Genomic DNA, 280,485 nt, shown 5'->3' with positions numbered 1-280,485 from the left:
TCCTAACTAACGCTAGTGTAGTGTAGCCCCAGTGATTCCCTAGGCCTAGGCCTATTCTATTTCCGTGACAGTGGTTCTTATACCACTTACTTAGTATATGGTTTGCGTGGCCCCTAGGGCCTAACTGTATTACTTACCTGTGTGACTTAATGTATGCATAAATAAGACTGTGTTGTACTTACCTCTAATCTCATAAAGAGTGCTGAGGGTTTGCTTAGAATAAATACACTTTATTTTATATATATATCTGTTGTGGTGTCCTTTCATTTGGTATTCAAGGGATTATATATGGTATCACAGCTGGCTTCACATGCCATTCAGAGTTTAGCCTAAGACTGCTCTTGTCCATGCTACCACTAGGATAGCTGGTCTATAAGGTTGACTTTACAACCAATCACCATAAGGGTATTTGGACTGATATAAGGTGTACACTATAACTAGTGACATCATACATCAGGCCAACTTCTCACATTGGTGAGCAGCGGTTGGGATCTGAGCTTGCTGTTGTAATACCATTGTAATCTTGAGATACTAAATTGAAAGATCACACAGATATTGTCTAGGTACATATAACATAGATTATAATACTTAAGTCCTACTGGACTTTGTAGTTGTAGGTTGAAGGGAGTAACACACCCTGACTACAACTACTAGAGAGGTTTAGTAGAAACAACTAGTGTAGGTAGGTGCACACACCACACCCTCACTAGATCATGTCTCTGAGAGGAGATCAAGTAGATGCTCTCTCAGGAGGATCAGGTCTGCAAAAGACCCCCTCTAGATATGATACCTTAACATTCCAGGAGATGAGACACTTGTGTACCTCCAGAGGAATAAAACAGGGTGCAAACCCTACCCTCCTTCAGTTAAGACAACTAGAGGAGTATGATACTCTTAGGGCATCTCAGGCAGGTACCCTAGGTACAGAGGAGGGTCTACCCACCACAGAGGAGTCAGATGGGGCTTCAGATGGAGAGGTAGACAGCCAGGGCCTAGTAGGAAGACTTAGCCAGGCTAACCTAAGTTTACATGGGAGTTTGCATGGGGTCCCCCCATACAGACCCACAAGTAGGCTTACACAGAGAAGCAGGAGAGACAGATCCCCTTCAAGGGAATCCATCCACTCCCATGTCTCTAGCATCTCTAATGCTACCTCTCACAGGGGAATGACTTCACCTGAGAGAAAGGAGCATGCAGCCAGAATGAGGGAGGCTAATCTGAGGATTCAGAGGGAAGAACTTGCCCTTGCCAAAGAGAAGCTTGCTCTGGCTAGAGAACAAAAGTTAAGTGGGTTAGAACCCACTGGTGGCAGCAACATTCCTAGAGATAGAGACAGGCACTATGATAATAGAAACCTGAGCAAGATTGTCCCTCCCTACAAGTGTGGGGATGACATCCACAAATGGATAACTGCTTTGGAGAGAGCTTGCAAAGTACAGCAGGTACCCCAAAGTCAGTGGGCAGCTATCTTGTGGCTCTCCTTCTCTGAGAAAGGAAGAGACAAGCTCCTCACAGTTAGTGATGAGGATGCAGATAATTACACTGTCCTGAAGAGTGCTCTGATTGATGGGTTTGGCCTAACCACTGAACAATACAGGTTGTTGTTCAGGGATACCCAGAAGACACAGACTCAGGACTGGACTGACTTTGTAGATTGTGCCACTAAGGCTCTGGAAGGCTGGCTAATGGGAAGTAAGGTTAAGGACTATACAGGATTGTATAATTTGATCATGAGAGAGCAAATACTTAACAACTGTCAAAACCAGCTATTGCATCAACACCTGATTGATTCTGATCTGACTTCTCCCCAAGAATTGGGAAAGAAGGCAGATAGATGGGTCAGGACTAGAGTTAAGCAGAAAAACCAGAACCAGGGCGGTGATCAGAAAAAGGCAGACCAGAAGGGTAATGATCAGAAACAAAAAGACCAGAAGTCTTCACCAGGCCCCCAAAAGGCTCAGGGGGAGGGTGGTTCCAAAAAGGATAAAAAGAAAGATGGCCAAAAGAAACCATGGTGCAACTATTGTAAGTCCAACTCACATTGGTTTAGTGAGTGCACCAAAAAGGATAAGCCCCCAGCCACCATTGCCCCTAAGGCAACTGTACCCCCTAGTTCAGCTGTAAGTGGTGGTTCCCAGCAAAAGGGTGTAGTAGGGTTAACCCTCGGAACTGAGGAGGATTCTGGCCTAGTCAGAGTACCTACTCAGGCTGTTCTGATCTGTGATGGGGACTTAGCTTTGTCCTCTACTGTAGGCCCCAGTAACCTGGGCAAGTACAGACAGACTCCTTTTATCAACCAAAGAATGGCTCAGGCCTACAGGGACACTGGGGCTAGTGTCACAATGGTGACACCTGCCTTTGTGGACCCTGGACAGATCATACTAGGTGAGAATTACCTAGTGACCAACGCTAGCAATGCCACTACCTCCCATAGTGTGGCTATTGTTAACTTCTCCTGGGGAGGGGTAACTGGCCTCAAGAAAGTTGTTGTTAGTTCAGACCTTCCTGTAGAGTGTTTACTGGGCAATGATCTTGAAACTTCAGTTTGGTCTGAAGTGGAGTATAGGACCCATGCAGAAATGCTGGGGATAGATGCACATGTCCTTGCTGTGACCAGGTCACAGGCCAAAAAGTGCACCACTGAACAAGTGCTGGATCCTGAAACTATGGACCAGTCACAACCCAAGAGAAAGAGCAGTAGGGTTAAGGCTGTGCCTTCCCCCCTGCCTCAGGTGGTGGATCAGCCCTCCCAGGAGGATGATTCTGAGAGCCCTGAAGGAACTGTCCTAGAAGAACTTGAACCTGATCAGGTTGAGTTTCTTGGGACAGGGGGACCTTCAAGGGCAGATCTGAGGCAGGCTCAATTAGACTGCCCCTCTCTTGAACCCCTCAGACAGCTGGCTGCTGCTGAGGCTGCAGGGAATGCTCAAGGTACCCATAGAGTGTTTTGGGATGAAGGGCTACTGTATTCAGAGGCTAGAGACCCCAAGCCTGGTGCATCCAGGAGGTTGGTCATACCACTGAAGTTCAGAGGCTTCCTTCTAACCTTGGCCCATGATATTCCCCTTGCAGGACATTTAGGCCAGAACAAGACTTGGGACAGGCTTGTCCCTCACTTTCACTGGCCCCATATGTCAGAAGATACTAAGGAGTTTTGTCGCTCCTGTGTCACCTGCCAAGCCAGTGGCAAATCAGGTGGCACCACAAAGGCCCCCCTCATACCACTACCTGTGGTGGGGGTCCCCTTTGAAAGAGTGGGCATAGATATTGTAGGACCAATGGACCCACAAACAGCATCTGGGCACAGATTCATACTGGTGATAGTGGACCATGCCACCAGGTACCCAGAAGCAATTCCCCTGAGGACCACAACAGCTCCTGTTGTGGCAAGGGCCCTGCTTGGAGTATTCTCCAGAGTGGGCTTTCCAAAGGAGGTCATTTCTGACAGAGGTGCCAACTTCATGTCAGGATACTTGACTGCAATGTGGAAGTAGTGTGGTGTTAACTATAAGTTCACCACACCCTATCACCCACAGTGCAATGGGCTTGTTGAGAGATTCAACAAGACCCTAAAGGGAATGATAAAAGGATTACCAGACAAGCTTAGGCGAAGATGGGACATCCTTTTACCCTGCCTTCTGTTTGCTTACAGAGAGGTCCCACAAAAGGGGGTTGGCTACAGCCCTTTTGAGCTTTTGTTTGGGCATCCTGTAAGAGGACCCCTGTGTTTGGTGAAGGAAGGATGGGAGAGACCTTTCAGACAACCCAAACTAGACATAGTGGATTATGTACTTGGTCTCCGCTCCAGGATGGCAGAGTATATGAAGAAGGCTTCTAAAAACCTTGAGGCAAGCCAAGAACTCCAAAAAGCTTGGCATGACCAAAAGGCTGTACTGACTGTTTACCAGCCAGGACAGAAAGTGTGGGTGTTGGAGCCAGTGGCCCCAGCAGCACTCCAAGACAAATGGTCTGGACCCCACACTATTGTTGAGAAAAAGGGAGAAGTCGCCTACTTGGTGGACCTTGGGACTCCCAGAAGCCCCCACAGGGTGCTTCATGTCAACAGATTGAAGGCATATGTTGACAGGGCAGACATGGGGCTACTCATGGCTACAGATGAGGGGCAGGAGGAAGAGAGTGACCCTCTCCCAGACCTGTTGACTCAGAACCCTGATGATGGCTCAGTTGATGGTGTGGTCTTTTCTGACAGCCTCACTGTCCATCAGCAACAGGACTGCAGACAGGTTCTGCAATCCTACAGACATATGTTCTCTCTGACCCCAAGTCAGACAAACTGGTGCACCCATGAGGTGGACACTGGTGACAGTCTGCCTGTGAAGAGTAAAATCTACAGGCAACCTGACCATGTCAGGGACTGCATAAAAGTTGAGGTACAAAAGATGTTGGAGCTGGGAGTCATTGAACCTTCAGAGAGCCCTTGGGCTAGTCCTGTAGTCCTTGTGCCAAAACCTCACACCCAAGATGGTAAGAGAGAGATGAGGTTTTGCGTGGATTACAGAGGTCTCAATGCTGTCACTAGGACAGATGCCCACCCAATACCTAGGGCAGATGAGCTCATTGACAGACTGGCAGCTGCTAAGTTTTTGAGCACATTTGACCTAACAGCAGGCTACTGGCAAATCAGACTAGCTGAGAGTGCAAAGGCCAAAACTGCTTTCTCGACCCCAGGAGGACATTATCAATTTGTGGTAATGCCCTTTGGTTTGAAGAATGCACCTGCCACTTTCCAAAGGTTGGTGAATCAAGTCCTTACTGGGTTGGATGATTATTGTGCAGCTTATCTTGATGATATTGCTGTCTTTAGCTCCACCTGGGAGGATCACCTGGTCCACCTGAGGAATGTTTTAGAGGCCCTGCAAAAGGCAGGCCTCACTATCAAGGCCACTAAGTGCCAGATAGGGCAGAGCAAGGTTGTATACCTGGGCCACCTAGTTGGTGGGGGTCAGGTTCAACCACTGGAGAGCAAGATCCAGACCATAAAGGACTGGGCTCCTCCAACTACCCAGACTCAGGTCAGAGCTTTCTTGGGCCTGACTGGGTACTACAGAAAGTTTGTTAAGAATTATGGGTCCATAGTGACACCACTTAATGACTTGACCTCCAAGAAGATGCCAAAGAAAGTTCAGTGGACAGTAAGCTGTCAAAAAGCATTTGATGACCTGAAGCAGGCCATGTGCAGTGCACCTATTCTGAAAAGTCCAGACTACTCCAAAGAGTTCATTGTCCAGACAGATGCTTCTGAGTTAGGTGTGGGAGCTGTTCTTTCACAACTGAATGTAGATGGTCAAGACCAGCCCATTGCTTTTATAAGTAGAAGGCTGACCCCTAGAGAGAAACGTTGGTCAGCTATTGAGAGGGAGGCCTTTGCTGTGGTTTGAGCCCTGAAGAAGCTGAGGCCATACTCGTTTGGCACTCACTTCAAGATTCAGACAGACCATAAGCCCCTCTTGTGGCTAAATCAGATGAAGGGTGAAAATCCCAAACTTCTTAGGTGGTCCATTTCCCTACAGGGGATGGACTTCACAGTGGAACATAGACCTGGGACTGACCATGCCAATGCAGATGGACTCTCCAGATATTTCCACTTAGAACATGAAGACTCAACTGGTCAAGGTTAGTTTAATGTCCCTAAGTTTGGGGGGGGGGTTGTGTAGGAGAGTAGGGTCTGCTTTCTATGTTCACCCCCACTTTTTGCTTTTGCTTTACTGGTTTTCGACTTAGATGTGGCTGTGGGCCTGCTAATCAGACCCACAGCCCTGCTGTTCTCTCTCTAAATTAATACTATGTACTTTAGGTGCATAACCCATTTGGATAGGATCACCTTATTGGCCCCTGTACAGTGTACCCTAGGTACCCAGGGCATAGGTGTACCCTAGGCCTACCAGGGGCTGCAGCATGTATCATGCCACCCCTGGCCTGGCCTTCCATTTTGACACAACTGGCTGATCACTCAGCTGGGGCAAGGTCGTGTAATCACCCCTTGCTTAGGTGTAGTATTCCTATACCTAACTTACATATAGACACATGTGTACCTATGGTGCTCTAGCATGAGCTGAGCCTGTCTGCAGCTTTCGGAACCTTGTCCTTATAGCTGTTCTATGATATAGCCACCATATACTCTTAAAGTGCCTTATAATCTTAGACGGTTATGGTAACTATGGTTTGGCTTTATCGAAACATGTCGTGTAAGGTGTCTAACACTGTGGAATAATACCCCCATGCCATTTCTGGACATGAGAATATTATTCCCCCCTTCTAGAGGGAAAGACATGTTAAAATCATACTTCAACTGTTAGCCTCTGACCAAAGCCTCAGCATCACAAAATGGATGCTGCTGCCACGACACCAGTCTGACCTCCTGCAGCTGGGAGTGATCCCAGCCAGGGAGGCCTGGACAATAGGTTTCCTGCTTGGGGAGGTGCTAGCACCTCCCCAGACAGCCTTTAGTGTATTGGGGCAGGGTGGGCTGAAAGGAATGAGACATGCCTGGGGCACACAAGGTGTTCCTTGCATAGTCCAGTTCAAACCGGCGCTGGGGCACTCCAGCCCCAGCTCTGGCGCGAAACTGGACAAAGGGAAGTGGGTGTAACCACCCCCTCCCAGGTCCCACCCATAAGGCGTGACCTAGCAGGTATCCCAGCCCCCCAGATTAGTATAAGAGTGGGAGTTGGGCCTCAAGACTTTAGATTATCCTGAACCTGCAAAACTGAACAGAAACTCTGGACCTTCGACATTCGACGAAAGAAGAAGACTGAAGAATCTCCCTTGTAGCCAAGGAGTGGCTACCCTGTGCAAACAGGCACCATCAAGAGACTACCCTTTGCTTTGCCCACGTTCTACGAGGAACCGACTGCAGAGCCTGACCAGAGCCTTGACTTCCAGACTTCTCCGACCCTGATCCACATCTGCAGCAGAGCTGAGATCCGTGGAGGCGACGAGCGACGTGGGACCGGCTACCTGGAAAAAGTGGCTAGTAACTTAAAGCGCAGCTTCTGAGGTACCCTCGAAGTTGTGCACCGGGGATTGAGAAGCCCCAACCCCAAGCACCATCTGCACCGAAGATCAGCCCCCCACACTCCACGAGTCCTGCGTGGGGCCCTTCAGCATTTTCCTGCTTGCCGCGTCTGTCCGGTTGCTTGCCCGCTGGCTAGTGGCCTTGGTGACGACGCACCCTGAAATCTTCTGCGCTGGTTTGGCTCCTCCAGACTGGCTCCCGCTTCTCTGCAAAGAAGAAGCACCCCAGACCTTCCTGGTCTGCACCAGAAGCAAGTCCTCCGTTCTTCGTGGGTTCCGCTTGCCAAGGCTTGGTGAGTCCTAGTCCAACTTCGACGCCGCCGACAGCAAGAGCCTTCGTGGGACAGCTCGCCTCCTGGTCCTGGTCGTCCTCGATGCTTCCTGGTCCTCCTGGCTGCAGCGACAAGCTTCACCTTCACCTGCAGGTCTTCACGACATCGCCTGGTTCCTTCCTGGTTCCACGTGGTCACTGGCTAGTGACCTTGACTCTGTCCCTTCTGCTTGCAGGTTTCTTCTCTTCTTGATCCCAGCCTTGGGATCCACCGGACACTCTTCACTGACTGCCTGTCAGAATCTTTCTTCAGGCATCCATAGGAGTCGACGACGAAAACGACGCATCTTCACCCCTATGCACCCGCAGCCTGTGGGCTAGGTAACTTGGGTACTCCGGTGCTCATCAGGATAGTGACTATCCTAGTGTCTAGTTTTCAAGTCTCAACTTCCTAGCTACTCCGGAAGTGTCCTAAATCTACCGTTTTCTAAACGGTACTATTGCTATTGACTTTTACGCATTACGCGTGAGTGTTTCCACTCTGCACACGAATCCCGTGGGCCTCCCACTTCCTAACTAACGCTAGTGTAGTGTAGCCCCAGCGATTCCCTAGGCCTAGGCCTATTCTATTTCCGTGACAGTGGTTCTTATACCACTTACTTAGTATATGGTTTGCGTGGCCCCTAGGGCCTAACTGTATTACTTACCTGTGTGACTTAATGTATGCATAAATAAGACTGTGTTGTACTTACCTCTAATCTCATAAAGAGTGCTGAGGGTTTGCTTAGAATAAATACACTTTATTTTATATATATATCTGTTGTGGTGTCCTTTCATTTGGTATTCAAGGGATTATATATGGTATCACAGCTGGCTTCACATGCCATTCAGAGTTTAGCCTAAGACTGCTCTTGTCCATGCTACCACTAGGATAGCTGGTCTATAAGGTTGACTTTACAACCAATCACCATAAGGGTATTTGGACTGATATAAGGTGTACACTATAACTAGTGACATCATACATCAGGCCAACTTCTCACAACCCCCACACGCTGGTATATCCTAAATCCTAGGTGTCTGCTCCACTTGAGGACGTTGAATACCTTCCTCGTGGCCCCCTCGGTATCATGGGGTGGTGCAGTCCCGGCGGATGAGCGTCCGCCGCACATTTGACAAGAACACGTGACTCACTTGGGACACACTCGAGATGGCACCAGGTTACCAGCCTTTAATGTAATAGCTATGGATACACTCGCATGCAGGTGATTGAAGCAGCTTTCCTTAACGCCGACGCGTTTCGAGATTTCCTCTTCATCAAGGGCTCGGAAAGTTCGTGCATTGGCGGGCCACCTCCCATCAATTTGTACAAAGTCCCGCCCCTCATAAGGCGATTTAGAGACTTGTGGGAGTTGTAGTGCCCTTATCACCATTCAATAATAGCGCACTAATAACTGCTAGATAAAGTCTAAAGTAGACCCCCACACGCTGGTATATCCCAAATCCTAGGTGTCAGCTCCACTTGAGGACGTTGAATACCTTCCTCGTGGCCCCCTCGGTATCATGGGGTGGCGCAGTCCCGGCGGATGAGCGTCCGCCGCACATTTGACAAGAACACGGTGACTCACTTGGGACACACTCGAGATGGCACCAGGTTACCAGCCTTTAATGTAATAGCTATGGATACACTTGCATGCAGGTGATTGAAGCAGCTTTCCTTAACGCCGACGCGTTTCGAGATTTCCTCTTCATCAAGGGCTCGGAAAGTTCGTGCTTTGGCGGGCCACCTCCCATCAATTTGTACAAAGTCCCGCCCCTCATAAGGCGATTTAGAGACTTGTGGGAGTTGTAGTGCCCTTATCACCATTCAATAATAGCGCACTAATAACTGCTAGATAAAGTCTAAAGTAGACCCCCACACGCTGGTATATCCTAAATCCTAGGTGTCAGCTCCACTTGAGGACGTTGAATACCTTCCTCGTGGCCCCCTCGGTATCATGGGGTGGTGCAGTCCCGGCGGATGAGCGACCGCCGCACATTTGACAAGAACACGGTGACTCACTTGGGACACACTCGAGATGGCATCAAATGTTGCTGATCTAAGTTTTTTGATTTTGGAACATGTGCCTAAAAGCCCGAGAGGTGAAGATAGGGTCCTCAATCTCCGTAAACGTGAATCCCGCTATATAATAGATTTTCAAACTAAAAGCCCAGGAGGTCTAAACATCGATGAGGAATTAGCAATCCACCTCAGAGTAGGGTCTTAAATGGGTAATTTTTAGGAGATAATGATTGTTCCAGAGCTGTTGTTATGGAGTAAATACAAAATATAATTTAGAGGATGAATATGTAATGTTTGTAATCTATTCCACTTTGTTCATTTTGTACAAGAATCATGCATTTTAGTACATCTGCATATGTTACTGTAATGGTATACATTAATTTCAGGTGTAATGTTTGATAGAACTTATTGGTTTTAATCAATTTTTGTCTTTCTCTCTTTTCTCTGTCTCCCTTTCTCTCTCTCGTTCTTCCTGTGTTTTTACAGATGAAATGGAAGGGGTCCGTTAGATACCCATTTTTCAATATGGACATATCTAAGTATTGCCCCCATTCCCTGTTCGATCATCTTAAGGTTGATTTATTTAATTTGTATATTTTTGGCATGTCTTTTGGATCAGATTAACAGAAGTTCACGGTCAGGGGTAGGATTGGGCATACACAGAATCAATGTGACATAGGATCTTTTAAAATGGTGTCTTATGCTTCTTATTTTGTTTGAGATATGTCAGGGGCAAAAAAGTTTGATTACTAATTTTTGAAGGGCAGTGGCCCGTCTAAGGAGACTGTGAGATTATCATAATGCTCACTATTGGTGCATGCTGCAAAAATATATAGACTCATACTATATGAGTTTATGGTGAGAGATAAGATTGGGGATACACCTAACTAATGGGACATGTTATGTTGTACTGGTGTCCTTTACTTATTGTTTATTCATGAGATGTCATGTATAATGGTTACCATCGAGGGGCAGTGGCCCGTCATATCCAGCAGAAATTATCATACTCTTCATTGGTGCGTGGTGTGCTAAGATACATATTCAGGTTTCAGTACATCCGTTCCAAGCCTGATCGCTCTAATAGGGATCCAACACATGGTTACCAATTTGGTCAGAATCAAAGTAACATGCACTTTTGCATCGTGTATTTTAGCTTTGTAGCATTTTCCTACAGCCTCAGTACAATTGAAAGTCAGCAGAAGCAATTAGACAATAATATGGACACCGTGGGCATTGTCAACTTTCATAGTGGATCGTAACTATGTTCCACTTGAGACAATTTTGTATAATTGATTATCATTGCACACTTACATTTTAACAATACACATTTTGTTGATTTACAATTGTTGTTTTGAATGTAATACCTGTTCAGTGCGGTGTGACAATTACGAATATATTCATATGTAAAGTAATAGGAATACATACATATATGCACCATTTCAAAATGGATGCCATAGTTGCATTAACAAACTGTGTCCTATGTTTATGTTTATGCCGCACAGTAGATCGTGGAACTCTTTTAAGGTCTGTAATTGTCTTGCACCACTACACGTGACCAAGGCTGTCGCCGAAACGCGTTGTGTAGAGTAAAGTTTTGGAAAATCTCTCCCTGTGTGCTGCCTCCTTTCTGAGAGCGTATTGACATTATTTGGTTTCAAGTTGATAATTAGTACCGGCACGCTGCACCGGAGTTTACGCCACCTCCCTCAGGGTCCCAGTATTCTGGAAGGAGCTCTTCGTATTATTATATATATATATATATATATATATATATATATATATATATGGACACAGAGCATTCGTCGTTTTCTCCGAGAAAAAAGAATGCACGAACTCCTCTTCGTCGGTAAATACTATTGTTTATTTTCAAAAGTATTGAAGTCTCCCTTATGTCATGACGCGTTTCGGCCGACGAACGGCCTTGATCACATGAGACAAACTTTGCGTATGACGGTCTTTAAAAATGCTGACACCCATATCACATGATGGACAGAAATAGAAGAAATACTATCATTTGAAAAGTCAGTAACCTGCAAAGAGCAACATCGTAATATTTGCAACATGTAAATACATGATTGTGTTCGTGTATGTACATAAAATAAATACATTATTTCTGATCTAACCTGCCCGAGTTGTGCAAATAACCAGTCTGAATACTGTGCATGATTGTAAACTCTGAACACATGAGACCAAAATAGTGCATAAGTTAGATCATATGGAGTAAATAGGCAATCTCAAACATATCCTCCATTACAAAATAATTATAGCTGAATGTGCAAATATTGCTAGCAGCATATTACGTTTTCCACAAAAACTTATCACCTGGATAAAATCCAACATGCAGGTACCTCATGTATTTAATGCAATTCTAAAGCTGTCCAATCAAGAAATATTATGTGACGTGCTCTCGGTATGCATAATATTTTTTTTTAAATATATTTTTTTGAATGTTATATATATTTTTATATAAGTATTTTTGTATATTATACTATATAAGTTCATTTGATTTAAAGTGCGAAAAGTGCATATAAGTGCAATTTAATAATGTGCAAATAGTGCAAAAGTGCAATTCAAACATATGTGCAAATGCGCAATAAATGTGCAAATGTAAAACGCTCATAGAGTACAAACATTAAAATGATGCAAACCGATGAGATCCTAATGTCACTTAAAATAGTGTTATCTAATTGTCTAGATATATGGGTGTTCTTAAAAAGCATATTAATTGTCTATTCTGAATAATGACCAAGATGGTGAGGTTGCAGACATCTCCCTATAAAAACCCACCAGGCTTAAAACTAGATGGACATATTGTCAAATTTAAAGCATATGTGAGTACAAGGAGCACAGTTCATGCACAAACAAAGCATCATGTATGGATGTGAAAAGATCCAAAGTACTCGATATTAATTAGTTTGTCATGAAACTTTATAAAAAGTTGTGCAAGTCTTCTGTTGTATTGAGCCCGAGTGGTGTCTTGCTATCAAGTTCAATAATTAACCGAGTCTCCAGTTGTCTAAGCATGCGCTCTCTGTTTCCCCCATGTTTGAGTTTAGGGATTGCATCTATTACAAAATATGAGAGGCAGGTTAGGTCATTGTCATGAACAGCTCTAAAATGACGGGCCACAGGATAAGTTGTATCATTGTTTACGATGGCCCTGAGGTGTTGTAAAATGCGCGCATGCACCTGCAGTTTGGTGCTGCCTACATATTTGAGACCGCAGGTGCATGATCAGACATATACTGCGAACTCAGTACGGCAGGTGTAATGCCCCCTAATTCGTACTGGAGTGGGACTGAATGGAGTGTTATACTGTAAAGTATTCACTCCAAATTTACATGCCCTGCATGAAGCGCATTTAAAGAAACCTTTAGTGGGCTGCAACCAATTTGTTTTGGTGGAAGTTTCTGTGTATTTAGACACCAGCTGGTTTCTCATCGAAACTGCCCGTCTAAAGGTGATGGTGGGTATGGATGGTAATCTGGGTGCCAGTACTGCATCTGTTTTTAGTATTGGCCAATTGTGATTAACTATCCTCCTGAGCTGGTTGTGTTGTTTGTTGAATGTGATAATGAGACGGGGTGCATTGATGTTATCAGAACTGCTCGTCAATGGTGTTATAGTGTCATTATTGGGGGATAAAAGGTCCTCTCTAGATTTGAGAGCCACCTTTGCCTGAGCTTGTCGAAGGATATTGTTTTTATATCCCCTTTCTCTGAATCGGGACAATGCCTGTTCAGAGCATTTGATATATTCCCCATCTGTACTGCAGATGCGTTTCAACAGGAGTAATTCCCCGGTCGCCAGTAGATAGTTATAGTTAGGACCGTGTTTCCATAGGAAATCAATCAATCAATCAAAGACATTTCTAAAGCGCACTACATACCCGTAGGGTCTCAAGGCGCTGGGGGTAGGGGGGGTGCCGCTACTGCTCGAACAGCCAGGTCTTCAGCTTCTTCCTGAAGGAGAGGTGGTCTTGGGTCAGGCGCAGGTCGGTCGGGAGGGAGTTCCAGGTCTTGGCGGCCAGGTAGGAGAAGGACCTTCCTCCTGTAGTCGCTCTTCGGATGCGGGGGACCGCGGCGAGGGCGTGGTTGGCTGAACGGAGGTGGCGTTTGGGAGCGTAGAAGTTGATTCGGCTGTTGAGGTAGCTCGGGCCTTGGTCGTGTAGGGCTTTGTGTGCGTGGGTGAGGAGGCGGAAGGTGATTCTTTTGTTGACGGGGAGCCAGTGTAGGTCTCTCAGATGTCCGGAGATGTGGCTGGTTCGTGGGATGTCGAGGATGAGTCTGGCTGAGGCGTTCTGGATCCGCTGGAGTCTCTTCTGGAGCTTGGCGGTGGTACCGGCGTAGAGGGCGTTGCCGTAGTCCAGTCGGCTAGTGACGAGGGCCTGGGTGACGGTCTTCCTGGTCTCGGTGGGGATCCACCAGAAGATCTTCCGTAGCATGCGTAGGATGTTGAAGCACGCCGAGGAGACGTTGTTGACTTGTCTGGTCATGGAGAGGGAGGAGTCCAGGATGAAGCCCAGGTTGCGTGCATGGTCTGTCGGTTTGGGTGCGGTGCCCAGGATGAGGACCTCCGTCTTGTCTGAGTTCAGTTTCAGGCGGCTGGTCGTCATCCACTCGGCTACCTCTTTCATCCCTTCGTGCAGGTTGGCTCTTGCGGCGGCGGGGTCGTTGGTCAGGGAGAGCATCAGCTGGGTGTCGTCGGCGTAGGAGATTATGCTGAGGTTGTGTTGGCGTGCGATGGCCGCGAGGGGGCTCATGTAGACGTTGAAGAGGGTGGGGCTCAGCGAGGATCCTTGGGGGACGCCGCAGATGACTTCGGTGGCCTCTGACTTGTACGGTGGTAGGCGGACTCTCTGTGTTCTTCCGTCGAGGAAGGAGATGATCCATTCCAGAGCCTTGTCCTGGATTCCGACGTTGCTGAGGCGCTGTACTAGGGTGCGGTGGCAGACAGTGTCGAATGCCGCGGAGAGGTCTAGGAGGATGAGGGCCGCTGTTTCTCCGTTGTCCATCAGGGCTCGGATGTCATCGGTGGCGGCGATGAGGGCGGTCTCGGTGCTGTGGTTGGCTCGGAAGCCAGACTGTGAGGGGTCGAGGGATCCATTCGTCTCGAGGAAGGCGGCCAGCTGCTTGTTGACGGTCTTCTCGATGACTTTGGCTGGAAACGGGAGGAGCGAGATGGGGCGGTAGTTTTGAGTTCGGTGGGGTCCGCTGTGGGTTTCTTGAGTAGAGCGCTGAGTTCGGCGTGCTTCCAGCTCTCGGGGAAGGTGGCGGTGTCGAAGGATGTGTTGATGATGTCTCGCAGGTGGGGTGCGATGACAGCGTCGGCCTTGTTGAAGACGTGGTGAGGGCAGGGGTCGGTCGGTGATCCGGAGTGGATGGAGTTCATCGTGCGGATGGTGTCTTCGGTGCTGATCGGGGTCCAGGCGTGGAGGGTGGTGGTGGGGGGTGGTTGTTCTGTCGTGGTGTGCGTTGGTTGGTTGTTGAAGCTGTTGTGTATGTCCGCGATCTTGTTGTGGAAGTATGAGGCGAGGGAGTTGCAGGGGTCTTGCGATGGGGTGATGTCGTTGTTTCCTGCGCTGGGGTTGGATAGCTCTTTCACGATGTTGAAGAGTTCCTTGCAGTTGTGTGCGTTGTTGTCCAGCCGGTCCTTGAATGCTGTTTTCTTGGCGGCGCGGATCAGCTGGTGGTGCTTCCGGGTGGCAAGCTTGAAGGAGGTTCTGTTGTCCGGTGTAGGTTCCCTTCTCCAGACTTTCTCGAGGGCTCGGCAGTTCTTCTTGGAGCTCTTGAGTTCGTCGGTGAACCATGGGGCTTTCTTGCTGCCGGGTCTGCTGGGCGGGGTCCTCAGCGGGGCGAGCTCGTCCGCGCAGTTGCTGATCCACTTCGTGAGGTTGTCGGCGGCCTGGCTGGGGTTCGCTGAGCTGGCAGGAGGGTGCTGGCTCAGGGAGGTGGCGAGCTGGTCGGCTGTGATCTTGTTCCAGCTTCTGCGGGCAGCCTGTTGCTGGTGGTGGTGGGTCGTCGTTCTTTTGAAGGTGAAGTGGACGCAGCTGTGGTCCGTCCATTGAAGCTCTGTGGCGTGGCTGAAGTCGATGTCTGTGCAGGAAGAGAAGACTGCGTCGAGTGTGTGTCCGGCGAGGTGGGTGGGGGTGGACACCAGCTGCTTGAGTCCAAGATTGGCGAGGTTGTCGAGCAGGGTGCTGGTGTTGCGGTCGTTGTTGTTCTCCAGGTGGAAGTTGAGGTCCCCCAGGAGGATGTAGTCAGCGGAGGGGAGGGCATGCGGGCTGACGAAGTCGGCGATGTCCTCGCTGAATTGGGTGCGTGGTCCCGGAGGTCGGTAGATCAGGGTGCCTCTGAGGGTGGTCTTCGGGTCGGTGTGGATCTGGAAATGCAGGTGTTCGGCAGTGGTCAGGGTGTTGTCGGTGCTGGTCGTGAGACGGATGGTGTTCCTGTGGATGATGGCGATGCCTCCTCCCATCTGGTTGGCGGTGCGATCCCTCCGGGTGATCTTGTAGCCCTCTGGGATGGCGATGGCGATGTCGGGAGCTGAAGAGGCGTTCATCCAAGTCTCCGTGAGGAAGGCAACGTCCGGGGCTGTGGCGTCTAGGAGGTTCCAGAGTTCGATGGCGTGTCTGTGGACGGAGCGGGTGTTGAGCAGGATGCACTTGAGGTGGGTGCTGCTGGTGTTCGACTTGGCGGGTGCTGGTGCGAGGCAGGTCCGGATGCAGGTGAACTTGCAGGCGTGGCAGCTGAAGGGTCCGTGGGTGCGTCGTGGTGTGGCTCGGTAGCATCCTGGGAATCGGCCGGTGTTGAGTGCGATGAGGGTGGCGGCGGTGTACGTCAGGCGGGTCGGTCGGGGTCCTCGTGGGCCAGGGGTCCTGGCGCTGGGCGCGATCCGGTCGCGGACGGGCGCAGACGGGCTTACCTTTGGCGCACCTTCGGCGCTCAATCGGTGCTCCCGCTGCGCGCGTCCGCTGCGCGGTCGCTCTGGGGACGTCATAAGAAGGGAGCCGGTCGGGAGGGTCTGCGGGGAGGCGGGAGCGCGGTCCAATCGGCTGTCGGGGGCGGGGCCACGGGCTGGGGCAGCGGGAAAAGCAGGTGTGGGCTCGGCGGCCCTCGGGAGGCTGGGGCAGCGGGAGCGGCAGCAGGCACAGGAGCGTGGGGGTGACCAGGCCGAAAATTCTATTTTGAATAACTTTGGCGCCGGTTGACGAATCCTCGCGAATTTTTCAAAATAGGTGTGGCGCTCCGCTCCGCTCCTACCCTGAAAGTCTCGGGGTGAATAGTCAAGCGGGGGCCGAGAAAAAAGGGGGGCCTCAAAACGCGTTTTCCCCATGCATTTTTCCATAGGGACCTTTAGTCCAAGGTACAGCCCGAACGGCTGAACAGAATTACTTGAAATTTGGCAGAGAGGTAGTCCTCAGGTCAGGGATGTGCCTTTTGAATATCTGGAGTTAATCTGTTCAGTAGTTCCTGAGAAAATTTCAGTTAAAAGTACATATATATCTATAAGCGCGCACCGTGCGCGCACGGTGACGTGCGCGCACGGTGACGTGCGCGAGCGCAATTCTGATTGGTTGTTAGATGTCAGTAAACATTCGAATCGGTCGAAATCAGGAAGTGTCGGCCGCCATTTTGTCACTCGCAGTCTGAGGCAGTGAAAAACAAAGGTGGAGAACGTGAAAAGGGGGCAGGGTGGACAGTTCCTGACCCCCTAGCCTTTGTCAGGGGGTCACTGAAGGACCCCCAAGGGCGAAAAAAACATTTATTTTTTTGACGAAAAAGCGCGGGGTGCGTGCACCGTGCGCGCACGGCACGCACAACGCATCGTGGGTGCTCGGTGCGCGAAGCGCACCGAGTGCCCACAGCGCACGCACGGTGCGCGAAGCGCACTCAGTGCGCGCGCGGTGAAAAACCTGAAAAAATATATATATTAATAAATACATAACGTAGCATTTAAAAAACCGTACAAGTTCACTTAAAAAACCATAGGTTTCACACACGTTATAGTTAGGAATTAGCATTTAAAAAACCTTGCAAATTCACTTAAAAAACCATAGGTTTCACACATGTTATAGTTAGCTGGACATTTCCCTCGTAAAAAACCAATGAAATTCCCCCGTTATAGTTAGTGCAGGCAACTATAACTCACGCGACCGCAATCCTCTGCTGATGACGTCAGATATTACATCACTGATTACATATGTGTCTTTCTGAAAAATAAATATTTGTAATATATGTATAGCTAAAGATTAATGGAAGAAGACATGGGTAAATTGGTGTCTAAATACAGTGATGTAATATCTGACGTCATCAGCAGAGGATTGCGGTCGCGTGAGTTATAGTCGCCTGCACTAACTATAACGGGGGAATTTCATTGGTTTTTACGAGGGAAATGTCCAGCTAACTATAACAGGTGTGAAACCTATGGTTTTTTAAGTGAATTTGCAAGGTTTTTAAATGCTAATTCCTATCTATAACGTGTGTGAAACCTATGGTTTTTTAAGTGAATATATATATATACACACACACACACACACGCACGCACGCACGCACGCACACACACACACACACACACACACACACACGTTGGACTGGCTCTCTGATTGGTGGTTGTGCCGGCGGTTGGAACCCTATGTGAATTTTCAAAGGGCTGGGATGGAAGTCGGCACGCACTCGCGTATATGAATGTAGGCAGCCTGTGGCGGTTGCGCTGAATTGGGCATGTCTGAGACGGAGGGGTGGCGGGAAAGCAGTAGCGCTGCTTCTGGTGGGTCAGTATGCCCCTCATTTAGTGGAGTATCCTAAGCCCCTCGGGTTATTTACAACCTCGGTGGTTTGCGGACAGCTAGGCTTTCGACACGCGGTTCTCAGGGCTGCCGTAGCCAATCTGTTTTCCGCGTTTGCTATTTATTGTTTCAAAAATTTACTTAATCATGATATGCAGACTAAAGGGCCCAACTTTATATCTCCTTGGTATGTCCCTTACCGGGCTTTTTAAAAACGCTCTTCAACGAGAGAGGCAGCTCTATATCTGGAGGAGGGACCAGCCATCGTTACTGCTAGTGACGATCCTGGAGTTTAAACGGCCTTCCTTCCCTGTAGTTGCCAAGTAACCTCCAGGCTCACGTGGCACTCCCTTGCTCAACACATTAACTTACCACAGTTTGATGGACCAGGGACCCCGTGTGAAGGGTTGAACGCGGTCAGGCATTAAAAGTGTTGTGTCTCCTCGGGGCCTAAGGAGGCTTTAAAGCGGACACATGTATGTGGATTTCGTGAATTGCTGTAAAATCGTGCATCATGCGAGTAGCCATATCGTCATGTTGAGCTCCTGCTTCCATAGCAACAATAACCCAAGATGTTAACCTGTCGTAAGTCTTGTTCTATGTATCTTATGATCAGATGACGGCACAGTAATATCCAAATAACTTTTGGCTTACATAGTTTCGATACCTTAATGTTCGCGTTACCCAGGGTTTCCGCTCCTGAAACACGCTTCCTGCTTCTTTTTTTTTGTTTGTTTTGTTTAAACTCATCACATTGAACCAAGTGTCAATCGGATGGCCAGCCTGGTGATTTAATTGAAGGGTCCTTCACGGTCTATTCCCAATTCAATAGCTTCCTTCAATATTTTCTAGTAACGCTGCTTTTAGTACTACCTGATTTTTGATTCTCCATTCTCGCACTTTACTGCATCTGATTATGGTCGTCGCCCCACTTAGGTTCTAATTCGAGTTATAGGGCAGATTAATTCTAGCGCCATTGGAGTTATGCAATGATGCCGCGTTTTTTGCCCGATTATGGATTTGCAGCATACACTAGCCTTCTGTATAGTTTGCGGATCTCAACAAAAAGTTGTTTGTAGCTCAAACGGATCAAACTTTTCATAAAACGGTACCAAACACGTTGCAGTACACTAGGAGGCCTTTTGCCGCGAAGAGGCAGCTCACCTTTTGTTTCTTTGCTGTATTTAGGTATTACACTGATATTAATGGAATGAAACATTTCCCCATACAGACTTGTGTAATTGGTGACATAATAAGAAATGTGCTGTATAGTTTACCTTTTCTTGCTGTGTAATTTAGTCAGCCCTCCTGCATTATTTACTCCTTTCCTGAGGCATGATTCCAATGACCTTCCTTAATAACCATAAAACATTTACATGTGAACACAAAGCTGTGAAAGTATGATAGGAATAGATTTCGTCCCTTACTTATTAGTTATAATCTTTAAAAATGAGCAAATAGCCAGCATAAACTCTAGTGTAGATAGTTGAAAAGAAATTGAAATGCCCTCCCAGCAGCACAACATCTAGAAGTATATATGTTGATAACAAAAATCTGTCTGCATCCTATTTTGGGCTTTTCATTAATAGGCAAAATCATTAGTCAGGACACTCATACATGGTATGAGTACTACATTATTTCGCTACTTCAGTGTTTAATGCAAAATCAAACCTAAACCTCAGATTCACAGCAAGAAAATTTAGGGTGTGTGTGTGTATGTATGTATGTATGTATACATATACATACATACAGTAACAGATCAGAAGCTGCATAAAGTGTTGAAGGTATTTAGTGAAGTATGTATCACTCTTAAGCCTGCAAAGTGTCATCTACTTAAACAGGGGTTAGACTATTTAGGTCAACATATCTCTCTATATATGTGTATATATATATATATATATATATATATTCATACACATACATAGAGAGATATATGATGACCTAAATAGTCTAACTCCTGTTTAAGTATCTGAAAATATTAAAACGCCACCCTAGTAAGCTTGTGTACCCGGTATGTCAGCCAAAACAGCGGCGTCACTAGGGTTGGTGTCACCCAGTGCGGTAACTCATGGTGACGTGTGGTCCGCACCCCCCGCACCCACCTAGTGACGCCACTGCCCCCCCCCCCCCCCGGTTTGACTCGCTCTGTGCATGGGTGTGTGTTTCATTGCGCCTCTGTTCTCCACCCGCACACAGGCGTGTCTACCTGAATGTAGTGTGGAGGGAGGTATATTTTATTTACATGCTGTCTTTGTGCAAACACAGTCTGTTTTTTACTGTCGTTATAAAGCAGGCCAGCTGCAAAACTGAAGGTGGAATTAGTTTTGTGCGTCCCAAAAAACCTACGATGTAACAGGATTCTGGCTGTTTCCCCGAATTTACCTCGAATGGCTCTGCTTCCGGGGTGAGGGCAGGCGTGTGCGGTCTGGGTCGTGTCATTTTCTGCGCATTGGGGTATGTTCGCCGGATGTCGTTCTCTGTAGGGGTTGTCTGTCTGTCTTGTCTGCCTGTGGCTGCACCTGGTTGCCTGCTGGGTGTCTGCCTGTCATTCACCCTGTCTGGGGGCTCAGCAGCCAGAGTCTCCGCCTGACTGCATTTCTGTCACCCGTCTTTCTGGGAAGCAGATTGTCCGTGACCCCGTCTGCATCTCTCTGACCCTTCCACATCCTGTCTGTGTGTCTGTCTGCGAGTGTCTCCTAGTGTGGGCCTGTGGAACTGTCACTGTGTCTGCTTGCTTTGGTGTCATCCGATGTGATGGTGTCACCTGGTGCGGTCCGCACCCCCCCCCGCACCCCTTTAGTGACGCCACTGAGCCAAAATGGTATCCATCAACTTCTGAAACGTGCTCAATATATGGAGGTTAGTACACGGTTAAAAAACAAATTTACTGAACAACCTAGCGTCCAGTTAGAAAGATTTAATTTTAACAAAAGGAAACAGACCCAGGAAGTCTCTAGAGGAGTACGTTTCTGCACTCAGAATTCTTGCTGCAAAGTGCAACTTTGGATCTACTTTGGACACTGCAATCAGGGACCAGTTTGTTCTTGGGTGCAACTCTTATATTAAAAAAAAAAAAACACAGGAATGTTTACTTTCCTTTTGAAATCCCGGGGGTTACGGGGATACTGGATATGACTAAAGCTGTAAAACGATCTTATTTAGAGTAAATGCCACTCACCGCTATCTGGTTTCTGTGAACTGCTGCTACTCGTGCCTGGCGAGGGATCTCTACCTCTGCTCACCGATTGTGTCCTGAGCTGCTGTGCCTGAGCTGACGCTGTCTCTGTTTGTTGCTCCGTGGCGCGCCTCCCCTTGACTCGCTGGTGTGAGCGTGAGCTGCAATCCGCACGCTCTGCCTGTCGCTCCCAGCTGGAGTCAGAAGGGTTGAGGCTGGGCGAAAAACTACAGCGCGCCTAACTTGGGGGACTGCGAGGACCAGAATTCCAAGCTGGGATCAGCTGGTTCCTCTTCCCCCAGGCGACACGCCCACTGACGAAACGTAGAAAAAACAATTAGCCTTGCGGGACGCGCGCGGGACCAAGCGCGGAACGAAGACCGGACAAAGAGCGGGCCGTCTGAGGCTGTCCGGGGACGACCGAGGACGGGACGGGCCACCCCACTAACGTTCAGCACACGAGGTCACTACTCAACCAAATTCTGAAACCGACGTGAAAAAACCCCCCATTTCTTACTGATCAACTGAGATTGTGAGATAAAGATAAAGTTATTACAAATACACAAAACCTGCTGCGACTACTATAAGCTATAAAGTAGATTTCCGGTCCCAAGTATGAGGGCTCTAAAAAAACTACGCTCACGGACAATCTACATGAGGCGTATGGGGACAGACGCAGCTGTAAGAAAATCTGTTGACAAATCACTAAAACCTGGTCAAATATCAAGTACTCCAGCTATAAGACAATACTTCTCTACCCTCTCCAAGAAAAAGTATCTTTCTCCATATTCAACTGATGATCAAAATAAGCTGGATCCTTCAATAAATAAGGTTGAACATGATTCGTTACATTTCTCAGATCAGAAACCCAATAAACAAGGTCAAATAACAACTGAAAGTAATTTGGCAAATTTCTCTCTCTCGGAAGAATGTCAAAAATCATTCCCAGATACGTCTCAAATAACATCTATAACACCTATAAAAAACCAGGACAACGACTTATTCTTCGATGTATCTGTAAATCATAACACGAAGACCGAAGAAGAAAAAACAGAAATATTGCTAAGTCAAAAACATCCACTAACCAGTTCACCAGAAAAATCGCCTAACCTTTATTCTAATCTGGCCAACCTATCAGACCCTAATTTTATAAATCCAAATTCTGAAAATACTGCCTCTCCCCTGTCAAAAGCACTTTTTTCATTGCAAGAAATTTTGGAATCAGTACTAACTCATCTTGGTCAAATTTTAGCTAACTCGGACAATACTTTAGACGTACAAATAGGAATACTTAAATTCCTGGTTGAAGAAAAAAAGAAAAAAGATCTAACTAAAGTCTCACCAAAACAACCCGGAGCAGTCGAATCACAACAAATAGATGATTTTCATAAAAATGGAAGTGCGACCCCAAAACAACAGGAAGCAAGCACGCAAACGAACGACGTACTAATAATTAAGACTAAAACTAAGGGACTAAGAAATAAGGAAAAACCTCTTATTACATATTCACTTAAAAAACTGTTCAAAGAAGAATCGAAAACCATCACCGAAAACAAAACTAAACATTATCCTATCTTTTCGAATAAAGTATCCGATAATAATCGTGATCAGATTATCGGGGAAAATAAAGCAGAGTTTTCGGGAGTTACTGCCGAACAGGATTTCAGCCAAGGAGGACAGTCTGAAAAAAGTAACACAAGGGAAAAAGTAAGGGGGAAGAAGAAGAGAAAACCCTTGAGGAGAATACAGAGGAAAAAAGGGAATAAGCTTAAATTCCAAAAATTCACTCCCGTAAACTTGGTGAACTCTCCAGAAACTCAAAAAATACCATCAGAAAAACCCTTAAACCCAAAAGCAGACGAATTTTGTCCTCCGATAGAAAACAGATCAACAACGCAAAATATCATGGATATAAAAGAACTACATGATAATAAATCTCAATCATGGGAAGTAATTCCATCTAAACACATAACTATCGAAGAGCTATTTCCCTCAGATAAGGAGCCGTTTAATCGTGGTAGAATAATCAATCTCTTACAAGAAATACCATCCCTGAACTCTCTGACAAGTAAAGAAATCGACCTAGTACTCTTTCCAATAAAAGAAAATAACAAACTAGTACAGGTATCCTTTTATTCCCCAGTTTTGCCTGGAATAATAATCAGAGAGAAGGAAATTCTTCACAAAAATGGCTATGATGTAATCTCGGTGGAAGATCTTAAAATCAACAACCTAAACAAAGGTACATTAGGACAAACTAATAGAAGAAAAGAAAACAATAGTTTTAATTGGGGAGATTCAGCATCAAATATTATGAGGAAAGATTCACTCAAAATACAAGTAATACAAGGTGAGAGGTCAGTATGGTCCCGGAATTCAAGCTCTAGTAACACTGAGAACTCAATAAAATCGTGGGCATGGTTATCAGAAACCTTAACAGCAAAAAAACGGTGAATTCACAACAACACCAAGTTTAGCAAAGGTCTGACGTTATTGTCCTGGAACTTGGCAGGGAAAACTGATTTAAAAATGAAACATGCAATCAAAAACTCCCCTGATATCATTGCCCTCCAGGAAACATGGTTAATTAATACCTTTACTCAAAAAGGATACTATGTATATGAAACGTTGGCAAAAAGATCTAGAAGGGGACACGCCAAGGGTGGTCTGGCAATATTATTAAAAGAAGATCACTCTTGGTCACAGGAAATAATTGATACAAACATAGACAATCTACAATGTTTAAAAGTATCCCTTAGAACTCAAGCGTCAGCCAAACTTGAAAAAATATTACTTTTCAATATCTACGCACCTCCCAGTAATAATAATGATTTGCTGTTTGACCGCCTAATGGAGATTATCACCCATATCATTGAAGATCAATCTCACTTGCCATATCTTATAATGGGGGATTTGAACGCTAAAATTTCAAACTGTGAGATAAAGAAATGGGCTCGTCTTTTCAAAGAGGAATCTTTGGAAACATCACTCCCTGAATTCCCAAAAGGATCTAAATCAGATAAGAGAGGACGCGCACTATTATCTTTTCTCTCCAGCATTAATGGGACTATATTAAACGGTAACATCAACGGTGACATACCAGCAACATACACACGGCAAGGAAATGGATTTCCCTCTACCCTGGATTATTTTATATGCGGGATCGAAGAAAAAGAACAAATGATTCAACTTTCAATAATATTCAATGAAGAAAGTGATCATGCTCTTCTAAACCTTTCAACCCATTGGATTGCACAGTCCTCTTCTTATAACCAGCCAATATTTCTTACAACAAAAACGGAAGTAAACATAACAAGGCGTCGCATTTATTGGGGGACAGAAAATCTGGACTATCTGAGGCTATTAATTTCCGAAACCAATATATTGACTAACATATATTCAGATGACCCTATAAAGAATTTCGAACAATTAACGAATAATCTCAAACAAGCTCTGCAAAGTAAGTTAGAACACAACAGATCAGTAAAAAGTAAATGGAGAAATAAGAATAAAAACTGGAACCAACCAGTCGTAAAACAACTCAATAGGCTGATACGCGCCCAGTATCTGAACTTCTCGTCAGCAAACAAAAAGGAAATCAATAGATTAAAGAATCAAATACGACGAGAAAAAACTAAACAGAAAAAACTGAAACAGGACTTCAATTGGACTGAAATCCAACAAGCAGCTAAACAAAACAACCAGCGCAAATATTGGACACTGATTGCAATAATGACGGGATCCAAAAAAAAGCTGGAGGCAACTCCTGTTTCAGAAGAAAACTGGGATATTTACCTTCGTGAGCTATATAAACAGAATAAGTCTATTAAAAATGAAGAGGCGGGAGAACAAATTGTGGAAACTAAAGATACTAAGATCAATAAAACGTCGGCAGTGTCAGTCTCTACGAATATCAGGAAGGCAAGGAGCACGGGTGCATCTGGCCCCGATCAGATACCTATCAAGGTCTACCAAACTGAACATAAAGAGTGGGGACTGGTGCTCTCGCCGCTATTTAACTATATATTCGACAGTGGTCAAATGCCAAACTCCTGGAAAGGAAGTATTATAATCCCGATTTACAAAAAAGGAAAAAGAAACATACCGGGAAACTATAGGCAAATTGCCCTCATGGATGCTGCCGGGAAGATTTTTGCAGCAGAAATCCTGGATAGGCTGAAAAATTGGGCCTTCTCATTGGGTCTAATCCCTAAGTTTCAGTCCGGATTTCGCTCAAACCACTCAGTCATTGACAATGTAGCAATCTTCCAAACCATTTTAGACAAGTACGCAACAGGGAAAAAACAAACTATTTACGCAGCGTTCATCGATTACTCGACAGCTTTCGATCGAGTGGACAGACCGACCCTGTGGTCAAAGTTAAGAAGAATGGGCATTCCGGAGCAGCTATTACATTTGATAGTGAACCTACACAGTGACACCTGGTGCTGTGTCCAAATGGGGAGTGACAAGGGCCTATCGAAGATAATACGAACATCAAATGGCCTGAAACAAGGGTGCCTCTTGGCTCCAATTTTATTCTCACTGTATTTAAGTGACCTACCTTCCCAACTGCAGCAAGGGATATGCACTCCTCCTAAGATAGCCACTGAATATATTCATTCCCTGCTGTACGCAGACGATATAGTCATGTTTGACCTAACACCTTTCGGACTACAAAATCTTTTAGATATTTTATACAAGTATTCTATAAAAAAAATTTTAACCCCAAATACAAACAAAACCAAAGTGGTTGCTTTTTCAAACCAGAAGAAAAGGGTAAGGTACGAATGGAAGTTGGGAGGTGAGAAGCTAGAACAAGTAAAGGAGTATACATATCTGGGCAGAATTTTCTCACAAAACATGAGTAACATCAACCAAATCAATCACCTGAAAAGGAAAAGTGACCTACATGCTGGGGCTTTGTCCCGCTTATACTCGGCCACTGGACAAAGGCATTTCTCTGCACTAATTCAAGTCTATCGAGCCAAAATCACACCGGTCCTGTCTTACGCCTCGGAATATATTCCTTTTAAACAATGGACCTATATGGACTCAGTAGAAGGTAAAATATTGAAAAAACTACTGAAGATTTCTACATCTACCCCAGTACAGGCATTGAGACTGGAATGTACCATCACGAGTGCATATGCTGCAGCCATAGCTAGTATTATAAGGTGGGCCTATAACCTTCTTCATTCAAAAGAAGGCACTCTAAGAAGTTTACTAAAAATAGAGACATTCGAGACCAGCTCTACCCATATTACCTTTTTAAAAAATATGCGAGAGGCCCTACAGCTTGCAAAAGTTAGTGTGGAAATTTTGTCTATGTGGTCACCAGCCCAACTCAAACTTTTTCTAAAAAACTTCACTCCCAAACTGAGCTACGAGATTGACCGCTTACATTGTAATAGACTATCGTCATATAAGATCTATGCAGCCTCCCAGGAATACAAACAATGCCAGCCTTATTTAGAGTATACACTTCAACACGGTGCAAGGCGTGCAATTATGATGTTGCGCCTGGGAACACTTCCTGTACAAACCTTTACTTCCTCCTGGAGGCCTGACAGTTCTGCCTTTTGTACCCTCTGTCAAGGGGGCAACCAGAATTTGGAACACTTACTTTTTATATGTCCAAATGCTGAAATTGTAAACGCAAGGTTAACATGTCTTAAGCCCATCTATCGGTCCTGTAGGATCGTTAACTCAAAAGACTTTTTATCATTATGCAAAAGCCCTCCTAATGAATTCGTCTGTTACAGTATTTTTAAGTTTTTGAAAATCTCATTGAAAATGTATTAAATGGAAAGTACAATGTATATTTTATTTTGTGGTCCTCGAAAGAGTACCGTAACAAAAATAAAAACGTTTGACTTGACTTGACTTTGACTTTGAGTAAATGCATTTTAGCCAACCTCAATCCACAGCTTGTGAACGCGGCAGGGGTTCTGAAACTAGTGTTATGTAGCTGATTACAGAAATTATGCCAAATCCAAGATGGCCGCTACATAGCATTGACGTGGCATGTCTGAGTGAGTTCGGCACGCGGAGGAAGGAGAAATGGGTGGATATGCACTGTGTTCCAGGTACTGTGTAGTGAAGTGTCATGGCAGGGAAATGTAAACAAGCATTTGCAATGCAATAGGTCTCACATTTACGCAGGTTTAAGCTGTTGGCATTGTAAATGACAATGCGTTTTAAAAACCAAAACATAAATAAAAGGCATTGTCATTTACAATGCCAATAGTTAAAAATCGCGTAAATACAAGACCTATTGCATTGCAAATGCTTGTTCATTATTGGGACATTTTAACTTTCGAACATTGTCAGCACGATTTTGATCTTCCAGACTCCGAACATTTTCACTATACTCAATTGAAATACTAGGCACTACAACCTGACGTTAGAGTCACAGCCACTAGAGATCTCACTACTATTGAACAATTTGTATGAAGAGCGGGTTCTCCGAAAAAAAACATCTCCTTTTTGTACTCCCTACTCCTCAACACATTGCCTTCACTGCAGCCAGGTCATATTGCCTTCTGGGAAAATGTTTTTGGGGATGAAATTCCAGTGGGATTGTAGAGGAAACTATGGCTGAACATCCCAAAATTTAATCACTCACTAGGCTTGCATGAAGCACATTATAAACTCCTTTATGACTGGTACTCATACCCCACTATAATAAAGATAATTTTTCCCCACATTTCTGAAGTATATTGCTGGAGAGGGTGTAGACACATCTAGTGGGACTGCCCAACAATACGACCCTTTTGGTTTTAAATCATGGCACAGATTAAGTATATTCTGGGATACCCAATTCCTGACACCCCACGTGACCACAGTTTGCAATGCCAAACTAAGGGTGACAGACCCATCATGTGGAAGTGTCTGGAGTGGTGAAATTGGCTGTAGCAGCGGCACAAAAGACGAAAGAGGTTCCGGCACTGACACAACGGCACGTACATTTATGGCAGACTCTCACCATGGAAAGAATGGCAGAGAGCTTCAGAGAGGAGTCCAACAACTTTACATTCTTATGGGGACCATTAGTGACCAACCTATCCACTGGGGGCCTGCCCCGCGAGGGTTCGGGCGTTGCAACTTTTCCAGTTCTAAACCTTAGCACCCATCCACTAGAGGTGTCCGACAGGCTGTCCTCCTTTTAAAGTTAACATCCAGCACCATTCATGTATGCTTAGTACCTTTTCTCATTTTTCTTACAGGGTTTTTCTATTTTCTTTTTGGGGGTTTCTCGTCTCTCCCGATAAGGGGAGAGGGGGTGGTTGGAATGGACTAAGTTTCCTGGAAGAATAAGACTGTTAGATTTGTTTACTTTTAATAGGCCTGTTAATAGGCAAAACCATGTTGTGGAGTTCCGCCTTTTACTAATGATACTGTAATATGTATTAGCTTCTTGACCATATAGGGTCTGGACTCCTATTGTTTCCATGGATGTTACTTTGCAGTAAATTCCAATAAAAAAAGTTTTGACAAACAAAAAAAACAGCGAGTAATGACATGTAGAGCGATCTCCCCTGCATTAGAAGTCTACAAGTACAAGGTCCAAGCAGCTGCATTATATGAAGCAGAATTGGGGTGGGGGGGGGGAGGGAGGTTGATAATGTTGATAAACTCACTTTGGGACAGAATAAATTGATAAGATCTCTATTATGTCTCCCCATCTGTACGCCTCTTATCCTATTGACCCATGATGGAGACTGTAAGTGAAGTGAACATCCAGCAGCCTTGAGAAGTATGCTTTTTGGGGTGAGAATACATGAACTTGTCCAGTACAGGGTGGGACTGAGGGAACGATTGGAGCTTGATAAGACCCTTAGCTTCGGTACATTCAGTCCTGGTTTATTGCATTAAGCCCGAGATCCGTTTGGAATTATCCACAACCTTTGATCGTACGTTCCAAAAAGCATCTAAAACTGAGTTAGTGAGAATATGTACGTGTCAATGTACATCAAAATTCTAGGTTGACTAGGTTGTCCGCTCAATTTGTGCTCATTAAACCCATCTCACATTTTAAAACATTTTTTTGGATGATGTGCAGCCCCAATTGGCTAAAACACTTTAAATGACATTCCATTATGACATTCTCCAAATTAGGTCATATACATAGAGATGGAAAAATTATAATGATGGCCCTGGTGACCACAACTGTACCCGGTTCACTGTACATGTGAAAGAAAATGTGGCGCACATCTTATTTTGTTGTCCTGGATATGCAAATTCCAGAACAAAATGGATTTGCTCTATTTGCCGCAATTTGGGATTTAGGGGACATTTCGAGGTATTAAGGATCTTAAAAAAGGATTACTCCCTGCACAAAGTTTATAGCCTATGAGCTATTTATTTTCAGTCGGGCTCGTACGGAGGAAGAGGGGTCAAAAATGTTAAGGTGTACTTTACTTTTTAATGCATTGGGGAAAAGTTGTAACTCCCTTTTAAATAGTTTAATGTGGTGCATTGTGCATGGGTGATTAATTGCTATGGTAAGCTCAACTATGCCAATGGTGCACACATGTCCGAAAAAGATAATGGGCCTCATTTATGTTTTTTTTTGCCATAGTGCAGCGCAGCAGGCCTTTCTGCTGCGCTGCTCTACAGCAAAAGAAAAGGGAAGGAGTACGCCGTATATTTTAGATACAGCGCACTCCTGACCTTTTCCCCTGCACCGGCGCACAATGGGCTGCCGTGCACCAGCGCAGGCACCTTTGCACCATAGTGCAAGGGTGCCTGCATTGCTGGGATGATTATTTTTGTGCAGGAAGGCAACCTGCACAAATGCAGCACACATTAAAAAAAAAAAAAGGAAAAACGTGAAGAAATAAAGCTATTTCTCCTCGTTGTGCCTCCCTTACACCTCCCTTCGGTAGGCGTACGTTTTTGGCGCTGCCTTCTCATAAATCAGGGACAGTGTAAAAAAAAAAAAAATGAATGTTGCTGTAAACGCCCCCAGCAACCCCCATAGAACGCCTCTTTCACACAGTTTTCTGCGTGAAAGGTGCACATATGTATAAGGCCATAAAAAGCCACGTAATTTAGCTTTACGTGGCCTTATAAATATGCCAGTGACACATTGCGCCACCAGAACGTTAAAAAAGTGATGTTCAGGCAGCACAAAAGTGCTGGTAGGACCTCATAAATGGGGCCTAATGATTTTAATCTTTAGTGTGGATTTAAGATGATTAACAACGATGGGTAGGTAGGTTTTACAATATCCATATGTACTTTACAGCTGGATTTGAACTTTTATGCACGTGCACAGCTGGTTTTCAAAGGAGTTTTAATCCAAACCTGGTGATTTGAAACATACCATTTTACAACCAGGTGTACTGCACATTTTTATTAATTTTTAGCTTGGTGGACTGAACGAAATAGATGCTTTAGTTTATTAAAGATAACATACCCTAGTGTCGATAGCCATACAATACTTGTGTACTAAATTATATGCCATGAATTATTTGACAGTTTAAGTTTTAATGGTAGTATTTCGGACCAATAATGATGGTTTCTGACCTGGGTGAACTTAGAGTATTCTTACCTGATTAATAATAGATAACACCTAGAATTTTTCTTTATAGTCAGTGATTATATATTTCATGGTTTTATGTGCTGCATTTATGTGAACTTTTATGTTTTTTAACCGAAATAAAGTTTAGACCACTACTACTACTAATTATCAGCAAGTATACAAAGGCGAAGAGTGGTTGCCTACACCTAGCGTTCATGGACATTAGTGCTGCATTTGGCCTCCGTCAACCGAGCAAAACTCTGGGGGAAAACTATAGAAATGGGAGAGGATGCCCCAATAGTGCATTTCTTCGGCCAACTTCACAAGGAAGTGACTGTGTGCGTTAGATATGGGCCTAACGGTGAATGCACAACCCGCGATCAAGATCAAGCATGGTGCGTCTACGCCCCCATTTTGTTTTGTTTATATATTAATGAACTTGACACATTTTTAATACAAGGGGAGGTGGATATGCCTAGGGTGGGTACAAGAAGTCTCCCTGCACTGCTACATGCAGATGACTGCCTCTTACTTTGAAGGACTGTTGTGGGTCTTCAAAGATTACTGGAAAGCTTTGTTTTGTCCTGTTCATGAGTGACCTAGTATTGGCAACAAATATAGCTGTCATTTACCATGGTTCGTGGGCGCGCCTCAAACAACTTGAAATCCCACTATCTTAGAAGTAACAAACTCCTTCACATTCCAATCTTTACATATCTGTGGGTACCGTTTGATAGTAAGTGTAACTGGGTGCAGTTACGAAAGTTAGGAAACCCCAATTTGAACGTACCATAGCAGCAATTTTTGGGTTATCTGGGAAGTTTGGGCTCCAAATGCCTAAATGCGATGGTTAATATTTACAAAGCACAATGCTCTTCTGTCTTGATGTATGGTGCAGGCATATGGGAAATTGTAACACGTTGCGCCTGCAGGTTAGTGAGAATGCGTTCCTGAGAAGATTGTTATCTGTTCCCAATAGTGTGCCCAATTATGCCGGTCACATGGAGTTAGGCCTTTTGTATTTGGAAGATCGTGTCAAGCTCATGTCATTTTTGTTATGGCTCTCCATTTGGTTTAAATATGAAACCCTTCTCAATCAGGATATAAATCACTGATTGCCTACGGCATGAGCATGTGCATGAAATCCCGTGGCTGAGATATGTCAAAGACTAATTTAATATTTTTGGAGAGGCCTGAACTTTTCAATAGCTTATGAGATAGCACTGCCTCATGTAAAGCTCAACCTAAAATAGATTTCCTCATTATATTGGGAAGGACAAGAGAAGCTCAAGAGGACAGCAAGACGAGAGTAGCTTCTCATCAACATTTAGTCACTACAGATCGTATGGAGCCTTACCTTTATTTTTTACCACATCTACACCAGAGAGTCTACCTTAGGCTTAAAATAGCCCATCTGATCTCTTACCCAAGAGATGCTCATGGTGAACTGGGCCTTAAGTTATGCCCCTGAGATTCTCAGCCAGTATAGTCTATGTTACATTTTGTTATTTGTTTGTAAATTGTACACTATGCCAAGGAAACAGTTTCTAATTACCTTACTCATGTTCCTGAACATCAGAAGGTGCAGCCCAGCTCCACTAGATCTTCAATTACTGCAATCAGAAAATGTTTGTACAGTGGTCCACAAATTCACCTTGGCTGCAGTCATTTAGAGGAACATAGTGGGCAAGTAATGTTTTAACTGTGTTTTATCTCTTTGAACCTGTTCTTACTCTTTTAGGTGAGTTTTAACATTGAGTGCTCCTTGGATCAGGAGCTGGAATATCTATTTGTAGTATTAATATTACAACTTATTTTTTTGATCAAGTTATTTCGATCTAAATCTTAGAAGTGGAACACTTGTATGTTGCTGTTATTAATTTTACTATTAGCACAGGTTTCTTTATGTACTAACGTATGCTATTTCTTTCAAATTACTGCTAGGGCTCAATGTCTGTAGATTTATATGCCATGCATTCTTTTATGGTTTTATGAGCCGAATAAAGATTGTTAGAAGAACTATAGAATCTTACATTACTAATTTGACCAACCTCTCGCATGTAGTTAACTCTTTTGAGGATCTTGATTTAGTTATTTAAAAAAGGGTTTTAGTAAAGTTGGAGAATGGTTCGGTAGTTTGAGTGAAAATACTTTCAAGTTAATTGTAACCCTACAATAAAAATTAGTCTGTTCAATTGTTTTGTTCCTTTTGTTGAAATTTTCTGAATGCATAAGTAGAAAAAGTAAAGGTGTGTGTAAAAATAGGTTGAAGGAAAAAAAAGCTCAAACGAGATGGAAATGGAAGACTTAAAGGATCAGGTCTACATCCAGCTGAAGATGGCAGAGAATGACGACATCTACTAACTGATGGCTAATTAATACATTTGTATTAATGTGCTGTTAGTGATTATCATAATAGTCAGGGGGGATGTTAAGTTTTTTTAAATGCACAATTATAGGTGATATTGAACAGTTATGATTTTTCATGATGAATACTCGATGCAAATGCTGAATTCATAACATTGTTCTTGAAATGAGTTTAATATGACATTTTGAAGTGTGCTTATTAATGTGATTTAATTGTGCCACATTTTCACAAAGTCACCATTTTGTTCATATGGACACTGCTCTGTTTATCTTCCTCTTGCTTATTTCCCCTCACAATCTAGGTCTTCTCTTCCCAGTGTCTTTGCAGAGGCGCTGTGACGGAACTGGTTATTTTCCTTTGAGTGCATTATTGTGAATTAACTTTTGTTGGTGTTTTTAAAGTAACAGGTGCCAAGATCGTTTCTGTGGTATTTCTGATGTTGCCTGGCAGAATACACTACTGTATGGGTTATTGTTCAAATAATGATTCATATTATGTTGTGCACGCATCTTATAAACAACACAGGGAGTCCGGTTCGGTTCCCTCGATCTTTTAAATGATGGTTGACAACTGACTCGCGATTAATGCACGGTCACCAGTATAACGAGACGGGACCACCGAGGAATGATTGAGTACACCCGTGTTTCTTACTTCGAGGAGTTGAGCAGATTTCCTAACTAGTGGCCACAAGCCGATTTACACGGCGGCCCTCTATGAAGTAAACCGGATCCCTTATGTCATACGTGGAGTTACCACGCTCTCTTCCTCTCGGAGCCCATGTGCCTGATTCCTTAATGCTATAGCCCTCCATGTAGGGCTACTTGTGGTGCCCCTAATTTTCTCCCCACCCCCCCCACCCGTCACAGTCCTGAGGAAGACCCCGCTGTAAGGTTTACAGTAACCTACACAATCTCTGGGGTTGAAACGTCCACATTCTTATGTTAACCAGCCTATCAAACAACAGACTATTTTTACTGTGTTTTACTATATGGGTTTGGCTAGGAATTATTGTAATATTTCACGTGGTGAAATAATTGAATATATTGGACACCGAATGTAAATTGTTGGATTGCACTAATTATCTTTCCTGTCTATATCACTTTATCCTTCACAAAATTCACGCACTTTACTTTTACCCCACTTTCTTATTTCTGGGCACATTGTCAATACAAATTGAAAAGTCTTTCATATGTTTGCAAAGATGAGGGTGTGATTAAATAACATCTCAGTTATTTATTGTATGGATTCCTTTTTATATATTATAATTATTTGTCTAATGTCTTTTCGTCCATAGCATTGTTTACTGGAACCAACTTTCTTTGAACTGCTGATTACCCAGGTCCCAGTACCATTGGGTTTACCCTATTTGTAACGTGCATCTCTGGACAGCAACAGTGCAGAAGTTGCTTTACATTTGGTTAAAAGTGAGTTTGTTTTTTGCACTTGGGGCCAAATTTATCAAGGTTTTGCATCGCCCTAGCTCCACATCCCTGTGTGGCTAGGTAAATCCAGAGTAACTCAAGTCAGCGCTGGGACACCGTTTCATTGGTGGAGCGTGGTTATTCCCATATATCCAGCCATTGATAGGGGTGCACTCCCAGATTTACCAAGACAGGTAAACTTGGGAATGTTTCAAAATGCTATGCCTTCCAAGGAAAGGTGAAACAAGGAGTAATCTCTTTATTTCTCCTTGTTGTGTCCTCTTTTCTAAGTGTGTGGCATTCTGCACAAAAACAATCCTGCCTACAATGCAGGCCCCTTGTACCATGGTTCAAGGGTGCCTGTCTTGGCTGAAGGCAGCACATTGTGTGCCAGCGCATGGAGGGTAAAGGAACGTGCCATATAATGTTAAATATGGCGCATTCCTGCCCGCTCTGGTGCATTCCTGCCCTCTCTTTCACGCAGCACAGCAAGGTGACATGCTGCCTTGCTTGAAAGTATGATAAATCTGGCTCTTAATTCTTATGTGCTGCCTTTTAACTTGCCTAGAATGTATTATTATTAGTCAAGCTGTGCTAAATTTACAGTTGTTGCTCATTTTGTATTCTGAAAATGTGTATAACAACCCCTTAATTTGGAGTGAAGCCAGTTTTTTTCCTGTTCTATTAGAGACTCTGTCCATTTGAATTCTAAATTACTTTCCTTTTCTATCAGAGACTATGTCCAATTTATTCCAGAGATTGTTCCTGCCCGTTTCTCTTATGAACTGCTGTTCTGCTGTTCATTTGGGACTTAGAATTATTTTGTTTTTCTGATGATGGAATATGCATGTGTCTTCATGGTATTTTGAATATAATCTGTATTGCTCGATTTTTAAGATTTTGTAAAAAAAAGTCCTTTCCCCAATTTAGAGCTCAGTTACTGAGTGGTCCCTGTTACTTATTTTATTACTTTTCTAAATTGATGTTGGGCCAGATGTTGAGGAGGGTGTTCTTTAGTGCAAGAGCGAAACAGTAGTCCTAGAGGAGGACTGGGGGCAAGCCTTTGGAAACACATGCCCACTAAGAGTAGGAATACCTTGCTGAACCCTAAAGTAGCTGGCCAGTTGAAGGGCCTGATTTATATATTAGCGGTAAGCATACTCAGTCCCAAAGGTGATTGACTATCCTTACTGCCAGTATGATGGTACAACCGCTGAATTTAGCTGTGGCCAGACAACAGTTTGACAATGGCCATGGCCAAACTTCTCCAATGGCCCTTAGTCCGCTTGGCCATCAGAGAAATGGCTATATGTCCAGCCGCCCAATTTATATGGTTAGGCATATAGCCCTTTTTTAATGCCAATCATTGTCAGGCAAACCTTAGTAGTAAGGGGCAGTAAAAAACTAAAAATGCTCCCCTCGCCACGATAGATGACTTCATGGTGAGGGGGGTGTGATATATATATTTGTATAAATAAAAAGAACACAGGTTTAACGGCTGAAGCCGTGCATCAAACTCAAAGCATTGACAGGAACTGCTGCGGCAGTAGGTTCTGCCAATGCTTTAGAAATGATTGCCGGCCTGAGGGGGTCATTTATAAGTTTGGCAAGTGGGACTCCCTCGGCGACAGAGTAATTTATTCAGTCACCCTGATGGACTTGCCTCCTCCTGCCAAATAAGTTATCCTATAAGTTTGGTCTGACTGCTGACAAGTATCACTTGACGTTCTGGAATATCCGGAAGCAGTCACCCATGTCATATGTGGATTTTGTGAATTCTACTAAGAAGGCAGTAGATGGGTGAGTGAAGGGAAGCTAAGTAAATGATTTTGATGGGCTGTACAGTTTTAGTTCTGAAGGAGCACATTTTAAGTAATTATTTTACAGTTTCTATTTGGCACCTGATAGACACCAAGTTCTCTGTACTCCGAGAGCTTGGGAAGGAAGCTGACCTCTGGATTAGCACCAAAGTGTCCAATAAGGTATCTAGGAGTAACCACAGGAAGGGTGGTTCCTCCACAGAAGGAAGGAGAATGCCAGGATAATATAGAGATGCTTCCAAAGGGCCCCAATAGAGTTTGGATGGAAATGATTCCCATTCCCCTTTTAGAGCAGAGGAAGGGATGTTTTGATGGGCTGAAGTCCAGTGAGCACTTTTCACCCACACTAGTGTTATGACTGTCTATAGTCAGGACAAGAGAGAGGACTCTGTGTGTCCTAGGAAGCAACCCACAAGGAGGCACTCTGCAGGGGTGGCTAGTGTAGCCCTAGGAGGAGGTTATCCCAAGAAAAGAGGATAGAGCACGCCTCCGGATCCAATAGTTGGGAGGTGGACCCAGATGGTAAGCTAATAATACTGAAGAGTGGTAACAGTCACTTCCAGAAGGTCACAGTGAATTGGGTCCAGATTGCTGCTCTGCTGGATACCTGTGCCAGATGCCCATTGACTGCAGCCCTGGCAATGAGCTCCCACTTCTGAGAAAAGAGGCAGTAAGGTTGGTTGCCCATGGCACCCCAAAAATAGATTTCTGGGAATACTGTCTCTAGACAGAAGGTACAAAAGCCCCAATGAAGAGTAAAAGGTAGGCAGTGGATGCCATCAACACTGGGGGTACCTGCTCTAAATAGAGAGCACCTCAAGACTGAGCCTGGTGAGGCCACTTTTGAACTGGAGGCTGCTTGCACTGTCTCAAAGACATGGAAAAAGAGACTGGCGCCAGGCAGTCCCCTACATGACACTGTCAGAGTGTATCACCCTTGAGGGGGTCTTTGTACCCACCCAGGAAGTCCTGGATTGACAGGCACATGTCCAGTCTTGGGGTATAGACCTTAAACTTAGGAGCCAGTCTCAAGTGGTACAAACCTTAAGCCAGTCTCATGGCGTCAACCCTGAGATGGTGGAAGTAAGAGTAGTAGGATGGTGTCTGCAACCTTAAGTTGTAACTCCACCACTCTCAGAAATCTATGAGGCCAAAGGGAGCTCAGGAGCTATAAAGGGATTTCTTGCCAGCCCCAACAGCTGGAAATGAGGCCTATCCAATATCCCAGCGTCAGTCGGCTGTGTTGGTTTGTTAGCCTTTTGGAAAGAGCTTGCCCTGGGTTGGGGACAGATGTTCGACCTGGAGGCAGACTCTGCCACATCTGGTTGACCAGGGTGGTACTGTCCACCTACTGGGTTGTACCAATGAGCAAGTTAGGGTTAGTCGTCTCACAAGTGGGGTCTGCAGATGAGAAGGGTTTCCAATGGACAGGGTTAGTGGCTGAGGAAGATGTTGACAGAGAGGTATAGTAAGGTTCAGAGGGGCCTAGATCAGGCAAGTGTCTGCAGACACGATGAATTGTCCATTTTCTATCATCTGAGCAAGGAAGCCCATCAAAGGACTGATTAGTCTACCCTAGTTCTTGGCAGTGGTGTGACCTGTGTAGAAAAAACACATTTCCTGCATGGTCACCCCAGATTTTTCGTCTTTTGATGAAATGTACATTTTTGCTGGCTTTTGAACTCTGTGCCCATAACCCCTGCTAACCAGTAGGAAAGTTCCTGTACTCCCTCTTGGTTGACTTCACATATTTCTAATTGGCATATTTAACTTGCCTATAAGTCCCTAGTATAGGGTACAAAGTGTACCGATGGCCTGTAAGTTAAATGCACTGAGTGAACTGCAGCACACATTGTACAATCCACTAAAATGGCAGTACAAAAAGGGCTTCAGGCCTACCACTGTAGCAGTGTAAAAACGAATATTTGATCGGTCACAATAAACCCTTCTGACAGGTGAAAACTTTCCTTTTATATATTAACAAATCATCGCAGTTTAGGTCTTGTAGTACACAAAGCAAAGTCCATGGTATTTAAAAGTAGGACATTTAATGTTAAAATGTCCTTACCGTGAATATCACCCAAAAGCTATTTTTTGCTGTGGCAGGCAAACCAAAGTGCAGATTAAAATACAGATAATGTACTTTGGGAATGGTAACAGCTAGAAAAATAATTAAACATCTATGTATTAATAGTTATTAAAAATTGAATTCAAAATTGAAGTTGGATTTTTAATATAGGTTAAGGAAAAGTAACTTTTAGAAAGTTACCTTTTCCCTGCCAGACGTTCATGGAGGCTAATTTGCTTTGTATCTCTAGATCCTCTCAGACAGTAATTAGACTGCATAGGTAGGGATAGGTGTGAAATGCTTCCCAGGAGCAAACAATAGGCTGACCCAGATAGGCAGATATGGTTCCTCTGAACTCCTTAGACTATGCAGGATGGAAGCTGAGGGTATCCTTTTTGACAGAACAGTTTTGGATCCCTCTTGAGTGTCAAATTCTGCGTGACAGGTCTTCTGGGTTTACGTACATCCCTTGGAGCACACTTGAAAGAGGAGAGAACAGGATGCAAGAATACTTGTGGACCCACTGTCTGGTTGATGAAGAATTCTGCTTTTGTCCTACCAAACTTCTGTCTCTGGGTTTACTGTTGGTACAGTGACCGCCTTGAACTGGAGTTTAGTGTTAGAAATGGGAATATACTAGGATTTCCATAGGAAACTCCCCGGACAACACCAGCCCTCAGAGCCCAAGTAGATAGGGTTGGCCCCGGGAACTTTTACTCCATCGCAAAGGGCATGCCTAGAAATTATGGTCACCCATTAGCTTGTACCGGGCATAAATGTGGCACCTCCAGGCACCCACGCCACATCACTTCCTGGACCTATGGAAGATCAGAAAAAGAATGAACCTGCTCTCTATGGCCTGAAAGGAATCCAGAGGGACTGGACCTGCTCCCTCTTGTACCCAGGACAAGCAAGTGGACTCCAAGGGGCATATGTATAAGGGGTTACAACCACCAGTACTTCACTTTTTTGATGCTTTGGTGATGTTAACTTCTTCGCCTTATTTACAAGGCAACGTTAAACCACTTAATGTGGATTAACGCTGCCTTGTAAATATGCCTCTATTCATGCAGTATTTAGCGTGAAAGGGGCGTGCAATGGTGTTGCAGTGGGCGTTCCGCCACAACACCCATTGCTTTTTGATGCTGCCCCATATTTACAAGATATGGGGCGGTGCCGAAAACAAGACCAGGAAATACCTGGTCTTAAACTGGTGATACAAAGAGAAATGTTTTATTTCTCCTAATATTTTGCTCTTTCCATGTGTACTGCATTCTACAGCACACATCGAAGCATCAAATCAGCTGTAAATATTGTTTATGTGCAGGAAGGTGCCCCTTCCTGCACATAAACAATAACCCCTGCAGCGCAGGCACCCTGCAACATGGCACAAGGGCGCCTGCACTGGCGCTAGGCAGTTTCTTTTGCTAAGGAAAACGCAGGGGTGCGCCGTATTTTTGTAAAAACAGCACATCGCTGCGTTTTAAAACTTAAGGAGCGTTTTGTTACCAATTTTGGCATAATACCACGCTCCGCCAGTTTCTAGTACATATGTCCACAAGGGTCTTAGGGCTGAGACCTGTTCAAGCTATGGGGATATAACAAGCTACAAGAGGCCTTTTCCTGAAAATACCCAGAAGACCAGTGGTGACTGTATCTGGACTGGATCCTGCTGTTTGCATCTGGCTGACATCTTGCGAGTCTCCAGGTGCCTTCCCTGAAGTCTCAAGGGCTTTAGAAGTGTACTCATCCAGTGGATTGGAACTTAAAAGGACTATGGGCCTGATTTCGAGTTTGGGAGATGGATTAAGTGTCATAGCCATTGTGGAGTACTCTACTCCAGCCACGTCAAGTGTACTCTGCCTGCCAGAGGTGTCCGTTTGGCCAGCAGACCTCTTTTGCATTTCCAGGAATCACAATCAAGGCGATTCCTGTAAATGCATTGAAAGTTTCATTGGCAGCTCCATCAACATGGTGAGCCTGGTGTCAAACTAAAGTGGAAGTTTGTTTTTGAAATTTTGAAAATAGAAAGCTCCCAAGGTGAGGGTGCCATTGCTTTGTCTCTCATTGCATGGGTATCACTTTGCAGTTTACACTGCCCCTTTCTGCTAGGTTTTACCTGGCGGTTACGGTCAGTAAAAACTTGCCATTTATCCGCCCACTCAAAATAGGGCAGGCGGGCAAATAGCAAAACCTCCAACGACCATTACTCTGTTTTGATGTCAGAGTTCTATGTCGGCAGCGAAGACGGAGTAGTCTCTGCCATCGACATACTGAAGGTCCGCCCTACTTTAATTGAGGCAGGCGGAGTTTCAGTTTGGGTAAGCGGATACTCCTTTGCAGTGGAGACAGAGTATTCTCTCCTCCAAAGTCTAAATCAGGCCCTAAGCCAGAAGATAAAATCTTTGACCTGGACAGACCTGGTTGGTGTATTTGACCCATGCTCCATCAGCCTCAAATTGCACCCCGGTCTCGGTCTACCACAATCATCAACTATTGCACTTTATGAAGCTATTTCTACTTAAAACTTTAAAATTTCATATCTCGGCATTTTGTAATATCGGTGTCTTTTTTGTTTATTTTCCTAATTTTCTTTGGCAATTTTTTTGATTTGCATTTTGACTTTATTACCGTTTTGATACTACATGCATTCTTTACACATTATGGCTTTGTGCCATAGATAACACAGGGTTGATCTCAGGCTAATTTACTGACTTTGCAGGTTTACCCGAACACAGGTCGTGATTATTCTTTGAGGTGGGTAGTCACCTACCCTAAATAATAATCCAATACCTTAGAGTCTCATTTCTACATCATCTTCCCCTCTGACACATTGTGTAACATTTTGGAAGTATCCATTCCCTGTACCATCCCCGTATCTATTCAGCATATGTAAAAGGGGATGGAGGGGATCCACAGAACACTATGTGCAAAAAGGGGAAGTCAGTTTATTAGCCAGTATATTGACATCCATAGTGTTGCAGAGGTGCATTAAATTAACAACTGCCTCATATAGCACCACCAAATGTTTCTCTGTCATCCACCATGCCCAGGTCTTGGCCAGATACAATGTAGATGTGTATTACAAATCATGCACAAACCTGAAAATATAATGCAATTTTTTAAAGAAGCATCTCTGTGCAAATAGTGAAAGTTCAGTGTCCACTTAATCTCCTAATATGCCACTCCATTTTCCTATAAACCTGTGTGGCTTGTATGTGATTTGTATGAAATTCAAACAAAGAAAATGGTTCAGACCGATGCATTTCTGTCAACCCTTGCTTAAAATGTTTCTTTTAGAAGGACATCAGCTTGACAAAAAACCGTCTGAAAGCCACTCTTGAAGAAACGATTGTCTCTTGGGGAATTACCACATTCTATCCTTTTTTTCCAAGACCCTTGGAACCACTTTACTTTTGTTTTTACAAACCTCTTACTCTTGATTTACTCCTTTTACGTACCCATTTTTTCCCTTCCCAATTTATTACCCCCCTTTTTTTTTTTTACAAACCTTACTCATTTTTTCAACCTCACTCTTCTACTCCTCCTCTAAATTTAGTACTGTTTTTTTTTTTTTTTAAACAAGACCTTTACTCCCACTACTGCTTACGATGCAAGTCGGACGATGGATATAATCGAAACCGGCTGATGAGTAGTAAGAAGTTCCATCCGACATATCAGGATACGAGCACCCATGAGGCAGTCGGAAACATCCATTTTCCCACTGCGACTTGTGGAGCCGATGGAAAAGAGCTGCAGCACAAGCCGCATGAGAAAATGGATGTTTACAAACATTCATGCACTGTGTGCCAGGTACCTAGTGGTGCCTGGCACACAGGGTATGGATATTTGGGGGGGAGAGGGGGCACAGGCCTCATAGCAGAGGATGTGGAGGGACAGGTGTACTGTTGTGTGGTCTAGTAGTGGAAGGGGCGGAGCAGGGGAGGAGCAAGGGGGAAGAGGAGGTGCGAGGAAAGGAGAGGGCAGTTAGAGTAAGGACGGCGAGTGAGACGGCAGGAATAAAGAGCTAATGAAGAAAGTGCAGTGTCTGTCGTCATTGGGGGGCCACCGCTAAACACGACAGCTGGCAACGAGGGTGGGATGAGCGGCAGGCTCTCCCGAACCCCAACGTGCGATCAATCCCGCCCAAGTGCAGGTGGCTGAGGAAGACGGCCGGAGCGCTAACACGTGCGCGGTGCAACCGGAACTTGAACCGGGGCCAGTGGGCCGAAGAAAGGAGGACGTGAGGAGTAGGGAGAAACTCTAACCCTGGTCGAGTCCTCTCCCCCCCACGAGAGTTGAGTGCTCAACTAGAGCGACCTCGCCGCATGAGAGCCCCCCCCCCCCCGCGCGTAAGGTGGAAGACGCGCCTGAGCAGCAGTGAAACTCACCTGCCTGGCGCCGGCTGTGATCCCACGGAGCTGGTGAGTGAGGCTCCGATAACAGTGCAACAAGCAGAGAGTAGCAGTTGAGCCTCGTGTGAGGCCCTGCGTGTGTGTTGATCCGACGGCCATCTTGAAACCAGGCTGCCTCAGAGGGACACCCCTATTAAAGTGAATTGGCGGCCATCTTGAAGTCAGGCGTCTAAGTCACCAAGGGGGAACAAACAAGCAAAGTCAAGACAATCCAGCAACAAGCACAGGCAAAAGCAAGCGAGAAATAAACAAGCACGAGCAAAGCCAAGATAAGGGAACAAACAAGCACGAGCAAAGTCAAGACAATCCAGCAACAAGCACAGGCAAAAGCAAGCGAGAAATAAACAAGCACGAGCAAAGCCAAGATAAGAGAACAAACAAGCACGAGCAAGTTCAAGACAAGGTCGCAACAAGCACAGGCAAAAGCAAGTAGGAAACGAACAAGCACGAGCAAAGTCAAGACAATCCAGCAACAAGCACAGGTGAGGGCAAGGGAGCTGACAGAAGTAAGCTGAGTCAAACGCACGTGACCCACAATGTCGAACCAAGGATCACCAACACGTCAAGAGGCGAAACCCATTGTCATGGGACTATCGCACCTGCGCCCTCCGGAGCCCCTGGCGCTTGTAGTCGGAAGCAGCATGGGCCCTCGCTGGGAAGAATGGATCGAGGACTTTGAAGACTACATCAAAGGCTCCAAGGTGCTCGGGGATGAGGATCAACTAATTGCGCTCCGCAACCTCGTGGGGAAGGACGTCAGCAAAATGATCAAGGAAATCCCTGCTGCGGATGCAGGAACGTACGCCAAGGTACGAGAAGTCCTGGATAATAAATTCGTACACAAGAAGAATGTGGACTATGAGAGGTATGTGTTCCAGCGGGCGCGTCAGGAGAAGGATGAGATAATGGGTGCCGACATAACGCGGTTACGACGATTGGCGCGCCACTGCAACTTTGAATCGTTCTCGACAGACGACGCCATCTGATTGCGCGTCATTGACGGCTGTCAGTCGGAGACTCTCCGAAGAAAACTATTGAAGAAGAGTCACACCCTAGACGAAATTGAGGAACTGACGAGGGTGCATGACCAGGCCGAGGAACAGGCCAAGACCATGGAAGCAGGGTGCACGGAGCGCAAGGAACTAGTATGTCAAGTGCGCACCAGTCGCCCCCGCCGAGGGTCGAAAGAACGTGAGCGACATGCCCGGCCATCATCGCACCGCCGCCACCCTGGACATCGGCGGCCAGGCTCAGGGAGGAGGAGCAGGCGGTATGATCACGCAAAGAAGGCGACTGCGTGACGATGTTACAGATGTGGGTATGATTTTCCACACAGCGGAGTGTGTCCAGCTATGGGACAACAGTGCCGCAAGTGTGGCCGAAGCCATCACTTTGAAGCCATGTGCGGGGAGTATCGTCGTCAGAAAGATAAGAATGCACATGAGTCGTCACGAAGCAACACCCGCCGGCACCATGTGCGAGCAGTGCACGATCGCCAGAAGTCATCGTCAAGATCCTCCCATTCCAGCAGGGAGTCGCGGTCATCAAGGTGGTCGAGGAGATCTCCGTCTCGAGACTCTGGGTCAACCTCGGACGGACGAGAGTACTCGGTGGAGTACGCGAACATGATCGCCGACCCAGACCAACTAAAAAAATATCCCCGACTGGATATCAGCGTCGGTGAACACAACACGAAGTTTGTGATGGACAGTGGAGCGTCGCTAAATTACATCCCAGTGACAGAGTACAGGAAAATGAACCCTCGCCCCCGACTGAGCCCCGCACACGTCCGTGTCTACACCTGGATGTCCAGGGAGCCACTTCCGTGCCTTGGGAAGTTTCCAACAATACGGAGACACCAAACAACATCTGTCCCAGCTGTGATACATGTCATAGAAGGGCCGGAGGCGGACTGTCTCCTCAGCCTGCCGACGGCCGAACGACAGACTGGTAGAAATCCTTTACCGCGTCACCAACGACAGCGACATTATCCACAAATTCCCGAAACTATTCTCAGGAATCGGAAAAATGAACAGGGGCCAGATCCGCCTCCACATCGATGAACAGGTCCGACCTGTGGCCCAACATCCTCGGAATGTTCCTTTCCACCTCCAGCAGGCCGTGGAAGACGAACTGCAAGACCTACTGAAAGCCGACATCATTGAGCGTACAGAAGGCCCCACGCCGTGGGTGTCACCAGTGGGGATTGTCCCAAAGAAAGGAACTCCGGGAAAAGTCCGGCTATGTGTGGACATGCGCATGCCCAACACAGCCATCGAGAGAGAGCGCCACCCAGGGCCCCACTTGAGTGACATGATAGCCGTACTCAATGGTGCGCGAGTGTTTTCCAAACTAGACCTTAACAAAGGGTACCATCAACTGGAACTCCACGAAGGCTCTCGGTATATTACAACGTTTGCAACGCACCTGGGGCTATTTAGATACAAAAGGTTAAACTTCGGCATATCATCAGCTGCCGAGATATTCCAAGAAGCCATCCGGCAAACTATTCATCATATCCCCAACACACTGAACTACAGTGACGACATCCTAGTGTATGGAGCAAACATCCAAACTCATGACACAGCCTTAGACCGAGTCTGCCATGCCCTTTTGGAAGCAAACTTAACACTCAACAAAGAGAAATGCGAGTTCCATCAAGCAAAACTGAAGTTCTTTGGGCACATCTTTTCCGGGGCGGGGATGAAGCCTGACCCAGACAAAGTGAGCACATTGAACGACACCAAGAGCCCACGAGATGTCAGCGATGTGCGGTCCTTCCTGGGCATGGCGAGCTACTGCTCACGGTACATTGAGGACTACGCCACTCTCAGTCACCCGCTCCGAAGGTTGACCAAGCAAGGACAGACATTTGAGTGGACTCCGGAGTGTGAGCGAGCATTTCAGGACATTAAACAAGCCGTAGGAAAAGCTGACAGTTTGGCATACTTTAGCCCGGACCGCAAGACCGAAATCACAGTGGACGCAAGCCCCGTCGGTCTAGGTGCCATCCTAGCTCAATACGATAAGGACACTGACCAGCGTCACATAGTGGCTCATGCCAGCCGAAGCCTTTCCGACACAGAGAAGGCCTACTCCCAACCCGAAAAGGAGAGCCTCGCGGTAGTGTGGGCCTGTGAGCACTTTCACGTGTTCATATATGGAAAGCACTTCACCATGGTGACGGACCACCAAGCGCTCGTCACCATCTTTGGGAATCCGCGCTCCAAAATGCCACCTCGCATCGAACGCTGAGGACTAAGTCTGCAAGAATACACATTCACCATTGTCCACAAGCCGGGGAAGTCAGCCAATCCAGCCGACTATATGTCACGACACCCCGAAGCCCACCAACGTCCCGCACCATCTGTAGCTGAAGAGTATATTCACTTCGTAGTGGACCAGGCGCGGCCGCCGGCTGTTCCTTTAGAAGTCATCCAACAAGCCACCTCGCAGGATGAGCTGCTACAAAGGGTGATCCATAGGGTACAAACACATCGGTGGCGACATGACGATACACCTGAAGAGAGTGATCCGATAAGGCGTCAAGAGCTGCAGGCGTTCAGGAACGTAAGCGAGGAACTATCCATCACCGCGGAGGGCCTGCTCCTGAGAGACCACCGAATCGTCATCCCACAACAACTGCGTCAGGGAGTCATTAATCTGGCTCATGAGAGTCATCGAGCCGTGGTTGCGACCAAGAGGGCCCTTCGCGAGCGTGTCTGGTTCCCGTTTCTCGACAAAATGGTAGAACTTACCCTTAAAGACTGTCCGCAGTGCCAAGTAGTGGGGCGTGGTGATCCCCCGGCCCCGCTTCAAATGACACCACTACCATCGGGAGTGTGGCAGGAACTAGCCATGGATTTCTACGGTCCCATGCAGTCGGGCAAGTATGTGCTGGTGATAGTTGACGAATACTCGAGATTCCCCATTGCCTGATTTGTCCCTTCCACCGGAGCAGCGGCCACGCTCACAGTCCTAGACGAAGTGTTCGCAGCCTGGGGAGTACCCAAGGTGTTGAAAACGGACAATGGTCCTCCGTTCAATGGGCAGGAGTTCAGCGACTTCATGAAACTAATGGATGTTCGACACCGGCGAATAACACCATTATGGCCACAGGCCAACGGCACTGTCGAGAGGTTCATGGCCACTCTCAAGAAAACATTCCAGCAAGCAGTGCTTGACAGAAGAGATCTACAAACGGCCCTCAATGACGTGCTCCGCTCATACCGAACGACGCCTCATGCCACCACAGGCAAATATCCAGCAACACTCATGCTGGGGCGCCCCGTTCGGACACGGATACCCACCTGGGAAGGAGCCCTACGACCGGTATCCCCAAGTCGCATCCATCGAGAAATCGAGAAATGGTGGTTACCGATAGGGCCCGCAAAGAAAGCATGAAAACATATGCTGACGGCCGGAGACTAGCTCGGTCGCTCTCTTTCCGAGAAGGAGACTGTGTGGTGGTTAAGCAGGAACAATGCAAGAAAACGGATAGTAGGTTTAGAGCGGAGCCCCTGAGAGTCACTCGACAGAAAGGAACTATGCTGACGGCAGAATCAGACAATAGGCGCATCACTCGAAATGTGTCTCACTTTCAAAGATGCAGCTCTGCTCTGCAGGAAGCGCTTGAGTCACGGCCAGCGTCACCAAGAACTGAACAGACTGAGAAGCGACGTTAAACTACCACTGACCTGGAGGAGGGAAGTGGAGACAACCCCACCGCGGTAGCAGAAGGCCGGTCTCTCAGACCACAACAAACAATTCGCCAGCCACAACGGCTGATTGAGGAGATGTAAATAGTTTGTGAGTTGTTTTGTTAACAAAGGGGGAGATGTACCGTTGTGCGGTTTAGTAGTGGAAGGGGCGGAGCAGGGGAGGAGCAAGGGGGAAGAGGAGGTGCGAGGAAAGGAGAGGGCAGTTAGAGTAAGGACGGCGAGTGAGACGGCAGGAATAAAGAGCTAATGAAGAAAGTGCAGTGTCTGTCGTCATTGGGGGGCCACCGCTAAACACGACAACAGGGTCCATCTAAGGCCCCCAAAATCCATTTCAGACAGCCTTTCAACGGCTGGCGGACCGCAATTGAAAGGCTGCTTGAAAGAGACATCATAATCCCTACGGCAGTGCCTGAGCAGGCACCAGAGCATTGTAGGGGATTTCATTCTTTGAGCCTGTCAGATTCATCAGTCGGTCCCTCCGCATGCTGCCTCAGACCGCTTGACTGGGGGTGGATGTTTTGATGGACGGAATGCAGAACAAATCAATTGTGTCTCTTTTGCTATCTCGCCTTAAGTGCGCCGGGTATGCCCAGACGTGGGTCCCGGGCTCACTGTGCCACTGGAATCAAGCTATCCTGGCTGAAGAGGGGTGAGACGCCGAAACCGGTCCTAGGATGCTCGTTTCCGGTCCAGGGAGGACTTGGCTTGGCAGTTTGGGCTGGACTGTTCCCTTGAGGCACAGGGTCAAGACTGATTTGCATATGGCCAGGTCTGAACTGGGGTGGCATGGTGAGCAAAAGAATGATGGATTCAACCCAGATCTCTTGACTGGGTGTGGATGTTTTGATTTGTTCTGCATTCCGTCCATCAATTGTGTGTCTTTTGCTTTCAGACCGCTGCACATCATAAGACTGTGGTTGGACGGCAGCACTAGATGTCAGTCGAACCGCAACCGACAGGCCGTTGATTGCAGTCCGATTGACATAATAATGAGGGCCCTAAGATTTTTTCAAGCCCTTTATTCCCCTTCATTAGTCCACTATTTAACCCTTATATCCCTTCCCACCTTACTCAATTTCTTTTTTTTTTTTTTTTTTTTTTTTTACAAACCTTATTCTCCCTCCCAAATTACTTTTGCAAACCCGTTACATACTCTCCCATTGCACTCCTTATTGTAACATGCCCCGTAGTCCACTCCTGTTTTCCCTCTATCTTTCAAACCTTTTTACTTCTCTTCCTGCTTTACCTCCATTTTATTTTGACAAACCCTTTATCCCTCTTCCGCTTTTACTCCTTTTTCAAACCCCCTACTCTCTTTACTACTTTTTAAACACACCCCTTACTATTTCCCCATGCATGGCCCCCCCTATTATGTATACCCGCTCCCTTTTCCCTCCTTACCAGTTTTTCATGCCGACCTTTAAAAAAAAAAACATTTACCTTTTCCACAAACATTATCTCGTCATTTTAACATTCATCAGGCCGATTTTCTTCATTTAAAAAAATCGTCAAAATGATGGACTACCCTGTTGTATGCTCTTCTAATGTCGGGATATTTTATGATGCTCTGATGTCATGGTATGCCCTGCTGATACGGAGGTCCAGTGGGATGCAATTGTTCTCTAACGCCATTGCACTTTCGTGTGATGTTTTTTAGTTTTTTATGAGGATTTTTAACTCTGTCTTTGCAATCTCATGATGATGTTCCGCTCTATCCTGTTGCTCCTGGCACTGCGATGGGATTGCACATTGTGATACTGTTGAGGTTTTTTTTGTGTTACTGGGCGCTATTATGAAGTCATTGAACTTTCCAGCAAGGTTTCTTCTATGTCATCATCAGGCTTTCAAATTCTAGACATTAAACCACCATGCTCACCTTTGGGGGGTACCAGACCCAGATTTCAACTCAAAATGAAGGAATTTTGGAAACAATCTGAAGAAAAGAAAACCACTTTCGCCATAAAGGTTTAAAATAGTAAAATAAGTATTTACTTTTCTGCAAATATACTTTACAGTAACAAATGGATATGAACAATTAATTGACGAAATGAAGCTGTTTGACAGAACACTAATCGACCAGTTATGGGTTACAGGACAAATACAGATATGGCTAGCACAAGACATCCTCTCTGGCATTTAGCCTCAAATTCACATTTTCATTGCAAAAAAATATAAAGATATAAGACTTGTTTGATTCATGTAGTTTACCAGAAACATTCCCTCAAACAGCGCAGTATTTTAAGCTTCCGAGGCGCTGAGCCGATGAGGAACAGCGCATCACTTTTCGATGGGCCTAAACATCAAGTTGACCTGTAACTTTGGCTCCACTTCCAAGAGATCCCACCTCCCATCTCCTCATCTGCAGGACATTGAAAGACTAAAATGCATGGAGAACTCTTCCAAGGGTTCACATCTCGAAAGGGCAGTAACCTCACTGTCCTGTCATTGTGGTCACTGTTTCCTGTCCTGGGCTTGTATAACCTTCTGTAATTGTTGGAGTTATGCTGGGGTTGCTTCCTTTGAACAAATTACACTAACACCTGATGGCCAGGCAAATGTTTCCGAACTGGAAACAGTGTAAGTGATTATTTGGAGTAGGATGGCTACCCTACATGTTAAGTTAGAGATATTTTAGAGTCCAATGGTAAAGTCACAATCAGTTCCCAGGTTTTGGCGTGCAGAAAAAAAACAAGCGGTCAGCAAGAGGGCAGACTGGATAACATGCGCTTGGCTAAACAAAAAAAGGCTGGTCTTATTTTTAAGATTTTATTTGAAAAGATCAACTGTGGCCTATGTTTGGCCTAGGCTGAATAAATGTACACAGTTTATGCGAAACTGTGTCCAGAAAGAAAATTAGGTTTCGTGGAGGATGGAATAGGGTTTTTTTTTTTTCTTTCCCACCTTTCTGCGCTTTGAGTCACCTCACCAAAATGTCTCCCTACCAAATTCTATGATCTAAGCGGAGCTTCAGAGCTTCTGAGGGCACTTGTGGTTAAAGTTTGGGTCAAATCAGTGATGACGCCTATTGCGTAGCGGGCTGGACCTTTGTAGGCCTCACAAAGGTTTTGTCACAGTAGATTTGTGACTGTAGACAGGACGGTATGCAACGCTCATTTGCTTACCAAAAATAGGTACCATTAGGGGCATTGCAACTCCCGCTAAAAGGATATAAGAAAAGCCCATTTGTTTTTATCAGTCTCTACAACACTTCATACTCTTAAAATGGAAATATTGCTTGTTCCTTTTCAGATCAAGTTAGCAGAAGGTGAAATGGATCCATCAGAATCCAAATGATTTAGGTCCTGACATGTTTTTAATTGTTGATCTCTCCCTTCGAGTAAATCTCCCAACAATACTTATGCTACCCATCTAGTGTTGTTATACTGACCAAACGCAACCACGAGACAGTTTGGAGCCTGCAACACGTATGAAAAGCCTACAAGTGTTTGTGTTGCTGGCTTTCACCTGGTTTCCTCATGGTAGTGCCACGTTACCTCTCCATGGTTTCACAAGAGCCTGGTGGCCCTTCATACAAGATAGTACTTGTGTAACCACAAGAAGACAAGTGCATAGGGGAGACAATGGGGTAACCGGCCATCTGTATTTTCCAATGCACAGGGTGCAGATGCTTGAAATTCTGAGAGGAGCCCAAACGGAACCAGTTGTACCACATCCGGATTACATTCTTAGATTCAGCACTACATTCTTGCTGACTCGGTTCCAGCAACAACCCATCACCAATACCTCCCATTAAGTTTGTGATTCACTTCTTTCACTGCATGTGGTCCTTAAGTGACGAGTGTCTCTGTGAAGGAAAGTTTTCAGGGTCACTACACAGATACATTGGGAGCAAAATGATAATTTATGCACTCACTAGACCAGGACAGTGGAAACCAAAATTCTACCAATCTGCAGCAACTAACTGTGTACTACTTATCGGCATTGCTCCATTTTCTGCCTGATGCATGGTTGGCACAAGCCTTGGTGTGGCCCAGCTTCTTTTGAGTGGTTCTCTGTTGGATGCACAAACCAGCTTACTATTCAGCGGTCTGATTTACATCTCCCCTGGATCTCAGAAGGGTAAATATACATTGAAAAACAGTGCACTATATTGGAAGGACATTGATCTTGGTCACATTGTGGTATGTTGTTGGGGGTTAGTCTGGGTTTCTGATGCCCACAGTGACCAACATCTCCCTCCCACACCCATGACAAACCCCAACCACATTCCAGCATTTTCCTTAGTGCAACATTTACATTTTTCACACAGCGCAAAGTCTGAAACATTAACGTCAAGAGTCATTCAGTGCATGTGTATAAATAACAATAAGGCATTTTATTTCCTTGAACCCTGGGGTTTTACACAAAAGTAAAAAAAAAGTGGCGATTTTAATAAATAAGGCAATTACACTTGTGTTATATAATAAATTAGATCCTATTAGCTCTATTCCATACAGGTGACTTTACAATTCTGGAAATATTGTACAGCACCAGGAGTACAGCAAAGATGACTGCTCTCCCATATGCCATGTGATAAAATATTGAATGCTTCAAACTTAAATGCAGACCAGGCTTCGAGTCTTTAAGTAACAGCTTGCAAGCTCGGATCCTTCTCTGAGCCTTGAAGTGCCTTTAAAACAACAAACACACTTTCCAGCATTTCAAATGTAAGTTCTGGGGGAGTTTCTGTCACTGCTCTCCCCAAGCATATCCTTCATTAAAAAAAAATAGAGGCAATAATAGACCGATAGCTTTTTGAGTGTGGACTCATTTCAGGTCATCATGCCACACAAAATGTGAACTATGGCTCAGCTCTGCTGGCTTTGTCAAGTGGTACCTGTGGGTGTGTAGTGTGTCTTCACAGGGCACGAGTGGGCCCATCCCCGGTGATTCTCTTGATTGTGAAAGCAGCTAACAAATCAATGTCCTCCTGCAAAGGGCCTATATTCACACCTGGTTAGTACTGGCAGCACCATCGCCAAAAGGTCTGGTTTCGATGCTGTATCGCATGGAAACAATTTTTACATGCACTGTCACATCAAACTCGTACCTCTAGGCTTTGACAATGCTGGTTTTCTCAGCTATGTATTCAAAATGTGGACGGAAGGAATCATCTAATGTATATGTATGATATTCATTTAGTTTTTTTAGGTAGAACTTTTGCAAGACTAACATTCTGTTGGGTTTTTACAAAACTGGTCAGTTGTTCAGAAGCAGGACTACAGACCCCAGAATGGAAAGTACTTGGTGTCTGGTGGAAGTAGTAAATATGGGTCACAATATTCCTTCTAAGGCTTCAAGCAACGTCGGGCAGCAAGCAAAACTGCTGTGCTGCGTGAACTGGGGAGACTATAACTGCGCTATATCTACAAAGAAATGGTGCAGTTCTTGCCTCTCCATGCACTTGGCACATTTTATGCCGCCATGCACCAACGCAGGCACGAGTGTCAGTAGTCTGCAGAGCTTTGCGTCACCAAAACTATGCTTTAAGGCTATTCCATCTATATATATGTTCTGTAGAATGCAGCACACCATCTTCAGAGAGATGCAGAATTTTAGCATAAATCCATACCTACTAGTCTTTTTAGACAAGGATTTGGTTCAAAATCGATGGGTGGATGCACGGGAACGCTCATGTGCCACCCATGGAATGCCTCAAAGTTGAAAAGTAACACAAGGTTACTTTTTGTTTCAAAGCATTGCAAATTGTGATCTGCTGGATGTACAAACCAAGGAAAAAGACTTTACTCCAGCTCTGCATTAAAAAAGTAAGGTAATCTATTTGTAAATCTGGACCTAAGTTGGCATGCAGGACAGGGCCACTCAGGCATTGCTAAATTCTGGTTTGTGCTGAGAATGCCTGGTTCAGGAAAGAACTCTAAAAGCACAATATCAATTTTGAGTTCTCTTCCTATTCTGAGGAACTTTGTTAGCGTGGTTTGTGTCCAGTAGAGATGGTTTTTAATCAAAACATGAAACCACAAAGTCACAGATTTATCAAAGGATTGCGTTGCCCTTAGTGGGATGCAGGGTGATGAAAGAACAATGCAATTCTTATGTAAGATTTACCTTCCGTGGCTCTGCGTTCCAATAAATCTGGAGAAACACAAGGCATCGCAAGTCACTGCCTTGAGTTACTGTGTACCGGAAAGGTGTTACATGGGTGCTCCCACACGTCCACCCATGTATTTTGGCACATTCCCAGATTTCCCAAGACCGGTGAACATGGGAATGCGTCAAAATGCTACCCCTTCCCGAGAGAGGAAGCATCTTTGTTCCTATTGTTATTTTATTTATTTGTTAGCTTTGATTTTATTTCAGGGATAATTAGGCACACCCATCATGTACTGCCACAGACTGAAAAAAAAATATATATATATATTATTTTTTTTAGTTCTGGCTGTTATAATGAATTTAAATTTTAACAAGTGAAGATGAATGGAAACATTTCCATTATTAAATACCCGACCAGCTCTACTCTAAAATTTAAAATGATCTGGAAATGTTTTAATTGTATCTCCTTATTAGGAGTGCCACAGACTGAAGAGAAAGCCTGCTGCAACCAATTGTTTTTAGGCTAGTTTTACAAAGGACCAACTTAAAAAAAAAATGTAATACAACCCCTCCTATTCACTGCACAAAAAGTAACTGCCAAACGGTGGTCCAGATATTGTACCCGAGACAAAAAGAGTCGTTTCCCTGTCCGTATTAAGAAAGGGCAGGGATACCACTCCACTGCAGCTGCCCATGAAGCATTAAGTGTTGTGTCACAATTAAAAACATGAATTAAAAACCCACAATGGAAACCATTTTTTTTTTTAAATCACTCATTCATTTAGGTTTGGACCTTTCTGACAGTGACCCCAGGCTATTTCTGGTACAGCTGTCCTTCACACAGCGCGGGCATGCATTTTTTTTTATTCCTAGTAAATATTTGGGTGTCTTTCAGCTAATATTTTTATTGACCGTCCTACCAACAAATATGATGCCATTTTTAGTGTTGCTTTGCAGTCAGAGTCTGAGGAGACGGGAGAGCATTCGAAACCGGTCTGATGGCATCAACAGTCTCACCCACAGTTTTAGGAAGTTGAGGTAGGCCCATACCTAGGTCGAGGTGGAGGAGGTCATGATGTTCTGAACTACAGACTCTTCTCAACTTCAGTCAGATTGAAACTGCAGGTCGGAACGTCCTGAAACCACCAGACCGAGTGGAAACCATACCTAAACTCTGCCTGATGTCAAAGGATTTTGAACTGCATTCTCAATCTGATAATGCAAGACGCATTTCTAGATGCTGGCGGCTAGTGATTTCAAACCATCTTGCATTCACTGCATTGTAAAGGACAATGTCACAGTGTATTATAGGATTGCTACGGGTAGCAACAGTGCTAGGCTATTCGTATAAGCGCCATTCCATAAGATTCTGGGAAATGCAGTCCTGCTCTTACCTAAACCAAGTAGGGGCACTTTGCATGATCTGGTGGAGCGTCACCATGTCACCATTTTGCTGAGTATTGTAGCTGCCAGCCTGTAGAAGACAAATTTCACAACACATACTAGAATGCAGCAGGTGGAAGCTTCAAAACAAACAGCGTCATTTGGTACCAAAGTTATTGCAGCTTTCCTAAGAACGACTTCCTGCATGCTAACCCCATCTTGCTAGCTATTTCTGGCTATCCTTCTCGTACTACCCTCAGAGTAGCACAGATGCCTCGGGTGCCCTTCTGTTGTAGGAAAGGTTCCAGGAAGCTGAACTTCGGAAAGTCACTATAACTTTTGCACACATTCGGCTCATACTGTATTAACACAATTTTATCTTTAATGACAGGGAGATTTCTAAGCGTGAAATGACGTCTGAGCAGCACAAAAGGCTACGATCAACATGACAACCAAAAGAACAAACCTTGGAAGAAACACATCACATCTCTATGGTTTATCTATCTGAGGAGGTCACAATGATGTGCACACAAAGAAACATCAATATCCATAGATGAGGCTCTATTATAAAAATAATTCAAATGTACAATTCTCAAAAGTGTTCATTCTTCACATCCTATAAGACCGGACTCCACCACTGTGCATAAAAGATGTCCAGCCATTGCCAATGAGAGGACAAGGGAGATGTTCCGCTGTAAACCATAACTACTGGAATGATGATTGAGGTGTCTTTGCAGGCACTATTGTATCATATGATGGCATTGGCTGCACTCACGCTGCTGATTTGCATTGGTCTGTTGTGGCTGGATTTGCCATTTGGGCACTTGGAAAAATTGTCCTTCTTGCAGACAAAATACTTGGAGATTATCTTCCGAAACGTGCAGCGGAAGTCCTGAATTTTGTATGCGTAGATGATGGGGTTGACAACAGAGTTGGCATGCGAGAGGATGATACCCATGAACATCACCTCACCCGGCTTTTGCAAGTGAGGCGCAAAGAGAGTAAAGCAGTTCAGGATGTGGACGGGCAGCCAGCAGAAGGCAAAAAGTCCCACGATGATCGCCAGCGACTTTGCGGCATTCACTTCCTTCTGCAGTGTGGACTTGATTGTTCGAGAGTTGTCTGTGCTGATGCACTTGAGCTCGATCTGCCGCAGCTGTTTGCGGGCGACCATGAAGATCTTAATGTAGATGCCCAGCATGAGCAGCAAGGGGAGCAACACACAGCCAAAGAAGTTGAAGTAGACCATGTAGCTCATGGTAACCACACTTTCAAACAAGCAATTGATGGAGCATCCCTGGGGGCTCCAGTCCGTCTCATTCATGTTCTTAGTTCTGTTTGCCCCACATTCATCGTCCCACCGGTTCCAGCCCATGAGTGGCGTTAGACCAATCACAAAGGAGAGGACCCAGATGACTCCGATGGTGCCTCTTGCTCGTTTCCCCGTCACCAAACTCTTGTATCTGCAAAGGCAAAGTCAGATATTGATCAGTAAGGAGAGTCCAGAAGAAACACTTAGTAATGCTTAATGCCTGTATATCTACATATCAAATATTCCCCTGAACAATCTTGAAAAGCATTATTAGGTTAACTAAAATAATTGCTCCCAGTGTCATGTGTCATTGGTTGGGTGGCAGGATTCAATAAGTTAGGGTGCCCCCCTGTGAAACACCTTTTACTCAAGAAGGCAACCCACCTTAATATATAGGAAGGCCGAATCCATGAGAGATTTGCAAGGGTGTGCGTTGAAAACCTGGCATTGATCCGGTCCTTCAATGGACACTTCTGTTAAGTCTTCTCAGAAATTTCATTATTACAACCTGTTGCCGGGTAGCGTGAGGGGGGTGTATAACACCCAACAAGCACACAGGGGTCATCCAAGAATCACTGCAGTTTTGCACGATTCTTTTCCCAAGAGTTAGCTCTTGATACTTTGAATATTACATCCTACAATTTGAGTCAGAATACACGACCATGCTTCTAGCAGGAATGCTCATTCATTGAAACATACGGATGGCCGGGCCACTGTAGGCCAGTGGCATCCAACAATGGTTACATAATCAATGGTTTTCCAAACAAACCGGCTCTGGCCCATGTTGCAGACCTCGGTGTTAGCCTACAGGAAAGAACATCATTTATCCTGAAATGTTGCAACTAAATACAGCTACCACAGCGCCTGAACCTTGTGAGCGTTTACACTGTAGTTAACAGGTTGCTTACACTATATGCTCCCGCTAATCATGCAGTAATAGTTTATTGTTGCATGATGGGAGTGGATGAGGGCCTAGCCAGCAGAGTAAGAAACACAATCCATCCCTGCCCCCTCAATCTCAAAAAACATTCTTGTATATGGGCGAGGAATTGCTTGCATGGTTTATTCATTACAGAACCTCTTCTGAGCCGTATCGCCCTCCCAAAAGCAATATTGCATTTTTATAATAATGCATGGTATTCTTGAACGATAGTTCCAAGTCATTAAAAAAAAGTGATCACATTTATTACAATCCATTATGAACAAATCGTTTATTGAATCAAGTGCATTTGCTGCACTGATATATAAGAATAAGACATAAATACTGGACTTCTGGAACACACTTTACACAATTAATTGCCCCAACGCTGCTATAACTTCACTCAAGTCAGTGGTAGTAATTTCAACTTCTGAGGGTGAAGTAAAGTCACCTCACCGGTATTTGAACCTTGGACCAGTGGGCTGCACCTTCTCCTGTAAGGATGCCTGCCATGTGCCAGGAATGCGACCGCTGGAATGGTTTGTGTCGCAATCATGGCAGGCGAAGGGTGCATTGCCGCATTTCCTTGTATAGTCCCAGGAGTGTTGATGCCTTGCTGATACCAGGCGCCACTCATACAACAGATATAGAGGCTCCTGGAGCCCGGTAAGCCCACATAATCCCCGTTAGTCAGAGCGGGATAACGCGGTGTATGCGCCCAGGCGGATCTTGGGCTCAACAGCATTTAAGCGTGGAGAGAAAACAAGTGATTTGCAGCCAAGGCTCAGATTAAACACTACGAGTGATGCAATGACCAGGCCAGAATGACATTCACAGGAGGGAATCAAATATTACTCTGTCAACATGGAAAATTGAGCTTTTCGTTCGGCAATTCACCAGCTCGAAACCGGAGCATAAATATTGGTTGATTCGTGCAGGTCTGTCATGCCATGGAACGTAGAATAAATCCAAATATTGGACGACACCACGAAGAAGGAGATCAGGAGTGAAATACTGAAAACCCCCCTCACTATGGACGCTGCTAGACTCACGCACACCCTTGCACTATGGCGCAAAGGTGTGCGCGTGGCGCTCTGCAGCAAAATTCTGCACCGGCGCTAGGGAGAGGGGAGGAGAGTGCCATCTCCGTGGATATGGCTCTCTCCTTGCCATGCAACGCAGGACCGCACTGTCGAGTGCGGCGCGGCGTTGTGTACGACTATTGTTAAATCAGGCCAGAGTGAGAAGAAGCAGGACCAGAAGAAGCTGGCCTCTGCAGCTAGTGCAAGGGGGGCAGCATGTGCATCCAGTGTGAGGTGGGAAAGGTCATGCTACTCAGTGCAATTTTGGAGAGGTTAGGTTGTGCTGCCAGTGTGAAAGGGCGGAGGTCCAGGCTGTGCAGCTGTTGTGATGGGGTGACGGCATTGCAAGCAAAGTCAGGCTAGTCTCGGCTGGCTGTGCAATAGAAATGATGCCAAAAAGGCCAGGCTCTTCCTCGCATCTAACCTATGCTGCTAACAGAAGAGCTCCATTGACTGCAGTGACACAAATGTAGGACGGTTGGGCTGCAATGGAAGATACAGAATTGCAGTGTTCACACTGGTCTTACCCAGAACTCTGTGCCAACCCTAAACGTTACACTGCGATAGTATTTTGCCTATCACATCACACACAAACTCAAGCAAGATGTAGGTCATTAAAGAAGGAAGACACATTGAAGAAAACACCTGCGGACCGCTCTAGACGGGGCTAGAGTTAACCACAACGTTAGATGTTCCTGCCCTCTACTTGAGTCCTGGTCTAACTTTGCTTGTACGTGTGGCCTATGAGCCCATTTTCTTCGCTGTGGTTATGATTGTACATCCATTTAAATCTCATATCTAGACTAATCAAAATTAATGGTGGGGTACAGGTTTGTAGAAATGTCTATGCAAACCACTAGGACCGAAGTGCATGTTACAGTTTCATGGCATTCAGAAAACAAGCATATAAAACTGGTTTGAATCGACATGGATTGCCTTCTTTCTGCATCGGGTGGCACCACAGCATGACTAACAGGAGAAGACTGCTGGAGATCTGGTCCCAAGGAAGACGCAAGGGCCTCCTGGCACCCACCAGGGAGGTGAGGATTCAAAGACCATGCTCAGTACGCGAAAAGGAGCGGTCATTGGGTTCAGGCGGGTTGTTACTAGACATCTTTGTTGAGCCACTCACAGGTATTGCAGAGGGATTACCAGGAAAATGTCCTCAATTTAATTTCCAGAGAAAGTCAGACGATACCTGCTGTACATAATAGGAGCTTCACCCTTGAGACGCATTGCTGACCCTGAAGAGGAAGCCTGGAAAACCTTTCATTAGATTAATACAGTACTATGGCACTTCCGCTTTGGAAGCTCTCCAGTTACCAAACACCATTTGTGTCGCAATACTAACTCAAATTACTAATTGTACGATTGTTAGACAAAGCAACCGTGAACGGATTATTTCGTTTTTCGCACAGGTGCTCTACAACCCTTAGTAAAGGGGCACGATACAAGAGGCTTGGGCCAAGAGGGTTTAACATTGAACATTTAACTTAACATTTGTACAGCAAGCCTCAGGGTGTCGGAGATTTAGAGCTCATCTATCGAATGCCCACCCCAGTACTCCAGTGTATGAGCCCGGATCTTCCTCAGCTCTTCAGGACAGTGAAGCCCTGACCCCATGAATATGGACCATCATCAACCCACAACGGACTTGAATATATCCATAATCTTCCATTGCATTGTGGGCTGGTGATGGTGCAAAAGGTTGTAAGTCCTTAACAAATCACAGAAAGATGTGGCCTTTTACGGTGACACGAAATTCACCATTCTTGGAAGAACTCCAAGCTGTCACAGCTGATGCCCCTAAACTCAACGTTTTTGAATATTGGTATGCAATTTCTTCAAGGCCGACCTGTGCAATTACCTCTGGACTGGAGGCCAATGAAGCCCATGCTTGGTCTCCTCCAAGGGAAGACATAAGGGACTAAGAGCAAGATGCTACCTGTTCTATGTGAAACAGACCTACCCTGCTGCTGTTCGTACTGTAACTATTCAGAGCGAAGGAAGCTTGAACCGTGGCTACCTGTGCTTTACCTGCTGCATGTCTGAGACAGAAGCCTGTACTGCTCGTGTGTGCGCTGTCCAAATGTGTACGAGGGAAGCTTGGGCCGCTGCTCCCTTCGCTGTGCTTGTGACTATTCTGTGCATGTGATGGAATCAAACTGCCATTACGCCGATCCACCTGTTCTGTATGGGGCCCTCTTGAACGGCTCCTGCCAGTGCTGCCCATCAGTTGTGTGCCAAGGGAGGAGATGTTACTGCTGCTGCCCATACTGTTGGTCAGAGAGTGTGTGTGTGTGTGTGTTAGTTTCTGATGCTGTGCCTATGTTATGGATACAGACAGATTGTTGGGTGTGCGTTGTCCTCGTGCTGTGTCTAGTGGTTGAGAGACTAATTTCCCCTAGTACTGTTCACAAACTGCCTCCGGCCACAACCCAAATACATATAAGTATTTTTTTAAAGTATGGTCAGATTTTGTGCATTGTGTGATATTTAAGCAAAATAAGGGGTAAGCGATATGCTTTTCATGCTTGGAAATCCAAACAGTGTCTTGTAGAATAAGCTGCTGCTGTTATAACCATTTTGCATTGATATAACAGACCTTTAATTCGCAATAAAGGATTTAAAACCAAAAGTCTTTCACACAAGCTCTTAGAGGTGAGCTCCACACCTAATACTTGCTATTTTCTGAGAAATTATAGTGGAAATTGGTCTTAAGTGGCAAATTAACCATATAACCATTTTGGTCCATCGCTGTGGCCTTGACCGGTCCTATCGATTCCTCCACTCTTAGAACTCCAAGCCCGCTCTCAGACCGCGCAGCGAACTCCGCCAGCTCGAAGGGGTCGCTGGAGGATAGATGTGATGGACATGGAGTGTTGCGTGATCCATACTAAGCGACAATAGCCCAGGGTCTGGTGCAGGCAGGGTGATGAAGAGAGCTGAGGCGGCTCGATATCTTCGCCACCTCATCAATACTCCCACATGCTGGCAGCTGGGACACGAGCAGTGAAATATTGGGCACTGCTCAGTAGGTCTTCTGGGGTCCCCTCACGCTCATATCAAACAAACGGCAGGTACTTAGCTGGACCCCCCCTCCCCACAGGATACAATCCGGAAAGTAATAACAGACTAAGCATAATGACACTTAACGCCCCATCCTTTCTCAGAAATCTGAGCAACAAGGCAATATCCATCAGGAGCGTTGAGCGCACAGAGCCTTTTCGTGGAAAAGGACGCGTGGCAGCCAGAAAATACAATAAGATGCGCAGAGGACGACAAGACCACCTCCGTGATCTCTACTGCCCACTCTAGTAAAGACCAGAGGCGTAGCACAATCTGTGTGTTTATTGTACATCAGTTCAAAGACTGCTTCACACTGCAAGATTACCCACAGATAATTTGGTTACTGTCAAGCTCTTTGCGCTCTTTCTAGGAATTCAAGCACATAATACTATTGAATTAATATAATTGGTCATTGATTTATCGCACATAGAAGGTAATATAAACCAGCAATACACATAATGGACGAGTTGTTTTTAAGACATTTATCTGCAGGTCGTTCTCAACGTGGCAAAGGAGGACTGCAGCTGATGGCTTGGCCGTCGAGGAGGACAATTACCGAGACCATTAAAGGAACAAGCATTCGCATTTACCAGAGTTTGAGCTATTGGCATTGTAAATGCTAACAGCTGAACTCTCGCAAATGTGAGACCTATAGCATTTCAAGTATTTTTTGTTGTTGTTAAAGCCCCCATGCCACACTGTCACGTGCATGAAGGCCGTGCCCCTTTCGTTAAAAAAGCAGTGTCTAACAAAAGGGGCGTGGCCGCTATTAAAGTGAAACCGCGGCATGGGGGCTTTTACAAAAAAAAAAAAAGCATCAGTTCGTCAAACATATTTTTTTTTTTTGCAAAAGCCCCCATGCGGAGGTTACACTTTAATAGCCACACACCTTTACTTAGACAGGGCTCTTCTTAAGAAAGGGGCACGGCCTTCAGGCACGTGAAAGTGCGGCATAGGGGCTTTCACAATAAAAAAATATTTACAATGCCAATAGCTCAATCTCTGTAAATGTGAGACCTATGGCGTTGCAAACAAGCGCCCGACATTGTCCCGGCTGCTTTGAAAGTAAAAGCGCGCATGGCGCGCTGAATGTAAGGAAAGCACGTCGGGACTGCAGTAGGACAAACCAATTAAAGAAAATAGTGCTTAAAGACAAATTAAAACGTACCGTGTCGCAACAGAACTGTTAGAGTGTCTCAAGTGTCTTCGACATTAGACAGGACCCCCCCCGTGTGTGTGTCTTGGTGTCTATTCTTCTTGAGACAGCCCGGCATTAGAGCGTCCCAACCGTATAGTCTCCCTTAGACACCCCTGCATTCGAGCACCTCTTCGGTCTCTCCCCACCCTTTAGACACCCCTGCTTTAGAGTGCTTTGCGTGTGTGGGTTTACTGTGCTCTGCAAATTCTTACGACCTATAAGCGCCTCTAGTCTCTCGAGCGTCTCACGCAGGAGGGCGGCGGGATTTAGTCACATTAGTAGAGTTCTGCTGAAACGCAGCGAGCGCGGACAGATGATGTGCGTACGCGTGCACAACTCCTGTACAAGTTGTCGCCGCGATCGTGAAAGCGCGCCATGCGTGCGTTCTGCTCAAACGCCGCAAGCGTGGACAGGAAATGTGTGTACGCGTGCACAACTCCTGTCCAGAGCACGCGTGCACATGTCCTGTGCCCCTTCCGCTGACAAACCGACAACAATAGATCTCGCCAAGGCGATCAGCGCATGCGCTGCGTCGCTAGGTGAGACCTAAAAAGGGGGGGCAGGTGGGAGGGCAAAGCAAGCAGCAATAACCTCCTGTGTGATGGGTTGTGAGGCGATAATATTGGGTAAGGGATAACGAAACAGCCTCGCCAAACAAAGGAACAAACAGGCCATATAATGATTTAAAAATTTGAAACTGATCACTTTAAGCAGTGCTGCCCAACGAAGTCCCAAGAGTAGCGCCAGATCTATGCCAGATTTTGAAGATATACACTTATGATTTGTTTTAGTACACTGAATCCAATTGGAAATCATGTATACAGTCAGCCCACGAATGCAGGATCCATGCTGGATTTTAATGATATGCACTATGTTGGACACCACTTAAAGGAATTTGGCAATTAAGATGTCACTACCATGCTACGCATGAGAGATTAAAGCAACTAGTATACTGGTAGTGCCCTACATAATTAGGGATATATATTTTGAAGAGACAAGGGCACCGAAGCGGTCTCGAAGGGACCTTGGGTATGAGTATCTGTATAGGAACAATGGGTACCTCACAACATGAATTTTCTTTTGCATTCAACACAGAGATGCAATGAAATCTATGTTCTTATATCCAACCAGATGTTTATACTTCAATACAAGAATTGCACCAAAACATAAAAATTGGGACAAATTACAAACAACTAAACAGGCGGACAAACTCCGGAAGTGGACGTGTTGGCCAGAATACAAGTAAGCATTGTGAGCCAAGGAACATACACATTAGCACTATAGCACTTGTAATAACAAAACTCTCAATTGTGTCAAGGTGCTGGAGTCGACTACGTTTCGATCCCTTGACTAGGTAATGAGATCATCATCATCACCAGGACATTATAATTGATGCACGAGATCAATATCTGCGGATCCACAATGTAGGTCCAGGTGAGCGTGGGCCTCCCACGACTACAGCGGACTGATAATGTGAGTGTTGCTTCCGGGTTGCGATAGCGGAGAGGCTGGGTGTCCAGTTTAGCCCAGGGGGGATTCTTGGGCCCGGGGGGGGAATTGCAGGAATCTTGTACGCAATGCTTGGGTAGGTCGTGATGGAGTAGAGGGGACACTGGGCATCAGGGTCAGCCCTGGCGGGGCTTCAGGATCCAGGGGATAAGCAGGAATCATAAGCAGATCGGTTATATTAGCAAAACCATGGCTAACTGCTTATCTCCCAGATTCTGAAGCCCCGCCCGGGCTGACCCCGGTGCCCACTCTACTCCATTACGACCTAGTGAAGCATTGCGTACAAGATTCCTGCAGTTCCCCCGAACCCCGGAATCCCCCCTGGGCTAACTCAGACACCCAGGCTCCACTCGCAGCCTTGAAGCAACACGTACAAGATTTGGACTGTACCAACATTATCAGTCTGCTACGGACATGGGAGGCCCATGCTCACCTGGACCCACATTATGGATCCTAACAGACATTGTTCTCAGGTATCAATTATAATGTCCTGATGATGATCCCATTACCTACTTAAGGTATCAAAACGTAGTGGACTCCAGCACCTTGACACAAATGAGAATTTTGCTATTACAAAGTGCTATGGTGCTAATGTGTATGTTTCTTGGCTCACAATGCTTACTTGTATTCTGGCCAACATGTCCAATTCCGAAGTTTGGCAACCCGTATAATTTATTGTAATTTGTCCCACTTTATGTTTTTGTGCAATTCTTTTGTGGAAGTATAAACATCCATTGGGATATAAGACCATACATATCATTGTATCTTTGTGTTAAATGCAACAGCAAATTCATGTTGTGAGGGACCACTGTTCCTATACAGCTACATAATTACGGAAGGACTTGCTGCCAAGTTCTTTTAGTTAAAAGCCTCATTTACGAACGTTATAAGGCCTGCTTCTGGGTACACACTGGTAGCATATCGGAGTTGGTGATTCTCACCTACTGGTAGATTAAAATAATGTAGATGTTTTCCCTTCAGCATAACATGATCTCTACAGACAATCTATAACAATGAGTACACCCTCCAAAACAAAAAAGGTAAAAATAATAGGGAAGCATTACACTCTGCAACACGTCCAGGAGAACACAGTCACTTAGATGCATACTTCTCATAGAAGCAACCCATTTTCCAACACAATATTATACCTTGGGCAACCATGGAGTAAACATGGTATTGTGCACGGTTTGATTTTCAAATAAATACGTTTTAAGGAGTAGAGGCCATCTGGGCGTACATTTTAAGAGATGACATCTCAATCTGAAGTGCACATTTGTCATGGTCTTGATTCACAACCATCTTCTGAGGAGGTGTAGCTTATGGTCTATTTATGCCACAATTAAGTCACTTACTCATGTAAGGCACTTGCCAATTTGACCTGTAAATAATACTGAACAGGCAGTCACTGGGTGCTTGGATAAGCCTTACGTTTTAATCCTAGTATTGAGCCGTGTTCCAGTAACTGTAGCCCTAAGACCTCTGATTCGGAGGTTGGGGGGCTCCGAGTGAGTCGCTTCAGAGGTGTTTTAAATTTGATCTAGTAATAGCCCCAGAAAGATATTATATTAAACTTCATATCTTACTCCTACTTAATGATCTCTGGAAAATGGCTTTCCCCATTTTACCAGGGAATTTTGTATAAAGTGAAAGTTTGAACATGCAATTGGTAGGTAAACTCTGATACATGTTCTTGACGGGGCAGTTTGGGAAAGAGAAAAAAAAAAAAAAGGGTTGTCTATGTGGAACCTTTTGGAAGAGGCAAAAAAAAAAAAAAATTCTGTGGCAGTCAGCCTGAAGGTCCAAAGCAGGACACGTATCTAGAGGATTTCCCAGTTCTGGAGACCTTCGAAATGGTGAACTCTTTCTAAAAATGGACTCACTGCTTCCGGTTTCTGATAGCATTTGCACAAAAGGGGCATTACACCGATAAACCATGGTCTTCTACTGATGCAGGTTGTCCTGCAGAGATACAGCACATCTAACTTGATGAAAAGTTTTAAAATGGTAAGAGGTTAAATGACAGTGACCGTTTGGCCTCAGAGTGAGCATTTGCACTCGAATAATTGACTTCGGGGGGTGGCTGCAGACTGCAAGATAAACCGTTTGCATCTCACAGTTGTAACCATGGTGTTCAATAGACTGTGCTCTAGTGATGAGGAAACAAAAATGTCTACTCATTAATCAAGTATAGGAGTGCACACCAATGCATTTACTGCTTTACATCAGTTTAGCGTCGTGTGAGTTTAGTCAGTTCCCAGGTAAAGAAAACAGAAAGGGAATCAGAAATACATGTGTCTTCCCATTAGGCGGTGTAGTGTATGGCTCAGAGTAACAAAAAAAGTGAGAAAGGAATGACTGAAAAATTAATCACGGAATATGTATGCGTGTATTAGTAAGTCCCACGTTCAAGTTTGAATTCAATTCTGTACACCCTGGGAAAAATCTGATATTTCTATTTAAAATCCGCCCAAAATCTTCCAAACTTAACGACAAGATCAGAGCCTATTGGGGACAACAATCCCTAGAATCGCCAAAAGAGCAGGGATAGCCCTCAATATGGAGATCCGTCTCATGTAACAAGATTTTCCCGGTCCAAACCGAATACTGGCTACTACACAAGGCATTCTGGACCCCTGCCTGTTTATTTACACGAAGGCTCCGAAACGATGCAACATGCTGGAATTGCAATCGGGAGATGGGGGACCAAGCCAACATTATCTTTCAGTGTACAGTACTCAAATCGTTTTGGGATAAAGTCTTTGCATTCATAAGTGGGGTGTTCAAATATAATATGGTCAGAGATTCCTTCAATTTACCCACGGCCTGTATGAGTTCATACTGGAGAAATGAATGTGATAGAGACCTATTTGACCTGTTAACTACCTCGGCAGTGAAAATGGTTCTTAGCAACTGGAAAGACACAAGTAAGACGTCGTACAGGAGCTGGTTAAACTGGATCATCCACCTCAGAGGTGCTGACAACATAGCTCTACAAAGCTCCCCGTGGACACCGACATCCAGGACACTATGGAACTCTCTAGACACGTTTCTGGACTCTTATGATCCGCCATGAATAAAGAGCTCTACAAGGACCTATATCCGGGGTCATTACTGTCGCTCCATCTGTATAACTTGTACTCATGAGATGAATTTCAAGGATAAACTCAGATCGTCATGTTATGTAAGTTGCCAATATCGACCTCCCGTGTGCAAACCTGTGAATAGGTGTGCAAACGTGATTAGGTGTGCAAACGTGATTAGATATGCAAACATGATGCTATAGCTCGCCTAGCCGTGGCTCCTCCCTCTCTTCCCTTCTCTTTTTCTTTCCTTTCTCTTGCCTGTCGTTTATTAGCAACTGCCAAGGGTCGCCAGGGTATGCTCGTGTTATCTGATGAGGCGCATTACCCTCACGTTGTACAAGCACATGTAAATTGCCTTGTAAGTTTTTGCCTTGGATACCCTCGCGTACCCTGCTATACACTCTCTGTATACCTTGTGAAAACCAATAAAGTATTTATTTAAAAAAATGGATCCGTATTCCTCCAAAAATTACGATTAGTGTTTTTAAAAAATAGGTATGACCTCAACTAAAACACAGCCTTGGCAGCGCATTGCATTGGAGTAGGGCACGGAAGTTATTATTATGCAAGTAACGAGAGACGCCTGAATTCTGACCTACCTGTAGTTTGTTGATGCCGGTCACTTGCACACATTTGGTCTGAATGCATACCTTGCCACGCCATTTCTTCTTGACAGCCCTCTGAAACCATGCTGCACCGGTAGGTACCTTGGTAGAATTTGATATGCAAGTGGATTACTTGCGGAGCTTTTTCTCACAAGTATTCTGAAGCCATGTTGCACCCGGTAGCTCACAAGCATTTTGTCTGTGAGTACGTACATTGCTTAGAGTGTCAGTTAACAAAATTAACAGACCGATGCCCTTGAAAGTCCATATTCGGACGTGGAAGTACCCCTTCCACAGAACTACTTGAAATGTGTGTGGTCCGGAGGTTTTATGGAAGAATTACGCACAAGTTACGACTAAAACCACTTTGCAAGCCCCTCCCTACACATGAAGAACTGACATCCGATTCATGCTCACTTTTAGGAATGCCTAAACAGCGACTCTGCCAGATCACAAAACTGCTGAAGAAAGGCACCGAGTGGCCTTTGAAGCATATGAGAGGAACCGACGCACTTTGAAGAGGGGTGCTCAAAGCAAGTGCACACTTGGCTCAATAAAACCATTGTATCGTACATTATGCAAGATTGGAACCGAACAGAGCAAGCGCTACTTATAGTAGGTATTTCATAGACGCATTTTAAAAGCAGTAGTTAAAAAAAAAAATATGAAAAACTTAAAAAATAAATAGAAAAACTCACCCCATGAATACACAGTAAAGAAAAATCGATTTCGTCAGGACCTCTATAAGCAGCAAGTTGCAACCTGTCACTTAAAGAGGCTTCCCAGTTCCTGAACTGTGAAGTCTCAGTGTGGCTAGGGTCTAAGAGTTGGTAGTCATGGGGTGAGTAACAGAGCTTTGGATGCATAGTGTGTGGCCTGTGTGCAGTGCATGAGCAACAGTGCTTAGTTAAAAAAAAAAAGTGCCAGAGCCCAAGGTATCGCTTAGGATGCGACTGCAGCTTGCCTCACCCACTTCCTCTGTCAGTGCTGCAAAATTCCTGCACCAATAACCCGAAGGCGCTAATATTCATTTTTAGGTCTCGCCTGACCCAGCGCATGCGCTGGTCTGGCGAGACTTATAGAGAGGGCTCCAAAAAGTGCTACCAGGCCAGCCCAGAGCTACAGTGCATGTGCGTGGGCGCGCGCGTCACGCTTTACCGCGATTACTTTCACTTTCGCGGCCGGGTGGCTGCTTTGATGTTTGATCGCAATCACTTTCGCGGCTGCATGGCCGCTTTGATGTTCTCCGTGAGGCTTCAATAGATTGCAGCAGTTAAAACAAGCATTGGCATAGCCAATAGGTCTCGCTTTTGGGACCTTATAAGTGTTTAGTTATGCAACTGTTGCATGGCTAAACACTTATAAGGTCCCAAAGGCGAGACATATTGGCTATGCCAATGCTTGTTTTTATGTATACTGAATTGCTAAAACGATATGTTCTGCTGAAAATAGGCACGCCGTGCCACCATGTGGTGGACTGCCGTGAAAAAGGGCGGGTGTTAAGAATTAAGTGCTGATGGCAAAAACTTGGCACAAATTAAGCACTGCAACCCCTACGTTTTATGAACTGAAAGACGTGGTTATGACCTGTTCTATTGAATACAGTGTGGCCAGTGTGCTCGGCCTCTTTAACTCCTAGGTCTCACTAGCTGAAAGACAAATTCAGTACCTGTTCTGTGTAAGCGTGGTGCGTGGATTGTGTAAAGTGTCACATACAGAATGACCATGGGCTGGGCTGGGCTGTTAAAGCATGTTGTTGGGCTTCCTCCAGCCACAGTCTAGGGCAGGGCATTCTGTTCAAACTGTACATAAATAAAAATGTTGCATCTCACCAGAGGAAGAAGTGTACAGAATCCAGTTCATGAAAAGAAGCCAGTGAAAAGTTAAAAAGAAGGGGTTATAGTTCTTTCACAGTCTCATAATTTTGGAACTGAAGTATTTTCAATATTGTATTCGATGAAGCCATACTTGCTGCTTTTATATTTTATGCAACTAACAAATTAACAAAGCCAACAGTCCTGGCTTGTTGTAAGTGTAATGTATTATATATCTCGATGCAATAACAGAAGTAGCAGAATACCAGTCGGGCAGCACACTATGCTAAGCACAGATTTGTATCTTATGTGTTTTAAGCCACACCTTTAATTACATTGTACACGCCATTTGGAGAGACCCCCAAGTTTTTTTCAACCCACTTAAAGCCCTGAAAACAACACTATGTCACAATCACCTCACGTCCTGACACTGTGCATCATGCATGACTCATGACTTCCAAGTTTTCAGATTGCCTATGGGTGGTGAATGGATGGCGAAGTGAAAGAGGATGGAGAGAGAGAAAGGGAGGATAGATGGATGAGTGAAAGTATGGATGGATGTATGATTGACAGGATGGACGAATAGGTGTATGGATGAGTGAAAAGAAGGATGTAAGGATGGATGAGCGAAGAATGAACAGATAAGTGAAAGGGAGGGTGAAGAGCTGGGAGAAAGGATGGATGGATGAGTGAAATGGTGAATGGATGGACGAATGGACAGATGAGTGAATGGATGAGTAAGTGAAAAGATGGCTGGATGGGTGAAAGGGTAAATGGATGAGTGAATGGATGGGTGGAAGTGTGGATGGATGAGTGAAAGGTTGGATGGGTTTAAAGGATGGATGGATGATGATTGATGGATGAGTGAAAGGGTGGATGGATGGCAGGACAGATGGATAGGTTTGAAAATGATTCAATAGGTTTGGATATGGATGGGTACACAGATGGGAAGACAGAATGAATGGTGAAAGAATGAATGGATGCCACACCCCCGGTTGACACAACCTGCCAGCCCAAACCGACAAATGAAATCAGGCAGCAATGAAGGAACTCTAGCTTGAAATGCTCCTTCTGCCTGCCAAGAAGCAGTAACTAATTCCTTGTAGGCGGCGCTGCTCCCATGCCACCGGGAAGCAGTGCGAGCAGCCCTCCACGTGCCACGAGGCCATGACAGATGAGTGAAGGATCGGCTCAGTGCAGCCCTTCTACAGGGAAAGGCAGGTAAGACAACATAACCTGCACACAACAGCACCGACGTGACTCAAGTCCCTTACACCACAACTATTTTTTTTTCTTTTAAAATTTTGCACCCCTTAGAATAGTGCACCCGGGGTAACTGTCCCTGTGGCCCCGCCCACCGGTACGGATGACATCGGACTCTTACACCTTGTAGTCCTCATGGTCTCAAGTGATCTTTCCTATACACTGACTTTCACATTTATGAGTCATTGCCTCTATACAATATGTGTGTGATGTAACGCACTTTGACACCCTGCCGTACATGCTTCGAATGAGTAGCACTATAAAATAAATTATCCTGATGTTGCTAAAAAGGTTTGTTTAGGTAGTAATACATTCTTATCATTCAAGTCAACACTACTGTGTTATTTTCTAAATCCTGAGTTTGCGCTTCTTCAAACCAAGCACTCTTACAAAATGTCTACCAGTATGGGTGGCGTGCATCCTACACCTTGTAGTCCCCGTTACCTTAAGTAACACTTTCTATACACTGATTTACACATATAGGATACCTTGTCTCTGTATGTGAGTGTGATGTAAAGTGCTCTGGCACCCTACACTCATACGAGAGGCGCTATAATACAAATGAAATACACTCCTCTACCAACCAAACCCTTCTTCTGATTTCTCGCAGTGCGAGATGCAGAAACATAAAAAAAAAATGATTTATACCATTTTATGTTTCTGCTTCTCACACTGCGAGAAAGCAGTGGGGTGAGGCTCCTCCACCCACGTGGAGGTGCAGACTCTGGGTTTCATCCGTCAACAACAGGCTGGGAGGCGGTATTTGCTTTGCAGCCTCAACAATCAGACGAAACAGAGGTCTGTGCTTGTGTACATGGGGTCACTGTACGTAAAGTGTTCATATCAAAATATGAATGAACACCAGAACAGGGAAATTAACCCCTTGTGTGCCACGCCCTTTCCCCGCCCTGTGCCGGCCGTTGCATTAGCGGGCGGGGTTTATGACGAGCTGGACTCGTCATGGGCACAGCGCAACCGCGGCCCATGACGAGTCCAGCTCGTCATGGGCACAGAAGGGGTTAAGAAACCGATGCTGCAAAGAAAGCAGAATAAGCCTTCGACAATTGTTTCCCCCCCCCCCAGTTTAGAGCACCAAGAATGCAAACTACTTTTTATATTTATTGAAATGTAACTGTTTTTTTATTTTTTCCGTTAAGTGTCTCAATATTGGGAGTGCCATTCGAGGAGTACTTCGTACTCACATAGCGTTGTCAAAGTCAATAAATCTGGTGTGGGAAGGCTGGCACAATGGTTAGTTCATTCATTGCACTCCTGGACCACAAAATTAAAAAGAATACATGATGCCGTCTCAACATGCAGCCATTTGTTTGCCATACATTTTAAGCAGACAAGTATATTTAGTGCTGATATAGGAACATTTTTTAAAAAAAAATTTTAATGCACTGAAAATGATGATGATACTGGTGGAAAGAAAGGGTACTTTTTTTTTTTACTTTGAATTACTATAACCTTAAGACCTAGGATAACTTATAAAAAAAAGAAAAATGAAAAGAAAAAAATCATTCGTGAGGTTATTGGCCCATAATCTCTGGCACTCTAGTGCACTTCCTTTGAGTGCACATCGAGTAAAAAAAATGCTGTCACCCAATGTAAGAAAGCCAAATTTGGAAGTGGGCTTACCATGCTGTATGCTGTGGTGCGCAAAAGCAAAATCTAAATGGCAATTGAACTGACCAGAGGAATGTGGGGACCCAAAGTCTTCTGATGTAGATGATAATGTATGTATTTATGATTACATGAAACTGACAGCAAAATAACTATACGGCTTTGGGAGTATACACTTTTTATATTTCATCATTAACAGAACATCAAAAATAAAAAGCCAAGAAGCCACACATAAATCATTTCCACTCAAAGTTTTAGGTTGTGGGGTGTAGAAACCTGCACAAGGGTCAATTTGTTTCTTAAAATCTCTCCAGTGTGACTCGGGCCGGTCTCTTGTCCATACCCAAGATGTAATTAATGAGAAATCATATATGGTTAACTCCACAGTTAAGTTGTCATGTTACTGTTGTAGTTTTTATTGTTTTGGAGATTTACATAGGTGCATAAATATTGAGGGGTACTTAAGGCTGCAGCTGGACAATCCACACTCCACCCACCCCCAACCTGATCAACACTATACATTCTGCTTGGTCTATGCTTGGCTTTTGCATTTTATTCATGGACACTTCGGTTTACATTTATTTGTGCACACCACTTAACAGACCTTGGCAAAGCGAATCATCAATGATAAAATAAAGACCAACCCAGCTCGCCCACCTTGCTCCATCACGTCTGGTACTGTCAGAGTGTGCGGGAGACAAGACAGTAGTAGGGAAAAAGAGCCATTACATTAAACGTATGTGTAAAACAACAAGGCTGATGGAAAAGGCTGACTGGATCACAAATGTTAAGGATGAAAGATAGGACTACATAAGTGGAGTTTCCATAAGTGGAGTTTCCAAACGTAGTCCTTTTTAGGTTTCATCTACAGTGCGCATGCGCTCTCAGCGAAAGCCATTGTGTGTGTGTATATATATATATATATATATATATATATATATATTTTTTTTTAACAGGCTTAGAGCCCACCTATTGCTTACAATTGGTTGGCTTCTGCATCACTCATTTCCTTGCTTCTTCTTAGTCACTTCCTCCTGCTCCCTACCGGCTGCTCACATTCTTCTGCGGCTTCTGTCCCTGCCGTGGAACATGGACCTAGCACAGCTTCCGGTTTGTGTCCAGTGTCCTTCCACTGGCCGAATGCTACGCCAGGTACTTAATTTTACTTTTGGCAATGCACTCTAAGAGGGTGCAAAGCACTATAAGCACTTTCCATCCACCTCCCCCCACACCCCAGACGCTGGTCTTTCACTGAACAGACCATTCTCCTTTTAATAGTTCCGTCTGCTGATCATTGGGAAGGAGTAGCTGATCGTTTATTTCAACTAGCCTTTTCAAAGTTTCCGAGTTGCTCTCTGCTCCTTGTGGTTTCACCGATTTTAGTGAACATTGTTAGAGATCAGTTCTGGCCTTTTCCATGCGATCTGTTAGCAAAGCGCATCTTTGCCTCGTCAAGGGCAGAAAGCACTACATAAATGCTAATACAATACACTTTACTCAGGGCTTTGAGTGGGATGAAAAACTGGGAGGGATCTCTCAAAGAGGTGTGGCTGATGTAATTAAGGAAGTGGCTTAAAAACACTTAAGCTAAAAATCTGTGCTCAGCACAGGGATCCGGCCGACTGGTATTTTGCTACTACTGTCATTGTATCTAGCTATACAATACAAAAAGTAACATTACAACTACAACAAGCCAGGACTAGTGGCTTTATAAATTGGTATCAGTTAAATAAGATAAAATAAGATAAATAAGCAACAAGGACTTCATTGTATATAATACGGAGGATGCCTTTGTCCTTGTGGGAGAGATTGTGACGCAACAGCTAGAGCTGCCAACTTTGGAGCTCGGAAGTAGGTTTGAGCCTTAGCTGAGCTCACATTCTGCGATTCAAAAAATAAATATATCCTTGTGTAGTGTAATTGGTGCTAATGCCAGTGGCGGCTGCTTAAGGACCAGAAGTGATGGGGTAGGGGTTGGGCAGTTGAAGAGAAAAGATAATTCACCTGTGTACGACCGCCACCTCTCCTCTTCCGTTCCTGACTCCAGGCAGCACACAGGCTCCAAGACTCCCCTAAACCAATCACAACATTGCGGTAATGCTGGTAATATTACTAGCATGACAGCAGCGTCGTAATGTCATGTCATGCTGGTAATACCATTAAAAGCATGACAGCAGCATCATGAATGGTCCGAGGTGGGTTGCAACTCTCAGTGCTTGGGGTCCTGGAACTGTTCTCCACCTGGCTATGCAACACAGCCGGGTGGAGAAATGCCAACTGTCCATGACGGTTTGGCTGTCCTAAGATGGCCAGCAAAACAGTGCTGCACACTTAATGATGCCTATTACTCTTCCTCCCGGTTGCCTGCTGCTGTTCGTCACAATCAATATTACAGCCCTGCACCGCCCTGGCTCAGTACTTTTTTTTGATAACCAAATTTTTATTGATTTTTTTGCGACACAACAAAGGAAACATTGAGCCTGTCAAGCCGCCACTGTACAAACGCACAACACGGTGCCACACCACCCCCCCGCCCCCACCCATAGCCCCCACCCCGCCTCCTCCCCCCCAGAACCACATCCTCATACGACATTGCCCAACCATTTCCCCCAGATCCTACGGTATTTCTTAAGGCAGCCCCTCGCCTGATAGAGTGTCCGTTCCTGAGCCGCACACCAGTCCACTCCATCACTCCATTTGGCCAGGCTGGGCGGTTGTGAATGCTTCCAGGCCGCCGCAATATCCCTTTTTGCCACCATTAATGCTGTCATAAGGAACAGCTTCTCAGCACGTGTGCCATCGAGACCATCAGTGATGCCCAGGAGAGTGTGCCTAGGGTCATGTGGCACCGCCCAGCCCAAGACCTCCGTCAGGTCGGCTTCTATGCCCCTCCAGTAGCCCCCCAAGTCCGGACACGACCACACCATATGAATAAAGTCAGCCGGGCCAAAACCGCAGCGGGGGCAGGCCGCGTCAGCAGAGAGGCCCGCACGGTGCAGGCGGGCCGGTGTGAGGTAGGCAGTGTGAAGGTAGTAGATTTGAATAAGCCTCAATTTAGCGGAGGCCGTCACCAGCCTGGGAGCCATAAGGGCGTCCCGCCAGTCGACCTCGTCCAGGGGACCCACCCACACCTCCCACCGTTCCTTCAGGCCTTCCCGGGCCGTGGGGGTGTTATTAATAAGAGAACGGTGTATTCAGGATATGCCCCCCTCCCCAGGTTGCCCAGCATAACCTGCGCCTCAGGGGGATTGTGGTCCGGTAGCCGAACGTCCAGAGGAGTGTAGGTGCGTATAGCGTGTCGCAGTTGGAGGTACTTATAAAATTGAGAAGAGTGGAGGGAAAAGCGCGCCTGCAGTTCCGAGTACGAGCACATGCGTCCCCCCCCGCCAGACATCCCCCAGCTGGGAGATGCCGAGCAGGTCCCAAGATTTGAACCCCTCCAGAGCCGCAACGTCTCCCAGCCATGTCCCCTGCCAGAGTGGGGTGGCGCGAGTCAGCCTCCCAGTCCATTGGGTATGGCGAAGCGCCGCTCGCCAGGCCAGGAAGACCGCTTTGGTGATGTCTGGGCAGGAGGCGGGGATGGGGGCGCCGTACAGGCGGTCTAGAATACAGGGGAAACCCAGGTCTTCCAATTCCACCCTATAGGCCGGATCGGACCATCCCCCTCCAAACCAGTCATGAATGACCAGGAGGCGGGTGGCCAAATAGTAGGGCTCAGTACTTAAAAATAATGATAATAACATTTTGACATTTAATTTTCCCTATTTGCTCTGCTTAGAGAGCAGTGAGGCGGGGCTCCTCTGCCGTAACGTACGAGCCGCCGCTAGCTAATGTAAAGTGATACCAAAGGGGATGATGGACGAAACGCTTGAGCAAATCAAACACTCACCCCCAGTCAACTGATCTGGGTTTAATCCATCATTCTTTAGCTCACTCCACCACCCCAGTTCAGACATGGCCATATGCAAATCGGTCTGACCCTGTGCCTCATGGGAACAGTCCAGCCCGGACTGCCAAGCCATGCCTTCCCTGGACCGGAAACAAGCTTTCTGGAACCGGTTTCAGGTTCATAACCATCATCAGCCAGGCTATCTTGAATCCAGAGGCAAAGTGAGCAAGGGACCCACGTCTGGGCATACCGTGCCAACTTAGGGCGAACAAAGCGATACCAAAGGGGATGATGGACGAGGCGCTTGAGCAAATCAAACACTCGCCCCCCCACAAAAAAAAAAAAAAGGATTTAGGCCCAGATCTCTGTACTGGGGTGAATGTATGACATTGTTCTGCATTCTGTCCATCAACTGTTTGTGCATTTGTCACCCCGAGTGGGAAGGGTATGCCCAGACGTGGGTCCCGTGCTCTCCATGCCACTGGAATCAAGCTATTCTGGCTGAAGAGGGGTGAAACCCTGAAACCGGTCCTAGGATGCTTGTTTCCAGTCCAGGGTGAACCTGACTTGGTAGTTCAGGCTGTACCCATGAGGCACAGGGTCAAGACTGATTTGCATATGGCTGGGTTCAAACTGGAACGGCATGGTGAGCACAAAAAAAAATTATGGATTTAGGCCCAGATCTCTGTACTGGGGTGAATGTATGACATTGTTCTGCATTCTGTCCATCAACTGTTTCTGCGCTAGCTAAAGTAAAGCGCACCTTTGGGTCGAGTTTGCCCTATATAAAAGTTCTGAAATGATAAGACTGTGAAAAACCAATAACGAGTCTCTTCAAAGTTGCATTAAAATCAATGAAGGATTGTACTGCTGTAGAGGGGAGAAAAAAAAATAATCACCCTGTGAGGTCAACAATGGAGAGTCCGATAGAGACCAGTCTCAGGACCTGGTTTTTTTTTTTTTAGAACTGCCTGGGCTAAGCAGGGTCAGGACCCGGCCCACTTAAAGCCCTAACTTTATTGCCACACAGCGGCAACTTGCTTTTCTCGCGACAACACTGTTTTCAATTACTTATTTGCTGTTGTGGAGAATCCTGCAGTTCCAGGGTCTTCATCTCACACTTGAAGCTCCACTGGCAGAAACTGTGCTCAACCAGATGGAAAGGATTCTTATGCAGCCAATTGTTGACATCTGAAGAACTGCTGGCAATAAAGTGGACTGACTCTCAATGGTGAGAGTCAAATCTAAGTGAGAGGAAGGCAAACACTGCAACCCCCATCCTCTGCTGGTTCACTGCCAACGATGGCTTTCAACCGGGTGCTCTGTGCCCCTTGAAGTATGCCTAGGCTCGGTGCAAAGAGAAACCCACCATTGGGACAGGAGGACAATGACTGGGCCTGTGCAACCTGGTGTAAAGGGGCTCTCCTGCTCAAGAGGTCACGACACATTTCACAAACAATGGGCCATTCAGAGCATCATGATGCCAGACCATGGTTACACTGGCCTGCACTCGAAGAGGGCATACTTCGACTTTAGTATCCACACCTTGTTGTACCGATAATCACTTGTTGGAAGTATAATGGTTTCAAATGCCGCCAGGTCGCAGAGCTAATTGGCTTTGTTAATGTTTTTAGACATGTTACACAGCAGCGCGTGCTGCTGTGCTAAACGCCATGTAGTAAATAAAAAGCGATATGACCCAATCGACACCGGCCGCACCGCGACGCTTTATTTACTTTAAGCCATGTAGCACAGCACCTCCTGCTACTGTGCAACATTTCTAAAAAAAAAAAATGTTTTTAAAACAATAGATCCCGCATAGTTTTGTGCAGACGCTTCCTGCATCCTGTTTTCAACCTTCTAAGCGGGCAGGACGCTGACAAGGGTGTGGCCATGTTGAGGGCAGCAGGTGCAGAGGCACTGTGGTCAAGGCTTTGAGGGGTCGAATATACTTCAAATATGGCTAGCTTTCATTGTCTTAGGGGGTTATCCTAGCCTTTGGGGATGGTGGAACAGAATGATTTGCACACGTGGGAAATAAATGTGAGCAGGGTCTAGACCGCCAGGTAGAGCCTAAAAGAATTCTAAATATTAACAATTTCATATAGATACTTTACCCAGTAGTGGGGGCCTTTTAGACAATGCTCACTGGAAGCCACAGTGAGGGTTGTGCGCCGCACCCCTCATTCTCAAATCCCTTTACCGGGAAACATATTCAATAGGAATCCAGGCCTTATTAATCTATCCAACGAAAACAGTGACAGCTTGGGCAAGGAATCTAAGTTTAGGAGAAATGGCTTCGAGTTTGCACATTATTGAAATGCATCAGCACTTAACCTTCTCCTAGCTAAGAGATGCAAAGCAGGCTGCACACCTGCTTCTGACAAGGGCGACCAGCTTATTGATGTACACTGCCAAGTATAGTGGGCAGATTAGACCCTCAATTATGCCTATGTACCCTGCCCCAGAAGCAGTATTCCATCTCCATTCAGTTGGGCCAAGAATCTGTTCTGTCTAGATTTGACACAACAGCACTTGAAGGGTGCATTGAGGCCGAGCTACTATCTTAGATAAATAATTGCAACATCTGTCAACAACTGCATATTTTCTAGACATTCATTATCTTCATTTGTAGTTCCCTCCCTGCCTTCCTAATCAAATCATCTTCAGTACCCATAACAGCCGCATAAATGTCATCATCACCTTATTACAGTGTAACAAAGATCTCTCTAGACGTCGAGTCTTACAGAAAGCGATAAAAGCTGGGGCAGCGTTTCCTCTGGAGATGTATTACAAAGCCACACAGCCATGCTCTGTGTGCAGAAAGGCAGTCACATCATAGTTAAAAAACAATGATCATTAGAGCAGGTCATTGAGCGAGGCTTTACAGGATTAGCTAGCGATAGGGCCGTGCAATAAATCCCGACATTGCCTAAAGAGATGTTCGGTTGGAAAGCAAGGCCAGACCTCGCTGCAGATGGCTCCTCCAGTGTGCGGATATAACTCAGCTACTCCACATGCCCAAAGGGCCGCCCAGTGATAATGCCTCCATAAGTCTGATAAACCAACCAAACACTCTGAAATCCGGTTAGTTGCTGACGCATGACTAGGCAAATAGTGCAGGTGTGTTTTTTATCCCTTAATGGAGTTATAGACTCATAGTGTAAATTACAGACCGGTTCTACCAGGGAACAACAAAGACAAGTTATTAACTATTGGAATAGGAGAAATTAACAATTCTACAGAAAGCGAATGGGAGGATAAAGGAGCGATGCACATTGCTAGTGTCTATATGCAGAGGGCTGTGTAGTGCGTGGGGACTCAGTTGGGGCTAAATTACTAGTCTGGCGGTCCATGGGCAGCAAGACTCGTGGAGGTGTGGTGGCAGTGCCCTATTATGATTAGGGAGGTCGGACCGCCATTGCCCGGTTGCAGCTGCAGGGAACCACCGTTCCCTGGCAGTGTTGAAGCGGTCAGGAGGCATCAGTATGATTGGCGGGACCGCTGCGGTTCCGCAAGCATATTCGGAGTGTCCTCTTCGCCATGGTTTTCATGGTGTTTCCTCCTCCATGAAAACTCTGGCAGAGAGGAAACAAAGGGGGGCCCTTGTGCCTCTGCACCCTGGGGTGCATAGGCGGGCACACCATGACAAGAGGAAACTCCCAATCTGGCAGGTGGCCAAACCACGGCTTTGGCACTGCGGCAGACTTGGTGCCAAACCACTAAAGTCATAATTAGGCTGTAAGTGTTTCACTTCTGCGTTTTACAGCTCATGGCTCGTTTCATTCTATATACGTGCATTAAACATTAAATATTTTGGCAGTACCATGCCAATCACACGTAGCTTGGTCAGTAAGATTGGGAAGGGGTGGGGGGTGGGAGGGTCGGAGGAGGTGCTTCAGAATTTGCGACAATCAGGCTGGCATATAATGTTTATATACTTTATGCAACAAGCAGGGTGCATGAAAGGGGCCTAAGGGGCAGCGGAGAAGATTGGTAGGAGTACCATGAGAGAAAATATTGGTTACTTTACAAAATATTTTCTAAGACTTTCAAAACAGAGTGAAAGAGTGCGTGTGTGTTGTGTTCTGTGTATAAGTAAAAATCCCTGCTTAAATCCGACTGATTTCTCACAATACCCGGTTGAAAGCACATGCAACCAACTACTTTTCAGAAAATACATTTTTTAGGGGGTTGGCGGTTGGGGGGGGGGGGGGGCGGGAGGGGGGAGGGCAGTACCATTCACCCTCCTCCTGCTACACCCATGTTAACACGGAGTCCCACCTATGGCAAAATATAGCTGCAATAGCTTTAGAACTTTGACCAATGGTCGTCTTGGCCCGGTAACATGAAGGTCAGAGTGATTCTACTTCGAGTACCTGGGAATTTGAACCCCGCCTAGTAACTAGTGACGATAAAAGTGGTCTGGCGTTACCCATTGAAAAGGTTTGTACCCCACAGCTTCCCATTAGACCTAGAATTTCTGGAGACATCCCACTGAAATGGTTGTTGGAGCATTTCTGCCATGATAAATACATTTCCCTACAAATCATTAAGGGGAGTAGAGCGTCTCACCAAGTATTTTTAACTTACAGTAGGATGAAAACAAACTATTATAAGGAACATACATTTCCGACAGCTTGACTGGGACAGCGAAGAGGATCCCGTCCATACACGGGCCAGAACTTTAGATGAACCAAATGAGCGGAAAATCCCTCCCCCTGAATATTACACATCCCGAGAACGTTTGTACTCCTCTCTCTCCTCCCCGCCCCCCCCCCCCCCCCCCCCCCAGGCGGCCATCTTCTTACCGTCACATTTCAGTAGAGTAGACGGATAAGGTTTCAGCCCTACTATTGGCAGTTTAATGGTCATAAAAAAGGAATGTCTGGGAAGGAGCCGAGTATTGCTACCCCAACAAGTGCATCTGAAATCACGGCTGCCCGACCATTTCCAACTCGTCAATAAGTCTTAGCACGACAGTTCAAACCCCTGCCATCGATTACAAAAGGGCAGTATGCTCACTATGTAAATCAATGTCAAAGACTGCCTGGGTGCCAAGTAACTGAGCAGCAACAGCAGCTAGGCCGGACGTGCAGCTGATACTAACGGGCCGAGGTTTCCATCCGTGCTCTGTTTAGGATTCATTAGCACTCAGGCTGCAGGGACTCCCTTTTCTCCAGATTTCCGGCTGTTCTTCACGGTTGATCGGAGATGGTGGACTGCAAAAGAATATATATATTTTTTTCCAAGATTTTTTTTTCTTCTATGCCTGGTGCGAAATCACCAAACGTCTGTCTGTATAACTTTATTTTTTTGCCATCAACCTGTATTTCCCCTCCTTCAGCCTATTCGCTTTTGAAGCAAAAATCCAATATTATATGATTTAAAAAAAACAAGATCACAAATAACAAATCCCACAACCATATCCAAATCATTGAAAACATAGGTGGAAAGCCATTGTTTACATGCCAAAGCATTCTATTGTGAAATTCTCTCAAATCATTTTACAGTAAAGTACCTTCATATTGTAATCTCCGTAAATATGGAACTTTTTTCTGGAGTCCAACTCCTCAAATGTGCTCTCCTAAGAAGCTTCAAACCTTTTCTTCCTCACATCTTTCTCTGCTGCTCTGCTGTACCCTCAGCAGCACTCTGAAATGCTGAAATATCTTCAGCCCTACCTTCCTGCCATGTCACACATGAACTTTGTGAGGCTAGCCTCCAGTGCTGTGTAAAGTTTACCTTCTTAAATCTCTTTTCTGCCTGTTTCATGGTCATCCGGATCTCTATCCCAGCTTTCCTACTTTCTTCGCGTGCAATCTTTCTCTGAAATTCCCGTTACAAATTTTTGCCTGCGCTTTATTGTACACCAAAAACTCTTTAACTTTGTCTCCTTTTTGAAAAGTACTTTAGAAACACACATGTTCTAGCTTGTGGCAGGATCTTTCCCAAGCTACTTTCAATGTAGTTATATCGTTTGATACCATCCAGCTCTAGACACAGTCTTTCATTCCCTTCTTCCGGAAGATGAAATCAGTCCTTAATTCTCCAATTGGTGTAAGAAAGACTTTGCTTAAGGGCTAATGGCAGTCCTCCAGAAGATAAGAACTTCCACAGGTAGACGAGATGAACAGCGGCCTAGAACAGCTGCCTACTGCATTTCAGCTTGTGGCCGAGGATAGTGCTCTGAAGCGTTTGCTCTCAGCTGTACCCCTTCCATCGTCTACAGAGCTCCTCCTGCACTTGTACTCTGGGATGGAGAACAGCCTTCTAGCCTTCCTCTGGATTGGAGAGCAGCCTTTCCCAGCTCTATCCTTTAGATGGCAAGCAGATCTTCCTCGAAAACCTTCATTTTGGATGGGCAGCAGTCTTTCTCCTGAGCCTTCATTTGGTACAGAAAGCTGCATCACTCCTGATGTATGGAGACCAAGATTACTCCACCCTTACTCTAGGAAAAAGGGCGGCTGTCGTCTTCACCCTTCCCCTGGGATGGCGAGCAGCTCCCCTCATCCCTTCCTTTGTGATAGAGAGCTGCTGTCCTCCTGAGCCTTCCTTTAGGAAGGAAAGCGTTCCTTCTCTTCAGTCCTTCCTATGGGATCCAGAGCAGTCCTGCTCCTCCGAGGCCCTTTGTCTGGGAAAGAATAACAGGGCTGCTCCTCGGCCCTTGCCTTGGGGGAGGGTGGTCGTGGTCCTACTCTTCCCTTTGTCTGGGATTCTATCAGCTCATCCCGTGCAGTAGAGATCAGGCCGTCCTTCTCTGCCTTCAACAACAGCACAATACTTCCAAACCCTCGCTCTAGGACAATGTAATCCTCCCCATCTCTTCCTCTGGTATGGAATGTACCCCTCCACAATTTATCTCGAAGGAAGGCCATTCTCCTCAATCTATTGAAATCAAGACTCCAGCCTTCTGCTAAGCTCTTCCTTTTTGATCAACCCCAATCCCCCTTGCCGTCTCACTTGGGATACAGCTACTGTCATCAGCCTATTCGGAGGAACAATAGCGTCCTCATCGCTCTCTCTGGGTTTAGGTAGACCGCAGCCTTTCTTTTGTGATGGAGGGATACCCTCCATAGTCAAGCTTGTGGGATCCAGAGCAGTTGTCCTTAAACCCCGGCACTCTGACAGAGGTAAATAATGTGTCATCTATCATCAGGGACAAATATCTGCCCCAATCATCCTATCAATTACCACAAAGAGCAGCCCTGAACATGGCTTCCTCGATCAGTGCTTTTCAGTCCGTCCTTTGGACATGAAAAGCTCTACAACAGTCCTGAGCTTGAAGATAATGGCAAACCTCCAAATCCCATCCTCTGGGATGGGCAGGAGTCCACTCCTTCTGTCCTCTAGTGATGGAGAGGGAGGTACCCAGTCAGCCTACTTCTCTGAGGTAGCGCAGTCCACACGGACCTGCTTTGCAACAAGTGCAGCCCTATCCACCTGCAAAGCGCTGCTCATGTACGGACCGACAGCATTATGGCGAGCTGTTCATCTGGGTGCGGCTTTATTGAACTATCACAAAGAAAAAGCTTACTCATGTAAAGCAAAATTTAGTGGTACATCAACTTCTGTTGCATCATTAGCATTGAAATTGCAAGGTTTCTCTTCAAATGTGAGCCACTGCCATGAACATTCTGTAAAGAGGTTTGCGAAGCCTGCAGGTGCCACTCAGGTAAGTCGAGGAGCCAGCAGGTGTAGGTAAGATGAAGTTATTTGTATTAATAGCAAGGTCCCATCAGCAGATGTACCAGCACACCAGTCCAAGGCTCCAACAGTGGGACTACAGAACAAGAGCACTGTTAGGCCGATGGAACAGAAGAGACCACTTGCTAGGCGGCACAAGAGACATTAGTAAGAAATACGTATAGTAAAAAGCAAACTAAAGTAAATTTAATTAAAACATGGTAGGTACCATGACATGACAACGATACCGGATTGAGTCCATTGGACCACACTGCTAGTAGCAACATCCTGAAAACCAGCACTGAGAACAACTGCTGCGAGCAATGCTCCATGCCAAAGAACAGTGATGCATACAGGGAGGATTCCTGGTTGTAGGTCTACGTGAAGGACCTCAAGCAGAAATGGCCCCTTGGGGTTCCAGACTTCTGGCTTCACTTCCTCAGACTGGGCCCTGTCATGTTTAGTCTTGCAAACATCCTCTGACTTAAATAAAACAAGGACATGAGAAGCGGTGCCTGTTTTTCTGATGTTTGAATTGTTTTCTCAAGGATGGGGAACCAAAGCCTGCAGCTGGAGCCAAGTTTATGTGAAAATAAAAAACATGCTGGGATGTTTGTGGATGCAGACATGTTCAAACTACATCATTTAAGTCCCATCACGGGACGCTGGATTTTCAACATCTTTACCAGCATCAAAATACCTTTTGATGAGGGAGAGGGCACGAAAACATTGTAATTTACTTGATTCTTACCTCTATATGTTAAACAATGACCAAAGGGAACTTTTCAGTACCTCCTCCATTCTGAGATGCCTGGATACTTGTCCACTGAAAATCTAATAATACTGCTATTGCTGGCCTATTGAATTTATTTAGCAGTACTACTATGAAGCACATGTTTTTGTCCCAATGTAATATAGAGAGGCATTGTCGATATGCTTCTGTACAGTCCTATTAAATGCACAGCTAATTAGTGCTGATACAGTTCTATTAAAATATATAAAAGCTACTGCAAACAGCTTGAACAAATGCTGATGCTGTTCCATTAAAGGTATTGCATTTGTGGTGCCAAATACTTGTCTTAGCCATTGAAAAAGTGCCGGTGCGGTCTCACCAATAGAGATTGAAGTCGCAGGCGATGCTTCCTTGGCCTCTGGAGCAGAATCTACTGCAATATTCTGAGAAAGGCCGAGCACCATTCTGAGAAAGGCCGAGCGCCATTGTATCTAACAATATCGAGCAAATGCATCTCAAGCATCAAGACAGATGGAACCCCTTCTATGCTTATGTTGACCCACATTTCGGACTCACCTGATGTGAACAAACCCACACTCTACATATTACATTAAAAACAAATCCCAGCACAGCATGAAAGATGAATGCACTGCTGTCCTGCAGTGGATACTGGGAATTGGCTTTTGTTAATACTAGTAAGATAGGCTAACTGACATAGAAGAAAGACTTCTGTATTCCAAGAAGTTGAAACATACCATTGGCAAATCGTGTTAAAGAAAAGAAAATTAGCGTATGATAAAAAGGCTTAAATAGATAAGCAAAAACAGCGTTTTGTTGGTTTAGTAGCAAGAGGAGCTAAGTAAGCATGTAATTCACGAACTATATGGACAATGCTCTGCAAGAAATTATGTTCTCCCCGATCATTACTTAGATTCTTTAGTTTCCTTTCTCGCCTGGAAAACTTGAAACGTTTAAGTTTGGGGGATCAATGCACAGTTAAAAACTGCAGAGATAGCATTCAGTGACTTGGTAGTGCTTGCTTTCGGAACCAGGGAAAACGCATCTTAACAATGCCACCAAATGTCTTGGACAAAGTGTCCTTCAGTGGACACATCTTAGTGTAGAGATCATAGTTTGTCCATTTTGTTAACCTAGTATCCATGCTGCAGAAGAACTGCTGGTTGTCTGACCAATAAGCTCCATGTTTGTGAAGAGTTTGTGGCACGCATACCACAACATCAGAGTCAATATGATTAGATAGTGAAAGTAAGGGTGTACACCATGGCACAAAACCCAGACAGTTGGCAGTGTTCAAGCCCCAACAAAACATGTCTCTCCTCACACAATCACCCTTTACTGAGGCAAACATGTTAGTCAGACCACACCACAAGCCCTCGCCAGTAGTGTCATACAGGGCCATATTCCAAGTTATCTATTAACTCAGTGAGAAGACAAATGGGCTGGAATTAACAATTCTGTCTGGTATCTCCTCGCAAGTTATTGAGGCTCACAACTTAAAACTCTAAGACTAGGGAATAACATGCCAAATTACCAAGTTTTTTAATATTTTTTTTTTTTTAGATTTTACGGGGAGATTAACGCTGATGGTTGAGCAGTTTTAAATATTTGCAAGGCCGGTGCAGGCAGTGGTTGTTGGGGGGGGGGGGGGGGGGGGGGTGGGGGAGGAGGGGTGGCAACGTGTTACGAGGAGACTCCAGCCTCTCTTGGAAGAGCATTTTCTGCTGCCCTGTGATGCTAAACGTGGGGGAGGACAAGCTACACCTCTGTATGCAGCTGCTGGTTCTCTCCCCAGTAGTTTTACACATTTGGATCAGCAGCCAGTAATACCAGGTCCAGAGTTCAGACCCAGTAATTTAATATCCAGAAACAATGGACCACATGCAGTTCCAGAGGGTGGAATACCCACAATCCTGAGTTACTGCTACAGGAAACTCATAATGGGCACACAGTCAGATTAGATTCCCCATTTTAACAGCACACCCCATTCCTCCTGTAACTACACTCCAGGCATCTGTGATAATATGTAAGAGACACAAACCACTTGAGACAGAAGCGATAATAGCTGGCTTAATAATGCCGCTCCAACGGCACAGACCCAACATGCTGGGCAATCTACAACTGTTCACTCTCTTGAAGCAATACAAACGTCAACATCCTATTTTATCCATATACAAGATACACTACAAACACTCCTTCGAGGATCAGATGCATCATCTTTCTTGCACAAAAACAATACGAACCATCACTAAACAAAACACTGCACTGACCAGACAGACATCTTCACTGACCAAACACAAGGACACCATATCGCCTTGACTCCTGCCACTGAGCAAGCCCACAATCGTGAAAAACCCGACCAGGCATCGAAAGTGCTACGAGGCCATGCATATGACTGAAGTGTGCTACATGAATGCTGATGACAATATGCAACCTGCCTTTGCAAAAGCAAAACAGGAACATCAAGACTGTACTGTCCTGACAAGTTTACAGCAGTGCTAACAACTGGCAGTCCTTTAGTCACACGGCAAAGGGGAACTGCCCCTTGTACACGCCGCACCCGTCTTTACCCATCACTCTTTACCGAGTCAATATTCATTTACATACGATAGATGTAAATTGATTATCGAGGCCGATATAAAAGTATTGCTGGACCTAGGCCAGTGGAAAGGTAGTTCCAGCAATGGGCGATGACAACACACGCTCCACTATTTTACCACATGTGTGTTAGTGTAGTCAGTGCACACCTGTCGGTGACTCGAGTAAGGAAATATTTCACAATGGCACTAGTGACCTTAAGTAAACTGGCTACACAAGCCCATCGTATTTCTAGGATGAACGGTCTCTATGCCTTCGGCTGTGGTGCATTCCAGGGATGCTTAATAGCATAGCGCTGCAGTTCAACACAGCCATCTAGTGAACTTCCTTCGGCGCATTTTTGGGATCTCCACCAGGTGCTATCATTTAACTAAACTGATGTGTCACTGGAACCCTCTAACCTATCACAGGTGTTCAGCTCGCACAGTCTCTGCCGGGGCGTCATGCAAACGGTTGCACACATTTAAATAAAATGACAGCCTTGTAGGTCAAATAAAAAAGACTGGAAAAGTAGCGTGAAAAGCCAAAGAGGGGGCTCGAATAAATCAAACACCGAGGCCTGCGTGCACCAGACGTCACACAAGGATTCGACCCGTCTCCTGAGAGCAAACACCATAAAACAAGGCATTTTGCACATGCCTGCGACATGCAGAAACATCCCAGCTAAGCACAGTCCAGATCCAGACGACTGGAAGCCCAGTGATGTTCTTCGAAGTGCAGTGACTTCCAGACCAGGAACAAGCAGGCGAGTGAAACTTCAAACAAATGCAAGAGAGCCAGCAGGACTGCGAGACAATTCGCCAGCGAGCCGACGAGCAGGAGGTTTTCGCCATCTTTTTTGCAAATGTATCAAAGTCACAATAAATGAGGTGTCCAAGCCACCCCCTCATTTTCTCCTCTGGTGTGCTTTCCACGTATGCTGCTATGCAGCTTGGTTGTCTAAAGACAACACCTTTCAGTACATTTGGTACTTGTTCGGTGGGGACAGGGGGGTTGTCCTCCTGCTGTGTGGCGCGCTAATTACTTAGGTGCGCGCAACGGTAAAAGACGCCGCCGACTCGCGTGTGTGGTAGTACACGGACTGCCGCGACAGCTCCGCTTTCTTTATTTTCTACCCGCGCTCACGCCAGCCAGCGTGCGCACAGGGGCGGGACTGTGGAACGCGCACCAGCGGGGAAAAGCTGGCGCACCAACTGTTACATCCCATCTAAACTCAGTCCTTGACAGGAACATGAAACGTCTCATTGTTCACTTACTTGGCAGGCAAAGTCTCTCAGGCGGGTGCTTGGTGGTGGATTTGCTCTCAGCGCATACCTGGTAGCCCCACTGCTGGTTGAGGGTATGTGGACCGGGGTGCCAGGGGTGGGGACCAGGTCTAGGTTAGTCTCGGTGACTCCTGTACTCTCCGCCGCCGGGAGTCCTTCGGATTGCCGATCATCGGCCCTCGAGGGCTCGCTCGGACGACCTTCAGGCTCCTCAGTGTGGTTCTCGATGGTTGGGAGGGAGACAGGTTGGTCTACCTGTTTGAACCAGGAGATGTTGCGGGTCACCCTTTCCCCGGCTTTCTCGACGGTCACCAATGTTCCTTGCCTGCCGATTACTGTCCAATGTCCTTGTTCCCTAGCGAGTACGGAACTTGCCTCCCGGTCTTCTGTCTTTCAGGATAATGGTATCTCTTGGCTGGAGCGGGCGGACTGCTGCTCTCCGGGTCCGACTGGCTTAGTTGGTACGGTTCTCTCTTCTTCTGAGTGCCCCTTCCTCGTCAAATGGAGGGGGGGACCAGCCGGGGGCAACGGGGATCCCGCCTCGGCGGGTGCCGGAGAACATGAGCGCCTAGGGGGCTTGACGTGTTGAACAGTGTGGCGTGCTCCGATATTCTCTTAGGGAGTTCTTGTTCGGGGTCACTCTGTTCCACCACGGCGATGCGAATGGACTGGTTTATCGTTCGCATGAAACGCTCGATCTCCCAGTTAGCTTGGGGCCATTGGGGGGTGATGCGCCAGTGCTGGATGCCATGGTAGCGCATGAATTCACGAAATTCGTGTCCTTTGTCCGTTGTCGCTGCGGCGTGCTTTCGGACATCCGAACATTCCAAATATTTTCTCCAGAGCTGGGCCGACATGCAGGAATGCTGTTGAGGTTACCACTTCTACTATCGGGTATTTGGAGTAACTGTCAATGAGGGCCAACGTGACTCGTCCATCCGGAAAACTCCAGAAGTCCACACTCACTTTCTCCCAGGGGGTCTGACCATGTTCTTCGGTGTGGACAGGTGCTGGTCTCTCAGGTCTGCTCATGATTTGGCATGACGGGCACTTGCGGACCAGTTCCTCTATCCGGGTATCCATCTCTGGGAACCAGACCTTCTCTCTCATGCGGGCTTTCATCCTTTGCATTCCCTGGGTCCTCTCAGGAGAAGTCCATTTTGGGTGAGGCTCAGCTCATTTCTTACCCATCACATGTGCACCAGACTTTCCTTTTCTGGGCTTGACCACGTGTTTGCGGACTGAAGGGACTGTCGCCACAGCCCTCCTTGGATAGTGTCTTGGACTTTGACCATCACAGGGTCTTCTTTGGCCGCGGTGATTATTTCTTCAATCGTCACCGCTCGGGGGCACGTCAGGGCTGCTAGCATGTCCAGGTGTGCTTCTGTGTCGTCACAGTTTTGCTCTTCCCTGTCCTCCTTGGTCATGTCTCAGCTTGTTGTACTGCTGGATCCCCATCACAGTCACCGATGCATCAGTGTCAATCACCGCATTGACATCGGACCCAGCGACCTGGACCGTGCAGCGAGGTTGGGGTCGCCGTCTGCTCTTCAGGGCTCGAGTGAACAAGACTAGATACGTTTCTCCCTCGTCGTCTGACGTGGACGCATCCTCTTGGTAGGCTGTCTGTTCTCTTTTCTTGCTCCCAGATTGGGATGTCAGCGAGACCTGCGACAGCTGGCGGACCATTCGTCTCATCGGTTTAGGCCTGTTCCCTCCTTTACGCTGCGTCTTTCTCCTGCACACAGATGCGAAATGATTCGCGATGCCGCAGTTGGTGCAGGTCTTCCCTTGTGCCGGGCATGACTGTGTGGGGTGTTCTTCGTACCACAGTACCCGCAGCGGTTCTTTGGGGTCTGTGGCTGACGATCTCGTGGCCTGTGGGTCTTGTCTTTTGTCCCAACAGCGTCCACCTTTTCCGACTTTACCGTGACGCTCTTTCCTGGTCCTCTCATCAGAGCTACGTCCATCTCTTCTGCACACGCCGCCAACAGGTCATGGGATCGCGCTAGCACCAGGATGTCATTCATTAGTATGTTCGGCTGCCTTAATATGAGGCCACGTAGGGTCTTGCTGCATATCCCAAGGATCAACTGGGCTCTGATTTCTTCCACGGCTCGGTCGCCCACGAGGTGCATTGCGGCTAGCTCCCTTAGCCGTGCATGAAAAGCATCAACGGACTCGCCTTCCCGTTGCTTTGCTTGTCTTAGTTTAAAGTGCTCAAAGTCAGGGCCGTGACCGCCGTGGCATAATCGTCGGGGGGCCCGTGTCTGGTAAATGCTTGAACAGGAGGTGGATCTCTTCTCCTGCATAGTGGAGTAGAAGTGAGCGTTTCACTGCTCCATCCTTTTCCCGCGTAGCGATGAAATAGTTCTCTAGGCGGCCAAGCCATGTTTGCCATCGTGGCACGGCCGTTGAAGGGTCCGCTGACTCACTGAAAGGAGGCAGGAAGCCAGAGGGAGGGTGATGGGGTACTGCCGGCACCGGGGCTTGGGCGGTGTTGTCCTGTCCCCCATCTTGCGTGGCGTGGGCACAGGTTGGCGGCCTAGCAAAAAGGCTTAATGCTGGCGGGCAGTCCTTGGGCATGGGAGGTGGCGCAACCGCACTCAGCACCGTGCAAGCCTGCATGCGCGTAAATGTGGGGTACTCACGCAGGCTGGGGAATGGTACCAGGGTGTCTGTGGCACTCCTTGGGGCGTGTGTGCTTCACCCCTCTCTTGCACGTGGTACCAGCGGCCCACCGGGCGAATGCGGCATGGAGCAGTCAGGGATGCCGCCTCTGCTGCCAGGAAACTGCTTCCACAGGGTTGGTGCCACGCCAGGTGGGGCACGTGTGGTGAGCCTGCAAGGGCCTTGTGGTTTCAGCAGAGCAGGTGCTAGCCTCGTGGTTGCAGCAGCGCTGGTGCTGCCAGCTACACTCCCTTTCGTGCTTTGTGGACCAAAAGCACGCCTGGGCATCCCACCCTCGTCGTCAGTGTTCGGGGGGTGGGGGGGGGGGGAGGGGAAGCTGCACTCCCGCTGTGTAGCTCGCTGATTACTTAGGTGCGCGCAGCGGTAAAAGACGACGCCGACTTGCGTGTGTGTTGGTACACGGATTGCCGCGGCAGCTCCGCTTTCTTTATTTACTACCTGCGCTCACGCCAGCCGGCGTGTGCGCATGGGTGGGGCTGCGGAACGCGCACCTGCGGGAAAAAGCTGGTGCGCCAACTGTTACAGTACTGAAACCACACAAACTCAATGTCGCGACCAGATGTTTTCTTAAAATTGCCTAAATTATTACACGGTAGTACACTAACCTACAGGCTTTAGGGCAGTGCGACTGGTGCGGCCGCACTAGGCGCTAACCTCGGGGTGGTGGGGGGGGCTGTGTTTTGCAGTAACTTATGATTGGAGAGATGAGAGGCAATTTTGCCTGGTGATCGCGAGAGAGTGAGGAAGCAGTCATGGGATTTGGGGCAGCCAAAAGTGATTGTCGCACTGGGCACCACCCGCGCTAAAGCCAGCCCTGCTAATCCATATAAAAAAAGTAAGGGGTATTGTTCAATTGAAAAGCAGCCGGGACTCCCTTGATAATATTCTCTCACCTCTGTGGAAAGGTCTTTGAAACAAAACTCTGGTGGAACAATGGGTTGTGCAGTAGGTTAAACACAGCTTTTATGGAGTGCCAAGGAAAATGTATGTTTTTTTTAATGTTGTAGGCTACAATGGAGGTTCACGATGTGTGTACTTTGTTAAGTAATGAACCTCATTTCCTGTTATGCGTTTAGTAAAGTTTCTTTTGAAATTCAATTTAAAGGATTTACATTCAGCACTATAGGTGAAAGTTATATTTTATTTATTTTACTGAAATAAATTGTCTTAATTTGCTGGAGTTTTCTCTTGCAAAATGTATTTTTGTATTTTTTCCCCATCAGTTATCTGGAAAGAAATCTAATGACGTCATATTATCCGAGCCAGTAGTATCATATAGATAGTAAACAAAAGAGCTAACAGAAATAGCCCCTCGGGGAATACGCAGTTCTTAGGACAATTAGCATGGGCCTAGTCCGGACAGGTTTTCTTCCTCGAAGGAAGGATCTCGTCCCTCCTTCATAATCTAGTTTACTTTCAAACATATCCAGGAGGAAGTCATGGTTCACTGTCTTGACGGCGAGTGACCACAACCTGGGTTACTTTCTACTATCAGAGAAGACGCTATCCTGTGTGCAAGGTAGAAAGCTAATCAATCAGTATCTAGACGTTAATGTCTTTCACGTTGGTTTTGTAACTGTTGAGGCAGCTCTACTTCCATCACTTCACAATTATCCACACATTTGAAAGGTGTGTCAGGTTACTAACTCTAGGCGATACAGGTGTGCCTTTGTAATAATATGGTTACCACTTCTATATTAAAGGGGTCAGTGTAGCAGAAAGAAAAGAAAAAAATCCCTTTACACAGGGCTGTAATTCTAACCATCACCATTCCAGAATGTTACTTTGCATGATAAAGTCTACTTGAGCCCTACTTTGACATCATTCACTAGGTGGCCCCTCCAAGTTCTTCATCAAAAAACAAAGTGATGGATGGAATGCTTTAGCCACTGGTGATACCTCTGAGCCCCATCCCAATCCATCATTTTTCGTCCCCCATGCCACCTCGGTTTGAACTCAGCCGTATGCAAATTGGTCTTGACCCTGCTTCAATGGGGACAGTCCAGTTCAAACTTCCAGGCCAGGTCCTCCCTGAACAAGAACACAAGCAACCCAGGACCAGTTTTACCTTTAATAGGGCTCATCGGTCAGTCCAGCATGGGTCCAGTGGCACAACTGCAGTTACAGACACGGCCACAGTTGACAGTAAACAGTTAACTATTTTGGCCACATTGGGGGCATACCAGTGATACCTGAATTTTTATTAATGTGGCAGGACAAGGATCAAGTGGGGAAGATAACAAGTCCTGGTTTCACCTTGGGCTCTACTCTTCTAGCAACACCAGACTCCATTTATCACGAATAGCAGGAGATCGAATCACCTGGGTGAGGTCTCCCTATCAAGGCATGCCATCTAGAATGGTCGAGATTTTGATGGATTGGTAGACAAAGTCAATATAGGAAACCCCGGAACTGAAGAGGGGTCAGAATAATTCTAAAATATAAGAACCAGTTCAACAAACAACATCTCTTGTGTGGGTTTCTGTAGAGTGCTTCAGGTACGTGTATGCCTATGCTTGCACGCAGGTGATCACGCGTGCTGCTTACTTTTAAATTGTAATGGTTTGCCATGAGCCTCATGGGCGTGTCCTTCCTCCATGGTTTCCACAGCCGTATCTCCGGATGCTGTTTCGTGGAGGACAGACGAGGGGCTCCTGCTTATTTATGAATAAACACTTCTAAACTTACCACGCGTCTACCCTGCCATTTATCTCTATGTGACATTTGATGATGAGCGGCAGCATTCATCTCTGCGTGATAGTTCCCATCCCCGTTTCTGGAAATTGAAACCCTCAAACATTTGTTGATCTCCACACAAGGATCCCAATGACGGAGAACCAGACATTGAGATCTTCTCATGGTATAATATCCTGTTAGATATAGAAGCCAGTTTAATCACCTGCACGATCAAGACTCCCTAAACCCTGGAGACCCTAGTGTGATCTGCATCACCCCTACTGCTACACTCAGCAAGGGATACAGTGTCCTGTTTAGAGCCAGAGTCTGCAGCTGCACAGACTAGGCTCAATGGATTAAGACAATAAGAGGCCTATTGGCTTTGGCGACATTTGCTTTCATGTGGTGAAGGCAGCACATGAGGCTGCTTGTCGCAAAGATGCGGACTTATAGCCACCTTCATGACACGGATGCTAGGCTGCAAGAGACGAGGCAGCCCCAAGGCGTCCAGACACAGGAAAAACCAACCCGCCTAGAGCCCAGCTAGCAGTCATTTTCCTCCGATTTATTTAGCAGTCAAATATTTGCACAAGACGTTTGTCACGAGTTGCTGCGGGTCATTAAGCTCGGTCTGCATTGGCACTGATTATTTAACGCCCATCCATTTTTTTTTCAGGTTTGTCTTGCACAGTGGATAATGCGCGCACCGTGGAGATCGAGTGGTTACCCGAAGGTCCCAGATTCGAATCAAACACGAAGGCAATGGGACTGACATCTTAACAAAAGGGTTAAGAAGAGTTCTGTTTACCCCCCAACCCCCAAAAAACACACATGTTCTTAGCGAGTTTTGCATTAAATCCGTCACTTTTTGAACAGTGTGGAAATGTACACAAAAGACGACCAGATCAGCTCTTTTTCTTTTTTTAATTAAGATTTGTGAGTAACATCTTGGTTATTTGACCTGGTCTATTGTGGAGATCTGCATCTCGCGCAGCGACACCCTCGCTGGGGCAATTTAGCCATTACAGCCCCCATTTTGTAACATGTCTATGAAAGGATGTCTATACACGCGCCCGTCTCTCTGAACAGCCTACCACACTAACCCGGTAGAAGACTTACAAAAGAGTGCACAGGATACGGACTGGCGCTTTAAAAAAATGTTTTTTATATATAGCGCGAACTCGACCCTAACGTATCAGAGCGCTTTACATGAACACAGTTGCATTACAAACGGACACATTCATTTTAAGCACGGGGAGATGAGGTGATTGGCCCAGAACGATAGATTGCTCGGACGCTCAAGCCGTTAAGACACATTCTCTCACCTGTTGTAGCCATTAACTGTACGGTCTGGGGACGTTTCTTGGGAAGGATTCTATGCCATGTGGATTCTTGGCCGCGTTACCAACGGAGACCACAGGAGCGCAGTTAGAAAACGGCACCAGAACATTAATATTCATTACAAGGGCTGCGCCTCCCCTTTAGGAGTCGCCGCAAGGGGCCTGCAGCACCAGAGATTAGTCACGGATCTGCCTTCCGCGAGACGCGTCCGCCTGCACGTCTCGGAGGGGGCCTGACTGCTGGAGAGCGCCTGGAAACCTTTAGGGTTGCGCGAGAGTACTGCCCGCGCGGTGACGGGAATTGATAATATTCAGGTGAGCCTCCTCGTGACGCCCAGGGTTGCTCTAGATGGGGCGAATAAGAGGGGACCCAGGGGGAGCGGAGCGCGAGCCAGTCTCCCCCTGGGTGGTTTCGCACAAGGGAGCGGCCACCCAGGTGCGGGGTAGGGTTAATTAGGGAGGCGCGAGGCAAGAGGCGAGGTTTTAAGTAGAGGCATGTGGGGCGGGAAATTCATTGCGATCGAGGGAGTGGGGAGGAAGGGTTTTGAATTGGCCCCACCCACCCTTCCCCTTTTTTGTTTTGTTTCCTTTTGTGTTTTCCCTTTCCCTCTATGGGGTTTTTTCTTCCAGGCTTGGCTAGGGCCAGGCCTGGGTTTTTTCTTTTGCCACGATAAGACAGGTTTTTTCGGTTAGCTAGTTTTTCTGGTAGGCGGGTTTTTGCTGGGGGGATGGGCAGACTGGAGCGGGATTGCCCATCCTCCAACGGGGGAAGTGGGGGACGCAGTCACGGGGACGGGAAATGAGAATGAGGGGGATCTATCAACAGGAGTCATTGAGTTGTTTTTGCTTGGGTTCTACCTTGGGGGTTAGGTTTTTATAGATGTCAGAGAAAATTTGGGGATTTGATTATCAGATAATGGAAAAATGGTGTTTTGAGAAAATTATAATTTGGCACCTGTCTTAATAAAGTGGCCTTTTTTGCTAATAAAGAAGTGGTGGATTGTGAGTTATTGTGCGAGCCGCTCTCATGACATTCCTGGATACTGGAGGGTTTTACTGAGTGGCTCGGAGGCACTAGATTGACCTTTAACGAGCATCCCGCGCGCTCCTCAGTGTGCAAGGTGCACCGAAACCTTCACGGAAATGGCCCACGCCGCAGGTAGACCGCACTCCTTACGAAGATTCCAAACGAGGGCCTCACTGATACACGCACAGGGTTTTTTCCCCATTTAAAAGTCGTCTAAACACACATTTTCAATTGAACTATAAGCTATTCCCCTTTTATTCTATAGCTTCACGGGTCCCTTCGGTTTCCCCACCACTGCCATCAAATGCTGCCCCTGACAATACATACTATAATGAATAACTATAAATACACCTACATGTATCTCACTGCAAAGCAGCGATGATCATAGCGTGCGTGCGTCTATAGCTAGAAGTGTAAATAGATCTTTTTGTATGTACATTACACACTCCCCCTTGACAAGAGCCCTTTGAAGGTTGCCTCAGCAAATTAAGGTATGGTCCATTTTGTGCCCCCCTGGAAGATAATTTCTAGAGACACTACTGGCCTTGAGGCAGAAAAAGCATTGAAGGAGATCTCGCACAACAATAGACGCCTCTAGCCTAGTGAGATACTATTCAACGATTCATTATTACACAACACCTGACACATAAAAAAAATAATAATAACTATATCTATATATATATATAAATATCTGTATATATCTATATCTATATATAGATATATATATAGAGAGAGATCGAAGTTGCTTGTGTAACAACCGCCACACTCCTGACCAGAGGGTGCGTCATCCCATAGACCACCCAAGCCCGGTCCGTAATATCACAGCACTCTCCGACACTAAAGGATTGATGACGCTGTGTCTTGACAAATATTAAACTTTTATTTGTTGGCTGATCGGACGCGTTTCGCCTGTACCAGCAGGCTTGCTCACCAACAACGTTTTCCAAAACCAACCATTTTTAAAATGCTGTGCATGTGACGTGTCACGTGTAGAACTACCTCCACAGTACCATGGAAAACAGACTCGTAGTTTCATAGAGATATACTCGAGAAAGATTGTTACAACAACTGTGCAATACACAAGAGTGTTACAACAAAATTGCATTCACATTTCATATATTAGGAAATGCACTAGAAGAAATATTGTCCATTCTAATACCAATCAAAGTATTATACATTACTTGCACTGTTATCTACACCCTCTTACATGGATACATCATCACCATCAGCTACCATAATACTCGCTACATGGTTTAAAGCCTAATGGCCATTAATACGACTTTTCTTGGGCTTCTATCCTCATAGTGCAAAAAAATTATAACAATAATTCAAAATTTGGCACATCTCCTCATAACCATGGACCCCAAGTGGGCTTATTTCTCTTTTGCTGTCAACAAACTCAAGCTGATACTGCCCTAGTGGGCCTATGTTATTCAACAAGCTAATTCATTTCTGTACTGGGAGGTCATTAGTGTAACTAATAATCATAAAAAGTGCAAATGTGATAACAAAACATAAAAAAATTAAAATCAGAGATTTTCATGGTGCTTACTGTCTTATTGTAATAGTTCTTGCTGATTATATTCTCAGAGAGTTCACAAATGTGTATATAGATCTTCTTCCATATTAAGACCACCTAGGGCCCTTCTATCTAATTTCAATATGTAGCGTGGTTCCAGTCTCCTTAATTTCTTCTCTCGGTCTCCTCACATTTGGCGGGATAGAGTCTATAACAAAGTATATTAAACCTTGCACATTTTTACCATTGCATTTTTCAAAGTGGCGAGCCACTGGATAAGATTTATCGCCATGCTTGATCGCTCGGAGGTGCTGCATCACTCTTATATGCACCGGCAGAATTGTGCTGCCTACGTATTTAAGATTACACAAACATCTCAACACGTAGACAGCAAATTCTGTTTTACAATTGTACTGGCCTTTGATTTTCTTCTCTATTGTTGAGAACCCTGTCAAGTATGTAGTAGTGTTCTTTCCATGCAGGCATGCTTTACACTTCATACATTTTATGAAGCCATCGTTGCGTTGTAGCTATGTTGATTTAGCCCTAGTTTTCTCAGGTTTTGGTGCCATGTTGTTAACTATCATCTGTTTGAAGGATTTTGCCTTACGGAATGTAATCAGTGGCTTCCGTGACACTATTTTACCCAAAAAGCGGTCATTGCATACGAGGTGCCAGTGTTTGGACAAGATATTTCTGACTTGTCTATGTTTGTTGTAGGTTGTTATCATTCAACACTCATTACTGCTGGTTGCCCCACTGTTTGTATCCCTCTTTTGGGTCTCTTTATTCTTAAACAAAATCTCTTGTCTTGTTCCTGACCTTATGGATTGCAGTTGAAATACACTCTTCTCCATATCCTCTAGATTTGAATCGAGAGTGTAAATTGCGAAGTTCAAGATCTACCACTTCTGGTTCACTGCAATTGCGCATTGTTCTTAAAACACTCCCCATAGCGTATACTTCTGATAAGATTACTGGGGTGAAAGCTAGTTGCATGGAGAAACGTATTGCCCGCTGTTGGTTTACGGTAAATCTTAGTGTGGAGTTTAGAGTCTTTCACATAAACTGTTAGGTCAAGGAAATTTACTGCTTTGTCACGGATTGTGCTAGTGAATTTGAGATTTAGATTTTTTTTTGTAGTTTTTTAATAAACTGCCTAGCTGATATTTCTGTGCCCTTCCACACGACGAACAAATAGTCTATGAAACGACTCCAGTGTAAGATGTTATTATGCCATTCTTCATGGTACTGCTTCCGGGTCACCTGCTCCTTCCACCAGCCCATATGCAAATTCGCATAGCTGGTGGCGAAGCAGGTGCCCATCGAACTACCACAGTGCTGATGAAATAATTCCCATTAAAGAGAAAGAAATTGTTCTTGAGACAGGTTTCGACCATAGACACTAGCATCTGAGTATGGGACCATCATGAAATGGGCCTAGTTCCTAAAAAATGTCTTATTGCGTTAAGACCGTCTTCATGTCTGATACTCGTATAGAGCGTAGCTACATCTATAGTGACTAATAGCATATCATGCTCCCAAGGTAAATCATAGATCACTTTCAGGAAATCTCCTGTGTCCTGTATATAGGATGGTAACATTTTAACTAATGGACAAAGGAAACAATCAATCAATCTAGAGGTGTTTTCCAATGCACTCCCGATGGCCGAAATAATAGGCCTACCTGGGAGATTGCTGGGATCTTGGTTTATTATAGGTATTAAATAAAATACAGGTACTACAGGATTATTGATCTTAAGAAACTGCAGCTCTTCATGTGTGATTATACATTGCTCATACCACTGCTGTAATTGTATGTTATATAGACAATGACTGGCTAACATGGCATCTGTAGATACTCTAGCATAGCTCCCTCGATTATTCAATTGTTTGTACGCTTCATCTAGGTACCTCTGCCTATCCTACAGGACTATGTTACCGCCCTTATCAGCATTTTGCACTATACATTCACTGTTAGAGGATACTTTCTAAATGAGAGCCATACAATCTTTTTGCTGCAGTGACCACTTTTTATAAGTTGCTCCTGTACATTTTTCAAGATTTTTTAAGTCATTAACCACCAGATCATTAAAGACATCTATTGAGTCTCTTACAGACATGGGAATACATTTTGAGTGCGGTCTGAAGTTTGTGGTCTCACTGTCTTCAATATCAATTGCTTGTTCTCTTGTCACTACCTCAGCTTCAGCTGCTCTGTTATTGCTATCTGCGGTTTCATCACGGTTATCAGCGGTCTCTAGTTGCCTCAAATCCAATAGCAAATCCATATCATTGACCTTCAGGTTCCTTAAATCAGTTTGCATCCCGGGCATTTTGTTGACTAATGGTACTTTGTATTTCCCTGGATTTAACGCAAAGTGTTTTTTTAGTTTAAGCATTTGTGTATACTTGAAAGTATCTATTCGTGTTGTAACATAATTATATTCTGACGTCGGGCAATAGGAGAGTCCCAATTGTAAGATTTTTTTCTTCTTTATCGGATAAAGGGATCGTTGTTAGATTAATTACTGATGCTTGTTGTTCCACGCTTACTTCATCATTTACTTTTTCTTGGGTTTGCCATCGGCGTTGCTGCTGTTTGGCCCCTTTGCGCCTCGGTTTCCTTTGCCTGGTCCCCTTCCGGGTCCTGCGTAACTTGTCATGGTTCTGGGACGAAGGTTGAACCTCCTTTCTTCCTGAAAAACCACAAATGCATCCAGGACTGAGGGTACTTTACAGCCCAAAGCTTCGCTTGGACCTTCATCCGCAGCTGTTTCTACTTCTGAACTTTGCAGACTGCTCTGGCCTGATTGCACATCAACTGTTAATTTGGCGCTTATGTTCATTTTTTGCCTTATATTTTCAAATTTTTTGGCGAACCTATAGATCTGTCCTCGCTCATAATCAACTTTATCTCTCATACATTTCTGCGCTTTACGTTCTTTGGCATGGTCATTGGCTTTTTAAAGTGACTGGTGCAAGTGTAATAATTGACACGTGGTACTTTCATACAATAAACATGAAAGAAAGATTTTAAAATAATCCTTCGTGAATTTTTTCCACTCTACGTCACCTTCATGGTATTCTAACATTGCAAAACCTGAGTTATTCAAATTAATACATTCTGTCATTGAAATATACTGTTATTGGTGTCTTGGTCAGATTCATGTTATTGTGAAAATACTTTTACGCTAAAAACAAGTTAAATGAAATAGTGCAAAATTGTGCTTAAGTGCATACGTGAGTGCATTTTTAAAATTTACCAGTATCGTGAGTCCAAATGCACGACATAATACCCATTTATGTTCTCAGTGTATACTGTTTCAGCAGTGTAACAAAATTCTGCTAAATCATGGTACTAGAGCCCCAGTTACCTGCTCTGAGCTTATAGATTAAATGGTGGTCACCCTTATGTTCCTGTTCTCTCAGTTTAAATACCCAGTTCAACCACAATTTGTCATTGGAGGTCAGTGAGATGTTGATACTTACGATTCTATATGGTTCTCTTCGTATTTCCAATATACCAGATGACATTTCCCAGTGCATATACACATATATTAGTATACATTGCAATTAATATCATCTGAGCAATATAATGCAATCCATAATAGATAGAATTTGCTTAAATATAAGTGTATGCATCTATAAATATGTATAAATAGAATGCTAAAACGTCAATAAAGATTCAACAAATACATTTGTAAAATCCATAGTCCTAATACACTGATAAAACATTTTTTTCTGAAAATTATCTAAAACATCACCAAACTGTAACGACATGGTCTTAAATAATTAAAGGCAAGTAAAAAGATCCTCAGTTACGTTTAACCCTGATGGTTGTTTAGTGTTGAGCTCCAATATATAGCTATACATCTAGGCTCTAACTGGCGTAGTATGTGTTCTCTATTGCCGCCCCTTCTACTTGGTGGTACAGAGTCTATGACAAAACACCTGAGATCCTGATATATATATATATATATATATATATATATATATATATATATATATTTTCATATTCTAACACACACCCGCGCACCCTACAATCATAAGCAGGCTTGAGAAACATCTTTTAGGGTGGAAGACTGGCCCAGTCCTCTAGCCAATGACATGCCCATCTACAAACATCCAATACTAGCTAAGTGATAGACAAGGGCTTCCTAAAAAGGATCTTGGGCCCGTTCTCTCCAACTGGTTGGAGTGGACTTGTGCTGCCACTATTAAGACCACAGAACTTCCTCAGTCCTGCCAAGTTTCCCATATCCATGCGTGACGTTATGCTCTAGTTGTTTTTTTAATTCTGGGATTTGTTGTCTTGTTTATTCCATTATATAACAAGTATTTGCAATGCAATAGGTCTCGCATTTACGCAAGTTTAAGCTATTGGCATTGTAAATAACAATGCATTTTATTTAGGTTTTAAAAACGGAAACAAAAATAAAAGGCATTGTCATTTACAATGTCAACAGCTCAAACTCACGTAAATGCAAGACCTATTGCATTGCAAATGCTTGTTTTTATTATTATTAAACTTGAGCCCTGGTCCTTAACGGCCAAAAATAAACAACGGAATTGAAGCACTGCCCATGTCCCTTCATGTTTACTACCAAACTTTTTTAAATGCGTTGGAGAAATTGCCGATGCAATCATAAGAATGAGTCGTTCTGCACAAGCGGAAAAATTCTGGATACTGTCAGAACTTTAACTCCTACATCCCAGTGTGTCCGGCAGCAGAGCGAAAAAAGCTTGCCATTGTTTTGTCTGCACACTAGACAACATAATTTCTGTGGAGCCGAGGCTGGTCACCTAAAATGTTAGCGCATGCGCTGCATTCGCAGGCGAGACCTAATGAATGTATCCATGTGTAACGTAACTGGTGCTTAAGTAAAGCGCTCCAATACCTTCGGGTCGAGTTCGCGCTATTTATTTAAAAAAAAAAAAAGAAAAAAGAAAAAGTGAACTGCCCCTTATCGGTATCAACCTACAATTCTGAGGCGCTTAAGTGATCTTATTCACGCCCTGACATGGTGGCAGAACAGGTTTACATTCCAGGCAATTGATTCTTGGATCCAAGATTGTAAACTACTCTCCAGGACAGGACTCGTCTTGTGATCCTCTGCAGGTGGCTGGGTATACTACCGTTGCAGCTCCTTTGACTGCGGGCCTCTGCAGCGCTTAGTTTCCCTATCACTCTTCGGACAGAACTGCATATCACAAATACCGGAAGTCCCTATAACCTGACTCTTTATTCAGCAATATTGGACTTTTTCCTCCACACATTCCAGTCTCAGTCTGTACAAAGACAGGAAACTCCTTCCTGGAGATTCTGTGCCGTATAAACCCCTATCGTATAACTACACAGACTTGTGCACTGCGTTTAGTGTGTGGGGGAGGGTTGGGGCAGGACTTCAACTGTATAGTTCTAAACTTGTTACAAACAATAAATGTTATTTAAAAAAAACTTCTTATGAACTCGGAGTGCCACGGGTAATAAATGGGTGTGTCTTATACCTTTCAAACAAAAGTTAATTGAAAAGCCGAGCGCCTCCCCGGCTGCAGGCAGTGCGCCATGCTTGCTCTTAGGCAAAAAAAACATTTCCCTCCCGCAGCACCTTATCTGCAGCAATATAGATTGCAGCAGGGTTTGTGTTCTTAATCAACATGGCGGCCCCCAGGGCACACTTCCGAGTTCGCGTATGCAACCGGTTTGTATAATTCAGCACACGTTCGGAAATTGTCTTTAAGGAAGGTGAGAACCTCTGATATTTGATATTTTCACCCTCCAGACTGCATGGTTTTATGGATTTTTTTTGTAACTGCCCGGCACAGTGCGTTTTATCACACAGTTAGGTGCGCTCGCTGGCAGTGCTTTAAGTGGCATGAAAACAGGGGGTTCTCGAAAAGGGTGTGGCCAAAAAAGAATAGGAGTCCTTTCCAAGAGGTGGGGCCATGGTACCCTGGAAGAGATGCAGTGCGCGAGTGAAATCTCCAGTCCGGGTGGGCGGGACCTAATGCCGACAGGGCCGATATCTTCCCCGCTTCCACAGACCCCGGACACAGAAGCAACAACAATAGATCTCGCCGAGGCGAAGCAGCGCATGTGCTGCATTCGCAGGCGAGACCTAAAAAGGACTGCAAGTCTCAGAACTCCAAGGAAAAAATCTGGACTCAAGTAGCACATCATGCATGTATATGGGAAACTTGGAAGCAATGGCTACCTATCAGAGGCCTAAGAAGCAGTGTGCCAATAACAGTCCAAAGAAGACAGAATACACAAAGCAAAGCTTAAAGTAGAAGTATCCTTTGCGTGCTACTCACAGCAGCAAGCAAGAAGTTCTTAGTTAACTTTACGTGCACTTTTAATACCCCATGTCCTCCATAAGATGAGAAGGGAGTAAGATTCGTCTCCGAATAGAAACTGTATCATTCACCCTCCTTGCTCTAGCCCACTGCCCCCAGGAAGAAGCTTCATGTGCCTTGCTTTTGTGAAGTCTGGCCGCAGCACTTCCTTGCAAAGAATGAAGTCACAAAGAAGGGCCTGTGCTTGGAGTGGCTACACAAGGCTCCTTGCAGCCACACCACAGCTTCCACAACCAGTCGGGGCTGGTAGGGAATGTTAGCGGTAAGGGGAAAGGGATTGAGGTGAGGTGGGGTGGGAGGAAAAGATGATAAAGAAAACAAGACTTACCTGGTGGTCGCTGTTGCCAGCCTCCACCTCTCCTCCAGCAGGAACGAGGAAGCGCACAGTCTCCCAGAATCCCTCGACCAATCACAACGCTGCCTTACAGCAGTGTTGATTAGTCGGAGCGCCGTGCTTCGGCGCTCAGAGAGGGACTGGGAGGCTGGGCATGTTCTCCACCCAGGTTGTACAATACAGTCTGTGGAGAACATGCAAAGTGCGCATGACGGTTGGGCCGACCCTAGACCGCCAGATAAACAGTCATGCGCACTTAAGGTGCAGTCAACACTCCTCCCCCAGCCTCGACGTCAGGGGAGGCTGGCTCCGCCTCGTCCTAACAACCTGGCTGCAATGCAGTGCAACTGCAATACTAAAAATTAAATAACGGATGTTGCGTTATTTTCTTTTGCACTGCTTTAAAGCAGTGGAGCGAAACTCCTCCGCCTTGGCGGAGGAGCCGCCTCTGGGCACAACAGCGACCACAGCTACAAAGATATTAAATCACTCTTCATTTATTACAAAACTCCGTACAGATGCCCCGTGTACCACGGATGAGGGCACAGGCTTCCGGCCCCGGCTGCGATGGGCGGTTTGCAGTACCTCAGACTCCGCACCACATGGAGTGGGTGTATCTATACACCGTACGTCCATAACGCAGATAAGCAACAGAGCTCTGTACAATGGGGGCAGCAAAAGAGGGCCTTGAAAGGAGCTCTCAGAATTGATGGCAGAGGTCCCTGTAGAGAGCATCCTGGACGGGATTTAAGGTTCATGCAAGTCGAAACATCACTTCCTGGTAGGGGAGAATATAAAATTGGTGTACTATACTCAAAATAAAGCATTTTTCATCTAGAGGTGGACGAGCCAACAAATTAACAGGAAGAGCATGACTGGTGCCAAGGGTCGGGATCGGATCTTAGAGCCAGTGTACGAGCCGAGCCCTTAAGATTATTTTCTATGCAGATCATTATGCAGATCATACAGCAAACATCAGGGCGGCTCCTTCGTTGGAGCAGAGGAGCGTCGCCTCACTTAAGATACCGACAAAAACGAAAAATAAATTGGTAATACATTACCATTTAATTTTTATTGGTCAGGACGGGGCCGGGGCTGCTGTTGAGTGATAGCAGCAGGGAAAAGGGTGGGCTGGCTATGCACTTTTCAAAGTGCATAGCCAGCCAGACATGCACACTCTGAAACTTCTAGCCCAGCTGTCTTAAGACAGTTGGGTTAGAGTAAGTATCCAGGGCAATGGGGAGCGCCGAATGAGGCAGCTCTGTCCTATCAGGGCACTGCTCCCACAGCATAAGACAAGCGCCACGATTGGTGCCCGCACTGGGGTATCTGGTTCAGGAGAGGTCCAGAGCAGAGGACGCAGTTTTAGGCAAGTTTAAAAAAAAAAATTATATATATATATATATATATATATATATATATATATATATATATATATATATATATACATATATACACACACACACACACACACATATACACACACGTGCGCTTACCACCTTCCCGTAGATGCCAGCCACCACTAATAGAATAGGATAAAGCCTCTTCAAAATTAAGAAAATGTGTATTTCTTTAACAAGTGGAAGTTTTGTCATTAACAGGGTACATTATAGCACTGCACTGAGAAGTACTTTTAAAAAGTCAATGTTTTGTACAACTGGCAGTCTGAATTCATATATTTGAACGTGCTTGCTTAGGTGAAAATGAAGAAAAAGAAAAAAACAGTTTTAGCGAGATAAAATATTTGCCTAAGATCACACAATTTAAGCGGAGTAGCCATGATTAATCCAGGTTGGCTGGCTTCATTTTGTACAGATAAGCCAGTAAATGGGTATCTATTGGTCTTCCATTATGTTAGGGATTTGTTTTTAACTCTTAGTGTATTTCTCTGCAGTTTTTGAAATATAGCACAAACTCGACCCAAAAGGTATTAGAGCGCTTTAGATGAGCGCCAGCTACATCACACAGTCACCTGCATGGTTTATAGGGATGGGGAGATTTAAGGATTTGCCCAGAATCGCAGTATGTTGAGCAGATGCCTATACTTTAACCTAGTTCCCCAGTTGGCAGCTCTGAGCGAAACGCTACATCCTGGATAGAGTGAGGGAGGCAGGCAGAAGCCAGATGAAAACTCTGCCTGTTATGGCCTCGAGGTTCTAACAAGACCTCCAGCTGAGCCAGAGCCAGGCTTCAAGCTCAAGCTTTCAGTGTCTCGCCCACCTCCATTTTCATCTGGGCATTTGCCCAGTTGCATATTGGGATGTGTTGTCATGGAGATAGGTGAATCAGGAGCCTCGAGTTTTCAATGGATTTACGTCATTGTTCTGGTAAATTGTGTTAACGTGATTCAGTTTATGATGGTTTGGTGAAATAAGCGCGATCCAAGACGTTTGTTGCGTTTCATCAAATAGGAGATATCCATTGTGGGCGATTTGTGCCTGCGCAAGCTCCAACGTCATGAGTGATGTCCATCCCCCGTTCATCGGAGGGTTTCAACCAGGGATTACAGGGCACCAAGAAATGACAGAATGCCCAGATATCCAGGCTGGCACAGGGACTGTGCAGTGGTGTTGGGTGAAGTGTCTGCACTGGGCAGCAGTGTAGAGATTCAACATGGCCCGGGAGCAGGAAAGTAAATCTGGCTCTTCACATATCAGGCCCGCAGGACGTCAGACTGACGCATCATCTTTTCCAAAGCCCCACGCATTTCCTTTTTTAGGCCCCTATTTCAAAGTAAAAAGTTATTGAATTAACTCAGATTCTCTGGATTGAAGGCTACCAGGATGAGTCATGGATTCTGCTCACATTATTTCCATTTTTACACTTCTTCCTCTCCAGTCGGAGGGTGATGGTGAGCTTGTCTGAAGATAAGCGGCGGTGCTGGTCGTAATGGCGTTGTAAATGATGCAGCTGTTTTGAAGATGGTATGGGCCGGCTAGACCAGCACCTGCGGCAGGAGGCCTCGTACACCTCATCTTTTGCATAATCTTTCATTTCCATGGAGTCTGACTGTTCAAATATTGGATAGGTTCGAATCACATCCATAGTAAGACTTACAATAATTTGTATCTAGGTACCTTCTACATACCTCTGGCTGCTAGTCTGAGACCACCTGAGTAAAAAGGTGTTAATCTGAACCAGCTCGGGCGTACCTTTTGATCCACCCAAGGAAAATCAAATGTTGAGTTGATCTTACTGGGATTGAAGCATAGGCCGCATATTTATGCAGCAAGAGCATTGGCCACTCGACCATCCCATGGTATCTTAAGGGTTTGTAGCTTCTTTTCAGGTCTCCTCACTGCAAGACTTCTGACTATTGCCAGCAAAGAGAATGAACACCACAGACTGACATTTAAATGAACCCTCTACCTCCAGCATGGAGAATGAACCCCATAGGCTGTGACATGCAAGAGTTCCTTCAGCCTCCAACATGGAAAGTGAAGACTATAGTCTACAATATCCACTCTGCTTTTTATGTGCATCCACTGCTACCATCCTGGGGAATAAACATCACAGACCAGAAGTTCCTAACCTGGAGTCTATGACACATAGTCAGGGGTCCATGACTGTTTCAAAAGTTATCTCGTGTAGCTATAACTTGTGCCCTACGGTAACTACAAAACATGCCCAAATGTTGCAGTGATATTATCAATGATGTGTTACTAATATGTGGGGTAATTAGCAATGCATGGCAATTGCGCGTGTTATAGTTAGATTAGGGGCACAAATTATAGTTACTTGAGATAATTATAAACTACAACTACGGAATGTGTATGATTTTGTGGGTGTAAAACCTGAACCCAACTATAATGTCCCTGTAACCTTTGTTTTTTAGTTAATTTCTAAGGTGTTTTTACAATCTATTTCCCAACTATATCGTCCCTGCAACCGTTGGTTTACTTAATGAATTTCTACGGTTTTTAATGCCATTTCCTAACAATAGTGTCCCTGTAACTTTTGATTTTGTCTGAGTGTGAGAATGAATGTATGAAGGGGTATGTAACTGCCTGTGTGGGTGTGCAAGTGGGTGTGTGTGAGTGAATGAATGGGTGCGAGAGTCCGAGTGGATATGGGAGTGGTTTTATGGGTATGGGAGGGAGTGTATGAGCAGCTGTATAGGTGTGCGAGTGGTTGTGTGGGTGTGTAAGCAAGTGTGTGAATGTATAAGTGGGTGCGTAAGTGGCTGTGTGGGTGTGAGCGGTTATATGTTTGAGAGTGGGTGTGTGAGTAGTTGCATGGGAGTACAAGTGGGTGTGTATGTGTGTGAATGGGTGTGTGAGTGGCTGTGTAGACCGGTGAGTGGGTGTGGTAGTGTATGTGCGGGTCTGTGGGTGTGGTAGTGGTTCTGTGGGTCTGAATGGTTCTGTTGGTGTGTGAGTGGCTCTGTAAGAGGCTGCGTGGGTGTGTGAATAGTTGTTGGCGTGTAGCTGTGTGGGTCTTTCAGTTGGTGTGGTAGGGGTTTTGTGGGTCTATGAGTGGGTGTGTGAGTGGCTGCAAGGGGATAAATGCCAAATGTTTGGAAGAGGAAATGGGGAAATTTAAAAAAAATAAAATCAGGAGAAAGTATTCATCCCATTGACTCCTACTGCGACCTGCATCGGGTCTATCGCAGTGTATGGGAATAGCAAGTGTGATCGGCTATCAGAAATTAAAATATACCTTTTTTCTGAACTTGTCAGAAGCACAGAGAAATCGCTATGGCAGGCAGAGAAAGCATGACAAATATGTTGTGGATTTGCAAGCAGAAGCAGTGCATAATCAGAGAGACACAAGACCAGCCCTTGCCATCTGAAGCCTGCATAGGAATTGGGTTTTGCATGCAGGAATCAGGATACCTCTATCCTCATGCCTTACATCCTATTTCTAATAACTCCAAAACTACTGAACAGATTTACACCAAATTACAACAAGCACTCTTTCTGGACCAAGATCTAGCTTTCTGCCAAATTTGGTGTAATTCTGTTCGGTGGGTCATGTTGTAGTCCAGTCTAAAATCCCTATGGGAAATTGCATAGGGGAAAGAGTGCTTTGAGACCCCCCCCCCCCCCCCCGACCCCCCAATTGCACCCCCGCCCCCATTATCCTCGCCCCCTGCTTGACGAATCACCCAAAACCTTCCAGATTACAGCTGAAGTGAGCATAAAACCAGTTTTGAAAATTCTGTGACAATTCATCAAACGGCACCAAAGTTATTAGCAAAACAAACAAGCATTTGCAATGCAATAGGTCTCGCATTATAAAAGTGTGAGCAGTTGGCATTGCTAATAATAGTGCAACACTAGCTATTTGCTTTGTAAATGATAATGGCATTTATGTGTTTGCTTTATAAAATAGATTAAAAAAGGCATTGTCATGAACAATGCCAATAGCTTAAACTTTTGCAAATGCGAGACCTATTGCATTGCAAATGCTTGTTTGCACCATGCTATCACTTCTTGTTGAGCACTCCCGGGTCATTGATGAATAATTTCTATACCATTACAATGTAATTACATTTAAAAATTAAATGTTTTCGGCCATGGCTGCAACAATGTGGTACAGGAGGTTTGCCCCCACAGTCGCCCCGGACACGAATGGGAGCGGTGGTGGGGGAAGCAGAGGGCACAGGGGTTGTGGGGGTTTGGAGCAGGAGCGCATGGTGGTTGTGCGGGGTAGGGAGGAGGGGAGGCGGAGGACTGGGGGGGGGGGGGCGGGATCGCGCCTCGTGCCTGGAGGTGGACGGCACGGTCCTTGGGTGGGCTCTGATTATGGGCGCCGGCGGGGGCTGACAGCGAGGATTCCGCTCACGTTGTTTCTTGAGCCGCAGGTTGGGACAACTCTCTCCCCGCCCCCCCCCCACTTACCCGGATGCTGGTGGTCGCTGCTTCGGGTTTCTGGCGGTCCTGAGAGGATCCAGGGCGGGGCTCCGATGCAGCACCCCCCCCGCTTTGTGGTGAGTGCAGGGACGGGCTCAGCACTGGGCGGATGCAGGTGGACGCGGCTTGGGGTTTCTGGCAGTCCTGGGGTGCTCCCCGTGTTGGGGCAGGGGGCGCATGTCTACTTTTGGCTGCGGGTCTGGGCGCGAGGTGGCCGGACAGCACTTTGGCAGGGGTTATGGCGGCCAATCGGCAGAGTCGCACACGGTGGGGTAGATTGGCGAGGCTGCGCATGCTATGATCTTGGACAGATTAGGGGTTTGGGCTGGATAGAGGTCCGCACACAGGCTGAGTTTGGCAGAGAGCCACGGCCTGAGAACGGTCCAGGCCGCCTTGCACGTCTGGCTGAAGGGCAAGCCCAGTTGGAGGTGGGCAGGTTCTCTGGAGGTGCGGCAGAGAGGGGTTGGTGGTGGGGGAGACGCAACGGGGGCAGCCTGGAAGGCACTTCGGCATTGGGGGGAGGCAGCACCATGTAAGGTAATGGGCGGCGACCCAGGCAGAGCGTCTTCTCTCGGGCGTCTTATTTATTGTATGCCTTTTAATGCAGGAGAAAGTGAAAGTGCGCCATGCGCGCGTCGTGTTCACGCGGGGACAGAACAGCAGAGGGGAACCTTGCTCGCGAAAGTGAAACGGGGAAGGGAGCGCGAGAAGAGACGCTGCGGGCGCACATGGGATGTCCGGGGGACAGGAGATGTGCACACCGCGTGGCTGTACGTGCGCGTACACCAACTCAAATCCGCCAAAGCCTGCGCGTGCCCATCTCCTGTCCCACTTCCGAGGCAAGTCAGCAACAATAGTTCTCGCTGGTGACAGCAGCGCTTCTTCTTATGGAAACTCGGTCCTAACTAAAACTACCTTTTGCTGGCTACACAGTACAAGTGAACATTTAAAAATGCTCTGTAAATGTGAAAAATTTGAAATTGAAGGATAAAAATCAGGTTAGTATCTTTAGCTTGGGAACAGTACAAGTACATTTAACAGAATCTAGTATGGAGGACTGGTTGCCTCAGTTGAAGCACCTGTATACGCAAACAAAAAGAGCATGCATTAGGAGCAAAAAAGACAAAGTGACATGCTAGAGTCCAACAAATCACTTAATCTTTTAGAAATAAAACCACATTTTGGAACGTTCCAACCATCTCAATTTTTTTTTATTTTTTTTTTTAGGTTTTGCGTTTGTGAGTTAAATAAAATATTCATAATTTGATCGATGTATACTGGTTTCTGTATATTGTTCAGCAGCCCAAATCTTAGAAATTCCCTAGGCAGAGATCCGTCTTCCAGTAATGATTCAGTGGGAAGGGGGGTTGGGAGGTGCAAGTTTAAGAACAGCTGCCATAAACGGAGATGCAAATGAACCCCTTACCAGAGGTGGGTGAGCCACTTAAAGCTCGAGGCAGGTACCTGGCTGTGGCTCAGCTAGAGTTCCTTTTGGACCATTGAGTCAAAACAAGCCAAGCTTCCATGTGCATTCAGGCTGCAACCCATGTTCTAACCTCATATACAAAAAACTAAAACTAAAGCAGTGTGACCCTTTGATGTAAAAAAATAAAAAATAAAAAGAAAAAGAAAGAAAGAAAGAAAGAAAGAAAGAAAGAAAGAAAGAAAGAAAGAAAGAAAGAAAGAAAGAAAGAGAAACAAAGAAACAAAGAAACAAAGAAACAAAGAAAGAAAGAAAGAAAGAAAGAAAGAAAGAAAGAAAGAAAGAAAACCATCATGTGAAACCAGAAAACTAGGGATCAATTCCAGGTTCCCCGCTTGACCAAACTGTCATCCTAATAAAATAATTAATTTCTTCATTAACACATTTGAGAGAACCTTCATATATGTGAGCCTAGGATGTTCACTGCACAAACACCTCTTGTGTTTCATTTAATAGACTATAAAGCTTCTTCATGCATAATAAGAGTGTCAGCCTTTTGTAGGGTACACATCACAATTAACTAACATCTTAACTCAATAATGGCATTGTCAATGAGAACTGGGGCGGGGGGGGGGGGGGAGGAGGAGAGGAAACGTTCTATGTACAAGTTAAAAAAAATATCACTTACAATAAATGCCTCTCAATGCAGTGACATAATCGAATGTACTAAGGTGATATGCTTACGCATGTTAAAGAAATACACAAAAAAAAACATTGGAATAGAATTTATGATACTTATATTTTTAATTTATACATGTTGCTTGATTTCCAGATTACCTTGGCTCGACTCTTCCTGTTATTTGTTGGCTTGCTCACTTCTACCCTCTACTTCCAACATGGAGAATGCACACCATAGTTTGTGACGCTTAAATATACCCAGTGCTTAAAACCTGGAGTGGGAACACCTTGAATTGATGTTCAAATCCACCTACTTACTCTGACATGGAGAATAAGCACTGAAGACTATGTACGCCATAAGCAAGTAATAAATCTACCTTCTACCTCCAAGACCCGTAGGCTGTGCCCAGTTTACCTCCAACACTGTAAATTAATGCAGTAGAATGGACTACATGAGGTCAAGCAGAAAGTGACCTCAGACCTGTGACCTATACACATGTACTCACTACCATCACGATGAATAATGATAACCGTTGAAGTCACTATAGAATTGTTCAGATTCCTAAATACTACAATAGAAATTATTCACTCACTTGAAGTACGTTGCAAGACAGCAGTCGCCCTTGGCCACGGTGCAGGATGAAGGCACCAATATCCTTTCTCAACCACAGTCCTAGATTTAACCTGAAAACATCCAGTGGTACCTACCTCCCCCACCCCCTTTCCACACACTGATTGAAATGACCTAATCCAGGCCATAAGTGATGTCTTGTGGTGCGACCAATGTCGTCTCATCCAAACATAGGGCTAAGGGTAGCAATGTCATCACAGCAAAAGGATTAGCGCGTGCAGAGTTGTTACTACCAGTCATGCTACAGGACGATGGACCGTTCTGGAAAACAAAGTGAGGGCGCCTGCCAACTTTAGGTAGCGGGATTTTATTTAGCTAGTCACCTCGTCCGCGGAGTTTCATAATAAATCTCAGATCCTTGGCAGTGATCCAGAACGCGTTGGCTCGGGTTGCATACACTTTTCAGATTACTTCCTCATGGTACCTGGAACTGAGAATCATTGCATCTGCATGAGGGATGTGTAACTTGTCCAGAACTCGTATCACGAGCAGAAAATAGATTTCTTCCAATTGGCAAAAGCTGAACATGTATCTAATGGTGCCCATCACATGACAAAAAACACTTTTTTAGCAAATTAAGCGAATTTTCTTCTGAAAACGAAAAATTGTAGCCTTTTTCCCATCACTGACTAGCAGATGCATAACAATTACTTATTAACTCCTAGTTATACCTCCGGCAACAAAGTCAAAATAATCAATATCAAACATCTCTAGAAATCAATCCAATCATATTTCGGCATTGAATTAGGCTTCAACAACCCCACAGATTCAGGGTATAAACACCAATTGGCTCAGGATGCAGGGAGCCGCCGAGGCCTCCGGCTGCAGGGAGCCGCCGAGGCCTCCGGCTGCAGGGGCTCCTTACAGACTGAGGCCACCATGGCTCTCCAGGCTGCAAAGAGCTGTGGTGGCCTCATGCTGCAAGGAGCCGCAGCAACCACAGGCTGCAAATAGCCGGAGCAGCAACATACTGTGAATAGTTGCGATAGCCTCAGGCTGCAAGAGCCACACAATTTCAGGCTACAATTAATTGCTGGTACAAATTAATGTAATTCACTGGTTCGGGTTACAGAACCCACAGCTTCTGGCTTCAATAAGCTACCTGATGCTGTAAGATCCCACTGGCTCGTGCGTCAAGGTACTGTAATGGAAGCACTGGGTCTATTTTCGGAATGTGTATCATCTTTGCACTGGTCTCTGGCCAAATACTGATTATCTCCATTAGACAGAATTACAAAGGGCAGACACATCACTCTCAGCATCTGTTTCCTGCTCCATCGCCAAATAACTGCCCCTAGCAGTAGAATGACCTCTCAGTACTCATCACTCATCTCCAACTCACTTGTGGTGCTGGGTTTGTGATGTTTCCAATTCTCGAATGGTATTTTTTATATATTGTGCCTGTGAGGACTGTATTGCACAGCAAGAACTGCATCCTTTCAAGCAGGAAGAGCAGACGTGGCTGCCACTTGTATTCTGCGCCAACTGATTTATTTTATTTGTTAGACGCCACACGCGGCTCGCCAGCAGCCCAGAGCCAACTATGTTCCATCACAAGTAACAGTGTAATTCCCTTTCACAAACTATCCAGGATGTGAGTTTAGAGAATAGAGAAGAGACAAATGACCCAGGCTCAAAGAAAGAAACAAATTCAGTATGTGATAATCTTTTGATGACGTACAAACACGCCTGGAACTGCTCTAAACACATTTATTACATCCCAAAAATTGTGAGTCTTCTTTTTGTTCTTGATGTCTCGTGATTTATTACCTCAATTTTCTTACAAATTAAATGTGATTTATTGCTTATTCAAATCATAGATACATGGCCAACTCTCTAAACATTTTCCATGATCAAGTATATCTTACACAAGGACAAAGACGCATACTCACACGCAATTTTCAGATGTAGATTACAAAAGGACAGGATCTGCACAGGATCATGTGTGAAAAAGTAACCAATGACTGACAATCCGGTTTAGAAGCTTCCCCCCACCCCCCCTCCATCTCAGTTTTGCCACTTTGAGGTAGAAAAATGTGCGAGTTAGAAGAGTGGGCAATGAAAATGGCATGCACGTCCGCAATGTTCTAGCTTAGCGGGTAGTCACAAACATTTGGAAAGACTTTCCTACTCTTATTTGTATTTCCATACATATAGCTAAATGGACCAGGTCTACGGGATGCAGTAGGCATGAGATGGTGCATGCAACACCCACCATCTTAAGAGGGGTTGTAGGAGATAGAACATTCTCACATGGAACACTATTGGAAGACCAACATCAGTTAAATCTGTGCAGACAGACCCTCTTCACTTCTTCAGGTGATTATTTTATCTTTTAAGGGCGTTACTACACTTCCGTCTAGCTGGCTTCCCTACGAAACAAATTTCATAACAGTGGGTTCAAAACAGAGGAGCAACAACGGTGCTGAAAGCCCACCATTGTCTCCTAACAGAATCAATAATTGAATTAAAGATCTTGCACTATGCACAGAGGTTTTAGGGAACGGGGATTGATGCAACTGCCGCCAGGAAAAGGCTCCCTCCCAGGCCCTATCCAAACACTTGAGGTCCATCCAACCCTTTGACCCCGAATACTATACATACAGCAAGAAAGAAAAAGTAGAACAAAGTCATAAAAAGCAACCAGGTCTCCAATCTGCCACCAGTCAGGATACTCCCATCAGAGCACAACCAACCGATCTGAAATTCAGGAAAGACCGCAAGACTATACTCTTCAGGGAAGCATTTAATGTGCTTTGCCTAACCCACTTTTTGGTCCCAAAAAAACCACCCACGGAGATGCAGAACAATACCAACCAGGCATATCATGTCATCATACTCTATCCTTGCACAGAATCAATCTAATACCTCCCTGACAACATACAGACAACAGTATTGAAACACCAAGCCCAGAATGGGGATGTTTGCAATACCAAGAGCATAATAGGTCAATCTACACAAAAACTTACGACTCAAACATGTGTGAAGAAAAAAGAAAATCTAATTGGTCATATTTAGTGGGAAGCCTATCCCCTAACCCTATTCTCGATGAATTTCCATAATGTGAATAATCCACACATGTATGGTTGGAGGGGGTGAGGGGTACCGGGGGTGGAGGGTACCGGGGGGGGGGGGGGGGGGGGGGAAGAGTACACAAAGGAAAAATACAATTACCTGGCATATGCCTGGGGAATTTGTGAATTAGATAACATTTGGAAATAGTTTGTTTGTATGCAAATTACTATCCCTGAAGGGATTTTGATTTTAAAAACGTTGAGATGACGGGATTTCATTTATGATTGTTAAAATATATATATATTTTTAAGAATTTGTAGTCAGGGAGCCGTTGTCTTTTAAAGTGGTTGGTGAGAGGGGATACAATTTAAAGATTGTAGATGAAGTTTGCCATGCCCGATTCTTGAAAATCTGAGAATAACTTTGATTGATGCAGAGTTAGGAATGAATTGGGCACAATGGACTATGTTTTACTGTAGTGCATTAACAAACGTGTTCAGTATTGAATGTGAACAAAAACAATGGGGTTGCCCTGTGTACCTCAGAACCGGGGTAAACAATGTTGCAAGCTACAATGCGTTTTGTCAGGTGTAGCAATTTCTTTGCGTGAAAAATAGGCAGGGCCGGCTTTAGTGCTGGTGGCGCCCTGTGCGACAATGTTTGTTGGCACCCCCCCAATGACCACCTCCACCACGGATTCTTTCACTAGCACCCTTTAACAGTGAACAAGTCTCCATAACCACACTCTCTCAGATGCATTAAATTAGTTATATGGCGCCACTCATACCAGTGTAGGGTGTCCGAGCACTTTGCATCACACACACATTACACAGAGACAATCAATCATACGTGTGTAAATCAGTGTATAGGAAATGTTACATAAGCCAAAGGACTAAAAGTGTAGGAGTCACATGTCATCCATACTGGTAGGCAGTATAGTTTAAGAGTGATTGGTGTGGGGAAGCACAAACTCAGTCGAAAAAGAAACAGCATAGTTGGGAGTTCTGTTTAATAATAAGAATCGATTTCTAGCCAAATTAATCTTTTTGCAACATTAATCAATGTTCAAATAATGTATACTTTGCAGTGTGTATGCAGTTCTAGGATGAAAGTTGATAGCTCCGTATTCTATATTAGGACTTTAAGTTATAAATTGCAAGTAACAAAAGGATGTCTCTTTTGAAAGCAGTAACCTACTGATCTGTTTACATCATACGCATTCTGTAATCTACTTGGTACACGTTCTTTGCAGCAGGCATATTAACCCTCTGCACTAACTTTACATAAGTCAAAACCTCAACTATGCAAAATGCTGATCTCTCTTCAGGATGATAAATAATCACAGGAGTTATTATGACATTTATGTGTGGCCTGAGGGAAAGAAACGCTGCAGCAGGTGCTTCAAAAGCATAATAAACTTTCAAGCACGGCGCCCCAAGTAAGCCAGCACTCGGTGCGGTGGCACCGGTCGCACCGCCCTAAAGCCGGCCCTGAAAATAGGTGTCGGAATGTCGCACCCATATAAGATCAATGTATGTTATTCAAAACAATGGGGGAAAAGGCATTTTTTGTAATTATATATATATATATATATATATATATATATATATATATATATATATATATATATATATATTACCTACTGGCGGTCGCCAGTAGGTAGTTATAGTTAGGACCACGTTTCCATAGGAAAACCTCAACATTCTATTTTGAATAACTTTGGCGCCGGTCGACGAATCCTCGCGAATTTCTCAAAATAGGTGGGGCGCTACGCTCCGCTCCTACCCTGAAAGTCTCGGGGGGATTCGTCAAGCGGGGGCTGAGATAAAAGGGGGGTCCCAAAACGCGTTTTTCCCATGCATTTTTCCATAGGACCTTTAGAACGAGCTACAGCCCGAACGGCTGAACAGAATTACTAGAAATTTGGCAGAGAGGTAGTCCCTAGGTCAAGGAAGTGCCTTTTGTAGGTTTGGTGTAAATCTGTTCAGTAGATTCTGAGAAAATAGCCTTTAAATCAATATATATATCTGAGCCCGCTTACGGTACGCTTACCGTACGCTTACGGTAAGCGTACGGTGGCGTGCGCGAGCGCGATTCTGATTGGCTCTTAGATCTTAGTAAACATTCGAATCGGCAGAAACCAGGAAGCGGCGTCCGCCATTTTGTCTACCGCACTGAGTGTTATGTATCAAACATGATGGCCAAAAACATGTTACGGGGATGTTTTGACAACTCCCTCTCACATAGTCATGTTGAGGGAGTCCCCAAACATCCCCCAAGAGCAAAAACGGCATTATTTTTTTTTCGGCAATTTCGCGGGGTACGCTTACCGTACGCTTACCGTAAGCGTACGGTAAAAAAATAAAAATAAAAAAAACACTATCCACACTTTCTCCACCCCTTGTGCAAATGGTGGCCGAAGGCCACCATTTGTGCATGGCTTATCAGAGCACAGAAAATTTTCCCAAAAAATTTCAACAGATTACCTATCACAAGGAAGCGCATAATATGTCCTCCATGTGCGCACGGTGCGCGAAGCGCATCGTGCGTACATGGCCCATCTAGCGTAACGTGGGCACGGCACTAACTGCGTAAAGTGGGTGCGCGGTGCGCGAAGCGCACCGCGTGCTCACTGTGCGCGCATGGTGCGCGAAGCGCACCGTGCGCGCACGGAACGAACTGCGTTAAGTGGGCGCGCACGCCACGAATGGCGTAAAGTCACTTAGCATTTAAAAAACCGTACAAATTCACTGAAAAAACCATAGGTTTCACACACGTTATAGTTAGGAATTAGCATTTAAAAAACCTTGCAAATTCACTGAAAAAACCATAGGTTTCACACATGTTATAGTTAGCGGAAATTTTACTGATAAAAAACCAATGAAATTGCCCCGTTATAGTTAGTGCTGGCAACTATAACTCACGCGACCGCAATCTTCTGCTGATGACATATGTGTCTTTATGAAAAAAAAATATTTGTAATATATGTATAGCTAAAAATGTATGGAAGAAGACATGGGCAAATAAGTGTCTAAATACAGTATTAGCATCAGCAGAGGATTGCGGTCGCGTGAGTTATAGTTGCCAGCACTAACTATAACGGGGCAATTTCATTGGTTTTTTATCAGTAAAATTTCCGCTAACTATAACATGTGTGAAACCTATGGTTTTTTCAGTGAATATATATATATATACACATACACACACACACACACACACACACACACACACACATGTTAAGATCCGTCCGAGTCTGTATTGTTAAACTGATTTTCTTCACTTTGTCACCTAAACACCAAGTCACATCATTTGATATTTTTTTTTTGTTCTCAGCCTTATATGAAAAAGAGGAATTTGTGCATATTATTAAGATATGACTTTTAATATACTTTGTAAGTATAATTGTTGTGTATTTTATTTGCTTTAGAGGGTGTTCTACAATAGTCAGCAGAGGCCTACATTTTCCCATTGTTTTGAAGAACATACATTGATCTTATATAGGTGTGACATTCCAACACCTTTTTTTCACGCAAAGAAATTGCGACACCCAACAGAACACATTGTAGCTTATAACAGTATTTAATGTGGCCTCTTTCATTCCTTAAATCCTTCAATTAGAGAAGATCAATGAATACGCTTTATGAGAAACGATTTGCTTTGAGTCGTGTTGAGAATTAGTCTCTCGTAGTTTACCACAGATTGAACCAACGCTAGACGTCACCCAATGCCACTGACGTCCTACACACTAGATTGACAGATCTGACTGCACATAAGCAAGGTGTTGAACTTCACAATGGCCCCTAGACTGAAGCATGACCTTATCTGCTAGGCTTTACATGTAACCAGGGAGAGCGACACTCCGCCCTCAAAGGAGTTGCCAGTGGTAAAGGAATGGGCTACTTCCAGCTACCGATACCAGTGGATAAGTGATTTCTAGAAACATGTAGGAAACCACAACAAGTAGAAGAATTCCTGGAAAAAATAGATATCTGTCCAGCTTCATTTAAATGATTTCTCTCCTCAAAAAGAAGTTTTGAATACATTTTTGTTCCAGGTAGAGTTTCACATGAGCTGAGGCTTAACAGTGAAAACATCTGTGAAACACGGACCCTGTAGGGCGAAAGGAAGTGTGGTGAAAATAGTGTTAAGCAAAGGATGCAGCTGGAACATCTTCACTACTGTAGGGGAAGCAGACAGAAAGCAAATGTTGCATTGCATCACAAGTGTCCTAGACTCATCCCTCTCTATTTGGGTGCCAAAGTTATGCCAACAAGCCATTCACCGTTTTGTATCTATTTCCAACATGAAGACAGACACTCACGCAGTGCATTTGATCCCACTTACAAGGCTGCAATGACATCTTCTGCTTTTCACCCCGTGTCCTGGTTGACATTTGCATCAGTCTGAAAATGAGAAGACAGAGTTTTGTCCAACGAGGGGCACCGATCACCAGTCAGGTTTTCTGCTCCTGCACTCTACAACATTGTGTACAAACCATATCCATCAATTCAGTCGTGGTGCTTTCTGGGCTGATAAATTGCACATCAGCATCCCTAAAGCACCACAAAAAAAAAAAAACAAGCATTTACAATGCAACGGTCTCTGCATTGGTAAAGTTAGAGCTATTGGCATTGCTCATGACAATGCCGTTTCTTTAAATGTTTTAAAAACAAAAACAAACAAAAATAATGTCATGAGCAATGCCAATAGCTCTAACTTTACCAATGCCGAGACCATTGCATTGTAAATGCTTGTTCTCTCCTAGTGGGCGCGTTCTTATTGTCTCTCCCTCTTCCTTTACTCTTGTTCCTGGCGAGCTGACATCTGCTTCTTTCTCTCAAACTCCCTGGCCTTCTCCTCTTCATGTGTCTTAGCTTTCAGGATAGCCAACAGCAAGTTTGGAGTCTCACCTTGTCTCACCTTGACTGAGACGCATCGGATGTATTTGGTGGAAAACTGTGCTAAGTGACTAAGAGAGACTGCCACCACAGCTCCCGCTCACTTGTGTAAAGTTGTGCTTCTATGCACTAATCAGATCCTAGCACGAAAGCCCCAAGCGTGTGCTATGCATGTTTCCCCTTGTGGCCTGAGTGGTACATGTATGGTGTTTGTGAGTGAGCCAGAGGAATGGAGGCCGGTGGGATCCATTTTGGAGTGAGGAGAGGTGGAATGGGGGAGCCAGTATACCTCCACTTAGTGCTTCATTTGAGCCGGTGGTTTCCAGTGCTTGGCACTTGTCAACACCAGCGCTTTTGTCAGTTTGCCACAAGGTGGCGCTGTCTGAGATGACCACAACAACAGTTTAATTATAAATTCAATATATATTAAAAATGACTATTACCGGTCACTCAAGCCATTTTTAAGGCTTTGGGGCCTGGCATGGTCCGAATTGTAAAACGTGCAGTAGTTGTGTTGGTGCTGTCATTGGCAGCATGGCAGGGGCAATGTGCGGTGCACGCTGCAATGGCCTCCTCACGAGAGCCTTGGCACTTGTGTTTTTTTAAATGAATTAAACACTGCCTCCACAACAGTGACAGAGAAAAGAGTCTTGTCACAACGATGCACCCCTCCGTCACGTGTGTGAGGTGACAGGCCCAGGCTTCTAGGCACACAGCAGATTAGAGCAAGGCTGGGGCAACATCAAAAGCCGGATGTCAAGTCCACGCATCCGGGCACTCAGGGCAGGGGGTTACGACTGTACGCAAATCAAAGGACCCGAAACCATTTAGAATGCAACACATCGCAGTACTGCCTGTTTGTTTAGTACTAAACCCCCTTAAGTGCTCTTTAAAATCTGTCAAATTGTAAGCGCTATGACTGGCCCATTTCGCCTAGAATGCACTGTTTGAAAGAACCCCTTGGGAATGTGAGATTTCTACATGAGAAGCACATGCTTGATCATACGTGACACCACCTTACAGCAATATGTCGCAAGACGGACCTCCCACCACGAAAGGCGCCCTGATGCCAGAATAATTGCACACTGAGCGCTACAAGAGTGCTACGCAACTATAACAATAATTACAGTACTGTATTGTTTCGTATTCTGACCTCCCCGTGCCCTCCCCACCCCACCCCGTATGTTGACGTACCCATCTTTTGTGACTCGGCCTCGCCGCCCCCTTGCTGCCTCCTCTCTGCCTCCTTGTGTTATCTCCCCTTCCTCTTTTTGTTTCCCAGCTGCTCCCCCACTGTATTTGTGATTCCCCTCTAATTTGCCCCATCTCTTCCTTTTGCACCCCACCATTTTTCAGTAGGCGCCCCTGCCCTCTTGTTACACAGTTTGTGAGTGCGCCCCCTTGTCATTGTGTCCCACATTCACCTCTATGTTTCCTCCCCCCGCCGGATACCCTGGTCTCCCCCTCTGCTTTTGCCCCTTCCCCCTTGCAGTCTGCGCCCCACAATCTTTGCCGTAAACCACAAGAGTTTGTAGCAGACAAAAAGTACGGCAGCCCACGGTAAGCAAATCCTCCCGGGAGATGTGCGTGTTCAAAGGGTCCGTCCCGTCCTGCAGTTACCTCCCGGGGCCAGAGGCCGAACCTGGACCCCCACGTCGCCCTGTTAAGTGTCGTGGGCCCCGGCTGTCCCTTTCCAAGCCCAGCCCCGCTTTCCCACGGCAGATCAAGGTCCGCGGCGCTGGGAGCTGCAGTGCTGCATGGCCTGGCTCCGGGATGGGAGGGACCTCGACTTGTCAGCCTGAATCAGCATTCCACGTTGCCTAGCAATTTTCCAAGATTTTATTGCCAGAAAGAATAAAGACTATAAAAAAATATTTTTTTTTTAAAAAGCAAACCGGGGTGGGGGTGTATGTCGTGGCTAATGAGAACTTACTCGGATTCACTTGTACCGCTATCTCAATTTCCGAGGCCTATCATGCGTCACGGAAAACTACACACACAAGGAGCAGTCGACGTGTCTCACAGGTACGAGATGGTAAGTCGGTGCCAGCGTTTTAGTCCCATTACTCTTTTCTGGCACTGGACACGCAGCTCCCGTCCACCGTTGTCAGCAGACAGCTAGTGATGCGCGATTAAAAAAAAAGACAGGAACGGCTGCACACTTCACACCCGACATGCCAGCAATACAGTGTAACACCCGTGCCCTGCCCGAGCTCCGAAGCCACTCGGGCCGAAGAGAGCGGTTTTGCCTGCTAATGAAACAAGCAGAGGCCGCCGGAAGACACCACCGCCTTTCTCCGAGGCAGAGCAGAAATGCCTCGGAGAAAGGCAGCAGCATTTTCAGATTCGGGGGCGTGTTTGTCTTTTCTCTCCTCCAGCCATTGGCTGGAGGAGAGAAAGACTTCTTGCAAAAAACACGCCCCCCGATCCGAAAAGGACGGGGCCTAATCGGAATGACTGACCTCTTCTCCAATGGCTGGCCAGCATTCAAGAGGCCAGCCAATGGAGAACAGGGGAGAACAGGGGCGGGTTCAAGCCCCTCTTCTCCAAGTCATTAAATCTCTCGACTTCCGGTTCTGCCTTCGGCAGACCGGATGGTCCCGAGACCTAAAAAGCACGCCGCATGGCAGGGGTCACGATTCCAGCAAACATCAATTCCTAGCTCCATTCTACTATGGGGGCTTCCTCAGCAGGCAAGAGCAATCTAAACCTGCTCTGAAAATATTAGAAAGCAAAAGCCAATGAGTGCCCACATATTGTGCAAAGAAACACACAGAGGAGGACAAAACCACAATACACAGAACCACAATAACTGCCTTCTAATGACATATTGAACACAACAAAATAACAGCGCAGGTTGGGAACTGCACTGGCTTCCTTTAGAGGGGATTGAGCAGCTGACCCTTCCCATCTTCAGAAAAGCTCTAATCATAGAATGTATTCCTTATTGAAAGGTATCCAGCAACTCACACTTGGTCTTTCACAGTGAGATACCCTGTACTATTACGACATGAACACAAACAATGTGTTTTACCTATTTTATTTATTGCTATTTCCCTTATTGACGAATGATTATAGGCCACAGAGTTGAACACTAATACTACAGGTTTCAGGTTCAAGAGAAAAACTAAGTTGGCCGGCGCTATACAGAGTTTCAATGCCATCATTACTGTTAGAGCTCTACTGCCGTTCAGACACTTGCCAAGTGAAACAGCTTAGAGAAGCCGCAAGCCTAGTTTCAGCATTATCCCCATAAGACCTTGAAATTAGTAAATGAACAGATAAGTTATTAGAAATATAAAAGTATTAAAATCAGCAAATCCAAGAGTAGAGGAGGAGGCCACTGGGTGGGAGGAGGCAGCAGCCACTGGCTGGGAGGAGTGCGTCAGGCGAGTATCACCATATAAGCACTACAGAAATTGCAGAAAAACGCAAGAGACACAAAATAGAAAATGTTATATAAACGTAAACTCTTAACATAAATCTGGAATCAGTAACACTTAAGGTCAGCATTCAAGTTAACTGTGCTGGTGATGGCTGTCCTTGGTTTAGAATCGGATATGGGAACAGACAACATTTTATGTGGCACTGACCCTAGTGGGCAGAGAATAACTGGTGTCGTGTGGTTGGGGTGGGGGAGAGGGGAGGGAGACCAGTCTGCTAGGGTAAAACGTCCAAGAATAAACCAGAGACCTCTTGTGACCAGTAGGTGCAAGGCACTGGTCCAGGAGGTGAGGGCAACACAGTCAATAGAATGTCGGAGGCAAAATGTAGTTGAGAGAGACGTATGGCTGCTGAAAAAAAACGTTTAAATCAGTGCAGGGAGGACGGGAGAGGTGTCTTCTTAAAAACACAGCATGGAGAAAAAGCATAACTCAAAGAGACAAAAAAGAAAAAAGGAAATAATTAACGAAAACATAGCATGGGCTTGAACAATAAGTTGAAGAATCAAGATAAACATTTAGTAATAAGAGAAGAAGGCACAGAAATACTATATCCTCCGGCACCCATGTGCGCATTTAATGCAGAGCGGATATGATTTCCTTAGTAAAACCTTTCCAGAGGAACAGCTCTGAATGATGTTCACGCATTGACTGCCAAGCCCTTTGCACAGTCTCCCACTAACATGCCGGCAACAGAATTAAACAATCACCGTCTGCTGCAGTTTCCAGTTTCTCTTATTGGATCAGCAGGAGCATCATTTTCTCCCTGTGTAATGGCCCAGTTCCTGGATTGGTTCTTAAAATAGTACCCAGTTATAGGAATGCTTCCCTCCAGTCATCTCAGGTGGAGGTTAAGAGGATGCTTCTACCCCTGGGAGCAAAGGCTGCACAGGGCTAGAAGAACATCTACAGATTACCCGTCCAGTCATTTAGACGTCCACCTCTGTGAAGTGAGAAATCAGAACTATTGTTATTTGTCACTTTCCTTGTCCAGTGTAACTGGATATAGAATACATTACAGGGAGAATAAATGTGCTCCAGTGAAAAGTTATCGGGCCAACTGTACTTGACTATAGACCACCACTTGACTCTAGAGAAATCCCCTAAATCTAGAGGAATCCCCTATAGCAGGCTATAAGGAAAACAATCCCTATATCCAGAGACATCCCCTATTGTCGACTTCAAATACTCTCATTGAAAAGAGCATGGCCCATTCTTACTTTTACAATTTAATAAAAGTGTTCTATGGTATGGGTTAAATATATACATATGTGTGTGTGTGTGTGTGTGTGTGTGTGTGATCAAGGCAGGAAATGCGTTACAACGTATAAGGAATGAGAAAATATATATTATACATATATTTTTTTTTTCAAGGTCACGTGAGGTAACCGAAACGCGTCATGATATGGAGTGAGCTGAATTAAAATGCACAGAAACAAAAAGTGGAGTTTGTGCCAGAGTGTTTTTTTGATTGAAGAAATATAAGGGATTTGTGAGATGTGCATTATATATATATACACACACACACACACTAAAACAACCAACTTCAACAGGAAAATCCAAATGAAGAAGGCACGGACTTCAGGTTGACGGTATACTGCTTCTTTTATTGCATCAGGTCACCCTCGACCCACAGAACAGAGACACGTTTCAATATATATATATATATATATATATATATATATATATATATATATATATATATATATAATCTTCTACACATGGAAAACATCATTACATAAATCATATATGTACATACATACACATTCACACACATACATATATGTGTACATACACAATCGCAACAAGCGGATTCGACTGGCTGCGTAGGTCATTACGTCCTTCTCTCCCCTGGCAAACGGCCAGTACGGGAGATAGCAGACCGATCGGATTCATGAGGCATAACACACTCAGAGTTTATGTACTCCAACCAGAGGATTTGTGAGTAACCCCACAATCCACCACACTCACAGCACACTTTAGGGTGTGTGCTGATATTTACACCCACGTGGCCCCCCTCTTTTGGTCACGCACATTTTTGGTCCTGACGAAAGCCTTAAGATCTAACCCAGAGGCTGAAACTAGTAGACCCAAATATCTAACAGGGATACCGGGGTATGTACCACACCCCCTAAGAGATCCCGAATTTGTTTTTACTTATGTCCTAGGACCCTTCCATTAAAATTTTTTCAAAAAGGGTATTCCTAGAGACATTTTTAGCTCATAACTGCACTTCACATAGCACGTCACTTTCCTTCACCAAACAACCTGCTCCGCTGTAACTCAGGCGTTGTAGCACAGCTGGATTGCACTAGGTGATCCAGCTGGGCCCCGATGATGAAGCATGCCACCTACCAGGTAGGTGGGTGAGGGGTTTCCTAAAAAAAAAATCTACAGTTGTTTGCACTCCTTTCCATTTCTATTGAAGGTAACGGTAAAAAGTGTTTAACCGTAGATACCTCGTTATAGAACTTGTCCATTGTGTTTATCTCCATATACAATCACATACATACACATTCACACACCTACATAAACATACATGCACATATACACACACACACATTTTGTATTTACACACTTTCCTGTATGGTAAAGTACCACATGGTAAAGGATGCGTGGTAAAGGTTAAAACCTATACTATGTACTTACATGTGTGGTAAAGGCTGTATGGTAAATGTTGTGCATGGTAATGGCTATTTTGCCTGGTGGGTGGTGTGGCACTCTAAAAAATATTCATATCACACTAGAATGACAAACAGTGTGTTGAGAGAAGCTGGTCACAGGCGTCCGACTGGCAGTTGGGTAGCCGGACAGGTAGTGGGACTGTGATGGGGGAGGGAGGGATGGATGGGTGGGTGGGTGCAGGTGGAAAGAGGAGATGGATTACTAATTCAACACCAATCCTTTATGGGTTCCGGAGTAGTGTGGTACTTGCCAATAAAGCGCTTCAACGCCTCGTCAGTGGTAGTAAGCACTATATAAATGCAATTACAATACATTAGATGATGTCAAGGAGAGGTAGGAAGTAGTGAGCAAAATGAGCCCCCTTCCTTACCAAATGCTGTTCGTTGGAGATGCTGGGGCCTGCATTACGCCCAGTTAGGGAGGACAATAAGTCACACCGGCATGAATCAAAGAATAGCAAAGTTAGAAACCATGGTAAACAGTTTGAAGAGTGTTAGGGCAGGTCAGGGGTAGAAAATCAGGAGACCTCTTCCCCAATTTCCTCTACAAGTAGAGGAAGTTTCCCGAGCAGCTCACACTCCACAGATACATTTACCCGGGTCATGCCCTTACTTGTTCTCTGCTTTCTGAACCCTGGGACAGTTGAAAATCCTGAAAAAGCACAATGCAGGGACGTAACACACCTGCAGCCACTGCGGTGCACAGGGCTCCAATCCTACAGGGAGCCACAAACCCTGCAGGCAACCCCCAAGGCCAATATTTATCTGTAAGATATGGGAGAGTGCGAATATAAAACTTTGATCTGATCTTTCACATTATTTGTAGTTTTGCACCTCACTTTTTAGGCAATAGGGCCTTAAATTGCACAACGAGCCGAAAGAGGGAAACTATGTTCAAATTGGCAGGCCACGCAACCCTGGCGGGAAACCTTGAGCTTGGTGTAAGCAGGTGAAGCCAAGTACAGCAAAGGTGCCTGCGACGGGCAAGCGAACGAGGGAGAGGGGTGGAGGGTGGAAGCAGTCTGCTTAGTGTCTTGACACCCTTCTTCAGTTTTACTTCTAAAACACCAGTCAAACCACTTTGGAAAGCAACGCCCTAACTATGCATGCCGCCAATTATTCTCTGCTAAACGTGGGTAAAATTTCGCCCAGCCGTTGCGATCCCCATTGTTTTAATCCACTTTTTTTTTCCATTTGCTACTCACAAAGGATGTACAGAATAATTATGCATGCAGCAAGTGGGACCGATACATGGTATATGCAAACACCTTTACATCAAGGAATTACCCTCGTGAGGCAGTATTCCTGGGGCAGGTGGGCATTAGTTAAAAGTGTAGTAAGAAGGGGCGAGAGGGTCTCAGTGCAAAAAGTCAACCATTGTGGGTTCTCTTCATATTAGAGCATTTTGACAAGGATCGTTTTTACATGACATTTTTGATATAATGTTTCCAGAGACAGTAGTTGGAAAGAGCTTAATTTGAGGACGCAGTGGGCATCTCAGGTTTCAGAGGATATCTGGATATCTCACAGGGGGGCAAACACCATTGCACTCTAGGTAGAGATATTTGCCCCGTGTTATTTTTTATTTCCTGGGGTACCCAGCACTCCTGCCGATGGGGATATAGCCACCGGCATCTGATTGGCTATTTGCGGTGCAGTGCAGGCAGGAAAGATGCGGCACGAAGGCCGCATACCCTTTCATAGACCCTTTCATAGTCACAATACTAATCCAAACACACAGAAGGGGTTTCCAAAGGTTCAAGTTGCGACTGGAAATGTCAGTTAGCGCTATTTGTTATACTTAGTCACACCATTTAAATTAGTGCATAAATAGGTTTATGGTGTTACTTGTGTTTCATAAAAAAATACTTTACATAAGTTAAGCAATCCCCACAGAACGCCAATAATTGAATTGCATAGATTCATACTTTGATTAAAGCCAGGGCACGAGTCGGGGGAACACGCGGGTGGATGACGTCCACCCACTATTTTCACAGGGTGAATGCCGTCCACCCTGCCAAGAATTTGGGCCCCACTGAATGATGTGCTGAACACGTACCGGTGTAATTTCCAAACACTGGGACACTTTCAGCAGCGCCTGCACGTTGTCTGCTTTCCATCTGCAACAAGCAACAACGTGCAGGCGGGGATGGGGCTTTCTTATATTAGACAGACCCCACCCAGAATTTCGCGATTTGAAAAAAAGATTAAAAAAAAAAAAAAAGATTTTAAAAAAAAAAAAACACATAATCAGCACTTTTGTTAAAATGCCGTGATTTTTACAAAAGTGCCCGCAAAAAGGTTTTTTTTTTAAAAACTGCTTTTCACCCTTTCTTTAGTGGCTCTGTGCTGCCACTGAGCCAGTAAAGAGAGGGTGAGCAGCAGGCACCAGAGGTGTTAAAGGCCTCTGCTGCCTGCCTTTGAAATGCAGCTAGAACTCCTCTTGAGCAGTTTGTGTGCCCCCTGCAGACTAACGCCTAACCTCCCACGTCTCCTATTGTTTTTTTTAATTTAAATTACAAGGTGTAGAAGTCACATATCATCTTCCATAGCTCACTTAAATATGTATGTGAGGGCTTAAGATCTGATGCCACTTCTTGCGATACCAATTCCTGTAAAGTCGTGGCTCGTGATGCCACTTCCAGTGGTATTAATTCCTGTGATGCCACGTGTGATGCCACGCGCCGTGAGGTCACGCACCTTGAGGTCACTTTCAAACTGTCTAACTAGGTTAGCCCTCCCACTTCCTTTTTTTAGGACTTGTGTCCCGATTAAAACCAACCACAAAAACAAAAAATTACAACATTATAACGCTGAGTATACATGCAGCTGTGTCTGGTCCCTGGACACTAAATCAGCCTTTTTCATGCCAAGCTTCATTCAGGTCCCTTTTATTTCATTTCCAATTCCTATTCCCGGGCGCCAGATCACACGAAGCGTTCACTTCTCACGCACGGGGATCACGGACGTAGCAAAGTAATCACACCGCAGCGCCTCCACTCGGTGACTCGAAGCCAAGGAAATAAATTCAATTTGATGCCGTGCGCTGCATCCCGGCCGCGGTGCCAGCTGGGAGTCTATGGGGTCGCGGTCCTCTTCAGCGGGACTAATTACAAGACCCCTAACTCCAGAGCGGGGTGGGCTGCTGTGGGCCTACAAGGCCTCCTCGAAAACGATTGGAACGTCTCTTATTATCTGCAAGTTATGAGCTCGTGCTTTGAATCACCCACGGCCACCACTGCCTCATGTAACGTAACTTTTGTTTTAGTGTTCTGAGTGTCGTCCATTTATTGCAATTTTTTTTCTTTTTACCTCTACGTGTACTTTGTATGCTCTTGTAACCTGCACACGGCACTTTTTCCGTTTGTAACGTATCGTTTGCTACCTCTTGTATTTTGTTTCCCCTTGATACTTGCACAATTGTCACTATTGGCTCATGTAACGTACCATTTGATTTTGTAACATGCTCACTTGTATTTTTGCTCCGTATGTATCATTACTGCTGCTATTGTGAAGCGCTCCGACACCTTCGGGTAAAGTCCGCGCTATATAAAAACGCATTAAATAAATAAATAAATGCGCAGTTCCATTGATTGACACTAGAAGAAGCTTCAGGGAGTGAAGCAGGCGCGGGAGCCAGGACTTCCGTCGCATGCAGAGGGACCTAGCGCAGGCCATTGGCTTGACTTCCTCTAGGTTTCATGTTGTTCCATGGGGGGTTCAGCTGTTGAGAGGGTGCTTCTTCCCAGGGAAAGAGCTTCTCAAAACCGACAGAGATGGGCAAATGAAAGGGCCCAGTAGTCGTGCGGCCTCGCATCGCTGCCCATTGCCTAGAGTACCGCCTGTTGCAGTCCATCACTGCCGCTGCAGACCGGAGGTTAATAACTACTGCTGAGGGATTTAGAGTATTCCTGGTCTGGGCAGAGGACGTGAGAGCTGACTGTTGGGCTATTGATAGATAAATTGATATATACATATTAATTTAGGATACTTTTGGGTAGTTTGGAGGGAATTTGAAACCACTGCACCAGGGCTGCATGATACTGGGGCAGTAAAGAATTAGCTTTTCTATTTGGATGGCTCGTAGGTGGCCTGTGCCGCATGGTTCAACTAGAGGTAGTCTCAACATGGTATTGGCATACAAGGTCACACGACAATGATGTGTCCCAGAGCTGCAAAATCAGCGCACACAGTTCAGGTTTCGAAATGCATCTGTAGTTAGTGCAGCTAAATAAAATTAGTTCTATGGAGTTACAACCACACCTTAGTCCAAGGACAACATGCGATTCCGTTTACTAAAGCCTTAGAAACAGGAGCAGCAAGGAAGGATAGTACATCACCCACAACCTGATAACATGTATTGGCTGCGTTAAACTCGTTTCACGCTCTACAATAGCCCCTCCACTCCGGAAATGATTAACTCAGCCGAAGTCATAGACAAAGCCAGACTGATTTTAAAGTAAACGCTGGGTACAAAGGGGCCATAACACTCTTATTAAATAATCCTTGAGCGTAAGTAGCAGAAAGTAATTCCAGAGTGTGGTCCCTTAGTTCACATTGAATAGGAAGTAGTCGTCTGTGTCCTTTAGGCTCTCTGGACCCATTTATGTCCTTCTCCAACAGCTCGCTGCCTCCCGTACACCTTTATTGCAGAGCTTGTAGTCGCGGAAGTATCCTACAAACTGGACAGAAGCTAGGCATTCTGATAAGGTGTTGGTGCGCTCTCATCGTTGGGAGCCTGTTAGAAGTTGGCTCTCAAGTCGGCAGCAGCGGAAACAGAAAGTAAAGGGTTTTTTCAGAGACATAATTGTTTCCACTCTTGTAGCTTCCATCCCTTGCCCTTCCTCTAGCCCCTGAGCAACACAGAAGCCAACGGTGGGACAAGGTTTCAGCCCATTGGGGTAATTGGGTGCCTCAGGCCGCTTGCATTACCCATGGCATTTTGTTGATATGAAAGTGGCTCCTTCACCAAACTGGTACGAAGGAAAAACAGTGTCAAACTCGGAGGATTAGGGCAATGTAATCAAATTGGTGTTGCTCGTTACTCAGTCGTGCAGCCCAGAGGAAAGCAGCTTTGAGGGAAAGCGGTTGGTATCACAGAATCTTTTGCAGGTAGTGCTGACTCCATCAACTTGAGAAAGGACAAAGTGGAAAGTGTGAAAAAGGAGAAAGGATTAAATCACGCACAGGAGACTGCCAACAAATTAACTGGGACAGCCGAGCTAAGCCAAGGGTCTGGCTGGGAAACAGCCTTTATAACATGGCCTTAAGCACGCGTGCCCTTTCCCCACAAATGGAACGACGCTTACCATAAGCCTGCATATGCGTGGTTAAGGCAGTCGGTGTTCTGTCTGAGTGGATGGGTGGGAAGAGGACCCAGAAGGATCGCGGCAGGAAGAAGGACCAGGATGTGGTTTGTAAGTTGGGGGGCAGGGGGGTCAGGTCTTATGGCAGGGTGAGTCGGGGTAGTTAATAGGGCTGAGGTCAGTGGGAAGTTGGGGTAGGTTTTAGGGGTGGGGGTTTACTTTAGGACTCAAGGCAGGGAACTGGTGTAGTTTTTAGGGAAGGGGGCCACATTTTAATGCTCAGGGCAGGGGGGGGCGCAGTATTCAGGGCTATGGGGCCAGTTTTTAGGGCCCAGGGCTGAGGCGATGGGGTCAGGTTTTTTGGGCTGGAGGGGGTCAGGTCTTAGGGCAGGGTGGGTGGGGTAGTTAATAGGGCTGGGGTGGGATCTTTACTACACATATCCCTTTATCAAGCATGGCATTACAAAAAAAATTGTTGTAAAGACATGCGTGGTCGTTGTAAAGACCACATGGTTAAGGCATGCGTGCTTTAGGCATGCATGATTGTGTCATAGAACCGTCTGGCTTGGCTCTAAAAGCCTGTGCATGAGCTGAGCCCTGGAAATAGTCTGCATTTAAAATGATGCAACTAACATTATGTGAAAATAACAGGCTTTTTGAAACAAAAGAAAAAAAAGACATTTCTTTAGCATGCAGAACTATCACCTTACTACATCAGAGAATTTTTTGCAGCACACACACACTGAAATAATGTATTGGAAGGTGCTCTGATATGTAACAAAAAAGAATAATGAGGCTCTGTAAAATAAGTTTTTTGCCTAGGATCACACAATTTGCTAAAGCAGGAGAGGCCAGGATTCATCCCAGGTTTTCTGGTTTCATGCTAAGCATTTCATGCACTAGATGGCTACGCCCTTCTCTCTTTTTTAACACCAAATGTTTATGCTTTGTTTCTAATTCCTAGCACATAATGGTAGAGCGTGGGTGGCAGGTAGAGGCCACATGAAAGCACGGCTCATTGTAGGCTCGAGTGTTCAAGTGTACCTTGAGCTGAGCCAGAGCTAGTCTTCTGGTTCGAGCCTTAAGTGGCTTGCCCACCTCTAATGAAAAGTAAACACAGTCAGTACTTGAAAATATCTGGCAACACTTCCAAATCTGCGAAAGAACTACTAGATCTAAAACAAAAAAAACAACAAAAAAAAATATGAATGCCCCTCTTAGAAAACATTTCAAAACCTTTACCCTAAGACTGCTGCCGAACCTTGACAACAGATGCAAAGCACTCTTCTGAGGAATTAATCGCTAGGCAAATTTGCTTTAAGAGCAGTCAACAACTAGGCAAATTCGCTTCCACCGTTCTCCATCCCCCATTCTGTTGAGAAACAAGCCAACAACAACAGCTTCTTTATTAACAAAACTGAGACCATCTGCAATAACACAGGCCTTTCCATCACTCTGAATCTATGTACTTCCAAAGTTCCATTAAATATCTCTTCCTGGCATTCTTTTCAAATGCTTTACTTTAACCCACTGCTCCTTTCCAGTCCTTCAAAGCAAGATCTTATGACAATGACATTCTCAATTTGTTTATCAGGAGGAGTCTGGTGTCAATCACAAGGTGTGTGTTGTTGCCTCAGAGAGTATCTCATGTGTATCACAAGATTGCGTGTTGTAGCCTCAGATGAAGTCTCCTGTATAGCAAAAGTCTGGATTTTATACCGTCGTATGCTATCGATTATGTATCAGGTTGGCTGTTGTAGCCTCAGATGGCATCTGGTGTAGATCACAAAGCTTGTGTGTTGTAGCCCGAGAGCAATTCTGTTGTGCTTTACAAGGATGGAGGTGGTGGCCTCTGGCGGCGTCCCTTCTAGATGATGGGCCTTGTTGTAGCCTCAGATGGATTTTGTATGAATCAAGAGTATGGGTGTTGTGTCCTAATATGGAATCTTGTGCAGATTATGAGGCTGTTGAGTTGTAACCTCGAGTGGTGTGTCCTGTGTGTCAACCAGGTAGGGGGTTGTTGTGTAACATGAAGACTCATGTTTCACAAGGCTGAGTGCTGTAGCAACAAATGTATGTATATTCTATCTGTACAGGGTGAACCTAGCTGAAAGGCACAGAGTGCTGTATATGATCAAAAGGTCAATCAAATTCGGATTGTATGGGATACCTGTGATCGAAGCGAACATGGATAGTCACTGTATCATGATGTAGTGTCCTTTAAAGATGTCAGTCTTCAACTCTTCCTAAATTCGTCCTGATGGACATGGGCCTGCCATTCCAGATCCTGGGTGCATAGAAGATTCTCTTGTGTATCATGAGGCAGAGTGTTGTAGCCTCAAATGGAGCCTCATGTGTATCACGAGGCTGGGTGTTGCAGCATAGGATAGAATCTTGTGTAGTGTTATTTTTTTAGCTTCAAAGTATCATATAAAGTTTGCATGTTGCAGCCTAAGCTGGGAGTCGTGTATCATTAGATTTGATGCTCTTGCGCAAGATGGAGTCTTGGACCATGAGGATGCGTGCTGTTGCCTAAAATGGAGTCTTGATGAAACCTTGCGTTGTAGTTTCAGAATCTCATGCAGATCACAAGGCTGGATGTTGAAGCCTCAGATGGGAGTCTCTTCTGTTTCATGAGGTTGGATGCTTTGCATAAGATGGAGTGTTTTGTCTCATAAGGATGGGTGCTGTGGTAAATGATGGAGCCTTGAGTAGCATGAAACTGTGCGTTGTAGTTTCAGAATCTCTTACAGATAAAAAGGTCGGGTGTTGTAGCCTCTGGCGGCATCTCGACTTGAGCCCTGTAACCTCAGATGGGGTCTTCTCTTTTTAGACCTGCAGCACCGCATCTCCTCCTGCAGGGGGTGAAACAGCTCGTTTTAAAGCTGTGTTTTGAGGGGCCCACAGGTGCTACCAAAGCACAGCAGTGGTGACAACCCAGCTGAAAAGAGGCGGTCAGGTTTTCCCCGTAGACACGGCGGATGTGTCATGTTTCTTCCGGTCGAGAATAGCATCGATTAAAGTCCCGCTGAGCCGCAGCGGGTGTCCATCTGCCCTTCGCACCCCCGCGGCCGCCAGGTAACTGCGAGATTACGCACTCCATCCTGGGAACAGGTTCCTGGCAAGGAGCCCTCCGCCGAAGCAGAGCCGACACAGAGGTGCTCACCCACCGCATCCTGCAGGAAAACACATGTCCGAATTTTAAACTGCCAATCAAGACTTCATGTGAAATATGTCTTGTTCATGACATTCTTTGTCAGTAGCATATTTTTCAACTCTTTACTAATCTATAGGATTTCTTAGGACTTTGAGGTGGGCGAGCCAACGAAATAACGGGGAGAACTGAGACCAGGCCTGTGCATGGCTCGGCTCGTGCACAGGCCTGGAGAACGGAGACCAGGCCTGTGCACGAGCCGAGCCATGCACATGTTTGGCATGTAAACCGTGCAACAAACATCGTGGAAACAAATATGATAAGTCTCTTCAAAGCTCAAGGAAGCGTATCTCTTTAAAATCACCACATTGATAAAAACGATCAAAAAGGATCGTTTTTAAACATGAACTTGGAAACATTCATGGGCCCTTTATCCCCGACAGCCGTGACAACAAAACCATTCATTAACTGAGCGGCAAGTCAGTCCGCACGTGCACCCCTATATGTGGCCTAGATTCGTATTATACAAGGAGTCACGTTATAAGCTATTATATCAAACACAAGAATGCTCATGTACTGCGCACATCTTGTACGCGCCTTTTTCCAGATGCTCTCATATGCAACCATGAAAAAAAGGGGGCGGTAGAATTAAATAGTAGCGAAGGACCACCCAATTTGGTCACATGGAGAAGCTGGGCTTGAACTCAGTTTCACATTGTTAATTTCAGTCACTATATTGAGATCTCTCTTTCTCGTTTTAAATCAAAGGTGTGTTTAATTCTTGGCGCAGGAGGTCAGGTAGGCAGAACCACATATAAGACAGGCTGGTGAGCCAGACATTTGGTTTTAGTCCTCAGTGGCTCACCCCCTCTGCTTGAAGTATGCTGATGGGCTGAGAGATTCTCCAAGCACTTGTGGACTGAACAGTAGAAATACCGAACAAAGAGAGGCCAGTTCCTATACCATTATGTTGCATTTGTAAAGCGCACTCTCGTGTATTTGTAAAGCTCCAATTGTGCCAGTGAATGGCTTTGGAAAGAGAAGGGCAGGGACCAAATAAACCATATACATAAACAAGCATTGGCAGGGTCAATAGTGTTTCATGGTATTGTGAAGCATTGCAAGTAAATAGCATGGAAATAGATATGTATTTCTGTGGCGGCAAAGAACTGTGCAATAATATTAGTGTAGGATAAAAGGTCAGATGACAGCTGGACCGTCAAGCAAGACCTAAAATTCCATGTAGGTTAATGACTGTCCTCCTCTCGTCTGGGCTGCTGCCAGAGTAAAAAAAACATACATTATCTACTTATCTAAGATGCTTTAATAACATTCCAATGTCATGTGTGTGACCCTGTAAGTTCAAGCTTAGGCAACTGGACAGATAAACAAAAAGATCACAGATGTGAGGGCAAGCACTTTTGTGGAAACACGACTTCTGCTCAATCAAAACATGTACTCCTGGCTCCCAACATACAGGCGGAGCCAAAGCTACTTTCTAGTTATGATCACATAATTGCCAGATGTCAGCTGTGCTGTCACGACAGACCATAAACAGCATATTTGTAGGACAGTGCATCAAGTCAAATCAAATCAATCTTTATTCGGACGCCTGAGAGGCAACCATAAAAGCACATAAAAACACATTTAGCAATGACATCTTCAAAGTTTACGGCGTAGAAGAAGCAGAAATACTAATACAAACATATGTATAAAAAGTGCATTGCCAGTGGAATAGTCTGGAATAATATAGGTGTATTAGCATGTAGTTTGTAAAGACTGAGGAATAAAATAACATGTCACAAATTCTGCCTGTGCCTCACTATCAATTTTAAGAAAATGACAATCTGTTTGGCAAACAGTTCTGTGTCCAATAGTGCACCAAGTCACAATATACAGTACAAAGTACAAACAACTTTTTGGCAGTTAACTAGACTACCAATGAAATAGCACAGTAATAGAAAACGGTTCATACTACTACAAAAACTATGTGCGAAGAGTCCAGAAAAGAGAAACATAAAACACAAAGGCTCAATCACGGACAATGCGGTAACTGTAGAACAACAATACTGCACATGGTATCACTGATACCAAGAGGATAGGTTATTTTAAACTTCAGTGACACCAGAAGGTTATGGTTAATCCCATACACAACTCCATGGAATGAGGAGTAACATGCAGAAACACCAATGCGGTGTTAAAGCATGGTAATATTGCAGGACTCGTAGATCTGCTTTGTGGCAGAAACTCATCATATTTCTGCTCCAAACCGTACTGAGGCACAGTCTCTTGGATGTGGGCACAACAAATATAGACATTCATCTACCGATCATATTTCATACTTCCTCATTTCTGTTTATGGTACAGACAAGACTGTCAAAGCTTCATCAACTACACTGTTTTTAGTTCATAAGAATGCAACTTTGCACAAGGCGTTGGCTGCACTTTCCACAGCAGTCCGTGGTTGGGAGCGCTAGGTATTCACCGTGGTGGGGAGCGCTAGGTATTCACCGTTGTGGGGTTGGAGGGATCTTCGACTCCTAAACTAATGTCCCTGAACCAGTGCTTAATTTGCAAAATAAGTGCTGGTGCCCATAGTTTTGCTCTAAGAACAAAGCACTGACATTATTGAAGGTCAGAGTGCCAAATACCAAGGCTGTGCAGTCTTAACTTCACCCGATGCCAATTTGAACTATCGCCAGTCACCCTGTTATCTCACTCTTGCACGTTGTGTTTTTCATGGATGCGTTTTCCCTTAATCTTTCTTTCTTTCCTCCTTTTGTTTTTTCCCCCCTTTGCTCTGGATCAAAGTCTATTAGACCTTGAAACTTAGTGCGGTGGGCCACCACTTACAAGCAGCAGCTCAAATTAAGCACTGCCCAGAGCTCTCTCTATATGTAGTAGCCAGCTTGATGCAATGCTCTAGAAACATGCATGGCCATGCCCCTCCATGGCCCCCAAAAAACCAAGCCTGCCACCGTGCATACAATTAGCAATGGAGGGGTTTAATGTTAGAGTTTTAGAATAGTCAGAGCTCCACTGAAGACAATAAAGAGGCTGATGGACAATAGAGGCTGGCACAGGCCTTAGGTTTCAAAACTCCACTGCTTGCCTGTCTGTTCTCTCCAATTTTTAAAACATTCTACTCTCAGTGGCGGGCATATTCCATTAGCATTGTGGTCCTGTTGCCTTTGCCGGTACCAATCGCAATATATTTATTATGCTTTCCACTTTGTTTTTAGGGATATTTTTAAAGCACAAACCTAGCCTCTAAAGAGTGGTGGAAGAGGAAAGGGCCTCAGGTGAACGCAGCTGGTGAGGATTAAACTAATTGTAGGGTCACACTGATAAGACAGAGTGTAGAGGTACAATCATCAAGGCATGAGCTGGGTTATTTACATTGTCATGAGGGTTATCCATCTAGTAATACCAAGTAGGTTCATGTTTATTTTAGACTGCAGTTTGGGTTTCCTAAATTTGTGCTGCCTCAAGCAGGGCTCATAAATCTACCCTGAATTCCATGAGTTGGGTGTTGGGGAGTACAGAATCTGGTGTCATAGCCCGAAGGTAATGCTGATTTTTAAAATAACTGAAAAAGCATATTTTAAATAGGTTTGCATAGTATGTTGACCATTGGAACACCATTTTTTGATCCAGCTCATTCAATGCAAAATGAGTGCACAAGCTTCTGGCGTGATGTAGCTCGACGCTAGAGAACGGACACCGTTAATTTTTAGGATGCAAGTACTTACAAAAAAGTGAAAGACTTGTTTGAAGGTTGTTACACCAAATTAAAGCTGTGCAGCATACCAATTAGTACAAGCCAACCCGTGTACGTGTTAATGCAAGTGCCTAAGTAACTGTAGATCATCTCATGATACAGACGAATATGTACTCATTTAGTGCATTGCCTTAGAATTAGACAATTAACCTCCTTGGTCCTGTTGGTTAATCCCCAATTCTAAGGCAATGCACTAAATGAGTACATATTAGGTAGACCTATATCACGAGTTGATCTCCAATAGTGGCCGATTCTGCTATTGCACTGATGTTAATATTATCTATAACTTATCCCCCATAGAGACCCCTTTCACAATGGGGATGGATAACTAGCCTCGATTCCAACTTGTGCCTCTTTTTCGCAGCCACACTGCACTTCCTTTTTCTATCACTCGCCCAGGTTCTTTTTCACACTTTTTCTCTCCTTTAACGCTGTTTTGCAATCTTTCTTTTTCCCTTTTCTCCCACTCGCTTTCTTGCCCCGGGTCAAGGTTTGTTGATGAAACATAAGTCTTGGTCCCTAAAAATGGGTGCCAGTGCCCACCACCTGCAGCTACTGGCAAATTTAGCACAGAGACTGCTGAAGCACACTACTGTATTTGTGCAAATTTATCTGTGGTGACCGCCTTCCTAGAAATGCCAGTCATGCAGAAAGACACCCATGAAATGGCCAGTTAGCTTGATTATCACGCCCGAGCACATGTGCTGCAAATACCACACCTTGTGCGAAAAAGAAGATTTACATCTTGTGCTAGTTACTTCCCCTATTTCTGCCCCTGAACTCTCTGGGTTGCCAGCAATTAAAAAAAAAAGTTCTGTTACTCCCCTAACATATTCTATTTATTCCCTGTGTTACGTATTACGGGCCAGGCCCAGTCACACATCACAGTGCAGAATACCAAACACTGAGCGGAATGGATATACACTCACAAGTGACACAGACGTTGATGTCACATGCACAGGTACCAGACCTGGGGGATATATTGGCGCTGAATATTGAGGCACGTATAGTGATGTGTGTACCAAAGTTAGTTTTATCAAACCTCGCGTGCTGTAGATACCGATATGGGCGCTGAATATTGAGGCACGTATAGTGATGTGTGTACCAAAGGTGGTTTTATCAAACCTCGCGTGCTGTAGATACCAAGACAACTTTGACAATGTGTCACAACCGGTCAGGTTCATGAGGAAACAGCTAGGCATACAATTTACACAAGGAGTTGATGCTTATAGTGAGAAAAGAAAGGCAAAATGAATGACTAGTGTACAAAGCGGAGAGTAGATTCGACAAGGGACAATGATAGACAGCAGCAAACCTTAAAAAATGCCAGTGTTATTTGTGTGTGTGCATTATTATACATTTGCCACATAATCCTTCATCTGCTACATAATCAGAAGATTTTAACCCAAAAAATGTTTCTAGCTCAAACGGATCAGTAGGCACTTAAAATGTGGCGACCTGGGTTCACAAGGAGTAGAAGACCCTTTGCAAAACGTAACTAGTCATCTTTCTGGGGTTTTTTTTCTTCTGTATTTGGTTTTTAAACTGGTACTAATGAGGAGAAATATTTCCACAGACTGCATTACCATGTGCAATAAGCATTTGCAATGCAATAGGCCTCGCATTTACGCGACTGAGCTATTGACATTGCAAATAACAATGCCTTTTATTTAATGCCTTTTATTTTTGTTTATGAAACATAAAAGGCATTGTCATTTACAATGCCAATAGCTTAAACTCGCGTAAATGCGAGACCTATTGCATTGCAAATGCTTGTTTTTTATAGCGCTTCATCCCTCATTTCTGCGGTTTCTAAGTGCTGTAAATAAGACGCCACTGTTTCCCCATTTATAGTAAGTACTCAGCAGCTAAGGAGTTGGGCGAAGGGCTAGTATATCATGTTGTGTTCATGTGGTTTTTGGCCTGCCCATCCCAAGGTAGCTGTGTGGGGGAGAGGGGGTGAGTTTAAGATGGAAAGGGAAGATGCACCCAGCCACAACAAATCAGTGGGTCAAAGCGTGTGCTGCAGAGATCAGTGCACAACCTAATAAAAGTCAAATGCCAATGTCTATTCGCCCCCCCCTCACTTTTCAAGTGCAGGCTTCAGGATAATAGATTTGTTGCAATCTGTAAAGCGCATTCAGACTCAGGAGGGAATAGTGCGTGATCTGTCGTTGCTTGCTGCGACGGAGTAGGTGTTATGCACGGAGTAAGTATATCAAAGGGGGACACTGTTCCAAAAGTCGGGCATGAATTATCACCCACTCGTCAGGAGGAGAGAGTAAGAGTAAAAGAGGGTTTTGAGAAAAAGAAGAAAGAGAGAGAGGCAAATGTGCATTCCCGGTATCAAGGAACTAGACCCGAAGGGGAGGGTAAGGTCTTGCCTCTTGTTAGCCCTCACATTTCCCGAAGGATGTCATGTTTCATCACTGGGCTTATGCTCCTAGTCAGGACGGCGCTACAATGCCAGACGGGACACCTATGGAAAGGGTCACTTTCACGGAGGTCTTGTAAGAAAAAGCAGACAGGTGAGTGCGGGTATGCGGGCTAGATCCAGGGGTGGAGGGAGTGAAGTGCGTGCTGTGTGAATATAAAAAATTAAAAATACCTAAGGGTATCCCCAGGGAGACTTAATTACGTGTTACCTTTGGTAGGATAAAAAAAACACAACGGTTGGTGGGTTACTATGGGGCTTAATGTGCCCAAGTAACTGTTACAAGGTCGACACGTTCACGCCTAGTGTGTCCACAACAGGATCAGTGGCGTTTCTTCAGGACCTAAATGAGGCGAGGTGGTGCACGTGAGAGGTGGGGTTCCAAAGAGAACAGTAACCCACTGAAGTATACGGTACTAAAGGGTTAACCACATGGCCAGTGCTATTGCTAAAGTGGTTGAAATCTCGATTCGTAGATTTTCCCTAAAAAGAGTACCCTTAGAGCAGGGGAGCAGTGCCCCATGGCTAGTCCTTGCTGATGGCCCACACCTTTTGGGGGTTGCGTCGGGTGCCGGCTCAATCACACCTACCCTGCATCAGCGGCTGCCTGCTAGGAATGGGTCTGGTAATCGTCCGCTTTTGCTAGTCTACGTGCAGTCCAGTGGAGCCATCAGTGGGCCATCAGCAAGGACTAACCTAGGGGCACTGCTCCCCTGCTCCGAGGATACTCTTTTAAGGGAAAATCTACGGCAGCATCGAGTGAAAGACACTTTGTAAATTCCAGTCAATTGTTACTTCCCGAGGGTACGTGGTGCACTCCAGACGCGACTCTTTTTGACAAGCTTGGAACGGCAACCCATTCATCCCCTGCCACCCTCAAGGCCACAACGGTGTTTGCAGTTAAATACCTCACACTTCCTACTTGTCAAAGTGAAGATCCATTGTAAGCTACAGTTATTTTTTTTGTTAAAAAATGCAACCGTTTTCCCTCGCGTGACTCTACACAGCAACAGAAGTACTGTATCCTGTGCTACTGTTAATGTTCTTCGACAAACACACATTAGTGCATGGATTTCTGCAGATGTAGCCACTTACAGCTCAGCAAGCATAGTTTAGGGAATAACCGGGACATGTTCATTATAAAACAAGCGCAACTATCTTCCTCTTCCTGTTGCGTCAAGTACCTCAGGTTGAGCCCAAGTGGCCCTACAGAACAAAAAAGCTCCTTCTGGGCCTGGTGCCTTCTCACCCTTGAAGGTGCAGGGAGCGAAGACCAGTTATTTTTCATTCAGGTTACAAAAGCAGCCTTTAACTTATACAACTTGCCCCTCAATTACCTTAAGGCATTCTAAAGGCAATGACGTTGCAATTGACAAGGTTGGCTTCATCCACAGGATTTAGTTGGTGGTGTGTGCATTATTAAATTAAAAACCAGCATTGACAATGCCAATAAATTTGACGCTTGCATTAGAGTCCTGTCAAAGGCAACTCAAAAATGCCTGCTGCAGTGCAACCCCCCCTCCTCCCCCCCAAGAAAAATATTCTTTTGTTCGTACAATGCAAGGAAAAAATATGAAATCTGGCATGAATTCCAGTGGCCTTAGAAGATACACCCAAAAAGCTAATAGAAAGCAGCTGAAACTGAGCTATTTTGTGATGGATTAAAGATGCAAATAACAAGGCCGCAGCCAAAGAGCTAAGGGTTCCTAAGCCAGAATCATCAATGGCTGAATGAGCCTGAACCAGAGCCAATTAAAGTATGTGTGGAATGTAGATTTGTTCGCCATCAATGGTTCAAGCACCATAGGAGCAAAATCTGACAAAATCCCAATTATTGGTCTACTTGTAATTCGCAGAGCTTCCCGATTTTGGTCTTGCGCTCTGTCATCGTTTTCCTCCCACAAAGTGGCTGCGTTTCATCACAAATGCTTTTCCTCGTGAGTTAACTTTAAAACTATACAGATACTGGTAACTTTTTTTTCCTTGAAACAACTAAAACAACTGCCCAAAAGTCCAGATTTTGATGCTAACCAGTGGGCATATACCTTCACAAACTAGACAGAACCACAATGTTCACAAGAATCAAAGTAAGTTAACAAAAGAAAAAAAAAAAAAAAAAAAAAAAAAACTTTACAAACTAAAATGCTTTTCCTCATTTACAACTCAACTCCCATATGCATGTTTAGTTGTGTGATTCATAGAAGCCCTTGAGATATAGGTCAGCCTTTCAGCTTTCTAGATAAGGAGCTCAGAATCCAGGACAGAGACGTCTAGGAGAACAATTGTCTAATACATATAGTGATGTCTTGATTTAGGAATCTCGACAATTTGGGAAGAGATGAGACGGGCCACACTCTAGGAACTGTATGCCACTCCCCCAGCAGTCACAGGATCCCACCTCAAAAGAACAGGGAGGCTGCTGTCCAGTTGCAGTCACCATTCTACAGCCCTTTCCTTTATAAGAACGCTACAAAGAATGCAGCGATAGAGCTGCATCGGTCTTTGTCCAAGGCTCTGGAGTTGTATCCAAGATGTGACTACACCGGTTTCCCTGTTGTCAGACTCCAGCTCAGCCTGGCAAGGTCTGGAGCTAGTGTGGCGACACTCTGGCACGCAGACGCAAGGCTGGTAGGGGTCCATGTGTACATCATATGGAGTCAAATCTGGAGGAGGAGGGGTGGGGGGGAAAGTAGGGGTTATAGGAGTTGTGGGGGAGGGGGATACAAGAGAGGTGTTTGCCATATTAATAACAAGTTATAAAGTGGTGCAGGAGTGTTTTCCTGGACAGGTCACTGCTCCAGGGTCTCCTCACCTGTACATTATTGTGGCAGCAGTCATTATCCGCAGTATCTGGCGTGTGGTCACTTTAATTTGGGAAAGGAACGGTGCCCCTGCTAAACTTATACTAAGCCCAGGCGGGGAAATTACTCATTTGAAAAAGCGGAACACCACCGGGCACAGTGTATATAATCTATAAAACACATCTCAACTCTAGACAAAAATATATCAATTTTAAACTAGAAATACAATCATTGATAAAAAAAACGAGCTAATTGTAAAAAAAAATTAATATTCTTATTTCTTTTTTTTATAGAATTTTTTTTTTATAAATAAATAGAAAATCTACACCGATACAAGATCTAGATTATGTTTGTAACCACATATGTTCTCTTCCTATAGACCCAAGGAAAAAATATAAACATCTGATGATTTCATAACTTTCAATTCATATTGATATACATAATATAGTTTGCATTCATCGCTTATTCTGGATTATATATTCTATATTTTGGATCAAAGGCAATAGATACTAGACAATAAAGTATTGACGGCTTGTTAACAAACAAGTACAGAACATTCAAAAATGGCGGTTTGTTGACACCCAACGCGTTTCAGCTAGGCCTTCGTCAGGAATCCGTGCTTCTCGATGGGACTATCCTCAAGTAAATATGGCTGCAGGAGACCTCTATCTTGACTTTAAAAAGACTTATAAGAAAGTCTTCTTATCTGTATTGTTTTGATCTTACATGGGTAATTACTTCTAACTGTGTCTCTCTATGGGATGCTGTTCAATAGGCTGCAGCCTGATGATAATACTTTCTATGATATTTCTCACTTTTCAGTTTTCAATGTTTAATGCTTCTTCACAGTAAGTCCCAATGGCTTGAAGATAGGTTTACCTTATGGTGATCAGAAAAAAATGGGCCAGCTGACACTTGGTAAAGACAATGGTTCTAAATTGACGCTCCTTAATTGTATGTCCACATGTGTATGTCCACTGTGGGTCAAAGGTTCCATGCTCTTCTTGGAGTCGACAATCGAGTGTGGTCACTTTAAGACATAGGGGAATTCTGTACCATCCTCTAGACTGCTTGGAGTCGACTAGAAAGTCAGGTGAAAGAATACAAATGAGAAAAAACAAAAAGGCACAGTAAGACTAAACAAGCAGGTTTGCGACTCCAAATGTTGCCTGGGAACAGCAGAGTTTCTGCCCCAGGACAGGAAACAACGTGTGCACAATCCTACACTGTAGCCTTCTAAAAAAATAACAGAAAGCCCAGTTGTTTTCTACTGGTCAACAAAAGGATGCCAATCAAATCCACTGTAGACACTCAAAATATTCAACTCGACTTTATATGAAGACACACTAAAGGTCAGGCGAACTGCTGTTTGAAGCAGCGAGCTTCGTTCTTATGTGGTGTGAATAGTGTTTAAATGACTGGCCAGGCAACAAGAGATGGATGAACAATCGAAATGCTAGTAAGTGATGGTAAATTCATTATGCTAATATCGGACAGTTCTTGAAATTAATTGTGCACCCAAAAATAATCCATAATCTTCTATAGCCCATAAAACCGGAGGTATGCAGGTGGTTCCCCACATCACCCGGTGATTAAGTGAAACAGTATTTAATATATATAGCTCAACCCAATTGCCTACCAATCTTTAAGATCTAGTTATTATGCAAAATTTAGATTTTTTTAAATTTTTTTTTTTTTTTAGAGTTTTATATAGTGCAAACTCGATTTGAAGAGATTAGGTATCAGTGCGCTTTATATGAGTATCAGTTTCCTTAAAATGGACACTTTTTTTTTGTTGATAGGCGCAAAGAGATTAGTGATTTGCCCAGAATCACAGGATGTTGAGCAGAGATTCGAACCCGGGTCCCACGCTTCGAGGTCGACCGCTCTAGCCTCAAGGCTACCGCCTCGCCCCAATTAATCCCCAAATGTTTCCTCTAGATTGTCAGACATGGTGCAACAGGCACTACTTAGAGGTGCGTGTTAATAATAGTATAAGTTTAAGCAAGCGTTCCAGTAGAATGTAGGTTACAGGGAGTGAACTGGATGACTTTTGGGGCTATTCAAGTAGTTCTATCCCAGATAAAGGAGAGTGCAAGGAACCTGCTGGCACCTCACAATGTTCATCGTCATCATCCTGATTTCGAGCAGGGCCCATAAAGTGTGTGCAAATTATACCACCGCTGTTTTAAAGAGAATAAACAATAACAACAGAGCATCAACACGACCAAAAATGGAAATGTCACGCTGACAAATTAAGATCACCATCCTCGTAAATCTATCCTGAGGCAATTACCAACAAACCCGCCTGCATTCCAGTTATTACTTGCTACATAGGAGTCAATACTGGACTACGCAAATATAAAAGAAAATGATATTCAAGAAACATAGAAAAGGGCACGCTGCTGCGGCGTTGGATAGGATTAGTCACCTCACACATAGGAGGGACATTTGCCAGAAGGCAGAGTGCAAAGCACAGATCATGACTTGAAACAAACACAATGAAACTGCCTCGTTATTTATGGAGCCATCTGACTCGCAGTGAGGTCACGGACGCAGAATAGTCAGACAGTCTAGGGATGTGCAAACCCATAGGGGGCACAAGTCTTGGTGCAGACATTATTCATCGGCACGGCTGAAGTTTCAGTCCCCAACAAACATAAATCACCTTGAGTTCGATATCTCTCATCATGACAACACAATTTCTAAACAATGGAAAACATAATACAGATTATAAACCCAATCTGAAGTGCGACATGCTCACGCCGCTTCACAATACCTGGCAGCCACAAACTGGTCTGCCAGAACCCGAGCACCCTTGCACAACCGCAGAACAGTCTTGCATTTCTCTCACTTGGAATGCTTTGAAAAGAAGTAAAACTCAAGTTCTTCTATTCATGGTATTGCGGGAAAGTAACTGTGCAAATACACAAGTTTGTCTTACTGCTGCCACGGGACCATTTACGGGTGCCGGGTCCATGGAGAGGACACAATTCTGAATCACACATACTGTGATACAAGTCGGGTAGATAAAACACTATTGGAGGTACAGAAAAATGGAATCCACCTCAAATATACTAAAATCAACTTGAGTCCAAAGGGCTTGGTGGCCATTAAGCATCTGCACATCGACCAGTGCCCAATATGGAGACAGTTGGGATGAATGATGTCTGGATGAAGAAGTATGGTACTCCCACAGAAGCTCAATGTTGATGGAAATCGTGGTCTAATATATGTCAACAATCGACTATCATTTGCTCGGGCCTGCTACTTGGGCCTTCCATCACCGACTTACAAGATCTCATTTGGTCTATACCACAGACTGATCTAGAACGCCGTGGGTTCAAGAAAAGCAGGACAGTGAATTACATGTACAATCAGTTCAGCTTCTAGTGGAATTATGGTTTTAAAATTGTGGAAGAAAAGCAGACATCAATGGGAGGTGCTCTCTAAAGCTACAACAGGCACGGAAAGCCTGTCGAATGGGCTTCAAAAACATAAGCCAGGAGATTGCTCGTCCAGCAAACAGAACGGTGAGTGCATTATTCAAGGTACAATTACGTTTAGCCAAGTGACTGGGCCATTTACAGTCTCCTCATTAATGGCCCTATAATGAAAATGTCTCACAACTTGCAGGGTAATGTTATCTACAGTATGATTATCTCAAAGATTTATTGTGTCTAAAGATAACCATGCAACATAAAATGTTAACAAAGCTGCTCGGATGCATGTTAAGAGGGCAGCCATATCAGCATACCGCATTGAGGGTACCTATTCACCTAAAGATGGAATTTTTTTCTGCTGGGTGAGTCTTTACAGCTCTGTCCTGGCTTTTTATAAAGATATCAGCATTCACTTATCTTTTTTGCAGCTGGTAGCATATAAGCTGGCTATGCCGTTTGTGTGTGCATGTAAAATATGAGAATCTCAGTATTCAGCCATTCATACACAGCGTGCCAAGGATGGTTCGCCACGCCTTCTGATCAGTACCCAGAGTAGAGATGCAATTGGTGTAGGGCGGGTTATGATCACAGTATTCAGGAAGTTATTCTTCGATGGACCTGCCAAAAATCACTTTACAGAACTCAAGCCAACTCTTTTCTGGCTTTGAGGACCCAGCTTCCAAACACCCACCGCCCCCCACCAACTCCCAGCACTTCGACTTTCCACTCAAGAGCACTTGAGGGTTGACAAGACTTTTAAACTCAGGAAGGCATTAAAAGAAACACAAAAGGACAGCGCAACTGATTGTTGAGAGTTCTTTCACGGAGGCCTCTATGCTGAAACCACCTCCATTTTGTGTTGTGCAGTTTCTTCCTACCAGGAAAGAGCCACTTACAAATGACAAGAAGTCATGTTTCCGTTTAAAAACGGAAAAATTGTCTTACATTACACAGAAACATGCATGCCTTGCTCTATCACCTCTCGGTGGCCTGGTCACATCCGGACTAACATCAGCAGTGACGTACAGAGAGAAGTCGCAACTCCCGCGATGCAGTTCCCCATCCCCTCTCCCCACCATTTTCACCCCTACAGTGCTGCACATGTTGGACCGGCATTCAGTGCTCAAATATTACACAACACCGACCTCTTGGTCCCCAGGCAGAAACCACAGGAAGAACACATCTAGGCAGCAGATTGTGGTAAATTCCAAAATTGCTCAAAGCACATCTATCCAGTAGGCAAAACAAATGATTTGAATGGGGGGGGGGGGGGGGGGAAGACTAGAAGGGAAGGTGGGGATGTGCGAATTAAGGGATAGTTGAAGGAGGCCATTCACAGAAAGCACGTAAGATCTACATTTACTGTTGGCACCCAAGCAGAGGTTATTAACAAACACAGGAAAATCAGAATTCTCCAGTGATATGATCCTATTTGGTTACCAACTGGCGACCTTTGGTTTATTAAACACAACAAAAATCCTTGGGTCCAAATTATCTGAACAAGAAAGACACACAATCACAAAGGCACTACCAAACTCCCCACACACCTAACTGGGGGATAAATCCCTTTAGGACGAAATCCCTCACCCTCCTCTGGTGGCATGCTTCATCATTTGAGCGAAGTGATCCTAAAACTGGACCGTAACATTTCACTTCACACGTGCGGTTTAAATCCGTACTGCAGGTGCACTGCTTTTTAATCCTGACAGCGAGAACTCCCGAATAAAGTAGGTTTGGTTCTCTCTAGCCAGTTTTAGCATCACTTCACTCACTTTAATTTTTCTTGTTTTGTGCTGCGTTCTCACTCACACTAGAAGTCTCATTTGGGGGATCTAGAAGATCCAGTTAGAGCAGTTGAAAACCATCCCTGAGCTCCTCCCTCTCAGAGAGGGGGTTGTAGCCCTCAGAGGAACTTCTTCTGGGAGGAGAGTCCCAAATGATGAAGCATGCCACCATAGTAGGGTGAGGGATTTTGTCGAGTGTGTGTGAGAGAGAGTGTGAGAGAGAGAGTGTGAGAGAGAGAGAGTGTGAGAGAGAGAGAGTGTGAGAGAGAGAGAGTGTGAGAGAGAGAGAGTGTGAGAGAGAGAGAGTGTGAGAGAGAGAGAGTGTGTGAGAGAGAGTGTGTGAGAGAGAGTGTGAGAGAGAGTGTGTGAGAGAGAGTGTGAGAGAGAGAGTGTGTGAGAGAGAGAGTGTGAGAGAGAGAGTGTGAGAGAGAGTGTGTGAGAGAGAGTGTGTGAGAGAGAGTGTGTGAGAGAGAGTGTGTGAGAGAGAGTGTGTGAGAGAGAGAGTGTGAGAGAGAGAGTGTGAGAGAGAGAGTGTGAGAGAGAGTGTGTGAGAGAGAGAGTGTGAGAGAGAGTGTGTGAGAGAGAGTGTGTGAGAGAGAGTGTGTGTGAGAGAGAGTGTGTGTGTGAGAGAGTGTGTGTGAGAGAGAGTGTGTGTGAGAGAGAGTGTGTGTGTGAGAGAGAGTGTGTGTGAGAGAGAGTGTGTGAGAGAGAGTGTGTGAGAGAGAGTGTGTGAGAGAGAGTGTGTGAGAGAGAGTGTGTGAGAGAAAGTGTGTGAGAGAAAGTGTGTGAGAGAGAGTGTGAGAGAGAGAGAGTGTGAGAGAGAGTGTGTGAGAGAGAGTGTGTGAGAGAGTGTGTGTGAGAGAGAGTCTTGTTTAGATACCTTAGACCCAAGGATTTTTGATTTGTTCGATAGATAACATCCCCAATCCTTTGGAGGTCTCTAAAACTTTTCCCTAGGACCCTCCCTCCATTGAATTTTGTTTAGACCTTTGGTTTATTCCCAGATCCCTGCAGCAGGTGCTCAACCCACTAAGCTGCCTTTTTTTTATAAGGTTCTGAAAGATTTTGCAAAAGGGTACACTACAAAAATGCTCAGGTTCCAAAGAGGAAATCAACAACATCTTTGATAGCTTATGAAATGCATAGGTTACCACACAACTTTGATAGATCCAAGAAAGACATTGTGGTAGTCTTGAACTGCATTACACCGAAGGCACATATCTCTCAATGCACACACAAGATTTTAAAGTGAGCAGAAACACACCAAGTTGCATTAACATCACTCAACGTCTTGCTGACTTAAGAGGGGAGCCACCTGTTTAAAGAACCAGCTCGAAAGGTAAACCATGGGCATCTAAGTGAATACACCCCTTTTTAATGCCCTATTCACACACAATGTGCTGACTAGACTGGACGTAATCCCATCTTGCTGACTGAAACCAAGCCTCTTTCAGTTACTCTTATGCAAGTGACAAGACCAATCAAAAAAGCATATGTATCACAAAACATATGCATCACGTTCATGGAGTATGGAAAGGAAAATTTGGGAGTTACAGGACAGTAAAGCAAGGCAAGTATCCAGACTCCTTCTACATCTCTCTGTAAGCCCCCACCATTGAATTGCATTGAAAGAGTTCTACACAGCACTCAACATTCCTCATTTCTCCAAGATGTAAATGGCTTAGAACAGGATAAAAAAAAAATAATAAAAAAAAAATATATATATATATATATATATTCACTGAAAAAACCATAGGTTTCAGACATGTTATAGTTAGCGGAAATTTTACTGATAAAAAACCAATGAAATTCCCCCGTTATAGTTAGTGCAGGCAACTATAACTCACGCGACCGCAATCCTCTGCTGATGCTAATACTGTATTTAGACACTTATTTGCCCATGTCTTCTTCCATAAATTTTTAGCTATACATATATTAGAAATATTTTTTTTTCATAAAGACACATATGTCATCAGCAGAAGATTGCTTGCGTGAGTTATAGTTGCCTGCACTAACTATAACGGGGGAATTTCATTGGTTTTTTATCAGTAAAATTTCCGCTAACTATAACATGTCTGAAACCTATGGTTTTTTCAGTGAATTTGCAAGGTTTTTTAAATGCTAATTCCTAACTATAACGTGTGTGAAACCTATGGTTTTTTCAGTGAATTTGTACGGTTTTTTAAATGCTAAGTTACTTTACGCCATTCGTGGCGTGCACGCCCACTTTACGCAGTTAGTGCCGTACACGCAAGGTGGGCACGCAGTGCGCTACGCGCACCGCGTGCCCACGTTACGCACCGTGCGCACATGGAGGACATATTATGCACTTCCTTGTGATAGGTAATCTGTTAAATTTAATTTGTAAGTGATGACAATAATATGCCATGCACAGAGAGTGTTTTTTTTTTTTTATTAAAATTTTTAGCGTAAGCGCACCGTACGCGTACGGTAAGCGTAATCGGTGAAATTTTCAAAAAATTAAAATTTACCGTTTTTGGCCTTTGAGGACTCAACTAACATGGCTATGTGCATGGGCGCTGTCTAAACAGCCCCTTTATATGTTTTTTGCCTTTGTTTACAGCCCCCCCCTCAGAGTGCGAGAGAGAAAATGGCGGCCGCCGCTTCCTGGTTTCGACCGATTCGAATGTTTACTTAGATGTAACAGCCAATCAGAATCGCGCTCGCGCACGCCACCGTACGCGTACGGTAAGCTTACGGTAAGCGTACCGTAAGCTGGCTCAGATATATATATTGATTTAAAGGCTATTTTCTCAGAATCTACTGAACAGATTTACACCAAACCTACAAAAGGCACTTCCTTGACCTGAGGACTACCTCTCTGCCAAATTTCTAGTAATTCTGTTCAGCCGTTCGGGCTGTAGCCCTGTCTAAAGGTCCTATGGAAAAATGCATGGGAAAAACGCGTTTTGGGACCCCCCTTTTATCTCAGCCCCCGCTTGACGAATCCCCCCGAGACTTTCAGGGTAGGAGCGGAGCATAGCGCCCCACCTATTTTGAGAAATTCGCGAGGATTCGTCGACCGGCGCCAAAGTTATTCAAAATAGAATGTTGCGGATTTCCTATGGAAAAGGGGTCCTAACTATAACTACCTACTGGCGACCGCCAGTAGGTAATATATATATATATATATTATATTATATATATATATCTCACACGTACAATCCGGCGCAATCCTTTCCAGATATAACGAAGGAATCACACAGGAGCCGTGGCCTCTATTTTTAGTGCAGGTTTATTGCAGACACAAACGTCCGACGCGTTTCGGAGTAGGACACTCCTTCGTCAGAGGCTTGGGAACAGCTACAAACTTTGTGTATATATATATATATATATATATATATATATATTGTTACTTGAGGAAACTTCAATTATATATATATATATATATATATATATATATATATATATATATATATATATATAGGATAATGTTCAACAATTCACACACCCCACTGGGTTCTAGAATATGTTGCGATATACAGACAGAAATGGTCACTTTTGTACCAATCCTAACATGGTGGAAAAAATAGTGATCCTTTGCCCAAACTCACTTCATGAGCATTGTAGAAGGTACTGGCTAGGCCCAAAGTCACATGTTTTTTTACAGGCTCCAGTGAAGCGAGCTTCAGGCTACGCAGATCTTTCATACAGGCACGGTATTCAGCAGATATTCCCAGGGAGGGCACAAACATTTGCTTATACATGTAAAGTAATATTGTACCCCCAACCCATCGACCCCATCCCAGCGTAGAGTTGGTATCACCCTTAATAGCCACCCAATTAATCCCTAACAGCCAACAACATTGTTTGGTTAGATCAAAGCTACAGACTGAGATCTTGCAGAGTCGGAAAAGCCTGGAGACTTCATAGATCCAATAGACATGGGATTTGGAAAGCAGACCTAAACTTAACTGACAGATCTATTTATTATTGACAAATGGTTTCTTGTTGCTTTAACCCCTTCAGCGCGGCGCGGATTTCCGCGCCACGCTGAAGGTTCTGAGCGCGGGCGGGGCCATGACGGAACGGTTCCGTCATAAGCACAGCCCAACCGACGTGCATGACGGAACCGTTCCGTCATGCGCGTCGAAGGGGTTAAGTAAACTACATAAACAATAATAAAGTGCTTGTGCCATCTTCCTTCAATTTACGTTGTCCTAAATTACTCTATGTATGATGAGCAAGCAATTGCCACAGGTCAAGATATCTGTATTCAGTGTATTTACTGCAAGGTATGCTCAGTGCATACAGAGATTATGAGACCAGTGCGTTGCAGGTCAGTTTCTGTTTTGGTAGTTAGTACTACATCATCAGCGTTAGCCATGACACAAATTGTGGTCCCGCCTAACTTTGGTGGAAAGCGAGGCATTGCTTGTGAACTTGGGCCTCAAAATTAGGCCTGGGTGTGAAACTCTGCTCCGCTCGCAGAGTTTTTCACACTCTGTGCTCTGCGTAGTGTGCGGGGTTCCGCAAAGCTCTGCAGAGCTGAGTTTTTTCCTCGCTCGTGCTCGCCTTTGTTAAGTTGGCAAGCATGGCAAATCTTACTCCAGACCACCCCTGGCGAGATTTCTCAACGCCGGAGGTAGTGAATGATCGCTACCGCTCGCTTTGAGAAACTTTCCGTTCGTGTTGAGGAAGCTGCCGCTCGAATAGAACATCTACTTGAGCGACAGAAAGAAGCAGCGCCGTCTTGCGCTTCGCATGGTACGCACTCCGCCATTTGCAGAATTCCACGTTGAGCAATGGAGTTTTGGTCACATTCTGCGAACTCCGTCCAGCTCTACTCACAGCACACAAATTACACACTCCTCCTCTACATAGACATTAGCTCAAACAGAGCTGGTTTCACTTTGCTCAGGAATGGAGCTGGAGAACTTATGCTATCACAGAAGATTACTCGTTTATTGAGGCATTTTGTAGGGCGCCCCAGAATTGAATATAGATTGAAAGGGGTGTCTCGCACCCACTATCTATATAAACTCAGATTTCTTGCACATAGCCTAAACTCCATGTATGAAGTACTGTCTAGAGGTTCTCCCTTTTCATACTTGTAAAGGCAGATGGAAGGAGTGTTGGACTTCCAATACTGCTGCTCACTGTGCCTGGAAGTAGGCACACTTGCTCAGATCATGGCCCACACATAGCCATGTTCAGAATAAAAGTTAGCAGCATACCCTTGGTGCCAATACTAAAACAGGCATGAGAAGGAATCGAGACTAGGCAGCCTGGCTATTGGACTATCATAGCAGTCTGGGGGGGGGGGCACGAGGGGGTCCTGAGAAAAACCTCCGGCCCCTGCACTTTATTAGTATTATTTATTTTGCTCCCCCCCCCCCCCCCACAAACTAAGCACTTAAGGGTGGCCCCAGTCTGAGTTCTCCTCAGCTAAGCATGTGATTTAAACTATTATTTGCGACTCTGCCCTCTGCCAACCTATATACATCTCCTGCCTCTTTGTACCCATCTTGTATTTTTAATTTCTGCTTTCTTACTTTATCACTGCTTTCCTTTTCCTCCCTCATCCTTTCTGCTTTTCCCTTGTTCCCAGTAAAAGTCTAATGATGAGAAATAAGACCTGATCCCGAAAAATGAGTGCGGTAGGCGGAGCAGGAACAGGCAGTCTAAATGTTTGTAACACGATGACTCATTCTTCTGACACAATCACAAGAGAGTTAAACCTCCCCTCTACATACAGTTTACTGCCACACACCACATACTTTACAGCTAATCCGGTGTTCCTCAAATCTACCCGGGCCAAGTGAAGGTCAACCTGAATAAACGAATTTCTAGCAGGAGTGTATCCGCTTAAATACTGCGCTGAACTATTTGCCGTTGCTTGCATGACATCATAAAAAGACACCCCCGTCACAGTTGTGAAGTCGAATCCTTGGTTGAATATACACGTTTTATTGCGGCAGAAGAATGCTTAACTGGTCTCAATTTACAACGAACAGGTGGAGACAATCAGACATTTATTCCTCAGCCTACAAACTGCAGGGGGGGGGGGGCGGAAGGGGAGGGGGGGGAAGGGGGAGATAGCCTTAAAGTTAAACCATGCCTACTGGCTGTCTTTTTAGGCAGCAGAGAATTTTCTAAGATTTACAGGCATTATCTTTCTGCCGTGGCACTCAGATGGAGTACGCATAGGGCACAACTCCTGCATAGTGAATGAGAATGCATGAGGTGCAACATTCCTTTATGGGATGGGAGGGTGAAAAAAGTGACACTGTACTTCATAGTGAAGGACGGAGCATAAGGTGCAACTACCTTACTAAGGGAAGGATGGATACGATGCTGAGGTCTTGTATAGTGATTAAAAATGGTGCACAAGGGAAGCGGGCATAAGGTACAACACTTCTATGTAGCATGGTATAGTTGTACGGTGCTCCATCTTCACAGTGAAAGGGGGTGCAAATGGTATCACTGTCTTGCGTAGTGAAGGAGGTCTGTTGAAATGATGCTCCTACACATTCATCATGGTCCTGGGAAACTTTATTAAGGTAAGTACCAAGAGGTACGGAGCGGTGCCTCCTTTTACCTAGACAGCAGGCATCCAACTGTCGACCCCAGAAACTACCCGAACCACTGTTCTACCTTACAGTGCGCCAGATTCCATGGTAGCGCACGCCACACATCTTCAAAAAGTGCGGCGCTACCTTCACCTAGACATCAGGCTTCCAACTGTCGTCCCCAGAACCACCATTCTACAGTAGCGCGAGCCGCTCCACCCTCCACCTTCCACGCCACAAGGTCCTTGACAGTTATCGAGGGTTAACATGCGAGAATCTTTCACATTAGGTTTCTTTTTCATTGTACAGCACATTCCTAACACTAGTAAGGCCTTTTGACACTGTGGTGTATGTGGGTCATAAGATGCAACATATTAAAATGTAGAAAAATCTTGTCAGCACATGCCCCTGCTGGGGGCAGACTTGCTGTGAATTACCCAACCCTTACGAACTCAGCAGTCGGAACAAATATTGGTAAAGCCAACGAACATTGGCAAAGCCAATAGGTATGGATATGGACACCAACATTTTGGCTTTGTCAATGCATGCTTTTTAGTGTCAAAAGTTTTTCAAAAATTCATTGTTGGGGAACCTATGGGATATATGTATATATTTTTTTTTACCGACGTATGGAAAAAAAACCCCCACAAACTGTCATAGTGGCCTTGGCACTTAAGCAAACTATTTTGGGTTTAGATGCACTCTTTGTGTAAGGGCAGAATGCCATCGCTCACATTGTAGTTAGCCAATGGCTGAAATAGCCTGACCCACTTACTCAGTCTCTAGCAGGAGGGATAAAAACATATAAATGACCCATTAACAGATCAATGGATGAAGAAGGCTGGCTTAAAGGACCTATAAGTTTATTAAGCATATGACTTAAGTAAAATCAAATGATTTAGGCCAATGTCAGACCTAAAAATAAGCAAGCCTCAGTTGTCGGTGTAAAGTCCCTCTGCCCACTCTTGTTTGAAGGTCTTTGTGAATGATGGATAAGGAGGGCTTTTGCTTGTGGACGGATTCATTCATGTACGGATAAAGGCTGCCATAAACACTTCCGGGGCTGTTCCGATCCCTTGAAAGACACTTTAATAGGATACTCAAAGTGGGAAGGTGTTTTTTTTCCGGTGCGACAGGAGGCTGATATCAAAGGTCGGTTTACTGTTCCTTTGTCCAAATGAGTTGCTGTGTACTCTACCATCAGGATACACGAGTCGCCGTAGTGTTGAAGCACTGTTATGTAGTATATCTCCCAGCAGCATGCGGAGCTTAGATAACCATTCAATGTGCTACTTCCAGGAAAACAGTTTTCCTGTACGACCCAGTAAAGAGAATTTCTAGGAAAAGAAGGGAGTTAATTTATGAACATAGACGTCCCTGCGTTACATAAAACCATCACATGGACTGCTATCTCTTACAAAATCTCCCTCGAGAGGTCTCGGTGGATACTCTTTCCAAGAACAAAAGTTCAAGGGATGTACTTCCTCTGCAGTCACTCCACAACCGTGGCAAAGCACTACCGGGACAGAGACAAATACCACATCGGAAGCTCTCCATGGTTACAAAAACCAAACAGACAGTCATCCAAGGACAGCGGCTCTCTCAGGACGACAACTCTTTTGGCAGTTCATGGAGAGACTTCCATGGACTATGACAACACAATGGACTGTTACATCCTTCAGCATCTCCAACAGCTCCCATGGCAACAGCCAACTTATGGACCAGTGTTAGTGACCAGCTCTGTCTCACATAAGACAACCCTGTGGACATCCTGTCAACTAGCAAAACAAAAGCACATTGAGCCTTTCACACTATGGAGTAAGAAAGACCTCATAAAAACAAGTCGGCGTACAACAAGCAACTGTAGTAACATCACTCAATGCAAAATAACTATATAGGAGGACAACTCCCAAGAGAGATCTTTAAATCTATTCAACTGGGTAATATTCACCCATTGTGTTGCTATAGAGAGGATTGGGGTCTAGTGGCCAAGTTATTTGATGGTGGAAACATAAAACAAGAGTTCTAATCCCAGCTTAACTATTTGACATGGTTTTAATATGGGCCGATAACATTACCCTCCTTGGAGGGGTACACACCCCAAATAAAATGCTAAATATGAAATGGATTCTATTTACCCCTGAACGCTGCAAACAACAAACTGGCTAATGGACAATAATTGCTCAAGGAGCTTTGCTCAGGCTTAAGGCAGCTCATTTGAGATGGTGATTTAGTACCACTGGAATTGAAAGCAACCGGTCTTCCAATCAGTAACCATTTTTCACCTCCTGAATTCTGAAGTGCTGCCTGCAAACCATGCTCAATCCTTCTACTCATCCAAAATCACGCACAATGTCAGATGAAGGTAACATTTCACCACATGAAGACAAATTCACACCGTTTTGAGATTTATTGCACACATAGGGCAGTAATCCAGATGGGCCTTGCAACAAAGAGAACAGGTCTTTGAATCACCTTCAGCCATACACATTGGCCTTTTGAATCGCTACCCTTTTTAAAAGGTTCGGTGAAGTCCTTCCATCCTTCCAGCCTGCATCTAGATAAGGGCATCTCTGCTGGAGTCTTACCTAGAGAGGAAATGGCAAATTTCCAGAAAACTAGATGCATCAACATAAAGTGCTGGAGGAAGGCCAGTCCTAATCTAATCTCCTCCTGATTTCCTAAACGGTCAGATTATCTCTGGCACAAGAACTCTGTTACTCAGATAGTTTAATTATTGCATTATCTTTTAGTTATTTAACAGCCCAAACTAGACCCTTCCTAGTGCTGGGGCAGAATAAGCAATAGTTTAAAAAATAATTTTGATGTCATAACATGAGGTCAAAAATGGCAGGAAGGAGACACCTTTCCAAATGGACTTCCATGACCGACGCTTACGAGAATAAATAGGGAATTCAAAAGTAGCTCCAAGGAATTGCAGGCTAATTGTTGACCATGGAAATTAGTGGCTAGCCTGAGAATCCAGCATTGCTCTGGCACCCCTGAACCTATAGTGGACACCCTCGATTTAGCACACACCTACACGTTAATATATTCTTTGGGGCCCTCTGTGGAACGGCCAGTGTATTTGAACATACTCCTCAGTTCCTCAACACTCGTGAGCCCACATACAAGACCTACGATTCACTTCTGCCGAGCCCAACACAGGCAGGTCCCAGCAAAGTAAAATCTGATTTCTGGGCTGGAGTATCAGACTGCCCACTGGTAAGCAACTAATCTACATTTTAAGTATGCATTCATACACTGATAAAAATAAGTTTGGTTGAGGTTGTAGGGAATGTAAAGGGGGCTATGTAATCAGAGTGATATCAGTCACGCAGGCACAAAGATATTAGACATAAATAACATGTTTTTCCCGTGTACGGTTAACAAGAACTCCATCTTCGCTTTCGCAGACACTGTAAATATGCTTCAGCTGTTTTCAAGATGGCGTCATTTTTTGCGAAATGGAACAGGTCTATCCTTCCTGGTTTTACACAGGCCGAGTTGGAGAATAACGCGCTTACTCAAGGTTAAGGTCAGAGGCAGGCCTTCCCGCTCCACCCGTGATTTTTCAGAGGTCTCTGACACAATTTCTCGTAGAGCAATCTCCACCGTCGGCGTCCTCTGGGTCCGGTTGATAGATGGATACGGACGCACACAAACAAGACACCTGTAATTCGCACTCAGCAGGCAGCGCCCTTCATTCCACACTGCTGGGGCGCCCTCAGCAGATCTCAGGACACATCTAACAAGGTGAAATGTTGGTTTCACACAGAGAATTGACATGGTGGCAAAAGGGAAATAGGAGATTGCTTCTGCCTCACTAGAAGTCATTTAGCAAGCCTCAGTGCGCGAGATCGGATTCCCATAATATCGGTGTAGGGAGCGTTAAGAGAACAGCAGAGACCTGTTAAAAGAGTTCCTGGTATGGCACGTGTGGAATACATAGCTGCCAACGGTCCCGTTTTTGCAGGGACAGTCCAGGCAAGCTCGAGACTGTCCCAGATAATATTGTTGCAGAAACTGTTCCTCTGTATTACACACAGGTACACATACAATAACTTTATATCTGCATCGGCCATGTGCTGCAAACAGTCCCCGGATTTTTTTTTTTTTTTTAACAAATGTAGGCAACTATGAGAATGGGCTATGCGCTACAACTGCAGTCCCCGCAATTAGATCACTCTCCGGTTGCAGACAATTTTCCTGGCTGAGGGTGTTGAACTGCTTAAACCAGAAGTATATCCTGACAACATGCAAATTAGCCAGACCACCATCATCTAGCCACCCACCGCCCCTTCTCCACTAAATAACCCATATTGCGCCCCATTACTTCAGCTGAACCAGGCTTGTGGCCTCTCCACATAACAAAGTTACAACAAACCTGTTGGCTGATGACGGCTGATAGCCAGAAACCGGTCCTAGGATGCTTGATTCCGGTCCAGGGAAGACATGGCTTGGCAGTTCGGGCTGGACTGTTCCCATGAGGCACAGGGTCAAGACTGATTTGCATATGGCCATGTCTGAACTGGGGTGGTGTAGTGGGCAAAAGAACGATGGATTTAACCCAGATCTCTTGACTGGGGGAGAATGCATGCATTGTCAGCATTCCGTCCATCATTTGTTTGTTGTAACGCTTTTCGCCCTAAGTGGGATGGGTATTCCCAGACGTGGGACCCGTGCTCACTACGCCACTGGAGTCAAGCTATCCTGGCTGATGACGGCTGATAGCCAGAAACTGGTCCTAGGATGCTTGATTCCGGTCCAGGGAAGACATGGCTTGGCAGTTCGGGCTGGACTGTTCCCATGAGGCACAGGGTCAAGACTGATTTGCATATGGCCATGTCTAAACTGGGGTGGTGTAGTGGGCAAAAGAACGATGGATTTAACCCAGATCTCTTGACTGGGGGAGAATGCATGCATTGTCAGCATTCCGTCCATCATTTGTTTGTTGTAACGCTCTCCACATAAAGCACTAAAGCAAGGGTCCTCCTTCCAGAGACATTGATGAAGGTTAGGTAGGTGCATGCTGCCCAGGTTTCCATCAAGTCTTCTGGAAGAGGGACAGTGCCCTGCTTCACAGTGCCAGGATGGCCCTACAGATAGTGTTGCAGGGCTCTTCAAAAAAGGGAATGGATGGCACAGCTGAAAGCCATCGCCTAGCAACTATGAGAGGGAGCCGCAGAGGGCACGGGCTGATCTGCACGAGTGACCATGCATGAGGAAGGAATGCCATTGGACAGGGGGGTGATGGCGGCTATGCCTGGTCTTAGAGTGTGCTGAAGACAGAGCCAGCCTTGCAGGGGGAATGGGTTTGCTTGCTGAAGCTGCAATGTTACCCAGGATTGGGTCTCATGACTTCTCCCCTTGGGATAGGCTCCTCCTCCATGCTTTCATATCTGGGGCAGGAACCAGGAGCACCCAAGAGTTAGCCAGAAAACCACTACCCTTTCTCAAGGCACTGCCAAGCAATCTCCTGGGGCGTGCGTGCCCCACCATCTAAGGCAGACTGTGCTGGTTGCTGAAAGCTTAGAGTCATCGGGTAAGGACTACAGGCAACCAGATCAGCATTGCGCTCCCGGGATGAATTGAGAGAGGGTATCATGGGTCCCTGAACTACCTGTACTTCCCGGGAGGGTGGCCGTGCGTCAAGATGTAGGGGATGCAGCCTGGCAATGGGTGCTGTCAACCCGTTTCCAGCAAAGGGATATTGCAGTCAGCATCCATGGGATGCTGTGTGCTTGATCTACTATTGTGATTGTGGAATGGATGAGTGTGTATTGTGGAGCAATGTAGTTCCAATTTTGAGGATCCAGATAGAACTCACCCCCTTCAAACAGATCCCAGGGTAGATTTTGGTCATGTCCATTGGGTCTTCCTGTGATAAAGTTGTGAGGGTACTTGAAGTACAAGTCTGGTTCTTATTGGTTCGAGAGTTTTTGCTGTCAAAGCCAAGTGGATGCACAGATTCGGTTTCTTTAAATCAAGAAAGATAGTGAACATCCTCCCTCCTAGAAGGCTGCACAGCTTGTGTACTGGGAAGCTCTTCTAGTTAATGGCTAGTGGCACTACCGCAGTTACTCCCTGCTCTGTGGTTGACATTGCTTCTAAGTAGCAGACACTTTGTCCATCATAAACATAACGCTGCATGCACCAGGGTAGGCACAACCAAAAGGCTCTAAAACAAAAGCCGCACTCTGGAAGAAAGATTGGTATTCACAACACCCTACTGCAAGGTATAGGGACTTCTTTTTTGGCCATGAAAGTGAACTCACCAAGAAGGTAAAGCACCTTGGTTTGTGGCTTGATCAACAGTGCGTTGCCAGGTTGCAGCAGATTAAACACATTTTTAGTTATTGAAGATGCGTGAAATACTGCATCGTTTACCTTTTAATTTGAGAAGATTTATGGTAGGTTTTGTGATTAGTTCTCATCTTGATTCCTATCCGGTCGACCTATGGTGAAGTAAGATTCACGCTATAAATGGGGAGATGGGAACATCTCTCGTCTGCCTGGGTACACATTTACAGAATGGAGGCAGAGGAAAGGGTCAGCAGTAAAAGCTTGGATTTATTGTATAAGGCCCTGTGTCTGTGGCTGCTGCCACACACACCATTTGTAGATGAAACGCTCCACTGCTCAAACAGCTCCACAGCTATGATCATAGGCACACCTTTACCACAACCACTCTTTGCAAAACAAGCCTTGATGGGGAGGAGGAGCTGATCTGCTCTGGCTCCTAAATTATGAAACAATATCGCATCTCAAGAAGGACCGAACTCTCCCATCAAAGGTTTTGCAGCTTCATTAAATTCAATGTGTTCCACTCCCTACTAACTAGGGGAGTCCAGGGCCACACTCGCCTACTACATAAAAGCCAGAAAACAGATGCCTTTTTAATAGTCTGGGAGAAATCTGCTTAAGCAAAACTGGAGTAAAAAAAAAACAAAAAAAACAAAAAAAATACACGTCACCTCACTAGACGTGAAGAGAAGATTAGCTGGTCACCATAATGTTTGGTATTTTGATATCAGCATTTGCCCAGGACTCTAAACACCATCTACTTTTGGCCCTAAAACATCCTTGGCTTTGTCCCCAATTGGGAGATTGAACGTGTTTGGAGTGCTGTACGAGGTGTGCACAAATTTTTAGGAACTAGTGATTTCAAGGCAATGTCCTGCTAACAACTGAGGGAGCCATGTAGAAGGCAACATTTGTAAAATTGTGCCTTAATGCTTGTATCTGCTGACAAGGTCGACTGTCACTCCCCGCAGTTGCCACTTAAATGCTTGTATCATGTTTGCGCTACATAGGATATGTGATTAGCACTCAGACTGCAATTGGTATTACAGATACAAAATCATTTAGTCTTTATTTCGATTTAAAATCACAAAAAGGCAATTCATTTAATCCAAGAGGTGAAATACATAAGCAAAAAAGGTAAACATATTTAAACATTAAAACGATTTTATACAAGAAGTGTAATGGGTCCTCAATGATGAAAAATACATAAATATATGATAAATAGCTAAAAACTGCTAAAATGAACTCAGGCTTAGCTGCCACCAGGGTATATACAAGTATTCACGATACTGCATACAAAAACCAGGTTAGGTTAATTCTAAACTAATACAGGAATGTACAAAATACAAAATGCATTTACCCCAGACCGGGGAGCGAAGGGAGAATTAACAACACCTCCTCTCGTTAGCACGTATCACCCACGACCAGCCTAGGAACTTGCGATCACTGTTGGCTCATTAGTAGATGTTTTTAGGAGCCCAAGTGCTTCGCTACTCAACCTAGTGCCCATAATTGAACATAGGGGTTTCAGCCATCTGGTCCTAGGGATTTTATATGCTGGGCATACAAACAAAATGTGTGCCAGCGATTCATTATGGCTGGGACAGAATGGGCATTTACTGCTAATCGCGGTGTGCCATTTACTAACAAAAGAATTGGTAGGAAGAGAATCCACCCTAAATTGGTGATGAAGTTTCCTATCTTTTGAAGAGGTAATGAGAGCCCAGTAATCTACGTACTCCGCTTCATGCTTATGCTCTAGAAAGTCTCTGGACAGTGAGGGTCTAGTTAAGGCGGAAAAACGCTTCATAATAAGCGAATTCCAATACACTGCCTTAAATTCACTCTTCGCTGGGAAGGGATTTCCGACGAGATTTACCCACAATCTACTCATCCCCATCTCGCAAAGAGTGATTTTTACTCGTCTAAGCCACGGGATTTTACTCATACCATCAGCCTCCCTAACTTCCAGAAGAGCCTGTGCGTAGTGGGAAAGCTCTGGAGTGACCCAGAGCCTTCTCCAGTAAGCCACTGCCCTAAAATGTGCCACATCCTCAATTGAATAGCAACCCAAATCTAGAAGTAAGGGCAATAGCGGTGTAGACTGTGGAAGGCCGATTAATGACCTCAGAAATTTATTCTGGGCTGTTACTAGGGGAACTAGATTGGCAAAGACCCACAATTCGGCCCCATACAAAATTGAGGCGCAGAGTTTTGTAGTGTATATTTTTAATACTGGAGCAACTGGTTTGGTGTATGAAAAATGCTGCTCCTTCAGCAGGGCCCCTGAGAGTTGGGCATGCTTGACAGTAAGTAAATCAATCTGAGTTTACTACCAATAGTTACCCCCAAATAAGTAGAATTGCGAGTCTTCCTTCATTTCAACTCTACCCTTAATATTCTTATGTTTGTGTAGGACCATAAATTAGTTTTCTCCACATTCACTATAAGATCATGGTCCTGACAAAACTCCTCAAATCTCGCTAGGGCAAACTGTAAGCCCTTTTGTGTCTTAGAGAGTATAAGGGTATCGTCTGCAAACATTCTGAAAATACTGTGCTACCTTATTAATATATTGGGAGAAGAGGGTTGGTGCTAAAACGCACCCCTGACTAACCCCCTTCGCTATAAGGAACCTTTGAGTAACACTCCCATGCATATCCCAACGTACCTGCGCATAGTTGGCGTCATGTAAAGTAACCATGAAAGCCAAAATTTCTAGCGGCATGCCTAGTTCCAAAAAGGCACTCCACATTTTAATGCGGGGGACAAGATCGAAAGCCGACTTAAGGTCAACAAAAGCTGCGTAGATAGTACCCCCCCCCTATAATTTCTATACACCAATAAATCAAAATAAACCTAAAAACCTGATCAATAGTGCTGGTTCTTGAACGGAAGCCCGCCTGGAGTGGAGACAAGATGTCATATTCCTCAACCCAGGCCTGGATACGGCTCAGAACCAACCTAGCTGAAACTTTCTGTATGCAATCAATAAGGCTTATCGGCCTATAGTTGCCTGGATTAGAGCGGTCCTCTTTCTTAAAGATAGGGAGAATTTCTGCTCCTGACCATGTCCTGGGCATAGGTGCTCCACTTGCTATAGCATTCACGAGGAGCTGTATGTAGGATGCCCAGTTAGATATATCGTGGGGGAACAGATCTGCTGGAATACAGTCAGGCCCTGGCGCCCTGCCTCTCGGCACTGAAAGTAATACTGTTTCCACCTCTTTCTTAGTAAAATGCTGGGTGGATGTGGGAGTCGGCAAATCAAGTTTTTCCTGTGCCTCATCCATAATTGCAAACTGGGCTTTAAAGTGAGATACCCACTGGTCTGGAGCTACGTGGTTCACTGGCACCCTGTTTGGTTCGCCACTGCCCCACTTCACCAAGTGCCAAAAAGTGGCCATACTTCTCCCTGAGCATGCCTTAAGCAGCTCAGCCCAGTGCTGTTCATCCCAGTCCCTTTTAGCTTGATGTTGGGCCAGCTTGTACCCTGCCCTCGCCCTTTTTATATTTTACCCCTATTCTTCGCCCTAATCGCCCTGGCTAAGATTCTATAGGCCGTTCGACAAGATTGGTCATACCAGGCATCCGCCTTTAAACCAGAATGTTTGAGGTTTTTTAAATGTAGTAATAAAAAAGGCTTTAAGCTTATTAAACAATTTGCCATGGACCTGCATAACTTTTAAGTTAGTCTCTTCTTGGGTGGCACAGTTCTGAAGAGTAACTAATGCACTAGCCACCAATTTGCTCTAGATGCTCTTCTTTTTTAATAACATTTGACCATTCAACTCTCCTAGTATCGTTAATCAAAAGTGCCTCCACGTGGCCATTACCAGGCACCTGACAGCAAAAGAAATACCTATGGGATGCATTGAAAGCACTAAGTGGTTGTGGTCGCTTTCAGTGCACTCTCGAAGCTCCATGTCTGTTCGGGAGGGCCAAAATGCCTTATTAAGCAGGATGAAATCAATGCGACTACTACGCAATCCGTTGTTATAAGTGTGTACACCCTGCTTATCGGAAGTGGTTCTCCCGTTAGCAGCCCTAACCCCCTGTTCCATGCAAAACACTTAATTGCAAAGCCGCCCCTGTCCATTTTTTAATTGGCGGAAGGTCCAAAAGGTGGAATATCCCACTGGGCATCCTCCTCTAAGTTAAAATTAACATCGTTTTCATCAAGGGGTTCAAAGGAGCAATTAAAATCGCCAGCAATAATCAAATTGTTTGCGCCTCTATGTTCAGTTAAAAAGCTATCTAAGAGATCGACGATGGGAGAAGCTTTTCCCCCTTGCACTCCCCAGCATAAACATCAATAAGCAGCAGATCAGGAACATTTACCATCTGTAGACTGATTATTAAAATGTCCCCGCTATCAATATACAATTCCTCCACCCTGTAGGATTCTGACTGTCTCACCCATGTTGTAAGTCCCCCCTCGGTCTTCCCCTCTAACCCCCTGGTGCTTTCTTAGAGAAATTTAGGTAGCCCTGTCAATATACATAATCCATAGCCCAGGTTTCCTGGAAAATCAATATATTGTGGCCTTCAATAAAAGTGCACCAATCTGCTGAGGACGTTTTTGGTGTAAGCCCTGCTTAGTTCCAGGAAGCTAATTTAAATCCTATGACAGGGTTTAAATTGTTTCTACTGCACGGAAAGTGCTGTTTGCTAAGTTATTCTGTTACGCCAGTAACCCCTACATGTGAGATACTAATGAGCGATGGTCTACACTCCCCAACCTCACCCAACATGTTAACAGCCAGGGCTCAATCACTCCTATGAACAAAAAGCGGGGTTGGTATGGAACCTCCTAAATTGTTGATGCCCGTTACGCATTCACCCTCACCCAAATCATCACGTGGGGGTATGACTGAATTATTAATACAGGAATTTGATCCAAGTTAATCTATATCCTCCAGATTAGAGAAAACTTCAAATCCATTATGTGTGGGAACCGCATAGTTATAGGGGCCAGTTACCAGATCTGGGTCCCTTAGACCTACCCTTCCTCTTACATGGGCTACGAAGTTACGATAGAAGAAACCTAACGGTAGTATATTAATATCGTCCTTGCTTAAGTGACCAGACCCTGCCCTGTCTAAAATAGTCTGGACTAGGCACGGGGACCCAAAGCTTAGGACCACGCAGTCTCCTCTAAAGGCCTTGGGGGATTTACCAACCCATGGAATTCTTCGTACCATTTTGAATTCACTAAATAGTGGGTTACCCACCCCAGTTCTAGAATTCAACAAATGGAGGGCCTTATTCTTAAGTGATGACCAGTGTTCATCAACACCAGGAGGAAGCACGGGTACATTCGTTAATACAACCGTATATGGAGTAGCTTCTGGTGGAAGATGTGAAAACATACTGGTACTCACGGCCCCACCTTTTGGCAACACGGAAGCATGGAGACCCACTAAGTCCCCTCTATATCATGTATTAGCAATGGGAGGTTGTAAGCCCGTAGGATTAGCCATGGGAGCCCTTACTTCGCTATGGGGGGGGCAACCATCTGCATTATTAGGTAGTCTAGTTTCAGTCATGCTTTCATGTCTAGGTTCATTGGATCCCACTAACACACCCTCACTCACTGGTTGGGGAATAGTGAATAGATACTGCTCAATTTTAGTCAGTTGTCTCTATACCACACAGCATCAACAAAATCGGATCTAACATGGCCTTAAGTTTTTCCTCAAGCCTTGTTAAGAGGGCAGGCTCTGAATTGCTATGAGGCTGTGGATCTGTGGCCTTTATACTAATATCGCCGGTACCCGAGATAGCTGGAATCAAAACATCGTTTAGGCCACCCTCACTGCCCGAGGGTACCGCCTTTCGTTTCACCATTTTGCAAGCCTGGTGTGTGGTTTTAGGCAATCCACGCGCTTTCCATTTTTTATGAGTGGCTTCCCCACCAGGAACCAATACGGACCTTTGCTAGCGGGTAAGTACCTTGGCCGGTGATACAGGCGGTGATGATAAGGTACTAGCTACCAGGGAAGACCCATTTAGCTGATGCACTGGAGAGATATGGCTCGCTGCGAGAGTACGGTCAGCTACTACCCCAGATTCTAATACAATGACTGGAGGAGTTGAGCTGACTTCAATAGGGAGTCTTTGGGGTTCTAAAGAAAGTCTCCTTTCAGTCTGCTCAATCTCGTATATTAGCACGGACTCAACCCGTGTCAGAAATGCATCCAACGTGCCCACAACTCCTGTCCCCCCTCGCGCTTAATCTTACTCATACTTTCGGGATGTCAACAAACAGGAGTAATATAAATGCAGGGTTGCACAAACAACTAAAAAGAGAGCTAACCAGTTTATGCGGTGACAGATGTAAATGAAATGGCCCAGCCCAGTCTCCTTATGACACGTCCCGCACTGCGGGGGTAGAGGCCGCGTTTTATGCACCAAGATCGTCCGGTGCCTCCCCCCTCATCAGGAACACCTGTGATGACTCACGTTGCACCCTGGGCGTTGAAGTTTGACAGGGTGTTAACTGCAGGCAGCGCCCAGGGCTGAAAGCCCGCCAAAGTCAGGATCCCCTCTTGGGTAGGCGTTAACAGTAATTAAGAGATTATCACCAGAAACAGCATGGGCAAACCCAGCAGGGACCCTTATCAAACCACTATCTTCCCCTCAATTCCTGAGAGAGCCACTCCGGTTCACAGTGAACCGCTCCAACGAAGTCTAAAAGTCTGAAAGTCAGGCAGTGTCCACAGGACCCCTCTGTACTGCACTGGTCGGCGCCCAAAGATGGCTCTTCAAGACACACAGCTTATATTCACCACAGCTCGCTTTAGGCTTACCCGGTTAGATGAGCTGTGGCCCCCAATGCCTCCAATACTGGCCCTGGGGCCGAGACACGGCACCAAGGACAGACAGACCTGGCCAGATCGCCCCGCCCGGACACACTATTTGATGCTCTGCTGCACAGCTGCTCCAAACCAGCTCCTTACTCCTTGCTCCACACCTCACTCTTCCTCCAACACTGTTCACCACGGGGAGAAAGAGGGTGAGACAAGGCGAGGTAGGGCGAGATAAGCAGTCTGGGAAGCCGGACTGATGAGACTGAAGCGGTTGCTCAGACCCGCGAGCCTCCGCATATTCAAGCGGTTCCTGTCCTGCCATTCGTTTTTGCCTCCCAGCTTGACCTAGCCTGACCCCTCAGCGTCTCCGAGGCAGCCCGCAGCCTGTGGCCGCCACACTCCTCGGGCTCCTAACTATGGATGTTAAAGGCTGCAACTCCCGGGGTCAATTCGGGTTGTCTTTCCTCCAGCCGCAGCTCCGCCGCAGCACCACCGCTTGCTGGCTCGCCAAGTGCTCTCGATCACCCGACCATTCTTCCCACCAATACAGATACATCAACACCTCCCTGGAAGGGATGCACCTGTCTCACACAGGACACCAATCCCACAAGGAGAACCAACTCTCTGTTGGAAAGGGCACGCATTCAGGTCATAAGTGGTCGATTGCAGCAATGCAACTTAGTCACCGACAAGCGATACCAAACTCCCTGCAGTATTTTTTTTTTTTTTTGTTGTCCTCATCTCACCAATAAGCTTCTGCGAAACTTATGAAGTCGATATTTCGATCTGTGGGCCTCCCGGCTTACCGCACTTGCTTAGGTCACCCGACCGGTCCCGTTTGTAGGGGAACTTAGTGTAATCATAGGACTAACTATATTAATCTCAAGTTACATCACCATCTCGTAAGGGGCAGCCAGATGTTTGTCAAACTGTCCCCTTCACCGTCGTGGTCCAGGCGAACCATAGCAAACGTGTGCAGTATTGGAAAGTTGGTCATACATCCTTAACGGACCCAACCCAATTGCACGTTGGCATAGAACACAGAAGTACTGCTAGTCTCCAGCTAGTGATTTTGCAGCCAAAACCTACAACAAACCTGTTTATTTAAGGAACGCTGTGGGATTTCCAAACCCGTTACTAACCACTCAGCAGCCCAGCTTTTCGTGCAGTATACACTAACAAGCAAAGCATTTGTTTTCAGGAACTTTCGATTACTTATGGTCTACAGTAGTGGGAGAGGGGGGGGGTTGGGGACTGCTTGAGCCAAGGAGTCCAACTAGACCCTTTCTTGTAATATATTGTGTGATCCCGACATGCAACTTCTCTTTAAGGATTTGTTTTTACATAATCTGTACTTTCATTGCTGTCGGCTCCTAGTGATAGGCCCAATTAATTTTAGCTAAATGAAAACAGTCAAAGTCGGCCCTAGAGAACTATTGTGCGGCCAGCTAGATTGGGAAGTGGCCAAGGGACCCTGAAAATGGATATAAAAGTTTGAACTGGGAGTAACAGGTTTGGTATCTCCACAGTCCTGTTCTGAAATTGGCCCATCTCTGACTCTCCGAAGGCAAAAGAGAAACTCCTCAGGCTACAAACAGAACCTTTCAGGGAGAAGAGACTATATCCCAGAAGGTGAAGGGTCATTTGCATACTATGAATCCAAATGGAACTCACTGTATAGCCAGTTTATCCTGAAAATCTGATGCAGAACCAGCCTTCCCGAGCCTACCTTGGCCCATCCATAGATTGGTGCATGCAAACATAATTCTGTCTCTGCTGTTCTCCGCCTAGCTTTACCAGCCAGCCCGTTAAACACAGATGTAAGCCACTTTTAATGTTACATGTGTTTTGAATGATACACATCACCTTAATGCCACATCATAGTGTGAGTCTACCCTGCATGCACTGGGATGGTGGAAGTGTATATCCCCTGACGATTAGCCATGGTGACTGTCTAGTTGTCAGATTGGTACGTTGCCCTGGTTGTCAGATAGGTAGGTTGCCTGGAGATTTAAGAAATACACAAAAGGTCATGGGAGGCTGCTTGCTACAAGTATAACCACTGGCAATAGCTTGGGTAGCACTCCAACCCATCGTTCTTTTGCTCACCAGCCACCTCTGTTTGGAACGAGCCATGTGCAAATCGGTCTTGACCCTGTTCCTCATGGGAACAGTCCAGCCCGAACTGCCAAACCAGGTCCTCCCTGAACCAGAATACAAGCAACCCAGGACAGGTTTGCCCTAGTTATAGGCTCATCAGCCAGGAGCAGCTTGGTGACAGCGAGCACGGGGGATTTACATAGAATTACCCTTTAGCACCTATTTCTAATGATCATCATGGTTGACTGTTGTGACACCCGCTAGGTTGCTACACCCCTGTGCTCACCTAGCCTGGATAAAGTTTAACTTTTACACATGTACCCTGTTTAAAATATCTGTGGTACATGAATAAAGAACCTCTGAATGCCCCAAAGAGCTTTTCCTAAAGCTGACTTTATGAGAGTAATCATTCTCAATAGCCCCTCGCACATCAACTCCACCTACCTGCACGTGATATCAACCTCAAGCTCTTATGTACTGTTTGATGGGACATGTCTAAATCATTTCTCTTCGAGATGCTCGCCGTCTAAATACGAACAGCTTGCCCTGATCAAAAATGAATTCAAAAACACGGCTCATCTACACAAGGCACAAATCCGCAGCCTAGTCCCTCACTCGGTCCACATAAAGCACCCCCAATCTAGCCCTAGCAAACATCAGCTCAAATTAATCCCACCAGAGCTACCAACAAGGGTGTCCAGCAGACAGTGCTATGGTGCCACACATAGCTAAATACTGGTCTTAATTTGCAGTAATACATCTTCGCTCTAGCAAGCATTGACAAAGTGAATAGGTCTCAACCTGCACAAGACCTATTGGCTTTGTCAATGTGATTTAGCCATGTTGTACAGGTGTGTGGCTGCTGTGAAGAATGGCTAAAAGTTAGCAAAAAGGTGATATGACGCAGCTAGCGCTGGCACAGTCATAGTGCTTTTTTCTGGTGTGGGGGGGGGGGGGGGGGGAGTCAGGCTAAGGAGAAACAACACTTGACTGGAGGGGTGGGGTGATGGGGAACGGGAAAGCAATGACAGGTCAAGGAAGAATGCATAGTGGGATGAGCGAGGGCAGGGAGGATCTGCAAACATGCACTCTTATGGACTGCTGCAAGTAAAAAAAAAAAAAGGAAAAAAATAAGTACCTCCCAAAAAGTGCAAGCTGTTGAAGGACCTTGCTCTGGACAAGGAAGCAGTACTTGGGCCATGCTCCAAGGGAGGGACAAACAGACAAAGAGGAAGTGAAACGGGCACACGCGGACCAAAGGGAAGCAAGGAAATGAGCGTGCCTATGAAGCCAACCAATGGTAGGCAGTGGACGGGCTCGAAGTCCCGTTAGAAAGGAAAATGTTTCACAAGTGACAGTAAATGAGCTGTCTGAGGTCAACCTAAAAATTAAAAACACCTGGGAGCTGGGGGGTTGGTAATGGCAGAAGTCCTGCTTACCGGCAGGGTCACTATTCTAGAACTTCTTTCTCTGTATGTCCTGCCTCTCTGCTACCTTTGCCTGCTCGTAAGACTCATTATGGTCTGCTGTGCCCCAGTGTCTCCTGCAGTATAAGCCACTGTGAGAACACCTCCAAAAACAGAGCCAGCTTTAAAAAAAAAAAAAACTCTGTACCACTACAATGCGGCATCACTCGCCATGAACCAGTTCAAACTCGAGGCGGCCTGAATCAGAGTGAGTGATTGAATGAGTGAGAGAGACCTGGAAGTCAGGGGGCTGAATGCCAGCCAGAGGTCAACGGAAAAGTAGTGAATTGTGATTGAAAGGGGAGAGAATTGGTGAAACCAGAATACAAATCAATGCCTCTCAGATCAACAGCAGCACATCTGAAACAAGTGCAAGAGCTTTCACAACAAAAATAAAATACGGAACAATGAAAGGGACTACAAAGAAGAAGCCCAAGTATTTTCAGTAAAGAGGGGGGATTTGGTTCCTGCTTGTTGGCACAGACTTTCAGGTAAGTGACCGTGGGGAGAAGGTTCGACACACCTTCAGACTAGCTTTCCCATGGCTGATCGGGACTCTACGCCGTGGGGAGGTGGGAGGAGGGGGTGGAGAAGGGGTGCAATTTTGGAATGGAAAAAAGCACATGATTTTGCCACAGATGTACTGTATAGTAAAAGAGCACAGAAACACCTAGCACGTTACAGAATTATTCAGAAGATGAGATTTCACAAAGAAGAGTGAAATTCATTATTTAAAAAAAAAAAAAAAACTATACAGCTTTATTCCTAAAAAGAAAAGGCCCGGCCCATGAGTGACCGCCACCGTCAGAATAATTTGGATCAGAGCACTGGAGGTGCTTCACGAATAGAAACTTGTCTGCATCAGCTGGGCGGTGGCAGGAGGCAAAGAATGCGTTCTCGCTCCTCGAACTGTGAGGAGAGCACACAAAATAACTAGATAGGCCATACAGACCACCCTCGGACCCGCCGAGAAGCTGCAGAACGGACAGAGTAGCACCAAGATGGGAAGGGAACGAGGATTGAGTTTTATTGCTGTCAGTACAAGAACGCCTTTCGCATACAGAATACAATAATTACAGTAAATATCAAATTAATTGTTCATGCACGATCACAATCTATTAATACTAAACAACTACTGGTTAACAGATGGGGGAAATAGCTAATATTTTAACAGCACAAAATAAGTCTCCAGCTTTACATTCACATTTTTAAAGGTTACCTTTATGTTTAAATATTAACAGTTTATGTTTCTCCGTTTAGGGCGTCTCTCGTAGGTAAAATTGAGATCTAGTTTGTTTCGGAAAGCAGCAGGTGTGTCGCTGCGCTTGATGCTTGGAAGCGGAAGTACTCTTATGAACGAGCAGTCTGAGGCGATTTCCTACCACCACCCACACTCGCCCCTTGCCTCCCCCCCAAAAAACAGGCACTGGAACGGTGAAGAAATAGCGTTTGCACACTGACATTGTGATCCCGGGTCTTCATTTCGCTGAAGACGCGGTGTAATCTTGTGCAGTACAGAATGTACAGCTGTCATTTTATCCACGTGGAGCAAACTCACATCCAGCGGCTGGAGGTTCACCTTTTTTACTACATTTAATTTACACTTATTTGACGAGAGCTCCTTTCCAAGCTGTCTCCCATTGGCTGTCTTGTTCTAGTGAACACTATAGCTACGGATTATCAGTCGACACAAAATAGTTTTAAAAAAAATGTATTTTAAAGAAACCACAAACTCTGGAACGGTGTACAAGCGTCCAGTATGTGCTACTCCCTTAATCCAGCCCCCCTCCCCCCTGCATTCTGGCCATTGTAGTCAAGGAGAAACGGCTCCAGGTTAGGGGTGGGCGGAATTTGCGGAATTAACCTTCGCAAATTATCGCGAGAATGTTTAAAATTATCGCAAACAAGCAGAAATATCGCAAAGATGCAGAAGTTTTTTTCCGGCATGTTCGCGAGATTTTCTGCATGGTTGCGGGTCGCCAACTTACCCATGTGGTTGCTTGCGGGCGCGGCCATCTTGTTTTGAGTTGTTCTCGCGGTGCATGATCGCGAGAAGAAAGACGTGATCGCGCGACGCATGACGTCACTGCGGGCGCGAACTGTCGCGAGACAGCGCAAATGGCTAAAAACAATACAACATCTCATGGAGAACGCGACCGGATCAAGAAAACTTGTCGGCGAACGCAGGGATTCAGGTAAGGCGATCGCGCGCGCGAGAATGTATCATTTTACAGCGCGAGCAAGAAACAAATTATCGCCAAGCTGCGGAAACCGGAATTTTTGACATTTTCGCGCTCTCCGCGGAACGCAAAAATGTCAAATTATCGCAATTTCCGCGAACGGAACGAAATTTTTGCCCAGGCCTACTCCAGGTACCACTAAGTAAAGGATTTCATTTATAAAAAAAAAAAAAAAAAAAAAAAAAAGAAGAGGTTGTCGTCTTTGGACTTTAACATTAAATGTTGGTAGTCGTTGCTTGGCTGTGCAGCCCAGTGTTTACTTTCGAGGGTGCCAGGGTGGGGACTCGGAGGGAGCCGCAAGGCTGGGTAGGGAGATGCCACGCCCACTCGTCTTTGTTTGTTTGTGTGTCATTCCCAAACTTCACCCAACATTTACACCACTTCCAACGGCGATTTATAGAGCCAATCTGATTTTTTTTCTCGAAGATTTGTATGCCACATGCTAAAGGCAACTCTAGGCGCCTGGGAGATCTTAGTACTAGTGAAAAGTTTTCCAAGAACAGAGTCCAGTGAGGAACCCCCTCCACAGCCCGTTAAGCTTCCAAAAGTGCAGCTAGGGGGCGCGTTGAGCTCATACTCCATGCTCATTCAGTCCTTGCGGTCTATGCTGAGACTGCTTTCATGAGTTACAAAACTATCCAAGGGTCACAAGGACGACAGCCAGTCCTGGTACTGCATGCAGTAGCACTGTCCGGAGATGGGCAGTGAGATGTGTGTACCGGGAGAGTCCCGCCATGCTTAGTGCAGCTGACTGGACAGACAGGGCTTGCCTGGAGCCTCTCGTCTGACGTGCAGCCAGGTGGCAGCTACGCTGTTTGTTTGAAGTGTAAATCAGCGTGTTGTGCACACTAGTGCGGTAAAGAAAGTGATTGGATGGCTGAGAACTCGACACTAGGCAAGCAGACGATACTGACACATTCAGGTGCCGTCACGCATATATTCAACAGAAAGAGCCACATCCAATGTGTACAGCGCCGCACTGCCCCGCCCCTGCGGCTTTTAGGTGCTTTAATTAACTGAAAACGAAACTAGCGGTTGCACAGAAAATGCCCGGAATTTTGAGGGGGTACTTCAATTCGCCGTTCAAAAAAAAAAAAAAAAAAAAAAAAACACGTGAGAGCGCGGAAATCACTAAGCGAGAACCACGGTTACCTGATGAAAGTTGACGAGCAGACTTGTGCTTTCCCCTCTAGTGTGGTGGCCCCTCCTTCCTCCGGTGCATCCGCCCTACCCACCCACGCTTTCAGCCGGTACTTTCAGGTAGGGTGTCTAGAGCAGCCTCCGACAGCGCGCTCCTTCCCTTCTACGGGCGTGATTTAGCATGTTTCTTCTGAGTGTGGCATGTCCAAACAAGCACCACTTGCCTCTCTACAAGCCAGACTTGGTTAAAACAATTACTTTCATCTAAGTATGTGACCGATTAAGACCACACCTACGAGGAAACTAGTGTAAACATCGCCTCCGCACCCAGCATGCTTCTAGCAACACTGCGTCCAGCGCTCCACCACAGCCTGAACAGCTTCTAGGCGCAAGGTGGAGTGGTATTAAAAAAAACACTCCACATGAACGTGCGGATCAAACGTGCCCAAAATACACCTGCCTGTTGGGACGAAGAAAAACAACCTGTGGAGGGATTTATTTATGTACGGATAGGATGAGCAGGTTTTGAAAACGAAAAACCAGGACATTTGGCAAAGATAGAAGAACTACAATTTAACAACCCAGGGGCATAGACTGACTTCGATGGCAGTGCCCATCAACATAGAAACAGACTGCAAGGTGCTATGGGACTACATTAAATGCAACTTTTAAACCCAATGCATGTTAATTGAATAGCTTTTCTATAAGAGCTGCTATCTAGCCCTGCCTTGAAATCCACAAAACATGCCTCCTTGTGTTTTTAGTCGGTCTTTGATGAAAAACGGAACATGAGCTAGCTAAATTCACCGGAACAACTGATAACTGGGACTGAACCGGCAAATCCGGGACACCTGGCCGGTCATCCTGCTATGCAAGGGTTTTGTTCAATGCAGTATGCTGCACCTCTTATCTTTTACCATAGCTACCAAGTGACCTATCATGTGTGACATCTTCATCTGCCCCTGAAAATCACACACTCCCAGCTGACTGAAATATGCAGCAGTGTCCTTTGACACACACATCCATGCTCTTAATGCTCTGCACAGATCCACAAGTTATTCTCGTTACCCCTACCCAATGCATTTTATCGCTCACCCATACATTGGTGCATTGCAACCTTGCCATCCACCAACCAATATGACTCACATCAAACCAAAATACCAACAGATCACTTTCACTTCTGCTAATGAGAATTCCAAAACTACAAGTGGCGCCCAGAACTTTACAAGTGGCTGGATTGTGCTATACGAAAGCACTCGCCATATCATAACACTTGATATAGGGCCCCATGGCAACTAAGAGTTCATGGGGAAGAAGTACAAAAAGGGATTTTGGAGGCACCATGAACATAGAAATGTCTCTCCCTCATTCTCTGGATCAAGGATCTCCGACCTTTTCTGCAGTAAGAGCTGCTTAAGTTCAATGAGAATCATCCCGGGCTACTAACATTGTGCGTGTTGTAATAAGGAGCACACCACCCAAAACTACACAGTAGCTACCGTGCAAGATTACCAGAAGGGGTCACCTTGCCGGTAGTAATATAGCAAGGCTTTATCAGTTTGGAATGCCTTTTCATGGTTAATGTAGGACAGTCATAGTTGCAATATCCCTGGCACCATAGTATAATAATAAGGTCTCCCCAATGCTGTATGATCGATCACTCGAACATCAGCTTTAAAATATATTTTGAAAAGTCAATGGTTTTTCTCCAAACATCAGCTTATGAGTTCTGAAAATATGCACATTTCTGTCTGGAGTACAGACTTTTCAGTTTTGGCATATATAGATTAATTCAACAAAGCAAAAGCATCTAATGCAGTATGCCGGGATGCACACTGGAGAGCTTCTTATAGATAGCCAATGAACTACCAGTGGCTCATGAGCTACTTGATGGAGAAGTCTGCTCTGGATCAACCAAAGGAATTTTCAATGCCTCGACCCTACAGGCAAAAGGATTCTTCAGTGTCCTCAAAGTTCATACCAGTCGTTTTAACTTCTAGTCACAAACCACACTCTGGTATGAAAGCTTCAATTGGCCATGTTACTATTAGCTAATGTACCGGTCAAGACTGGCAACATAAGCTGAGGGCAGTCGAGATCAAACCTTCAAACAGCTTACAAGACGTAGGTCCTCTTGAAGACTGTCTCTCAACTACATTTGGATGAGGACCCCCCATCCCCCCACCCCCACCCTCAAACAACAAGAAAACATCCAATCAGGTTTAACCCCTCAGAAACGTAGCCAGTGTTTAATTTTGTAAAAGAATAAGTGCCCTTGGCCAGTTTTGCTCAGAAGCCTGATTCCACCTTATACCTTTTAATCTGCCACCCGACATCACGTCTCTTTATCCCACTCTTGTAGGTTCTTCGTTATCCCTACTTTCTCTCTTTGCCACTGGATTTTCTTCCATTTCTTTCTCCCTTTAGGGTTTTTCTCTCTATTACTTTGGATCAAAGTAGGTTGACAAGAAAATAAGTGCTGGTCACCAAAATCTATTGCCAGTGGGCCCCACCAGCAGCCACCGGTTCAAATTAAGCACTGCACATAGCCCCTGAAAAGGAAATAGACCACTTCTCGTGGGATGCAAGCTCTCTGGATCCGTAACCCGAAGTTAACACTTGTATTAATTTATAACACACAAAGTGCAGGAGGAAGCGTATCTTCAAGGCGCCTATGAACAAAACGATGCACAAGACAGTAACACATAAGCTAAAATGGATGTAAAAGTTTGAGGGGGGGGAACAAAGCACTAGATTATGATTCACTACACACACACCTCATTTCTGTATGTATCGTGATTTCGTTAACACGCGCATTCACCCACTCGCTGAACAGTCATTAACAAACTTGTTTTTCCTCTGGACTAAATGATTCAACCATAATGACAGAGAAAGTGCTGCTCATCTGTATATATTTTAGACTTACAAAACACACAGAGCAGCTTTGGACAAAACTGATTACCCACATGGCAATATTTTAGCTGGCCACAAATTCCTAATGTGATCAGTTGTACCACCTAAAGGGCCCTGTGCATTCATCTCAGAGGCGAACAGCGGACATTGTAACACTCCCGCTACACATCTCCACCATTTGCGTTGGCTTAACGAGACATCACCCCCTCCACAGCCCCCCAGCCCTACAGACCCCTCGCGCCCTTACCGGAGCGGGATCTTGATGGCCAGGTAGCGGTCCACGGCCACGGCCAGGAGGCTGAAGATGGAGCTCTGGGTCAGGACCAGCACGAAGCAGGCGAAGAAGAGGCAGGCGTGGAAGTCCGTCTCGAAGCCGATGCTGATGGTAATGGCGAAGGGGATGGCCAGCAGGCCCACGGCGATGTCCGCCACCGCCAGCGACACCAGGAAGTAGTTGGTGGCATTCTTCAGGGTGCTGTTGATGGCCACGGCCCAGCAGACCAGGACGTTGCCCGCGATGGACAGGACGGCGATGATGACTTCTATGGTAATGTAGGCTGGGTTCACGGTCATGTCCAGTCCTTGGCGAGGAGGAGCAGGGGGTGCACGCACCAGGCTGGTAACTGGGGGTCCCTTCACTTGGCAGGGTCCATGAAGTGTCCATGCCTGGGAAGCGTCATAGTGATGCAGACAAGGTCCTTCATAAAATAAAGTTCAGTCGTCTCAAAACTCCTTAAAAAGAAGAGGCAACCAGAGAAATGCCCTGAGGCTGTACTCCTGCATACCTAGTGGCCTTCTGTCCACAAGAAGGCAGAGCCCTTCTTCAGGAGTGATTGCAGGCGTTCTTTCCAAATATGAGAGCCAGTGAGAGAATGGGTCAGTACTGTGAACAATTAAAGCAAGAATTGCCTTCCCCAGAAACTCTCAGCCCTGCTGCAAACTTTCCCTGCCTCTTCCTCTGAGCTCAGAGATCCCCCTCCTCCCCACTTCCATCCCATTTCCAAAAGGTCGATACACAAAACAGGGCGTCCGCTCCCTCCTCCTGCCTGGAGCATCTCTCCTCCCTCTTGTTCCCCTGGTGTGGAAGTGCTTAGCCCACCTCTGCACTGAAGCCAGGAGAGTGCACGGAGGAGTCAGCCTGCGGGGCAAACGTTGGTTTTAGCAGTGATGGGATTTATGCCCTGCGGTCACCTGGCCGGCATCGGAGCCACACCCCGGGGTCCCGGCTGGTCCTCATGAGAGAAACTCCTCAGGACGCACACCTGTTGGTGGCTTCAGGTAGCCCCAAGGACAGGCACTGGCGAAGCTCGGTGCAGCTTGTTTCAAAGCCGGTTCCAACAGCCGTCTCCCTGAAATCACATTATTTGCTATCAGTCGTTCCAGCAAACAGAGCCCTCCAAACCCGCGCTCCCCAGACAGACCCCGCTTGGAGCGTCAGAAGCAGCCCGTCTTGTCCAGCCGTCAACTTCCCTTCAGTGAGTGAGTGATGAACAGAGGCGCTGAGAGCCCCGCTCTGCTGCCTGTCTCCAGACCGCAGCACGCGCGCAAGGGTCCTCTCTCTCCCTCTCGCGCAGGAGGTGGGCGTGAGTTCTCTTCTTCCTCCAACAGCTCTTGGTCTGCGACCCTCCAGCTGGGCAGCCTGCCCCGTTGCAACCCTCCTGTCCCGGACAGTCAGCCTGTGGCTCGTGTCCAGGGGTCAAAGGTTGAGGTGTCCCTGGCGCGTTTGTTTCCCGAGGGGGCTGCTGCGGCAGGGGTCCCGTGGGTCTCACAGGCTGAGGGAGGGGCTGTCTTTGCCTGCCCCTTCCTGGGCCCCGGCGTCCGCTTGGAGAGGTCTTCCTCTGCGGGATCAATAATCCCAGGAGTCCTTCTGACGGCGTCCGACAACTCCTTGCACACCGACTGAGTGCATTTACACCGGCTGTCTCTCCTTTTAGGAAGCCACTGAGGCAGCCTGCACGCCGTCCCTCCTACCTACTTTGCCGCCACGCGCCACCTACAGGGCTGCGCTGGTACTGCTGTGCGGGGCGGCGCAGCCGCTTTACTCAGCAGTGTCAAGTTTGACCGTTTGGACAGGCAGAGGGACTCGTCGCACCTTAGTCTCACTTTTTACCTGTATATTCATTTGTCCCATTCGTACTTTCCTCTTTGCATAAGATGCCCTTTTCCTTTCCATCTTTCATTCGACCTTTCCTTGTTCCCGCTCTTTTTTTCTTCTTCTATTTTGCATCTCCCTCTTTCGCGACTCTCCCTGCTTCTCTCGTTCTTGCATCTCGCTCAATTGTGTCTTGTTTTTGCTTTCACCTATCGCCACACCTACCTCCTCTTTCTTACTGCCCGGTCTCTAAAGTGACCGGGTAACATCTTGTCACCGGTGGTGCCGTGTTTTCCATTTCTCAATCCATATTTTCAGGTATGTTAGTGACAGTGCGACTGGTTACGCTGACATGACTCGGGGATACAACTCACATCATTTAATAGTGTTATGTATTTATAAAGTGCGAACAGGACAGAATGCTGTACAAATAGAAGGAGGGAAAGCAGCTTGGAATTTAAGTAATACATAATGAATGCACAGCACTGATTTTTTCCCCCCTACGCAGCGCAGTAATCTCTCTGCCTCTCTCTCTTCATATGTCCTCTCTTGCTCCGTTGCCTTCTTTCTCCTTAAATTCGGTCCCAACACCTCCACCACTCCTCCCCCACCTTTTATTTTCTCAGGTCCACCCTCCCGACTATCGCTAAAGTATTTCATTTTTTCCGTGCCTTGTTCTTCCCGCTGTTGTAAGAGTGCCCCCCCCCCCCCCCACCTGCGTGTCTGTCATCTATCAACTCGTCGCCCCGCCCCCGCCTTTCACACACCTGAACGAGAGGGCACACACGGGTGTTTAGAGAAAGATAAGGAAGGCATTTTAAGTGGTTAAATCGGAAATCCAGATGTCCTGGGACGCAGTCCTACTGATCGGAAGGGGGTCTGGAATTCCAGAATGGACGAGGGATGGGGGTCGGATCTCAAGGCACACATCCGGTAAACACTGGGAAGGACCTCTGGCGGCATCTGCCAAGTTTATTTAAAACACTGATTTGCAACTTTTTATATGAAACCATGATGGGAAGATTTCATATTATTTTCTTGGGCAGTAGTTATGACAGTTAAATATACTTTTATACGGTTATAAATAAAGGGTTCTGTTTTATTTTGTAGTCTTTTTTTCACTTGCAGAAGAGTTTCGAAAAGTTAATAAGCGAAATGACTTAACACTGTTGATATTTCCACGTTGTTAATCACATTATTGGCCTTAGCCTTATTGTCACCACCGAGGATTTCCGAGGGGCGTGCGTCATCACCATTTCATTGGGGGGGGGGAGGGTGGGGGGAGGACTTGCATATTAATAACCCAGTGGCCTTGAAACATTTTGTAACGAGGCCTTCTTTAGTAAAGAAATGTAAGATAACCTCCAAAATGACCAAGCTGAAACACATAATGTGGGAAGTGTCAAACAGCCTCCTTTTCAGATCTGGCCTAGGGCAGCACATGAGCTGTCTATTGCAATACCTTTTGTTATCCTACAGGGCGCTTAGAGGCCGCCTATTTCTTACCATTGGTTGGTTTCATTGTCACCCTCATTTGCTTGCTTCTGTAGTCTTCCTTCCTGTTTCTGTGTTTGTCCCTCCCCTGAAGCATAGATGCATTACTTGTGTTCTTCCGCTACATGCTTTTTCAGGCAATACTTTTTCATTTTTGTTTAAGCAATCTACAAGAGTGTGTGCGCTTATCAGCGGATTCTCTGGTGTACTTCTCCCCCTGTGGTATTCTTCTCCTGTCCCATCCGTTGCCGTGTGCTTGCTCCAGCCCCTCGCCCAACCCACTATTATCCTTGCGCTTGGCCCCAGCCTCTGTTGTCTGGCTACTTGCCTCCAGCCCCTCCTGACCACACTCTGTTTGTCTGCTTGCCCCTGCCCATTCTGACCACCATCCATTGTCTGTCTGCTTTCCTTCAGCCCCTCCCACCAACACTCACTTATCCGTTTTGTTACACCACCTCCCCCAACCATTGTGCGTCTGCTCACCCCCAGCATGTCCTGACGACCTTCAGTTGTCTCTCTGTTTGCCTTCAGCCCCTCCCTCACAGCCTCTATTAGCCGTGTGCTTACCGCAACCCCTCCCACTCACTCTCTGTTGTCTGTGTGCTCCTCCATCCCCTCTCACCTGTCCTTCTTTCACGCCCCGTGTTGCCTCAGGGGAGCATGCAGGTATGAAACAAGCATTGGCATAGCCAATAGGTCTCGCTTTTGGGACCTTATAAGTATTTAGTTATGCAACTTTTACATGGCTAAACACTTATAAGGTCCCAAAGGCGAGACCTATTGGCTATGCCAATGCTTGTTGTGATTTGACACCAATATTTGCAGTGATAGTGATGTCAGGCCTATATCTGCAGCAATAGTGATCTCACACCAATATCTGCAGTGATGGCAATCTCACACCAATATTTGCTATAATAGATATTCCACACTTACATCTGCAGTAATAGTGATATCACACCTATATCTACAGTGATATCGATCTCACACTTGCAAGCGCAGTGACCTTTAGTGCGCAAATTAAAAAGTAATGCAAAGTGCTCTTCAAAGTAGCGTGTGTGAAACAATGATGTATATGAGCCTGTAAGTGTAGTCACTATTTTAAATGCATGCAGTATTCTATTCCTGTATATAAAGAAATTAACACTAACTGTACGAGCTTACACTGCAGCCTAGCGAACTGTAAGAAAGAAGATGGGCCTCAGAAATAAAAGAAGCCAGCAGTGCGTTTAAAGTAGCTGCTTTGCCAAAATGTCTAAATAAGGGAAGGCACCACTTCGATGTTTAATCCGCAACATGTTGAAGGCTGGCGCTTATACAAGGTATGGTAGTAGCATGTACAGGCACAGCGCGAAAGCTAGTTTCTTTATTAGGAGTATGTAGTGCGTAGGATTGTATTATACTAAAAAGTGCACATACAGGAAGCGCACTGAAGTGAACTGCAGTGGAGGTGCACTTATAGTTAACGGTAGAGAAATGCACAGTGAGAACACCAGAGACAGCCCACAAACATTGCAGCGCGCCTGGGTTGATGAGTTTTGCGTAAAACATGTTTTGCAGGTGGGTGCGATAAGGCTTGCATGTCCGTAAAAATTAACTTTCAAATGCTTTGTTTGTTCTGTACGGAAAATCGATGTAATAAATAAGTAAGGGCGGCAGTGCGCATGTAAGTAGGCTGTGAAGTGCGTAAGTTTAGACTCCACTAAAAAGTGTACATATAGGAAGCACATTAAGTGTCCCGCACGTGAAGTGCACTTATAGTCAACGCTGAAAAGATGCACATTAAGAAACATGAGAGTCTGTCCATATAAATTGTAGCACGCCTGCGATGGTGCCAATTATGTGTAACACATATTATGCAAGTTGATGTTATAAAAGTTCCATGTTCAGAGAAGGCGTGCGAAAAAGTAAGGGATTAAATAAATAACGGCGGCAGTGTGCATTTTAGGAGGCCTTGAAGTGTGTATGTTTAGACTACACTAAAAAGTGTACATAAAGAAAGCGCACTAAAGTGAACTGCAAGCGATGTGCACTGACAGTGAACAGAGAAGAGATGCACACCAGGAACACCAGAGGCTGCTCTTAGAAATTGTAGCATGCGTGGGATGGTGCCAATTATATGTAACGCAGGCTGATGTGATAAGACTTGCAATGCTGGTAAAGGAGGATTCAAAACGCTCCTTTTGTTTTGCGCGGCAAAGCAATGTAAACAATAATTAATTACGCCTGGATGCATGTTAATAAGCCGTGAAGTGTGTAGGATTATACTACAGTATAAAGTGCATATAAGTACCAAAATAGTTTTAAAAAAAGGAACCCTATTTGAAATCACAAAAGTATAGCACATGGCCTTAGTTAAAAAAACATGTACGTGAGGTAGAGATGGGGTGCTAATGTTCCCTTGTCTGCCAAGCAGGTGCGAACGTTAGATTGTAAGGATGAAAGGGTTGGTTAGGTGTGGCTCAAAGAAGAATTAGAGGGTATGTTTCACTTGTGCAGCCGCTAAAGTGAAAGTAATCATTTCGCGGCCGCTTTGATGTTCGCAGTGGCCGCGCGGCTCACTGAGAACATCAAAGCGCCCGCGAAATGTACACACAGGCTGCCAATTGGTGCGCGCGCCGGCGCACTTGCACTGTAGTTGGGGGCCTGAAAAGCATTCGTTTGCACTTCCAAATCCCCGTTTTCTATAGCTCTTGCCAGAGCAGCGCTAATGCGCTGGCTCAGGCGAGACCTAACAAAGGGCTATGAATCGACCAGAACTAAAGTTTGTTTAAAAAAAAAAGTATTAGGGCTGGCCATGTCATAGCACTTTTATAAAATTAGTTTTAGCCACACTGCTCTGCAGCATGGGTATAAAACAATGACTAAGCCAATAGCTCTTGTAAGCTAGACCAATTGGCTTTTCCAGTGCTTCTTTTCTAAAGGCGTGCGCTCTCCTCGACTCCTTACCTGCTCCCAAAGGGGAGAGGTGAGCTCCATAGATTAGATATCACTGTTCTGCAGGCTGGACTGGAGGGGTCATCTTCCAGCGCTGTGGTGTCATGGAGTGAGTGATGTCTATAGTAGTGGTTTCCTCTGATTGAGGGAGAGGATGGCGCTTGCAGAAGAAATCTGAATTACTTCTCTTTTCTTTATGAGTGGGTAGAATTCTGCGCCATGCGTAGAGGCTGTACTCTCATCTGAGCAATGCAGGCATCTTGTACAGGTAAGATGTACAGAGATGGACTGGCACAGTCATGGGTAGAGGTCAATGTGTGGCCATAGAAAAAGATATTTAATCTCTTTGCCTACTTCTTGTATAAACAAGAAAATCAAGGACCCAATGCATATCAGTGTGAGTTAGCAAAGTGAACATCATTTGTGCGCTCTAGCCTCAGCCTCTTACTGTAGCAGCTCTAATTCACTAATAGGGTTTTTGGGCTTTTGATGTTTTTAGGTGCTTATCCCAAGTCCCCTTTATTATAAACATCAAATATAAAAAATAGAATCTTATTTTTTTCACCTGGATCGACGTCCCTTGTTATGGCGCCGTAGGCTGAGTGATGGAGCAGCACCGATGCTGCTCCTGTTTAGTCTCATGGTGGGCTGCCCTTATCAGGTCCTAAAATCTTCAGTTCTGGACCTTCGGCACTATGCAGTCAGCCAAAGCCATCTTTCTTCATGTCACGAAGACCGGCTAATGGTGACTGATCTTCCTGGTAGGATACACAACTATCAATAGGCATGAGTAAAAGGGAATTCTTGGCATTGAGGTCATAAGGAATACCAGAATCAGCGCTATTCCCCAGTGCGAATGATCCAAGGCGTTTTGTTTGTCTTCACAGAATCCAGTCATAAGAGCCAAAAGTAGAAACTCAGACCGTGTTTCAAGTGGTACCTTAGGCGACTGTTGAAGTTAGAGGGCAGGGTCTTTACGCAAGAGTCTTGAGTCATTCAAGTAAGAGGTAAGGTCTTTATTTCATGTTTGGCCCTTAGGTTACAGCAACAGCAGGTATGTCCCGTCAGGGCTACATTCTCCCTACAACTGTCTCTATCTCCTAGCTACATCTTGCCATCGTACACATATATTCTATTACTCCATTCACACTCATCATTCCAGACACCAACTCAGACATACAGAGAATGGGGAGACCCAGAATACTACACCCCCGTTCCCTACAAGATGACCTACAGGGCTCTCTTCACATGTGAGCCTCTAGAAAAGCATGATCAAGGAGGATCTCTGAGGAAAGTATTCCTCACTGAGGCCCAAAACTGTGCTCTCTGGACACATACCTTGAAGGTACATGCGAAGAACATGTGAAATGAAGGCCTGTGCTTTGATGGACCACTGCAGAGGCATAGACCGTGAGACGCCACTAAGAAAGAATGCACAATTGGGGAACTACATGAGGCAGAGGGTTTTAAAAGGTACCCTCTGCTTTACAGGGAGCCATTGATGCGTTCTCCTGGCATCTGACACATGATCAAATGTTCTTAGTTCAATTGCTTTCCTTACGGAAAATTCTATATATGTTGTAGTTTGTTTATGGCCGAATCAAAGAGGTCCAGGCATGGACACTGGAATGCAACAAGTGGCTCTTCATAAAAGCAAAACCACTGAGGGGTACGGGAGGGGGGGGAAAAGGCATGCCCTGTGAGGATGACATGGAAACCTGTCCCACAAGACCTTCTAAACACTCTCGACATGGACTGTGCCTTGACCTTTTTGACCCCTTGTTTGGACAAGGCAACATCTTTCTTCTATTTGTCTTCGCCTCATTTGGCCCTTTTCTTTGAGGCTGCTCCATTTGGCCTGGTGGTTTATTGAGGAGAATCTCATTTGAAATTGGTCTTGTAGAATGGAGTTTATCATAAGACCAAATAATTCAATGATGTCACTTTTGAGCTTCGTTTGAGCATGTCAAAGTCTCCATTGAATTCATTCTTGTCTCATGTAAGTCTTTTGTGAGGATGGTTTTGCTGAAATGTTTGTGTGAGTAACTGTGCCATGGAGCTTGTCTTCGTAGATGAATATGTCCCACTTGTCCAATTCCTTGTTGTCTCCTCTAGTGTGTGTGTGTGTAGTATCTTTGGAACTAGTTCTTGAAGGGTGGATTTTATTAAACCAGGTTTGAAGACATAAAGTAACAGTTACTCCATTGATTTGATTCTTAAGATAATCTAGTTTGATATATTTCCATTTGAAGTGGGAGGATTTCTGTCTCGTTTGGCTAAGACTTTCGAAGAATGATTGATTTGTTTTGAATGACATAGGGTTTAGGAACGCATACTATCATTTAATATCCTGTATTTAAGGAAAAGGTCTACAGCTTCATATGGCTCTTGGCAGAGCTAAGAGGGAATTCTTTGACACAGACACTGGGGCTTGGTAGTCTGGGCTGGCATGGTTGCTTGGGGAAAGAGTTGTCTCTTTTGAAATGTGCAAATTGCTGTGTACTTTCAGCTTGCTTTTCTGGTAGGACATGTATTGAACTATCAGCTCGAATGATAAGTGTTATTTTTACCAACTTTAATTTTGTTTTTAACTTGGTCATGGGTGACAGGGTAGCTTCCCCGCAGCCTCCCACCCTGCATGCACATCACCCCACCCCACAAGGAGCTCCACAAACTAACTCTATTCAAATTAGGGGTGGCTGTAAACTCTGCTCCGCTGGTGGAGTTGGCAGAGTTTTGCCCACTCCGCGCTCCGAGTTCTTGAAAAACTCAGTGAACCGCCGGCAGAGTTTTTCTTGTGTGCTGCTCGCCGGCAGTAAATTGGCGAGCAAGAAAAATTGAGCGCAAGGACGAGCCCCAGCATGATTTCACTATGCGGGTGGTCGCAGGAGGTCACAACCATTCGCTTTGAGAATGCTGCAGCTCAAGTAGAAAATCTACTTGAGCGACAGAAAGAAGCAGCGCACTCTGATGCGCCACGTGGTACAGTTCGCAATGATTTTGCAGATCGGAACAAGCACCCAGTGCTAAAAATCAACGCGAGCAGCGCAATGTGCCAAAATTCCACGGCTCTGAAGAATCTTGCTGAGTTTATATGTAACTCCGCAGAATTCCACAGAGTAAAACTCCACAAGTTTCGTCAAACCCATAATTTAAATTCCTCATGCACACATTCAAAACCTTACACAGCATGGGTCCCACATACCTCAACAGTTTCCACAGAGCTATCAGACAACTCCGCTAAGCTGAACTTCTACTCGCACACATCATCTATATACGCAGAACCAGAAGAGGCGGTCACACCTTCTCCCCGCTCGCTACTTGAGCCTGGGAAAACCTGCCCCTGCACATTAGAGCTGCAAACTCAGTTCTTTAATACCACAAAAAACAGAAAAAGTGGTTTTACAACTAGGTCAGGACATGCTACACCGCTAGGATAATCTCGCTGGTGAACGTGGGCTCTAAAAATACACATAAAATAACATAATTTCTAGAGGTTGGTTAGGACGGCGGGCTTGTTTTCTGACGGGATGTCTTATGACATAGGACAACAGACCCAGTGGACCAAGATCTTTGAAATGGGATTTCTCTTTATGACCGATTTATTTGTGAGGGTAGGAGTCTTAATTCCTTTAGTTCTTCTGGACGTGAAGACTAAAATGGCGCTGCTTGGCGTAATTCGCCCCTTTTGTTGCAAATGCTTAACGGTTTGCTTGAACCGCCATACTAATGCCAGTTTTATCCCTCATCTTGTGTCTTTGTTTGCAGTTGGTGCTCACTTAGGCTGGTGTGTTTGATTAATAATGCATTTACAATGCACCAAAGATCTAATAAAATAAAAAGTGTTTTAGCAGCCGGTTGTGGTTTTTTCAGCGGATGACACAATCTTTACCGGCGTTTCAAGCATTCTTGGTAAATGTAACTCAAATGTGGTGCAAAGGGACACGGATCAGTGTGCCGCGATGAGTTTCCGAGCCGCTGCTTGCCAACCGCTGGCGGAAGTTCTTGTACGTGAGTGACTTTCCCTTGGCCTCTAACTGCAGCATCTGGAAAGCGTTGCATGCAGTAGAAGCTGTGGGAATTCCAGACAGCGCTCGTGTAAGAGGAAGGCAGGGCTAGAGAGAAGTGACTTGTTAAATATTAACGACAGGCGTGTGAAGCTGTTTGCCAGGGCATGATGGCGTCCTAGTGAAGTTTGATAATGTGCTTTTTTTTGCCGTCAAGGCGCTTCAGAGAAAGTGCTGTGAAGCGGCTTGTTTGAAGTGTGCTGCTACACAAATGCGTGAATACACTGCTGCTCACAGTCTCTGAGACCCTGGGGTTTGCATGCAGTCGTTTGTCCAAATCACCTACACTAAAAGTCACAGGCAGAGCACTCGCACACTACACAGGGCCCACTAACCTCATGCATGTCAATGGACCCGAATCTGGCGGGAGTATCCCGATGCACGAAGTCAAAAGTCGCTTTATTTTAAGTGTCTTCCCGCCTAAAATTGCCTTTTTTCCCCAATTAAAGCCCAGAGGGAAAGTACATTCCGCTTTCAAAATCTCCTACTTCCCAGCTTTTAAATATTCGTATTTGTAGCACCTGGAAAGGGATCATAAATAGGCTAGGGCACCCTAAAATAAAGTGGCCCATATCTGCGGATTGCGCCTTTTCGCAGGTCACTGCTCCAGTGTTTTGAGTATTATAATAAGAAGGGAGGGGCTGGTTCGCTACAAGAGGCACATGTTCACAACTTCAGTGAGATAAAATAAAAAAGGCAAATGGTGCCAGGACTCTTGGTGCACATTATAGTTCACAATGGTGAAGCACACCTGAATAGGAGTGAGTCCACCTCTGCTCAGGCCCCCTGCGCCATCTGCATGCATGAATGGGCCGCCCAGCGAGAGACTGGGAGTGACACCTCCGCCCCCCTGGTAAAAGGGAGGTAATAGAGGCCCATCTGCCTCCAGAAAGCCCGTTCAGACCCCACTGGGCTGCTGGCAGCATTTGAGCAGCTCAGACACAGCCCACCACGCCTCCCAAAATAGCGTCCCACAGCTGCAACTCAGATACCGGCCCATTGCCCGAGTGTCCGCCTTACCAACCCGACCCTGCACCTGGACTCCCTCATGTTATGTGGCGTACTTTTTGGGGGCGCTTTACAAGCGGCTTGTTGTCGTTCTTGGTGTTGGCGCTTGTAGAGTTTCTGAGTCTAGAAGCTGAGCATGGCCGAGTGCTCCATTGAGTGATGCTGCATAGCGCGCAACAAGCCGCCAGAGCCGGTGCCCAGGGAGCCATTTGCCATAGATATCTAAACACATTCTGCGCGCTAGAGTATGCCAGGCGGAAGGAGCGGGCACAGTCACATTAGAGATTTGTAGTCCATCCCAGCAGACCTCACCACCATTTCTCTTTCCAGATGTGCCTGCTCAGGACCATAAACATATCAAAAACTATCTCAGATTGGACAACCTACTGTATTCATTGGCTGAGTGGACTATGATCATAGTGTAAAGAGACCTGCGGAGCTGCTCAAAGCCGCCAGCCTATTGAAAACCCGTAAACCGCATGCCTATCCTTCCCACCTCTCCAGCCAGCCACTGCTAAGCGCTGAATCCTATTGCATGATAGCAGCACTCGGTGGTCACCAGACCCAAGATTCAAACACTTTCCACATAGGAGCAAAAACAAAGACAACCCCCTTCCAGACGCTAGACACAGAGGGTTCCAGACAGCCGCGACTGTCTGGAACCCTCTAGTGGATTTTGCTCATCTTGGTGTATAAAAATTCATAAAAATATAGTCTATTTTTATAAATCAGTGTCAGATTTCTTATGTGTTGTGTGACTTTCTTATTTCGTTGTGTTGATGTTTCTAAATGCTTTACACTAATCAATTTGTTTAAACCTTGCTGCTCGAAGCCACAACTACCAAGGGTTTCACTAAAGGTTTTACAAATGAGCCTGACTGAATCCAAGACAGTTTTATAAGTATATTACATGGTAAGGTTGCACAACCATACCATATAATACACTACAATTGTCTCAAATATGATTTCGCCAAATGGTGGGTCAAATTGCAGTGGAGAAAAGTAGCTGTCAGCAACGAGGTGAAAGAAGCGGAAGCATGCAGATTATGAACTAAATGACATTCAAAACAAAGTACATTGTAACCTTAAAGGGATGGAAGAGTCCAGACGTAAGCTGGGATGGTCGACAACCTCTGTGTAATTGATTAATTCAATGAGTGAAATTGTGATTTGTGGTGAATTCCAGAATCACCAGAGGGAGGGATTGGAAACTTTTTTTCATATAGTTAAAGGTTTGCATTAACATATAAGCACACAAATGTTGTTTGAATGGAGAAATTATGTTTAATCAAGTTTAGATTGACTGCAGTTAATTTAGGCCTGAATTTAAAAACGGTTAACATTGGCTGTAATCTTTGCTCTGTGACACATAAAAAATTATTTCTACGTGATCTGGAGTCCTAAATAACAAACACAATGTTTGACTCTGCCTACGTAAAATCAAAGAGACGTTCTTCGTCTTGGCGCTTTCATGGGTACAGCTTTTTTATCCAAAAGGGGACGCTGTTTTGTGTCGCCGCCACAACCGCTGTTGCCATTTGGGGGACTCCAAGCCCCAGAATTTACCATCACTCCCAGGAGGGAGGAGCCAGCTTCGCGCTCATAAGCCTCAACAAACGCCGCAGCACGGGACACTGTTTTGTGCTGCTGCCACAACCACTGTTGCCATTTGGGGGACTCCAAGCGCCAGAATTCACCATCACTCCCAGGAGGGAAGCGCTAGCTTCGCGCTCATAAGCGCCAACAAACACAGCAACGCAGGACGCTGTTTTGTGCCACTGCCACAACCGCTGTTGCCATTTAGGGGACTCCAAGCCCCAGAATTCACCATCACTCCCAGGAGGTATGAGCCAGCTTCACGCTCATAAGGGCCAACAAACACCACAGCGCAGGACGCGCCCGGGCAAAGCCCGAGCCAAGGGCGGGCCGGTCCTTGTCCGTCATAGCCCAGAGGAGGCTGGGCTGGGCCTATCTTCTTGGTTTCTCCTTCCTGACTCTGGGATTGTCGGTGTTGCGATCCAACCTTGTGAAGCCACCTGAAGGTAAAAAACCTTAATTGTTCCCAGCTGTATATATAAGGGAAACTTCATCATGGGGAAAAGGAAACCTACGCCTGTTTTAAAAACCTTTGACACTACCCTGGGTGGTTTCCTTCAAAAGGCAGTAGGGGAGATTAACAAGGAAATAGAACTGGCAGAGCGAAGACTTTCTTTAGCTCCACTCCTTGACTCACTTGTTTCCGCTAACACTGACTCTCATACAGCCACAGCTGAATAAGACATTGAACATGCGCTACAAACCCCACTCTCGCCCACTGTCGTAATTCTGGGCCAGGGTGAGCCACGTGCTATACATGATGGAATTGAGCCAACCTCGTAGAAGATAAGTCCACAGCCCATAATAGGGGGGAAAAGGAAAAGTACTGAATTGGCAGGGGTTGTCCACAGATTAAAGGGCCACTCACCGAGGGTCAAGAGAACTAAACAAACCCACAAAACAGGCAACGCATGTAGGAGGAGGAAGAAGCGCCACACATAAAGGAATGGACACCTCTCTTGAAAAGTTCAGTAAAATAGAACAAGAGGGTCTGGTACCCATTTTATCTTGTTTAGTCTGAATAGAAGAGCAACTTGCCCGAGCACTGCAGGATTATGGAAAGAATTTGGCAACTAACAAACAGAATGATAGGGCCACCCAACTGAGTAGCACAGATAAAAGTGTAGATGATGCTCTTTCTAGTGCCCCTCTGGATAGGATGGCCCATATAAGCTCAACACCTACTCCAAGTAAGTGAGTTTCCTCCCAAGAGCCCCTCCATAATACCCCTCCGGCCCAGACACCATGGGAACCTGTGCCTCATGGGAATGTCCACAGCAATAACCGAAAGTTGGGACACGTGGTCTCAAATCAACCAAGACCAGGCCCGTTGTATGGGGTGGCTCTCCACGAGGTAATACAAATGCTAATGGCCTAGTGGATGGTTCCCCAAGTGGGGGGAGGTGTAAAAACATACTAAACCTACCCCCGGACTGTACTCCATATACACTGATCCTGACGGGGTTTCCCCATCCCCCCTTCGTCACCAAGAAAGCTGTCAAAGTCTTATTAATAAATCAGCTCATTGGTGTTTTAGAAAAATTGTGTCCCAGATAAACTGGTTTGAATACATCATCATGGCAAGGCGGGTGAGCTGGTTGGGTTACACAGCTAAATCTCTGGAAGGGGATTGTGTGGTGCTTAACTTTAGCGATGCAAACTGTGTGCATTTTTTGCCCAGAAGTATCTCAGAGACCCACCTGGAGAATTGATAAAGGCCCGCCCATTGTTTTCTTTTTCATCCCTCCTATCAGGGGACTATCTTGAGACAATGGCCCCCACAGTTAGGCTTGAACATATACTCCTCCTCATGGCCCCCTCCATTTATTCACCCCGACCGCTTTGATGCTCTCTCAGGACTAACTGAAAACGACTGACTGTTCAAACTATTTGGACAGCCAGTCACGAAGATAAGAATGGGCTCGCAACTCATCTACCTAGGGAGAGACACATATGAAGGAGATCTTGGTAGTAAAGGGCTTGTAGATTCAGCTTGCACCATTCCGTATATATCCATCATTACTAATAAAAACGTAGACAACCCCGAAAACCCTTCCCTCCCCCCTAACTCACCCCCAAAGGTAACCCTAGTAGCTTCTGCCACTACGTCTGCTAATAATAGTTCACCAGTGGGTTTGGCGAATCAGGGACAAACCACACTTCCCTTCAAAATTGTTTCCTGGAACATTGCATTATTTCGCCACAAACTGACCAATGAGGTATGGCTAGAATACAGTAGGGGTTTCGACATCATCTGTCTACAGGAAACTTGGTATAGGGATGACATTATGTTGGACGGTTATCGCTCTTTTACTGTCCCTGCAATACCTTCTCTGGCAGGGAGGGCTAAAAGAAGGGCAGGTGTTGTTAATCTCTGTAAAATATGGGTCCATAAAAGCCCTTGGCGTAGCCTCATCACCCTGATATCAATTATTAATGATTTCCAAGTTGATGCAGGTTAAGATACTAGTGGTGAATTGGTATTATAACACCTTTGACCAAAACCGCAGTCATGTTATTGAAGTCCTACAGGCGGCTATCATTAAAATTCCCAGGAAGTGGCAGCCATTATGTATTATGATACAGTGTTAATGGCTTTGACAACAAATTGCCTCCAAAAATTGCTTAACGCTTTTACGGATTTTACGTCAGCACTTGATTTAAAAGTTAAATTTATTAACTCGTACATCATAGTGTGTGGCCCCAAATTGACCAAAACTAGAAACTTTGCTGTAAGGAGCAAGAGTATTGATAAAATGAATAATTTTACCTACTGGGAGAGGATGTGGTCCGTCGGCTAGACTGCCGACTTGGTGCTGGAAACCAGGGTTTGAGCCTCGGGGTCGCGTCCACATCCTGTGATTCTGGGCAAATCACTTAATCTCCCCGTGCCCGAATGTGTAATGTAAATACGGTGCTCATGTAAAGCGCTCCAATACCTTTGGGTCGAGTTTGCACTATATAAATTAAATATGCACAAAAAAACAAAAACTTAGGGAATGTATTTAATATTACGATGAATTGGGAACTACTCAAAACAACAATGGTGCAACACACAAGTAGGATTGTGGAGGGGATATTTTGCTTTGCTTGCAAGCTAGGTCACAAGCGGGTGACGGAGCTAGTTACCCTTTACAAAGCTAAATGTTTGTCTGTGGCAACTTGTGGGGCAGGGGTGTGGGGCCACCACAAAGGCCACCAAGTACAGGTTTTAGAAAATAAGTTCATAAAAAGGCTATTGATGACCCCAATTAGCTCCCTCACACTCCTTTGTCATCGATAGCTGGGGTTGGATTTTTTAGAGGACCATATAGGTATTGCCCCTTTGCTTCTTAGGGCAAAAATTTGGCTATCTCAGGAATGAACGTTCTCAAGGGATGCGATTAAAGATTGTATTAATCTGAATAGTGCCCTATCTTGGCTCTGATTCGAGAGCGATAAATTTCATGCGATAGGCCTGGGGCATTTTTACGACAATCCTGATAGTATCCTCACAAACGCGAAAGCAAATATTTAATAGGCGCATTATTCTAGGGCAAACATGTGCCACACACAACCTGAGGTGACGGATCTCTCATGCTTGTTCCCGGCCTAACAGCAATTTTATCTAACTTTTACCACCAATGTACAGACACAATTTCTTTTAACTAGACTTCGTTTACGCACTCTGCGCATTTTAGTGACACGCCTGAGACAATCAGGGTGGGCGGACACACTTATATCCTGCCCTTGTGACAATTTAGCAGTTCAGAGCACCTTGCACTTTATTTTATTCTGCCTCTTTATAAAGATCCACTGGGAGATGTTTTAGCTCCACTTTTAAGGGAAATCCAGCCTTGCACATATATTGAAGGTTTTAATTTTCTGTACTCTTTGGCCACCTCTGCTATCTGTACTGCGGTCTCTAACTATATTAAAGTTGCAATGGCTATTAGAAAGCGCTATGAGCTATAGAAGCTGAACAGGAACGTAGTAATGTTTTAATGTACAACTATTATACCTCTGGAATTACATGATTAGCGATATATCTTGCCGTGCTAGGTCATTTGTATTATGGATTACATTTTTTAACTGTCAGACTCCTATGAACTTTTCTCCCTACTAATTTTAACTATGTTGTTTTATGAAATTTTAAAACTGTGATGTTTGTTTGCTAAACTTTTATGGTTCTTGGAACCAAATAAAGTTAGTTTTGAATTTGAATTTTGAACAAACACAATGTTATTTTGCCCTCTTTCTATTTGAAGAATTGTTTTGTAATTATCGTGGAATGTTTCAATGAATAGAGCATTCAGAAGACACCTCCAGAGTACAGCCTGTTATGTGTTTCTCATCCTGATTCATATAGTGTAACTTTGAAGGACACCAAGAGAAGCCTGTACTGTGAGGAGTCCGGTGAACCTAACAAACACATAAATGTATTAAGTTACTTTAACCTGATTGGACAGCCTTGTGTGAACTGCGTGTAGGTGTGATAGTGCAGATTTGAACTGAGTATTCAGACATGGACTTAGATTTTGAACAGAGCAGGGCAAACCTGGAGATTTTATAGCGCTCTCTCAAGTTGGAGAACTGAATTTCCTTTGACTGTGCCTTTAAAGCGACTCCGTGCTGAATTTAAGATTTTGATTGACTTTAAATTGCATATTATTCGAAGCATACTCATTTTGATTAATAATTGATGCTAACCTGATTTTGCTTTCTGTAAACCATTAACATTTAATAAACTTTCATGGTTTAAAAACTAAAATACTCTGTTTTTTGTGTGGAGCCTAATGTGCTTTACATTCATGGAATATATTGACTTGTTTACCAAGCTCTGTTGTGAAACTTGATCCATCCGATAGCGATTTATGGTTCTCAAATTTACACAATAAAAGCGCTAACAGCAGCAATATATTTTTGGGGCAATGAGACAGTGTGGCAGATGCAAATGTTTCAGATGCTTGTGGAGCAAAAGGTTTTGGGCTTTTCTGGGATGATGGTTGGCGTGCTAGAAGTGGCAAGTGCAATGGTTTTTTACAAGGGAGGAGTACAGCTTTCCTGGAGTGTTTTCCATTAGCTGTGAATAACAGGAAAGTGATTTTCAATGTAGATAAAATGACAATTGTTGAATTAGTGAACAAGCAAAAGGCAAAAGACTTGAGAGTGTGATTACTGAGGAGGTTTGTGTTAAGGTTTGCAATTGAATATTGTTTTCAAACCAGGTTATGTAGCAAGGTATGCACAAAAAAATCGCTGATGCTTTATCTTGTTTGCAGTCGCATCGGTTGTGAATGCTGCCACGAGACCATACAAATGTAAGACTGAGTTGCCATAGGATATTGGGGCATTAGGAGAATGAGATTTGTTGACTTATTTGAAAAGTCGATTCACTTAGTTGAAAAACACATTGCAGGATACACTCAGAAGGGGTGTAAGCAAGTGTGGAAGGAGCTTCTGGAATTCTGTAACAGGAGGAGGTCTGAGGACAGCAAGGGGATGAAGGTGAGGAATGAGGACTTACTGCTTTTTGTTCTGAGTTTAATTGACAGAGGTCTTTCACAAGTGACTATTGCAAGCAAACGTTATGGAAGGTTATGGTAGGGATTTGACCCGGCAAAAGGTAAATTAGTAAGGCGAGTGTTGGCAGGGTGAGGGGTTCTAACAGTAAATTGAGGGACATTTTGGTTAACTTGTTAATGATCTTACCCGAGTGTTATGATGAAATTGAAGAGAGTATTTTTAGGTTGTTCATGTTTTGTTCTACGGGGCATTTTGGGCGTCAGATTTGTTGGGCTCAAAAATAAATTCAGGCATTAGAAAGGAAGAAATGAAAACGGAAAAAGAAATGCTTCGGATTTGGCTGAGGCATTCAAAAACATTTCAAGTAGGTACAAGAAGGTGGGTGTGGTTAAACAGGGGAAGAACTGAGAAGGTGACCCGGTTAGATCTTTAAAAAAAGTCTTGGTACTACATGGGATGAGGTTTGATTATATCTTTTGCCATGTGGAGGTTTCGCAGATGACTATATCAAAGGATTGCAAGACGCCCTTGGGCATACGTGCGCTTTACAAGTCTATAAATCAAATCAAATCTGCTTCCACCGAGTGTAGTTCTGGATCGCCTCCTTCTCTCGGCATCTCCTGGATTTTCCTCTCCCCTGCTCCAACCAATGCACCCGTCTCCTCCGTTCTCCTTTTCACCGCCCTCTCCGATTCCCCTGGTCATCACACGCTCGGCCACCATTTCTCAACCGCTGACTCCCTCATCTGCCTGTAATTCAACAAGGAACTGCAGAGGGAAACTAAATGCCAGGCCGCCCTCCACTCAACATATGATTCAACAACAAGGGTCTGGTAATGATAGGCACTTCCAACCAATTGTATATATGGATACGTACGATTATTTACAGGGCGATATATTTATCTATTCCCCACGTCAGTAGTTCTATATCATGAACTCTGACCTAATCCCCTGTGCCTTACTACATCATTTTTTTGAGGAGCCAGATATATATTAAACAGTGTGGGGCTCAAGGATGAGCCCTGTGGCACCCCATATGGCAGCCGGAAAGATTTAGATGCAGATCCATCTACTTCTACTACAAAGGATCTGTCTGCTAAATATGAGGACAGGAGAGTAATGGCGTTGTCTTGGAATCCCAACTCCTCTAGTCTACCAATTAAGATCTCGTGGCTAACAGTGTCGAAGGCCGCCGAGAGATCTAACAAGATCAAGGTGGCCTTCTTTCCTGCGTCCAGAGTTCTTCTGAGCTCCTCTACTGCCATGATCAGTGCAGTCTCTGTCCCATGGCCCTCTCTGAAACCATATTGTGAGTGGTCCAAGAAGTCTCCGGCGTTGATATATGTTGTAATCTGCGTGTTAAGTAGTTTCTCCAGCACCTTAGATGGAAAAGGGATCCTAGAGATGGGCCGGTAGCTGCTAGGTTCATTGGGGTCAAGGTTAGATTTTTTCAATAGAGTCCGGACTGAGGCTGTCTTCCAAGCCATTGGGAATGTGCCTGATTGTATTGTACGGAGAACATTGCTCTAAGTTGCTCGCTGGACATTTCTGGGAACAAATGAAAAACTTTGGGAAGGCAAGGGTCAGACGGAGCTCCTGACTTGGTAGTCTTTACCACTTGGGTTATCTGTTCCACCGTGGGTTCAGAAAATAAAAAACCCTTGTCCAGTGCCCCTGGTCCTAGCCTAATTCTCTCAGCCGAAGAAGTGTTGCTATCCGAGAATGTTCTATATACAGTCTCGACTTTGTCTATAAAAAACTGACCTAGAGTGTTACAGAATTCTGGACTATATCTTTTTCAAGCATTCATTGGGAGGTTTGCTAATTTTTTTACTGTATCAAACAGCTCTCTACTGGCGTTCTTAGCCTCCAGAATTTTCTTTGTGCAATATTTGCTTTTGTCCTCGATAATCAATTTCTTGTATTCTGTCAAGGTGTATGCATAGTCAGTTTTTCTTGTCTGGTCATAATTAGCTCTCCACTTTCTTTCTGACCTTCTGCATTCTTTTTTTTGCACTCTTAGCTTTTCTGAGAACCAAGGCTCAGAGTTTTTTTCTCTTTTCGACACAAAGTTATTTTTGGGGGCTGTCACGTCCAGTGCTGTTTTGATCCAGGTGGTTATTTTATTAACCCCAGAGTTCTCGTCTGAGTCTAGGCTTGGTTTTGATGCGTTTAGTTGGACATGTAGTATGGGAATGTTTATTTTATCCCAGTCGTGATACACAACCGTGGTGTTGTTGCTTTTTGATAGTATTTGGAGCCTGTTATTCTGTACTGTGAATATTATAGCTTTATGATCCGACCACGGGACTGGAATAACTTCCCAAATCCTTACCCTTGGATTGGAAGTAAAAATTCCATCCAGTGTATGTCCTGCGACATGTGTCTCTTGCCTAACTATCTGTTCCAAGAAGAAACTTGCCATGGTATCAATGAGCGTGGTAATGTTGTGGTCTTTTTCCTTTTCTAGATGATAATTAAAATCTCCTAGCACTGTGAAATCTGAATAGTTTATGCTGGACTCCAAGAAGGAGCTAATATTGTCAATTGAAGGAATCCGGGCTTTTGGTGGACGATATATAAGAAGTCCTTTTAGTGAATCATTATTGTTTAGTAGTATTCGGAAGGCTAATATTTCACAGTCCGATGTGCTGCCCGTCGAGCATCCAGCCACTCTAATTTATTTTCTGGAAATGATAGCTAATCCCCCCCCCCCCGCTTGTGAGTTCAGTCTTCCCTGGTCATGGAGTAGCCCGCGGGAAGTGCTAGTATAAGCTCTGCATCTGACGTTGTTTCTGCCCAGGTCTCAGTTATAAAGGCTAGAGATCGAGCTTGTGAGTTTCTATCATTTCTACGAGTTCCGTGTTGTTTTTTACCAGTGAACATGCGTTGATTAGCACAGCTTTAATCTCTGTAATGTTAGCGGATTTTTGCTGTGTTATTAGTGCCTTTACTTTCCTATAGCTCAGCTGCAGCCCACAGTGTTCACATCTCTTTGGCTCCTTCTGAAGGTCGGAACGCAACCCGCAGTTTGATGTGCTCATTGTGTTCAGCCTCCATAATTCATCTTGTTTATGAAACACAATTTTTGGTGCTGATTGAAAAGGCGCAGGGGTTCTGGCGCTAGGCGCAGGCCAGGCGCGGACGGGCGCAGACTGGCTTGCTTTTGGCGTGCCGGTGGCCCGCCCGCTTTGCGAGCGCTCTTGCATCGGGTTTTATGGCATTGTCAGCGGGAATGCAAGTCCGCTACCCACTATTACCCTGAGGTGTCCAAGACCCCCAATATGTCTGCCCAGAAAACCCCATTCCGATCAACTGCACTTGCCGAGTCGGACCGAGTCGTGGTTGGCGAGGACCAAGCAGCGCTAGGTAAGCGCGCGTGTGCAACGTGCAAATGAGCAGTTTAAAAGATTGATTTCTAGGCCTATTAGCAAGTAGCAGCAGGTACAATGTGCAAATGAGCAATTCAGTAAATTATCAGTATTTTAACCAATTTGTCAAGCTGTTAAAAAATTAGCAGTGATTTCAGTTTAAAACACACAATATTTACACTTCAATGTTTGTTCGGTGCAGCTGGCGGCGCCGCTGTAACACAGCAGTCCCACCGCGTCCGCTGCGTGTGCGTTCTTGCATCGGGTTTTATGGCGTTGTCAGCGGGAATGCTAGTCCGCTACCCACCATTACCCTGAGGTGTCCAAGACCCCCAATATGTCCGCCCAGAAAGCGCCTTCCGATCAACGGCACTTGCAGAGTCGGTCCGAGGCGTGATTGGCGAGGACCAAGCAGCGCTAGGTAAGCTCGCGTTTGCAATGTGCAAATGAGCAGTTTAAAAGATTGATTTCTAGGCCTATTAGCAAGTAGCAGCAGGTACAATGTGCAAATGAGCAATTCAGTAAATTATCAGTATTTTAACCAATTTGTCAAGCTGTTAAAAAATTAGCAGTGATTTCAGTTTAAAACACACAATATTTACACTTCAATGTTTGTTCGGTGCAGCTGGCGGCGCCGCTGTAACACAGCAGTCCCACCGCGTCCGCTGCGTGTGCGTTCTTGCATCGGGTTTTATGGCGTTGTCAGCGGGAATGCTAGTCCGCTACCCACCATTACCCTGAGGTGTCCAAGACCCCCAATATGTCCGCCCAGAAAGCGCCTTCCGATCAACGGCACTTGCAGAGTCGGTCCGAGGCGTGATTGGCGAGGACCAAGCAGCGCTAGGTAAGCTCGCGTTTGCAATGTGCAAATGAGCAGTTTAAAAGATTGATTTCTAGGCCTATTAGCAAGTAGCAGCAGGTACAATGTGCAAATGAGCAATTCAGTAAATTATCAGTAGGACTACCTGCGACGACCAGGGACAGAGGAAGCTGACTCGGAGGACCCCTAGAGGAGGCGAGAGAACGAAGGTGCATCCCGGGAGAGGGAGGTTTCTCCAACAGCAAACGCCTGCGTGTGCAGATGTCCTCGAGGGATCCAGGACGCCGCGATACCCCTTGCTGCGGTCCCGGAGGACTGTAGCTCCAGGCAAGTACAGTTACTGGGATATTTTACGAAAACTGGCTGGGAGGGGGTTAAAGGGGATCCTGCATGACTAGAGGCAGGGTATCGGAATCCTCCCTCACCCCCTTTTCCCTGCACATTGGTGACGGCCTGCACAGGTGGAGGGACAGTATAGTAGTGGTCACACATAGGACTTACCAATTCTTGTGTCTCTGTTTGTATTTCTTTTGAGACGTCTGCACAAGTGATGGGGAAGGACGAGGCCTAAAGGATTGCTGACCTGATGAATGAGGCTCACCCCACTGGAGTTGGACACCAGAGACTTTTCTTTGGTTGTTTAAGTTATCATACTGACATTCGGTTAGATGCCCTACGTGTGGAGACTGTAACAGACTTGGAGTACCACCCATTTAATAAACCAAACTAAGTGCTTCCACGCACCTATTCACAGTGTCAGACCTCCAGATCGTATGCTACCAGTAGTAGGCAGACTGCTAGGCAGAAGTCGTTGTCTGACACGAAAGAAGTGGACAGGAACCAACTATTTGGCAACGCTCAATCAAAGACGGAATTCAAAGATGGCCGCCGATTCCTAAAACAAAGCGGCGGTCTAGTTTATTTCCCCACAGGTGCATCGGAGATGTGTTGAAGCGCGCGCGCGCTGAAACCAATGCACACTTCACTGAGAATTCCTCGGAATACGCACCTTTTCAGTGAAGCTCCGTGTTAGAATGTCTTTAGAATTTTCGTCGGGACTTCGTCCGGTACCTCGTCCGTTGCTTCCCTCTGGACTAGTTGGTTCGGCTCCTGGTTCCCAGTTACATTTGTGGCTTCCGCAGAGAAGGTGGGCGTTCCTGAAAGAGCTGTGTCGTCGCTCCTCCCTCAGCAATCTCGCCTCAGAGAAAAAAGGGCGGCGACTTGACGGCAGTTATCCTCTCACGCAGAAGTACAGCCTGTGAAGAGAAAGAAGACTAAGCTAAGTGAAATAAGCAATAAATAAGAACTGATGTTTGCAGAACATAGACAAGTTAATGGAATAAGCGATAAATAAGACCTGATGTTTTACAGAACATAGACAAGTTAATAAGGCATTGTATATAGTTGAAAAGAAATATAGAGCAAACCTACCTGCAAAAGCGATACGGCTTTCTCAAAAGAAAAACTGTAGAGAAAGAAAAGACAAGGATTAGTAGCTATAGAATACAGTACAGATAATTGTCACCCAAAACCAACATAGTTAAAAGAAAAGAACATAGGAAGGATAATAGGAGAATAGAAGCACAGCTGAAAGAAGTAAGTAGTAAATGCACACATAAAATAGATAAAAAGATAGAAGTAGTAAAAAGGTTATAGTAGTAAGAAATATCTTGTTCTTGATAGGTTAAGTCTTAGAGCTGTATTTCAAGAAAAGAAAGAAGAAAAGAATACTAAAAAAGAAACCAGAAGAGAAGCACAGATCTTGGAACTAAGGGTGGATAAATAGTGTGTCAAGAAAAGGAGTAAGTCCTAGAATAGAGTAGGATAGAAATGCAATAATTCTTGTGCTTAACATTCAGGTTCTCACAGAAAGGACAGTCTGCTGGTCAGACGAAGAAAACAGAAGAAGCTGAGAGAACAAGGTTCCAGGACCAGTCTCTTCTTAGTTTGTTATTTTATCCACTTCCCCGTCCCCCTTTAGGGTAGTTTGGAGTCAAATGACTGGACCTCTGGAGTATCTTTGAGAGGGAGTAGGGAACTAGCTTCTCTGTTCCTGTGCAAGTCCCTGGTAAGAAAACTCTCTGTGTCTGACACACAGTCACTTGCTGTCTAGTATTATGTTTGCATAGAACTGAAATTACCGGAACAACCCCGGGTCCCTCCCCCCCCAGCTGGGAATAATAACACACGGTGTTACATAGCTCTGGCAGTGGCAGGTGCTTGGTAAAGTGAGCAGAAAGCATTGGAGCATTGGCACTAACAGTCAGTTACAGGACCGCTTACCTGCACCTTGTATTATTTGAACGCGGCAGGCATAGGACTCATGCATGCTCTTCCAGGTTCGCTTGAGCAGCATTTGCAATTGTCTGAAAAGCAGCAATCCTGTGACGCAATACATTCTCTTCCCTGTCAGGGCGGCTCCTGTGACGCCAGGAGCTGTTCTTGTTCTCCTCACTTCCCATTAGTTCCTGACTACAGAGCATCCTGTGCTTCAAAATGGAAGGCAAACAGAAAGCAAACACTTTGTTTACACACACAGTTGTGGGTGTTGGGGGTGTCACAACTTCATTGAAGCTGAAATTGGGATGCTTCATAAGAAGACCAGGGTGCCTTTTACGCGCACAGCAGTACAAGGTATTTCGCTGATGTGCACAGCAGTTGCACTTCATCTGTGTTGTTTGTGGTTTCATCTGTGTTGAACAGGCATTTCTCCTAAGTGTCTGACAATACATCTGCAGTCTTACAGTGCTTCATGCAGCGATAGGCACGCTTTAGTGAAGTAATTGTGGCTACTTCTTCACTATTTGTGCAAGTTGGAGTACTTGTTTCTTCACGGTGACAGGCACGTGTCTCACCCATAGTATTTTATTGCTCTGCAGTTTTGTGGTCAAATTATCAAAATTTATTTTGCTTTAACTTAACTGCATCTAATATTTTCATGTTGTATAACAACCAAACCAATATTGTTTGAGGCTCCTAATGTTTTTTTGGGGACAATGCAGTTCTGGCACAGCACCTCCTTTTATCCAATCCTGGTTATCCGCCCATAAAATGGGCTAAATGGAAGAAAGTATTTGAGCGCTATGCACGGGTGTGTGGCACATCTATCAGTGCGGAGAGGAGGACAGCATTATTGCTCCACTGTCTTGGCACAGAAGGACAAGCGGTATTTGATCACCATCCTGATGTACCAGATAGTAATGCTCTTGGTTTGAGAGAGTATGAAACTTACATACTTAAGCTTGACTCACACTATTTGCCTAAAACAAGTACCATCCTGGATCTCTATTATTTTGGGCCAAAGGTACAAAAAGAGGTGGAGACAACAGAAAGCTATGTTACAGAGCTTAGGTGTTTGGCATACTCCTGTGAATTTGGGTCTTTGGTTGATAAAATAATCAGGGACCAATGCATGTTGGGGTGATAGATCGAGAAGGTGCGGGAAGAACTGTGGCTCAAAGATAAACCCACACTGGAGGAAGTACTGCTTGTGGCTAAAAGAATTGAACACTCCTAGAGTATGTAGAGGTAATAAAAAAGGACTCCTTTGTTGTGCATGAAAGTAAGAAAAAGGGTCTGTTAAAGATGGTGTGAGGAAGAACAGGAATAAAAACAGTGATAGTGCTAAGTATTTAGCTGAGACTGAGAAAATATGTTTCCGGTGTGGTAATACCAGACACTTTGCTAATGATAGAGCGTGCCCTGCGCTCAAGGCAGTGTGCATGCATTGTAAGAAAAAACTGCATTTTGCTGTGGTCTGCAATATGAAAAGTCTCAAACAGAAAGTAAATGAGGTGGAGACCAGTGACAGTTAGGACAAAGGTAGTGATGGAGCAGGTAAAGCAAAATTTTGTATACTTTCTCTATTTTGCATGAAAATACTACTACATAATCGATTTATATTTTAATTTGAATTAACCGTTTGGTGTGTTATACTAACCAACAACGTGCATTTTTGGTAAACACAAATTACACGCAGGACTCATTACTATTTGCATGGCAGAATAATTCTAATAACTAATTGTGGTACGCCTATTAACAGTAGTATATGTGGTGATAGAATATTGAATGATTTATGTTGCTTTGGTGCCGTTTGCGTTCCTGTTGATGCCAAATGGTGAGTATTATTGCTTTAAATGTCGCTATAAGCTAGGAAAATACTAATACAAAAAGGGATTAGTGTGGGTTTAACATTAGAATCTTCATTTCCGCATATTAATTATTCTTTTGTGTTTGTTTTGCTTAAGTTGGCATTCTGGCCTACCAAGCCATGACATTCAAAATGGAGTTCGGAAGTGGCCACCGTCTCGTGAGCGCGATGTGTACTGCGCAGACTCGGATGGGTCAGTAGATCTCCAGGCATCCTCAATTCAGAGCACAGTGTTCCTGGTCAAGGATAGGAACATGGAGGACTGCCAAACTTCAGTCAGTGAAGCTTATCCGGAGGAAACAATAGTCACACACAACCAGGAATCAACAATGTTGCATGAGTATGACATAGACCGAGGAAGTGACCCAGCAACTTCTCTGAGAACCCAAGTCTGTGGGAAAACAGGACGATATTGCAAATTTCACCAAATGGACCAATCGAATTTCCTCATAGCCCAAGAAATGTTTCATGTTACCCAGAATTTTATTATAAAAAGGGTAGTAGAATACGGAGGAGTTACCACACACCCCCACAGGCGACGACAGATGAGCTACACACTGACATGCTTGCACGACTTTTTGGTCCTTTGGAGATCTTTAGGACTGTGTCGTGCTGAGCAAAGAACTTTCCCGGACTTTTGAGTCTTGGCCTGCTTTCTATTGGGACAATTGAGCAAAGAATTTGGTTTATGCAGAGCCAATTGAATTAGAAAATACCCCGATAGCAAAAATAGGTAAATATAAAATGTCATGTGATTTGTGTTGATTGACTGAAATTCAAGCTTGATTGACTGAAATGCTAATTATATAATTGCAAACAAGATTTAGATAAAGAAAAATTTGATCAACAGAAATAATGAGTTTGTGGTTTGTCCATTAGGTTACTAAGGGATTCTGAAGCTATAATGTGTTTTAGCTGGTGCAAAATCACAATCAACCAGTCCAACTAATTGGTCCATCGACCAAGTGGTGGAGTGCCTTGATGTTAAGGTTAGGATCCTATAGGTGTTGATGTAAATATGTATATTCTGTAATAAATTTTCTTTCGCTATAGGTAATAAGGTACCCCCCCACATGTCCAGCGGGATTCCTCATTCCTCCTGTGTGCAGACTCGTGAGAGAAACATATGAGTATTGGTGTAATGGGCCCCACCAGTGAATGCGTGCGTGAATGAGTTAGCGTGACAACGGGTCTGTGATGCAGAGAGGATATGTAAATTTGCCCCCTTGCCACACTGGATCAGTTTTTCTGGTAGCAGATTGATGGTTTTATTGCATTGGTGATTATTGCTTATTGATTATTGTTGCGGATGTTTGGATGAGTATTGATTTATGTACTAACATTCCATATTGGGTTGCGTCGCGTTCTGTGTTGTTTTTGAAGACTTCTGGGATGTAGGAAGTCGGATGCCCTGTAGGTACACGGGGAAAACGTGTGGCAAGTGAAGTTGCACGGTGTATTGTCTGGTTGCCCTGTAGGTACACGGGGAAAACTTGTGACGATTGGAGTTGCACGACGCATTGTCTGGGTTCGAATTGGTAACATCGTCATGTGTTATCGGTAGGGACATTTCTGTGTAAACGTGGTGTATGGGTAGTGAAGGCCACCTGTGAAATTTCGGTCTTAAGTAACAGGAGTCAATTGTGAGCTCTGATTACGCTTATCACTGGAACGGTAATAGGTCTCCCCTAAGCTTGTAAGAAGGGTAAAGTAGAGGGAAGTGCTACTTTATTAACAAATGAAATAATTCTGTGGAAGGGCAGAGGTAAGCGCTGCTCTCGAGAAATACAGGATTCTTGTGTAAATGGACTACATTTTCCGTACGAATGTGTGTAAGTGAAATAGCATTCGGCTTTATTGTGAAACTCTGGCCTTAATTCTCAGGTGCAGTGTAGTCTCCACATGTGTTTTATCTACAGAGAAACGGTTAGCTAATGCTTGTTAGAAGGGTAAGGTAGAGGGAAGTGCTACTTTATCGGCGAATGAAATAATTCCGTGGTAGGGCAGAGGTAAGCGCTGTTCTCGAGAAATACGGAATTCTTGTGAGAAAGGTCAAAACTATCTCTTTGATTAGCAAAGTGGACAATGGTGGTGTTTTATGTCGATCACTAACAGATTTTTAGTAAAAGAGAACGTGAGAAAAAGTTTGCCGATAAATTTTGTAAAGGAGGGGTCAGAAGCAGGAGTAGCGAGAACATCTGTCAGAAAGACCGCGCTGGGATTGGCCAGCTGTAGAGAAACGTAGACGCTCCGGATTGGTGCGTTGGTGTACGCCGCGCTAGGAGTGGAGAAGTGACAGGGTGATGAAGACTCTCCGGATTGGTGCGATTAGTGTAAGTCGCGCTGGGATTGGAGAGTTGCAGAAGTGACATAGACGCCCCTGATTGGTGCGTTAGTGTGAGTCGCGCTACGATTGGATAAGACCACAGTATAGTCTTAAAGAAATCTAGCGATACCAAATAAAGAAAATGATGTATTACGATCCACCAGAAAAAGAGAAAAAGTCCTGGTTTGGAAAGATTAAGAACTTATTCAAAAAGGATAAACCGCTTGTGACTAGAGAGGGACAGTTGCTTCCTCCGCCAAAATCGCCCGCATCCTTCATGGTTGCCAAATATGGGTATCATACATGTATTTGGCTAGATAATTGGGCAAAGTATACAAAAGATGATGGAGTTTTTGCGTTTCCAGAACATGGTTCATTTAATTTAGCGGTATTAAGAAACTTAAGAGAAAAGATGATGAGACTAGAACCGAGACCTAGACCTACTCAGTTTGAAGCATTGACAGAATGGGAGGATGAGATGTATGAAAGAGAGCGACAACGGAGTGGCGGAAGGTATAAATACTTGCTTGGTAGACCATGTGGACAGGAGAATCATGATGACAGAATGAGGAGATGGCGAAGTGCGAATATGGCTGATGGAAATGCTGAAGAGACTAGTGGTAGAAAGGGTACAGAAAAAAGAAACAATACAGGGTCAGAAGGCTACAAGTATGGTGTGAATGAGTCGGAGGATGATGTACTCTAGGACATGTTTTATAAAAATCCTCCCCCGTACCAACCAAATTCTACGTTGTTGACACCTAGTGCGCCAGTGAAAGAGGCACCACAAAATATAACATTTGAGTCAACGCCACCTGAGGTAGGGAGAAATAATCCCTTTAGAGAATCAGAAAATATACAACCTGGTTAAATGACAAGTGAAAACTCAGCTGAATTAGCCAGAACTACTTTGGAGTTAACTGAAAATATTAGGAAATTGACTAAAAATATGGAAGCTGTAACTGTTCCTGTAACAATAGGACCAGTGATGCCTATTTTTGATAAGCAAAAGGATAGTGAACATTGTCTAACGATCCCTTACAACAGTAATAAGCAAGCCGAAATGGAAAAAAGAGATTCAGGAGAAAATCCATGGGGAGAAGTAGTAGGAAATTCTGGGTTAAGTACTCCCTAAAACTTTGACAGTGAATCAGAGCCTAATGAATAAAACACTAATGACGACAGAATCAGTACCAGGGACACCAAAGAGTTTAGAGCAAGTAAGAAATGAAATAAATCCTGTAGGTCCCACTTCTGATGAATTAAGCGAATGGTTAAGGAGTTTACAGCAAAAAGATGATGAACCTCGACCTTTACATGTGGCAAAATTAAAAATAGTTTTAGAAGAATTAATAGTAGGAACTATTCCCACAGAAAAGTTAAAAGCATATCAGGATGGAGAACTAATGTTTCTATGTAAAAGTATAACATGGAGAGCGAGAAATTTACATGAAAAATTGGAAGAAGTGGCGAGTGAAATGGGTATCGATTTTGAGAAAATAACGTCATTACAGAAACCATACAGAGTAGACTTTGCTGAAAAGGACATTGAGAATCTGAATACTGCAGGAAGAATAACTCAAATTAAAGAGCTAATTGTTTTACCAAGGAAATGGGGCGGTGTAGATAAATGGAAGAGCAGGTGGTTTCGGAAACGAGACGATGCAACAGATAAAACGTTTGCAGCTTTCCCAGTAAGAGAAAAAGAAAAAGTGGTAACTGAATGTCCCATGAGGAGGCTATGTGCATGTCCCATGGACTAGACAAGACATTTTATCATTTACAAATGACTTTCCTCGTTTGCGCGAGAAGCCAGTGGAGTGGTACAGGCAGGTAGACCGGTTTGTCAAATTATCAAAAGTACTGTGGATTGACTTGAATAGTCTATTTGACATAATTGTACCAGCAGACCTATGGGCAGAATGTAAAATTACAATAGGTTGGCCTACTCAGGAATACCCTAGAGATCCTAAAACAGGTGCCCCTGATCCGGAAGTAATGAGACAACATGAACAGGTAGTTACCTTTCTGAAAAATAAAGTGCCTCCAAAAGAAACTGATTGGGTAAAAATTGATAGAACTCACCAAGAAGTAAAAGAATCTGTACATGCCTATTATGAGAGATTGTTATTGGATTGGCAAAATAAAAAAATTGACGAAGTATTAAGGCATTCAAAATATTTTAGCGATGAGATTGAAGCCAAGCAACATAAATTAAGAGAAAAAGCCATGTGGGCTCAAGTAAAAGTGGCAGAAAGCCCAACTGATTGAACAGGCAAATGGCATGAGCTATATGAACCAAAAACCCAATATTGGGCAGGGAAAAGGACAGATTAGTATAGAAGAAGCCAAAAAGAAGTGGCCATGTCATAACTGCGGAAAGATAGGGCATTGGAAATCTGAGTGTAAATTACCCCCAAGTGCTAATGGCGATAATGCATCATTGAATCCACAGGTGCAGAATGAGGTGAGTTGTCAACCACAGTGACAGCAGCAGGTTTTTGCCCAACAGTGTCAGGTGCCAAAACCGCCTTTTCCACAGAGTGTAATCCCTCAGAGATACAGTAATGAGACAGGATTCTACACCGAAGAACAGGTAACTAAGCTGCCGTGCACTAGTGCTGTTTCGCAGTATTGGCTGCAACGCGATGAGAGTGAGTCAGAAGAGAGTTATTGACGGTGCCGAGGAGAGGAAGAAGAGTGCGTACTTGGCGCAACTCTGGAAGTAGACCAGACAGGCCCTTTTGTGGATGGAAAGATAAATGACGAAAACATTACCATCCTAGTAGATACTGGTGCTACTCGTTCAACTGTTAGATCAGCTGATGTTAAAAATCTTCCTCTCTCGGATGAGACAATCCAAGTAGTTGAAGTTTCAAACAGACAGATAAAAACGTATCTTACTGAACCAGTTAAGGTTAAAATAAGAACATTTTCCAAGATGCACCGTTTTGTCGTGTGCGATACCAGCCCTGTAAATTTGTTAGGACGGGACTTGTGTAAGATGAATTGCACAATTTTCTGTACTCCTGATGGTATAGCCTTTGAGACTCCTAATGAGGATGTACTGTACAAAATGACTATAGCTAATATGGAATCTGAGGTTACTGAGGCATTTGCTGTATCTGACCCAGAGGAATTGCCTCAGGAATTGAAGAAAACAGTGAATACGGAGGTATGGGATTTCACGGGAGAAGACGTGGGATTAATGAGAAATGTAAGAGTAAGTTACCCAAATATTCCACAGTACAAATTGACACCCGAGATAATTGCAGGAGTTACTCCTATAATAGACAGAATGATTGAACAAGGTATTTTGAGAGAAATAATGAGCAGTCCATGCAATTCGACAATTATGAGTCTGAAAAAGCCTAACGGAACTTTCAGGATAGTACAAGACCTGAGAAAACTGAGAATAAAATTGTTGTATCATGTTGTCCCATTGTACCAAATCCTTCTGTGATTTTATATCAGATTCCTCATGATGCAAATGGTACACAGTCATTGACTTGTGTCATGCTTTCTTTTCCATTCCATTGCACCCTGACAGCCAACAGATTTTTGCATTCCGGTGAACGTACCTTGGCATGGTGTCGAATCCCACAGGGGTATACAGAAAGCCCATCGATATTTAATCAGATTCTGAAGAAGTCCCTAGAACAGTGGTTCCCAAACTTTTGACTCCTGAGGACCCCCATTGAGTCACCACTGGAAGCCGGGTACCCCCAAGCAATTTGTATGATTTAAATTTCAAACATTAAAACAGTAATTCGAAAACAAATACGTGTGCACACAAAACAAATGATCAAATTACTAAGGAGTTTAGTATTTTATATTGAAAGAATTTGCAAAAAACAGGAAGGTTAGTGCTGCATCTCCGTGACTAACTTTTAAATGGTTTGTTTTATTTCGCAGTACAAGGCTCCTGCCAGGGCTAGACTGGAAACCCAAAGCAGCCCTGGCAAATGTTTTCAGACCAGTCCCCATACAGTGCACACCAAGTGCAGCGAGTGAACCTGACCACTACAAAGGGGGCTTTGGGAGGCTCTCCCCCAAGAAAAATTAGGAAACAATGGTGCATTCTACTACACATTTATCATTATAATGAATTGTATCAGCTTTTAAAGAATAGTAAATGATGACCTTACTATGCACCAGGATACGACAATCTTTGTTGGGGTTCTTCCATGATTACCTTATTATCACCCTGCAACAATGCCTCTCATCTCTCCATAGCCCCTCTGTCACATGTATTTTATAGCATCTATCATACCATTGTAGGATGTCAGAGCACTTCATATCACACACATATAGGGGCAGATTTACAAGCCCCTTATGCCATGGGTGTGTCACAAAAAGTGACGCACCGGTGGTGTATTTTAGAGCCCCATATTTCCAAAGACAGGAAAGGCCACCCTGCGTGACTTTTCCTGGTCTTGTAAATATGGCCCATTTGCACACAGCACTTTGCGTGAAAGGGGCGTTCCATGGGTGTTGCTGTGGGTGTTCCCATGCAACACCCATGAAACCAGACACATTTCCAGATTTACTAGAAATCGTAAATCTGGAAATGTGTCTGAATGCTACGCCTCCCCAGTGGAGGCATAGGGAGGCGCAACAAGGAGAAATGTATTTATTTCTCCTCGTTTTGTTCCTCTTTCTATGCGTGTTGCATTCTACAGCACGCATAGAAAGAGGAAATCACCTCTGGTGATTGTTTATGTACAGAAAGGTGTCCCTTCCTGCACATAAACAATCAGTTAAACAATGACGTTTTGCAAGTTCTATGTGTGCTAATGCAGCACACTTAGAAGTTGTAAAATGCCATTTCTGATTGTTTATGTGCCGGAAGGGCTCCCTTCCTTCACAAAAACAATCTCCCCACGACACAGGCATCCTTGCACCATGGTGCAAGGGAGCCTGTGCAGGCACATGGCAGCAGTTTGTGCCCCAGCACAGGGGGAAGCGCAGAGATGCAACATAGTGTTGTAAATATTTCGCATCCCTGTGCTTTGAAAGTGACTCAGTGCGGCGCAGCCAAATGGCTTGCGGCACACACTGAGTCACTTTCCTTGTAAATCTGCCCCATAGACACAATGATTCATATGTGTAAATCAGTGTATAGAAAATGTTACATAAGGCAAATGCGACTACAAGGGGTAGGATTCACATGTCATTCATAATGGTAGGCATTTTTAAAGAGTACTTGGTCTGGAGTAGCACAAACTCAGGATTCAGAACATAACACAGTGGTTAGCATTGACTTTAACAATAAAAATGTATTTCCACCCAAATAAACTTTTTTAGCAGCATCAGGATAATGAAAGACTTATAAAAAACATGTTTCTAACTTGTATCATGCAGTTTGCAAGCAGCTCTTTGATGACAGTTAATAGGTCACTGTGCTAGATTATGATTGTCACTTATGAACTGCACAGTAACAAAATAATCTCTGTGACAAAACAGAAACCCACTAACCTATGAACATAAAACACTTTTTTTAAATGCATGGTACACGTTCTTTGCAGTAGGCATATTAACCTTCTGTGCTACATTAGATAAGTCAAAGCTGCCACTGGACAAAACTCACCTCTCTCCAGCAGGGACATTAATCACTGACGTTATCTTGACACTTTTATTGTTGCTGGAAAACTGCTAATTCTACAAGGAACTTTGATGTGCTTTTAAAATTGCTGCCTGAGGACCCCCTGGGAATGTGTCATGGAGCCCTGGGGGTCCGCGGACCACAGTTTGGGAAACCCTGCCCTAGAAGATTTAAAATTGCCCGAAAGCTCGGTACTAGTCCAGTATATCGATGACCTACTGGTGGCATCGAGAACTCGAGAAGCTTGCGTAGTGGATACTGTTGTATTGCTAAATCATTTAGCAGATGGAGGACTTAAAGTATCCCCATCAAAGTTCCAATTTTGTCAAAAAGAAGTACAGTATTTAGGCCATAAGATTGAAAAAGGGCTAAGAAAAGTGACTGCAGATAGAATCAGGATAATCGAAGAAATGAGAGCCCCAGTGACTCAAAGAGAGGTGAGAATGTTCCTTGGAATGGTTGGATATTGCTGTCAGTTGATTAGTAATTTTTCATTAATTTCAAAACCTCTGGTACGTTTGACAAAGAGTGATGTAAAGGACCCCACTGACTTGAATAAAGAGGAGTTGAAGGCTTTTAAACAATTGAGAGATGGTTTGTGTGAAACCCCAGCTCTTGGCATGCCTGACTTTGAAAAAGAGTTTGAGCTCTATTGCAGCGAAAGAAATGGATGTGCGATTTCGGTACTAGTACAAAAACATGGAAAATTGAGAAGACCAATTGCTTATTTTTCGGCTATACTAGATCCTGTAGCTGTGGCATTACCTGGTTGTTTGAAAGTTGTAGCAGCTACTTGTAAGAGCCTGGAACAGAGTCAAGGAATTGTGATGGGATATCCTGTGAGAGTGTTTGTGCCTCATGACGTGGTGATCCTTTTAACTAGGAGCCACACTCAGTTTATGACGCATAGTCGTGTAACTAAGTATGAGAAAGTCATTCTAGGTGCAACAAATGTGAGCCTTGTGAGGTGTATTAATGTGAACCCTTCAACATTGTTACCTGATGCTGAGAATGTGGAAGTCAGGGATGATGTGGATCATGACTGTTTGGAAGTGCTTGATTTTTGTACTAAGCCACACCCTGATATAAAAGATGTACCTCTGAAAGAAAGTGACTATGTGATGTTTGTGGATGGGTAATGCTTGAGAACAGATGAAGGGATTTTGAGTGCAGCGTATGCAGTGTGTACTGTAGCAGCTGTATTGGAAGCATCTTGTCTGAAAGGAGTGGAATCAGCCCAGGTTGCTGAACTATTTGCATTAACAAGAGCGTGCAAGTTGGGAAAGAATCTGAGAGTCACTGTGATAACTGATAGTCAGTATGGCTTTGGTGTGGTGCATGACTTTGAGCAAATTTGGTCCCAAAGACGATTTTTGACATTGAGTGGAACTCCTATAAGGAATGCTGTAGTGGTTGGAAAGTTGCTTGCGGCGATACAGCTGCCTAAACAATTAGCAGTAGTAAAATGTGCTGCACACTCGAAAACCGCTGATTATATATCGGCGGGGAACGAGTTTGCTAATGACATGGCACAATATTTTGCACAAAACCAGAATTCAGTAAATCGTGGCAGGGAAAAAGAAATGAATTCATGTCCCTTGCTTTTTACTAACACTATGAATACATGGGAGGAGGTAAGGCAGTTACAAGAAGAAGCAGGAGATGAGGAAAAGAAACAGTGGATAAAAGCAGGATGTGCACCCCGAGAGACAGATCATGTTTGGGTTTATCGGTATGGAAGACCAGTCATGCCTGATAGCATGGTTTCTACCATGGCACGGATGTATCATGGACAAGCACATGTAGGAAGGGATGCTATGATCAGACTTTTGAAACAGACATGGTATAATGCCAAGATTAGACTTCTAGCTGAGAGCCTGTGTCAGAGATGCCTTATATGTCAGCAATATAATCCTGGAAGGAAAATAGTGGTGAGCCTAGGAACGATAGGACGAGAAGGAGGGCCTTTCACCAGAATGCAGATTGACTTCATTAAATGCCCCCCTGCAATTGACTGAGATATGTTCTAGTGGTAGTTTGTCTATTTTCACAATGGGTGGAGGCATACCGACAAGAAGGAGTGATGGAATTACTGTAGCAAAACTACTATTGAGAGAGTTCATTTCCAGATTCGGTTTTCCAGTCACGATCGAATCAGATAGAGGAAAACATTTTCATAATGAAATCATGAAACTGATTTGTGAAGCATTGAATGTACAACAGAAACTGCATTGTGCTTATCGCCCAGAGGCTTCTGGTGTGGTGGAACAAGTAAATGGCCCCATTAAAAACAGATTGGGAAAAATGTGTTTAGCCACAGGTTTGAAATGGCCTGATGTCTTGCCTCTAGTGCTCATGACTATTAGATCTATCCCTGATAGGAATACTGGATTGAGTCCCCATGAAATAGTAACGGGGAGGGCAATGAGACATGTTTTCATTCCTGTCAACAAACTATTGCCTATATCTGATGACTTGGTGTTGGATTATTGCAAGGGGTTGGCTGATTCCGTTCATTCTGTGAATCTGTGTTTCATCAGGTTGGATCAGATGCAACCACTCTTGAAAAGAAGCCAGCTCATGATCTAAGCCCAGGAGACTAGGTGAGAATTAAAGTGCATAGAAGAAGAAATTGTCTGGTCCCACGGTGGGGTAAACCACGTCAGGTAATCTTGACCACGACGACAGCTGTGAAATGTGCAGGAGTGAAGAATTGGATTCATGCTAGTCATACCTTGCGAATTCCTAATCCAGTGGATAACAGTGAAAAAGAATACTTTGAAGAATCCGATACCAGTTCCGAGTCAGATTCAGAAAAAACAAGAACAAGACCAACTCCTGAAAGGGGGGAGTTAGAATCAAGTCCAGTAATAGCACCAGAGAATCTACCATTAAGAAGGAGATTGCAAATTTCTGACACTAGCTCCGAGTCAGATACTGAACCAGTACAAGTACATGAAAGAGAAATCGAAAACAGTGAAGAGACTGTCAAAGAAATTTGTGATAAAGAAGCTCCACATGTAAAAACAAGAGAAATTCCACCTGAAATCGCAGAGGTAGATGGTGAGGTATCAGATACAGAGAGAGAGGGAAAGATTGTTGTGGAAGACCCCCAAGGAGGTGTAGGTAAACCACACATCCAGGTAGGAGAAGGGACAGTTAGTCAGCAGGAAGATTGTGTCGAAGAAACACGAGGAGGGACAGAAATAGATAAGAAAAAGGAAGTTGCGGAAAGAAAAACTACTGAAAGTAAGAGTCAAGGTGGAACTGAATCTGAGGACAGTGACAAAGAAGTACTAGAAGGTTGAGTTCTGAGAAAAAGAGCTTGGAGAACTGAGAGAAGCAAAAAAGGAAATAAGTTGAAAAGGCCAGCAAAAGAGGAAGTTTGGTCAAACAAGATAAAGAGACTGAGAAACCGATTGACACGAGTGAAGTCATCTAGAGCTGAACAAGTGAATGAGGTGTCTAGCCAAGAGAAATCAAAAGACATTGAACAGACACCGTCAGAGGAAAGAAAACGGACTAAGAAACCCAACCAGAAGTATAAGTCACCAGAATGGTCATACGTGGCACTTCCTGAAGTACAAGAGGAAGCAGACAGCCAAGGGGATCTAGGGGTGACTATACCAGAAGTGGTTGAGGAAGACGAAGAATCGGAAATCCTGAGAGTTATCTTGTCCGACATCGGGGAAGAGACGGATGTTCAGGAAATTCTGAATCAAGACTGTGTGAGTAAAGTGAAAGACGATCAAATACCAAATTGAGGAAACCAATGAGTTCCCAAAGGAGAAATTAAAAAAATACAGAATAAGAGACATATCCCAAAAGAACCAAGTAGGCGCCTAGAGCCTTGGGTTTAGACAAAACTAGTTGTGCATAGACGAGGCTAAGTCAAAAGACACTGATCATTTTTCGAAAATGGCAAACACAGAGAGTAGAAAATCTACAAGTGTGTTCCTTCGAAGATGGTGCAAGGTGTGTTGCTGTTGTACAGGATTACTAATGCTTCTATGGATTGCGTTAGCTTTAATAGTTTCATTTACAGTAACGTTTGAGACGATAGAAGGTCATAGCGAAAATAAGACTGATGTAGAAAAGATTCATGACATTCATCCGACTAAAGAAATAGATAGAACTTACTTACATAAAGATAGGTCCATAACTGATTTTTCTGACAATGTTTTCTCAAAGTTGTTGTATGAATATGTAAAAACAATGGGTGTGAGAGACTGATACGTCTGTATGCAGTTACCTGCATCAGTGTCTGAGGGAGTTACTTACCATCACCTTCCAGTAACATATGGAATAAAATGTAGTGTATTAGCAAGTTTTTTTTACCAAACAGGGAAACTAGAATATTATTTTTCTGATGTAGATAACATTTTTTCACAAGTACCCGTAGTTCCTGAACTAAATAGAGTAAAACCTGGTAAAGTTTTAGGTGAATTTTTTCTAGAAACTAGAGAATTAACTTTAGAATCAATATTTAGAAATAATCTCACTTGTAGTTTGAAGAGAGAAGAAAATACTTTTCTAAATATGGTAGAAGAAAGGAGAATCAAAATGCAAAAGAAGATACCTGAAGGAAGGGAAGAAAAGACAGTTTGGGATGTTGAAAGAGAAAAACATTTGAAAGGAGAAACTAGTACAGCTATGGCTTTAGATTAGCCTCAGAAAGGGAAATTGTATATTAGAAGAAATCAAACTGTGTATGATAATTACTTCATAGGTGAGAGTGACTGCCATGATACTTATAGAATCATGGATGGATGGGGATTTAAAGGAGGAAATGATCCGGTATTCCCTGGATTATATATTTTATCTGTGGGAACAAAGTTTATTATCGATTACTGGACCACTGGTATGGCACATGTTATCTAGGCCTGGTTTTCCCAAAGATATTTCATGTGGGAAGGGGAAAAGATGGTGCACATGAGATAGGAGAGAGAGTTGGTCAGAAATTGTAGGGGACATTTTTGGAGCATTGATACCAGCCGTTGGAATATCTCTGAATGCACACAAAATTACAAAATTGTCTACAGTAGTGGATCGCTTATCAACAAGCACTCCTGAAGGATTTTTTTTAGTAAATACAGAAATGGTTGCCATGCGAGCCATGGTGATGCAAAATCGACTTGCCCTTGATATTATTTTGGCCAAAGAGGGTGGAGTCTGTGGAATGCTGAAGGTTCAACATTGTTGTACCTATATTCCTGATGAAAGTCAAGATTTAAAAACATACATTAAGAATATAACTGACTTGCACAAGGAGATTGTTCTATTGGAGGTTGAAGGAGTTTGGGAAAAGATTGGAAAAGGGTTTTCTACTATTAAGAACTTTTTACTAAAATTAGGTAGTACATTTATTGGTAAGATTTTAATTCCAGTGACGTGTGATATTTTTAGTATTCATTTTGAGACTAGGATGTTTATGTGGCAAAAGAAGAAAATTACAAAATCATATAAAAAGAGAAGCTGCTAAGAAAAGAGAGAAAGAAAGGAAAGAGAAATGGAAGATATAGAATTAGAAGAATGGAAAGATAATGTGTATAAAAAGACAAGAGAGGATGAAACAGGGGAAACAATCGTGTGACCCAACAAAACTTAAGAGAACTGAATTAATTTCTATTATAAATTTTATCAAAATTTAAGGGATTTTATGGTGATATTAAAAATCACCAAAGGGGGGATTGATGGAGCAGATAAAGCAAAATGTTGTATACTTTCTCTATTTTGCATGAAAATACTACTATGTAATCGATTTATATTTTAATTTTAATGAACCGTTTGCTGTGTTATACTAACCAACAACGTGCATTTTTGGTAAACACAAATTACACGCGGGACTCATTGCTATTTGCATGGCAGAATAATTCTAATAACTAATTGTGGTACGCCTATTAACAGTGGTATGTGTGGTGATAGAATATTGCATGATTTATGTTGCTTTGGTGACGTTTGCGTTCCTGTTGATGCCAAATGGTCAGTATTATTGCTTTAAATATCGCTATAAGCTAGGAAAATACTAATACAAAAAGGGATTAGTGTGGGTTTAACATTAGAATCTTCATTTCCGCATATTAATTATTCTTTTGTGTTTGTTTTGCTTAAGTTGGCATTCGGGCCTACCAAGCCATGACATTCAGAATGGAGTTCGGAAGTGACCACCGTCTCGTGAGCGCGATGTCTACTGCGCACTCGGATGGCTCCGTAGATCTCCAGGCATCCTCAATTCAGGGCACAGTGTTCCTGTTCAAGGATAGGAACATGGAGGACTGCCAAACTTCAGTCAGTGAAGCTTGTGCGGAGGAAACAATAGTCACACACAACCAGGAATCAACAATGTTGCATGAGTATGACATAGACCGAGGAAGTGACCCAGCAACTTCTCCGAGAACCCAAGTCAGTGGGAAAACAGGACGATATTGCAAGTTTCACCAAATGGACCAATCGGATTTCCTCATAGCCCAAGAAATGTTTCATGTTACCCAGAATGTTATTATAAAAAGGGTAGTAGAATATGGAGGAGTTACCACACACCCCCACAGGCGACGACAGATGAGCTACACACTGACATGCTTGCACGATTTTGTGGTCCTTTGGAGATCTTTGGGACTGTGTCGTGCTGAGCAAAGAACTTTCCCGGACTTTTGAATCTTGGCTTGCTTTCTATTGGGACAATTGAGCAAAGAATTTGGTTCATGCAAAGCCAATTGAATTAGAAAAGACCCCAATAGCAAGAATAGGTAAATATAAAATGTCATGTGATTTGTGTTGATTGACTGAAATTCAAGCTTGATTGAACGAAATGCTAATTATATAATTGCAAACAAGATTTAGATAAAGAAAAATGTGATTAACAGAAATAATGAGTTTGTGGTTTATCCATTAGGTTACTAGAGGATTCTGAAGCTTTAATGTGTTTTAGCTGGTTCTAAATCACCATCAACCAGTCCAACTAATTGGTCCATCGACCAAGTGGTGGAGTGCCTTGATGTTAAGGTTAGGATCCTATAGGTGTTGATGTAAATATGTATATTCTGTAATACATTTTCTTTCCCAATAGGTAATAAGGTGCCCCCCACATGTCCAGCGGGATTCCTCATTCCTCCTGTGTGCAGACTCGTGAGAGAAACATGTGAGTGTTGGTGTTATGGGCCCCACCAGTGAATGCGTGCGTGAATGAGTTAGCGTGACGACGGGTCTGTGACGCAGAGAGGATATGTAAATTTGCCCCCTTTCCGCGCTGGATCAGTTGTTTGGATTTTGAATGTGGGTGAATAGTTTTACAGGTTGGGCACAAAGGCCCCTTGGATTACATATCAGTTGAGGGCGAAAAAAGTAAAGTTTTATTTTACTCTGCCGCTAAAATCACTGTTGTGGCAAATAAATTATTACAAGGACAAATTGGAAGGGAAGGTGACTTTAATGAGACCTGGCATTAAGTCTTGTGATTGTGGGGGGACCCTATAGAGCTACACTGATACGTAATGGGCTTGATTGAATATGAAGGTCGATATGCCTCTGGGAAGATATATGCCTCTAAGAAGGTAAATAGTATTTGAAGTTGGTGGCATCAAAAGAATTTAAGAGTCATGTCATGCTAGATCCAAATAGTAGCCCTCCCACCGTTTTGAAGAATATATATGGTGTTAATGTAGTAGGTGATGCCAAGCTTTCTGACTCTAGGTTACAAGATGTTTTGAAAAAGGATTTTCCAGTGTTTTTAGGGAAATTTATGTTGTTTGAAGGGTTATTGCCACAAGATCAGACTGATTTCAGGTTCAGTGCCTGTTTGTAGCAAGGTACGTGGTGTTCCCATAGCTGTAAGGGAAGAGGTGCGGGCTGAGTTAGAGAAACTCATGTCTCCGGAAATAATTGAGGAGATGAAAGGGGCTGCATGGCTAGCTCCGGTGGTTGCGGCCAGGAAATCTAATGGGTCCTTGAGGTTGTGTGTGGACCTCAGACAACTAAAGACATGCATGTTGGTTGACAAATACCCCATTGAAGTTGTTAATGATGGTAGGAGAAGCTAATGTCTTTAGCACAATAGATATTACTTCGGCCTATCATCAACTACAGTTGTATGAGTCGTCTAAAGACTTCACTGCATTCGTAACACCTTTCGGAACATTCAGATATACAAGACTGCCATTTGGTCTTGTCTTGGCGGTGTAGAATTTCCAATGGGCCATAGAGAAAATTTTGCATGGGATAGGTCGTATTTGTGTATACCAGGATGACATACTGGTGCATGGTAGGGATGAGAATGAGCACAATGTTAGGGTTTGACAGGTTCTAGATTGGATATGCAGGCATGATCTCACTAGAGAGTTGGAAAAATGCAAGTTTGATGCCAGAGCAATTGATTATCTTGGTTTCACCATAACAGATGAAGAGCTAATTCCTAAGGCGGAGCTTGTAGACACCATTCAAAATATGGCCTCTCTGTCATCCAAGGAGGAACGTATGTGCTTTCTCGGGATGGCTGAATACTACAATAAGTTTATTCTGAATTTTGCTGATGTCAGCTCTAATATGAGAAGTTTATTGAAGAAGGGCACACATTTTGTGTGGAATGCTGATTGGGAATTTTGTGGTCTTAAGAGTAAACTGTCACAGGTGCCTAAACAAAATAGGTTTGATCCCAATAAAAGCTTGTTTACCACCATGGATGCCAATCTCAAGAGGCTGGGGGCAGAATTGCAGAAAGGTGGGTGTGGTCCTGAAAACACTATCAAGTTCATCTCAAGAAGCCTAAAGGGAGCGGAATGTAGATACTGAGCCATAAAGAGAGAAGCCCTTGTTGTTCATTAGGGATCAAAAAATTAAAGGCATTTTTATGGGGCAGTATGTTCGTGGTGAAGACTGACCACAAGCCCTTGTGTGAGGTTTCCACTACAAAACGCATTGAGTCTATTTCAACTAGAATTTCTAAATAGGTGGTTAGTCTACAGGAATGTAACTTTAGTGTGATCTACATTCCAGGGACTGAAAATATTATAATAGACACTTTGTGCAGGTTTGTACCTGAGACAATAACGGGACTGTTAGACCTGGCATCCTTGGCGTGGGTTTCCCCTGTATTTTTGCCTCTGCTTCCTGTACTTTTGCTGTGTGTTGGACTTCGTTTTTGCTGGTCTAGATGCTTTGGGCACTTTGCCACTGCTGTTCAGTACCAAAGTGCAAGTGCTCCCTCTGTAAATTGTTGTCATGGATTAGTGGTTCCATAATTGGCTTATTTGGTTTACTACGAAGTCCCTAGTACAGGGCACTGTGTGTGCCCAGGGCCTGTAAATCAAATGCTGCTAGTGGGCCTGCAGCACTGATTGTGCCACCCACACAAGCAGCCTCGCAAAGTGTTCTCAGACCTGCCATTGCAGTGTCTGTGTGCAGTTTAGTACAGCTATGTTGACCTGGCAAGTGCACCCACTTGCCAGGTCCTAACCTTCCCTTTTCTTACATGTGAGTCACCCCTAAGGTAGGCCCAAGATACTCCTGTGGGCAGGGTGCAGTGTGTGTGAAAGGTAAGACATATCCTGATGTATGTGGCATGTCCTGATAGTGAAACACTGCCAATTTCGTTTTTCACTATTGAAAGGCTATCTGTGCCATAGGATTGGAATGGGGGGTTTACTTTTAACATCTTATATGTTTAGCTGCCCATAGGAACAATATAGGAAAGTGGAGTTTGGTATGCCTGAACTCAGGCTTTAAAAATGCATCTTTTAGTAAGGAAGATTTGTATATTCTGGGTTTGAAAATATCACTTTTAGAAAGTGGGTATTTTCTTGCTTAGCCAACCAGTGTGCCCCTGCTAGGTTTGTGTATTGACTGTCTGGCTTGGAGTGACAGGGGCTGGGGATGGGCATTCTGTTCAGACAGCCACTTGGTGGGGTGAGTTGTGTCCTGCCTTGCCAGGGTGATCCAAGGCTCGGCTGAATAGACCTGGGCTGCATTTAGAGTAGGTGGAGGAGATTTCCTTTACACCTAAATGGACATGGTCTGCCTTAGACAATGCTGTCTCCACCTCCTGCCAGGAAGCTGGGCCGGAGAGAACAGAACTGTTTTTTGCTCAACACAGACCCTCTCTGCCACAAGAGAACAAAGGAAGTTTGACTATAAAAAGTGGGGGGGTCAGACCCCAGACTTTAAGAATACTTCGGGATCAAGAAGGAACCTCTGCCAAGGAGAAGAGCGGAGAGAACCTGAAGGAGAAGTACTGCCACTTTGCTGTGTGCTGTCTTGGGTTAGCCTGCAGTGGCTGTGTCTGCCAAGGAGAGAGCAAAGACTTTGTTGTGTGCTGTGTCTCCAACTTGAAGAAGATCTCAAAGGGCTTGAAGTAGAGCTTGCCTCTTGGTTCTCAAGTCTCAGGGACACAAAGACTTCATCCCCTTTGTCGTGCTGCAACTGGAACTGCTGTTTCAGCTACCACAGAAGGAAATTGCAACATCAATGCCGTAACCTGCACCGAAGCTGTGGGCACCTCTCCCCGACTTCACTGACACCGGTGCTTCATCAATGCTGAGCCCATACTCGACGTGGGTGACTCCCAAATGCATCAACACTGCACCGTTGTAAGGATCCGCCCCCTTGACGACACCGTGACGTCACCTCCCCGGCACCAGTAGGGAACTGACTCATCACCTCCCTGACAACAGTAAGGAACAGTAGCCTCACCTCCCCTGTATCTCAGTAAGGAACCAAGCCCTCACCTCCCAGGGGGTCTAAAGGAACCAACGCCCCAACTCCCCTGTGGTCGTAATGAACCGACACTGCCCAGCGCCAATGAAGCCTCACCTCCCCGATGCCGTGCACTGTCTTTGCTTTCATCGTTTCCAAGGTACTGTTCTTTGAGGGTCTGTGCGACTTCGGATTTGACGCCGCGCACCTCACGGTTGGCACCGTACTTTAGGATTTTCATCTGTCATGACGTCGTGATAACTCCAGGGGGAGTTATTTGTTGCTACAAGCATGATTTGTGTGATTGATCTATTTTTGAGGATATCTTAGTATATGATTTGTGAATTTTTGTTGTTTTGGTCTTGTTTGGTTTAGGTGAAAGATTACCTATTTTTCTAAACTGGTGTGGTGTCCATTTGTAGTTTTTTCACTATATTACTGTATGTGTGCACAAATGCTTTACACACTGCCTCAGAGATAAGCCTGTCTGCTCGTGCCAAGCAACCAGGGGGTGAGCAGGGGTTATTTTAGAAGTGTATCCCCCTTACCCTGACTAGGATTGGTGGCCTGTGATGGGTCTATATGTTGAACTCTTGATAAGAGAATGCATATGGTGTGCTTTGAGCGAGAAGAGCATGATGGCAAGGGTCCAACCCATGGTGATCAGGAAGCGTTCTTGTGGGCCATGGAAAGACATTGCTCTGGGCATTTTTGGGGCCTATCCATGGGGAAGGTCATGAGAGACATGTTATTGTGGTACTAGATTTGTTTTCCAGGTGGACATAAGTATGTCTTTCTTGAGGCATTGAGACAGGTAATGTGATCAATTTTTTGAAGGACTTTGTTACAAAGGAGGGTCTTCCTGAAACGTTATTTACTGACAACATGGTGCAGTTGGTCTCCAGGGAGATTGAGAAGGTTTTTAAGGGTGTGGTATAGTAAACAATAAATGTTCTCTCTATCATCCCGAATCCAAAGGGATGGTAGAGCGATTTAATTGTGTATTGAAGGAAACCATCTCTCTAGCAACAATCAACTTAATTGGAAAGAACAGGTATCTAAGAGGGTTGGTGTTTACAGTTTCTCGCCTCACACCACAACAGGCAAATCGCCATTTGTTTTGTTTCATGAAAGGCATCCTGACACTGTTCCGGAACCTACATGGGTGATCAAGGTCCTAAATGATGTGAAGAGAGGTAGGGCCCGACTGGGAACCCGAACACGGCCCTGGCAAACTGATCGACCGGCCCGCCTGGGGGGCTGAGGAGGTACAGCTGAGCTGTTTGCAAAGCCGATTTTGTTACCGGGGGCCGATATTCCAGGCCCCCGGTAACAAAAATGGCCCCAAGGGGCCCAAAACCAGCTTCCACCCTGGCGGCCCACCAGGGAACGCCCGGTGCCCGCTACGGCCAGTCCGGTCCTGAAGAGAGGTGGTGCATCTGAGGAGTGGAAGGTGAGGGAGGACATGAAACAAAAACCAGCATAACCCGTTTTGATGAAAACCACTCCATCAAACCTATTGTTGTTGCTGTAGGTGACCTTGTCATGATTAAAGACCGGGATGGAATGTAGGGATGGAAGTTGTCAAAACCTATGAGGGTGATAAAAGTGTTCACTGACGCAATCAGGACAGAGGACCACCTAGTGTAGAATCTCAACCAGGTGGTGGTATATCAAGGAAGAAAGCTGGGGAATGGCGAGCGGTGCTTTCAGGAAGATATGGATGACAAAGATAAGTGTGAGGGAGATGGTGAAGGTAATGGCAAAACCAGTGACTAAAGTAATGGCAAAACCAGTGACGAAAGTAATGGCAAAACCAGTGACAGATGTGAAGGCAAGAGGCAACTTTCTACTTCAAGAAAATCTGATAGGAAACACGAAGTTCTGTATATCTAGATGACTATGTGGTTTAAATGTTCTTAGTTCTCACATATATTTTGTTGTGCATTCACATTTGCTTTGTTCTTTGTATATAGGTTGGGTTAGCCCTTGTAATGTGTGCTATATTGTGTGGTAATGAGAACAGGTACCAGCTCATTCCAGAATTGTTAGAGGCTCTTAGAATGTTTGGCTTTGAAGTCAAACCGGTGGCGGAACATGATGGGGATGGCTGGACTGTCTTTCATGTACCATTTTACTTAATAAAGCAGTTACTCCCTTCTTCACTTGCGAACATCTCTTCATGCGTGCATGCATCTTTTTAACAGAAACATATACACTGGGTCTGCAACCAGAAAAGTATGGGACACACTCTTTCAGAAATGTTGTGGTGACAAAAGCAGCCAGGTTGGGTTTGAATTGAGAGGAAATCAGGCGAATTGGGATTTGAAAGTCAAAATCTTATGGCAAAGTATGTCAGAAAAGGAAGAATCGATGGTGTGTGATGTCAGGATTATTGAAAGATTTTTTTTTACCCACAAGTTGCGTTTATGGTCCATTGGGGAGTAAAATTGCTACAAGGATTGTTGGACATTTTATGGCATGTTAGGGAGTAAAATATGCAGAAGCCCGGATATATCGCCGCCCTCTGGGACTGTCTAGTAGCAGACATGATGGGTGGGGTAAAAGCAGCGGGCAATGTGGCAAGCTGTTACTTTTTTTAGCATAACGTTTTCTAGGTAGAGGATGCCTGGTAATGTGGGTTATCCATTTAAGAGAAAATGACCTGGCAGAACAGTCAGGTTTGATATTGATTAAGCAGATGGAAGAGGATTTAATGTTGCAGAAAAAGAAATAGAAAGAAACATGCCTGGTGTAGACGGAATTTGTTCTTAGAAGAATATGGAGAGGGGCACACATACAATCAGCTATGGACAAAACAAGGGTCAAGCTAACTAAATTGGGCAAAGAGAGTTTTTTGCAGGACAGAAGGTATTGAGGTTTTGTCCCATGAGAACATCAAGGAGGAGGAAAGTTATTTATAACGTAGGGCTCCCGGTTTTATGGTATTTATTTTTTTGACATTGCCGGCTGTATTTATCCATATTTATTTTTTGCTAATTTCATCTGTATTTATACATGTTTATTTTGGGTTTTGTGAAAAAATGAAGCTGATATTAGTATATTTCCACAAATATTTAACAGGTAAATACGCACTCATGCTTGAATGCCTACTAGGTTTCAATTCTGTAAACACCCGCAGAAAATAAATTAATGCACTTTTAAGAAAATATGTACATTTCAGTATCAACCTTGTGCATATCTACTGTTGTTAAAGCCACTTTACTAAAATTCCTTTCTTTTTTAGCCCTCATTCCTATAATCCCAATTTCCGCTTTTATCCACATTTAAAAATAAATACAAACAAGAAAATAAGTGTTTTCTGTCTGTATATATCTGTAAAAATCAGTAAAATGGAAAAACAGGGAGCCTTATTTATAAGCCATCTACGTTTAGAAATGCATATTATGAGCTAGAATTGAGGGAATTGTTGGACAGAATGTGTAATGAGAAGCTGTGTTGTGGTGGTGACTACAGCTATTGAAATTCAGATTTAAGTAAGGTTTTCTGAATGGTGGTAGTTTGGGGGGCTAGTGATTCAGGTGCGGGCATATCCTCTTGGGGGGGGGGTGGACATTGGGGGCGGGGGGGGCTGGAATAATTAAGTTTGAGGGTCTGAGGCAGGCAAATGGGAAGTGGCTTGGAGATGTCTGGTGGGCGTGGGCTATAGATTGGGGAATGCAAATGAAGGGCTGTGAATAGAAGAAGAATGAAGGATAGTTCGGGGTAAGGGCGATTTGTTTGTGGAATGTTTACATTTTGGGGAGGTTTAATTGCGGGAGTATGTCAGGAATGTTAATGCACTGGTGAGGTTCATTTACTGATGTGTTGTCATTTAATGAATGAAACTACAGACCTGTACTGATAACGCGCTTTTTTTTTTGCTAACTGCCGGATCTGTGGTTTATTGTGTAATACGCAGGAAACCCTGAAATAGGAACTCTGCAACTCCATTTGAGGCATCACCGCAGCCTGCGGATTCATCAGCGTCATCCTACAGACTGAACCCGCTGAGAGGTCAGCGTCTGTCCCTGTGCAGAACGAGAATTACCAACTCACCCCTGGAAGCCACTCCGCCCCTGAGATGGAGCTGAGGATGATCGCCTGCGCTTGGGTGATTGATGCTGAAGCTGTGTCAGTGAGGTTAGGGTGGGCCACAGCGCCCGAAGCCACTCATCCATACATTTCAGTCATTTCTCTTGAAGTCACCGGGTCAGACGCCAAATCATCATTTCCTAGGACCTCAGGCCCTGAGTCCTTTGATGTGCTCATCAGGCCATATGTCATGTGGTGCCATTTCTACTTATGTCATCTTTAGTCTAATTAGGTATTTTTAAAACCGAATGCATCTGCTCCTTTTTGGTCCCATAATGTTGTCGAATATGTTGAGGATGAGAGCGTGAGTGCGATTTAGGCTGAGATTGCTCCATCCCCTTGAAAGAACTGTTGCTAAGAGTCAGAGGACAAGCCTATGCCAGTGAGTGGCTAAAATTGGAGAAACATGGAAAAGAGATGGTTATATCCCCCAAGAGCTCTGTGACACAGAAACCTGTGACTGAGTGTTGAGAGTTTGAGGACAGGGAGTAAGCCTGTGACTAAGAGTTGAAAAGGCGAGGAGCGGGAAGAGTTCCGTGAATGTAGAGAAAAGAGCAGAAAACAGGCCTGTGACTGTGAGACACACAGAGTGCTGTAGAAGGATGCAAGTTATGTCTGTAGAAGCTGCAGAGCAGATGATCAACCTGCAAAGCTAAAGCAGTGAAAAGACCTTTGATTGACGGATGTGATTCCACATGTTATTGCCAGGTGGTCTTATATCTAATTAGGGCTCCCGGTTTTATGGTATTTATTTTTTTGCCATTCCCATCTGTATTTATCCATATTTATTTTTTGCTAATTTTATCTGTATTTATCCATATTTATTTTGGGTTTTGTGCAAAAACTAAGCTGAAAAATGTGTATATTTCCACGTTTATTTAACCAATAAATATGCACTCATGCTTGAATGTGTGCCAGGTTTTAGTGCTGTGAACATCCGCAGAAGATAAATCAGTGCACTTATATGAATATATGCAAATTTCAGTATCAACCTTGTACAAATCTACTGCTGTTGAAGCCTCTTTAATAAAATTCCTTTCTTTTTAACACCCTTATCTATCAGTCCACACATCTATTGGCCTGGCAGTCTTGTCAGACAGTATTTAGAATTACTCAAAAAGCAACCCAATTTCCGTTTTTATCCACATTTAAAAATAAATACAGACAAGACAATGATTTATCTGTAAAAATTAGTAAAAACGGAAAACTGGGAGCCTTATCTATAATGTATATATTTAGGTAGTATTTTATGCCACCATTATGCTGGTGAGAGGGGGACAAGAGAGGGTTGTATATCACAGTATCGACCTCTGCAATATTGACAGCTACCAACATATCTTCTAGGTAAGGATATAGCGGGAAGTATAGAATTACATTTCTTAACTCGGTGTCTACTTACCTTCCCAATATGTTGGTTTGTAAAGCCAGTCTAAATTAAGGTTGAAAATGAAACTTCAATATTGTAGTAGAACAGCCACTAGAGATGGATAATAGGGGACACGCTCAGTGGTAGTAAGGAAGATGTCTTGTGGCTGTAGCTTTCTGAAGGAGAATAACAGTATCTCAGTGGATTGAAAGAGAGTGTATTCTCAGGGAGCTGATCTCAGTCAACTGACTGGCAAAAAGGGCGAGAGGAAGAATGAGAGGCAAGGAGGGAGTAGACGGAGAGAGAAGAAGAAATAGGAGAGTCAAGGAGGTAAACTGGGTGAGGTTGGAGGGAATGAATGCCTTGACAGAGTGCTAGAAATCATTGTACCCAGTCAAAAGATACTAGACCAGGCTGAGAGAGTCCATTGGAAAAGTGAACTGAACCAGTCTCAGGGATCTTTTTACAATCTGCATTTTGGAGTATGTTAAGTAGTGCTACAATAGTATGACTCACATACTACATGTGGAGGTCTTCGCCTCGCCTATCTTTTCAGTGTGGATTTCTCCACTGAGACTGCAGAGTTCTCGGCACACAAATCCTTACATTTTAGTAGTAAATGTGGGAGGGACAGAGGGGAGTGGATAGAAATTCGGAATACCTTTTACTAAATATGAGGGGTTTGGAAGGAGTAAGAAATGGGAAGGGATGTCTAGAGAGGTGTTTAGGGAGAGACATGCACCCACTCCCCAAAGACTTCTGGGAGGACAGAGGCATATATGTTTTAGCAGTAGCACTCTGGGGCTGGCGGCTTGGCCTTCTCAAGACTGTTGTTGTAAGTGGCCTGGACTAAGCTATCCATGCTGAAGACCTCACCCTAGATTGCCTACATAACTGCTCCGGTAAGGCCCGTGCTCCTAGTCCTGTGAGGGCTGGATCTCGCATTTGTTCTTCTCGATTACACAGAGCACCGATCAAAGATCCTTTTACACCAGGATTTATTCACAATTACTCTACGAAGCAACTGTGCTAAGGCCCTCATTAATGTTGGCCTTGTAATTGGTGTGATATTTAACACACCTGATAACATCTCTCCACTGAATTGGAATTTATCTGATGCAATAAATACCACCCAATTACGATTTTTTGTGGAATAACATACAGATTTTAGTGCTTCCACAAAAAATCTGTATGTTCCATTAAATACCAGGCACTTTTCTCCCAATAAATATTGGCAAGTTAAACCCGCCGATATTTATCACAAAACTCTCAATTATGATAAGTGTGTTAACAGGAGTTACCGCACATATCACAATTAACCGGGCCGCTCATAATGATAGCACAGACAAGAATACACTTCACAGAGGGTTCCACCTACCTGGGATCCACAGGAACAAATACCCTGGCTCCAGAGGTTGCAGCGCTGTGGTGTAGGTTAGGTAATGTAAAGACTGCTATGCTAGTCTTGGGTTGGTACATTTTAATGTAACACAATGAGTAATCTACTGACGTCTATGCCACCCTTTTAAATGAGGCACAGTACAGTGCCATCAGTCATGTACCTTTAGTGCCTAATAAAGAAACAGATGGATAAAAACATCAATAAATGGGATATTTCTATTTACAGTGGAATCTTTGACCTACCTCGGGAGAAGGCACATCATGCACGGTGGATCCTCCAGTTAAATCTGCTAGCACTGCTGGTGTCAAGGGTGAACCTCTGGGTTTTGACTTGTCACTTTTCCATTTGTATGCTTTCACAATTCTTTTTTCATTTAAATCCTTTTTGTATATTCTTAGGTTATATTGTCAAAACCTCAAAGCACCCTACGAGCAGAATCATAGCTAGTTGAGATATCTTAAACTCCTTAGGCCATACGTGAAAGGACAGGATATTGGTGCCTGCTGACGGCTAAGCCAAGAGAACTGAATGTATGCAAGATACCACTTTCCGAACTGAGCACTTTGAGTGAAATATGATTCGCAAGTGATCGGCGTGGGATGTATTTGGGACTGTGCCTTCAGGTAAAAGTAGGAACAATTAATCTTTATATCCACTGCACATTACAAGAAATCTTTCCTCCAGGACAACGGCAGTGCTCAAACTGCATGTCCATTAACACAGCAGAACGATAGGCCTGCCGGCTCACATGGGGCCGCACTGTGACACCTGGTTTCACGCTTATCATAGGACCACGCGGAGAAGAGCTACTATCATAGTGGTAACAGTAAGGTGACCTGGAAACCTTTAAGAAAAGTTGGTTTTCAGCTCATGTAGCTCTACACTGCTGAAATTCATTAATGGTGTTAAACCCTCCCTGGGACATGGGCGTCGTCTCCGGATGAACTTTGTGTTATTGCTGTGGGGTGACGCTGGGTGTTAAGGCAAAGACAAGGGTCTAACGCCATGGCCTCTCTCCATGGATCCACCGACTCCAAGTACCTAACCCCTCGTTCCGCGTATGATTGCATGTTGGAACCTAGTCTGTGGCTGGCAGGTCTAAAATAGTGATGGACATGAAAAGCACACACTGATTTGGTTTGCTAAAAAGTAGTAATTTAGCACTTAGTCTGATGTATTAAGAGTGTGCAAACTGCAATTGTATCTGTGCATGTTTAAAAAGCTAAATGCCAATAAAAATCTTTTTTTTAAAATCAGTTACAGATCCATCTCGGATCGTTAACTAAAAAAAATAATACAGCCCCTTCATTAGGTCGAGCCTAGCGCATCGCGCATGCGTTGCTCTAGGAGAGGGCCTCTTGGAATCACTCTAGACTTCCAAGAGACTTCTCCATGTGGGTCGGACTCCTCCCACACATTCCATTGGCCTTTGCGTGTGGCTTTCAAAAATGAAAGCACGCAAATGGCCAAAGGCGGGGGTATGTCCCGCCTTTTCTGTGAACGTTCACTCCCAAGGCCTATGGCTCTCGGGGAGCGAGCAGAGCGAGCAGCGGCACGCAGTGTGCCAGCTGCATTCCATCCTGGAACAGGGTACTAATTAACCAACCTCGGTCGCGAAACACTTTCACTTTCGTGACCGCGCTTGTCTGCGCTTGTTGATGATTGCCACCACGGTCTTGTAGCAAACATGGGGATGGTTACAACATTTGTACATTATTGGTGACCAAGCTATAAAGCTGCGTGATAGGTCCCTGGTGTGCGAGGTTTGGGGTGTCGTCTAGTGAGAATGCACTCAGTGGAGCCTTGGGAGAGATTTGTGTATTTATTGTGTTCCCTCCGTGCAGCTTTATGCGTGCTGGAAGCCGCCTCCTAGCGATTGTGGCTCTGTCCCTACTGACATGGGAACAGTCGGGTGCAGATGGACAGGTCTTCCTTAGCAACGGGTACGTGGCTTCCAGGTGGTTGGGGTGCAAGATTAACATGCTGTGATGTGCTCAGTTCTGTGGCCACTGAATGTGACAAAGGAATGAACCATCGATATATTGACAGGGCTTGTAGGAAAAAAGCAGTGCACGGCATGTTTTTTTATTGTGCGTTAAGGCATAAAATGTATATTTATAAATAAGCGTGCCCCTCTTGTATAGATCTGTTCTGCTCTGTTTTCTATTTGTGGTAAATCGATAGAAATTGTCCAATTGTATAAAAGGATGAAGTTGTTTGGCGTCGTCTGAGAGTCCAGCTTCTTCACGGCTAGGATAGGATGAAAAATTGACTTGTTGCCCCTTTTTTTAGGTCTCGCTGAGCCAGCGCTTGCGCTGCTCTGAGACATTTTGTATCGGGGTTTTCAAAGTGCTGCTAGTGGCCTAGCGCTTGCGTTCACGCGAGCGCGCACGCGCGCAGCCGCCATCTGCCAGCGCGATCACTTTCACTTTTTCGTGCTGCTGCGCGCGCGCACGGATCACTAGCGTGTTTTTTCTTTTTATACATTACTACAAGCTTCCCGCGTCGCGCGGCCAATGCTTGTTTCTCTCTGGCCCTTATCTCTGCCTCTCTTCCCTCACCTTCCCCAACTCTTGTCTCCCTCTTCTCGACTGAATTCATCACTCTATCGGTCCGTTTTTCAGAATCTGTCTTTGCTGTCTCTTTCCTCGGTTTATCTGCGACAGTGTATTTCTCTGTCTCATCTGCATGTCTTTTTCTTCCTTCTTTTTTCGGTCTTTTCCTTTTCTCTCCCTCTCTACTTTTGTCCTATCTTCCAAATTTCCTGTCCTAGAGTCAACATCTTTCGATGCCAGCCTCTTCCTCCCGCAGCCCCCTATGTGGGTTCAATGTTGCCCTTTGCCGTGTCTGTCTGTCTCTTCCTTCTCCTCCGCTTCTCTGTCTCCCTCCACCCCTCTCTTCCAGGCCTGTACAAACTCTGTCTCACAGAGACCGACATTTCTCCACCTGTCTATTAAACAGGACGGTCTCTTCCCGTTAGAGCCCTTTTTAGGCTTCATTCAAATTCAATTAATGACTCCTGCTGCCTCCCAGCACCACCAGCAAGGGGTGGGCCTGAGGGCGGGGGCCCCGTGAAGCGGAGCAATCCCCCTCCCCCTCCGCGCCCCCGGCCTGCGGTGGTAAACAGACAGTTTTATCGTATATTTCAGGACATGTTTTATTCCGGGAGCGTTCGTTTCATCACTGACTACAGCTTCTATTATTTTTTGTCTTAGTTCGGAGGGAGGAGGGGGTCCTTTTTTATTTTCATCCCTCCCCTATACCCCCACTCCTAGTGCGGGTGCTCAGGTCCTTCAGGGGTGAGTGGGGTACATTAAAGACCAGAAAGGAAGGCCCCTAATAATTAATAATTGAAGGGTCGGGCGGGCTCGGGGTCAGGCGCAGTAAATGTTACCTACTCTTCCCCGTGTGTGTGCGCACCCCTGTTTCTTTGTGTGACAGTGTATGTTTGCAAGTGTATATCTATACGTATATGTGTAAATCAATGCATGTGTGCCTTGCTTGTTTGTGTGTCTGTGCATGTCTTAGCATGTGTCTGTATGTCTGTCAGTGTGTAATGTGTGTGCGTGCTTCAACTACAGAAACAAACAAGCATTGGCAAAGACAATAAAGCAATACTTTAAGCAACCTTTGCCAATGCTTGTTTTGTGTGCAACAGTCCTCAGGGCTCTGCAATTAGCCCTATTATTTTCAATATTTATATGTTACCTCTGATTGCTGTCATTAGGGCGCATAATATTAATGCAGTAAATTATGCCGATGACACGCAACTGATTCTCTCCTTAGAGGGAGATGAGTCGACCTCTCTGGAAGCGTTTCATAGCTGTCTGAGGGCCATGGCTCACTGGTTGAGAGGAAACTCTTTGCAATTTAATGCTGGAAAGACTGAGGTCCTTTATTTTTCAGTCGGGAAGGTTCCTTCGGTGCTGCCTGTAAACGTTTGGCCTTTAGAGTTACCCACCGTTCTACGACCAGTGGAGAAGGCTCGGAACTTGGGCATTATGTTTAATAACAAGTTAACGTTGGAAGCTCAGGTTAACCAAATAGTGGGAAGCTGTTTCGCTATTATACGAACTTTGCGAAAGATCTTTCCGTTAATGCCTTCCCAGGCACGAGCGCTAGTAGTACAAAGTACTATACTAAGTAGTTTAGATTATTGTAATGCGCTGCTACTTGGGTCCCCGAATTATCTTTTAGACAGACTTCAGTGGATTCAGTCAACAGCGGCCAAGCTAGTACTAGGCTGGCCTAGAGATGCATCATCTTCACTGGCTATGGCGGAACTGCATTGGCTCCCAATTAGAGAGAGAATCCAGTTTAAATCTCTCTGCTTGGTGTTCAAGGCCCTGCATGAGATCGGGCCCGTCTCCATGCAGAGAAAGTTTGAATGGTACACTCCAGGGAGATGCCTGTGCTCTGCATCAGCCAGACTGGTGAAAATACCTAGAGTTAAGAAAGTTAGATCAGGCGGTAGAGCCTTCGGTGTATCAGCTGCCAGACTATGGAAAGCGCTTGCGCTGGAATTGCGACAAGTCAGGGATCTTTTCCTTTTCAGGAAGAGATTAAAAACCTGTCTATTTCCCATTATCTAAGCTGTTGTCTGCTCCTCGGTGGTTTACCCACAATATGTGCACTTGTGTTTGTCAGCGCCAGGATGCCTGCAAGGTGACAGTGCGCTCTATAAGTGCAACAAATAAATAAACAGTACACGTAAAATGATGGTATTCTCCTCATCATACAAGCCAAGTGGCCCCATGTTAGGAATCATATCTTATGTCCGCTCTATTTAAATTGGTTTACAAGACTTTGCTTGCTGTGATTTTTGGCGCGTGCTAATAATGTTAAAATGAGAATACAAGTTTCAGAATGCAAAACGTCATTTTGTAAAATAATTACCTAGTGCCACACTGTCTAGTGCTATTTGCCACCTATGCTTGAGGAACAGCCCATTTTCTTGTAAAAAAAAGACCATGTGTTGGCAAATACGATCTCTGTTATAATCTGAAACATGCATTGGCATAGCCAATAGGTCTCGCCTTTGGGACCTTATAAGTGTTTAGTTATGCAGCACAATATCCTTGGTGCAATAACATCAACTGTTGCATGGCTAAACACTTATAAGGTCCCAAAGGCGAGACCTATTGGCTATGCCAATGCTTGTTTCTTCTTGATCTGTAAAAACTCTACTAACCTTCTCCCCTTCCCGGCTGCCGGCCTTTTGTTCCCTGAGAATGGAGCTAAAACGCTTTTCTCCCCCGACCAGAGGCAACCTGGGGAACCCCTCACGCACTGGGGCTGTGGTGGGCTTCACAGCCTCCATTGCACCGCTCTTACCAGAGACCCATTACCGAAAGGAGGATATGAATGTGTCCATGGAAAGACACACATTTGTAGTTAGTAAGATATAATTGAGTCTATGGACTGATGGTTACATGTTTTACTTGGAGGCTTCCGCTGTTAGAAAACTCTTAGTCGAGTACAATTATGACATTGCATATTCTAGTCAATCAGCAGTAGTTTTATATTTTAAAACGGTAAGCTCGAAAACGGTTCTTTTATTTGTATTTTTGCATTGGTACTTAATTATTTTTAAGAATTCCAATAGATGCATTTAAGAACATATTGCTCCACGCTTACAACTAATTGTACGCTTACAGTATGGGTGATGTTCTAAAGAGGTGTACATTTCCTACTGGCGGCATTGATTCTAAACAGGTGTGTATTTCTACTGGCGACATCAATTTTTTTCCTTTCCTTTCTAAGGCAATGTTAATGCTTCCAGAATTTGTGTAGTAGGAGGTTGATTTGGAATAAGATTTTCCCAAAAATATCTGGAGATTCGTTATACTTATGTAATGTTCCCACATGGTTTACCAAGGAATCTTTTTTTTTTTTTTTTGCAACATATTACCATTTTATATCTTTTTTCTTACATTTCAATAGTACCATGGTGCATTCTTCATGCTTGGGTTCACAATAGTGGAAATTTCTTGATGTGACACTAATATTTACGGCAAATCAAGTCATCAGCTTTTCATGCTCAACTCCGGTTTATGAAGGAATACCCCTCTTTTGGACCACAAAAAGCATTTGAAGAAAGCACTGTTTGACCATATTGACTTGGGTGTACCCATCCTGAGGCATATAAACAAGTATTTTTGCATTAGGACTTCTGGTTTGCACGAAATTAACATGAATCTGCTCGTCTTTTAACTTTGATTGTCTTTTGAGTGTAATAATGTCAAAACCCTCCACTGTCTCCTGCTGCCCTGTCTTTGTCTTACCAAGTTCTTCACTGCCTCCTTCACTGAGAGCCCACTACTGCCTACCATCACTCAGTCGACCTCCATGCACCACCCACACTCCATTGACAAATCCAATAGGTCTCCCATCGGCGCGACCTATTGGCTTTGCCAATGCTTGTTTTTGTAGGGGAGCGCATCTGTGTTGTCTACACAATGGTGCGGCGATCCACGTCAAAAGCTTTTTAATTTATTTTTTAGCAATGCGGCACAGCGTTAGCGATCTTGTACCAAATGGCTAAAACAATTAGCAAATATAGTAAAATCCACATAAGAGATCTTTTGGCTTTATCAAAGCTGTTCATTTTATTATTTCTTTATTTTTTGATCTAAACAACATAAGTGTACGTAAGATCCATTAAACACAATAATGCCTATATAGCTTTGAGTATCATGTACACATTCACGTAGCCAACTAAAACAAAAAAGGTTGGTGAGAGTGCATCTCAAAATGATTGATGTCACAACAAGTCAGGGCAGTTATGATACACTTGGGATGACTACATTTCCCTACTATTGGTTTCTCTTTTCAAAGATCGAACCGTTGACCTATAGTCATTCCAAGGTCATGGGGTCATGCTACAGTAAAACGTCACGGCAGCCGGATCAGTCCCTGTTTTGCATAAACTGTAGTCACCTCCACACTCAAACTCAATTAAAATAATTATTGCATTTGCCTGTCCACATTGCCAAGTGGTCAAGTGTCTCACTCATTAGTTATCACATTTCTGAAATGATTGTAACTGATACCCGGAGGTTAAACTGCCTTTCTTACAGAGCTCAGTCGAACAGACACACTGCCCTGCTGAATTATTGAATATCATTTATTCTCAGAAAGTATTGTCTCTCATCTTTGTGCCCTACCCTTGTCTACCCCTCCCTCCACAAATATGTGCGTGTACCAGAAGAATTGGTCGTACATTGTCATTTACTGGTTGTCTTTTGTCAGTTTAAGTGTAAGAAACACACCCTTGTGAATGCACGAATATCCTGTAGTCCTCAGACTCCTCTGTGTACCCCATTCATTGTTTACCGCTCTGCTTCCAGGGAGGGCTTGGCCTGCACTTAAGTAAAGTCCAACATAAGTAACTGCACAAATGAATGCCTGTGTGCACCATTGTGTCATTGTGTGCCTGTTGTTGGGGCATGGGGTGGCAATTCAGTTAACTTCAGGTGGTGTTTTTTAGGTGTGTGGAAGGTTCTTCTTCTCATTTGTAGAAAGAAAAGTCGCCAGGTTTACCCTTGCTCATCTATAGTGTTATTCGACTCCCCTTCTATCGCTGCGAAATTAGGTAGCCATCTTGTTCACTTGTCTGCCTCCTCTCCATCGGAACAGAGAAAATGGCTGACACTTTAATGAGCTCCGGAAAGATGACTTGAAAGTAAAAGAAACAAGAATTGGCAATAGGTCTTGCCTTTGGGACCTTATAAGTGTTTAGCCATGCAACAGTTGCATAACTAAATACTTATAAGGTCCCAAAAGCAAGACCTATTGGCTATGCAGAGCGGCCGCGAAAGTGATCGTGATCACGATCAAACATCAAAGCGGCCGCTAAAGTGAAAGTAATCGCGGTAAAGTGCGGCGCGCGCGCCTGCGCACATGCACTGTAGCTCGAGGCTGGCCTGGTAGCACTTTTTGGAGCCCTCTCAATAAGTCTCGCCAGACCAGCGCATGCGCTGGGTCAGGCGAGACCTAAAAAGGAATGAGCAGATGGTTACATTCATCTGGACGTCGAGGGGGGCTAAGGTGCGCCCATCGAAAGCCGCACACACAGAGTATATCTTACGTTCAAGACACGGCGTCGAGTGCTTGCTGTTTTGGCAGTTAGGCCTTGTGGCAACCTGTCTGCATGGACAGGGATTGCATGTCTTGGTTATAACTTTTTCTGAAAAAGACAATAATAACTTATGTCTACAAAATTCTTCCTTTGTCTTTTCTCTCACATGGCACATCTATTATTTCTGCATGTTTTAAATATTCACACTGAAAGCTTTTAAACAGCTAAATTCCTCATTGTTAATTTAACAGTTTGAATGATTCAGTTTTCAAAATTGAAAATGAGTAATAACAGGTGAATAAATTATTACTGTTATGGCTAATATAACAAGCATTGGCAAAGCCAATAGGTCTAGGCAATGTCAATGTCAATGTGAATGTCTTTTAACCATGCTGTCTAGCAGCACATCTGTTGTTCAGCATGGTTGAAAGTCACTGAAAGCCCAGAATCACAGTATGTTGAGCCGACGCCAGGTCTCTTCGCCCCCCCATATTGAGTTTCCTGTCCTGCCCCTCCTAACACAAAAAAAGCGGAATGATGTGGCCTGTGCTGGCTGCATCATATCACTTTTTTCAGTGATTTTCAGTCATGCTTAACAGCAGATTTGCTGCTAGACAACATGGCTAAAAGACATTCACATTGGCAATAACTCGGGCATTGCCGAAATCTATTGGCTTTACCAATGCTTATCCGGTGTTGATGAGGTCTTGCTGAACAAATGTGGAAGTGATAGTGAGAAATAGTAGGCGAGCTTTGAAGTGAAGCGAGAGTGTGGCATAATGGACAGAGCTGATACAGGGGAACTGAGGAACCTGGTTTGAATGGAAAATGCTCCAATACCAGCGTCTGGTGTTGGCGCTATATAAAACTGCAAAAAAACAGAAAGAATCACAGTGTTAGGCTGGTTTAAAGCAGTGAACATGAGGAAATGCATCGCATCAGCAACCACATTAAGAGGACTTCTTTTGCCATGGATACTGAGGGGCAGGCACACTTTGATGACATGAGGAGTCAGCTTGGCTCCTTTGAAGAGAATTCAAATTAAGCAACAATAGCACACTGAGAAACTTCACTGGTAAATGCAGAAAAAGTAAGACAGTGTCCAGATGGGAGAAATTTTAAGAAATAGAGTAACATCCTATGAAATAAGAAGCAACAAGGTGAGACACAAACAGTTAAATGATTTTGCAGAGGAGGAACTTGGCTGTTCAATTACAGCAGAAGACCCAGGTACTTTCGAAGCTCTGACATGCCCTGTGAGAACGCATACCTGATTCACATGAGATCTAATTTTCCAGCTATATCCACTATTGCCAAACGACCACACATTCTGTAAACACATACACCCACCTAGTACCCACACGCACAGAAAATAAGACTACACCAAGTAGCAGCCGTGCACCCATGCTCCAATCAGCATGTTAGCTATACACAAACATGACATTAAAAGGCAGAACACCACCACTCAATAGAACGAAACAGACTACAATGGGGGTTTAAAGCAGTGATGAGGTCGGGGGAGGAATTGATATGTTGATGGGGCAAGTGCCGGGAGGTGCGAGGGAGCAAACATAGATGGGTGGGAGGAGGTGGGAGAAACGGAAAGCAGCAACACATGGAAAAACAGTGATCGGGTAGGAGGTGATATATGAATTGGGCAAGCACTGTGAGGTGCGAGGGAGCAAGCAGCGATGGAAGAGAGGGAGTGGGGGAAACAAAAAGCAAGAACGATAGGAAAAGCAGTGATGGGGAAGGGGGTGATCTGTGGACGGGGCATGAGGGCAGGTGTGAGGAGACAGAGCTGGTAAAAGCATGAAAAGTGATTTTACCTGTGCTGAAAAAAAAGGAAAAAAGTAGGTCCTAATAGGTTCCTAAAAACAGGAACAGTGAATGTTTACAAGCACTTGGTCCATGCTCTGGGAGAGGGCTAAACACAAGAAGAGGCATGACTATGCATGCTAGGGACAAATGGTGACAAAGAATATGAGACAGACAATGGAGTGAGCAAATGGGAGGTCTTTGGGTAGGCTGAAGCCCACAGATTAAACACAGCATGTCTCTTTGAGACAGCGCATGCGCTGTGTAGCCGAGACCTAAAAAGGGATATTAGATGCAACTTCCTAAGAGTGTCAGGATCTGTGACTGTCAGCAGCTATAGTAACAGCAATATCGATTATTCCAATCACTCACCACAAAAGCCCATTGTTTGGTTGCCATTTGGAGTGGAAAATACAAATTGGAATTGACGTCTTGGAACCTTAATGAAAGGCTGTGCCCACACATTCACTCATATCCTGTAAGCAGGATTTCTTGCTGCGTTGAGCACACTGTGTGGGGTGTTTGTGCTTTGGGAAAGCTATAGCCCGTGGTTTCCAAAATCTTGCACATTTCACCAGTGTGTCATAAACTTATTGGTGCCCACTGTAAATTCACAAGAGCACGGACCATGCCATATTTTCTGGATAGCAACAGAGTACGTAAATGAGTTCCAATAAGATTAATTAAATCTCAGTATATCTCTGTTTTCTGTTATAAAATCTTGAACTCTGTGTCCTCTCTTACAATGGTTCAAAACTTTGGGAAAAATCTTGTACGGCCTTGTCTAGCGCACCTGTCTGAATTGTTGCAAATAATATATGAACTGAGGTTCCTTGGCTGAGTTATCGTCACTGTATATTCGTTGACTTTTATACAGACTGAAAACAGCACTTGTTTTAAAAACATAAAATTTTAAAAAACGAGCGAGTCCTATGCGGCTCATAGCAAAACAAGCAGATTGGGTAATGCTGCTGAGGTTTGGGGGTCGTTCTAATAGGGCTGCAGAGGATCCTGTTCTTGGGACATCTCTCTTAATGCCCTCAGCCAAGATGGTCTCCTAGCAATGGCAATCCGCAGATAAAAGTAAAACCTGTGCGAGAACGTCAGTCTAGAGAGGGATGTAGAGCCACGAGCAGACAAGGACGTCTGCTTTAAAGTCATATAAAGTGAATTTACTCTAGAAAAACACAGAAAATGAATGAAAGTAGACAACTAACACGCAGCACCAGCAGTTGAAGAAATATTGGCTGGTGCAGCGTGTTAGTGTTCATGTTAGTATGTAGGTGCACAGTCTCCTAAATTTATATGGCTTGATTTCATTATATCCAGGAAGAATTCATAATTTTACTACATTTTGCTCGAAATGAATGTTGTAGAAATGGACATTGAAGCAACTTTACCTGCATATTTCGCTTTGATAATATATAAATATATATATAACGCGTTATGGCTGCCGTTTGTTGGTGAGATGCGGAAGCACGTTCAGATCAGAAGCGTGTCACTCGAGTTGCACTCCGGTGGAGAAATTAATCAAGCGAGAGTAAATTCTGTGATTCGTTGATTTATCCAATTTACATGAATTCAGTAGCTCCTTAGAAAAGTATAATTTTCACTGAAATTCGAACATCACAAACGAGTATATTGAGATTCATAACTCGATGTAGCCCAATGCATTTCGGGCCAGTTTGTTGGTGAGAGCCATCCTGAAATAAACCAACCGGTATTTGAAAAAGAATCCTGTGGTCCGTGTTCTTTTTGTTCTGGCTGTGGAGAAGCGCGGAAAAGAAGAGTGCTTGCTGAGATATATATATATATATATAATATATATATATATATATATAGATATATATATATATATATATATATTCTGCAACTCAGCAGCCTTTCCGCAACTGAAAAAACGGAGAGCACACATGGATAATTTCCTCGCTGGTGTTTATTATGGAGCCTTCCCCCCACTCTCCTCTGACAAACGCGTTTCACCTTTCGACTTCCTCAATGTCAGTTTCTTACATTTTCGTGCATGTATTTAAAATCGTCATACATCACATGGTTGTTTCATAAAAATAAAAACAGGACTTACACTCCATTCATTTAAAAATCATGGCGGCCATCTTAAAACAGATTGTATCCATAAAGTGCTTTAAATTAAAGTGCTCAGTGCGATACTTAAAAACCTTTTTGTTGCAAAATAGACACACAGTTTACTATTTACACTTAAGGATCTGGGTTAAACATTCATGAATTCATATCGAACCCCCTCTTGTCTATGATTAAATCCATGTGCAAAATTGGCAATATAGTTGATATTTATAGATTCATAATCAAATATACCAATTAATTGACAAATTCTTGTCAATTCCTGAAAAACGTAGATGTATTTCATGATTCAAGAAAAATATCTAAAAAATGAATTAAGTAAACTAATAAATACGCCCAAATGTATCTGTGTCTTTGTGTTGCTACCACAATTGTGCCCTGAATGGGCTTTCATGACATGTCGAGTCTATTGAAGATAGGAAGTATATGGCTTTATCTAGAGTAAGACTTGAGATGACAACTGCTTACTGTCTCTTTCTGTATTCTTATTTTACTCTAGATGCACCTACAGCTCCTAGTCATTGTTCAAATCTGTCGGTGCCTTGGTCTGAAGATCTATAATATATTTGGATTCCAAGGCCCGAAGTTGGCGCACCCTATCTCCTCCTCTTTCTTCTTTATCCATCTGGTCTATACAGTATTGTAGGAGGTCCCTGTTTCTTTGGTGGAATTTCTCAAAATTACGTGCAACGGGGTAAGTCGCATCTTTATTTGTAATTGCACGCATGTGCTCTAAGATGCGCTTCTTCGTTGGATCTATGGTGCTACCAATATAGAGTTTTTGACATGGGCATGTCAGGCAGTACACAGTATATTCTGAATTACAATTCAGGAATCTCTGTATCCTGCGGACAGGCCTAGGATCCCCTGTTCTGCCCCGGTAGGTGGTGACTTTACTGCTGAATGTGCAGGCATTACAGCGTTTACATGGAAAAAAATCCCGCAATATTCAAACGGTTTTGAACTGTTGGGGTATTATTGAAGTGGCTGTGGATGAGATGGTCCCCCACTGAGGGACATCTCTTGTATGTTATTAGCGGGCGTTCTGGAAGTTTAGTTCTTAAGATGTTATTTGTTTGCAGAATGTGCCAATTTTTTCTGAAAATCTGTACAATGTTGTTAGATCTTTCATTGTAGCTGGTTATCATTCTAATCGGGCCATTGTCAATTGATTTCTTTGGGGCTTTTGCTACTACTAGATCTAACCTATTGATTTTCTCCCACTTGGTCTCAGCCTGTACCATATATCCCTTGGTATAACCCTTTCTTTTAAATCTTTGCAATGCTTCTTTTTTGGCTTTTTCATAACTTTGTGGAGTAGTGCAGTTGCGTTTCAAACGCAATCGCTCTCCGAAGGGTATATTTTTTATTTGGCTCACCGGGTGATGGCTACCTGCATGTAAAACCCCATTTCCCGCTGTAGGTTTTCTATATAGTCGGGTTAGTATGGTGTTGTTTTCTACGTAGACATCCAGATCTAGGTAGGTGTCGGGGATGTCAGTGGCACAAGATAGAGAAGAACAAGCCACTAACCTTACTCAGCAGCCAGCGGGGACGACAGCAAGCAGAAAGGCCCCCCTATTCTCCCGGACACACTTCCCCACAGTGTAGCGGACACACTCTGGGAAAGAGCACCCCCGAGAACAGGGAAGTGAAAACAATAAGGAGGTAACACTGAGGGTCTTGCTCTCGAGAAGGGGAACACAGCAGTAAAGTGCCTTCTATCGAAGTCCTGCACAAAACAAACAAATGACAGAGGTCAGTTCAACTATCAGGTTTTTTGGTATTATACTCTGACCCTATACTCATAACCCTTCAGATACTCACAGGTTGAGGTAGGAACAGATATGTCTTCCTTGGTATGTTTCCCTCTTCTGCTGTACAGTAACAAATAATAGTAGTTCTGAGAGATAATCCGCCTGTCTGTTAAATCACAGCAAGCGGTTCCCCAAATAGGTAGAGCGATAAGCACCTCCTGCGCTCTCAGTCTATTCCTCTACATCAGCAATGTTTGCAGAGTAATAGAGAAGGACATCGGAAAGCGTGTGGAAATGTTACCATGAAAGAATCTAAGTATGCAGTCAGGGCAACGAGATACTGTTTACCTGCTCACGTCGGGTCTCGTATCTTCGACCTTGATGCGGGTAGGAAAGCGTCCGCCCTCAAGGCACCATACTCACTCCAAGGCGGGAAGGAAAGCGTCCGCCCTCGGAGCTCCAAATTGTAGTCTCGGGTCTCTCGGGGTCTGGAATGGCGCGCTACGGCGCCTGGCGGGTTTTGATCCTTAGAACAGAAACTCCCAGCGGGAAGGCAAGCGTCCGCGAGTTTCGAGCTTGACGGGACTTTTCAGGTGTGGAATACGCGAGGGAGAATGGAAGCGTTCCCTCGCCGTCGGCTTCAATGAAGGATTGTCAAGCACCCTCCCATCACTGGGGCGGTGCTTATATAGGGTAGGCCGCTCCCCCCCGTGAGCTGGGTTTATGTAAGTCCTGTCCCATTGCCCCCTGGGAGTTGTAGTCTCTTCGGTTCTCTGCCTGCCTACCTCGCCTCCCACAGCTGCATGAGGACTTTCGTGGGTGTACGTGGCCAGGCCCATGCCAGATACAGCCGATGACCGTCACAGAGCCCCCCCTCAAGGACCGTCGTCTCGGCGGTTGGCCTGGTTTTCCCGGATTGTTCTTATGAAATTGGTCAATTAGTTCTGGGCAGTGGAGATTTTGCAATGGTTCCCAGGTTCTATCTTCCACTCCGTATCCTTTCCACTCAACTAAGTACTGAACCCTTCCCCTGACCAGTCTGGAATCTAAAAGTTGCTGGACCTCATATTCCTCCTGCCCTTCTACATCTATAGGAGGGGGTCTATCAGGTAATCTCATATGCGCAGGACAGGGTTGGAGCAGGGATACGTGGAATACAGGGTGTATGCGCCATGCCAATGGCAAGGTCAGTTTCATGGTGACGGGGTTTATAATCTTCTCGATAATGTACGGACCAATGTACCTGGGTTTGAGCTTTCCAGCCCCCTTGAGGTGTAGATGTTTTGTGGCTAACCATACTTTGTCTCCAACTTGATAATCAGGTTCTTTGGTTCTTTTCTCGTCAGCGTACCTTTTTTGTGCTGTCTGGGCTGTTATCAGGTGTTGTTTTGCATCCACGAGGATCGCCCTAAGGTGTGCATGGTGCTCTTGTATGCTGGGGAGTTTAGTTACTACTGGCCACTCAAACGGGAGCATGTTCGGATGGTGTCCGTTTAGACAAAAGAAGGGGGAGCATCCCAAGGTGGCATGGTCCGCGTTATTATAGACGAACTCTGCCATCCACAACAGCGTGACCCAATCCGTGGTGTTCTGGATAGCAAAGCATCTTAGGTACTGCTCCAACGTCTGGTTCAGCCTTTCGGTTTTCCCATCCGTTTGTGGGTGGTAGCTGGATGACAGCCGAGCGTCAATCCCCATTGCCTTGCATAAGGCCTTCCAGAATTGGGAGGTGAACTGTGTTCCCCGGTCTGTAATAAAAACGCTGGGTATTCCGTGGGCTCTCACCACATGTTGTAAGATTAGTTGGGCTAGTTCTGAGGACGAGGGAAGCCCCATCACTGGTATGAAGTGTCCCATTTTCGTTAAGTGATCCACTATTACTAGGATTGTTGTGTATTCCTGATAGGGGGGCATCTCCACTATAAAATCCATGGACACCGTATGCCACGGTCTAGGAGGGATAGGTATTGGCCGAAGTAGTCCTGTGGGTTTGGAGTGTTTAGCTTTCCCTTGGGCACACACACTAAAACTTGTCACGTAGTTCCGGACGTCGTTTTTCAGTGACGGCCACCAGAATGATCGTTCAACGCAGGCCGTCGTTTTGTGAATCCCCAAGTGCCCTCCTAATAAAGAATCGTGGGCCCATCTCAGGACTTGTATTTGCAGGTCAGGGTGAGGCACGTACAATGCTTGGTAACGGTATAACAACCCTTTCTTTAGGGTTCTATGGTCGGGGTCCTCTTCTAGCCAGGTTTGCACGTCCATTCCCTCTGTGGCTGTCTTGACGTCTGCCACGAAGTCTCGAGAGGTTATGAGCGCTACTGATTTGTCGTGAAACACCGTTTCTTCAAGGATGAATGGACTGTCTGACGGCTGTTCTTCTTCTTCTGTGGTCAGACTACGGGAGAGAGCATCAGCCTTCCCGTTCTGGGGTCCCGGTCGGTATTTTATCACGAAGTCATATTCTGCGAAGAAAAGGGTCCAACGTAATTGGTGAGGTGTCAGGGCCTTAGCAGTCTTTAGAAACAAGAGATTGCGATGATCCCTGTAAATTTCAACGGTATGTTGGGCTCCCATGAGATAGTGTCTCCATTCTTCGCATGCCCGTTTTATGGCCAGCAGTTCTTTATCGGTTACAGAGTAATTGATTTCACTGGGTGACAGTTTCTTGGAGAAGTATGCCACGGGGTGTATTTGTCCTGTTGTTGGATGTCTTTGTGACAGAACTCCTCCCAAGGCGTACTGTGAGGCATCCGTCTCCACTATGAAAGGGAGGTGTACGTCCGGGTGTCGAAGGATGGGAGCTTGTGTAAATTTGGATTTTAGCAACTGGAATGCGTTTTCGGCTTCTTCTCCCCAGACAAACGGAACGCCTTTTCTCAATGAAGAGGAGATGGGATGTATGATTTTTGAAAAATCCTTGATAAACCGTCTATAATAGTTTGCGAAACCTAAAAAACTCTGGATGGATTTCACATGTTGCGGGGTTTTCCAATGAGTGATGGCCTCGATCTTTCCGGTTTCCATCTGGAATCCCTGAGCGGTGATTACGTATCCCAAAAATGCTACCTCCTGGATGTTGAAGAGGCACTTCTCCAGTTTTGCATACAGATTATGTTGACGGAGTCTACTTAGGACCTCTTTAACGTGCTTGACATGTTCGCGGGGACAGGATGAATAGATGAGGATGTCGTCTATGTACACTACGCAGGTAGTGTCAAGCAACCCCCTTAGTACCTCATCCATAAAGTATTGGAATGCCGCCGGGGCGTTGCATAGCCCGAATGGCATTACTCGGTATTCAAAAAGTCCGAACTTAGTCCGGAATGCGGTCTTCCATTCATCCCCGCTCTTGACCCGTACCAGATGATATGCTCCTCGGAGGTCTAATTTCGTGAAGTAACGGGCTCCTTTAAGCTGGTCCAGAAGAACGGGAATCAATGGCAGGGGATACCTGTTCTTTACAGTGATGCTATTGATCGCTCTATAGTCGATGCATGGTCTGAGCTCGTCACAATCTTTCTTCGGTATGAAGAAAAGAGGGGATGATGCCGGGGACGAGGAGGGAGCGATGAATCCGGAAGCCAGGTTTTCTTCAAGATAATTCTTTAAGTACAAGGTCTCGGGTTCAGTTAGAGCGTACACCCTACTGCAGGGGATGTTGGCTCCAGGTGTTAAGTCGATGCGACAATCGTACTCCCGATGCGGAGGAAGACGAGTAGCTTTTTGTTTATCAAATAGAGATCTGTACTCTTCGTATTCATCAGGTAAGGGGCTGTTACTGCTGCGGTTTTCTTGAGCACATGCAACCGCCAAGAGACTGGCTTGAGAGTCCATAGGCAGTACGGAAGGTGGGATCCGTTGAGTGCACGTCTGTTGACAGTAAGTGGAGGTCAAGGTCACTCTACGTGTCGTCCAGCTAATAACAGGATCGTGGAGAGTAAGCCACGGCATGCCAAGGATGAGTCTAAATTGGGGTGCATCGATGAGATCGAATTGGATATATTCATTGTGCTTTGTGTTGATTCTCATTAATAACGGAAGAGTATGCGAGGTGACTGGTCCAGAGGTTAACGCTGATCCATCTACTGCATTCACATACTCAGGTTTTGCCTTCTGTTCACACTGAACACCGATGTGTGCTGCATACCCCAGGTCCATATAATTCCCGGTAGCACCCGAATCCAACATTGCTGATGCTTCCAGGGGTTTGTTCTGCTCTACCCACAACTCCACTTCTATACATAAATGAGCCACAGCCAGTTGTAGCGTATTGGCAATGACATTAGAGACCTTTTCCTGTTGACCACCCGACCCAGCGATCTCCTTCTGGTTCGGGCTACTTAGTTTTCCGCTGCTTCTTGGGTTCCCAACACTGCTTGTTTCCTTATTGTGGACCCACGTTCCGGGAGTTGGGCTCTGGCTCTGCATTCTCTAATGAAATACCCTCCTTTTCCACAATATAGGCATAGCTTCAGTTTACGACGTTTTCCCCTTTCTTCAGTGGTGAGGGGACCTCGGATACCCCCGAGTTGCATGGGTTCCGTTCCCTCCATTGTCTTGGGATGTTCATCTATGGTTTGTTTTGGTTTGGGGTACCACCCCCGAGCTTCTCCTCTGCCTTTGTCTCCCTTTCTGTCCAACAGGCGATGGTCTAATTGCACTGTCAGATCTATCATTTCCTCACAGGTTTGTGGCAATTGCACCACTTGAGAGAGGACGTCCTTCAATTCCCCTCTCAACCCTTGGTAAAACAAAGATGTTCTTTTCTCTTGAGGCCAATCGGTTTCTACCACTAACTGGTTAAAGGAGGTTATGTATGTCAGTAGATCTTGGGAGCCTTGGCGAATGGTTAATAGTTCTCGGTCCAGAGTTAGCATATGCGACTTTCGGTCAAACAATTTCCTCATGGCGGCACAAAAGTCAGGGAAAGCATGCAGCATGGGATCATTCCTCTCCATCAGCGGTATGGTCCAACTGGCCGCGTTTCCCCCATATAAGACATCATAAATGCGGTTTTGGCCGCATCGGTCTGGAAGACTACAGGCTTGCATAAGAAATGGAGTCTGCATTGGTTGAGAAATGTCTCGAATTTCTTTGGGTCTCCGTAGAAACGCTCGGGTGGTGCCAGAGGGATACCTGTGGTTTGAATGACATGAACCGTAGGGGCGGGATCAGAAGGCATAGCAGGGACCGGAGGGACGGCAAAGAACCCACCCCTTGTGTGTTTGTGGTAATAGGGGGAGATGCGGTGTGTCCTGGAGGTGGCAAAGTAGCTTCTCTGATATATGAGCCCGCACCTGTACCCTTTCGAGACAATCCCGCCACCTCTCTGCGCAGGGTACCCATTTCCCTTTTTAGGTCTTGGTTTTCCAAGCTGGAGGACTCAACCTCCTGCTGAAGTACGTTGCGGCTCTCCAACAGGGAAGCTAAGACCACGTTGGTGTCCATCGTCCAGGCTAGTCGTCTAACTTGGGCTTGACAATCTGTCGGGGATGTCAGTGGCACAAGATAGAGAAGAACAAGCCACTAACCTTACTCAGCAGCCAGCGGGGACGACAGCAAGCAGAAAGGCCCCCCTATTCTCCCGGACACACTTCCCCACAGTGTAGCGGACACACTCTGGGAAAGAGCACCCCCGAGAACAGGGAAATGAAAACAATAAGGAGGTAACACTGAGGGTCTTGCTCTCGAGAAGGGGAACACAGCAGTAAAGTGCCTTCTATCGAAGTCCTGCACAAAACAAACAAATGACAGAGGTCAGTTCAACTATCAGGTTTTTTGGTATTATACTCTGTGACCCTATACTCATAACCCTTCAGATACTCACAGGTTGAGGTAGGAACAGATATGTCTTCCTTGGTATGTTTCCCTCTTCTGCTGTACAGTAACAAATAATAGTAGTTCTGAGAGATAATCCGCCTGTCTGTTAAATCACAGCAAGCGGTTCCCCAAATAGGTAGAGCGATAAGCACCTCCTGCGCTCTCAGTCTATTCCTCTACATCAGCAATGTTTGCGAAGTAATAGAGAAGGACATCGGAAAGCGTGTGGAAATGTTACCATGAAAGTATCTAAGTATGCAGTCAGGGCAACGAGATACTGTTTACCTGCTCACGTCGGGTCTCGTATCTTCGACCTTGATGCGGGTAGGAAAGCGTCCGCCCTCAAGGCACCATACTCACTCCAAGGCGGGAAGGAAAGCGTCCGCCCTCGGAGCTCCAAATTGTAGTCTCGGGTCTCTCGGGGTCTGGAATGGCGCGCTACGGCACCTGGCGGGTTTTTATCCTTAGAACAGAAACTCCCAGCGGGAAGGCAAGCGTCCGCGAGTTTCGAGCTTGACGGGACTTTTCAGGTGTGGAATACGCGAGGGAGAATGGAAGCGTTCCCTCGCCGTCGGCTTCAATGAAGGATTGTCAAGCACCCTCCCATCACTGGGGCGGTGCTTATATAGGGTAGGCCGCTCCCCCCCGTGAGCTGGGTTTATGTAAGTCCTGTCACATTGCCCCCTGGGAGTTGTAGTCTCTTCGGTTCTCTGCCTGCCTACCTCGCCTCCCACAGCTGCATGAGGCTTTCGTGGGTGTACGTGGCCAGGCCCATGCCAGATACAGCCGATGACCGTCACAGTAGGTCACTGATCTATCGCTGATATCACAGGTAAATCTATGATTCAGCTCATTGTTGTTTAGCGTGGCAACATACTCCTCAGCCGAGGAGGGGCTACCCCGCCAAACAACAAAAAGATCGTCAATGTACCTAGCCCACAACGTTATTTTGTCCATCCACACTTCACTGGTCTCCCACCCCAGGCCACGTGCTTCTCCCACCAGCCCACAAATAAATTCGCATAGCTGGGGGCGAAGCATGTGCCCATAGCTGTTCAACGTTGTTGACAATAGAGCTGGCCTGCAAAAGTGAAAATATTATTATTCAGACAAAAAGTAATCATGTTAAGAAGCATCTCATTGTGTTTACGAAATTTCAATTCTCTTTTTTTGAGAAACCACTCCACAGCTTTAACACCATCCCCATGTCTAATACACGTGTATAAGCTTGTTATGTCCAAAGTTATGAGAAGCATATCTTTGTCCCACATGATGCCTTCAATTAATCTCAAGAAGTCCTGCGTATCCTGAACATAGGGGGCCCAAAAAAAAATAATATATATATATATATATATATATATATATATATATATATATATATATATATATATATATATATATATTATCTACTGGCGGTCGCCAGTAGATAGTTATAGTTAGGACCGTGTTTCCATAGGAAATCTGAAAATTCTATTTTGAATAACTTTGTCGCCGGTTGACGAATCCTCGCGAATTTTTCAAAACTAATGGGGCGCTCCGCTCAGCTCCTACCCTGAAAGTCTCGGGGTGATTCGTCAAGCGGGGGCCAAGAAAAAAGGGGAGTCCCAAAACGCGTTTTCCCCATGCATTTTCCCATAGGACCTTTAGTCGAAGGTACAGCCCGAACGGCTGAACAGAATTACTTGAAATTTGGCAGAGAGGTAGTCCTCAGGTCAGGGATGTGCCTTTTGCATATATGGTGTCAATCTGTTCAGTAGTTCCTGAGAAAATTGCAGTTAAAGCACATAAATATCTATAGCCGCACACCGTGCGCGCACGGTGCGCGCACCCTAACGTGCGCGAGCGTAATTCTGATTGGTGGTTACATGTCAGTCAACGTTCGAATCGGTCGAAATCAGGAAGTGTCGGCTGCCATTTTGTTTGTTGTGGGTGCGAGAGTGAAAAATAGAGGTGGCGAACGTGAAAAGGGGGCAGGGTAGAGAGTTCCTGACCCCCTAGCCTTTGTCAGGGGGTCCCTAAAGGACCCCAAAGGGTGAAAAAACATTATTATTATTATTTTTTAAATCGCGGGGTGCGCGCACGGTGCGTGCACGGTGAAAAACCATTAAGCAAAAACAAAAAAAAATTAGCATTTAAAAAACCGTACAAATTCACTTAAAAACCATAGGTTTCACACACGTTATAGTTAGGAATTAGCATTTAAAAAACCTTGCAAACTCACTTAAAAAACCATAGGTTTCACACATGTTATAGTTAGGTGGACATTTCACTCGTAAAAAAACAATGAAATTCCCCCGTTATAGTTAGTTCAGATAACTATAACTCGCGCGCCCGCAATCCACTGCTCATGACGTCACATATTACATCACTCATGACATGGTCAGTGGCATCACTCATGACATCACTGATGACATCATCCGTGTGATAGAGTGGCGGTCGTGCGAGTTATAGTTATCTGAACTAACTATAATGGGGGAATTTCATTGGTTTTTTACGAGTGAAATGTCCACCTAACTATAACATGTGTGAAACCTATGGTTTTTTAAGTGATATATATATATATATATTACCTAACGGCAGTTGCTAGTAGGTAGTTATAGTTAGAACCCAGTTTCCATAGGAAAAGCGTTTTTTGATTTGCCACTGTCTTTGGCGCCATTTTACGAATCCTTGCTCCATTTTCAAACCTGTCTTGAAAGTTTCAGGGTGATTCGTTAAGCGGGGGCCGAGAAAAAAAGGGGGTCCCATATATATGTATGTGTATATATATATATATGTATATATATATATATATATATATCCAACAAAGTAGATCCCACCACGGGAATATACGCACTCTCAGGACAAATCCACACGACACAGGAAGTAATGCTCAGGAAAGTTTACTGGCTTCCACGCAATGTGTTTCGGCTGACCTGCAGCCTTGATCACACGTAAACAAGCCGTGTTTCCATAGGTTATTATGTACAGGCAAACAGAGGTAAACATAAACAAGGGACTCAAGGTTCAGCCCTTTAAATAAAGGCAAACAAAAATAAAAATAAATCGGCCATCTTGTAATGTATAGTTTATGTTGAAATGGCATATGAAATGATCACAGTCACCTATATATAAATATGAAACAGTATTATATTGAAATATGCTGTCATAGCAGGAGTGCACGAAAATAGTGTGTGCAATATAACATTCGTCAGTGTTCAATACAAAATACAGATATAGACTTTAAATAAGTGCGTGAGATGAACCTTAATTATGGACATTCTTGCAATGAAAGAATGTGAGTCAATTGGGGTTGAATGAGTACCTCAATCCAAATCTTACAAGAAGATGGGCCAGAATGACACAGTATTACAGTAGACCTGGAAAAAATGTTCCGTCGAGATCGGCAAAGCCTGTGTCTGTGCTCTGTAGCTAATAAAGTTATAGGCTACAAAGCAAAGTGCATTCTCCCTCGAGCTGGTGTAATGTAAATTGTAAAGTAGAGCAAAACGGGAGTAGCCCTTCAGGACAATCACAGGAAAATGCTGCATGCTTAAACTAACCCAGAGTACGGTTAGAGGGAGTAGGTCAGTTACTGCTGCTGACAAGTATATGCACAATAACTTTACATATTATGCCCCAGTGGGCTATAAAGGAAACCGAGTGCATGTGTAAACTCCTGGTTTCAATGCAATACCAATGTAGTACCAAAGCTAAGCACAATTCCTGATGCTGTATTGGGCAAGTGCCCCCAGGTGCATAGAACTGCTATAAATATACTGTAGCACGTCAAAACAAAATGTCACCGTTATGCTTGTACATAAAACTCGAAAAGTGTCTTATCTATGATAGGTGCCCTCATAAGTGCTGCTGAAGAAAAGGTTATGTGGCCCGTGAACGTGATAAAAAGTGCTGGGTGGGCCCCTTCCTTTCCTCCTGTAAATAAGAAAGAAAATAAAATAGCCATAATTAGTGAGTGAACCAAAAAATATTGTTAGCACATAGCAGTGTATATACAATAAAACACATGATAATATGAAACATTTGTCATAGAAGCAGCAGAATAGAGGGGACTTTTATGAAGACAAGAGGGGGATAAAAACTTAAATCACACATCATGTAAATGTACTCCTAATTCCTCATCACTGTTGAGACCTCCTGGGTGTTTAGTCTGGAGATCAATGATGTATTTGGATTCAGTTTGTCTCAGTTTAAGTACTCTGTTACCCCCTCTATGCATCTGGGCAACCTGTTCAATTGCTGAAAAGGTAAGGAGAGAGCTGTTGGAGAAATGATGTTTTTGGAAATGGTGAGCTACAGGATTCGGGTGGTCATTATTCATTATAGCTCGCATGTGCTCTAAAACTCGTTTTTTCACCATCTGGGTTGTACTGCCCACATACTTAAGTTTACAAGGACATTCAAATATATATACAACGAATGTTGTACTACATGTCAGAAATTGAGCTATGGGTCTTTCAGCACCATTATGTAACTTGAGATATTTTTTCATAATGCTATTTTACAGGCTTTACAATGGCCACAAGGAAAGAAGCTTTTAAGCCCATGGTCCTTGTCTTTGGTTTTGCTGGAAATGACAATGTGGACTAAGTTGTCCCTTAAACTGCGACCTTTCCTGTAAGTAATAAGTGGTCTTTCTTGGATGAGATAGCCTATTATGGGATCAACAGTTAATATATCCCAGTTCTTGTTGACAATGCGTCTGACATCTTGTGATCTCTCATTGTATGTGAGAATTATACGATTCCCACTTTCCTTTTCCCCTTTGGTTTCTACAGTAGGGGCAAACAGTAGGTCCTTTCTCTCTTTCTCTTTGACTTTTTTGACTGCTTGATTCAGTACCCATTGAAGATAGCCTCTCTCTCGAAATCTGGATATCATAATCTGCATCTCTGCTTCAAAGCCTGACTTAGTGTTGCAGTTTTTTTTTGCCCTCAGTAGTTCCCCATAGGGTATACACCCTCCGTGTCTGTACAGGTTGATGTATTCCAAATCTTAATGTAAAACTAGTGCCATAAATTCACATAAAAACATATTTTCAAAAAGAGCATTCTCAAAAGCAAACATTCACAAAGTTAACCCTCACCACTATTAAGACCTCCTGGTTTCTTAGTCTGGTTATCAATAATATGTCTTGATTCTAATCTGCTGTCTGTTGCCCCCTCTCACATTTATGGGTACTTGATCAATACAGAAAAAACTCAACAGATCCCTGTTGCTCTGGTGACACACCTCAAAGTATCTTGCCACTGGATAGGTGGCATCCTTGTTCTGTATTGCCCTGAGGTGTTCTAAAATCCTTATCTTGGTGGGGTGGATCGTACTCCCAATGTAACGTAAGCCACACGGACATACCAAACAGTACACCGTGTGGCTGGTGTTACAATTCATCAGGCTTTTGATTCTTTTGGGTTCCTTCATTCCTGGTATTGCATATTCCAACACCTTTTTGCTGTTTTTGCATGCCCTACACCTAAGGCATGGAAAAAACCCCGCCACTCCCCCAAAGGGTTGAACTCTGTTCTCATTGCCGCAATGGCTCTGAACTAGACTACTACTTAAGGATCTTGCTCTCCTGAATGTCATTAGGGGTGCTTTTGACAGGTCCTTCCCTATAACTGGGTCTGACCTCAAAATATGGCAATTCTTTGCAAAGGTTCTTCTAATTGCTGAGGCATCATCTGAGTAGTTCGTGATCATCCTAAGGTTATTAACTCCAGCATCTTTTGCTTTTTCTTTTGTTTTTTCTTTCTGTGCATTAAAGTCACAACCCGCTATCAGATCTTTTCTATGTTTCTTATCTACTTTAGATTTTGCCTCTTCTAAGGTCTCTTTGCAATATCCTCGGGCCTTCAGTCTATTCATGCTGTCTTCTGCTGCTGTTTCAAAGTCACATGTGCGTGTGCAATTCCTTTTGATCCTTAGCAATTCGCCATACGGGATACTACTGATAGTCTTCCCTGAATGGCAACTGCTGGCTTGCAGCACAGAATTCCCTGCAGTCGGTTTCCTGTGCAAGGATGTGCATAGTCTTCCATCCGCAGGGATATATATATATCCATCAAAAGTCGCCTCCTTTGAAGAACAACAGGGAAGGCAGCGGCTCATAATTAGGAATGTTTATTGGGTCTCTTTGGCATGACATTTCTTCCTCAGATGCCAAACATAATGCGCTGGTGCTAGTTACAGTCCTCTCTTAAATGCAACATGCATCTCACCCATTAGTGGAGAACAAAGAACTGCAAGTCCCAGCATCCCTCTGGACGGATGTTGGAAACGGCTACCGACTCCCAGAGTCTATTCCCACAGGACTTTAACAAACCTCCCTTTATGTCCAACGTCTTCTGCAGCCTCTGATGCGGGGAAATCCAGGAAGCAGCGCGGCAATGCACAATGCCTCATCGTGAAGTCACAGTCACCGACCAGAATGTGTGCCCTCCCGTGGCCGCAGCGATCCATGCACTATTTCGATCCCTTGAAATACTCTCACAGTTTGTGCCACTGAGTGCTGGACTCGTTAGGACGGGTTCCCTTTGCGCGCCGTGGCCGCATGCCAAACATCTACCAAAAGTCGCCTCCTTTGAAGAACAACAGGGAACGCAGCGGCTCATAATCAGGTAGGTTTATTGGGTCTCTTTAGCATGACGCGTTTCAGATTAATTCCTTCCTCAGATGCCAAACATAATGCGCTGTTACTAGTTACAGTCCGCTCTTAAATGCAACACATATCACACCCATTTGTGGAGAACAAAGAACTGCAAGTCCCAGCATCCCTCTGGACGGATGTTGGAAATAGCTACCAGCTCCCAGAGTCTGTTCCCACAGGACTTTAACAAACCTCCCTTTATGTCCAATGTTTTCTGCAGCCTCTGATGCGGGCAAAACCAGGAAGCAGCACGGCAATGCACAATGCCACACCGTGAAGTCACGGTCCAATCTTGGACGAATGTTTGCCCTCCCGTAGCCGCAGCGGTCCATGCACTTATTCGATCCCTCGAAATACTCTCACAGTTTGTGCCACTGAGTGCTGGACTCTTTAGGACGGGTTCCCTTTGCGCGCTGTGGCTGCACGCCAAACATCCACCAAAAGTCGCCTCCTTTGAAGAACAATATATACATATTGCTACAGACCCAATTTTCTGTAACTATAACAAGCTGTCCCCTTATTTCACTTCAGGATGCATCCCTTTGATGTTTGATTTACAAATAGGACAAGTATTAGACACGTTTTGGCAAAGCCACTATGCAGACCAGCGTTGAATGACAGGCTTTTGACTTTGTCAGTACGTTTTTATCCTTTGTCGTGGTTTTTGTAAAACTGTATTGTTCAAGGAGCTGCTGGACCCTCAACAATTTAAAAACAATATTGACTAAGATAAAAAATGTTGGGGGTCTTGAGAAGCCCCAACATAGTACTGCCTGGCTCTGAAGGGAACTACTTTATGTGTGGATGTGCCTCTTATGAAAGAGCCGAATGCCATCCCTCTCAGTGGTGTTATCAAATAGCTGTAGTTGGTTGACCTATTTCCCCATGTTGTAGTTGGTGGAATAAAAATGTGCATGACACAACAGGAGGCCAGTGGAAGAAGAGTGCTGGCTTCAAAGTCTCTGTAAGTAAATTATATATTATTTTGGTAAAATCAAAAGGTATTGGGCTCACCTACTCCTAGTTTGGCAGTGAAAACTCGTCAAAGGGCCCAACACCTGTGCTGGGCCCCGGTTCTGCTACTGATTGCTACCCCATGGGACCCAGACTGTAGAGACTGAACATATGGTTGACAAACTAGAGGAATCTTGTACTTGTTGAGCACTAAGCGACAAAAGGGTGAACAGGAACCAAACCTACAGGATGGAGGGAATTCATAGCAGATCATAAAGCTAGTGTTACCCAATGTGCTGAACAGAAGAAACTCACCTTAGGTACACATTGAGTGAGTGTGGAAGAGTAACGTGTATGCGCAGCACTCTCAGCGCTTCCAGGAAGATACAATGGTCCTTTTCTTCCTTGCCTAGTGCTAAGCAATGGTGTTCAGCTGGTTTCCAAGCGCTCCCAATGTTGGTACCTAACAGGAATGAGGCATTGGGAGCACAAAACACATGACAGACATAGTTGCCTAAATGCTGATGCCCCGCCACCCAGAACGCGACCCCCTTGCCCCCAGCTATACCCGCTTGGATCTTCTCTTATTGATCAGAGGAAGACTTTTCCCCACTCAGATAATATTTCCTCTCACTGGCACTCCTTCGAGTTCTATCTATTACCTCTTATTTGCTTTTTAGTATTTATACCTTCTTCACGTAATCTTCTGTTGTGTTTGTATAGCGCCCACTTGCTCAGAGTGTTGGAGTGCTATAGAAAATGCTCAAATAAATAGATTAGTAAGAAAAGCGATATGCAAAGGAAGATATAATAATGTTGTATAATGTGGAAGCCGGAATTACATCCCAGGTCTCTTTATTTAGTCAGCAACTTGACCACTTGATGAAATCTATCCTGGGATGCATTCCAAACAAGCATTGAAAATGCAACAGGTCTCGCCTTTTAAGTTAAAGTCATTTGCTTTGCTATACAATACCATTAGCAAAGCAAATGGCTTTAACTTAATGAAAGGCGAGACCAATTGCATTTTCAATGCTTTTTTTATTGCTGCTTTTAGGGCCAAAGCGTCATTGCCGAAAGGAGCACATTAACAGCATCTTGTGATTCTGGGCAAATCACTTAATCTCCCCGTGTCTCCAAGAACAAATGAATGTGTCCTTGTGTAACGTAACTGGTGCTCATCTAAAGTGCTCCATACCTTCGTGTTGAGTTCACGCTATATAAATCTGCAATATAACAGGCACTTCTTTATTTGCTAGGCATTGACAGTTTGGTGGCATATTCCTCCACAGTATTGGCTTTGCCAGTGGTTTTTTTTTCCATAGACAAGGCACGCGACAACGATCGCATCTTCTATGAGTGTTCTTCCCAAGCGTCAGTCAGTCAGTCCAAACTCCATCACTTTAAAACCTACAAATAAAGCAAAGGTTGTTGCTTGTGAAATAGTGTGAAATGCAGCGAACGTAACAGCGCCGCATGTGTGGGGTATGTCCTGCCCAGAGGAGCGCATGCACTGGGGCATGGAAGGGGTTAACATTCATTCCAGAAGTCCGGATGCATGTGCTGATAATATGATGAACTGTAGGAGACGTGCAGGGGCTGCATTCCGGGCTTTGAAGACGGCATGCATGTGCTGGTAACAACTTGCGCTGAGGGTGCCATGCAGCGCAGCATTCCTAGCTTGGAAGAATGCATACCTCCGCGTCTCTTTCCAGCCATAGGGCCACTTTGATTGCCAGTATGTTTTGAATACCAGCAGTTCCAGCTGCTGCTTGCTTGGGCTCCTCAGCACTGACATTTGCATGCATTAGGCAGTGGTTTGGTTGCACGCATAGGCGACTATGGTAAGCTTTCTTCTCCCAGAAAGCTAGGTCGGTTTCAACCAGTAACTCGGATTACATGACTTGTGCAATCGAATGCAACTATCTACCCTATAAATCCCATCCAGAGGAATGCATTCCTCTTATCACCCCGTGAATATGCTCTCACAGCGTCGGAGCAATGCTGTTGGGAGGTCGGCCGGGCTGCCGCGCAGTGCACGCGCACGTGCATAGCGGCGTGCTTTCACTTTAAACTGCGTGTGTTTAACAAGATGGCGGCAGACTGTCCACTGTCCTTACATGCACGCGCATGCTGTTAGGTTTGGACAAATGGCGAGAGCAGCCATCTTTGTCCATCCCTGCGCGTGCATGTAAGGTTTTGGCAGAATCGATTGCAAAACGTCTCTCTCACGAGGGCAGCGCATGCGCTGCTTTTCGCCAGGCGAGACCTAAAAAAACACACGCCTGTACTGCTTCTTGCTCATTAATCGCAGGCAACATGTGTATTGTTCCCCAACTTAATAGTACTCATTTTAATGGTCTCTGAAGGACGAAGCTGATTGGACCACTGGGATTCCAGCGAATGGCCATCTAGTGAAACAGAGGTCTCTGCGAATGTTGCATTAGATCAGACGGGCTTTGAAGATGTGGCATGTGTGTTTAATCCGTTTTAATGCTGTGCACATGCTCTTGGAAGGAGTGGCAGCTAGCAATGCCAAGCTTCAGCTGTTTATACACATCCTAGCTTGTCCAATCTTGGCGTAAGGATGGTGTGCCATGGCATGGCCGGTGGTGTGTTCTGATATGAGGTAGTGCCAGAGGTGCAACTTGAGCCAAATTTCAGGGGGGGGGGGGGGGAGAAAGGAGGCTAAGTAAAATTTCGGGGGGGGGGGGGTCTAATACTTCCAGAAATAGGCAGATTGGAGAAGCAGGGGCTCTAAGAAGGGGTGAAAAAACAACAATGCCTCGTTAACAAGTAAATGTTCATTTAAAGTCCTGTGAAACACTCGGGTGCTGCTGCAATAAGACGGACGCCAGACCAGCCAGCCTACAGCAGCTCAAAAACTGTCTGTGTGTGAGTCCGGGAAGCTATCTCAGCCGGGGCTGACACATGATGGGGGGAGGGGAGCTGAAGCCCTTTGAGCCCTATGGGCATTCCGCGCCTGGGTTGTGCCCCATACATTGTGACTGTTTGTAGCAAGAAACTGTCCAGCGTGTACATATTGTTGAAGTGTTCATGTCTATTGGTTAAATGATAACTATTCATATCGGGGATCCTGGCTTTGGCACTTGTTTGAAAATCAGTGGATTGCAAGCAAACAACTTAATCATGCTGTGCCTGAAATTGCAAATATGAGTCACCGTAACACAGGGCCCCTCGCTTGGCAGCACCTGCAACGTGGGTTACAGGCAGTGCACTTCACTGAGGTGTTGCAGGTACTTCCCGAAAAGCACACCAACATTTTTGGTTGGGCTTGCGGAGAGGGGCATTAGCATTTTGTTTTTAATAGCGCTGCTTCAGACACATTGTTACTGCTTTCATTCTTCTGGGAGGTATGTTTTTTCATCATGTCCTTTTGGTTTGAGAGTAGTGCCAGCATTAGCCCATTACCAGTGGGACCTCCCACCTGTGCTTGAAAGGAAACATCTGTTCTCGCCACCAGTGAACCGTTTATCCCTTTATTGCCTACAGGAAATGCACATTTTCGAAGCCATTGTTTTTTGCTAGGTGGTGTAGCATCGTCAAATATCAAAATGCTTCTTTCTGATGCTTTTTAGCATCAGCAAAAATAATTTTAAAAATGGAAAAAAGAACTGGTACCCTGGTCATTGCGACCACATTATTCCGCAGGTGCACATGCGTGATGATGTATGCACATGTATGCATCACCATTTCCCAGCCGAATAATGGGGAGCGCTATTTCCTTTTTCTTTTTGCTCAGTAAATAAAAAATGATTTTTTTGACCGTAAAATAGCTATTTGCAATCAGGTTGCAAATGGCAGTTACCAGGCCCTCCAAAAAGAAATACGATTAAAAAAATCTGTGTAGTGTAGTGGTGGCACTGGTGCGCGAGCCATGAAAGAGTGATTGGGAAGAAGAGCGAGGGAGCAAAGGATGCGTGTGAAAGGCCTGCAGAGTGGCTAGGGAGGAAATGGGAGCTGCTGGTCATAAAAACAAAATATTAAAACTGAAGTATTTGCTTTGACCACAAGGGATATGGGATCAATGCAGAAGCTGGTGATGGTGGGTGAGGATAGGGCTGCAGCACATGAAAAGGAGCAAGAAACTACAGGCACTCTCATGTAGTGTGTAATGGAAAAGAACAATTCTAAAATGTAAGCAGTAGAAGGATAAAAGTCAGCTAATCAAAAAGGATGGTAAAGGGGCTGGTCTCCATGGGATGGACAAACACAAGCAACGCAGGTAGGTCCTCGAATAAGCAGCAGGGAAATAAGAGTGACAACAAACCCAACCAATAGTAAGCAACTAGCAGGCTCCAAGCCTGTTGTAAGTTTTTGTTATGGTCTATAAGGGTTTTTTTTACAGACACAGACTTAATCCCTGCCTGTTGGTGACACCTAAAGAAGCAGAAAACCACAAGTTGATTTTTATGGTTCCATTTCACACAAGGCTCCCAAGTGGATCTAAGAAAAGTGATACAATGAGCTATTTCTGGATTTTAAGTGCCTTTGCATTTTGGAGCTTCTAGTTTTGCTTTTAATATCTATTATAGAATTGAAAACACCTTAATGCAAAGTGTTGCTGGCTAAAAAATTCCATAATTAGCCATTTATAAAAAATGTGTTTGTTTCATATGCAAAACTAAACATATGTTCTGCTCACCTTTTTTGTGAGTGATGGTTTGCTCTATTTTTCACATTACACATACAAAAAGCATTGGCAATGGCAAACTTCACAACGTAAGACAGGTACAACATGGACAGAAACAGCACGACCTTTCCTAAAACAAATAATATGTACAGGACAGGTGGCTGCGGGCAAGACAAGCATCATAAATGTCTGGTCCACGCACAAAGAACAGGTACAATACAGAACTCTAACACACTTAAGAAGGAGTGAGAGGATCGAAAGGATTTTTGTATTATTTTCCTAAAAAGGTGTAAACACAAAGAAGTACAAAACTCCCGGAAGAAATGGCGAAACCACTTATTGAATGCAGTGACGGCTGGCAGAGATCAGGGGTGGCAGGGCAGAGGTCGAGGCGAGGAGGAAGTGGGGGGTAAAGTAAAGAAAAAATAAATAAAACGTACCTTACCTCCTCGCCGCTCCTCGTTGTCCCTCCGCTCCGTAGGAACCAGGAAGCACACTCAGGCTGCCCTGACCAAGCACAACGCTGCAATGTAGCGTTGTTATTGGTCTGAGCACCATGGTTCGGCGCTCAGCCTGGGAATGGGGGCCTGTGCATGTTCTCCATGCAGGCTGGAATGCTACCTGCATGGAGAACATGCAAAGTGCCCATGGCTGTTTGGCCGGCCCGAGGGGGACGGCCATCAGCTATTGCGCACTTAGGGGGTGCCACTGCTCCTACCCTTCTCCGAGAGCAGAGTAGACTCACCCCGCCTGCCAAGCTGCAGCAGGAACATTTATTTTATATTTCCTTTTTGTCCACTGTCGAAAGCATTCAGGCAACGCTCCTCCGCCTTATTGGAGGAGCAGCCACTGATTGAATTAACATACATTCATGTACTTACATAGGAAGATGAACCAAGGCCTGTCTGGTATGCTTCATCACTAGGTTTCCCTTCTAGCACTGGAAAGCTTCCAAGAGTATTACTGTCTTCTGATTGCATGGTTACCTAATTATAGGTTCCTAGATTGAGTGAAGGTTTGTTCCTCATGCTGACATGTATGTTTCCTGCAGACTCAGTCGCATATGATTCAGCAGGCAGGCTTACTCACTATATGATTCAGCAGGCAGGCTCAGTCCCATATGATCCAGCAGGCAGGCAGGCTCAGTCCTATATGATTCAGCTCAAAAGAGATTAGTGCATGGCAAGTCCAAGCTATGGGCCTGTGTACTACACAACTGCCACTAAGTTTGGGGACAAGTCTAATGGCTAAAATATGTCTTGCTTTATGTTTAGAATTACCTTGATCACGAAGACCACATGCTTCAAAAATTGCCAAAAAATCCTGGATAATTTAAAGTGTGGTATTATCAATATGTAGGTTTAAATCTCCTAATATATGGAGAAGACAATGTACGCAGCGCGTGGCTGCCCCAAGAAATATCGTGGGGTCTGGGGGAGGTGGTTGGGGGGCATGGTTTAGTCTAGCTGGGAATGCTTAAAAAAATTTATTTTGAATTTGTATGTACTTGGCCTTTGGGTTGTCCAGATCATTGCATATATTCCTCTGTTATCATGGTATCTTGATGATTGGCTGGTGCTTCTTGTAAAATCAATACAAATTTGTTTATCAAAAAATAAATCTCCTAATATATGTATTTGTAATTGATTGTATAACAGTTTCCTTAAGTTGCTAGAAAAAAGATGAAGATTTGCCAGGATTCGTTAGCTTACCCTGTGGTTTGAAGCAAAGAGGAATGACTGTATCAATTCAGCATAGATAATGCAAACTCTGCCTCCACGTTTAGCCAAAGGGAGCTTCAACAATCTATTTTTGAAGCCTTTAGGAATGGTCTGTGAAGGAATGGGTTGGATGTGGCCTTTTAGCCAAGTTGCAGTGGCAATAAACATCTAAATTAAGATCCTAAATGAAAACATGTATGTCTACTGCATGTCCTGTCTGTGAGCAGACATTAAATAGCCCAATTTCTTTATAAATGAGTCCTTGTGGAAAGTGTTAGTAAACATGCCTAGTGCATACAGATCATTTTTTAATTATTTTGTCAAGAGATATCTTGTTCTGATACAAAGACATAAGAAAGGGCCTAATATATCAAAAGGTTTTTCCCATTATGTCTCTTGTGCTTTGATACATAAGGACCAACGTTGTTACGAATCAGAAGGCTTTTCCTGGTGAGATGTTTGCATTTTTTAAAAACCGAGCCGAGATCCTGGTCACATGGTACCATCCAGGCATGGACAGGGCATCACACCCGCTATGCAGATTGTTAGACCTACCTGGCATCTTTGGTGTGTTTTTCCCCTGTATTTCTTTCTTCTGTCCTGTTTTCAACTGTGCTGTAATGTCGTTTTTACTGGTTTTAGAACTCTGGGCACTTTAGCACTGCCGATCAGAGCTAAACTACAAGTACTACCTGTGTAAATTGTGATTGGTTATCCATGATTGGCATATTTGATTTACTGGTGAGTCCCTAGTAACAAGCAGTGTGTGTGCCCAGGACCTGTAAATCAAATGCTACTAGTGGTTCTGCAGCACTGATTATGCCACCCACCACATGAGTAGCCCTGCAAACATGTCTAAGGCCTGCCACTGATGTGTCTGTGAGTGCAGTTTTAAACTGCCATGTTGACCTGGCAACCACTTCCCAGACCCAAACCTTTCCTTTTTCCACATGTAAGGCACCCCTAAGGTAGGCCCCAGATAGCCCCCTGAGCAGGGTTCAATGTATGCAAAAGGTAGGACATGTGCTGGTATGTTTTGCATATCCTGATAGTGAAATACTGCCAATTTATTTTTCACTAGTGTAAGGACTATTTCTCACATATGTTATCATTGGAGTTGCCTTGTAACCTCTTACAAGTGTAAATTCCAATTTGGAAGAGATAGAGATTTAGAGTTTGGGATCCCGGAACTCTACCCTGCCAACTTAGGACGAAACCGGTCCCATGATGCTTGTTTCTGGTTCAGGGAAGACCTGGCTTGGCAGTTCGGGTTGGACTGTTCCCATGAAGCACAGGGTCAAGACTGATTTGCATATAGCTGGTTCTGAACTCAGGTGGCAAAGTGAGCTAAAGAACGATGATGGATTCAACCCAGATCTGTGACTCTGGGGGAGTGTCTGAAAAGTTTCAGTGCTCCGTCCATCATCTCCTTGTGTTTGCTTTGTTCGCCCTAAGTTGGCAGGGTATGCCCAGACGTGAGTCCTTTGCTCACTTTGCCACTGGATTAAAGCTAGCCTGGCTGATGAGGGGTGTTACCCCCAAACCGATCCCAGGATGCTTGCTTGGGATACCAGCCCACAGAACACTCGTGGAGTGTAGGCCGGGAATCTTCTGTGGAATCACTGCTCGGGGTAGCCCAAAGCACAGCCTCAGGGGTCACTAAAAAGCATGTGCTGCTGCAAAAGAACACAGTGCATAGGAGTTCAGGTTGCACGGTCCTCACGAGGGATACGGATCTCAGAATTGCTGAGAGCACAGATCAACCTCAGAGACCTCGGGAACCCAACTCCTGTGTTGCAGAAATCTTCGGAGTCCTCAGGGAGATGCAAACCGGTCAGATGCATTTTAGGTGCCTGCCTTGCAGGGGAGTAACTCCTTTACTCCAAGGGAGATTCTTCAGTCGTCCAGCGTCGTGCAGCTCATCGAAGTACTTGGTTTCTGTAGCAGAGTTTAGACCAGGTAAAATCTAAAGTCCTGTAGTCAGGGGTTCCTACTTTATACCCAAGGAAGGGGTGGGACAAACTCTGAGGACCCACCTATGGGAGGGTCAGGACAGTGGGGTGGCTACACCCATGTCCTTTGTCCAGTTTCGCGCCAGAGCAGGAGCAAATGGCTCCTGCAACCGGTTTGCGCTGGACTATGCACAGGGACACCAAATGTGCCCCCAGTGCAGACATCAAAGCACTCTCAGAGGGCACCCACCCATCCCCAATACACTAAAGCCTGTCTGGGAGGTGGTCACACCTCCCTGTGACAGGAAACCTATTGTCAGGCCATCCTCTGCTCAAGTTTCATCCAGCAGCAGGAGGGCAGACTCTTGTCTGTGGCTGGCAGCATCCATTTTGTGATGCCCAGGTTCTAGAAAGCTGGTACTGGGTGTACCGGTGTGTCGCATACGTCCCTCTAGGAGGGTGGAATCATACCTTCCACACCAGTTACTGGCGTGGAGGTATGATTCCAAGGTGTTTGACACCAAACACGACATGTTTCTATGCAGCCGTCTTAAAGTTAACATTTACCGCGAGGTTATACTGCACTTAAGTATATATGGTTGGCTACATCACAAACAACCCCGGAAAATAGGTTCCGAAGCCTGCAGAGAGGCTCTGCTCATGCAGGTGTACCCTCTCACATAAAACCCAGCACCCTGCCTTCAGGATTGATAAGGCCTGCCATAGGGGTGACTGGTAGGTTTTTATGTGCAGTGATATAGAATAGATATAGTGAACCTATATCTACGTAAGGGGGCATGCACCACCTTACACAGGCTACCGTAGCAGACCTGTGGTGTCATTTTGAATGGCCTCTCAGGTGTGGCATAATACATACGGCAGCCCCTGGGAGGCCTCTGAGGTACCTATACCCTGGGTACATAGTATACCATATACTAGGGACTGATAAGGGTACCCCAGAATCCAATCTGGAGTGTACCTAAAGTACATGCAATCAATTTAGAGGAGAAAGCAGCTAGACTGGGGTCCTGGATAGCAGGATCCAAGTCAATCTAAGTCGAAAACAGTGAAACATCAGCAAAAAGTGGGGGTACCTATAAGAAGCAGATCCTACTCTCCTACAGACCTGGCTTGGCAATTTAAGCTGGACTGTTCCCATGAGGCACAGGGTCAAGACTGATTTGCATATACCTGGGTCTGAACACAGGTGGCAAAGTGAGCTAAAGAACGATGATGGATTAAACCCAGATCCTTGTGACTGGGGGTAAATGTTTGAATTTTCCAGCATTCCGTCCATCAATTGTTTCTTTTGCATTGATCGCCCTAAGTGGGAAGGGTATGCCCAGACGTGGGTCCCATGCTCACTGCACCACTGGATTCAAGTTAGCCTGGTTGATTAAGGGTGATGCCCTGAAACCGGTCCCAGGATGCTTTTTACCGGTCCAGGGAGGACCTGGCTTGGCAGTTCGGGCTGAACTGTTCCCACAAGGAACAGGGTAAAGACTGATTTGCATATGGCTTGGTGCATACTAGGGTGGTGTGGTGAGCAAAAGAATAATGGATTAAATCCAGATCCTTGTGGCTGGGGGTGAATGTTTGCATTGTCCAACATTCCGTCCATTAATTGTTTCTTTTGCATTGGTCGCCCTTAGTGGGAAGAGTATGCCCAGACGTGGGCCCCATGCTCAGTACACCACTGGATTCAAGCTAGCCTGGCTGATGAAGGGTGATGCCCTGAAACCGGTCCCAGGATGCTTGTTTCCAGTCCAGGGAGGACCTGGCTTGGCAGTTCAGGCTGAACTGTTCCCACAAGGAACAGAGTCAAGACTAATTTGCATATGGCTGTGTCCAAACTGGGGTGTTGTGGTGAGCAAAAGAATGATGGATTAAACCTAGATCCTTGTGGTTGAGGGTGAATGTTTGCATTGTCCACCATTCCGTCCATCAATCGCTTCTTTTGTATTGGTCACCCTAAGTGGGAAGGGTATGCCCTGACGTGGGTCCCGTGCTCACTACACTACTGGATTCAAGCTAGCCTGGCTGATGAAAGGTGATACCCTGAAACCGGTCCCAGGATGCTTGTTTCCGGTCCAGGGAGGATCTGGCTTGGCAGTTCGGGCTGAACTGTTCCCACAAGGAACAGGGTAAAGACTGATTTGCATATGGCTCTTTCCAAAGTGGGGTGGTGTGGTGAGCAAAAGAATGATGGATTAAACCCAGATCCTTGTGACTGGGGGTGAATGTTTGCATTGTCCAGCTTTCCGTCCATCAATTGTTTCTTTTGCATTGGTCGCCCTAAGTGGGAAGGTTATGCCCAGACGTGGGTCCCGCGCTCACTACACCACTGGATTCAAGCTAGCCTGGCTGATGAAGTGTGATGCCCTGAAACCGGTCTGAGGATGCTTGTTTCCGGTCCAGGGAGGACCTGGCTTGACAGTTCGGGCTGAACTGTTCCCACAAGGAACAGGGTCAAGACGGATTTGCATATGGCTGGGTCTAAACTGGGGTGGTGTGGTGAGCAAAAGAATGATGGATTAAACCCAGATCCTTTTGACTGGGGGTGAATGTTTGCATTATCCAGCATTCCGTCCATCAATTGTTTCTTTTGCATTGGTCGCCCTAAGTGGGAAGGGTATGCCCAGACGTGGGTCCCATGCTCACTACACCCCTGGATTCAAGCTAGCCTGGCTGATGAAGGGTGATGCCCTGAAACCGGTCCCAGGATGCTTGTTTCCGGTCCAGGGAGGACCTGGCTTGGCAGTTCGGGCTGAACTGTTCCCACAAGGAACAGGGTCAAGACTGATTTGCATATGGCTGGGTCCAAACTGGGGTGGTGTGGTGAGCAAAAGAATGATGGATTAAACCCAGATCCTTGTGACTGGGGGTGAATGTTTGCATTATCTAGCATTCCATCCATCAATTGTTTCTTTTGCATTGAACTGTTCCCATGAGGCACAGGGTCAAGACTGATTTGCATATAGCTGGGCATGAATTGGGGTGGCAAAGTGAGCTAAAGAACGATGATGGATTCAACCTAGATCTGTTATTTGGTGTGAGTGTCTGAAACATTTCAGCGCTCCGTCCATCATCTCCTTGTGTTTGCAATGTAGACAACACACCCACAGGGCTGTAACACAGGGCTGTGCAGTCCCTGCAGCGCTAGGGGCACCCATTGTTCTGAGGCCCCTCATTCAGGCTAAAGCCAGTAGATTGTGGTGAGATGTACAATTTTGTGAGCATTGCAAGTGATCAGAAAGTCATGTTAAAAGTATGTACTGGTCATTACGAGTTACCCAGCTACATAATGGCTTCATTGAAATTAATGGTGGTTGGTATCAAACACCTCGTGTAAATAAATTGATACCAATGCCATTATCAGATTTATCATGACATGCACCCAGAAGGCACCTTACAGGTGCCCCCTGAACACATACTAGTCCTCTGGTGTGCTGGGTGACTGGAATTGTTCAGCCTGCTACCACAGACAGGTTTGTGACCCATGTAGGTGAGAGTCAGCGCTCTTAGAGGCCAGGAACAAAGCCTGCTTTGGAGGAAGGTATACACAGCTCCTCCAGCAGGATTGCTAGTTATTTAGCATATCAAGGCCAGAGGCTTCAAAGCCTCTGCCACCATTGTTATACGACCCCAGCTTCCCCCACTCCTGGGAAACACCATCCCCTGCTCTGAGGCCCATTTGGCACCAGAGCAGGAGGGAAATTAGATAGTCAGTAGGCATGTCACACTTAGAGGCTATACAAGAAAAACAGGAGCAAGCCCGTTAACCCAGCTGAGACCGGGTAAATGTATTAACAAAAACAATGTCTCAACAGGTACGGCAAAATAATTCAAAAAATTCATTCAGGGTCGAGGAGGAATGTATATACAATGAATAGTTCGCACATAATATTTAAGATCACACAGGACCCTTTAATTGGCCGTAAATAATGCTGACCGGACAGCATTATTTACGGCCAATTAAAGGGTCCTGTGTGATCTTAAATATTATGTGCGAACTATTCATTGTATATACATTCCTCCTCGACCCTGAATGAATTTTTTGAATTATTTTGCTGTACCTTGTTGTCACTTTAACACTTATGTCACTGCGCCGTCCACTTGTTCACTTCACTGTCAGTGCACATATGTATGTTATGGTTATTTCAAATTATACATACCAATTGTGTATTCAATTATAAAACCTGTTTTCTTTTTCAATCCTTTGGTCTCTCTTGTCCCTCCTTGCTATTGATTGAATTGTGTATTGATTGGTCCCTTTATTTACTTCCCCTGTTGAGACACTTAGAGGCTAGGCACATCCATAAACAAGTGGACGGCGCAGTGACATAAGTGTTAAAGTGACAACAAGGTACAGCAAAATAATTCAAAAAATTCATTCAGGGTCGAGGAGGAATGTATATACAATGAATAGTTCGCACATAATATTTAAGATCACACAGGACCCTTTAATTGGCCGTAAATAATGCTGACCGGACAGCATTATTTACGGCCAATTAAAGGGTCCTGTGTGATCTTAAATAATATGTGCGAACTATTCATTGTATATACATTCCTCCTCGACCCTGAATGAATTTTTTGAATTATTTTGCTGTACCTTGTTGTCACTTTAACACTTATGTCACTGCGCCGTCCACTTGTTCACTTCACTGTCAGTGCACATATGTATGTTATGGTTATTTCAAATTATACATACCAATTGTGTATTCAATTATAAAACCTGTTTTCTTTTTCAATCCTTTGGTCTCTCTTGTCCCTCCTTGCTATTGATTGAATTGTGTATTGATTGGTCCCTTTATTTACTTCCCCTGTTGAGACACTTAGAGGCTAGGCACATCCATAAATTGGACCACGAGAAGTGACAGTCGTGAAAGGGTTTCACCACTTGGTGAAATTCTGAATCAGTATTATGCCCACACTCCACAGTAAGTGGTAATTTAGGGGGTGTAGTCACCCCAGGGGTAGTTAGCCCATTGACTATTACCCTACACTCCCCTAAAGTCAGTAATTAGGGGTCACTCTGACACCAGGAACTCATATTCATCTACCTGGGAACTGAAGAAGGACAAAAAAGAGCAGTCGCCAGAAGAACTGAGGACTTACCTTGAACTTGGTTCCAAACCCTGCCTTGCTGCTGGTACCTCGACAATTGCACCGACCGGACTCGTCCAAAAGCGATGCATCCTCACAAGCTCTTGGAGGACTGCCAGCACTTCAACAACCTCTAAACATCTCCCTTTGGTTGGAGGAGCCATTCCCCCTGCTGCTACAGGCACCAATCGCACTTGTCCGGTACTGTGTTTGGCTGGTCATCGGGCCCTCAAAGGGACCATCTCACCAGGAGGAGGTCACCATGGTTTCAGGAGTTCAGCCCCATCTCTATAGAAAGTTTTGAGATGCCAGACCCTCCAGGAGCCTCCCAGCACCAATACCTTTGGTACCGGAGCATTTGCTACAACCAGGGTATGTTGCCCTGTCCAATCCAGACACCAAGACTGCAAAGACCGGCCTGCCGACGAGGACATCAGGATTAATGAGGCCCACACTGAGAGTTGCACTGCTACCCTGTTTTTTCCCCCTTACCAGGTCACCCAAGAACTGTGAAAGCCTCTAACTCTAGCGACCTGCTGGACCAAAAACCTCTGCACCCGTGCCCCTAAGCCCAGGTCCACAGAAACCAACTGTGTCCCTGGTTCCAGAAACCCTCACGAGCCGAGCTCCCCTTTTGGTTCTGTCAGACTTGTCCCCAAGTCCCCACTTCCAGCCTTTTTGTTACAGGTACCCTTACATAATGTGTAGCGCTCAAGACTACCAATGCGACCAGCACCTCTGCACCCGGACACCCCAGGGAAGGTAAACCCAAACTGCTGGCGGTTCTTTGGAACTTGGCCCCTAAGCACCTTAAGTCCTGAAAGGCACCCTCAACAACCGTTCACAAGTATATGTATGCAGTGTATGTTTCTCCCACAGGATAACATTACCGCATTCAAGGCTCATATCTCAAAACTATTTCTCAGTATTTTACTGTTTTACTGAAAAATTCATATCTCTGAGTACTTACCTGATTACGATGATCTTGGAGTCAAAAATTATTTAAAAATCTGTGTTATTTTCGTAAATTGGTCTCGAATTTACTTCTTATGCGTTTGGCTCATTTATTGTCTCTGTGTCTAGAACAAATGCTTAACACTGCCCTTTGATCAGCTTCAGCTGCTCAACCACAATAGAGCACCTAGGATTATTAATTTAAGCCCTGTAAACCAATGAGTCATCTGTACTTTTAACATGGTTTGTGTAAAGTAAGATACTGTGTACACAGCAAACCACGAGAAAGAGACTCCAGGAGTAAGTTATGAGGTACACGTTTATTCCATTTCCAGAAGAGACGTGTTACAAGTTCAGTATCACGTGCTGAATACCGTTCAATGTCTCACCAACACTTATATCCCTCATCAGCTTTCCCCTGCCTGCTACATAACTCAAATGTAAATAGAGGCACGAGCGCCATAAAGGTGTCACACCTACACTAAATACTACGTGCTCAAATATTCAAGAACAAAGAAAGTAATAATAAGCATGAGCACGCCAGTATGTAAGATGTCATCGCGCTCGTGCAATAGCTACACACAACAGTTTGTCCTTACCTTGGCACTACCACATATAAAGCCAACTTCCTACATTGGTGGATCAGCGGTGGGGTACAAGACTTTGCATTTTCTAATGCCACTTGGTCAAAAGCTGATTCCACAAAGAAATCCACAATTGACATTAGTCAAAAATGTTTTTACAAATTATTATTTTTTCTAATTTTTCTAATCTGAACTGTTGGGGCCTTTTGTTAAGTGCCCCAGTCCATTGCTTTAGAAATGTTTAAAACGTACACTACTCAGTTTGGCCTTAAAAGTCTTATAGAATTCTTTGTTGAGTTTCTAAAAAGGTCCCAACTGTACTATAAATGTCTGGCTTAGAGGAGATAATTCAGGAATTCAACCTGGCCGCTTATCGTCAAGTTTAGTATGCAGCAGTTAAGGATCCTCGGCAAAGCAAAACCAATGACATTACAAAATCAAGACTCCAGGAGCTCCTTGCAGAATTTGATGGGGCCCACTTGGAGAACAATACTGACACCCCTGATGAGGTGGTGGACAGTGACAATGAGACTAGTCAGTATTCATGGGGGTAGCTCCCCCCATCCTAACCAGGGAAGATGAGATCATAACCCCTCACATCTTCCCTAACATTAGATCTAGAGTGCCTTCCCCGTCTGGGACTAGGCTAGGCAACTGCAGTCCTAATGAGATAGAGGATCTTGATGAGCAGGATATATCCTTGCAAGAAAGCATTCCTGTATGCCAAACTCCTGGCTATACAAAGAGAGAGGGCTGAGACGGGTATTGAACCCATAAGTAGTGGCAGCAATAGAGTAAATTGGGAGATAGAGGAAATATTTGATCCTAAAATCCCCAAAGAGATTGTCCCCAAATAGATTGAAGTTTATAACATCACAAAATGGTTTACAGGCTTTGAGAGAGCTTTTAAAAGGAGGAGGTTACAACAGAAACACTGGGGCTCTCTACAGTGGGAGTTATTCTCAGGAAAGGGCAGGCATAGACTCCTTTTGCTGAATGAGGAAGATGCTGAGTCCTATGACCTCATGAAAGAATCCCTGATTGCGGACTTCGGAGTCACCACAGAGGAGTACAGGATTAAGATCAGGGAGACTCACAAAAACTTGAGTCAGTCCTTGGTACATTTTGTTGACTTCTCAACCAAAACACCAGGAGGCTGGTTAAAAGGCAGAAAGTTATGAAGGGCTCTATAAGTTGAAAATGAAGAAGCATCTGTTAAGTAATTGTACATCTGAAAAACTGAATCAGCACCTAGTGGACTTAGGGTTAATCTCTCCTCAAGAGTGGGGGAAGAAGGTTTACTACTGGGTCAAAACAAGGGTGTCCAGAAAGACCAAAATTGAGGGTGACCAAAATAAAGGGGTTACTGCTCCCCCCCCCCCCCAGGGGAAAGATGCAGGACATAAAGGGGAAAAAACCAAAGAGTCTTCTAAATGTCCCCAAAAACCTGTTCAGGAGGGTGGATCCCAAGACTCTACCGAATTCAAAGGTGGGAACCAGGTTAGGAACTGGGATCTCAAGAAGGCATGGTACTATCTCTGTAAACAGAATGGTCACCAAACTGGGTGCTCTGATTGTTCCAAAAAGGTTATCACTAGTCCAGCACCCACAGGGGTTGCTAGTCTCCAGGTGGGATTGTTGGTGTGCCCAGACCAGGCCAGAGAGCACACTGAAGCTATTTTAATCTCAGAGGGTAGGGTGGGTATGGCTACCCTGTCTGGCCCAGTAATTTGTAGAAAAACAGACAGATACCACTCATAAATGTGGTTGCGGTATAAGCACTGAAGGATACAGGTGCAAGTGTCACTATGCTGACTGAAAAACTGATATCCCCAGAACAGTACTTAACTGGACAGACATATCCAATTATTAGTGCTGATACCATTATCAAGGTTCATTCCATGGCTGGGATGACCTTGGAACGTGGAGGGATTACTGGTCGAAAGAAGATGGTGGTGTGCTCTCAAATTCCAGTAGAATGTCTGCTAGGTAATGATCTCGAGTCCTCAGCATGGGCTGAGGTAGAGATGGGAACCCATGCAGCCATGCTGGGAATACCTCAGTGGGTGTAAAAATGAGAGCACAAAGCAAAGTTCAAGTTCAGGTTGAAAAAGAGGCATTGGAGCATGAAATAACTACCCAAACCTCCAAGAGAAAAGGAAAGAAAGCTGGGAAATGGAACTTCTGAAGAGGACCAAGCCCTTTCCTCAGGGGGAAGACCTGCCGGCCCTTGGGGGAGCTGAGCCACAGGAACTTGTGCTTTACACAGCAGAGCTCATAGTACCAGAGGGACCCTCTAGGGAATATCGGCACCATGGACAGAGAACCTGTCTCAATCTTGAGAGCCTGAGACCGCAAGCTACTGCACAGAAAAGTGGGGATGTCAGTGGTTCCCACAGAACCTATTGGGAGGAGGGACTCCTTTACACTGAGGCCAGGGATCCCAAATCTGGTGCCACTAGGAGAATGTTAGTGCCCCAGCAGTATAGAGAGCTCTTACTCACTTCGGCCCATGACAACCCCCCAGCTGGACATCTTGGCCAGACAAAAACACAGAGTAGGGTAGTTGCCCACTTTTTCTGGCCCAATATGCCCCTTAAAGTAAAAGAGTTTTGTGACTCCTGTGTACCTGTCAAGCCAGTGGCAAGACATGTAGCAAGCCAAAGCCCCCATTAATTACATTTCCAGTGGTTGAGGTGCACTTTGAAAGGGTAGTGAATGACATTGTTGGTCCATTTGTCCCTCAAACAGCATCAGGAAACAGATGTATTTTGGTAGTTGTGGATCATGCCACCAGGTAATCTTAGGCAGTTGCCTTTAGGTTTGTCACTGCTCCTGCAGTTTCCAGGGCCCGCTTGAGTATTTTTACCAGAGTGGGTTTCCGTTATGAGGTGGTTTCAGACAGAGGTAGTAACTTTATGTCTGCTTACCTCAGAAACATGTGGGCTGATGTACAATTTCACCACCCCATATCAACTACAAACCAATGGCCTTGTTGAGAGGTTCAACAAGACCATGAAAGGTATAATCATGGGGCTCGCTGAAAAACTCAGAAGGAGATGGGATGTCCTGTTGCCATACCTGCTCTTTGCCTACAGAGAGGTGCCACAGAAGGGAGTGGGCTTTAGTCCCTCTGAAATTCTGTTTGGATATTTTGTTTAGAAGATCTCTAAGCCTGGTGAGGCAAGGCTGGGAGAAGCATCTCAAGGAACCCAAATTGGACAATATGGACAATGTGCTTGACCTTTGTTCCAGGATGGCTGAGTACATGGAAAAAGCAAATCTCGACCTTGAGGTAAGCCAAGAGCTCCAGAAGCAGTGGTTTGACCAAAAGGCTGCACTGGTTGAGTTTTAGTCAGGGCAGAAGGTATGAGTTTTGGAGCCTGTGGCACATAGGGCCCTCCAGGACAAATGGAGTGGGCCCTACACTATCCTTGAGAGAAAAAGGGAGGTCACCTATTTGGTGGACTTTGGCACTTCCAGAAGCCCTCACAGGGTCATCCATGTGAACCACCTCAAACCCTTTTATGACAGGGCTGATGTGACTATGCTCATGGCCAATAATGAGAATCAGTAAGAAGAAAGTGAACCTCTCTCTGACCTTCTCTCTAATAACCCTAAAGATGGGTCTGTTGAGCGAGTTGTCTTTTCAAACATCCTCACTGCCCAACAGCAAAATGACTGCAGGAAAGTCCTGGGGCAGAATGCTGAGCTATTTTCTTTAACCCCTGGTCGGACAACCTGGTGCACACATGATGTGGATTAGGGACAGTCTACCTGTCAAAAACAATGTTTACAGGTAGTCTAACCAAGTTAAAGAAAGCATTAGAGTTGAAGTCCGCAAGATGCTGGAGTTAGAGGCGAACAAACCCTCTAAAAGTCCCTGGGCTAGCCCAGTGGTCTTAGTCCCCCAAACCTCATTCCAAGGGAGGTAAACCAGAGCTGAGGTTTTGTTTGGACTACAGGGAACTCAACATCCCCTGTAGTCCAGACAAAAAAGACTGATGCTCACCCTATTCCAAGGGCAGATGAGCTAATTGCCAGGTTGGATGCAGAAAAGTGTCTCAGTACTTTTGATTTGACATCAGGGTACTGGCAAAATGGACTCACCCCAAGAGTCAAAGCATTCTCCAGCCCAGATGGGCATTACCAGTTTACTGTGATTCCCTTTGGTTTAAAGAATGCCCCTGCAACCTTCAAAGAAGCTGGTTAACAAGTTTTTGGGCTGGGCTGGAGTCTTTTAGTGCAGCATATCTAGATGACATTGCTGTCTATAGCTCCACTTGGCAGGATCACCTGATCCAACTTGGAATGGACTTTGAGGCCTTGCAGAAGCAGGACTCACTATCAAGGCATACAAGTGCCAGATGTATACATGGGCCACCTTGTAGGTAGAGGCAAAGTTCAACCCTTACAGCCCAAGATCCAGACTATTCTGCACTAGGAGGCTCTAACCACTCAGACTCAAGTCAGGCCATTCTTTGGCTTTATTGGGTACTACAGAAGGTTTGTGAAGGGGTATGGTACTATTGTGACACCTCTCACAGAACTGACCTCAAAAAAGCAACCCAAGAAAGTACACTGGACAGTGACCTGTCAAAATGCTTTTGACACTCTGGACAGTGAGCTGTCAAAAGGCTTTTGACACTCTGAGGTAAGCAAAGTGCTCAACACCCATTCTAACAGCTCCAGATTATTCAAAACAGTTCATAGTGCAGACCAATGCTACTGAGCATGGAATAGGAGCGGTGCTATCTCAGACCTACGATTATGGCCAGAACCAGGCTGTTGCTTTTATAAGCAGAAGGCTACTCCCCTGAGAACAGCATTGGAGTGCCATTGAGAGAAAAGCCTTCGCTGAGGTTTGGCCCTGAAGAAGTTGAGACCATCCCTGTTTGGCTCTCAGTTCCTTGACCACAGACCTCTCAGATGACTCGTGCAAATGAAAGGTGAAAACCCCAAACTGTGGAATGGACATTACAGTGGGACACAGACCGGGGACTGACCATGCCAATGCAGAATCACTTTCCAGGTTTTTCCACTTAAACAACAAAGACTCTCTTGGGAAAGGTTAGTCCCATTCCCTTTCGTTTGGGGGTGGAGGGGTTGTGTAGGAAAGTACCACTTTTGACATGGTCACCCCCTCTTTTACTCAATGGTGCTGATGTTCTTGACTGAATGTGCACTGGGTCCCTTATAAAGAGGCCCCAGTGCCAGTGATCTTTTCCTAAAATCTATACAGTGTTACGATTGTAACCCAATTGGCAAGAACTTTAGCACCCTTGTAAGTCCCTGGTTAGTGGTCCATATGGGCTGCAGCATGCAGAGAGACACTGCCGGATACATGAAAGGGCGCAAGCCCTTCTGAAAACATGACATTGCAAACTCCATATGTTCAATGACCATGTACACTGCATATGTCTTATATGTCACCGCTACAGCAGGCCTTAGAGCCCTAAGGCAGGGTTCCTTATAATACATGTGATGGCATATCTGCAAGAGCAAGTATGCCCCTGTGATATCTAGCTCCATTACTAGGGCACTGGTCATTACGGGTTACCCAGCTACATAATGGCTTCACTGAAAATAATGGTGTTTGGTATCAAAAACCTTGTCTCAATAAATCAATATTGATGCCAATTTCACATTTATTGTGACATGCACCCAGAGGGCACCTTAGAGGTGCCCCTTGAACACCTACTAGTCCTCTAGTGTGCTGGCTGACTGACATTGTCAAGCCTGCCACCGGAGAGAAGTATGTGACCACGCTCTCAGAGGCTAGGAACAACCCCTGCGCTGGAGGAAGGTGTTCACACCTCTTCCAGCAGGATGGTTAGTGATTCAGCATATCAAGGCCAGAGACTTCAAAGCCTCTGCCACCTTTGATATGCATCTCTGTCCTGGTAATGTCCCCCATGCCCCGAGGCCCATTTGTCACCTGAGCAGGTGGGAAATTAGATAGTCAGTACGCGCGTCACACTTACAGGCTAGATTCAGTAAACAAGGAAGACTCCTGCTGGGGGCGTGGCTTGGACGCCGAACAAGATGGCCGCCTGAGACCGGAGCTCTCCCGCACCGCGGCGGACTTTTCATCTCTTCGCCGCTATCCGCGACCATTTCGGCGGATTTCTTGTGGCTCCTGTAAGCGGATGACTTCGTGCTGAAGATGTGACTGCCAGACTTCGTTTTCCTGCAGTTTTTCGCCCATTCATGCCTCTCGATGTAAGTCCCTCAGCGCGACCGCCATTTTGTAATATGC

At 44.9% G+C, this 280,485-nt stretch overlaps 1 protein-coding gene across 1 annotated transcript; it reads right to left on the bottom strand.

The window, feature by feature from the left end:
• Positions 1-49,636: 49,636 nt before the first annotated feature.
• Positions 49,637-181,797, bottom strand: LOC146858376 (adenosine receptor A2b-like). Its single transcript, XM_085649256.1, has 2 exons — positions 179,811-181,797; positions 49,637-56,570 (listed from the first exon to the last, which is right to left on the bottom strand). The coding sequence occupies exons 1-2, from the start codon at positions 180,134-180,136 to the stop codon at positions 55,856-55,858; spliced, it is 1,041 nt and encodes a 346-aa protein (XP_085505382.1). The 5' UTR covers positions 180,137-181,797; the 3' UTR covers positions 49,637-55,855.
• Positions 181,798-280,485: the final 98,688 nt, after the last annotated feature.

Source organism: Triturus cristatus, chromosome 3_2 (assembly GCF_964204655.1).
Source record: "Triturus cristatus chromosome 3_2, aTriCri1.1, whole genome shotgun sequence".
Taxonomy (NCBI): Eukaryota; Metazoa; Chordata; class Amphibia; order Caudata; family Salamandridae; genus Triturus; species Triturus cristatus.
The sequence above is the reverse complement of the archived record's forward strand: the minus strand, read 5'-3'. Positions and strand labels throughout refer to the sequence as shown.

Bases quoted from the DNA above. Each gene is read 5' to 3' on its own strand.
- LOC146858376 (XM_085649256.1), bottom strand. From the start codon at position 180,136: ATGACCGTGAACCCAGCCTACATTACCATAGAAGTCATCATCGCCGTC. The intron at 56,571-179,810 runs GTAAGGGCGCGA...TTGCCTTTGCAG, and splicing joins GCCATCAAGATCCCGCTCCG to ATACAAGAGTTTGGTGACGG.